At 40.0% G+C, this 216278-nt stretch overlaps 9 protein-coding genes, 1 non-coding gene and 1 pseudogene across 14 annotated transcripts; 6 read left to right on the forward strand and 5 right to left on the reverse strand.

Moving 5' to 3' along the window:
* Positions 1-1998: 1998 nt before the first annotated feature.
* Positions 1999-36103, forward strand: crtc1b (CREB regulated transcription coactivator 1b). Of its 2 annotated transcripts, XM_088348998.1 has the most exons (14): positions 1999-2141; positions 5367-5483; positions 5939-6064; positions 8326-8387; positions 10084-10178; positions 10695-10765; positions 10843-10886; positions 10958-11181; positions 13476-13627; positions 16535-16756; positions 17224-17310; positions 22577-22663; positions 22743-22914; positions 25704-36103. In XM_088348998.1, exons 1-14 carry the CDS (start codon positions 2016-2018, stop codon positions 25913-25915), a joined length of 1797 nt encoding a protein of 598 aa, XP_088205124.1. In that variant the 5' UTR covers positions 1999-2015; the 3' UTR covers positions 25916-36103. The 2 variants fall into 2 exon arrangements, with proteins under 2 accessions (XP_088205124.1, XP_088205125.1); XM_088348999.1 differs by lacking the exon at positions 17224-17310.
* Positions 3693-3856, reverse strand: LOC148355353 (U2 spliceosomal RNA; annotated as a pseudogene).
* A 1711-nt stretch (positions 36104-37814) lies between the features above and the next one.
* Positions 37815-81788, reverse strand: comp (cartilage oligomeric matrix protein). Its single transcript, XM_088350194.1, has 19 exons — positions 81722-81788; positions 74434-74507; positions 74050-74101; positions 70415-70563; positions 67648-67785; positions 65542-65619; positions 60757-60909; positions 56184-56288; positions 55900-56007; positions 55682-55841; positions 55488-55606; positions 54216-54268; positions 53963-54156; positions 51258-51436; positions 51050-51098; positions 44452-44648; positions 44164-44336; positions 41024-41163; positions 37815-37961 (listed from the first exon to the last, which is right to left on the reverse strand). The coding sequence occupies exons 1-19, from the start codon at positions 81780-81782 to the stop codon at positions 37903-37905; spliced, it is 2241 nt and encodes a 746-aa protein (XP_088206320.1). The 5' UTR covers positions 81783-81788; the 3' UTR covers positions 37815-37902.
* A 2121-nt stretch (positions 81789-83909) lies between these two features.
* Positions 83910-102729, reverse strand: tmem38a (transmembrane protein 38A). The gene is made up of 6 exons (XM_088349423.1): positions 102208-102729; positions 93556-93712; positions 92567-92751; positions 91472-91559; positions 86225-86342; positions 83910-84435 (listed from the first exon to the last, which is right to left on the reverse strand). Exons 1-6 carry the CDS (start codon positions 102329-102331, stop codon positions 84238-84240), a joined length of 870 nt encoding a protein of 289 aa, XP_088205549.1. The 5' UTR covers positions 102332-102729; the 3' UTR covers positions 83910-84237.
* A 1291-nt stretch (positions 102730-104020) lies between these two features.
* On the forward strand, positions 104021-107412 carry smim7 (small integral membrane protein 7). Its single transcript, XM_088350125.1, has 5 exons — positions 104021-104366; positions 104542-104583; positions 104663-104715; positions 104784-104874; positions 106803-107412. The coding sequence occupies exons 1-5, from the start codon at positions 104341-104343 to the stop codon at positions 106816-106818; spliced, it is 228 nt and encodes a 75-aa protein (XP_088206251.1). The 5' UTR covers positions 104021-104340; the 3' UTR covers positions 106819-107412.
* Positions 107413-110509: 3097 nt separating this feature from the next.
* Positions 110510-125260, forward strand: slc35e1 (solute carrier family 35 member E1). Its single transcript, XM_088350124.1, has 6 exons — positions 110510-110863; positions 117075-117145; positions 122216-122353; positions 122470-122595; positions 122670-122915; positions 123673-125260. The coding sequence occupies exons 1-6, from the start codon at positions 110536-110538 to the stop codon at positions 123901-123903; spliced, it is 1140 nt and encodes a 379-aa protein (XP_088206250.1). The 5' UTR covers positions 110510-110535; the 3' UTR covers positions 123904-125260.
* Positions 125261-129934: 4674 nt separating this feature from the next.
* Positions 129935-141614, reverse strand: LOC148355358 (prostaglandin E2 receptor EP4 subtype-like). Its single transcript, XM_088350197.1, has 3 exons — positions 141213-141614; positions 135997-136536; positions 129935-130658 (listed from the first exon to the last, which is right to left on the reverse strand). Exons 1-3 carry the CDS (start codon positions 141585-141587, stop codon positions 130386-130388), a joined length of 1188 nt encoding a protein of 395 aa, XP_088206323.1. The 5' UTR covers positions 141588-141614; the 3' UTR covers positions 129935-130385.
* An 8254-nt stretch (positions 141615-149868) lies between these two features.
* On the reverse strand, positions 149869-149941 carry trnat-ugu (transfer RNA threonine (anticodon UGU)). The gene has a single exon. It is a non-coding gene; the product is annotated as a tRNA-Thr (tRNA).
* Positions 149942-161555: 11614 nt separating this feature from the next.
* On the forward strand, positions 161556-177319 carry LOC148355360 (disabled homolog 2-like). Its single transcript, XM_088350244.1, has 7 exons — positions 161556-161581; positions 167865-167976; positions 172285-172379; positions 173787-173885; positions 176144-176275; positions 176392-176539; positions 176621-177319. The coding sequence occupies exons 2-7, from the start codon at positions 167895-167897 to the stop codon at positions 176866-176868; spliced, it is 804 nt and encodes a 267-aa protein (XP_088206370.1). The 5' UTR covers positions 161556-161581; positions 167865-167894; the 3' UTR covers positions 176869-177319.
* A 5494-nt stretch (positions 177320-182813) lies between these two features.
* Positions 182814-187593, forward strand: pex11g (peroxisomal biogenesis factor 11 gamma). The gene is made up of 5 exons (XM_088349554.1): positions 182814-183014; positions 184382-184579; positions 186189-186367; positions 187125-187187; positions 187267-187593. Exons 1-5 carry the CDS (start codon positions 182952-182954, stop codon positions 187454-187456), a joined length of 693 nt encoding a protein of 230 aa, XP_088205680.1. The 5' UTR covers positions 182814-182951; the 3' UTR covers positions 187457-187593.
* Positions 187594-190727: 3134 nt separating this feature from the next.
* Positions 190728-207586, forward strand: LOC148355362 (uncharacterized). 4 transcript variants are annotated; one of them, XM_088349576.1, is made up of 9 exons: positions 190800-190862; positions 192739-192811; positions 194468-194692; positions 196660-196824; positions 203772-203810; positions 205785-205954; positions 206091-206155; positions 206242-206342; positions 207377-207586. In XM_088349576.1, the coding sequence occupies exons 3-9, from the start codon at positions 194512-194514 to the stop codon at positions 207508-207510; spliced, it is 855 nt and encodes a 284-aa protein (XP_088205702.1). In that variant the 5' UTR covers positions 190800-190862; positions 192739-192811; positions 194468-194511; the 3' UTR covers positions 207511-207586. The 4 variants fall into 4 exon arrangements, with proteins under 4 accessions (XP_088205700.1, XP_088205703.1, XP_088205702.1 ...); XM_088349574.1 differs by lacking the exon at positions 192739-192811 and having other exon boundaries at positions 190728-190862; XM_088349577.1 differs by lacking the exon at positions 192739-192811 and having other exon boundaries at positions 190728-190862; positions 207380-207586.
* Positions 207587-216278: the final 8692 nt, after the last annotated feature.

Here is a 216278-nt window from a genome sequence, read left to right on the forward strand (position 1 = left end):
ATAATTGATGCTACACCAATTAATAGTACATAAGTGCATAATATATAAATGGTTAGTTGGATCCCTTAACCACTATGGTTGTAGGGACACCATTTCCTGTGGTGTGTTTTGGGCAAGTACAGCATGGTGGCGCTTCTCCAGACCGGGAACCTTACGTACGTTAGGCGAATAACGTACTGACCACTGCACTACGGAATATATATATATAAATCCATCCATTGACTGCACCACTTATTCTCAGTAGGGTTAAAGAGCCCATCCCAGTTATCTTCGGGTAGTGGGAAGGGGACACACTGAACTGGTTGCCAGCCAATTGTAGGGCACACAGAGACAGACAAATCACTCGCGCAATTACACTTAGGGACCATTTGGACCGGCCAATTAACCTGACATGCATGTTTTTGGAATGTGGGAGGAAACCGGAGTGCCTGGAGGAAACTTACGCAAGCACGGGGAAAACATGCAAACTCCACACAGGAAGGCTGGTACCTGGATTTGATCCCATGACCTCAGAACTGTGCAGCAGGCGCGCTGACCACTGTACTGCCCTATATATTGTGTATATATATAATATTTAATTTTGAAATTTATTTAAGTGCTGTTCTTTGGTGATTCTTTAAAGGTTTAATGAAACACTCTGATCACCTGGGGAATGGAGTTTCCACACGGCACCATCCAACCGTTTTCTTTAACATTGTCATTAGAGTCACCTTTAATTGGCCAAAAGACAGTTGCTGGGAGCACAAAATTGCAATGCAATGAGATTTTTAATTAATTTCAGCTTTCAATTAGGGTGAATGAAAAAAAAACCCCATAAAAGTCCCACTTTTGCAATAGATTATTTTGAGTGTTCTTAAACGTGTAAAAATAGTTTTGTGCATAAGAATAAAATCTTATTTTACACACACAAGATTGGCACGATTTTCTTTACAGCTATTCTGGTAAGTGTAAATAAAGAAGCCAGCCCGCTTCGTACAATTTTGTATTTGTATTGGCAGATAATCGGCTTAGACTTGTGCAGAAAAAAATTCTGGAAATGGGAAAATGAAGCTGGAGCGCAGACTTGTTGTGTGGAACGCTTAGCACTTCCGCTTTATTTTCGCAGTTTCAGAATGTTTTCAGAACTTTTTATTATGGATATAAGCCTAGTGTAATTGCCATGTTTTTATTTTACTCGGATTTTATTGGGTTTTCAACAATTTCCCGTACAAAACTAAATCCCACCCCAAACAAACATGCATTCAGTACTAGTACTTATGCATATATATTTTATGTATATATATATATATATATAATGTATGTATACACATATAGCTCCTCCGTGTTATATGTCGAAGTGTCCTTGGGCAAGACACTGAATCCCTAATGCCCCCAATAAGCAGGTCGGCGCCTTGCTTGGCTGCATGGCTGCTATTGGTGTGTGAGTGTGTGTGTGAATGGGTAAGTGTGAAGCACATTGTAAAGCGCTTGGGGAGTTCTTTATTGACTTGAAAAGCGCTATATAAATGCAGACCATTTACCATTTAAATTTATACAGTAATCCCTCGGTTATTGCAGTTAATGGGGACCAAAACCACCCGCGAAAAGTGAAAATCCGTGAAGTAGCGACGCCCCTTCATAAATTTATTTGTTATTATTATTATCACTTTTTTATTATTCAATTTAATTATTATTATTTTTTAGACCTGCGAAGCTCTGAACCCGCGAACGTGGAACCACGAAGTAGCGACGCCCGTTCAAAAATGCTTAAAAAAAAAATTAAAAAAAATGTATATATATATATCTATATATATATATATCTATATATATATTATTTTATTTAATTATTATCATTTTTTAGACCCGCGAAGCTCTGAACCCGCGAACGTGGGACCGCGAAGTTGCGAGGTCCCACTGTAGACAGTGTTCACACTCTCCCCCTCCAGCCCTAGGCGAAGCTGACTGTGCGTGATGACGACACCAGAAGGCCTTGACGTGGTGCGTAACGTAACATTCCATTCAAAGAAGAGAGAAAGATGGCGTCCTCTAACAATCCCCGCAAATTTAGCGAAAAAATCGCTTTGCACAACCAGAAACAGGCAGAAGAGACCGCAGCGTTCGAAGAGGTCATGAAAGACTTGAACATCACCAGAGCTGCACGGGTAAGTCGCGCTTATGGCGAGTTTTTTTTCTCCGCCTTTTGTTGCTACGCCGTTTGGCAGCTCTCAAATGAAAAATAATGTCAACGTTTTATGCGCTGATAAGCGAAGTGAACAGAGCTTGTTATTAAGGTTAAATGTCTCTCCGGATGAACGATTACAGAAAAAACTATCACCTCTCTTAACGCACCCTTTTCGCTATTTAGTCTTGATAGTGCATCGTCGCTGAGAATGAAAATGCACCTGTCTTCTAGGTGGTCGGAGTGCACACTCACTCCACGCCGAGTTAATTAACGATTAAATGGCTCATAAATCACGACTTTACTATGTGCGCGATTAATTGACGATAAACTGTCGGTATTGATGGAGAAGCCTGAAGGGTTTATATTGGCAAGCCGAGCTACCGTTAGCTACGCCTACTCCAGCTGTGGTTTGTTATGATCTCGTCCTCCACCAGCGACGTTAGCGCGCTAGCACAGCATTTGTTTTGTTTTTGTTTTTTTGTAAAAAAAAGGAGTCAAGTCTTGTTTATTTGTGTAGCCCTTAATCAAAAGGAGTCTCAAAGGACCGCCAAGACCACAGATTATTGCAAACCAAAGACTATTATTACACCATTCACTGATCTAAAACCTACACGAGGGCAAGGAAAAACTCAAAAACATCAACATGAGGAAAATGAAGAAACATTGAGAAGGGGCCGCACATGAAGTAATCTCCCTTCTAGGATGACCAGGCTGCAACGGATGTTGCAATAAAAATTAATACACAGATATTGTCAAGATGAAAATTAGGGCATTCTTAAGATAGAGAATAGAAGTGTGTTCAAGCCTAGATTTAAACAGTTTCACTAACCATGTATTTTGTATTCAACATTTTTGTATGATTATTAGAGTTTGATTATGACTACATGAGATAGTCGTTGAGAATCAATTCACATCAAATATAATCGTAATAATAAACACGTGTATCACCAATATTGGGTACGTTACTTGAAAAAAGTAATTAGTTATAGTTATTCACAACTTCTTTTAAAAAGTAACTGAATTACTCTATTGCAAAGTATCTACTTACCAGGGTTTTTTTTGGGTTTGAACAATTTTATTGACACTAGTAACATCAAATAAACAATGTGAGGTTTGAACAATTTTTCTCGACAATCTTAACAGCAATTAAGCATGTTCACAATTTCGTTATATGACGTTTTAACAATTTTTTTAACAGCAATTAAACACACAATTTCATTATATCATATCCCAACAATATGAGTTTTTATCGACACTTTTAACAGCAATTAAATACTTCTTGGTTTTTTTGTTTTTTGTTTTTTAGCAAATAAACAATGTGAGGTTTGAACAATTTTTCTCGACAATCTCAACAGCAATTAAGCATATTCACAATTTCGTGACGTTTTAGGGAAAGTGGGGGATTTTGTAAGGTTTATTGTTCTATATTCTTTATCAATTATCCATTATTCGTTATCGGTCAAATCATAATGCGCTACAAAGCCAAAGGGGCAGAGTCTAGGTCCTAGCCACAGAGCCATGCAGTGATCAGTGCGAATGCACCGTTCCCGGAGGTTCTGCAATACCGGGCCGATGCGTGGAGTGGACAAAGCAAGCTCTTATTCCATCTCCGGATTGCAAAACATTGCTGTATTTTAAAAAAGCGCAACCATGGATAGGGAAAGTAACTATTTCTGATACTTTAGAGAGAAGTATGTCAAAGAATTTCTGTTTTTCTGGGCAAATACGAAACACCGCAGTGACCCCTTTGACCAGAGTTTACTTGAAGAGATGGGAATTCCGACTAATTTTAGAGAACTGGCTTTTTTTTTCTTACTAAAAGAGCCGACTCTTTCGGGGGACAAACAGTTCTTTAGGTTGATAGTGTTGCTTTAATCCCCACATTACCAATTTTTATCCAACATTAAGCACAAAGGGAAGTATAAAGGGGAAGAATAAACACAAAGACCAAAATTGGGAAAAAAGAAAAAGGAAAAAAATTCAATAACAAAACGAAAAAGAGAGATAAAAAAGGAAAAATATTAAACTTTACATTTTTATACAAATATATTAACACTGAAAAACTGGAAATATCATTAAAACATTTATGCAAATAATAACAATAATAATAATTCATGATAATCATTAATACAAGTAATAATCATTAATAAAAGTAATAATTTAAAAAAACTAATAGTAGTACAACAATGATAAAAAGATAAAATAAGTCGCAAGAGTTATTAAATTCCAGCCTTTCCTAATAGTTTCATTTCTAAAATAAGCAATATTTTGAACAAAAATGACAGTTGCATAACAATAACAAAATAAATCCAAATTTCATTTAATACCCTCTTATGGAAGTACACTTAAAAACGAAGCAGAACCAAACAGAGAGCTTCAAACAGATTCAATCATCCAAGGCCATCTGCATCAAAACTAAAAAATATTAAGGACCATTACTTGAAAAATTAAATGAATACTGCAACCAATTGGTGATCCAAGTTCCACCACAATAAGTTGACTCCAACCCAATTTCTGATTTATTTCGTATGATTTTTTTGCTTTATACATAAAACGTGCTCTTTGTACAGTGAGAGTGTATGTTCTCTCTAACCTACCTGATAAATGTGTGTTTTTTTTAAATGACGTGATAAACCTGTTTCCCCAGATCTAAAAACAGTAACTAAACTATGGCACAATTATAGATTATAGAACATAATTTCTGTTTCAATAATAATTAATGTATTTCTAATTTTATTACTCCGTAAATGGCATAATCTACTGTTGTCGCTGCATTTCTGGAGATAAACTGTAAAACAATAAGAAATTTTAAAATTTTGATTATTATTGGCAAAACGATTCATTTTTGGTCTCTCCGTTTCCATTGGGCAGTACATCCTTTCATTACATTAGGTCATATTATTCCATGTTGATTGGCTGAGGCGCACTTCATTCTGGTGTTTATATGAACCTATATGAAGCTTTTGTTGTAAATTTATCTTAAACATGAGCATATGCATCCACAAAGATTATTTACTTTGAAATATTTAGTCTGTAATGATTTCATATCTCCATTTGCCTGGTGTCATTGGTCTTTATTTGTAAGGTACACAATTAATTCTTTAACTGGGGAGTAGTAGGCATCATTTTTATTATTTATGCATGACTTTTGGTACAACCAGACCCGCCATGCACTCATGCTGTCATGCAATTTTACTTTGCACAGTTGCAGTTACAGAAGACCCAGTATTTGCAACTAGGGCAGAATCGTGGACATTACTATGGAGGCTCACTACCCAATGTCAATCAGATTGGAAATGGCAACATTGACCTGCCTTTTCAGGTGAGCCTTAGCCTTTCTCGGCTGGTTTGTTTTTGTCCAGTGAACGCTTCAGGAAATATTATGTATGTAATTAATTAATTTGGTTTAGCAATACAAAAAAGCAATCCAGTCTTGGATTAACTTGAGGAGAAATGTAAATAAGTTGCCTTGGTGGGCCAGGAGTTCTCTTGGATCCTTTGGTTTACATTGAATCGGAAGAAAGATGTCAAAATCAATTCATCACTGCATTGGATTTAGGGTTTCAAAATTTTGATTCGTTCATTGCTTGTCACGGCTTTCCATTCTAAGATACATTATGCAAACTCAAGCTACAGTATGGAACCCATGGCTTGACTCATTTTGAAATAAACACATTTGCACCATTACTCCTGAGACCTTTCTGGCACATTTGGATCTGTTGTTGTAACGTAGCTTAATTGTTGCCCTTCTGTGACCCATGTATGTGTTTTCTTTAGAATTCTGTGCTGGATACCAGTCGCACAACGAGGCACCACGGTTTGGTGGATCGTGTTTACCGTGAGCGAAATCGCATCACGTCCCCGCACCGCCGACCTCTTTCCGTTGATAAACACGGACGACAAATATCCTTTTTGAAATGTGTGAATGGGACAAAGGACCCTTTTTTAAGCTTAAAGTATTCGTCTTCTGCAACATTTAGTAAAGGTAAAGAAAATTGATTTTAGAGTGGTGTAATGTCTGTGTACTGCACAACATACCCATTGGGGATGGTAGAGTAGAGGTCACAAAATTATGGCCCGTGAGCCGTACTAGGCCCACCAACGGATTTAATCCAGCCCACAAGACAACGCTGAAAGAAGCAAAAGAAAAAACCCCGAGCCGATTCTGGTCAACTTATGACTTGCAGTTTTTGATATGTCCACTGGATGTCGCCAAAGCTATGTACCGCTCAACCCATTCCAGCTGTATATGCTGAGTTCGTACAGGTGCTTGAAAGCATTGAAAATGCTGGAATTTTAATGTTGTGGTCAGGAATTTCGAGGTCAGGAATATGCTTGAATTTTAAGTGAATCATTGAAAATTGTTGGTATTGACATGCTTCTTGGCAGTCTGACTCCATAGAGCTTGCAATAAAGAAAAAAAAGGGTGAAGATGGCGCTGACACACCTGCTCTGGTGTCATTATGGTGTTGTCATGTGAAGCGTCACCGCCCCCTACTAGTCTCACTCAAAAGAACAGCTCTATTTAGAAAACTGCCTTTTTTTGCTCGGCTTACTGAGAAAAGCTGGCTCTTTTGGTTCGAAACAGGTCCTTAGATATATATTTTTTTAAATTATATGTTATCTATGATAAAAATATTTATCCACCAAATTATTCAGTATATTGTAATTTCACGTTTTGCAGGGATCCCCGAAAAACTCATGAAAAAAATAAATTTAAATATTAACATATGTAGAAAAAAATTGTCAAATACAAACTTTTGTAGCTTTTTACACGCTGAACAGATTTATAGTCAAACAACAACATAAAATCCCTGAAAATGCAAAACAATGAAATATAAATTAAAAATATAAATTACTTCAAATTATCTTCAATGCTATAAATAAATGATAAAATGCAAAAAAAATAAATACTTACAAATGTATTTCAACCAATTTACACACAGATCCTCTGGAAAAACACACACAAAATATAGATTAAAACAGGTCAAACAAAAGGCAAAACATCAGCAGTTGGTTGAAAGATCGAATGCACTCTGCTTCAGAGCAATCAATAGCATTAAAATGAGTCAAAATTTGGCTAATTTCTTTTTTTTCTTAGTTTTCGAATTTTACCAATTATTACCCAACACCTATAGAGCTCTTTCCATGTTTGTGAACAATTGTGACGTAGCCAGGTAACCCTGTTTATGCTGACTACCATTTATCAGACATTTGTGCAAACACCGATTCAGATGCCATTTGATTTTAAATAGAAGTCTTCATTTAAGGCATTACAATTGCACTCGCCTGGATTTTTCTGTATATGTTTTTTAAAAAAAAGTAATTTTATTTAAGAATACTGTACATTGAACTTTATGCGATAAAACATATTTGAAGTATCCCCTGCATTGAGTATTTCAATGCTAATGATCAAATTTAGTGCTTATGAAAGAGATGCTATTAATTTTAATCAAAGTTAAATTACATTTTATTGTGTCTATATCATGGTACGACAACATGACTAAGGGCATTTTACAAAAGAAACTCTTTCAGAAAACGCACTGATCAAAATTAGGGAACATACTGATCAAAATTAGAGAACAGCAATGACTTTGGCAATGGAAAAAAAATTCTTACGCTTACAATGGTTAAGTTCGAAGCACATTGTAAAGCGCTTTGGGAGGTCTTCATTGACTTGAAAAGTGCTATATAAATGCAGACCATTTAGAACAGTCGGCAATTAGGAAGAAATGTATAGGCATGTACAGGTTTTTTTTTTTCTAAAATCCTTATTTATTTTGTAAAAAAGTGTTGTTGTACTACGGTATAGACACAACAAAGTGTCCTTAGACTGTTGAGCAGGTAAAATTGCATTTTCTCAGACTTATTCAGTTGTTTTCGAATTGTTCTCAAATTTTGATCTCCAATAAATAAATCAATGTCTTTCCCTATATGAATCGGGAGACACTTTACATTCCAAAATGCCTCTATTACTCCTCCACCATTTTCTTAACAAAGCTTTAGCTCAGACCTTATCATTTGTTCGTGACACTAACAAACACTTGTGTCTTGTGGAATAATGTTGTCGATTGGCTCTATATGGCCTAATGAGCCAAGAGGCTTGAAATTAAACTCCTGACAATTTTTCATCCTTTCCCTTTATTAGCCTTAACTCGATTCACATCGACAGCTGCCCCTACAGCTCAGTTTACCTCTCACCACCACCAGACACAAGCTGGAGAAGGTAAGCAATCTCCGCTCTGCCAATATCCAAAATGAAACCCATTACAGTCAATATTGCAAAAAATTAAATTACATGAAACTCCGCTGCACATAAGGTATGCACTAAGGCCAGTGCACAGTGTTTATGAGGAAGAAAACATTTTCAAAGGTTGGGATATTTCAAATATATCATAAAATATTGAGGCACACTGGCCTGAGAAGACATTAAAAAGCAACAATTCAATTTCGGCTGCAGGAATCTTTATTTGTGGCGGCTGTGACTTTGGAGGTTGAAAGGGTAAATATCAAATTTTGAATTATAAAATAAGTAAAATAAATGAGTCGATATTTATTATGAAGATGTTTGAAATTACATCATTTAGAGTTACATGGGGGCCAAGCGTTTAGCCCATTGGGGGCATGAGGACAGAACCCCATTTTTGGGTGGCATTTCACTTTTTTGGCAGGATCATTGGCACAATAGTCAGCTGGAAGAGTAGAATATCTTTCTGGGGAAAATGCTGAGTCAACAAAACTAAAGTCCTGAGTCCGTTGTCTGTGTTTTTCACGTCTAGGGTAACCAACCTGACTGCCTGTTAAAGTGGGTCATATGACTCCTTCCTGCTTTTCTTGGGTCGTCAGGCACACAAACATATACGCAGTATACTTAGATTCCAAACAAAAACGTTATCACATCCCTTGCTTTTCATTTGGTGATGTTTAATCTTGAAAATAACAAAATCAAAATATTGTTTGAAAATTTTTAGGTAAAACGTATAATTTTGATCCACTTTAATATTGGTTTAATGAGCTTCCTGGTGATTTTCGTCTATTCTAGGATGAAAATCTTGTAAGTAAGAAAAGGACCGTTTCAGATACAGTTCGAATGCCAACCCAAATAATTTAATCACATTTCATTAACTTAACTTTTTCCATTATGTATTTTATCAAATCAAGTTTTATTAGTAAAGCACTTTTCAGCCAATTACTTGCCACTTAAAGTGCTGTATAAAACTATTCAGTGTACACTATTTAAAAAAAAATCCCCACTCAACAACCACAAACACCAAACACACACACACACACACACAACAGATACAATAAATAATAAAACAAATTATATTATAAAATAAATACACTTATGGCAAGGCACAGACTAACCATGTAAGGAAAAGGACCTAAGGGAGGCTCATCCATTTAAAGTCATCGAACCACACCCTACTAGTGTGGCCCGACCCCCCCCCCCCACCTGAGAAAACACTAAAATAATTAAAATAAAAAAAACAACAACTGCAGATCAAAACCCTGAAAAAATGTGAAATAAAAAGTAAAATATTTTACAGTAAAAGTTAGAGGAGAAACTAATCAATCTAAAATAAAATAAAATAAAAATGATCAAACTGTTTATAGTGTACATGGTATTGTACATAGTACTGACAAAAACACAATTGGGTTTGTTTTCATTGTATAATTTGCCGGCCAGTGTCACTTACTGAATTGATGTATGTCAGTTACTTTGCGTATCACTGGAAGACCGCACTGACATGGAAAAAATAGTACACTTATTTATGTTTTGTCACCAAATTCATTCAATTTAACAATTTCTTGAGACGCACCAGTAAAGGTCTGTCAGCACGCTGTGGCCGTGTTGCACTCACTTTAAAACCATTACAGGGTATATAAAATCCACTTACATGAAAATGGGATCTCTTATACAGGACAAATTCAGATTCGGCCTTACATCAGAGCACTATGAATCCTAAACCACAAGAGGTTTTTGCCGGCGGATCACAGGAGCTTCAACCGAAACGAGGTAAGCATTATGCAGACCTTGCAAAAAAACCACACTGCTACTGTTATCAATTTTTTTTGCGCAGTCCTCATTCACTGAATGTTACAAAGCCGCGTGCTCTACTTTTAGTGGGTACAGATTGCAACTATTCGTCAAATATTTATACAGCTGTAAAGATACGTCTCGCCGCTTCAGTGTGCTCCTGCTTCTCTATTCCACTTCCTCGGAAGGAGCAGAATCTCTGAATGGAGCTGATGCAAGGATGGAGAGAGGCAGATCAATAATTCACTGATCTGCCACGGATTGTGTACGAAGCCCTGATAAAGTGAACCGTTAATTGCTTGGCTTCCACCTAGTCTGCCTGCTAGTCACCTTGCTATTTTTAGGCTCCATGGAATCGTGGGCACCGAAGCATAATCAGCCCGACTTGCTGGGATATTGATGAGTCATTTCTTGCCCTAAAGTGAATTGTTGTGTGTTTTGCAATAGCAAGCAACTGTGTCTGGCTGTTTGACTAATTTGCACCACTGCTAACAGTGCCTGGGACAGAGAGCTTGGAAACAAATGCAGACGGTGATGCACAGAAGCAACTCTGGGATGAAAAGAAGGTACTTGTGTAATAAGAGGAGTGCATGCTTTGTCTACAAAACTTGAAAATGGAGATTGATGTTTGTCCTGTTTTTAGGAGGATTCGCCAAACCACAACACATGTGATGTCCCAGGAATCAAGTTAGTGCTTGTTACATTTTCTTGTTTCTTTTCAAATTAAGTTCCCCTAAATAATGCATTTTTTTCTGTAGTATTTTCCCATCACCAGACCAGGAACTCAATCCGGCAGTGCTGCCTGCTGCCCACAACACAGGCGGATCATTGCCCGATCTCACAAATATCCAGTTCCCGCCGCCGCTCTCCACACCTCTGGACCCCGAAGACACCGTTGCCTTCCCATCCCTCAGCTCGTCCAACAGCACAGGCAGCTTGACCACCAACCTCACACACCTCGGCATCAGCGCAGCCAGTCATGGTATCAAGCAGTTTTAACGATTAGGTGTAAAGTGCAACGGGTCTCTTAAAGGCATTAGAAAAGACCTTTTTTTCTTTCAATTAGGCACTGAACGTGTAGTGTTTCTCTCACAATCATGCAGATATGTTGTAAAGTAGTCTACGGGTTGGGGGTCTCGAGAAATTTATTAACTACGTTGACTGATTTGGGTCATATCCTCTAGAGCTTTGACGTCACCGGATAAAAACAAAGACTCATAACAATGGCGGGTCCCATAAAAAAACGACGACAATTGTAGTAAGCAGCGATTGCTTAGGACTCATTTCTGCTTGGAGAAAATGGAACTTTGCTGACTGTATCGCTTGGGGACTTCTGACTGTTTTGTCCGAGTTGCGTGCTTTAATTATCAAAAGCTGCGTGAGGTAAGTTTACCTGCCCTCTTGTACAACGTGTATTCTTTTTTTGCGTTCGCCTACTTTTAGGTAGACAATTGTAACTTTTACTTTGTGTTTTTCGCCCCGTGTCTTGGCGGGACTCGTGTTTGTTGCTGTGGCCATTTTTGTTGTTGGCTCCCAGTTATCCTGGCTGCTTACTCCATGCTTTTGGTCAGCCAGCCCCTCATTTTTCTGCTGCTCTGTCCTGGTTAGCACTCTTTAGCATCCGCCTGGCTTGTCTGATCATTTGGTAAATTTATGGCTGGGTTAATGTTTGTTGCAGCTGGCTAGCCTGCCGTCTCCCGACTGGTTTAGCCCCTGTTAGCTCTCTGAGTGTTATTTTTGCCAGTTTGCCATATTTGGGCTGCTCGCCATTTGTTGTACCATTGCTGCTCCCACCTGTGACACAAGACCTAGTCATTCTAAAAAAAAAAAAAACCTACCAAAACTTGGCATAAAGCAATCAACCTATTTGACCAATTAACACCTTAATCAATATGGTGACTGGCTTGCGATGGGGCCAGTGATACCCTGATGACCTCTGATTGGTCGGCGCTTTTAAAACTTGAACAGTAACAATTGTGGTTGGCCAAAACTCCATCACTCACTACAAAACCTTGAAAAAACCGCAGTGCTTTGCGGTTTCACAACCGCACTACGTTCAAACTTCTGACTTTGACTTTGAACTGCCGCCCCCCTAGCGCCTTCTTCTTCCTCACCGTCCCCCCTAGACCTTTCTACCGCCCACTTTGGGAACCACTGCTCTACGGCATGGAGAAAACTTTTTTTTACTCGTCTGGATTTGTAAACAGGAATTATGGGGCTAAACAGACAGCTAGCAACAAGCAACGTTTTTGTAGGCATTACAGTGAGACCTCGCTACTTTGTGGTTCCACGTTCGCGGGTTCAGAGCTTCGCGGGTCTAAAAAATAATAATAATAAAATAAATTTTTTTTTTTTTTTTAAATGTTTTTTTTAAGCATTTTTGAAGGGGCGTTGCTACTTCGGATTTTCACTTTTCGCGGGTGGTTTTGGTCCCCATTTACCGCGATAACCGAAGGATTACTGTATTGCGTGTTTTGGAGTGTGTAAATATTTGACACAGTCGGATTTACTACACTCACGGATGTAAGAGGACCATGGTTGCGTATTATTATTGAAAGTGATGGCTGCAAGATGACTCTGGTGTGCTACCCGGCTTTATATTTTCCCAGCATCTTGTTTCAGACTGATCTTGATGTTTCTGTGATGAGTATATTTTAAATTCTATTCAAAATTAAGTGTTTATTGTCATATGTACAGTAAAGAACCATGTTTCCCTGCTGTCCACACAGTTGGCAGTGAAAAAGAAAATGGAAACTAAGAAATGGTTGGCATTTCTTGAATGATCTGTGGAATGATGCATTTGAGTGATTGGTGACATCGTATAGACACCGTGTCCGTACGTGTCTGAGACACGTATTTGCTTCTTTGCGAGCCGTCGGAATGTTAAGGGGTTAATGAGTTTAACTGAACTATCTGAATGTTTTGTTGACGTTCCCACTGTTGCGCCTTATAGTCCGGTGCCCCTTCTGAATAGGAAATATAGGACAAAAAAATATTTTTGGGGGGTGTGCCTTTTATCCCAATGCGCCTTATAGTCGTGAAAATACGGTAAGTTGATATCAATGACAAAGACTATTCAATTCAAAATCTGCAAAGCAGTAAACCAGCAATAAAAGAAGCACGGTGTAGCTAAGGATTACTGTATAAGACTTTTTGCTGTTAACTATAACACAATTTTTAGAAACTGCGCTATTCATCACTAATTTGGGATGTAGCGTGTGTTGATGGGAGCTCTACTTTTTGTATCTATTACATGCTTGTTTTTCTCTCTCTCAGGGATCCCAACTGCCACTCAGCCCACCATGACTGTAACAGAACAGCGCCGCCAACCTCCTGTGGTGCCGCTTACACTAACTACTGACCTCCATCTTCAGAAGTCCCCCCAGCAGTTGTCGCCCACTCTCACTTCACCTGTCAACATCACACAGGTACCATTTCCATTTACTGCTTTGTAGAAGCCAATGGCAGCAGCCACGGGTTTTATTCATTTTTTTCCTTTTGTTATCTGTCTCGCTGCTTGACTTCTGTAGCATACTTGTCAGCGAACCGTTGGGACAGTAGTGGTAGTGATAGCAGGCATGCGTTTTTTAAATGTGTCACGCGTAGGGCAACATCCGTGACAGTCGAATCAGATCTTTGTGATTTGAGCAGTTCAGATTAAGCTGGTCTCACACTGCAGGATTATCAGATTTTTTTTGCACGTAAGCAACCTGCATACGATTTGTTAAAAGTCCGTCTTAACAGCACAAATCCGATTTTTTTTTCACACCTCACCCAGGCCGTATTAGTATGTGGTAGTAAATCCGATACGTATCTGATCTTTTGGAATGCGACTTCAGTGTGAATGGTTGAGGCACATTCATGCGACCTGCACGTCAGCGAGAGGCAAGAGGAAGCTCAGAACTCGACAACCGGGGCAGACAAAAACACAGAGAGCATTATATGGCGGGAAAGTAAGGTTTTGCATTTAATTAATATTTGGGGGTACAACTCTGCTCAGCGTCCGACAGCACAATAACTTTAAGATTGCTAGATACGCTGCACCATTTACATCCATGTGTACTTCCGTAAACACTGAGCACATTGCGTGTGACGTGATAATTGTGGCGTTCACACAGGAGATGCATGAAATTCACAGGATATTACATACAAGTTGCATCTGGATGATCTAAAAAATCATGGGCTTTCACCCCAAACACATAATTCAGCATTAAACTTTGCAGTTTGAACATAGCCTTAGAGACACACCTTACCAACTCAGATGAAATTTTAAACTGTTTCTGTTCCAATTCTCGGTACCTACGAATTGATAATAGTACTTATTGGAAACAATTTCCAAGTTTCCTACAGGTGCCTAAAATCCTTGAAAATGCTTGAATTTGAATTTCCTTTCTTCAAGTATTGAAAAGTTCTTGATTTTTGGGTGAAGTGCTTGGAAATGTTTGAAATTGTTACTATTTTTCTGTTCAAAAAGGACGCTGACACTGTTTCCTTTGCCATTGCATTTCTTCTTAACACCAACACTGCATTTTGATACGAAGCGTCATGGTCCCCTACGCATCAGGCTCCAAGATGACAGCCGCATGCTTACAATTAAACAGGCACTGTGAAATGTGGATTAGTACAAGGATTATGTATTGATTATGGAGATTAATTATGAGCCATGCAAAAAATCAAGGTAGCGTTTCCTAGTGGTAAATCTTAATGGGAAGAACTCCCTGCAACATTTTTATCCAACACCGTTGTGGGGAGAGCTTTGTCTCCATACATACTTTTGTGATTTACTCAAGATCTAAAAATCTTGAGGATTGCACACGCAAAATGAAAAACAGCATACCTAAATCACCGATATATTTGTAGCACTGCAAAATTCATGATCCATACCATTTTCCTTTACAATGATACTGGAGAAATTGGAAAATTTGGCTTTGAAAGTCCTTAAAAAGTGCTTGAATTTGTCCATGGAAGAGGTGTACGAAACCTGAATTTAGATTTTCTTTTATTTGTGGTAATAACTCTTAAATATTTATGTATAAAACTAAAATTAAAACAGTTTTACCATCAATCATTTTTCTTCAAATTTACAAAAAAACCTTGCATAAAAACATCTCGTATTTTAAAACAAATGAACTGGATAGGTCCACTGGAATCAAGCCAAAAATGGCATTTGGGAAAAAAAGAACATAATAAGATGGATAATAACACAAGACATCCAAGTAGTTATGTTTTCCTCACTACATTTTTGCAATTTCATTCATATGCTATCATTAATATGGATAGCTATAAATATTCCCTAATAATCCCTCTTGCTTTCAAATTTATGAGATACAACCATAGGTTATTGAATACCCATTCCCGCCATTTTAAATTAAAGAAGCGGTGGGGGTTCTTCAATTATGTCGAAGCAACATTTGTGCCCTGTGATGGATGGCCTGCACGTCTCACGCACAGATTTGGGAAGTTAAAAAAATAAATATTAAACTGGCAGACTTGGCTTAGGACATGGGTCTCCAACATGGTGCCCGCGGGCACAAGAGCGTCTCCTCAGGTCAGCTGAGGTGCCCACGAACTTGTTCTGAAAATAGTTCACCAGCGCTGGGTCATTAGGATTTTCTAATTAATTTTTTTTTTCACTGGTTGACTAATTCTCTATAAGCCTGTTTGTAATAATTAGTCTGGCAACAACATAGTAATAACATGATACGTTTATTATTTTAGAAATTCTAATGAATACATTCCAGTTCATGGGCTATATGGACAAAAATTTAAGTATCGAGAATTATGGAAGCAATTAAGAGAATAGAATGAGAATCTATTCATATATTAAACAAATGTATTCGTCCATCTTTTTTATTCATTTTGCAGGAATTTCAAAAAACAAAATTCCAATTTATAGGTTTTATGAGGCAAATGAGCAAAACATGTGAAGGTTTTTTTGTAGCTAGCTACCTGGCTACCTTTATAGCTTTGTAGCTAGCCACCATCCTACCTATTTAGCTATTGAACAAGTTGTCTAGCTAGCTTTTTACCTTTTATGCATGATATATGTACATTTTTTGGTAGTTAGCAGCTAAATTTTGGCTTCGTTTCTAACCTGCCATGCAGAGCTTTTTTAGCTTTGTATCTGGCTATTTACTCTTATTTGACTCTTTTAGCGACCTATATAGCTCTTTCTTTTTGTTCTACCTGTTTACCTTTTAAGCTACCTTTTAGCTATTCAGCAATTCATCTACCTAAGGTCTTATTTTAGAAATGCATATAAAACTTCCATAGGCCATTATTATGAGTAGGTCAAACATTTAAATGGCAACTAACTGTTTGTGTTATTCCCGTAGATCTTTCCAACAGAACAGCAAACCCTAGAGCAGCAGCTTTCCCAGTTTCCTCTTTTCAACCATCTGACGGCCCAGGCCCAAGCTCAGTTGATCAGCGATCTGCAGAAGCAGCCGCCGCAGGGTATCCAGCTCATTACCCTGCCCACTCCCCCTACCAATGCTACAGGCCCTGCCGCCAACAGCCCGTCCCCGGACAGCCAGACCTCAGCCAGCATCAGCTCGGTAAGATGGCAAGAAACCCCAAAGTTAGGGTGCTGAAAGACAATAAAAAGTACAGTGGTACCTCTAAACAGGATTTTCGGTGTACAGTAATCCCTTGCTGTATCGCGGTTTACTTATTGCCGTTTCGCTACTTTGTGGATTTTCATCATGCATTGTGTTCTGCATAGTGACTGGCTTAAGAGTTGCTTTTTTTATTTGTTTAATTATCATTTGAATGTGTTTTTAGTGATCGTTACACAAACAATAAAATATACGAGCATGATCCTGGAACGAAATAAGATAGTATGAAGAGGTACCACTGTAGTTTGTAAATTCTGATATTAAAGTAAGTTGAGGATCTACAAAGTCACACATAAGATAATGACTGATCCCTGAACTGAAGCTGCCCCAGGTCGTCATCCTTTTGAGGTTTGTGTTTGTGAGTGGCGCGGCGCATGAGTGCTCGCTAACGCTCTTCCCTCTAACAGTATCGCAATCAGACTGGCTCACCAGCCACTCAGTCTCCAACCTCCCCTGTCTCCAATCAAGGCTTCTCCCCCGGCGGCTCGCCTCAAGTAAGAGCCCGCCCACCAAGCTGGCTGCTTTTTGGGGAAGGGCTTTGTTCCTGCGGGGTGGAATCTAATACTTGACAGGCTGTTGTTCTATGGAGAACTAATCCTGCCATATGTAGAAATATATGTAATGTAAATACCTACAAATGTATGCCACATGCATGATATGCACACGATCTTGCGGTAGTATATAACCCAATTTGTTTTTTTTGATTAGATTTTTGATTTGATTGATCCTTCGAAAATAACACTGACCGCAATAGCGAGATTTTGTTATTCGTGTCTTTAGCTCATCCACTTCTTTTGGAATCGGGGGCAGATAGACCAATCTTATCACAAATCCCCACAAAAAGAAATTGCATGGTGTAAGATCTGTCATAATTCTGCCCAGACCCTCCAATCCATCTCTCTGGCAGTGTTGTGTTCAGAAACGGTGTAACTGTCAAGTTTAATCTTGAGTAAACATTAACAATAAGGGGAGAATAGATCAATGGATTTTTACTTGCAAGGAGGACAGGGGTGGAAGCCCTCAGATGAGGGGTTCAAACACCCGTTCTGAGACACCACCCCCCTGAACACCTTTTTATTACATTTAAAGTTTAAAAGCAGATCAGCCCTAGTGTGGAAATTAAATAATACAGCATGATTGGTCGATAGTGACAATGATTTGAATAGCACATAATATTCAAAACAATGACCCATAGTGCGTAGTATAATAGTCAAAACAATGAACAGTGAGCCAAAATTACAAGCAACTAGGCACAATAAGAGTAGACAAAATACTGAACAGCCTTGGCAACCTCACAGAAGCAAAAAAAACGTACAACAAAAGACTACCTTAACACTAACCCTGAGGCTCAACCATCCTGTTGGAAAATGAAGTCACTCATTTTATCGATTAAACAGTTTTGCTGCATGTCGAGTTACATATCACCATTGACTGTTGCTGTTCCAAAGAATGGTTCGTAGACAGCTTTCTTCAACTTACCACAAACAAGGTCACTTTTGGGTAATATTGATGTTGCTCTAGAAGTTAATGTGGGTTTTCAGTTCCCTGTATGCGAGTGCTATATGTTTGCTAATGTTGCCATTTATGTGGAAAGTCGTCTTTTCACTAAAAACAAGCCGGTCGGCAAATCCATTTTTTTGTTTTTTTCTGTTGCATTGCAATGCAGAAGTCAAGACAAGCTGTTTTAACAGTTGGACTAATAATTGAAGCTTTAAAGGCGTCATGTGCAATCGTCTTCTAAAGACACACCAAACAGTTGTTGTAAGACACTGAAGTTCCCTACCGGCTCTTATGATTGATTAGCGGGGGTTCCAACGCACTTGCACGTGATAATGGTGCACAAAAATGAATCATGGACTGCCTTGCGCACATTATTTTCGGCTCTGATTTGAATACACCCCCCAAAAAAATGACGTAAAAACAATGTGTCAATCGTCATTCGATTTGGTTACTACTGGTTGATATTCAGAACTGCCGGAGGCAAACTTCCTTTTATTCAACAAGCCTGTATTGGCTAATGCGGGTTACGGTTCACAGATCCCTTAACCGCATGAGTTGTCGGGGCACTAATAAGGAACACACCTCTGGACAGCTTTCTCCACTTTTGATGGTTCTTGGCCTGTTTTTGAGTCATGGCAAAGTTGGCACCAGTCCATTCCTTAATGTTGTCAGACCAGTTCTTTTTCGGTCTTCTTCTCATCCTGCCCAATTGGACTGTGCCCTGGAGAATGATCTTGGCCAATCCTGATGATCTTGCTACATGACCATACCACTGAAGTTTTCGTAGGGTCCAATGTGCCCTCCGATAGTGTTGCGCACCGTTTCGTTTGTCATATGGGTCAAGTAGCTGAAACAGGCTGTGGACCATGAAAAAAAAGAAGCCTGCTATTGGCCGTGAGTGGTGTCAATCAAACGGTCAGAGGCTAACGGAAAAACCTAGAAGTAAACTGGCGAGTCTATTTATTTAAAGGGAAGTTTTGGAACAAAATGACAGAATTACAAGAAGAAGAATCGGACAAAACAGACATGCTTTTAGGTGGGTATTTTTTTTAATCTGTCGGCATATCGTGTGTTTTGTAATAAATATTTTACACGGTTGGATTCACTGGACTGTCCTGAATGTAACGACTCCATGTTCGCGTACATTCAACGAATATCATGACGGACAGGGGACGTAATTGTTGGGTTACGTCGGCTTTATAGTTTTCGGGTATCTTGGTTCACACTTATTGTGATGTTTCTGTGATGATTATATTTTGAAATAGACATGTCTGGTTTCCCAAGAGTTTAAGCTTTCCAATCATATGTGGCATGAAGTATTTCAGTGATTGGGGACATCGTATACGTTTTTGTTTATCAAATGTCCGTCAGTCAGCCGGCGGGCCGTCAGAAAGTGAAGGGTTTAATGGGTCTGGAAAAAGATTAAACAATCATTAGCCTTTCGAAACGTAGCTTTAAAATGGCACTACTTTTATCTTTCTACCTTTCATAGTTGAGGATATACGGGGACTTCAACTGTTCCCAAGACATTTGGAACACTCTGTAAATGCGCTAATTCTTGCTGGCTCGTGCACAGAGGCAAGGTGCCTCTTCATTTCTTTCCTCGCCTCGCCCACGTTGAGATGTGAGTTTAGCATTGCTGTTTTGCCCAATTATCAATATCTAGAGTTGTAAAGTTTTAATTCACTCTTGTTCATATTTTCAATCATCTGTCCGTCCACGTCAGATGGCAACTGTGGCTGCGAAGAGGAAACTTTCTGCATATGACGCGACTTTTGAGGTCAAAGTTGCCAATCATGCTTAAATTCACGGAGCTCGAGCAGCTAGCCAAAAATTCACTGTACCAGAGAATAATATTAGCGAACGGAGAAAACATAAATTTATCCTGAAAGATCGAAGTAAAACCAAAAAGACTTTGTGGTGTACTGTGTTCATTGTTTACGTTGTCAATAAATCTATTTAATGTTTGTCACCTTCAATCCTTATAGCCAAGAAAAAGTGAAACAAAATTTTGCAGCCATTTTTAATTAGAAATGACGGTAGTGCACATTATACACGAACATATACAGTGAATGGATGAACACATAAATAAATAACATATTAACCTTATGATATAACATAAATGAAATTTCTTCATATATTTATGCATTAGGTTACCTATATATTTCGGTATTTTATTTTTGTGTGTATTTGGTCACAACACCATTTTATTCAAATAAGGAGGCGGTTCAAACTTCCTGAGCTTTTCACCTGTCGCCAATTTGTTTGTTAAGAATCAACTAATAGGCGAAAGGCTCTGAGATTCCTGATTTGAAAAACATTTTGTTGTGACAAAATACACAATACATTACATGACCAAATGAATACCTAAATGAATAACAAACTTAATTACAAAAACCATAAATATTTAAATAAATTGCATTTGTTACGTATTATAAGTGATTTGTTCATTGTGTGTGATATACATACACACATACATATTTGCATATTTCTACATATGGCAGGATCGATCCTCTGGTCTATACTTTTCATCCTTTTGCACCAAACGTATTTCTTCATATCACATTTGTCAGTGTTTGCCGTGCATGTGATTGCAGCGCTCTCAATCTTTAGACTCCCTCAACGAATCTTTTCGTCGCTGTCTTTCTGAACTCACCAACAGATTTATTTTACAGCTAGTTGGAGGCCACTTTTCCATTACATCTGCTATTCACATAAACATAAACATCTCTATTGCTTTTGGGAGAATGTCATTACCTTTTCCATTAAACATTTGGTGGACGGATCAGGGATCTTGCATCTGTTTTTACACTAAATGCTTTCATAGCAATAACTGATGAAAAGAAAAACAAACGTTGGCAAAACTAATGAAGACGAAGTAGATCAATTTGTTATGGAAAATTTCAGATTGATTGTCTGTTTTTTCAATAAAGTGATCTATCCATCTCTTAATGATCCAATTCGAGGTCACTAATTTTTTTGTAACTGGGAGCTACATCTTTGTTATTGAATAATCCGGTTATTGCATTTCTTAAATGATTTTGTTATTACTATGTCGTTTATATGTAATCTTGTTATCGACAAGCTGTTATCACTAGGAGAAGGACACAAATAGGCTCAGTAAACTACAAAAGTATCTTCCTTGAAGGGTTTTGGGCAATTACATATATATTTCGTAGCCTAATTCCATAAGATGAATTCAGGTAGTTCTTATTAAAGAGACCATGTGTAATATTTGACCAGGAAATGTCGCTGTATTTTCGCGCAACCCAAAATGTGTGCTACAAAGAACAAGGAAGAATACAAACTGTGGAGACGCAAACTGACCAAACTGCACCCTTTTTAAATTGTATTTGTTTGCCCAGCTTTTCACAAGGTCTTTGTTTTTTGAGCTTAAAGGTGCAGTCTGTCGTATCAAGTGTCCTTAAAAAGTTAACAGTTAAATATTTTTCTATCTAGTATGTGTTAATGCCCAAAGTAACCCAAAGATGACATTCAATGATGAAAGGTAATCATTAAATAATAAAAGTTATTTTAAACATTAATTAGAATGATTTTCTAGCTTGTGAGTGTAGAATGAAAAGGGTGAAAGTAAGAAAAGGACTCTTTCAAATACAGTCCAAATAGCAACCCAAAGCCCTAAAAAGACGATAAAAGAAGAGTTTATTTGAGCGCTTCTAAGAAATACACGTACTTGCACGCACCACACAGTGAGCTTGACCGAGGCTGCAATGATGACTTAAGCCAGAAGATGGTGTCAGCAACTCTAACATTTTCTAATTCTGGACGGCACATTTAATTCCTGTGTTAAATATAAAACTCTGTCTTATTTTGTTATAATTTTACCATTTATAACCCCCTAAGAGCGAAGTTGTGATATAATTTACTACTGTACTAAAATTTCCTGTCCTGCGCCATGAACGGCAGTCATTTCACCCATGGCTCAAATGAATCGACAACCAAATCGTACACTTTTTCCTAGTGTCATCTTTATTTTTTTCCTCATGGATTACATCAACACAACTTTGCTTACATTTATAATCAAATGATTGTTAGGTCTTAACCATTTTAAAGCCATGACAGGTCACAGACTGTTCATTTCATCCTCACTTCCTTTGTTTTTTCAAAATGCAAACACAAACTGGCCTCCTCATTTGCTTCTGCCACTGCTACACTTTTGCGTTTTCTGCTGCTTTTCACATGTCACTGCTGTTGTTTGCATTTAGTCTGACTTGCACGGCTCATGTTTTGTAATTGCAGCACATACCAGTGGTGGGAAGCATATTTGGTGACTCCTTTTACGATCAGCAGGTGGCATCGAGGCAGACCAACGCTCTGTCTCATCAGGTGACTTTCTTGTAACAGTGTACAACATCAGGAGTTCGAAGCCTTTTCAATAAAGGCAAATGTGCTGGATTTCTTGCAGTTGGAGCAGTTTAACATGATTGAGAACCCCATAAGTTCTACCAACCTGTACACGCAGTGCTCCACCCTCAACTATACTCAAGCTGCCATGATGGGCCTTAGCAGTAGCCTTCAAGAGTCTCAGCAGCTTGGCTACAGTAGCCATGGCAACATTCCCAACATCATCTTAACAGGTATTGTGTTTTTGTCACCCTATCATTTTCGAGTCTATTAAAGATCTCTGGTGGTCTTTCTTCATGCGCTTCCACTTGAAGTATTTTCAGATCCAATTAAGATGTGCGAAATTGCAATACAATCTTGTTAAACCCAGAAAGCCAAAATAGCTAGAAAAATAGCACATTAAGGCTGGTAGACCTTAGTTGTCTGACAATTTATATTTCAGGAATTTCTTGTTTTAAGTAAGTCTGCAGGTTATCAGTGAAAATTTACTCACCTTTCAAACAAATTGATAACCTGAGTTGCCTGTAAGTCATGACTGAAAGTGTGCAACAGTTCACTACTAGATGTCGCTGAATGTTTTTTTTTTTAATGGCAACTTTTAAGTGGCAGCCATTGACCTAACTGATTGCCAGTGTCAGACAAATTTGATCTTTGATTGATCTTTGAAATTAAAGATTAAACCATAAGGGATGAAATAGTAGGTTTGATGTATTCAGTTGTTGAATAATGCTGTGAAGAAATACAGCAAAATCGCACATACAGGAGCAAAATTCAGGGAAAACAAGCTTTTGTATATAAATTGCTAGTAAGTGCTTACTTTCAATGATTGATAGGGGGTCTGACAGTGTTCAAAACAGTTTTAACTCAATTTGGAGTGCCCCTCAGATTTTAAGTCGGTTAGCCTTGCTGCCGCGACCATTCGTTTGTTTATTCCTGGTTAGCCTCCCCTTAGCATCTCACCAGGTTTTTGGCTGGCTAGCCTAGCATTATTGCCAAGGCCGCCATGAGCTTTCCCAGTTGTATTCCCAGTTAGCCTCGTCGCGTTTCTGACCAGCTAGCATTGCGTTATCACAGAGGCTGCTGTTTCTTTTCGTTTAGCTCCTGTCGGCTTCCCGGTTGCGTTTTTGCCGTTTCAGGCTGTTGCGATGGCGCCTGGGCTACCTATGGTTTTTTATTAGCCGTAATTTCCTTTTAACCCTTCCCTTTTTGTAATTGCTCCTGGAGCACTTCAGTGTTCTGCCTACCGTATTATGACGTTGACTTTCGCGAGCGCCCGACTTTACTATGGCACTGGTTGTTGTTCCCTTGGGTTTTTTCGCTTCTATTTTTTGTCCCCCGTGGTGCGTTTGGTGTTCAGTTGGCGTCAGTGCCTCCTTTCCGTGGCTTATTGCATTCAGTTCCTGTTATGTCCAATATGGCTCTTTTAACAATTCGGGTTGCTAACCTCTGTTTACTTGGCGCTCCAAGCTCCGTAGGACTGATGCTCATACTGCCAGGTTTGGAGACTTTGTTCCATCAGATTCTGGCTCTATCTGACTCTGTCTGCCTCTCTGCGTCTGAGGACGGGGTAGATGGTGCTCTTCCTTTCTTGTACGCGGCCCTTCAGGCATTTTGCCCTATAGCCAGGGATTACTGTTGTGGCCTATCCTTTCTAGCAAAGGCATGTCACCAACTGTGACTGCCGCAGTTCCCCTTGACTTAGCCCTTGAGGGAAGATTTCCTGTTGGGCCAGGGGACCTTTTTCGCTCTGCTGCTGTTGTTGTGCTTTAGCGAACTGCGAGAGCTCACAGCACAAGGCAGCAGCTCTCCTGTCTGAACAGGAGGGTTCCCCTGCCAGGTAGGACCAAGTATCCACCCACATTTGCCTACATCTGCCCTTTCTCACAGTTTCTGCCCGCCAGGGGTTGTGGTGTCCAGCAGCCATTTTGGTCATTTCCCTGCCACTTATGCTGGTCGTCCTGTCCTGAAGGCATGTTTTACCCTCTTTGTGTGTGTTACACAATTTTATCAGCAGCTTAACTCATCTTAGAAAAAAGTGCTAAGAAGTCAAGAGTAGTGTCCAAGCTCCATTTAATTCCAAAACAGAGTAGAAATGAAACATACAGTGATTCTGACACCACAAACGATTAACAAAAACCACAAAGCAAAAAGCAGGTTTAGTGACATACATCAAAAACATCTATTTGCAAAAGTATAGCTTTGGAAACCTACAGATTATGGGGTCAAAGGCACAGCAACGGGGTAGATATGTCATCATGATGCATTAACTGTAAATTTTCAAATTAATTGACTTGTTTTTTACTTCAGTACAGAGATTCCTCGGTTTTCACGATTAATGGGGACCAGAAACACCTGCGAAAAACGAAAATCGGTGGTGACACATCTTCATAAAAGCCCCCAAAGGGTTAAACTCACCTCGAAATGACGTCATTACCAAGTGAGAGTATACAATGGTGAAGAAAAAAATTATACATTTAATAATGGCTGTTAAATGAATGTTTTTATTGTAATTGTACAAAAGTAAAACGAAATTGGAGGGATTCTTCATCGTATGAAAGTAATTTAGGGGGTTAGCTGCGTGCTAGCATCTGGTGTCCTCGAATGGACACAGAACTCCACGATGATTAACAAAGGACTGTCCCGGATGTAGCGGTTTCCAACGAGTTGTGGCACTCACTGGTGATCAGTATTTCTTTGCGTTTTTCTGACTTTCCTCAGAGTCAGTCACTTCAGCCTATCACGTCCACGCACACAGTCACACCGAATACAGAGCACCCTCCTCAATCTGTCTCCGCTGTACACAATGCAAGATACAGTGATATTAATGACAACAAAGACAAAATCAAGTCATTTAATAATCTGCAAAGGAGTAAACAGCAATAATTGAAGCGCGGGGGGTCTCTACTACATTTTCTTTCGTCTTCTCTAGTTAAAAATAATTTTATGCTCAATGGGCTTGAAAAAATAAAAGATAGAAAAGCACCAGTATTTTCTGCACACTCATTTGTGTGTACTGTGGCAGTCACAGGCGAGTCACCGCCGAGCCTCTCCAAAGAGCTCACCAACTCCCTGGCCGGTGTCGGCGACGTCAGCTTCGACGCCGACTCTCAGTTTCCGCTGGACGAGTTGAAGATCGACCCCCTGACCCTGGACGGGCTGCACATGCTCAACGACCCAGACATGGTGCTGGCGGACCCCGCCACAGAGGACACGTTCCGAATGGACCGGCTGTGACGCCGACGGCTCGGATGACTTGGGTAAAACTCCGGATGCGATGGTGTGAATATGACGGACAGCTCAAGGGGTGGAATCCTTTACCGCTCAGCCGTCCAGCCACTCGGTAAAAGCCCTTTTGACACCATGACGCGCCGCCGAAAGACTACAGGTAAAAGGACGTGCTGGGCTTCCGGGAAAGGCCTCGCTGTCCTTTTTGAAAAGAAAACGGTCGCTCGGCACTTCGGCTAAGAGTACTGTGTTTACAGTACAACGTTAAACGCCGCATATTTTCCCCCAAAAAATCGCACATTTTTTTCCTACTCATCTTCTCTTTTTTTATTTATATTTGCTGGTAGCAGAAAGCTGCAGAGACTAAAGTATACGTATCATCTTTGTCAATATTTTGGAGGTATTCAACAGCTATCGCACTCGAAGCTTTATTTTTAACAACCAAATATTTTTGGTTTCAAATCATGCACTGTGTTTTGTTCATGTGTTTGTTTCAATGTTTGTTTGGTTTGGTTTCAACCGATGCCAAAACGCTTTTGGTGGGCGTAGTGCGAATCTGCACTGATGTAATTTGTTAATTTCGGACTTTGGGACCCGTTTCAATCGTGTCTATGTTGAAGCTATTATGTAATGAAGGAGTGCAAAACCTCCCCATAGTTGCTTTTAAGTGTCGCATGTGCCATATTGGTTGCCGTAGTTCGTAAGTGACAAATTGCCACACCGCTCGCCGAAAACACGTCAGCTCCAAAAGCAGGGTTGTTAATTTTTTTCGGAAATCAGGTAAAACACAATTCATTCTTCTAATGAAGAAAAGCCGACAGAAGGGATATTGTCTTCTTTTGTCTCTTTCATTGCCGTTGACGGCAGTCAAAGATCCGTTTTTGCCGGGCTGGCTTCTGACAAGTCAATTGGGTACACTCTCAAATCTGAAATCTTTTGGAAGAAGTCACTGTGAAAACTCACCCGATTTTGCCTTACATGAGTATTCTACTGTTAAGTGTCTGATGTGACAGCATATTTTCGTATCTCTTCTCGTATTTGACAGAGCCGTATTTTTTGTTCTAGTGCTTTTTGTGATTATGTTGTGTAAGATCTGACAAATCAATGTACTGTATTTTGTAGCGGTACTCTTAATAGCCAAATTATTGAAATCTTACAGAGTGAGTGAAGGGGGTAGACAAAAAAGGAGGAGCGCAAGTATGGGGAGGATTTTTGCTCCTTGAAGGGAAGCTCTTACAAAAAACACTCGTCATCAAGCGAGTACATGCTGTTGGGCGTTTTCATATCAATTCCTGGAAAATATTTATACCAAAGGCACGTAAATGGAAAGTGTCTTAATGTACACAACCGAAAGGCGAGCTTCGCCACGTCTTTGTTAGAACTGTTACCTTATTTCGATCACCATGTTTTTCTTTTTTTTCCACAAGTATGATCTCCATCGCATGTTGTTACCAACACTAATGGTGACAAAAACAATCAGGGATGCGGTGGAATCAACTGTTTACAGATTTTCAAATTCATGTTTACAAAGATTTTCTCTACAATAATATCAGCTCGCTCCACATTCAGATTTAGCCGAAAACGTCCCACGGTGGCCTTTTGTCAGAGTTTCCCTGAGCGTTGTGCTACGCGTCGCGTGATCTTTTTCGGTGTGTTTTTAGCATTCGTGTACAGACATGAAGATTATTTGTGCTTGTTACGCAACTCTTGAGATGGCGTCCCAGCTTGGCCTGCGAGTGAGGCCTTATCGCGATGTTTTTATTTTTATTTGTTTACTGTTACGCATGGGTCTGCTGTACTTTGAACAGATATGTGGTTCCTATGCAAGCCAGACTTAAACAGGACGTCAAAGGAAAAAACACATATGCGGGTGCCCCGCAGTCACCTCGTATTCATATTTGAAAAGCTGTATTCATTTTAACGTTGAACATACTTTGTGCGCGAATCAATTGGAAATATTTCTTAATTGCTTGAAATGGTAACTACTTTTAAATTTAAGTTCATGATATCTTTTTTTATTTTACTTTGGCAGCATGTTATTACTTTTTAAACAGAAGTCAACCCAAGGAATTTCCTAAAATTTGTCTTTCAGGCGCCTAACTAGTCTAAAATGAGCATTTGTTTCACATTTGTGGAATGAGTTAATAAACAAAATCTACCCACTCTTATTTATGTCTGGAGGTAGACATTCACCGTCTTCCTGGGGCAAAACCTTGATTTGTTCGTTAACTTAAGCCTCAGCATGTTGATACTTCAGTGGACAAAAAAGTATCAAAATGTCTTCCCCGGAGATGGATCAAAACGGGTGGAGATTGCTTCCTAACTCATATTGAACAAAAACAAAAAGCCGTCACTATGGGTGGGAATCTCACGATTCAATTGCAAATATGGGTGTATGATTATCAAACGATGATTGGAGGATTTTTAATATATGTTTTCCGCTCACTAATTCAAACACTTGCTGTGTTGAATAATTATGCTTTGCAACAAATGGAAACAACAAGTGAAATAATGGCACACACTCATCTCAGTCTAGAAGACAAATTCAGTACCTGAAAATTGCTGTTACTGCTCCTTATTTATATTGTCATGAATAGAGAGTTAGGGACTTTGACCTTTTAGAGACCATGTTTATCATAGAATTAGGGTGACATGTTTTCAAATTTCTGCACAGAACCCCATGTGCTGTTTTTTTAAATCTGGGTGGAAACCTACACTTTCCAATCACTGGTGGTCAAAAACATAATTACACTAATGAAAGAATGATCTGGTTTAGTGAAAAAAATTGACACTCCATAACTTCTGTTTTGAGTAAAATAGCAAAATAAATCTTTTTCTGAGTTTTCTGAAGCTCTAAGGCTGTAACCCCTTTTAAACTGAGAGCTACTTTTTGTTACTAAATTTGCTCAAAGGGCACATAAATAGATTCTCATTCTAATTTCCTTGTAATTTCTTAAAAATAATTATACTTAATAGAATATTTTTTCCCATAAACTGAAATCTATTTATTTGAATTCCTAAAATAATGAACATGTTATTACTATGTTATGACCAGGTTTATTAATAAAAATAGGACTAATTATTTCACACAAAAAAATCACAATAACCCAGCACAGGGAAGATATTTTCAGAACAGGTCCGCAGGCACCTCAACTTTCTTAAGGGGGCACGACGTTGAAGACACCTGCTCTAAGGTTTATGGTTGATTAACGGTAGCTGTCAAAAGAGCAAATACAGTCCAGCCCGACTTCACTCAGGCACCTCTGGTGCGTTTATATTTTAGCGCGATACAGTTGGCGTCAACTTCTGCTTTTGTCTAGTTGACTTCAGCGTTTGTTTAAAAACTACATGTTCCGAGTGATATACAGCACCACACTTCTTATAACCGTCCTTTTTATGTTATACGGCGTAAAAAATCAGATTTGGACGTTTATTGAGAGATTCAGAGGGCCCCACCCTTAGCTGTGACTAGTAAAGGCCCATACAACATAACACAGGGTGTCCCAAAAGTGTTGGGCACATTGAATATCTCGGAATCTATTAAATATTTAAATACACATCTGGTAAATTCGGAAAGCTTGTCGTCTCAATTTTTATAACGAATATTCAAATATGTGCAATGTGAGCACCACTGGTTACACAACTCGCCTCAAGCCGTGTTTGTATATCCTTGATGCTTTCCTAAATATTCAATGTGCCCAAGACTTTTGCAACACCTTGTATTGTAAGGAAATTCTTTGGGTTGACATCCACTTTGAGTTACAAAATGTAATTTATTTTTTAATCAAGTTTGATGCACCTTTAGTAGTCCAAACCCGGTATTCAAATGAGCATTGTGTTTGTGGGATGCGATAAGCAGTAAAATCCACTTATTTTATCCACTCGTTTCATCATTTGCTGTAAAGATGACATCACCATGGCTCAGGCAAAGTTCTAACCTCACAGGGAAATGGAAACAAAAAAATTGGCTGGTTTTGATTCATTATTTGAGCAGTTTTCACAAATCATCCTTGTATTACGTGAGCTGTATCAAATTACTAAATATAATCCACAGTTAAAAGGCAAAAGCCTTATTCAAGATGCAAATGAAGTGATTCTAAACACCTTTGGGCTTGTTTGAATGCAAAGGTGTCCAGACTTCTCAGAAATTGGGCCAGAATTAGTGAGGTGAAAATGTGTAAAGGTAGACTATTTAGCCTGGCGTTGATCAAAGATATTAACATTTGCTAGTGTACCAGGACAATTTTAGCAATCTACGATGATGACAGAGAGGATCTGGATTAGAGCCAAAATGGGCAAGAAAAAATGATTGGTCTAACACGAATTATTTTTTAATTTTTCGATTTTTTTTTCTAAAAAATACCATTAAAAAATCCCTTACGAAGTACACGATTTGAAATAATCAATAACCTTGTAAAATACGGGGGAAACGTGTACGTTGACAGGTCTGATACTTAGTTGAAGCATCAGTGCGTATCATTCAGTGACTCTTAGTGTTGTAAGAAAACTTTCATTTCATTTATTTCAACAAAAGTATCAGTGTTCTCGTTTGCCTGCGTCCCCGCGTCCTAGACGCATTATTTTTGCTGGGGACGCATAGTCTCAAATCAATGTCCGTCCCCAGGATGCAACCTTTTTGCCAAAAAAAATGTCATTATTACCCGATTACTTTTTTTTAACAAAGATTTACTGCACTCCAAACTTTTCTTCAGGCAGATCCGCCATTGTTGTTTTGGTCTCGCGGTTCGAGTTTTCGTCTGCACAACAATCTCAGCCAACGAGATCTCGTTGTGTAGTGAAAGGAAGTCCGTCTTTTTTTAGAGAACTGGCTTTTTTGGCTCAACTCATTAAAAAGAGCCGGCTCTCAAACGGCTCACTTACGAATTATGTTGTATAAAGAAGTTAAGAAAAAAAGGAAGTATAAAAGGAGAAAATAAAAAAAAAGACAGGTTTGTAGTTACCCCTTTAATCGGTATATTACCAACAATAATTTGATGCAGAAAGTGAATTAATAATTTGATGATTAATACTGAATGAATATATAGATTTATATTATTTATTTGTCGCCGATTTACGATTTCAACCTCGATAACACTAAATTTTGGGGACCCATAGATCTCTGTTGGGACCCATAGATTTTTCAGCATGCGAGTCCCCGGGACCCATCACTTTTCAGAGGTAAAATGAACACTGAAGTATTGATTCAAATATAAGTAAAACACTTGTACAGTGCGGTCTTAGCTTCAAAAAGGTTGCCGACCCCCTGTCTAGTTCATTTATTTATTCCTTCTTTTACTTCACAATTCAGAACTTGACGATAGAAATGATGTCACTGTGCCATGAAGTTGTCAAAGTCCAGATTCCAGGTGTCCCCAAACGCCACATAGACCCTGAGCAACTGTGGTGATGTCACTTACAATCTAAAAAAAATTGGCCGCCGCTGGAGATGGATAAAGAACCAATCGATTTTTCTGCTTACTTTGCATTGATTAATTGGAGCTTTAAGACTTTTCTTTGGACAGGCATTTTTCCCCAAAATAATTCTAAATGAAAAAAAAACATACTATGTAAACCTCAGCTGGATTTTTTTTGTTTCAAGACTGCCGTTGATATACGATCGATGTATGTCCGATTGAAGTTGATCGACGGCGTCCTTTGGCACGTCTCACTTCTGTCTGTAATTCTGAACAATCCTCCTCGTACCTTGTACATATACACTATAGCCGAATCAATGCATGAAGAATCTTGAGAGTTTCAAGCCTCTGAGCTAAGACCTTGCTAGCTCGGTGTAACGTAACGCTGCCGCAAAAGTCTCGAGGGATGCATGGATGGCTTCTCCTGCGCAACAGTTCAATCTTTTCCCTGTTTAGTGACCTCCAAGTCTGTATTATGCTATAACATGACTTATAAAAGAATGTAATACTAAGTGTGGCCGTATACCCGTGGCCAAACGGCCTGGGGATGTCTTGGTGGGAATGCCGGTGTTCTGCTAAACCCTTCTTCTACCCTCTTGTGATGTCCTACCTTGGGCTGACCGGACAGCAGCAATTTTGTTTTCTTTGTAGTCGAGTAAAACGAGAAACCAGGGTCAGTACGGGTGCTTGAAATCCTTGAAAATGCTTGAATTTTAATGTTGTGTTTTCAAGGTCAGGAAAAAGTTTGACATTGTTGCCATTGCCATGTTTGTCAGTTTGACTATAGACCACACAATAAATGAGGCCTTTTTTTTTTAAAGTGCGTGAAAATGACGCTAACACGCCTGCTCTGGTAGCTTGTCATTATGGCGTTGTAATGTGAAGCGTCACCGCCCACTATCAGTCACGCCGAAGAGGACAGCTCTATTTGGAAAATCCACTTTTATTGGCTCGGCTCACCAAACAGCTCTTCAGATATATATTTTTTTTAATGATATTATATCAATAATAAAATATTATGCACCAAATTATTAAGTAAATAGTACTTTCATATGCTTTGCAGGGTATCGCTTAAAAACATTAAATATAAATTTAAATATTCACTGATCTACAAAAAAAAGTAAACTACAAAACAATTTTAGCTCTGTACACACTGAATTAGTTTATAGTCGACAACTAAAAATCCCTGAAACTGCAAAATAATCAAATGAAAAATTAAAATATTAACTTTTAAGTGCTACGGATAAATAACAAAATGCCAAAAAAGTAACTATTTACAATTCTATTTTAACCGGTTTAGATCCTGTGGAAAACATTCAAAAAATAGAAATTATTATAAGTTGAACAAAAAGCAAAAGAGGAACAGTCCCTAAGATTGGAAGATTAAATAAACTTTTCTTCAGGGCAATCGGTATAATTAAAATAAATCCAATATTGGCTAATGTTTCCGCTTTTTCTACATACAGTACTTTCTTTTTTTGTCTTCTGTATTTAACTCAATTATTACCCAACAGCTATAGAGCCATTTCCATGTTTGTAAACAAGTGTGTCATAGCCAAGCTGTGCCGCACATTATTGAAGCAGAATGGCAGAATTCATGTCTATTTATAGCAGCCCGTTGAAACAAAAAAACGTAGATCATAGATTAGAAGAGCTCAAAATAACACAGAGTATGTGCTAGAAGCTAGCTAGCGACTTTATTTTAGTCATCAAAGTCTACAACAGCAAAAAATGTTCTTTTGATCGGCACTGGACTTCCTCCTTTGAAGGTACTTGAAACGTTGAAAAATTGGCCTTGAAAAGTGCTTGAATTCGCCCATGAAAAAGGTGTACGATCCCTGTAAGTACTCACCGCATTCAAAGGCACAAATTGCTAACAGTATTCTGCATGAGCACTGGAGATTGGTAGGACGTCTATATGGGTAGGAAGGAATTTCAGAACACCGGACTCTGATCCGAATTTCTCGTCTCTTCCCGCTGTAGCATATCACTTTGCAGAGGGGCAGAAAATGGTCGCACACGGCTCTTTCTTGCAAAGATGGCGATTTTGCCGTTTTTGGGCGTTATGCCCGTGTAGACCGAAAAACCTGATGACACTAAGCCGGTTGGTTTTCCGGTACTCCCTCACATTTCACTTTATTTCTGCTCAAGGAAAATTAAATACGATTGTCGTTTTTCTTTCTCTTTTGTGTTGTTTTGTCACGTTTTCGGACCAGTCGGGGTGTTTTCTTTGTTCTTTTCCCTGGTTTTTTGTGCAATGTTTAGTCCTACGGTTGCTTAGCACTTTATTTGTGACTTTCCGGCTTTTGTACAGGAACTTCTTTGCCTGATTTGAATGCTGACTGTTTCACACCAGATGTATATTACGGAGATATTTTAATGTCAAAGAACAGAGGTGTCCTCTATTTTTATTTTGTAAGATATATTTCAGCTTGTCTCGTTGTTTTGTACGCGTGACGATTTTAGGGGATGCAAATATCGAAAGGGCTTACTTTGGTGCAGCTCGTGCGCTCGTGTTGTGAAGGAACGTCGCTCCGAATGTAATTCTCAATGGTTATTCAACCGTCCCCCGTTCACAAGCACGTGCACCAAATCACCTCAAACTAAATGTCTCGGTTATCTATATCGAGTTGGACAACTCAAACTTAAAAAAAGAAAGAAAAAAAAAATAGAAATGCCGGAATGCAAAGCTGCAGTCTAATTCCAAAGTTAGTGAACATTAATGATGTCGCAACGAAATGAGTTTGCTGTTTGTTTGTTACATAGGATTTTATTGCGTCAGATGTCGAAGGTGCTTCTATGGAGGACCAAACCTGCCATAAGGAAAAATTAATGTATAAACACCTACAAATATACACCATTTAAATAAATGAAGACAAATCACGTAATACCTTAATATTTAACGAATCCCTTTTTTTCCACTATTTTTAAAAATTATTTATTTGTCTATTTTGTCCCAACTAAAGGTATTCAAATGTGGGGGTGGGACAAACTGGCCTAGCTTTTCACCTATTGGTTGATAAATGCACCAATCAACTGCGATGTCTTTCTTACATCACCTAGCGGGAAGCAAGACATTAGTATCCCATTCCTTTATCGCTGTTAAACCAATAGGTGAAAAGCTCTGGCTCCTCATTTCAGGGTTTGTACCGGTGCTTGAAATCCTTGAAAATGCTTGAATTTTAATGGTATGTTTTTCATGATTGAATTTTGGTTCAACTGTCATTTTTTACCCGAAACCTAAATGCAGAGAGATATGTCTCAAAACTATTTACAAATGTATAGTTCGGATCCACAAATAAATTTGCGATTTACTTACTATCTAAAAATCATACGTCTTGATAAATTAACATGCAAGATTAAAAATCGCTCATGTAAATCACGGATACATTTTTAGTTCTGGAAAATACATGATTCACTTCGGATTTCCTTATTTCTGGTACTGCAGAAATTGGAAAATATGCTTTGAATGTCCTTACAAAGTGCTTGAATTCGGCCATGAAAAGGGTATGGAATCTCTGTCATTTGAATGTGAGAAAATCAATACTGAATAATTTGACAAAATGCATAGAAATATACATTGCATTTGTCATATTAAGGTATTAGGTGATGTATTTAGGTTTTCATGTTATGATCTGGCGTACCATTCTAGGTATCAATGTATTTATACATTTATTTCTACACGACAGGATTGTGCCTCCATACTCGGCTTGCTCGCTTGCTGGATACAAATCAAGTTAAAATAGACACACGTTAGGCAGCTAATACAACTTTAAAAAAAATATTGAAAATGGCTACTAAGTTAATTGTTTTGCAAAAGATAACCTGTTTACATTTTTTTTTGTTTTCAAACACATTCAGTGCCAATGACTACCCTTGGATGCATGAGTGGGGTCAAAAATGACCCCATCGGTTTTTATTTTTCAAAATCTCCGGGTTTTCCTTATAAGACGTGTTTATGACACGATTCCATGAGTATTTTTATTGTTTTTTTTCTGCCATCACTCATAGAAGAGTATGTACTGATAAGTCATGCATCCAAGGGTTAAGAAGTTAAACCTCCGATTTTCTTTTCAGTTCGAAGCAGCGGGGCCGAGTCAAATTGTGCAATATTGGGCAGCAAGAAGCGACTAAAGCTGATGAGTAGAAGCAGTCGGAGGGACCGATCATCTTTTGGCTTCTCTGCATGCTTTAGTTGAACCTGCAGGTTGATTTAGCACAACATTCACTCGTTTTGGCTTCATGAAGGTAAACCGTCGCTAAAACGCAAAGGGAGACGAGTTGCATTCTCCACTCTGTCTTTATTGCTCGTATGTTTTGCTCTGGTCTGACAAAACGGTCCCTTTAATTCCACACGTTTTTCTAAAGAACTGTACAGTTCATTCAAAAGTGTGAACAGCTTCAGAAAATGCCCATTGAGTTCCTCTTAAAGCTTCTTGTGGGAATAGCATTTTATCACCGTTGTCCTGTAAGTCGTAGTAAAGAAACTGTCGGTACTTATTTGTTGCCTCGTGATTCTCCAAACGTGACCGTTTGTTTATAAACTGAAAGAAAAAAATGCTAATTAAATAGAATGTGGGTAAGTTTTTCTTTTGTTTTCTGCTCATTATCTTTATTTGCAAAAATGTCTCAACGTGGACATGCATGATGTGACGACCTTGCTGTATATTGTCTTTTTTTGTACCTTGTATTTCCAAATGCAAATCTGAAAGATTATTTTGGATATGTGCATGCTTGTGAAATGTTCTGTTTGATTACCACTAAAAAACTGTTAAGAAACTTATGTTTTGTGGCTTAACGTTTATAGTTCAAGTTTTATTGTTGCGTACAGATTGTTTAATGCAGGGGTGTCCAAAGTTTTCAGAAAGCGGGCCAGATTTGGTAAGCTGAAAATGTTTAAGGGCGACTATTCAGCCTAGCATTCTTTGAACAGTCTTTAACAAATTTACCCTCCCTGAAAGATTTGCAGTGCTTGGCGATCAGCGTCACGACCTCTTAGCTCGCCTTTGTAGCATTTTCATTTGATATGCAGGGTCTTGTGAAAAAGCGCTGGTGTGCCGTTAAAACGGCTTCCAGTTGCCTCACCTTTTCACAGTGTTTGTTTCCAGTTAGCCTTTTCCTGGAAGCTGTGGCCCTTAGTCCACTTTCCTTTTTTTTTCATTTATAGTTGCCATGTCAGAAATAGGGTGGGATAAAATTCTCACAGAAAGCCGAGGTGGCCAAAGGGCTACTGCCATCATCTGATGAAATGTTTATTTTTTTTATTTTTTTTTGTCAATACTGTAGCAACATTACCAGCGGGCCACCTGTTAATTTTATGACAGAGACTGCCGGACTTTGGACATGCCAGGCCTAAAGTTTACATATTAGTTGGTGTGTACATATGTTCCCTACAGAAGGGTAAATTACCACTGGCTATCTTACTAAGTAGCCTACTTTGATTCAGATTCAGATATGCTTTATTGTCATTCTCAGACACATGTATACAGAACGAAATGTCAATATATTCAGCTCACACAGTTTTCGCAAAAGTGAAAATGTACAAAATATATGGATGTACAATAGTAGATAAATAGTTTTAGCTATACATTATACTAGATCTATCCATGGTTTAGACCAGGGGTCTCTTTCCTGGTGCCGAGGGGCCCCCTAAGGACAGCTGGGGTGCTTGTTACTGAAAATAGCCCATCAGTGCTGGGTCTTTGGGATTTTCTAATAAAATTACTTTTGGTCGGTTGACTGAGTCCAACCCTATTTTTAATATGTAACGTGGTAATAACATAGTAACAACTTAGTAATAACATGATAAATTGTTGTCTCAGAAATTCGAATAAATACATTCCAGTTCATGGGCTTCCTGGAAAAAAAATCGATCTAGTTGGCTTTTTTTCTTTTAGCTAACTAGCTAGCTCCCGTTTAGTTTTTTTTTACCTGTATATCTTTCTAGCTAACTTAAGCTAGCTTTAATACATTTTCGCATGCTATCTAGCTAACATTGAATACTTTTTCTGTTAGTTATCAAGCTAAATTTTGGGCTCCATTCTAGCTGGGTATCTGGCTTCGTTTTAAGTTTTCTATCTGGCCATTGTGTTGGCCATTACTCTTTTAGCTAGTGATCTAGCTCCCTATTAGCTTTTTACCTGTTTACTTTTCCAGCCAACTATCAAGCTACATTTTTAGCTATCTATCAAGCCATCTAGCTAAGTTGCTATTTTAGAAATTCATATCAAACTGGGTGCTTTTTGCACTAATTGATAACAAAAGGTAGCTTACAGCTTGAAAAAGGTTTGAGAGCCCTGGTTTAAACAAATCATTATGCCCTCGGAGAGTGTACACAAAATTAAATCCCACTATTGCTTTGACCCAAGAATTATCATCGTTAGGGTTATAAATTCAAAAGACTGTAGAAATTAAAAACATACCTTATATACGATTATCAGTATGCTAACCCAAAGGTTTCCTATTCTCTTTTTCCAGTGGCAATTGGCAATAATTGAAGACACTGCCAATAATCTTTAATTTAAGAAGTTTGCATCTTAATGTAAGTTGACTCTTAGAGAGCTCTTTGATGACTCATTTCTGTCAGGCCACCAGCTGAACTTGCTGTGCACGATAGTTGTCGAAGTCTTCTGGCAAAGTGTCTGTGGACAGAGATAACTTGTTAGTTTACCAAACTATTTTCCACTGCCCTGAGGAAAGAAATATATCCTGAGTATACTCGGGCATCAGTACGGTTAAGCCCGAAAATATTTAAACAGACAAACAATTTTACTAAATTGGGCTTGAAATATTTTGACCAGAATTGAAGTGCAGACTGTAATGTTTAATCCAAGTGGTTGAACAACAACATCTGACTGAAAAATGCTTTTCAGACACCACATTTTGGGGGCTCAAAAGTAAACGGACAATTAAGTGTAATCCAACCATAAAGGTTATTTATTCAATGTTTTGTTAAATCCTTTTTGAGGCATTCACTGCCTGAAGTCTGGAACCCATGGACAACATCAAACACTGGGTTTCCTCCTTGATGCCTTGCCAGGCCTCTACCGCAGCAGCTGAGTTGTTGCTTGTTTGTGGGTCTTTCAGCCTTAAGCCTTGTCTCGAGCAAGTCAAATGCATGCTCGATTGGGTTGAGATCTGGAGATTCGCTTGATCATTGTAGAATATTCCAATCTTTGCCATAATAAACTCCTTGGTTTTCTATATGCTCTGGGTCATTGTCCATCTGCCCTGTGAAGCGGCGTCAATTAAACTCTGCAGCATTTGGCTGAATCTGAGCAAAAGGTATGTCCCTAAATACTTCAGAATTCATCTTGCTACTTTTATCTGTTGTACATTTATCAATTAACACAAGTGACCCAGTGCTCTTGGAATCCATGAATACTCATGCCATCAGACTGACTCTACCACAGATGATTTGATGTACTTTTGGATCATGCACTGTTCTCTTATATCTCCAATTTTCTTGTTTTCCATAATTCTGGTAGAGGTTTATCTCTGTCTCATCTGTCAATGGAAGAATTTTCCAGAACTGGGCTGCCTAATTGGGGTGTTTTTGTTTTTAGCAAAGTCAGGTCTGGCCTGTCGATTTCTGGGACTGATGAATCACTTGCATCACTGACCAAGAGAGCACAACAGTGCCTCTACTTCCTGCACAATATCAAGCGAGCAAGAGCTCCACCACCCATCCTGACTACATTCTACCAAAAACCCTCAAAAGCATCATTTCCAGCTGCATTGCACCAACTACTGGGCATTGTGACAACAGCTGAGAAGATAATTGAGGTATCACTTCCCTACCTGCAAGACCTCTTACTGCAAAGCCATCACCAATTGCCAACAACACAACCCATTCTGCAGCCTCCTGCTCTCAGGAAAAAAATACAGAAGCCTTTGCTCCCACACTACTAGACTTACTAATAGTTTCATCCACCAGGCAATAAGACTACTGAACTCTCGTGCACTTTTATTGAGTTTTATGTGTTAAGCAAGTCCAAAAAAATGACAAATCAATTTACTTTTAACTTTGATCTATTGGTAAAACCTCTGTGTTTACTTTATTAAGTCCTCTATTATAGACAGATACACCCACTTCCTGAAGAGCGTTCTTCACTTCGATAGATGTTGTCAATGGATTTTTCTTTACCATGGAGAGTATTCGCTAATCATTCATCGCTGTTGCCTTCTGTGAGTGTCCAGGCCTTTTTGAATTTCCAACTTTTCCAGTCTATTCCTTTTTTCTTAAACATTTTGCTCTGGCTCTTACAAGCATTTCAGCTATTTCTCTTATACATTTCTTCTTTTTTTTTTTTAGTCTCAGGATCTTCTGCTTCACCTCCAACTGAGAGCTCCTTCGAACATATGACGTCTAGTCACAACATTAGGTTCTATACACGTACAATCAACTTCAGACCTTTTCACTTCTTAATTGATGACAGGTTGACAAGGGAGGAGCCTTCTGATTCAAATGCACCACACTGAGTCAATTGTCCAATTACTTTTGGTCCCTTGTAAAAGGGTATAAAGAGTTTAAAAGGGTATAATTCCTGAACTCGTATTATGATTTGAATGTGGAAAGACTCAACACGCCGCTGAGATCTCGAAATTTTAGCCCATATTGTATTGTATATCGGCATGGGTTTATGTGGACCAGTTAAAATTACAACTCTTGTGTCACCCTTTAAATATTTTCAGGCTTAAATGTATATTCTTACTAGTGGAGTATTCCATTAATTGATAGTGTTCTAATTCAGTACTTATTCGTACAAAAATGGCACAAAAATAAAGTTATTTCAAAGCATATTCATAATTCATTTTATTTCTATACTAAAAGTATATCACACCAAAGTCTACAGAAAACTGTCACACTGAAAATGATTGTGTTTTTCTGTTACACCCCTTTTGTGCTGCGTAAATCTAACCCAGGGGTCAGGAACCTTTTTGACCCAAATAGCCATAAAAGCAAAAAAATGTTTTAAAAATAAATTGAGAGAGCCACATCATATATTTTCGGACAAAATTGAAAAAAACTGCCAAACACTTTAGACAAAAGCTAATTCTTCAGCACATTTTATTTTACTTGATGATTTAATCAAATGTATTAAATGATAATACTGTAATGCCAAATCCTGTGTCCCAAATCAATGTAAATATGCCATTTACAATTTGTCTTCCACCTTCAGTTAAGAGTGTTGAGGCAATTTTTTTTCTATGAAATTTGTCCTCAATAACGATTTCAAAACAATGTGCATGCAAGGTTCTTTTGTAAAAATGTCACAAATTACTGCAAACGATAAGCATATCGTCATATTCACTGGGTGTTGACTGCACTGAGCGAGGGAGAAGGAAGTGCCTTGCGCTGTGTGCAGGGATCCGCCCACCTGTACTTGCCAGCGTTTTTATTTATCAGTTTAAACGGTTTCTTATCAAACTTCTGCATTAAGTTGCTTCGGCTTTAAATGGACCAAAATCGGGATGAAATCACTTGACTTTGTAACGCCACAGAGAGATGTGCAATCGTTACATTTTATTTCGGAGCCATACGTTCTCATGGAAAGAGCCATATATGGCTCCTGAGCCATAGGTTCCCTACCCCTGATCTAACTGCTTCCTCCAATAGCTGAAACCCGGAATGGATTTAATGTTCTTCTGAATATATGGACAAGTGGACGGTCACAAGTGGGTGTAAAATATTGTTGCTCACCATTGCAGCGGTAACGTAGGTTGGCCCAAATAATGTTTTCTTGGGAAAAGCAGAAGACTCCAAGTCGGCCACCCCTCATGGTGGCGTCTATGATAACACCCGTGTCGGCCACCATCTTGGGACCTTCATAGAAGCGAACCCTGTGCAGCAATACATGCAGAGAACAAATGTTTTCTGGCCCACTTAACCAGGCATGAACATTGTTCACCTTTTAGTGAAATCAAACGTTTTGTAGTCAAAAAGAGTGACCCATGTGAAACGGAGGTAAAATTTTGGGCCCGGGCCTGAAGTCAGGCACAAAATGTCAATCATTAATTCAGGCCAGGCTTCTCTCTCACCCTTTTTTTTCCTTTTGTGGAGGATCTGCGCAGCATGCACTTACTTTTACTCAAGTAATCATTTGGATGATTTTTTACTTCTACTTGAGTCATATTCTGAAGTAACAGGGCTTTTACTTGAGTAACACACTTTGCCGCTGCGCGTACTTCGGCGCTGGAGTTCACACTTGATTTGAGAAACCCAAATCTCCATCTCGGCGCTTCATTTCAGCGCCGCGCATACTTCAGTCGAAGGAGACACTTCAGTGCCGACACGCACACTTCAGCACTACAGCAGCCGGTTGTCCAGATGAAAACGAAAGGTATAACCCTATAAGCCATTGCCAGACAAGTTGATCATTCTAAAAATGTGATTTCAGGAATATTGAATATTTACAAAACCACAAACTCATTACAGTTGCCTAAAAAGGCTGGTCGTCCATTGAAGACAAATGCAAGCGAGGACAGGTCACTGGGGAGGATGTCGATGGGTCATCATTTCCACACTGCAGCTGGAATTGCTCTACAGTTCACTGCTGAACATGGTAAAGATCTGTCTCGCTGTTTAAGAACATTTGGACTGAAGGCCCACACTGCAGTGATCAAACCCCTCATGAGCAAAAAGAAATCAAAAATCTAGACCGAGCTTTGCTGATGAGCATGCTGTGTGGAAAGAGGAGAACTGGTCCATAGTTTACTTCAGTGATGAAAGAAATTTTGATTTATTTAGGTTTGATGGGAAGCATTTTAACACATTAGAGAAGGACTAAACCTAAAGTGTGTATATATATTTTTTTTTTTTCAAAGTCCGTGAATGGTAGACGAGGAAGTGTCATGGTTTGGGGCATATTTTTTGCAGCAGGAGTTGGGCCCCTTATATAGCTACATGGCCGAGTAAATGCAAATGTGTGTCAGAAACCTCTTCCACAGCACATGATTCCTTACTTGCCTGCATCGCCCAATCATCCTGCAGTCTATGCAGGACAACGCTCCATGTCACACAGCAAAACGGGTAAAGAATTTCCTTGAACGTGAAAACATTTAATTACCGACATGGCCCGCCTAGAGTCCTGATCTCAATCCATTAGAGACCTTCTAGAAAATCCTTGTTGACACAGTTCTGGTCAAGAAACCTACTACAATCACAGTGTTCTCGTTTGCCCGCATCCCTGCGTCCTAGACGCACCATTTTTGCTGGGGACGCATAGTGTCAAAACAACGTGCGTCTCCGGGACGCAACTTTTTTGACACAAAATTGTCATTATCACCCGATTACTTTTTTTTAACAAAGATTTACCGCAGTCCAAACTTTTCGGCAGGCAGATCCGCCATTGTTGTTTTGGTCTCGCAGTTCGAGTTTTCGTCTGCACGCCGATCTCGGCAAACGAGATCTCGTTGCTTCGAGATGACGTCATTGTTGTGCTTGTCATTGAGGGAAGGTGAACATAATGCAGAAAGTGATAACAACGGCAATAATTTCGGCACGGAAAAACGGCAGAGATCGCGGAGGCAGGAAAACACGTGAAGCGAACGATTCGAAGAAAGAAAATAAACAAAAAATACTCCTCACAAGAAAAGTTGCGTAAAGTGATTATATGATGTTTAAACTTTGTTTTGTATTAGTTTCGCAAAGGAAACCTCTTTATGATCATCTTGGGAGTGAATTAAGCGAGCCAGCTCCCCACCAATGAACAGCTGGTTCCCTCCGAGATGCCTTCTTTCTCTTGTGATTGGTCAATATGCATTTGTGGGGGGATTCCATGTACAGTGGTGGTTCTTGACCATAATCTGCTCCAGAACCCTGTTCGAAAACAGATTTGTTCGATCACCGAAATCATTTTCCCCATTAAAAATAATGTAAATCGTTTTAATCCGTTCCAATACCCTGAATGTTCACCTTGAATGTTCACCGTAAACATAAAGCTAACCCAGGCTAATCGTACGTCCGCGTTATCGTAATCTTCTGTACGAAAGATTATGCTAACACGAACGTGTAAAAATGGAAAAATCAGGTCGTTTACAAGTCATTTAGCACCCGGGTCTCCACAACAAGTGGTGAGCGGTTCATTGGAAAGGGGGCTGCGTTCCAACACCCTGAAAGTTGGGCTCCGTTCCAACACCCTGAATGTTTACCTTATATGTTCAACGTAAACATAAAGCTAACCCAGGCTAATCGTACGTTTGCGTTATCGTAATCTTCCGTACGTAAGCTAACATGAACTTGTAAAAATTAAAAAAAGGATAAAGAAAAGAATTATGAATAGGATTTCTTACCTTTGTGGTGGTCAGCAGAAGGCGCAGGTGGACAGTGGGGTATTCCCTAGCAAGATCAGACACTCGTACACCTCTTTCATATTTTGCTATTATTTCTTTCTTAAATGCAATAGTTGCACACACTACTTTTCCTTTTTCACCTGTAGCAACTTTGCTGCTTGCACTGACTTTCTTCGGAGGCATAATTAGGGGCTAAAACACTTCGTACACCTATATTAAAAGCGAAAGCAAAACGAAGCACGTCCGCACGCGATAACAGTCGGTCACGAAAAGAGCGATCTACACCCGTACGCCGCTCAGCATCGCACCCTAGCGAACGCACTCACGCATTACCGGCATTCGAACTCCGATTTTTGACCGAACATCGAAGCAAGAATTTCTCCAAATTTTTGGTCGGACTCCGATTTGTTCGAACTGAGAGGCGTTCGAAAACCGAGGTTCCACTGTATACTTTAAATTTGTTGAACAGATAAAGGGTTAAATTTGTTTTGTATTTTATATTTTTGGGAGATTTATAAAGGTTCCTCATTTAGGGATCACTACTTGTACCTGATGTATCCATCAGCGGGTCGGTGCTGAAGGAACCAACGATAAGATGTTTTGTCCTTCCAGCCGACGTTGCGAGAATCTTTCCACAGCAGTTTGACCTGGTCGCTGGTGTGACCAGTGTGCCACAGGGCGTTCCTCAGGTTCTCGCCGGGGCCTGTGTTGGACTTGACGGCCTACCAAAACCGCAAAATAATCTGATTTTCTCAGACAGCTTACTTATGCCCCAGCTTCAAACTTTACCCAATAATCAGTCATATAAAAAGTCAGGCTTCACCTCGTACTTCTTACCTTCAGTTGGATGCCCGGTTCTGCCACGGCACGGAACGGGTTGGCCTGCCAGTAGATCTGTTCTACCTGCTTCCACATGACCACGTAGAAACTAGAGCTATCCTGATAACCAAAAATGAATCCAGCGTAGTCATCGTCCGTCACCGTGTTGACATGGAACGTTCCTTCGAAATCCACGCCGCTGAAAGCCGTGTAACCTGCAAAGCAGTGTGTAATAAGTCTTGAGATAGGCTTTTCTTTAAATGATCTAACTGCTCTAGTAACAGTGTTCTTGTTTGCCCGCGTCCCTGCGTCCTAGACACATAATTTTTGCTGGGGACGCATTGTGTCAAATCAACGTGCGTCCCCAGGACGCAACTTCTTTGACACAAAATTGTCATTATTACCCAATTACTTTTTTTTTAACAAAGATTTACCGCACTCCAAACTTTTTGTCAGGCAGATCCGCCATTGTTGTTTTGGTCTCGCGGTCCGAGTTTTCGCCGAGATCTCGTTTCAAGATTATGTCATTGTTGTGGTGCTTGTCGTCGAGTGAAAGACAAGTATGCCTCCGAAAAAAACAGTTGGTATTAGGCGCAAATCAACACAAAATTGTTAATTTCTTCAGTGTCAGTAATAAGTCGAAACATAATGCAGAGAGTGATAACAACGGCATTAATTCCAGCACGAAAAAGCGGCGGAGAAGTTCTTCAGAAGATTGCGGAGGCAAGGAAAACACGTGTGTTGAAGCTAACGATTCGACGAAAGAAAATAAACAAAAGAAAACTAGCAAGAAAAGGACTTTTCTGCCAAAATGGACTAAATTATATTCCTGGTTACGCTATGAGGAGGATGATAATGGATTGGACCTTGAGAAGGCATTACAACTGTGGCGGGACCGCAAACCAAACTGAAAAATCTGAAGTGATAACTCCTTTGGTATTACCAATTAACTGTGATGATTAACACTGCATGAATACATAGACTAATATTTCAACAATATTATTTTGTATAATGTACAATATTTTGATAAACTGAAAAACCTGAAGTGATAACTGCTTTGTATTACCAATTAACTGTGATAATTAAAACTGAATGAATATATAGATTTATATTATATATTTGTCGCCGATTTACAATTTCAACCTCGATAACACAAAATTTTGGGGACCCATAGATCTCTGTTGGGACCCATAGATTTTTCAGCATGCGAGTCCCCGGGACCCATCACTTTTCAGAGGTAAAATGAACACTGCTTAGTCATATTCATTGTATTGCCCTTATTCACATGAAGTCTCAAAGGGCTGCACAGATCACTGTTACAACAACCACTGATTTGATGAAAAACCAAAAGACCAAAACAAAATTAAACTAAACCTTGAAGGAATCGCACGTGACTTAAGACACACTTATATTCTATTGCTTATGAGTAACACCATATTGATGATTGTTCTTGTAAAGGAAATACTGGTTAAAATGTGCCTTTGACACTCTTGTAGTTTTATATACTCTTATTCTCCTATATGTTTGTACTCTTAGATCTTTATACGTTTATATTTTTAGAGTACTCAATAAGTGTGTGGTTTTAAATTTTCACTTGGTGTTCAGAGGCCAGCGCCTTCAAGGTCAAAAGACGGCCTTGCCTCCCACATTCCTTTCTTTTTACAGAGACGCGTTGTGTTTACAATGTTTCGTTTTTGGTGCTGGGAAGTGCGCTCAAGAACTTGCCTCCCACATTCCAAATCATCCTTATTGCTCATTCATTATACTTACACGCCATCTAGCGACCAACATTATACACTGCATTCAAATATGTAATTCCTGTCTAAACCGATCAGATTTGTTTCCTGTGTTCACATAAACCAATCAGATATGTAGTTTCATTGTTGTGTTTTCCAATAAATGAGCCCCCTGCTAGAGGAGAAACGTGATCCTTTCCTAATCCGATCCTGGAAACACGCACCTCCGATGGAAGGGGCTCTCAAAAACCTAAATCTCCGACTCGGAGTGTATTCTTTTCTTCATTCTACTACAATCTCAAGTTTCAACCTTGACATTTCTAAAAAGCATATTGCGGTCAAATATCTTCTGTTTTTCAGTAATTAGCAGAATAACTAATATGTTTCTGTAGCAGTAAATTGAAGCAGATCTGTATTTGCTTTGTATTTTGAAAGGTGTGATACACAAACGTGACTGGTCTCAGTTCATTGTGTCTAGTAAAACTGGCAAGCACAAATTGAGATTAGTATCTTTCCTTTTCAGAAATATTTTAATTTAAAATTGGAACCTGGACAAATTGCCACCCAGACAAAGGCCAATGTTTGAGTTAAGATCGATATAACCCGTGATACCGTATGGGATGTGCTGCAGAGAATTGTCCAATTTAATGTAATGGGTTACAACAAAGTTATATTTACATATGAAAAAAGCAAATTGTTTCGATTTCTGTTTGAACGTGCTATGCCTTTAAGAGATGACCTGTGACAGTGCTACTGCCCAGAAGTCTTGTGCACTATAGTTGAAGAGAAAAACAAAAAGAAAAGTAGCTACGTGAGTCTGATGGCAGAGGTCTGTTTTTGTTAACTTGACTATTTAATGTACAAATTTGACACCGTAAACAATACATTCTGTTGGTTATATCCCTTTCGTGGACAGGTACCCAATGTGAAATCTTCAGATTGTGAATAATTGACATTATAAATAATAGTACAGTTTATGCCATAAACTTTATGGCATCCCTTTTTTGTGGGCAGGTACCCAATGTGAAAACCGAATTTATGCCTCTAATAAAGGGGTGTCAAACTCATTTGGGCGGGGGCCCATGTTGTAGAAGAAAAACTCACTAGGGGCAGACTAGTATAATAGAGAGAGAGTGAAATAGAGAAAGAAAAAGAGAAAGTAAGCGAAAAAACAGAGATTGAGAGAGACAGAGAAAAAAGAGAGATGGACAGTGATGTAGAGCAATAATATAAAGAAGAGTGAGAAAGAAAGAGAGAGAGAGACTAAGAGAGAAGAGAGTGACAAAAAGACAAAAAGAAGAGAAAGAGAAGGGAGTGAGAGAAAGGAAAAGGAGATAGAGATGAAGAAATAAAGGGAGAGAGAAAAAAGAGATGATGATATAGAGCAATAAGAGAAAAAGAGTGATAAGAGAGATTAAGAGAGGGAAGATAGTAAAAAAAGAAGAAGAAGAGAAAAGAGAGAGAGAAACTGATATTGAGAAAGAGAGAAGAGAGCAAGAGAAAGAAAAGGGGAGAATAGAGTGAGAATGAGAAAGAGAATAAAGAGAGAGAGAGACATAGAAAGAGAGACAGTGATACAAAGAAAGATATTCAAAAGGAGAAAAGAGAGAGAAAAAGAAATAAGAGAATTAAAATGTGAGAGCGAGACAAAAGGAGGGAAAAAGACAGAGAAAGAACAGGCAAAAACCTATAGAGAATGTAATAAAGCTCCAGTTGGTTTGCGAATGGCGCCTGGCTTTGTCAACACCAAGTGGATGTATATAGCTTATTTTTCTCTTGTGCTCCTCTATGTGTTTTCTCGTGGGCCAGATTAAAACCCTTAGCTGGCCTGAGTCGGACGGCGGGCAGCATGTTTGACACCTGTGCTCTAATACGTTCTAAGTCTTTGTCTTAGTTGTCATTCTCAAGGCTGTTATTACAGTTTGCTCTACCTGTGATGTCATTAGCGGACTGCAGTTTTGATGCTATTGGGTTTCAGTATACAGGGATTGCAAAAGATGATTAATCGAATAAGCTAATTTGTTGAAATTTATCGTCACTTCCAAGTAGATCAGGGGATGGTGTAATAAATAGTCTGTAGTCTGTAATAGTCTGAGGTCTGTGCAGCCCTTTGAGACTTCTTGTGATTAAGGGCGTCACAAATAAACATGACCAGGACGATCCACACCCCTAAACTAGCGTGTCGATGATGGTGTCGTTGTCAAAACTGTGAAAAAAATACAATCCACCAGTTGCATTGAAAAATGAGTACTCTTATTTTATTTATCAACCTAATATGGAATTTATCGTTAATGCACCACTCATTTATCAGTGCCATCTCTAATCTCATTGCCAACGTGATCACTGTGTTTTTATTAATGATAATGAAGACAATTCAATTCAAAATTTTGGCTATTACGAACGATCAATCATTGCATGCCCATCTTGGACACCTTTGGAGTTGAGATACAGTAATATCAGGGTTCGTACGGGTGTTTGAAATCCTTGAAAAAGTTTGAATTTTAATGTTGTGTTTTTAAAGTCAGGAAAATGCTTGAATTGAGGGTGAAGGGCTTGAAAATGCTTGGAATTATCTTCCTGGTTGTCTGACCCGATACACCTCGCTTTTGAATAAAGAAACATATTTGAAAAGTGCGTAAAAATGATGCTGATGGTGGCTCCAGTCCTCATTTTTTGGTTTTCATGTGAAGCGTTACTGCCCCCTACATCGCATCCAAGAGGACAGGTTTATCAGACTAGTCATGGGAATTCCGGCTCTTTTTCGAGAAGCGGCTCTTTCGGCTTCGTTCCCTGAGGAGAGCTGGCTCTTTTGGTTCCCAAGAAGTTTTTCTTTTATCATAATAATCCAACATTATGCACCAAATTATTTACTTTTCAGTAATTTCATATGCTTTTCTTGGGATCCCTGCATAACACATGAAGTATACATTAAAATATACAAATATCTACAAAAAAAGTAAAATACCAAAAAAAGTAGATTTTTACAGTCCGAACAGATTAAAAAGTGGAACAACAATACAAAATCCCTGAAAACGCAAAACAGCAAAATATAAGTTAAAAATATGAACTCTTCAGTGCTATAAATATGAAAAAAATACCTTTTTACAATTGTACTTTAACCAAATTTGATTCCAAAAAACACGCAAAAAATGAATAAAAATAGGTAAAACAAAAAGCAAAAGAACAGCAGTCTCTAATATTAAATGCACAGTGCTGTAGAGCAATCAAAATAATTAAAATGAGGCCAAATTTGGCTCCTTTTTCTGCTTTTTATACATACAGTACTTTCTTTTTTTGTCTTCAGCATTGAACTCAATTATTACCCAACACCTATAGAGCCATTTCCATGTTTGTAAACAAGTGTGACGTATTGAAGCTGCCTGGGCATTGTTGAAGCAGAATTGCAGAATTCATGTCAGTTTATAGCAGCCCCCTGACACAAACAGATAAGAACAGTTCAAAATAGCACATAATGTGTGCTAGAAGCAAGACAGCGACTTTGTTTTAGTCATCAAAGCCAACCCCCAAAAAATGTTATTTTGATCAGAGCTTGGTTTTTCCGAACTTGAAAGTACAGTGGAACCTCGGTTTTCGAACGCCTCTCAGTTCGAACAAATCGGTGTCCGACCCAAAATTGCGAGAAATTCTTGCTTCGCTGTTCGGTCAAAAAATCGGAGTTCGAACGCCGGTAATGCGTGAGTGCGTACGCTAGGGTGCGATGCTGAGCGGCGTACGGGTGTTTTAGCCCCTTATTATGCCTCCGAAGAAAGTCAGTGCAAGCAGCAAAGTTGCTACAGGTGAAAAAGGAAAAGTAGTGCGTACAACTATTGCATTTAAGAAAGAAATAATAGCCAAATATAAAGGAGGTGTGCGCGCGCCTTCTACTGACCACCACAAAGGTAAGAAATCCTATTCATAAGATTACGATAACGCGAACCTACGATTAGCCTGGGTTAGCTTTAAGTTTATGTTAAACATTCAGGGTGTTGGAACGGAGCCCAAAATTGAGGGTGTTGTAACGGAGCCCCCTTTCCAATGAACTGCTCACCACTTGTTGTGGAGACCCGGGTGCTTAATGACTTGTAAACGACCTGATTTTTTTATTTTTACACGTTCATGTTAAGGGAATCTTTCGTACGGAAGATTACGATAACGCAAATGTACGATTAGCCAGGGTTAGCTTTATGTTTATGTTAAACATTCAAGGTAAACATTCAGGGTGTTGGAACGGATTAAAACGATTTGCATTATTTTTAATGGGAAAAAGGATTTCGGTGATCGAACAAGTCGGTTTTCGAACAGGGTTCTGGAATGGATTATGGTCGAGAACCGAGGTTCCACTGTACTTGAAAAGTGTGTGAATGTGGCCATGAAATAAGTTTTACGAACCCTGAATTTCCAGGGTGTAAAGTAGGCTCCTTTTAGTTGTGTATTTCTCAGATTCCTATGCTATGAAATCAACTTGTTTAACCTGTTTTCCTATTTTCAATATGCAAATAATCATTACACACACACACACACATAGTCACGTTTCAAAGATCCCTATTTTCAGTCTAATTCCATTGTTTTTGATACGTTTTTAATATGTTTATCTATTGTATGTAATGTAATATGTATGCGCGACTCCATCCATTCACTGCGCATGTGCGACCTTTCAATAAACCACGCCTACTGACCCGGATGTTGTCAGTTCGGCCTGGGCGGCCAAGCAAGATGGCGGCCGGGCCGGGCTCACAACATTTGCGCAGTAGTTTTAAACTTTGTAAATGTCTCGACTTGAATATTTTTGCCAGCAATGAGTTTTATATCTTTATAAAACTCAGACACAGGGTTACATGCAAAAGACTTTAATGGGAAAAGCCAAAGAAGCATCATCTTACCAACTGCCAACCCAGGATCACTATTCATTGTCTGGACGATCTCTCTCCCCTGCACAATAATTGAAACAAATAATTTATTGAGTTTTCCTTATCTTCCAACACTGTAGTTAACAAATGTTAAGATCAACATTCGCCCGCACCACTGCAACACATCCAAAACTCATAGAGTATCTAGTAACGTTCATGTAATTTCCAAAATGATATTGACCTGATCTAGAACCACCCAGTTTGGGTCAATCTGTGCGTCGCCCTCTGGATCCAATACCACCGTCTGGTACTCCCTGAAGTCGGTTAGCGTAACCTCCGCGTTTTCAGGACACACGTCGATGGTGTCGATGATGGTGTCGTTGTCAAAATCTCTTTCGCACACGTTGCCGATGCCGTTGCCTGAAATGATTTGTGAAAGCAAATGGGAATGAGAACAATTTCCTTCCTTGATTGCTGGGTGTGAGCAAACTCGGTCCTCAAGGGCAAGAGTTTTGCAGAGTTCTCTTCTTCAATACAGCAGATATTGTCTAAGTGAAGTCACCTGGGGCAATCGTTTGGCGCGCTGAGCGCACTTCCTGATTGGCTGACGTTCTCCACTTAAGCGGTCTGCGTCCAGAGATGGACGTTCGAGTGTACTCTTCGTATCCCTGAGTGTTTCTCCAGACGACAAGGTACCCACGACTTCTCTTGCCTGATTCATGCATGCCTCCCGTTTTTGACCTGTTTCCGTTCCACGCTTTGCGACCTACTCTCCCGCCCCGGCCATCGACTTACCCGCTATGCTGCGCCTTCCGTCTATCCGTCACGGAGCTGCCATTCCGCCCGAAGAGGCTGACGACTAACAAGCGCCGACGTCCCAAGCCAGCCCCAACAACTCTTTCAAATAAAAACTATTCTGAAACTAGCGCTATTGGATCCGAGAGTCTGTTCTGGTTCCTGACAGATATATATCATTGAGAGCGCCAATTGACTGAAAAGGAAGAAGACGGGAACACGGAACCGCCGTTGGCCATTGAATACAAGATGGAGAATGAGATACAAGGACCAGGTGAAGAACATGAGTCGTCAAGACAGTCTGACTTACGAGGTTTGAGCTCGGTGGAGCTAAATGGACAGGGATTTTGTGCGCATACCCGATCTCAGTATTGCATTTTATGGTTAAAGGGCTAAACAAATAAATGGTAAATGCTTTGCATTTATATAGCGCTTTTCAAGTCAATGAAGACCTCCCAAAGCGCTTTGTTATTGTATAGTGAATTGTTTACCTGACTGCCCATTTTGCACATCTGGTTAGCTGCTCCTCTTGCACTCTTTGCACTGCTGTATAATACTTTACATAGCTATAAGTATTTAGTATATTATTAGTACTTCAATACTCCAACTCAATACAACATTTTATTTATATCTGTGCATTCAAGGAAACTGTGCGGGTCAGATGTATCGACATTTCTTTCTGTATACACGTGTACAAGAATGACAATAAAGTATATCGGATTTACGATGTGTTTCACACTTACCCATTCACACACACACACTCACACACCAATAGGGAGTCAGCCATGCCTGCTTATTGGGGGCATTAGGGATTCAGTGTCTTGCCCAAGGAGACTTCGACATATAACACAGAGGAGCCGGGAATCGAACCTGCGACCTCTTGATCCCAAGACAATGGCTCTACCTCCTGAACTCACTATTTTGTATTTCTGAAAAAGGAAGGATTAATCAATCCTGATATTTAGTTGCATCTGTTTGGCAAAGAGTCAATCAACATGTGGCACGTCTCATCTCATCTCATTAGCTGCACCGCTTATCCTCAGTAGGGTCGCGGGGGTGCTGGAGCCCATCCCAGCAATCATCAGGGCAGTGGGCAGGGGACGGACACCCTGAACTGGTTGCCAGCCAATCGCAGGGCACACAGGGACAGACAACCCGCTCACTCATTCACACCTAGGGACAATTTGGACCCGCCAATCCACCTGAAATGCATGTCTTTGGAATGTGGGAGAAAACCGGAGTGCCGGGAGGAAACCCACGCAAGCACGGGGAGAACATACAAACTCCGCACAGTAAGTCCAGTAGCTGGATTTGAACCCACACAGGAGGTTCCCAAGACCTTCGAACTGTGCCGCACACGCGCTAACCACTGCGCCGCTGTGCTGCCCAATTTTTTAACATTACATTAAATTTACATTACATGAAAAGAGCCATATGTTCCCGATATCTACACTCGTCGCACTCCTTGTGCATATTGCTTCATTCATTGGTGATTTTTATCTTCTCCACTGCTGCTGCAGGAACTTTGGGCTTGTTTCACACTTACAAATTATACATACTAGTCTAGCTTACTTCTGTGAGTTGGTTGATTTTCCTTTGCTATTTTTATTTTCTTTGTTGGTGATAGAAAGGAGTGGAGAGGTGTTGTGAAAGGATAGTGGGATTGTGGACGCGTTCTTAAGGATGGGCTGGACACTCGTATGATGCGGCAGGGGTAAACCAGTGAAAGCTGTCGGGCCCTGCTGTTGAACAGAAGTGTGTGTTGTGTCACCCTGAGCCGAGTGATATGGCCGCTTTCTGGTGTCCTATTTCATCTGGAGGGACCAAAGCATGACGAATTTGGGTGCCGAGGTGCCTAACTTGTTTGGGTGTTTGGCCATGGTCGAAAAAATTTTGTGTTATTTAAATTTTCTTTGTTATTGTATGTGTGTGTCTTGCTGTCGGTCACCCCTCTTGAGGGATATGACCAAGGTAGATAGATAGACAGATTTTTATTTTCACAGTTGATCGATACACATATACAGTGGTTTAAGGCCATGTCCCTGGTCATTTGAATCACCTGTCTTGAAGCAAAGGAATTCCCAAAGCATGCAGAAATACTTCCCATGAGGACCAAATTTGCCTACTGCACTCCAGCATCCCCTACCGTACCGTCCGAGTCCTCCTGAAGGGGGTTGGGGATCAATCGGCAATTATCAGGACCTGGCGGCAGCAGGTCAGGGATGCCGTCATTGTCATCGTCGTCGTCACACTCGTCTCCCTTGCCATCTTTGTCTGTGTCCAGTTGGGAGCTGTTAATGACGGCTGGGCAGTTGTCACGAGAGTCTTGGTGACCGTCGCCATCGCTGAGAAGGAAATTGTCTTTGATTTTTTTGATGTTTGACATTGCTTTAATTAATGGTACCTGTCTTTGTTAGTGTCACAAGGGTCTCCAATCAAGTCATTGTCTGCATCCAACTGGTAAGAAGGTAGTTTTGGGGTTATAACAGATCCATTGTACCATAGTTATAGTATAGTATGCAGGGTTGGGTAGGGTTACTTTAACTTGATTACTTTCAATTACTTTTGGATTACTTCAATACCGAATACAGTGGAACCTCGGTTTTCGAACGCCTCTCAGTTCGAACAAATCGGTTCTCGACCAAAAATTTAGAGAAATTCTTTCTTCGCTTTTTGTTCGGAGTTCGAACGCCGGTACGCTAGGGTGCGATGCTGAGCGGCGTACGGGTGTAGATCGTGTAGATTGCCCCCACCCCTCGTGAAGAACTGTTATGACGTGCGCGTGCACTTCTTTTCGCTTTCGCTTTTAATATCGGTGAACGGAGTGTTTTAGCCCCTAATTGTGCCTCCGACAGCAAAGTTGCTACAGGTGAAAAAAGAAGAGTAGTCCGTACAACTATTGCATTTAAGAAAGAAATAATAGCAAAATGAAGAAGCTGTGTGAGTTTCCCTTCTTTCGAGGGAATAGAGCATCGCTTCTGCAGACCACCACAAAGGTAAGAAATCCTATTCATAATTCTTTTCTTTATCCTTTAACCGCTCACCACTTTTTGTAGAGACCCGGGTGCTAAATGACGTGTAAACGGGCTGATTTTTTTATTTTTACACATTCATGTTAGCGTAATCTTTCGTACGGAAGATTACGCTAACGCGAACGTACGATTAGCCTAGGTTAGCTTCATGTTTACGTTCATGGTAAACATTCAGGGTGTTGGAACGGATTTAAACGATTTTACATTACTTTTAATGGGAAAAACGATTTTTGGTGATCGAACAAATCGGTTTTCGAACAGGGTTCTGGAACGGATTATGGTCGAGGACCGAGGTTCCACTGTATGCGAATAAAAGACTAAAGAAAGTAGATATGAATAAAATTATTAAATTTTGTGCAGGCTTGGGGAGTAACGGAATACATGGAACGGCAAAAATGATGTTGGCAAGCTGTTTGGATTTATTTTCATTTTGTTTCTGTCGCATTTTATGTTCGTTTTGCCGGAGATCAGAGATCAAAGCCAGGAGAGAAAGCTTACCACGTGTTGTGAGTCATAATTTTATTCATATTTAGTTTCTTTTGTCTTTTATTAGCATACTTGGTATTGGAGTAATCCAAAAGTAATTGAAAGTAATAAAGTTAAAGTAACCCTACCCAACCCTGATGGGACATGAAAAACTTTACCTGGTCTGGGTTGGGATCATACGGACAGCTATCACAAGCATCTCCAACTTTGTCTCCATCGCGATCGATCTGCTTTGCATTGGGAACTCTCACGCAGTTGTCCAGGTAATTGGGAATTCCTTAAATGGATGAAAACATTATTCCTGTTCTTGTATTCCCCACAACTAATACATTCAACACTAGGCACATTTTACCATCCCCGTCGATATCTTCGTCGCATTCATCACCGAATTTGTCCACATCAGTGTCTTTTTGGTCGTTGTTTTTGACAGCGCGACAGTTGTCGCAAGCGTCACCGAAGTCGTCTTGGTCAATGTTCCTTTGGTCCACGTTGGGCACCAGCACGCAGTTGTCCTGTCAGCAAACACTAGTGTAATGTGGGAAAATTCAAAATGGGAGAAAGAGGAGGAACCTGTGTGTTGAGAATCCCATCTCCGTCCGCGTCTTCATCACAGGCGTCTCCAATTCCGTCACGGTCAGCATCTTCCTGACCAGAGTTGGGCACCGTGAGACAGTTGTCCTGAAAAGAATAAAGTCAATAACATTGGCCTATTACCGGTGCGCTATTTTCCGGAATGGTCCCTGGGCTACTCAGGTGTTCTTTAAGGACTACCAGGTTGGTGACCCCTGGTGTAATAACTCAGAATCTTATTTCTACTTGATTATTAGCATACATTTCCTGGAAAAACTACTCACCTTGGCACAATTCCTTTCCAGACAGTCCAACTTCTCATCTGGGAATCCATCAATGTCAATATCGGGTCCACAGAGGAAACCATTGCCGGCCCAACCAACTCCACACTGGAAGCATTCCAAACATTTTATTGGCAGAGCTGTTTTCTCTGTTTCATGTCTGTGTAAACTCGAGTTAGTCCATTGATATTTGCAGTTTATCATTTCACATCATTAAGTAGATACAATTTTAAAAACCAAGTTATCCAACTAGCTCGGTGGCCTTGGGGGTATGGCGCCCGCCCCGAGCCTGGGAGGTTGTGGTTCATGCCTCGGCCGAGTCATACTTAAAACTTAAACATTGGTACCCGTTGCCTCCCTGCTTGGCGTTCAGCATTAGGGGTTGGAATTGGGGGGTTTGGTCACCTAATGACTCCCAACACCTGAGTTGAGTTGAGCAAAGGGGTTGGGAACCCCCTCCTCTAAATCAATCTCCCCCCCAAAAATAGAGTCAGAAATGACTCTAGCCACCTCCCACTAGGGGGATATGGCTGTTGTATATATATATATATATATATATATATATATATATATATATATATATATATATATATGCATAAGTTATCCAGAAATTATTTCAACATATCTGCTTTCACACAATTGCGGATGAGGAAATTTTACAACAATGTACTGTTGATACCTCAGTACTAGAGGATATAATTCCTTCAGGATTGGTGTTCAACCCCTGATCGCGTAAGAAATAGCTGTATTTTTTTTTATGAAACTGATTAAATTGTGTGTGTAGCCACACTTTAGATTGTGAGATTAATCATGAGTTTTTTCACTCGTTTTACTGATAAAATATACATATATATTCAGTTTTCCTCTTCAAATTAATTTGGCAATCCATTATATACTAAAATAATTCCTTTACCACCAAAATGCATAACACATTTAACTGATTATTATTGTTTTGGTGCATGTTTAATTAATATTTCTGTTATGTATTTCTTTTAGCATGTGTTCATTTTTAAACTGTTTTAGTCAGGTTGGTTTATATGCAATGTAAGCTTGTATGCAATGTAGGCTTACATGCGAGTACAGTAATCCCTTGCTGTGTTGCGGGTTACTTTTCCCATTTTTCGACACCATTTTACCATCATGCATTGTTTTCTGCTTTCTGATTGGCTAACCAGTCACCCCGCCCCATTTTCACCTGTGTCTGCCTGTGCGTCAATAATGTTGGAGTCAAAGTTATACATAGAAAACAGCTTGACCAACCTATCTGCAATTCAAGCACCAAAAGGCAGAGGAGGCTTTCTATTGCCCACCAAGTTGGACACTCTACATCAGGGGTGTTTAAACTCGGGGGCCACACGATAGAACAAACATTCTGTCGTGGGGCCAGACTAGTAGACTAAAGAGAAAGAAAAAGAGAGATAAATAAATAAGAGAAAGAGGGAGGGAAAAGGAGAGAAGACGGGACAAAGAAAGAAAAAGAGAGGGAGGGAGAGAGCGTGAGAAACAAAAGAGGTAAAAAGTCGTGAGAGAGGGAGAAAAGAAAGGCAGAGGAAGAAAGAAATCCAAGGAGAAATAGAAAGACAGAAGGAGAGAAAAGAGAAAAGAAAGCGCAAAGGGTCGGAAGAGAGAAAAAGAAAAGAGAGAAAAGGAAAAAAGGAAGTTAGAGCAAAAGAAGTTTACGAGACAAAGAGCAACAAAGGAAGAGAAAAAGAGAGACACAGAGAGTGAAAGCGACAGAGACAGAGAGTGGGAGAAAAGGGGTGGGAGAGAGAGAGAGAGAGAGAGAGAGAGAGAGAGAGAAATAAATACAAGTACAGTGTCTTTGTAAAAGGCACCTGGCTTTGGCAACTTTAAGTTGACATATTTCAACCTGCAGCTTGTTTTTCTCTTGCGCTTCTCTGAGTGTTGTCTTGCGGGCCGGATTCAATCCCCTAGCGGGCCTGATTTGGCCCGCGGGCCGTCTGTTTGACACCTGTGCTCTACACATACTTAAGAAAGGTAAAAGCATTTTACGCCAATTTGTGGTTTTCCCAATAATGTCCACAAGATGGCGACAAAATATCATCTACTTCAGATGATAGTTTTGAAATATTTAATTCATTTTGAATATGACCTGCCAAACAAAACTGGCAGATATATTCTAATAACATATAATCACAATAATAACATAACAGCATAGTTTACTTTTTTGGGTAAAATTGAAATTTGTGCTTAAATCATGTTCCCACAGAAACCCGCTTTATCTATAAAACTGTCAATCAATCATAGTTGTAGATAACCAATCAATAGTGCAATATAGTAGTGAGATTCATCTCATCTCATCTCATTAGCCGAACCGCTTATCCTCATTAGGGTCGCGGGGGGGCTGGAGCCCATCCCAGCCATCTCCGGGCAGTGGGCAGGGGACACCCTGAACTGGTTGCCAGCCAATCGCAGGGCACAGGGAAAGACAACTCATTCGCTCATTCACACCTAGGGACAATTTGGACCGGCCAATTCACCTGAAATGCATGTTTTTGGAACGTGGGAGGAAACCGGAGTGCCCGGAGGAAACCCACGCAAGCACGGGGAGAACATACATACTCCACACAGGAAGTCTGGAGCTGGATTTGAACCCACGACAGGTTCCCATGACATGAACTGTGCCGCACAAGCGCTAACCACTGCGCCACCGTGCTGCCAGTAGTGAGATTATATTTACAATTATAATTTGAATGTACAGAAATTGTTTGTAACAAAAATGTTTATAAAGTACAGTACTTTTATCTGTTGTTTATATAATCGTAAGTAAAGTATATCATGTCCTAAATCAGTATAGTAGTGCAGTACAGTAGCAAGATGATTTTTAGAATTATGATTTCACAGTACAGAGGGCTTTTGTTACAGAAAAAAACATTTGTTTAACAAATACTTGATTAGATTATTTGGGTGTGTTCTTTGGTTTCAATGTACTGTATAATAGTAGAGTATGTAATACATAATTAAATAAAAGTTTGTACTTTGAGGATTTTCACTATTGCAGGACCCTTGTGGAATGCAAGAAAAACAAATTTACTGATTTTGTTTTTTCTTTGAGAAAAGCTAAAAGGCTCATTCACTCCCTGTCAGTCCGTCAGCATTTTTGACTCTGGCTCCTGCTGTCCCGTCCTGTCCTGTATCCTGCTCGTCTGTCCCTGGCTTCCCGATCATCTCCGATTACCCGACTTGCTTCCGATCTCCAACCACGCTCCATTCTCCTGTCCCGGCTGCCCGACTTGCTTCTGATCTCTGACCACGCTCCGTTCTCCCGTCCTGGCTGCCCAACTTGCTTCCGATCTCCGACCCCACTTCGTTTGCGAGGGCTTCTTACTCCTCCTGCGCAGCGAGCACTGGATCACTGTTGTTTTTTCCTCTCGCCCTGACTTTGTGTAAAACGTTACGCATTTGAGTCTACTGCTTGTACCGGTCGTGACACAACATGCTAATAGATATTCAAAATATTAATAAAGAGTGTACCTAATCATCAATAATTATTTAATTGTATATTTAATAAGGATTATTATATTGGTAAAAAGGGGCAGCACGGCGGAGCAGTGGTTAGCGCGTGTGCAGCACAGTTCTAAGGTCTTGGGAACCTCCTGTGTGGGTCCAAATCCAGCTACCGGACTTCCTGTGCGGAGTTTGTATGTTCTCCCCGTGCTTGCGTGGGTTTCCTCCGGGCACTCCGGTTTCCTCCCACATTCTAAAGACATGCATTTCAGGTGGATTGGCCAGTTCGGGGTGTCCCCTGCCCATTGCCCGATGTTTGCTGGAATGGGCACCAGCACTCCCGCGACCCTACTGAGGATAAGCGGTGCAGCTAATGAGATGAGATATTGGTAAAAAGCTAAAAAATTTATATTTTTTTGAACCATTACTTTAGCTTTTAGCAGTGCTTCAACGGCAGAACCTCGTACACCAATTTTGTATTTCACAATTATTTCCTTCTTTGACTCTGTCTTTCTTGTCTTCCACCAGCTCAGTAGCCTAGATGGTAGGGCGCCCGCTTTGAGACTGGGAGGTCGCTGGTTCGCGCCTTGGCCGAGTCATACCTAAGACTTATAACATTGGTAAAATGGCGGCGCCCTCTGTTGGCTGCGGCTGCATCGGCTCGCTACAACGGGTCAGGTGTATCGACATTTCGTTCTGTGTACATTGTTACAAAGAATGACAATACAAAGGAAATTATTATTATTAATTATTTTCCACCGTTCCCGCCCCATATCAATAACTTTCTTGGGACACATTATTATGTGCAGGAAAGGAAAATAAAAACCAACAAAAGCACAATAAAATGAGATGTGTTCCCTCTTAAATGCGCTGATTGACAGGAAGAAAAGATCGAGCACGACATTATCGCCCTCTACTGTTCAGGAGTGTAATTGAGCTTCCGTTTTTTTCTCCTTCTTAGCATTATTTTGCCAAGGCAATGGCCCACGACCCACTGAAAACAGGTCTGCGACACTTTTGGGTCCCGACCCACACTGGTCTAAGCCAACAATGTTCACGATGTACTTGAAAGGTAGACGTTTTAAAAAAGATAGATACAGTTTCTCACTTGACATTCAATCTTGCCATCCCGATGGAGGATGCACTCAGCGTTGCTGTGACATGGGTTGGTTTCTCGGTTCCCACAAGCCCGCTCGGGTCTGCAACCTCTTTGCTGGTCACCCACATAGCCTCTCTTACAGGGACCACACCGGAAAGATCCCTGAGACATAAAACATGATGGCATTCATTCCATGAAAATGTTGATTTTGACAATTTACAGTGTTACATCGTAATGTTTCCATAGTGCAGTGGTTAGCACATTAGCCTATCATGCGAAAGGTCCAATTTTTGAGACCAGATGGAAAAATACGTTGGCCAGGAGAGGGATGGGTGCCACACATCACAGAAAATGGTGCCCCTACCAGTGTTCCCTCTGAGCTGCGCGCATGCGCAATTGCGCACTGCTCGCACATTCTCGGCGCACAAGAAAATCTAGCCAGCGCAAAAAATGAGGGTTTAAAATTACTAATTAAGAAGTGACTTAAGTCAAAGTTACAGTGCATGAAGGTAAAAATACACGGGTTCCCCTGACGCTGTGTCCTAAATGCGGTATTTTGAAGTCAATGTCGAACGAAGTTGAAAAGTAAAGTTAGTTGAGTTTGTCGAGAACCGGGCTTTTTCGGCTCGGCTCACTAAAAGGAACCGGCTCTTTCGGGTCCTAAACGGCACTTCAAGTTGTTTTTGCTTCTTTAATCCCAACATGACCAAATATTATGTAAAATTATGCACAAAATGACTTAAAGGAATGGGGGAATAGAACAAAAAAGAAAAAAATACCAAAATGAAAAAGTAGTGAAAAGCTGAGAAAAAAAGAAACGAAAACGAAAAAGAAGGAAAAATTAAGAAAAAAAGCCAGAAAAAAAAAGAAAAGAAAGAAATGTAGGAAAAAAGTAAAAAGAGAACAAAAAGAAAAAAGTAACAGCTCGGAAAAAGTAAACACAATGAGATTTTTTTAAAGGAATTTAAAAAAAAGTAGAAAAAAACACAGAAAAAAGAAGAAAAAGTTTGTTATGCATTCAAATAATTTCCAATTATATCAAGTGAATCTTGTTGCCAACATTGTACTTCCGCTACAAAATGTGATTAAGTACAGTTCTGTATCTTACAACCGACTAAATAAGCCCCCCAAAATGTTAATATTACGCGACAAAATATGTCAGGACATAAAAAGAAATGGATATCTTGTGAAAGAATTGTAAGAACAAACGACGTTTGTAGGCTGTACAATCTTTGCAATAGTACGCATGAGTCAATTCATTGAAAAGAGAAAAATAATTTTGCATTGCCGGAAACTCAGCAAAATGTAACGTGATGTCAAGTTTTGGACATGTTTGATAATTAATTATCTTGCCACACTTGGGATTATGGTTGCTCACTGTTGTTTCAAGCGTTGCTCACCGACTTTGTGTGAACGCTCAGACCCGTGGAAAATTACAGGGAACATTGGCCCCTACGATCCTAGTGGATCCAGCCAACCAACCATTCTCTTAATATAAGCACCTCTATACACGAGAATTTCAGTATTTGAAGTTTTTGAACCAAATTCTTGCTCCCTATACGTAGAAAAATCCAGCTCACAAGCAGTCCCAGAGGCTACCACTAGAGACTGCTCACTGCTCGTGACTGCTCACTGCTAGCATCAGCTAGTCGAGTTTGTGCAGGCAAGCAACTACATGCAAAAAATAATAGTGCTGTAAAATTTGTGTATACATTCATTTAAAGTTACTGGAACATTTATTTTAAGTGTACAGTAAGTGCTTATGAATCATCAAGAGTATCGATCCCATACCTGTCAACCTACCCCAATTTTTCTACTTAAGGATGGCAAATCCCCATTAAGCGATAATAAACCTTAAAAACACAAAGTGGCACCTACAGTATTTACGCACAGAAAGACAGACAACAAAGAATTTTGCGACATTATTAGCAATCTACAATGACGTTGTCGTCTGCTACAAGCGACCGAGACGATCCAGAATCGAGACAAACTAAATTTTCCGCATAAAAATGATCATATCGCGTACACAATGTGAAATGTGCCAAAAACGTATAAAATACGGGGGAAACGTATAAGTTGACATGTACAGGGAGTGCAGAATTATTAGGCGAATGAGTATTTTGACCACATCATCCTCTTTATGCATGTTGTCTTACTCCAAGCTGTATAGGCTCGAAAGCCTACTACCAATTAAGCATATCAGGTGATGTGCATCTCTGTAATGAGAAGGGGTGTGGTCTGATGACATCAACACCCTATATCAGGAGTGCATAATTATTAGGCAACTTCCTTTCCTTTGGCAAAATGGGTCAGAAGAGGGACTTGACAGGCTCTGAAAAGTCAAAAATAGTAAGATATCTTGCAGAGGGATGCAGCACTCTTAAAATTGCCAAGCTTCTGAAGCGTGATCATCGAACAATCAAGCGTTACATTCAAAATAGTCAACAGGGTCGCAAGAAGCGTGTAGAAAAACCAAGGCGCAAAATAACTGCCCGTGAACTGAGAAAAGTCAAGCGTACAGCTGCCAAGATGCCACTTGCCACCAGTTTTGCCATATTTCAGAGCTGCAACATCACTGGAGTGCCCAAAAGCACAAGGTGTGCAATACTCAGAGACATGGCCAAGGTAAGAAAGGCTGAAAAATGACCACCACTGAACAAGACACACAAGCTGAAACGTCAAGACTGAGCCAAGAAAAATCTCAAGACGGATTTTTCTAAGGTTTTATGGACTGATGAAATGAGAGTGAGTCTTGATGGGCCAGATGGATGGGCCCGTGGCTGGATCGGTAAAGGGCAGAGAGCTCCAGTCCGCCTCAGACGCCAGCAAGGTGGAGGTGGGGTACTGGTATGGGCTGGTATCATCAAAGATGAGCTTGTGGGGCCTTTTCGGGTTGAGGATGGACTCAAGCTCAACTCCCGGTCCTACTGCCAGTTTCTGGAAGACACCTTCTTCAAGCAGTGGTACAGGAAGAAGTCCGCATCCTTCAAGAAAAACATGATTTTCATGCAGGACAACGCTCCATCACACGCATCCAAGTACTCCACAGCGTGGCTGGCAATAAAGGGTCTAAAAGAAGAAAAACTAATGACATGGCCTCCTTGTTCACCTGATCTGAACCCCATAGAGAACCTGTGGTCCCTCATCAAATGTGAGATTTACAAGGAGGGAAAACAGTACACCTCTCTGAACAGTGTCTGGGAGGCTGTGGTTGCTGCTGCACGCAATGTTGATCGTGAACAGATCAAAGCACTGACAGAATTCATGGATGGCAGGCTTTTGAGTGTCCTTGCAAAGAAAGGTGGCTATATTGGTCACTGATTTGTTTTTGTTTTGTTTTTGAATGTAAGAAATGTATATTTGTGAATGTTGAGCTGTTATATTGGTTTCCCTGATGAAAATAAATAATTGAAATGGGTATACATTTGTTTTTTGTTAAGTTGCCTAATAATTATGCACAGTAATAGTCACCTGCACACACAGATATCCTCCTAAAATAGCTAAAACTAAAAAATTCCCACTCCAACTTCCAAAATATTCAGCTTTGATATTAATGAGACTTTTGGGTTCATTAAGAACATGGTTGTTGTTCAATAATAAAATTAATCCTCAAAAATACAACTTGCCTAATAATTCTGCACTCCCTGTATACTCCTTCCAACCGACAGCCCCCCTTCCTCTGCAGGACACATTTGTTACAGAGCTCATAATAAACTCACGTTTTATTTCGTTAATGTCATTTTATTTATCCTATTACTGTCTTTTTTGTTCAATTATCATTTGAGTGTGTTTTTCGTGACCAGGAAGATGTGATTTATAGCTATTTAGGGTTCATTTGAATTAGTTTGGGAGGACAAGAGCAGACCAATTGATTTTAAATAATTTCATACAAGGGTAAATGTGCTCGCTACAACAGCAATTGCAGGACAAAGGCTAGGAACCTTCCTGTGGTGTCCTGCGAAGGGCTCTCACCTGGGGGAGCCTTACGAATCCAACTCAATCCACTCAGACTCGCTCTCTCTTTCTTTCTTGGTCCTCTCTCCTTCTTTATCTCTCCTTTTCTCTCTTCCCCCTTTACTCTCTTGTCTCTCATTTTCTCTGTCCCTCTCTTTCCTACTCTCTCCCCACCTCTCTCACTCTCTCTCCCCCTTTTTGCGTTTTACTCTGTCTGTCTTTCTCTCTTTCTATCTGTCCCTCCCTTTCTCTTTCTTCTACTCTCCTCTCTCTGTTCTTCTTAGGGCGGGCGACTTCGAGAGCAACCCTGGCCCCCGGTCCAAATGCCAGTGGTGCTTTCGAACCATTCGCTGCGACCACACCCCAATCACCTGTACTACCTGCCCACGGGGCTTCCATAAATCATGCACCAGGATTAGTACGGCCTGTACGAACGTACTAAGGACTTCAGAGGCTTTGTCTGCTTGGTTTGATTGGGTCGCACCCCGTCAGGCCTGGCGGCACAGGACAGTCGAAGCCCCCTCTCCTTCGGAGAACTACGGAGCCTCCCACGAGCGAGTCTAGCGCTACTAAGGATTACCTTAGGCGCCTTGAATGAGTCAACAACAACAGCAATTTGAACTACAAGCACCATTCTGGAATGAATAAAGCCCACTAGAAGGGGTTCCACTGCCCACTAGAAGGGGTTCCACTGTATTGGACAGGCAACTTTGGATTCCAGGCCGACAGAGCCCAAATCCACCTTAGCAAATAATATTTTCCCTCGTATGACATTCTCTTGAGACAAACACAAGTGCAAAAAAAGGTTATTTTTGATTAGCACTAAAAAGCAGTACTTACTGGGGTATTCATGCAGACAGAATTCTCAACACAGCCGCCGTTTGTGTGGATGTCACACTCGTCGATGTCCTTGCACACCTTTGAAAGACGAATAGGTTTTAATAGGTGCTGTGTAGACCTCAAAATGTTCATGTTTAAGATGAAACATTATTAACGGCCATTTCACATAGAGTCATACAGCTTGAAATGAAAAATATTTAGAAAGCTTACCATTTAATTTCTGTAGTTCAATGCAAAATAGATGAGATAATTCATATGTTAAATTACTTTAGAAAATAAGTAAGTAATAAGAAGTAAGCCCTCAAGCTTCTCACAAAAGATATTCAACCTTGGTCTTCCGTGAACCAAACATGCATGTTCCTGGAATGCAAAAGGTACAGTAGTTCATGCAGGAAGCCCACGCATGCACAGGGGAGACCTTGTAAACTCCCCCGTGCCATGCTGTATAATACATTATGCCAATTCTTGAAATTCTTGAGCTTAATGTGGTGAACTCAGACTGTGTTAAAATTAAGCAGCCTTAGATATTACACTATGGATTTAGATCTGTTTCTTTCAAAGCACTAATAAATGGTTAACATAAAATGTGACCCGATCGAGCGAAAAGAGTCACAGTGTAGCAAATACTAAATTGGGGTTTTTGATATCAATGTAAAGTACAGTGGAACCTCGGTTTTCGAACGTCTCTCAGTTCGACCAAATCGGAGTCCGCCCAAAAATTTAGAGAAATTCTTGCTTCGCTGTTCGAACGCCGGTAATGCGTGAGTGCGTACGCTAGGATGCGATGCTGAGCGGCGTACGACCAACTGTCATTGCGTGCGGACGTGCTTCGTTTTGCTTTCGCTTTTAATATCGGTGAACGGAGTGTTTTAGCCCCTAATTATGCCTCCGAAGAAAGTCAGTGCAAGTAGCAAAGTTGCTACAGGTGAAAAAAGAAAAGTAGTGCGTACAACTATTGCATTTAAGAAAGAAATAATAGCAAAATATGAAGGAGGTGTGCGAGTGTCTGATCTTGCTAGGGAATATCCCACTGTCCACCTGCGCCTTCTGCTCACCACCACAAAGGTAAGAAATCCTATTCATGATTATTTTCTTTATCCTTTTTTTTATTTTTACACGTTCATGTTAGCGTAATTTTTCGTACGGAAGATTACGATAACGCGAACGTACGATAAGCCTGGGTTAGCTTTAGTTTACGTTAAACATTCAAGGTAAACATTCAGGGTGTTGGAACGGAGCCCAACATTCAGGGTGTTGGAACGGAGCCCCCTTTCCGATGAACCGCTCACCACTTGTTGTGGAGACCCGGGTGCTAAATGACTTGTAAACGACCTGATTTTTTTATTTTTGCACGTTCATGTTAGCGTAATCTTTCGTACTGAAGATTACGATAACGCGAACGTACGATTAGCTTTATGTTTACGTTAAACTTTCAAGGTAAACATTCAGGGTGTTGGAACGGATTAAAACGATTTACATTATTTTTAATGGGAAAAATGATTTCGGTGATTGAACAAATCGGTTTTCGAACAGGGTTCTGGAACGGATTATGGTCAAGAACCGCGGTTCCACTGTATAAAAAATGAGCTTTAAAATGATACCATAGCCCAAGCTCTACGATGAACTATTTTGAAGATATTGCCAATTGAATTACGGCATACCATCCACCATTTTCGTATTGAAAGCCCAAGAAAATCATGTTTAAAGTTTTCTTTGTTTTGGTGTGATTTCAATCAAATGTTTTTACAGTTGAAGGGATAGTCTCGTTTTAAGGTTTAATTTTAACAAAGACATTTTAACAAATATAAAAGAAAGCTAGACCAGACTGAAAGACATTTTTAGCACACATTTATTTAAATACACATTAAAATAAATTTAATTGTGTTTTCTAAAATAGGAAAAATTGAACGTTAATTGTTGTTTTTGTTACTTACCTCGTTTATATGGATTGTAAAACTCAGGGAAAGTGTTTTTGGATGTCATATATTTTCAAAATAGCGAGAAAAAAAATGGCATGTTTTTCCTCGTCTGTAGCCAAAAATAGAATGTTACAACTTGTGACTCATAGAGGGTAACAAATGATAACTTCAAAGTAAAAATGTTTACCTGCTTGTTGGCATTGGCGTAAGCGAGGCCGACGCCTTGCACCTGGGGACCGATATATCCCGAGGGGCACGGACCGCAGCGGAACCCGGGGGACGTGTTTTTGCACCGCACACCCATGTGGCATGGTTTCATCAAACACTGTTACACAAAACAAGAGTTAGGCAGTACATGTTTGAAAACAAATTTATGTTACAGTACTGTTATTGTTTCCAGTGGGAGATGGACTCCGCCAATGCTGCCCTTTGTCACCGATTCTGTTCATAACTTTAATGGACAGAATTTCTAGGCGCAACCTTGGAATTGCATGTCTGGTTTTTGCGATGATGTGGTGTTGTCGGTTTCTTCACGTCGTAATCTTCAGCCCTTATCGGAGGAGTTCACAACCGAATCTGAAGTGGCTAGGATGAAGCTCAGCACCTCCAAATCTGAGACCATGGTTCTCAGCCAGAAAAGGGTGGCATCCTATTTCCGGGTTTGGGATGAGATCCTGCCCCAAATGGAGGAGTTGAAGTATCTCGGGGTCTTGTTAACAAGGTTAGGATAGAACGGGAGATTGCCAGACAGATCACTGCAGCGTTTGCTGTCATGCGGACCCTGTACTGGTCCATCGTGGTGAAGAAGGAGTTGAACCGAGAGGCAAAGCTCTCGATTTACCGGTCGATCTACGAACTGTCGATCATGACCGAAAGAACAACATCCCGGACACAAGCGCCTTCCAACAGTTTGGCTGGATGAAGTGGCTGGGGGTAGGGAAGTCTGGGCTTCCCTGCTGATGAAGCTGCCCCTGCGACTCTACCCTACTGGATATGTAGAAAATAATGGATGGAGTACTGTAATTGATAGACGGTGTCCTCCGGTCTCCCCAAAATACCTGCTTGGTTCCCTAACACGTTTCATTTCTGGCTGTGGATATTGAGCACAATATTGGATTTGTAGGTGGGTTCCACAACTAAAGCTGGTCACCATTTTCGAAAATTGTTTACTTGACTATATCGAAATTCCTGCTTAGGGTTCCATTTTTAAATCCTACACCTTTAAAGTTGCGTTTTATTTTCTTGTTGATATTTTACAAAATGTTTAAAACAAATATATTTAGAGTTTGTCGACTCTATCATAATAACAAAACTGTGAAAAGAGTTATTTCAAAATAAATATTTACAATAGAAAATAATCCGTTTTCCAAATTAGAGTAATTTGATAATGGATCTAGATACCAGAATTAATAAATGTAAAGGAGCAATAGTAAATCTTTGGTATCTATATTATAATACTGATTTCAATTTTAACACAATGAATATTAGAATCGGGGCAGCACGGCGGAGCAGTGGTTAGCGCTTGTGCGGCACAGTTCATGTCATGGGAACCTCCTGCGTGGGTTCAAATCCAGCTCCAGACTTCCTGTGCGGAGTTTGTATGTTCTCCCCGTGCTTGTGTGGGTTTCCTCCGGGCACTCCGGATTCCTCCCACGTTCCAAAAACATGCATTTCAGGTGAATTGGCCGGTCCAAATTGTCCCTAGGTGTGAATGAGCGAATGAGTTGTCTGTCCCTGTGTGCCCTGCGATTGGCTGGCAACCAGTTGAGGGTGTCCCCTGCCCACTGCCCGGAGATGGCTGGGATGGGCTCCAGCCCCCCCGAGACCCTAATGAGGATAAGCGGTACGGCTAATGAGATGAGATGAGAGATATTTGAATCGATCCGAATGCCCCTATTGGTCATTCCCAATTCTTGCGTGGGTTTCCTCCAGGCACTCCGGGTTTCTTCCACATTCCAAAAACATGCATGTCAGGTTTATTGTCCCTTGGTGTGAATGAGAGAGTGGTTGTATGTTTCCGTGTGCACTGTGACTGGCTGGCAACCAGTTGAGAATGTCCCGTGCCCATTGCCCACTACCCGAAGATGGCTGAGATGGGCTCCAGCACCCCCGCGACCCTACTGAGGATAAGCGGTGCAGATAATGGATTGATGGATATTTCCTGTGTTTGTCAGTGTTAATGTGTTTATAAAAAAGTCAAATTTATTATTTTTTTCCTCTTGTTATCGTATTTTTCTTTTGCTTCTTTTTTCTACTTTTGTCATTATCGTTATTTTCTCCCTTTTTTCAGTCATTCCGTGCACAAAGTTACTTAATTGGCAATGTAGGGATTGATGCAACAAGAACAACCTGAAGAACAGTTTCAGAACCAAAAGAGCCTTTCTTTAGTGAGCTAAGCTAAAAAAGATAAACTCTGGTCAGAGACGTAAGCATGGTGTTCCGTATTTGATCAATTGGGGGCGGCAGTGGCTCAGGAGGTAGAGCGCTCGTCTTGGGATCAAGAGATCGCAGTTCGAATCCCGGCTCCTCCGTGTTACATGTCGAATTGTCCTTGGGTAAGACACTGAACCCCTAATACCCCCAATAAGCAGGTTAGCGCCATACATGACTGCACAGCCGCTATTGGGAAATGTGAAGCAGACTGTAAAGCGCTTTGGGAAGTCTTGACTTGAAAAGCGCTATATAAATGCAGATCATTTCATTTCATCAAAAGAATTTCAAATGATTTGACAATTTTTAAAGTAACAAAAGTAGTTACTTTCCCTGGTAACTAATATTTTAGTCACTAACTAAATTACTTTTTAGTAGAAGTAGTGAGTAACTATAACTACACTCCTAACACTGGGTGAGCACAAGCGGTGCAGAAAATGGATAGAAGGACGTTTACATTCTCCAGTTTCTCATTTCAGCACGAGAAAGAAGTTTACTTTTATTGCACCGTGTGTCTGCATTACCTCATCCACGTCAACGCAGTGGGAGCCATTCCCCTCCATGCCTTCTGGGCATGAGTCACAATGTGGACCAAGAGGCGTTTCCATACACCTCACGCCAGGGTAGCAAGGGTTGGGCACACAGGAAGGACGAGACTGCCCGCCCCCCATCCCTAAAGTGGCAAGAGATCACTCAATTAAAAACAAAACTCCCAAAAGGTCAATTGAGGATTAACTTCAAATGCATGATAACCTTAAAGGGTCAGTGTGTATTATTTTTCACCTTCTTGTAAAAAAAACATTGATTTGATAAGAGGCAAAAATTCATGAACTATCATACGATGCATTTTTTTTCGATACACGTAAGTCAAGATATTTATATATTTAACCACATTTTAGCCTCACCGAGAGGGAACTGACACGATTGTCCACTATCTTTCTGCTACAAACCTTGTAAGAGGCTGGGCAAAAACCAAAAAGAACAATTGTATGGTTTGGTCACTGAGTCTCTGTAGTTTGTCTTCTTCCTTGTGCTTTTTAGAGTTCATCTAGTGGTCAAATACTACACACTGTTCCTTTAACAAAGTCCAATTATTATGTATTTTTTTTAAGAGATTAAAAATTGTAACGAGGAAAAAATAATTTGTGGCTTTCATTTTAAAATGCGGAATAAAAGAATACCAATGTATATGCAAGGTCAAGAAGAAGGATGCCTCTCGTCTCAATAAACTGGCTAGGAAAGCGAGCTCTGTTGTGGGCAAAGAGCTGGACAGCCTAACAACAGTAGCTGAGAGACGGGCACTGGAAAAGCTGCGGTCAATCATGGACAATCCATCGCATCCACTACACAGCATTATCTCCAGACAGAAGAGCAGTTTCAGCGACAGACTGCTGTCACTGTCTTGTACTACGGAGATCCGATCTGCAACCTCAGTGGAAATGTTTAAATCTAAACTTAAAACTCACTTCTACTCCATAGCATATGAATAACCTACTCTTCTCGTCGGCTGAAAAAATAGTCTGTGTAATATAGTGTAATAATCTGTGAAGCCCTTTGAGACTCTTCGGGATTTAGGGCTATACAAATAAAAATGACTTTACTTGACTTGAATCTTTTCTTCCTCATGCCATGAGGCTCTTTAACTCTACCCGGCAGAGTAAAAGCCCACAGTAAACCACACCACCTACATTGCATATTACCGAATCTTATTGCAATATGTACCGGTATTCTGTGTAGCACTATTTAGTTATTCTATATAACACGCTACAGTGGGCATTTGCACGTCACACTGGGTATTTGTATATTGTATTCTTTTTGCTTTATTATTGTATTGTTCTCAGCTCAGGGATGCTGCTGGAAATGTGAATTTCCCTTCGGGGATGAATAAAGTATCTATCTATCTATCTCACCAAATATTAAAAAAAGTGAAAATTACATCATTTTATTGGCAGCTGTGATCTAGTAAAAGTCTAAAATAATTCATCAATATGTGTGAATTTTATTTAACCGTAATATACTTGTTAGGTTTAAAGGATGGAGCAGTGTAACAGGGAAGCAGACTGAGGGAGGGGACCTCAAAAAGGATGAAATTTGTTAAGAAAACCAGGATCCGAGTAACACCCGGGCAACGGGTCACAAAACAAAAATGCAAGTGTTACAGAGAATAAGTTTGTTTTGCAGGGTAAAGAGATCCGAGTCATCTCTTTCATTCTCAATAGCAGCTTATAATTGTTTTTCGTTTACCAGAACTTTAGTTTTTTCTTGTGTGCTCACAGGTCATTACAAAATTAAATTAAATTAACTTCACAACAAAGGATTTAACAAAGGCGCAGCCTCGCGGTGCAGAGGTTCTGAGTTCAAGTCAAGCTACCGCAGCGCCCCCGTGTGGAGTTTGCATGCTCTCCCCGTGCCTGCGTAGGTTTCATCCAGGCGCTTCGGTTTCCTCCCACATTCCAAAAACATGCGTGTCACGTAATTTTGGCCGGTCCAAATTGTCCCTAGGTGTGAGTGAACGAGTGAGTTGTCTGTCTCTGTGTGCCCTGTGATTGGCTGGCAACCAGTTCAGGGTGTCCCCTGCCCACTGCCCGAAGATAGCCGGGAGGGGCTCCAGCACCCCCGAGACCCTTCTGAGGATAAGCGGTGCAGATAATGGATGGATGGATTTAACAAACGATCAGGGTTACCTTCCCACTTTTTATAACCAAAATAATAATGTTTTACTCGTGCTATTCTTCACATAGAATCTCACTTTTATCTACTCTGTAATAATACTGCCAACCTGATCACATTCACATGCACAAAAACGTGTCAAAGAACTCCTCAAACTCAGTATCAACATTAAATTAAAAAAACACATAAACAGAAATTCGCTTTTTAACAAAACAAAAATAAATGGCCAGGAGCCACACAAAACATAAAGGAATGGTCGCCAGACCGCGATCTACATTCAGCAAATGTTTAGCAGTCTATGTGACTGGATTGTGGCCGTGTAAAAACACTTTATTAACCCGTTTTTAAAGGGTAAAGAAGAGGTCAGTCATGTCTAGCGTTCTTAAAAGCCTGCAGATAACTGTTTGAAGCCGCTAAACTTGAAGAGAGCGAACTGCACAAGAAGATATGTTGTGTTTATTGAAAGTGCCGTAAAAAAGTATTTTTCCCCTTTCTGATTTTTGTGTTTTATGCATATTTATTTCTCACAAAGGTTTCAGATTATCAAACTTATTTTGATATCACACAGAGATATCCCAAGGAACTTCAAAATGGGGTTTGGAAATATTGATACCATTGATTAGGGCACAAAAATATGAAAACCTATCTGGCGCTATGTGAAAAAGTAATTGCCCACTGAACCTAATAGCCAGTTAGCCCACCTTTTTTAGTGTTAACAGAAATCAAACGACGAAGTAACAATGAGTCCGTCGCAACACTGTGGAGGAATTTTGTCCTACTCTTCTTTGCAAAACTGTGACAAACGTGCCAATTACAGAGGTTTTTAGCATGAACTTGTCACGACCAGAACGGAATCAGGACCCAATTGTGTAACGTTTACCACCCGTTTCATTGAAAGAAAGAGGAAGGGTTGCACCCACGATCCGGTGTTCGATGGACGCGGGAAGCAAGTCGCTCTCGCACTCGGATTGTGATCCGAATACGGAAGGGGATCTTCCGTAGCGAGCGATGGCGGTGTCAGGGACGGAAAATTAGGTCGGTAGCCGGGACAGGGAAAGCAAAAACGTGGTCGCGGTCGGAAACGAGTCGTAAGCCAGGACGCGAGAGTAGACGTAGTCAGGATCAGAAAAGGGTCATAAGCCAGGACGGGGGAGCAGAGGTGGTCGGGATCAAAACAGGTCGTAGCCGGAGACAAACGGGAGCAAAAATGGGACAGGCAGTAGTCAGAGTCAAAAAAGGCTTGCCTTGCATCCACAGAGGTTTGCAGACAGACTGACAACAGGAGAGTGACAGGACTGGGTTTACATAGGGACAGGGAGCCAATCAGAGCTCGCAGTGGTTGACTCTGACTTGACCAATCCAAAACCTTCATTTTGCTTTTTTTACCTATTCAGAGATGGACTTGCTGGTGTGTTTCAGATATGTGCGCATGCGTGTGTGTTCAAAAACCGCCAATTCAGCGTAGTCAATACTGAAAATGGTAACTCACCACAGGCCTCACACTCCATCACTGTATTCTTAAGAAAAACCATCTCTTTAATCTGTAAAACAAAGTCCAAACAGTTTGTCAATACAAATGAAAAGATTATGCACCAACATTTGGTTATTTTTAAATACAGAAATTAACATTTCAAAATGTTTTCGGCTGTGAAGGTTCAAATGTTGCAAGGGTGTGGTTTTGGCATGGACGGCGGGGATGTGTCTCATCCAATATCGATCATTGTTTTGACCCCACCAATGTTATGTGATCACTTAAAAAAATACCCATAACCCCACCAATGCCAAAACCAAACTCACACCCTTAAAATATTGTGTTTAAAAAGAAATGTTTTTTCCCAGCATTTGTAATTTAGCAGATGTGAGGGTGCATTACCATTTGTTTCAGAAGCTCTTTAATCTCAGACAGGGCAATGTTGGACATTTTTATTTGACTTATTATTTCACCATCTAAAAATGAAACAACAACAGATATTAGATAAGAATCTAAATATGTCAGTCTAATACTACACACACTACAAATAGGTGCTCACTTTCCAGTCATTAAAAAAGTGACTGAAGCCTTCAACCAAGAGATGTCTTAAGGTGGTACCCAACAGTGACTGGGCGTTTCGACACTGAACCACAATGCCCTCGGGTTGGTGGGCCGGCAGTGATGACCAGTTACTGGCTATCTTCTTCTGGTCCCCTTCCTCCTGTTCCAGAGCCAGCATTAGGCTCTCTGCGGCTTTCCCCATGCTACCGGCAGCTGCCTTCATCTCCCTCCCATTTTATCCCAGAGCTGTCAATGTGTCCCATACAAACTGTGCTGGGAAGCCCCTGCACCCGACCTCCACTGGGAATAGCCAAGTCTGCAATCCCTTGTCCCTGCACTGTTTGACCAGTTCATGTAATTTGGTGTTTTTTTCTTTTATGGGCTTCGCAGCACCCATCTTCCAATGGTACAGTTAGCTCAATCGGGATGATCTTTTTGGCCTCTTCTGACCAAATCACCATCCCTGTCCTCAGGGAAGTTTGGACTACCTGGGAAAAGTGTAATTTTCTCCTCGTGTCTACCCTCATATTCCATGCTCGTGCTGTTTGCAAGAGGTTCTTCTTGGTCTTTTATAAGGATGACGGTTTCTCCCCTTCCCTAATGAACCGGATGGAATATGTTAAACCAGGTTAGGGTTGGTGCTTCTTTCCTGGTCCAAGATATAAGCCAGTGCACTGAGGACCTTGTCGTAGCACCAGCAGTATCTTCACTGGCCAAAAGCAGTCTGGCATCTTGCCAGTATGTGTCCCTCTCCCTCCACATAGCCTGTACTGTGGGTCCTCCCTCAACCCCTTCCGTACAGGTTTTTTGGTGTTGGAAGGGTGTCGTACATTAAACGGAGCAAGAAATGTTAAATTAAAGGAACACTGTGCATTACATGACAATTGATGTCGCTCTATTGTGTAGAGCAACAAAAAACGAGTGCTACAAAGCACAAGGAAGATTCCAAACTACTGTGACACAAAATGAAAAAACTGCACAATTTTCCTTTTTTGGTGCTAAGCCTTCAACAAGATTTTTTGGGGTACCCTTTGCAGAAAGATGGCGAACAGTCATGTCAGCTCCCTTAGTTGAGGCCCATGTTATGAAAAACCAATACATATTTCTATGTCATGTCCTGCACGGTTGTCATGGTGCCCAGCTGGCCCCGCCCCTTGACACCGGCTGACCTGTATTTCCTGATTACTCCTATGGGTACTTAAACGTGCCTTTTGGAACTGTCCTTGGCCAGATCGTTGTTTACCCTTGTTGAAAACCTGTTCATGCCTGTTTGATACCTGTTTATTCTTGTTGTGCTTGTTGGACTTTGTTGCACTTAGGTGTAACATTATGAGAGATTCCTGCAAGTTTTGTTTGATCCCGTTAAATGCCTAGTCTGTAGTTTTGCCTGCATTTGAGCCTGCTTTGTTTTGTTTTTGGTCCGTTTGTGTGTTGGATAACTTTTCTTTCTCAATTAAAGTGACAGATCGTCTACGCAAATGAGTTCCTACTTCCTGCTTCCCGACCCGCTTCGTGACATTTCTTGACCTACAAGTATGTCAGATAACACACGTTTATGTGAAAGTTAATGTACTTTTGCTTATTATTCAGATGAAAATTGTTCTACTTAAAAAATGAAAGTTTTTTTGACCACTAGGAGTCACAAAATAATACATAATGTCCCTTCAACATATAAATAACAACCAAGCACTAAAATTGAAAGATTTCTCTCCGTTCGTTTAAAAGTTTTTTCCGCTTCTTTCTATTTTTAATATTAGACGTCTGCAAGGGAGATTGCATAGGATACCATTTTATCTGTTATTTTAGCTCTATTTTCTCACTGTTCATTATTTTGACTGTTATGCACAGTTTACAATATCCTTGGCGCTATTGGCCCATAATGTTTGTATTCTTTGAGGCCCAAACACTTTAGAGCTGATCTGCTTTTAGTAACCAAGGAGATTTAATTAAAAGAAAGGGTTCAGGGGAGGACCTTTAGAACAATTTTGCAATTTTGCATCATGAGAGTTTTATGTAAAATGCTCCCCTGTTCTCCTTGTGTGTTCAAGTCAACTACAGACTATGATCACACCACCCCTGATCTAAAACCTACATGAGGGCAAGGAAAAACTCAAAACCTCAACATGAGGGAAATGAAAAAAAACAAAAGAAAGGACCGCACATGAGGTAATCCCCTTTCCAGGATGACCAGGCTGCAACGGATGTTGACATAACAAATAATACAAAGATACTGTTAAATATCGGTCATTCATAAACTATTGAATAGAAGTGGGTTTTAAGCCTAGATTTCCTTATTTTGAGTGGCTACTAAATCATAAACTTATCTATGGCCTGACATCACGGATGCACAGATGTAATAATAATATTAATAATAATAATATGTCAGGTGGCTGTCTAACACGACCTGTTGCCTGTTTTCAGTCATGGTTCGGCGCATGCAGTTTTTGGACTTAAAAATCCAACACATAATATTAATCAGAATGCCATATTTACGCTTAATAGAAGAAGTTTGAAGCACAAAAGAAATACTACAAGTCAATAAATGAAGTGAAAACGGATCAAATTGACACTAACCATTTCAAAGTTTCCTTGTTTGTGCTCACAAAAAGTCTCAATAACTGACATTCCAGAGTCTGACTAGTATCCACCGTCTACCTGTTGTCAACATTTTGAAGTGCGGAATGACACAAATGCTGCAACGGCAGCGGATGATCGATTTTGCAGATGCAGACGTGACACGGGCTTTTTTCTCAGCACATTACTCCTCAGCAGAGTGTTTAAAGGCCGAGCTGAAATCCCTGCTTTACCAATACTTGATCTCACAGAGCAGGGAAAGCCTTTGACTGTGTTTCAACCCAGAATGCATGTTTTTTTTGCCACATCCCCTCAAAAAAATGATTATTTTTATTTTGCTTTTAAAAAAAATTTGCTAATGACAAATCTGATTAAAAGACAGAAGTATGACAATAATTGTGAAAATAAATTGTAGTGTTCATTTTACCTCTGAAAAGTGATGGATCCCGGGGACTCGCATGCTGAAAAATCTATGGGTCCCAACAGAGATCTATGGGTCCCCAAAATTTAGTGTTGTCGGGGTTGAAATTGTAAATCAGCGACAAATACATAATATGAATCTTATATTCATTCAGTTTTAATCATCACAGTTTATTGGTAATACAAATCAGTTATCACTTCAAGATTTTTCAGTTCATATATTCTTCGTGGTTTGCCCGGAAGAGTTGTAATGCCTTCTCAAGGTCCAATCCATTATCATCCTCTTCATAGCGTAACCAGGAATATAATTTAGTCCATTTTGGCAGAAAAGTCCTTTTCTTGCTAGGAGTATTCTTTTGGTTATTTTCTTTTGTCGAATAGTTCGCTTTAACACACGCGTTTTCCTGCCTCCGCGATCTTCCAAAGAATTTCTCCGCCGTTTTTTCGTGTCGGAATTATTGCCGTTGTTATCAGTTTCTGCATTATGTTTCGACTTATTACTGACGCTGAAGAAATTACCAATTTTGTGTTGATTTTCACCTAATAATAACTGTTTTTTCAGAGGCATACTTAGCCTTCACTTTCCCTCGACGACAAGCACCACAGCAATGACGTAATCCCGAAGCAACGAGATCTCGTTTGCCGAGATCGGCGTGCAGACGAAAACTCGAACCGCGAGACCAAAACATCAATGGCGGATCTGCCTGACGAAAAGTTTGGAGTGCGGTAAATCTTTGTTAAAAAAAAGGAATCGGGTAATAATGACAATTTTGTGTCAAAAAAGTTGCGTCCCGGGGACGCACATTGATTTGACACGATGCGTCCCCAGGTAAAAATGATGCATCTAGGACACAGGGACGCAGGCAAACGAGAACACTGAAATTGGCTGGTATTAGTACCCAGACAGAGGTACGATGCTAATATCTTTCCTCGTTTCAAGTTATCAGTACTAACCATCCTGTAAATTCTATAGTCATGAGCCCTAAAGTAGGAAAATAGAAAATTACAATAATTTTATGAAATTTTGATGAAAAATTGTTCATTTTATGGTTCTATTTTTTTAATGTTGTATTGATTTTTTTAACCTGCTTTTTATGGAACTACTAGTTACATTTATCAGTTTTTTATATCAACTAATAACTAATAAGGGTCAAATGTAAAACTCTAGTTATCAACTGGAGCAATTACAATTAGGGATGCTTGACACAATATTTTAAAACCAATAGAAAGGTTTAGAAATCAAAACATATTATTTCTAGCAATTTCACTGTCAAGAACCGGAAGTGGATCAGGACTTAAATGGGTGACGTTACTCACACAAGCATTTTATTTTACAGGAAATGGAGAGTCATGCACGTTAGGTAGCAGTCTTGCGTGGAATGATGATACCAATTGCCCGAGCAGATATCGGACAGATGGGGTTGATACCGAACAGGACAGGACAGACAGGATTGATATCAAAACAGGATATCGAAATTAAACAGGACAAACTAGACGGAAACAAAACTGGAAACCCATATTAAACAGGACAAAATAAATTGGAACCATACTGGACAGGAAATACCAACGAGAAACAGAACCGAGTCTAAACCCACGTCACGCGGGACAGAGGTTCGTTGACGGACTAACACAGGAAGAGTGAGAGCACTGAGCTTAAATAGAAGGAAAGCCAATCTGTCCAGAAGCCGCAGCTGGCGCGACACGGGCGGGGCCAATTGGGCGCAATGGCAACCGTGACATTCACAAAGTAACTGACAATTTAATTGTCAATTATTCAACTGCGTTTTATTGTTAGAAAGATGGCCAATAGCGGGCAGTAAATATCAGTCAGTATCAAACACTGCCTTAAGTATTAATATCATAAAATATAATTGTTATCGGCATGGATACCAATACCTTACTTAAGCATTACTAATTAGTGACCATTCTTGCTTCTGAATTCAAAGACTTATAGTATATAAATCTTAAAAATGAGTTAAAATCAAATTTGTGTTAAAAATAATTTGCAAAAGGGTATCTCAAATAATAAGTCGCTAATCAAACAACCACCAAGCATAATACCATGTAAATCCGCTTCAGCAAGCCTGTGCAATATCGTTTCAATTGCACCAAATAGGTTTTGAATACCAAATCAATTATATTTATTATTGGCGAGTGAGTACCGTTAACGTGTATAAGTAGTGTTGTGAAATACACTCTCATAAATACCCTCGTAACGAAAAATTCTCTCCCCCGAGTTGTTTACATCTCGTCTGTTCGGATCATGTCATCCTTCAAAATTGCGACTACCATACATGTAGTTAGATAGCGATTACTAATAAAGTAATAATGCACCAAATGAAAAGGCAAATGAGGGCCGATTGGCGAAAAATGTGAGTTCTTTACAGTATTTAACAGCACCCTGACTCATGTCGTTCGCGAACGAAACGTCTCTATGAGCCGGCTCTTGGAAGTGAACGAATCGAGTTGGCTGCCTCCGAGGCACCTTTTTTCTGTTATGCTTGGTCAATATGCATTTTTTATCCTGTGTTGTTGACTTTAAATTATTTGAGCATAAAAAAATATTCAATTTGTTTTGTATTTTATCTTTTTTGAAGACTTATGAATATCTTAGTTATGTTTCCTGTGTTCTTCAGTATTAATGTGTTCATATAAAAACATAGTTTAGTATTTTGTCTTCTTTTATATCTCATTTTTCTTTGTTATTTTTTTTGTTTCTTTCTTTGAATTCTTGTCTTTTTGTCCTTATTCCTCTCCTTTTCTAAACCATTCCGTGCATAATGCTACATAATAATTGGCAATGTAGGGAGTAAAAGCAACAAAAAGAACCTGAAGTGCCGTTTGGAACCCTAAAGAGCCGTCTCTTTTCAGTGAGCCGTATTTATTTAAAGAGACAAGGAAGAATACAATCTACAGAGACTCAGAGGGACCAAAAAGCACAATTTTTCTTATAATTTTCTTGCTCATACCTTTGAGAGATTTTTGGGTGTTTTGGGTACCTGGAGCAGAAAGATGGCAGAGAATCATACCAGCTTCCTCTAGTTGTTAGATAAAACAAATTAAAATAAAATCGAATTGAAGTTACATTTATCAACCTAAATTACCTTTTTTTAAATGCATGTTTACGTTGTAGTTTGTTTATTTTTGATTTTTTTTTAATCAATGTTGTATTTTTTTAACTACTGAGAGGCTTTAGATCACAGGTGTCAAACAGGCGGCCCGCTGGCCAGATCAGGCCCGCTAAGAGATTGAATCCGGCCCGCGAGACAACACTCAGAGCAGTGCAAGAGAAAAACAAGCTGCAGGTTGAAATATGTCAACTTGATGTTGCCAAAGCCAGGTGCCTCGAACAAAGACACTGTACTTGTATTTATTTCTCTCTCGCTCTCCCTCCCTTTTCCACACTTTTTTTCCCACTCTCTGTCTCTGTCACTCTTTATGTCACTCTCTCTCTCTCTCTCTTTCTTTTCCACCCCTTTTCTCCCACTCTGTCTCTGTCTCTCTCACTCTCTGTGTCTCTCTTTTTCTCTTCATTTGTTGCTCTTTGTCTCTTTAACTTCTTTTGCTCTAACTTCCGTTTTTCCTTTTCTCTCTTTTATCTTTCTCTCTTCCTACCCTTTGCACTTTCCTTTCTCTTTTCTCTCCTTCTGTCTTTCTATTTCTCTTTGGATTTCTTTACTCCTCTCCCTTTCTTTTCCCCCTCTCTCATGACTTTTTATCTTCTGTTTCTCACGCTCTCTCCCTCTCTTTCTTTTTGTTTCTTTGTACCGCCCTCTCTCTTTTTCCCTCCCTCTTTCTCTTATTTCTTTATCTCTCTTTTTCTTTCTCTTTAATCTACTAGTCCGGCCCCCGACAGAATGTTTGTTCTATCGTGTGGCCCCCGAGTTAAAATGAATTTGACACCCCTGCTTTAGATTATACACAGTGTCCCTTGAATAATATTACTCGTTTTTTTTGCAGAGGGAAGGGAATTTTCAGTAGGCCTACTAATGGTTTTGGTAGGTGGTCTCTGTATGAATGACTTCTTAAAATGTGCGTAAAAGAGTATTGGCCTGAAAAAATGGGTACCAAACATTCCTACTTTTATATTTGACAATGGTAATATATCCCCAAACCCAAATAAGCATTTTCTTACCTCTCTGTCCAGACGTTTGTCCTGTGCAAAGCACCAAAGTTAGCACCACAAAGCAAAACATGCCGACGTGTGTGTCTTCTTCTACAAACCGTCACCATAGAATCTCTTCTTTCCCTGCTCGGACTTTATATCAACTTTCCATGATAAAAAAAGAAGAAACTTAAACACAAAAACACAGCCCCCACTTCCCAAACAGTCATCGCAACTTGCAGAGCCCAGCCCCCTCTGCATGAATTCCTAGTAATGATCATACACTGCGTTTCTTCTTTGCACAACCGGAACCACGCTAAGGTGGTTGATGATGGATGAATAACAGATTTTGCAGTCGGAATTATTTTTCACATCAAAATGTAAACATATTTTTGGGTCATCACCATCTGAGAGGCCTCTAAAAACATCATCCAGAAAGGATGCAAAAATATGTATCTATTCCTGTGTGTGTACAATTTTGTGTTTGTCTTAATGGTCTGAGCAGATGGTCTTGAAATTCCTTTGCTTTTGATGACTTTGAAGATCGCTTAGCGTCACCCTGTGTGTTTTTCTACAAAACACAACTGCAATGCATTTGACAATTTCAGCAGTCGAATGGGAAGATCTGCATGGTCAAGGACGTTTACCACGCACATAACTCCATAGAAACAACTTTATCACTACAAGGGACATAGAAACTGCCTATCAAGAGGCAACATAAACATAAGTATCAACTAACTATTAATAAATATTATCATTGCAAGAAATACTGCTATAATACAGCAACTCACAATTTAATCATTACATGTGTAACGGGTGAAATAATAACTTTTGTTTTATTGAAATTCCTGCTGAAATATGTGTATAGTTTTTGATAAGTGTCCTGCAATGATGAGTCCAACAGTGCCACCTTCTGGTATGGGGTAGGGTTTGTTTTGGCTTTTGACATGTGACCGGAAGGCGGGGTTTTGTTGGCAGTCTACAGAGCGAGCTGCCAACGGTAAGACCCATCTTTTGGTGCTCCACAAAAAAGTTAATTTTAAACACTATAACCACAGCTGACAAACCCCTCAAAATGCACAGTAATGTGATTGATGTTGTCAAGCTGTGTGGATTTATTTTCGTTTTGTTTCTGTTGTGCTAAAATGTTAATTCCCCTTGTAGAGATCAAATAGATCAAAACCATCAGAGAAGCTAATCACGTGTTGTGACTCATTTCATTTGCAGAAACTGTAATAAAAACTTCATCATCTAGTCCAGCGTGAATGTGGATCTTTGGTGGGACAGGTACACCGCGGTTACACATGGACATAGCAACTGCATTATAACTTACAGCGACAGTCCCTCATGGAGAACAGCAACTGACAGCCTCGGCATCTCAAGAAACATTAGCAACTGTTTGGCAAGAGACAACTTCATCACAGGGGATATAGTAACTGCAATGCAACTGACAACATCAACATCAGAAAGGGAAGAACTGCATGGTCAAGGGCAACGTTTACCACGCACGTAACTTCATAGAAACAGACAACTTTATCACTGCAAGGGACATAGAAACTGCCTATCAAGGGACAACATAAACACAAGAATCATATCAACACCCATAAAGAGACATTATCATTACAAGAAACATAGAAACCATACAGCAACTCACAATGTTATGATTATCAGGACATAACAAATGCATAATAATTGACAGCAGTATAGTGCATAGCAACTAAACAGCACCTGACAACATCAGCATCTCAAGAGACATTAGCAACTGCTGCACAGCAAGAGGCAACTCAATAACAGGGGGGTATAGTAACTATGTTGCAACTGACATCTTCATCACCATAAGGGACATAGAAACTGCCTATCAAGAGACATGATCATTACAATAAACATACCAACTATACAGCAACACACAATATTATCATTATCAGGACATTGCAACTGAAACTGCATCACATGGTGCAAGATAACGACATAGCAACTGACAACCTTAGCATCTCAAGAGTTGTAGTAGGAGGAGAAACCACAGGGAAATCAAGGAAAGGAGGAAAGAAGAACCTGGAAGTGAGTGACCAAATAAGGTAATGGAAAGAGGGTGTGAGAGTGTGAGAGTGAGAAAAGACAAAGGAAAAGACAACAAGAGTGCTGGATCAAGACCACGTTTGGTTTCTTTGTTTTATGTTACAACATATTATCGTTTAAGGTTTAAGGTGAAAAGACAGGACACTTTCTCCTTTATTTTATTCAAATTCCTCAAATTCTTTATTGTCAAAGTAAAAAGTTCTCTCTTTTCACATTATACTTTCTTCATATTTGGAACATTGATTTCCATTCAGAAGCAAGTGAAATGGACCACAGAAGAACCGGTATCGACACTCCATCACTGAGAGGAGCATAAATACTGTTGTTAAAAATAACTGTAAATAGTCAGGGATCGTATTTACAGTCCTTACGAGATGCAAATTCAAACAGAAAACCAGAAGCACCGGCTGTTAGCTTGAGCAGAAAGTGCCTCTACTTCAAAAAGAGAGGGACCACGTCGGTTTCGCAGTCTACTCGGCTTTCTTGGTTTTTCTCTTTCGGGCGCCTTCGCTCAGTTCCTCTTTACTCTTGATCGGCGAAGGGGCAACGGCGGCCGGAGCGTGATGATGGCCGTCCTCGCCCAGGGGCGAGCGGAAAAGCACGTGGCAAATCCAGGACTCCACCAAGGCGAAGGGGGAGCCGTGAGAGTGGCGGGCAGTCATCCACACCTGGAGGGGAGGCAAAGGAGTTTACAGAATAAAGACTGAATTGTCTTTATTGTCATTGATATCAACGTAGGGTTATTTTATTTAGATAGAGAGCACACAGTAAGCTTCATGGGGCGTGTGCATGTATTGGGTGGGCGTGACTGTTTGCGTGCGCGACTGTCATAGGCTGCTCTAAGCTGTCAGTCAAACAGTCAGGGTAGGCATGCGCAGTCTACGTCTTCAAATCCAAACAAACTGGGAAGGATAGCGGCCGCTAGCTTTTAGTGGCTCGTTACATTAGAAATAAATTATTCAATTAATTCGGAAAGTCAGAAGAGCGCCAAGAAATGCCGGTCACCACCGGGTGCTCCGTAGATTGTTATCGGGTCTGGGAATCGACTTAGGCGCCGTTGAGAGAGAAAGCGATAGCGAAGCTGAAGGCGCCCAGTTGTCCCCGACCATGGACACCAGCTGAAACTCGTTGACAGATTGCTCCCTTACTACTTAAACGCTGTCTGGGAGTCGCCTGGTGTCGGAGCGTCTGCGAAACTCCTGCTAAATTCTGTTGTGATATGTCAAGCCCTGTGAATCCCCGTTTTTGCCTGTGTTTTTGTTCTTGTTTTGACAAACCTGTGAATCCCCGTTTTGCCTGTGTTTTTTGCTCTTGTTTTGCCAAGCCCAGTGAATCTCCGTTTTTGCCTGTGTTTTGCTACTGTTTTGTTCTCACCCCGATTTGTTTGATTTTGACCACTTTCTCGTCCCGATCAATCTATTTCCGCAACCAACGATCCCCGGTTGAGTGTGCGCTCATTCCTCTTCTCCCCAATAATAATCTGTGAGTAAAATTTCGCAAGTGGGTTCTGCTTCCTGTTTCCTGTCCTGGTTCGTGACAACTACTGGGATTTTCACTCTTGGTGGGTGGTTGTATTCCCCTTAACCACAAAAACCGAGGGATCTCTGTGGTTTTCTCAGAAGCTTGATTAATAACCGACATGATTTATAACCAACATGATGTTTAGGGGTTAACTGAGCCTATTTGAATCTCTAATAACTACAACCTGGTAGATAACATCATAGGGGAAAATCATCTCCTTTGCTTGTTTTCCTCTCTCCCGTCTTTTCTGTTAAAGCCGAGTGGAGTGCAAGCTCCGCTCCTTTCAAAGCAGTAGCGCAGCAATTTAAAGCTGCAGTCCTAATTTCAAGTCACTAACTCATTAAACCGGTTAGAGCACAAGGCACTCATAAGCACTTTTTAGTAGCTGTTTTTGTTAAGTGATTTTTGCTATATTTTGAATGACACTTGGGGATATTATTTGGTTTTTTTTTGCACTGACTTGTTTGACCTTTGCACAGAAATTAAGCCTAAACTGCATCAATGTGATTTTATCGACTTAACCTCATCAAAATCCTGCTGTTTTATTTTTATGAATGCATGCTACGTTTTATTTCCCACTTTTTGTTGCCCAGATAAGGGGAACGTTAAGCAGGTTCCATTTCGTTGTTTTTTTTTCGAATCCTAAAAAAATGAAAAAGACATCAAAAATAAGATTTCTTAATTGCGTTTCTTTAATTCTATCAAAAAAATTAAATTATTATAGTATTCTTATCCGTTAGTATTGTAATGACTTAGTCGTTTTGAAAATAGGCTAATATAGCTAATATAAATACACACAGATTGTGTTGCATTCATTATGGTAATGCAAAGCTTATGATTTTTTTGCGGCTCCAGACAAATTATTTTTTGTTTTATTTGGTCCAATATGTCTCCTTCAACAATTCGGGTTGCCTGGGGTGTGCTGACAGTACAGACCTTGCTGGTGGCCATGAAGAGGGTGAAGCTGATGATGAGCACACTCCTGGACACTGGAAGCCAGTGAGCCTCCTGCATGGTGAAGAGGATGGCTCCATACAGGCTGGCCTTTGTAGGGCTGTTGACAAAATTTCATGACATTGATTACTCTGACCTCTCAAATGTCAAGTCAACCAATTAAAGCTATTTAGTTATACACGACAATAAACACAAGGACAAAAATGAGGCCTTACTATCTCATCCGCAAGTTTGGGCATGTCTGGTTAGCTACTTTGCTGCAACAACTAAGAAGGTTGGGAATATTTATAAGTAGCACAATCGCCTGGCGTTCCCGTGCTTGGCGTTGCCGGGCATTCTACTTAGGTGAGGTTGTTGGGGCCCTGGTTTGTTGAAAAAGCGCCAGGGAGCCACTAGGGGGTGCCAAAGAGCCGCATGGCCATATGCAGATCCAGAGCCGCTTGTACACCAAGGCAGTTATCGTTTTAGTTGGTATTTATTGGGGCTGCTTTGACACCAAACCTAGCTAAAACACTCCCAGAGGCCAAAAGTACTACTGCGTAAAAGTTGACGGAAATCAGTTTTGGAGCCCATTAGCCACATACGAATGCACACAAACACAACCTCACACACAGACACACGCACGCAAATTGAGATTTACAAATACAGAGGAACCTCGGTTTTCGAACGGTCTCAGTTTGAACAAATCGGTGTCCGACCAAAAATTTCGAGAAATTCTTGCTTCGCTGTTCGGTCAAAAAATCTGAGTTCGAATGCCGGTAATGCGTGAGTGCGTACGTTCATGTTAGCGTAATCTTTTGTACGGAAGATTACGATAACGCAAACTTGCGATTAGCCTGGGTTAGCTTTATGTTTACGGTAAACATTCAGGGTGTTGGAACGGAGCCCCCTTTCCAATGAACCGCTCACCACTTGATGTGGAGACCCGGGTGCTAAATGACTTGTAAACGACCTGATTTTTTTATTTTTACACGTTCACGTTAGCGTAATCTTTCGTCCGAAAGATTACGATAACGCGAACGTACGATTAGCCTGGGTTAGCTTTATGTCTACCTTAAACATTCAAGGTAAACATTCAGGGTGTTGGAACGGATTATAACGATTTACATTATTTTTAATGGGAAAAATAATTTCGGTGATCGAACAAATCGGTTTTCGAACAGGGTTCTGGAACGGATTATGGTCGAGAACCGAGGTTCCACTGTAAGTTAAGATAAGTTACTTTGTCCTGAAACATGCAATTGTCGCACATGTTGTTACTACTTACAACCACTAGAGGAAATAGGGACAGCAAGAATCACCCTATTGGACAGCACTTGAATGAGCATTTGAGTTGAAACAAATATCAATAACCACAACAGAAAACTATAACCCCGCCTTTGTATTACTGTTTTTTATTGCTGTGCCAACCGGCAATGTTCTAAGCCCAATTTCGAATGTCATCCCTTTTGATGAAGACAATGTTAATCTGCAATCAAATGGAGGCACAACACCGGCAGGCTGGCAGCCCTCAAGTATTTCAGGATTTGCAGCAAACATTTTTACAAAGTATCTTTGATGTATTTCCGAGCAATTTTATGTTAAGTAGAACAAGTCACATCAAAGACACTGGCTATAATAAGTGAGCTAGTGCTAACTAGCTCCGTTAGTGCCGTTACCAATGCCATTTCTTACTACGTAAATTAGCTGCTTTTATCGCGATTAACCAGGGATTCAAAACAGTAATCTTCCAAATATTACATGTGTTGAAAACTGTTTTAAGTGCTCTACCATGAAGCCCTTCACGCCGAAATGAACCGTCAAATTATCAACGTGTAAAACAAAACGGATCAAAGTAAAGATTTTCATCATGCTCAAAAGTGATTTCTGTACAAGCTGCAAATGTCCCGTGCTTTACTGATCTATTACATTCCCCCAAATTTAGATACTAAGTCATTTTAGTAACATTAGCGCGAGGGGAACACCAGGGGTGCATTTGTCGGAAAAACGAAGCACAGTAATGCATGCCAGTTACGAAGAGCTGGTAAGCATCCAGACTTTTATAAGCTTTTAGATCAGCACTGGTGTATGGGGATACTCCATTTACAATATAGTGGTACCGATCGTATGGACTGAAGTCAGGCAGGGTGGACGATTTGTTTAGGTGTGTGAGTATGTCGGGGGAAGACTGTATCGCTCTGTAGCTAGTATTGCTAATGATAGCCTCAGTTTCTCTGAGCCACCTCATCCAACAGCTGCACAATATTTGTTTTGACTAGTCATTGCCAATGTTGTTGAATAGTATAGCTCTTTTTGTTTTTGTTGACTATTGTTTAGTTGCCTCGTCCACTGTTTACTACGGGTTACTACTGTCCGTCATGGTGTCTTCATGTGGATAAGTCACATCGAATATATTCACATTTTAAAACAAAACAAAACAAAATGACCAGAAAAACCAGAATGATATCAAGTAATAATATTAATAATGATATAATAACACTCAATGAACTGCATTTTTAAAGGGACAGTGTATTTGACGGCTAGATACCGCTCTATTGATCAGTGCAACTGAAAATGAGCAATACAAAGCAGCAAGAAGAATACAAACTACGGAGACTCAAAGTGACCGAACTGCAACATTTGCTTCCAATGTTTTTTGCCTTTCAAAAAGTTTTTGGGGGTGCTCTTAGCTGCAGGATGGCAGACATTCAAAAAGAAAACAAATAAGAAAAAGGAAAAGAAAACAAGAAAAACAGCAAGAAAAAATAATTTAAAAAGGAGTAAAATAAAAGGAAAAGGAAAGAAGAATAAACAAAAAAATGAGAAACAAGCCAAAAAGAAAATAACCCATGGGAGAAGATGGCCGACAATCATCTCAGCCTTCTCTTGGTGAGCCTTATGTTTTGTAAAAAAAATTCTCAAAGAAAACATTCATATTATATGATAGCTCATATATTTTTGCTTATTATTTAAAACAATATTGTGTAGTTTTTTAACAAACTAAGTTTTTTTCCCCACTATGAGGCGCTAAATAATTCTCTCAAACGCCCCACTTCAGCTTCTTTAATGTCATGAAATCCATATTGTATCTGTGTTTGGCCATTATCAACATATAGTATATAAACGTTATTTTGTTTTTTTCCTCTGGTGTGAAATGTCAGGTATCGACTTGAATTTGCAGCAAAATATTGGCATCTAGGGGCAGCACGGCGGTACAGTTCTAATGTCTTCGGAACCTCGTGTGTGGTTTCAAATCCAGCTACCGGACTTACTGTGCGGAGTTTGTATGTTCTCCCCTAGCTTGCGTGGGTTTCCTCCGGGCACTCCGGTTTCCTCCCACATTTCAAAGACTTGCATTTCAGGTGGATTGGCCGGTCCAAATTGTCCCTAGGTGTGAATGAGCGAGCGAGTTGTCTGTCCCTGTGTGCCCTGCGATTGGCTGGCAACCAGTTCAGGGTGTCCCCTGCCCACTGCCCGATGATTGCACCCCCGCGACCCTACTGAGGATAAGCGGTGCAGCCAATGAGATGAGATGAGATGAGATGAGATATTGGCATCTACTGTTAAAAGGTAGGGTGAGGCATTTGAAAACGTGAGGCTGCCAGGAGATGGCGGCAGAGTCACACATGATTTGCATGCATTTCTTAGACGCGCTCGAATAAACTCTTTTTGTTTCGCCTGAACAGGCCTGATGAAAATAGGATAAAAGCAGATAGGTGCGGTGGAAAAAAAGCAAAAAAGGAAAATGGAGAAGAAGGAAAGAAAAACAGAAAGAAGGAGAAGAAAGGAATTGAAAAGAAAAATGAAAAAAGGGAAATAAATGCGACTTTCTCTTTTCGTTTTAAAAAATATTTTTTTACTTTTCTGTTATTTCTTTTTTTTTATTTTTCTCTTTTCTTTTCTTTCTTTTTTTGTCCCTTTCCAATCTGTGTGTTTTCTTCCCTTTCCTTATTTTTATTCTTTTCAAAAGTAATAAGGTGCATTTGGTCACTTTGAGTCTCCGTATTTTGTCTTTTTCCGTTCAGCTTTTTGCACTCACTTTCGGTGGCACAAACTGTATAGTTGTTTTGACTTGCCCTACATTTTATCTCAGATTTTATCATATTTATAAAGTCCTAATTAATTCATCCATCTTCTTTAGTACTTACCCTTTTAAAATTATGTAGAATATCAGCTACAAAGTGTGTAACCATTAAAAGCAAAAAAAATAAATTGATATTATTTTATTTCATAAGGTATGTATGATTTAAGTATTACTTTCGAAACCATATAAAAAAGAATGATGATGTTTTAGAACAGAGCTAGGCAAACTAAGTCCTGCGGGCCACATACGGCCCCACCAAATGAAAACAATAAAAATATAATGTAATATATACAAAATGGTGAAAGAAAGTAATAGTAATATGTGTAAAATGTGTTTCTTTTTCTATCTCCCTCTATTTCTGTCTCTCTTTCTCACTTTCTCTTGCTGTGTCTGTATCTTTCTCTTGTTTTTCTTTCTTTCTTTCTCTTGTTGTCTTTTTGGATTTCTGTCTCTCTTCTTTCTCTTCTTCCTGTCTCTCTAACTCTATTTTTCGTTTTTCTCTCTCTTTCTTTGTCCCTCTCTCTCTCTCTTTGCATCTTTATCTGTCTTTCTTTCTTTATTTATTTATTTACCTTTTTTCCCTTTTTCATTCTCTCTACCTTTATCTTGCATGTTCTCTCTCTTTTTCCTGTTCTCTCTCTCTCTCTCTCTCTCTCTCTCTCTCTCTCTCTCTTTCTTTCTTTTCTCCCTCTCTTTCCTTCACTTTAATCTACTAGTCCGACACCCATAATTGTTTTTTTTTTGACCATGTGACCCCCAAGCTCAAATGAGTTTGACACCCCTGCCCTAGTGACACTTTTTCAACAAACCACGGCCCCAACAACCTCGCTCAAGTAGGATACCCAGCAACGCCAACTTGACAACGCCAAGCCTGGCAATGCCAACCAATGCCGGGTCATTATGCTCGTAGATAAATAAAAACTTGTTGCTTTATTTTTTAACCCAATGAAGCATGTCACTACAAAATCTTGCCACCCGTTTTAGAATCATACACAGTCAATAAGACCAGTTCTTGGCCACACTCAGAATAAGGATGACCACTGATATACATTCCAAAGAAGTAGCGTCAGCTACAATACTCAATATAGCAAATAGTAACATCGTTTTTTTTAAGACCAACTCAAGTGTGTGTACATGTGCATGGTGTCATGAAAGAAGAAGCTCACAATGACATATTGAGGATCTCGTTGGTCTCGGGCCTCCATACGCCTCGCAGCAGCTGCTCAAAGTTGGAAATAAGAGCTACTCCCGACCCTGCAAGCAAGGAAGGAGATCTGATTTTATCACTTGACGACGTAAAGGGAGAACATACTGTGTGGTACGCAGGATGCTCTGCAGCAGACAGAAGATCCCAGCATAGGACTATAAACACGGCCCAAAAGATCACAGGCTACTCCTTGCCCAGTCTGAAGGACATTGCAAGCTTTTGCTACCTCCGCAGAGCTAAACACATGCCGAAGGATACCCCAGCAACCATCTTTTCGAACTGCTAATGTTCAGGCCGACGGTTTAGATCCCACAAGGTCTGGACAAACAGACTAAGGGATACCTTCTTCCCCAAAGCCATCAACACACTAAACGGCAGTCGTGAAACACACTTTTAAAGTGCAATGTCCCTGTTCTAAGTGCAATACCCCAGTTTTTTAATTGCAATACCCCAGTTATGTACAAGATTCACTTTAGATGCTTTTGACTTAATTCTAAAACAGTTATGCAGAATAAATATTAATAGTAACCGTTTAACATTTTACTGTTCACTCATTTAATTTAATTTGTGCAAGGGAAGATTTTCAGTTTACAGTTTAAAGTGGACTATCCCGGTTTAGGTGTAATGGTTCGATTATGTTAAGGTTTTACTTTAGATGCTATTCACTTAGTTATAACACAGTTATCCAGAATAAGTATTTTTTTGCAGAAGAAGTATTTTATTGAAGAAAATGCTTTTTTTTTTACTTTACTATTGACATTGTACAGTTTTCGTATATACACTTGACTTCATTTCCATAACTTTGTGTAAGGGAATATTTTGTAGTTGCACTTAAAACTGTAACAGTCAACGTATTTGTTACAGTTTAAAGTGCAAAATCCCGGTTAAGAGCTATATTCGGGTTGCATAAACTCTTATCTCAAATGTAAATACTTATATTAGAGGTGAACCCTTTTTTCTGTTCATGAGTCTTTATATTGTATATTTTTTTGCCAATTGTTGTAGATATACAATGATAATAAAGGTGATTCTGATGATGGCTCAGCCTCCCGACCTTTGACATAGCCCACAATGACCATGATGACGTATCCGTGGTGGTAGGCGTGGTGAGCGTGGTGGACCCCAGCGGCGATTTTTCGAGCGCGGACCACTTCCTTCAGGGCCACCAACACCAACTTGACAGGCAGGAAAGCCACACATTTGTAGAAGAGGTTCATTGGGCAGTAGAAGATGAGGTACCTATATTTGCATACGACACAGAAGAAAGAAAAAAACTTAAAAGGGCCGTATGGAATCTGAAATTTTGTTACTCTCATCTCTCATGATTGCTTCATCTTAGTCAGCTCGTTCATGATGTACGTGCAAGTACGTGCATCTCTTAGATGCGCTTGAATAAACCCATGGAATGGCATTTGGACTTGGATCTATCTATCTATCTATCTATCTATCTATCTATCTATCTATCTATCTATCTATCTATCTATCTATCTATCTATCTATCTATCTATCTATCTATCTATCTATCTATCTATCTATCTATCTATCTATCTATCTATCTATCTATCTATCTATCTATCTATCTATCTGTCTATCTGTCTATCTATCTGTCTGTCTGTCTATCTGTCTGTCTGTCTGTCTGTCTGTCTGTCTGTCTGTCTGTCTGTCTGTCTGTCTGTCTGTCTGTCTCCATCCAAACACCCATACAGGTAGGAACGGGATTTAAAACAAAATCATCATAAAATGAGATGTGGTCCCTCAAAAACACAATTGAGACCACTGACTGAACATAAGAGTTTGAGCAGGGCATTATCACCATATGCTCAGAAAGTTAAAGTTTAATTGAATGTTTGAATGTAATTTTCGGGTCAAAAATGAACAAGATGAAGGCGTGAGTCATTTCTTCAGTTTTCTTGTTCTTATAGATTTTTTTGGTTTGTTTTTTACTTTGTTTGTCTTTTATTATTTACTGAAGAGCACTTTGGCACACCGAAGCTTTTGTAAAGGGTTGTCAAAATAAAGTACTTTTACATATTCATTTCTCACCAGATAGCAGAGGCCAGCAGAATATGACTGTTGTGTTGGAAATAGTCAAGGGGGCTGCTTCCTAGCATGATGTCAGCCAGAATGTAGCTCCCGAAGCAGTAAAGCATGGCGCAGAGCCACGAGGCCACAGGACTCCTGCGTGAAACCTCCACGGAGCCTGAGAGATGCAGAAAAACTTGAAGGTATTGCCAAAGATCAGATCATCACATCTATGTTAAATAAGAGAAAAGGGATCGGCTGATATTGATTTTTATTAGCATTAAAATGAGGCCTTCTAACCAATATTCATTTGCTGTAGCTGAAAAATTAGCGTAAGAATTTTTTTCAAATGCAAAAGGAAACAAACCTTTACACAAAACCTTTTACTGTAAATAAATTAGAATTCCAGCACAACCAACATGACTAATCTTTTATTTAAACTGAAAGATAACAGTGCGGGAAATAATATTAGGTTCGGCAGCAACTCGTATAAAGGTACATGAAAACTTGAATAGATCCCATATGTTTTTACAATAAATAATTAAAAATGTCAATACAACCTAGATGACTTGAATTAACGTAAGAGAAAAAGTGCTACAAAATTCCAACGGAGCTCGCGAATTGAGTGTGGGCACTCCTATTTTAGAGCCAGATGGACAAACGAATGTTACGGTAACAGCTAATCATTTAGACTTCTAGTAAACTGTGTTTTCTATGCTCTCTCCCAATCACACACGCTTGATTGACAAACTAATGTTATGATAAGAGCTAATATACCAATCTCCACCTGAACATACCCCCCTACCACAGACACTGGCATGTAGGGACAAGTAAGCAGAGCCACCGCTTAACATTATTGTTCTTGGTTCAGTGGCTCCGCCCTCGGTCACTTAACCAATGAGAAGGAGTGGGTAGCAACTGAGACGGAAGACAGGGGAGAAGGAGAGAGGGAGAGAGAGAGAGAGAGAGAGAGAGAGAGAGAGAGAGAGAGAGAGAGAGAGAGAGAGAGAGAGACTACATATGAGCCTAAATATTCGGCCTATCGAATGAATAAAAAATAAAGAAACCGATATCTGTCAAATTCCCAGATACTGGTGCTGATTATCGGCCTGCCCGATAAACAATCGACCTCTATAAGAGATAAGAGTTCATTCAAATCTTTTTTTATGATAATGGAACAATTTCCTCTAAAATGAATAAACAAAGTTAACCAAATTTTGAGGATTGTTTCTCAGTACAATGCAGACTTGAACAAACTACATCGACAAAACTAACGCTGCATTAAAAAAAAAAAAGTTTTAAATTTCTTATTGTGTGTGCTCTGCTTATAATTAGGATTTAAATATTTTTTCCTTTGAGAAGTAGGAAATTGTGAGGACCAATAACCCGGTAGCTGTATTGGTACCGGTAGCATATGATAAGGACATTGCGTAATATGTGTGATCTAGATGTTGCTGCACTGTGCAGTACAACCTAAAACGAGTGCTACAAATCAGAAGGAAGATTACAAAGTGTAGAGACTCAAAGTCACCCAACTACACCGTTTTTCTTCCCATTTTTGGTCAACTTTTGTCAATGTTTTTGGTCTTTTTGGGGGTGTACTTAGTACCAAGAGGTGAGCTTCATGTTATGAAAAATAAGTACACATTTCTTGACCTAGTAGTAAGAATAAATGCATATTTAAATGACAGTTCAAGTTTTTTTGCATCTTATAAACAATTGTTTTATTTAATGAATAAAGTTTTTACCAATTGGAGGCGCTAAATAATACACTACGTCCCTTTAAAAACTAAGGATCTGTGAGTACCAATACAAGTTATCAGTATCAGTGTCGATAACACCTGTTCTAAAGGCATCTATACACTTGATGTAAACCAATACCTAATATTCTTTCCCTCATTTAACATCTTTTATTGTCTTTATGCGTGTGTTTATGTATTTGACATTCTGGGATGTTGGGTTGGGCATTGCACATTGAGTGCTTCTGTACAGCACTTTGAGGTTTTTACATTGCGTGAATGGTGCTACACGAATACATTGTGATTGGATTTTGAATAATCAAGCACCAGGAATTAAATGAAGGGTATATTACCATGAATAAAAGTGATATTAAGTTAAACTATTATGTTGGAACTTAAAAGAATTTACTAAAACATTTAAACAAATCTGACTAGTCAATTTTATTTATGAATGTTTTTGTATGAGATCAGTATAGGTGACTTACTAAAAATTTGGTTATCCGTCTAAAAAAGGGGGGAACAAACATCCGTATAAAGATATATTTCTTGCCATCATATTGATACTGGAATTGCTTATTTGGTTGTTAGTTATTCTGGGGGCTGACTGTGCAAGTTTATTATAATTTACTATTTATTTTTTGAAATGTCATATAAGCTTTATAAAAAAAAGATATTTTAACATTATTGACCCTTACTACACAAGTTATTCAATTAAATTAATGAGTGGGATGAAAATCTATTTTTTTAAATGAAGAAAAATGGTCTGTTTTGGGGTTTCTTTGGGGGGGATGGTTGTTTATAGCTGTAGTCCCTGTGTTTTTAAAAATGACGTAGAGATCTTTGAACAAAAATGTTATCTGACAAAGCCATGTGTGTTTATCTGCTACATCGGTGTCCATGGTCAAACCACACCCACCACCAAATGTAGGCCCACGCTAGGATGTTGATATCATAACGCGTTTGTCATTTAGCTGTACCACAATTTAAATATTAAAATTCCCATTTAAAAAGTTTCAGTTAAGTCATCGATGTTGGGAAGAATCAAATCGTTTGACCACTGAATGCATTTCCATTCATACGGCAATATGCCAAGCGATCATAGTACATGATAGTCATTTAAAACATTCCTATATTTATACAACACAGTTAATTGAGTGTTGAGCAGAGTGCTTCCAACAAATGTCCAACAACAGGTGTTGGAGTGCATCATCTTGCTTGCATTTAAAGCAATCCGACGCTAAGAAATGCCGTCCCAAGAATAGAATTTTCTCCACTTTACCCCCCGCCTTACATGTGTCGGCCCCTGTCTTAAACCTTTGACGTCAAAGCTCTTATGTTAGGTGCCCGATAGATGTGTGCAGCTGCATTAAAAAAAAGAAAAAAAGAAATGCAAATAAAAAGATCAGCTCAATTGATTTGACTGTCAAATGTTCTGCAAACTAAAAGAAGAAGTGGGTGGAGTAGAATAATATTTCGTTCAAATAAAAGTACTGTTGCTTCAGAATAATATGACTCAAGTTGTAAAAAGTAGTCATCCAAATAATTACTTGAGTAAAAGTAAAAAAGTACTGAGTACCTGTAGCAACATCTTATGTATTAATTTAACCAATATTTAATCAGATCATCAAAACATCAAAATCCATCTAATCGATAATAAATTACATATAACGAAAAATAAAATTAAGTATCCATCCATCCATCCATCCATCCATTATCTGCACCGCTTATCCTCAGTAGGGTCTTGGGGGTGCTGGAGCCCATCCCAGCCGTCTTCAGGCAGTGGGCAGGGGACACCCTGAACTGGTTGCTAGTCAGTCGCAGGGCACACAGGGACGGACAATTCTGTCGCTCATTCACACCTAGGGACAATTTGGACCGGCCAATTAACCTGACATGCATGTTTTTGGCATGTAGGAGGAAACTGGAGTGCCCGGAGGCTCCCCACGCAAGCATGGGGAGAACATTCAAACTCCACACAGGAAGGTGTGATCCCATGACCTCAGAACTGTGCCGCGGATGTGCTAATCACTCAAAAGCCGTGCCGCCCTAGAATCAATTAAATAATCAAAAAGTTATTTGAACAGGCTTTGCAGGCAGAACAACAATCTAGCCAAGGGGTTGGAAACCTAAAATGTTGAAAGAACCACATTGGAGCAAAAAATAATAATAATTATATATTTGTCAGGAGCCACAACAAATTAAAAGCCTTATATAATCCTAACAAAAGTAATGACCAACAGCCCCGTCAAAATGACTACGTTGTATGCAGCACATCCTGTGGGGAATGACACGACTACTCTGCTGTATGATACCACTTCAAATTTATCAATGAGTTCCACAATGTTCAATTGTTTTAATAAAAATAAGGAAATGCAATCAACAAATCCAATTTCTGATGTCATTTTTATTTTGAGGATTGGAAAAAACATCAACATTATCTGGCCAACAGAGAGTGCAATAAAACGTAGCATGCATTCATGAAAATAAAACAGCAAACTTTTGATAAGGTCAAGCAAATAAAATCACATTTATACAGTTAAAGTTTAATATCTGCGGAGTTATTTTTTTCTTTTCACCTTTGGGCTTCATGGCCGATCACACACTCGCCATTTGGCTTTAAAACGGCCACCTGCTTGGTATGTGACGCCGCCCCTTTAAAAGGGGTGGGGTTTGGGCAGCGCATTATTTTTCATTCAAGGGACTTAGATGATATTTACGTGGAAGGGATTTAGGCTCCTTAGTAACAGGTTCAGTGTGGCCTAATGCCCCAGAGTAAGAGTACTGTTTCTTCTTCACAAATGAACTCAAATAAAAAGTATAGTGATTTAAAAATCCCCCCCGGGAGTACAAATTGTCCCCAAACTTACTCGAGTAAACGTAACGGAATAAATGTAACTTGTTACTACCCACTCTGAATAAGAGCCACAAACTTGTGATATATTATTTACTCAACAATAACTATTTAGAGTACTGAATCTTCATACGATAGCGCCATTATCACGGGCCTGCCATTTTGACACTCTGTGTCGCCTAAAAAAGGCATCACAGTTGCTTGGGTCACGGGCGGACACGCTCCAGCTTGCCAACATCTCATGATTGGTAAAATCTAAACAGTGCTGCATTCTAGGACAGTGGAGAGACAATTCAGACGGCCTGAAAGCGTTAAAGGCAAAACTATAAACAGCAAAATGACGTATTGTAGAAAAACTTTTGCTGTTCTGGGCAACATCAAATTGCACCCATTGAGCGTTTGTCAATTAACTGATAAAGAAACAGTATTTACCAATAATGTCGCTGTGTTGTGCTGTGCAGCTGAAACCAAGTGCACAAAGCACAAGGATGAATACAAACTACGGAGACTCAAAGTGACCAAACTGCACCATTTTTCCCACAAACATTTGCAAGGTTTTTGGTTTTTAGGGTATTCTCAGCAGCAAGATTGCAAACAATTATGTCAACTCACTGTTGGTGAGCTTGAAGTTACAGTATGCAAAATAAACGCAAATGCAGGTTTATAATAGTTCATGTACTTTTGCTTACATTATAATCCTACTTTTATTACTGGGATAAGGTTCCAAGAGAGTACTCGGTTGGTTTGGACACATGGAGAGGATGGATGAGGAGCGAATATTGAAGAGGATCTGCAGAGCAGAAGTAAATGGAAGGAGACCAACAGGAAGACCACGATTGTCGTGGATGGATGGTGTTATGAGTGCACTGCAGGAAAGAGCTCTAAATATAGTGGAAGCTAGAGCTCTTGTTTGTGACAGGAATTAGTGGAGAGGTGTTGTATGGATAGTGGGATGTTTAGACGTGTTCTAAGGGATGGGCAGGGCACCTGTATGATGCGGCAGGGGTAAACCAGTGAAAGCTGTTGAACAGAAGAGTGTGTTGTGTCACCCTGACCCGAGTGACATGGCTGCTTTCTTGTGTCTCGTTTCATCTGGAGGGAGGAAAGCATGACCAACTTGGGTGCCAAGGTGCTTAACTTGTTTGGGTGTTTGGACATTTGGGTTAGCCATGGTCCCCCAAAATGTTTGTGTGTGTTTTTTGCTACTTTTTCCCTTTTTTTATTTTCTTTGTGTTTGTCTTGCTGTCGGTCAGCCCTCTCAAGATATATGACCAGGGTAGATAGATAGATAGATAGATAGATGGGTTCCAAGAGCCAGTGATAAGTGTGTTCTGTGTAGTTAGAAACCCTTTTCTTTGTTTGTTTTACAATCATTATACAATTAAATACGCTATCATGCATTGAAATCAAGGAACAAACCCCTTTTACAGGCTCAAGCATTTGTTAAACAAATAAAAGTAATGTATAAATGTTTTTCTATTAAATTTTAAAATAACCATACCGTCAAATAATAATAAGCGAAGAGACAGATTAACCAATCCGAATGCAGAATACAAATCACACTGCAAATCCATGAAGTAGCAAAAGGTAAGCCGCATTATCGCAAAAAAACAATAGTTTTTTTTACAATTAATAAAGTTTTTTTTACCACCACACAATGATACACAATGTCCTTTCAATTTACGTTCGCAACTTCAATCTCAAACCTCCAAGCTCACTTTCTGTTATCATCTTGGACTAGTCTGATTTCACAATAACAAATCGAGCTATTGCTAGGTCTACCTCGCACATTTCTGATGGATTGTAAAAAGCCGGCAAAAGCAGATGTCATTGGATCACATTTTTGAGAAACGCAAGGCAAAGAGGTAAATGAATGAATTCTTATGATATCATTTATTCTTCTTTTTGTTACATTATGTGCCACTCGCTCCATGTTTATTTTGTGCTAATCTAATTTTAACATGTATTTGTTTCATGTTCTCATACTCTTTTATGATTTATTATAAAAGTATCATAATGGGCTTGGAACGGATTAACCGCTTTATATACAAAATGCTATTTACAAAATGTTAAGGTTGGGAAGCTACTGCCAGAACTAATTAAATTCATAAGTAGAGGTACCACTGTACAAGAAGATTGGCCTCGCGTTGCGACCATGTTTTTTTAGAACGTGAGGACAAGAAACACTTGCATCAATCAAGGTGTTTTCTCCGATAGAAAATTGGATCCGGCTGCTTGGATTGATCAGGAGCAGCAGAAGAAAATTTGGCCGCCAGAGGGCGTTAGAAACTCCACAAAAGCAAAACCCACGAAAGCAGATATTAAGCGATTTTGTTGGTATTTATTGTGGGGTGCCTTGACATGAAACCTAGCTAAAGACACTCGCAGAGGCTAAAGTACAACTGTGTAAATTTTCAGGAAAATCTGTTCGGGCTGTTTTGAAGTATATAAGTTACATACAAATTGGGATTTATAAAGTAAGACAAAACTCAACAAAACCTCCAAAACCACTATTCAGACAAAAGCTAAGTATCCAGCCCATTTTATTTCACTGTGTGATGTTTAATGATTTGGTCGAATCTATAAAATAAAAATAATGCCAGAGTCTGTGTCCCATATCAATATAAATATACCACCTACAAATGGTCTCAATCCTGCAGTTACTTAAGAGTGCCGAGGTTCATTTAGACAGCAATTTTGGTCCAAAATAATGGTTTTAAAACAAAGTGCAAGCAAAGTTCTTTCGTAAAAAATGTCACAAAATACTGCAAACGAAGATGCCAACACATGTTAACCTTCAGAAGACAGCTGTCCGAGGAGAAACAGTGCACGTGCCCTATGTATAGCTCTGCCCATTCCTACCACTCACCCAATCAAATTGCTCAAAGTGCTTTGCTAGAGCTTCGAGGTAAAAGGCTTATTTTGGTTTAAAGTTTTTTCTGTGGCTTTTCATCATACTGTGTCTCAACAATACACAGAGATTGTTTAATAAGATTCCATATAAAGGATTATTTAGTGATTTACAGCCAAAACGGTGTCCATTGGTATCAAAACTTGACTGTAAACTGCAGTTCCAATTGTGTCATATACTGTACACTGTAAGTACTAGACCGAACCCTTTGTACATTGGTAATGTCTCAGCTTTGTATGTGCGACTATTGATTCTACATGTAATAATGTAGTAAACGACTGCACAGGTTCTAATTTATATGTGAGCCGTATGGACTCATTAAGTCACGGTCAAAGTCGACTTTATTGTATATTCTGCAGCAAAAACAGAGAATTGAAATTGCGTTTCTAGAAAATAAGAAAAACACAAAAACACTATGCTAGGACTTACTACACTAAGACACACATGTAGACAGTATGACAGTGAATAGACAGTGCACACATTAGTCAAAAAATGGCCATATATGGCTTGCGAGCCATAGGTTCCCGACCACTGGATTAGATTAGTGAGAAAAAGAACTGTTTAAATGGCAGTCAGAAATCTGGTTCTTAAACCTAGTGGCAACATTTTCTTCAGTGAGTTGAAAGCATAGTAAATTGTTCCCTGTTTTAAATTCAGTCCACATAGCCAGGTTCCCTGAGTTTCCAAAACTTAATGGGGGTCTGGCTGCCCCCGCTGAGGTCTATTTTAGGCTCTTCTATTTTCTGCCCGAGTTTCTGGCATGCCTTCTCTCACATTTCATCTACATAAGTCAATGGCGCTCAAAGGACTTAAAACTTGGATAATGTCAAGAGCCTAACTTCTTTAGTTCACTTCAGCCATTTCCTCTGCGTATGTTTGACTGAAGCGAGCTTTAGCCTTGATAGAACAGGTCAGGCTTTTTTTATGGAAGAGGGTCCTTTATGTAAAAAAAATTAATTATATGAAAAGTCTTTGTAGGGATGTTGAAACAGAGTTGAGTGACGTTTTTAAAATAAGCACTCAATCATTTATATTAATTTAGAACTTTAAAAAGGCAGACAAATTGGTTTGGGTTTACAATTTTCTAGTTTGGCAAAATATAAAAGAATCAAAAGTGACTTATAGTTCAAGTTAATTAATGAGTTAATAAAAAAATGTTTTATGACTCTCACCTGGCTCATACTTGAGGTAGAGGATGGACACGATGTAATAGGCCACATCAAAAACAGGAAACATTCCCATTTTGGAAAACGCTTGTACTAAATCTCCCAAATTGAGGACAGCCAACAAATCCATGTTGTCAACGAGGTGATTCCTCGCTCTTCAAATGGTCCAATTGCGCAATCGGGATCGGAAGAGTCCTCCCCAACCCAAAACCTGGTCCACGGACTCACCAGCAAGCCCCCCCGCGACCGAGACGGTGAAAGACTGAGACGCTCGAGGCTCCCTATTAATATCAGTCATCCCTGCATCATCATCATCACCACCACCCTTTCCGTCTTCATCATGACAGCTGCTCCGATTTGTGTTCGCCTTGCAGAAGCTTGAAAACAATACGTGACGTCTTCAGGATCCGAGGGCGCTTCAACGTTGGAGGCGGGAGGGCAAATGCACCCAAGCGCCATCATTTATATACACACTACTAAATAACAGTAATCCCCAAAGCAGGTTTTCACATGGAGTCAATGTCTTGCGCCCCCGCGTGATGAAACAGACACAATGCAAAATAATACGCCAATACAGTAAATAGAATTAATTGTGCAACCGTTTCCACTTTTAGGCACTAGATGGCAATAGATGGCACAAGGAATGTTAAATGAGGGCAGGGCGATTAAGGTTCGGAACTTTGAGCAACCAGAGTGTCTGGTTGGTTAATTCTTCTTTTGAAATAGTTGAGTTTCATCAAATTCCGTTTGAAACAACCACAATTACAGCAGAATAGTATATTGGGCCCCTGTTTACGCGCTTCATTCGCTATTTACTTTTGAAGTATTACTGTAGGTTTTTTTTTACTGTTTTTTTGTATTTTTGAAGTTGGATTTTTATTGAAGTTCTTTAGTTTTTTGTAGTGTTTCTGTTGTTTTATTTTTGCACCATTTTTTGGTAGTATTTCTGAAGTAATTTTTATGTAGTATTTTCATAGTAGTGTTTTTTTTAGTATTTCTGTCGTATTTCGAAAGTGAATTTTTGTTGTATTTCTGTACTATTTTATAGTATTTTTTCTTATTACAGTAGTTTTATGATTAAAGTATTTTTGTAGTATTACTGTAAAATCTTTTTTTACTATTTTTGTACTATCTCTAATGTATTTTGTAGTATTTCCATCTAAGAATGTTTGTTGTATATCTGTAGTATTTCTCTAGTATTTTTGTCGTACAGTGTTGCAGTAGTTTTATTTTTGTAGTTTTCTTTTTATACTTCCATAGGAGAATTTTTGTAGCATCGTTTTGGTGTAATTTGCAGTATTTCTGTTGTAAACCTCTTACAGCAGTACATTTGTAATAATACTTCTCTTGTAGTATTTTATATTGTAGTATTAGGTATTGGTATTTATTTAGTATTTCAGTAAAATTATAATTGATGTATTTCCTAAGCAGTATTTTAGTAATATTTTTGTAGACATTCTGTAGTATTTCCATGGTAGTATTTTTTGTCATATTTCTTTCGTATTTTTGTAATATTACTGTAGTTGTCTTTTTGTAGTATTTTGGAGGAAACAATTCTGTAGTAGCCTGTAGTAATATGGCTTCACTGTAGAAGTATTTTTGTAGTAATTCTATAAATGTAGATGAAAATGTTCTGCATTACTGCTTTTATTTTCAGAATGAAAGCAAATACTATATGAGGTCTCCGTTTTTAAGCAGTATATTGTATATTTAGTTTTGTAGTTATTTTGTCGTATTTTTGTAGAAGTATTTCTGTTTGGACACGCAAAATGACAATATTGGCAGCGAAACAGTTAACAACACTCGGGGGCGGGAGGCTCCTCGTGGTTTCATGGGCCCCACGTAGCTGTTTAAGCTCGCTTATTTCTTGGGTCGGCTCTGTCGTGAGGTCTGGAATTTTTCTGAGTCTGATTCCCCCGCCACCTGACGCCGGATAAGCGGAAGAAAACAGATGGAATATCGGTTTATTTATCCGTAAACTGCTCGTTACTAATCCACAGCCGTCATTTTGTTTTTGACAGAGAAGACTGCGTTTAACTTGAAGACAAAGTTCGGGGGAAATTCAATTATCCTACCCCTATTCGTCACGTGGTTTGATGCGAATACGGAAGTGAAGTGTCAAGCTTTAATGCAGACAGGATGATCGGAGATCTGCTGTTGTTTGGGTAAATAAACTGATTCATTCGAATAAACACTCATACTTGGAACACATTTTGTTGCCATTTCGGTTGCTAAATAGTTAAATTTTATATACGTTGGTATATAAATTGGTCGCTAACTAGCTCACTAGCTATCATCCAATAAAGTGGAACAAAAACTGTGTGTCGTGTCCTTTTCCAGGACCTTGTTGATAAATGCCGGAGCTGTGCTGAATTTCAAGCTGTAAGTACGATTGTAATAGCGTATCATTTTAGTACGACTAAATCCATAACATGAATAAATAGGGTGATTTGTGTTGTAGCAAAAGAAAAGAATCACATGGATTTGAAGACGAGTCTAGGGCGCTCACGACAGGTATGTGTATTAAGGAAAGCAGGACTCCAAGAAATTAAGTATGGTGCATTTTTGTCTTTATTCATCAGGTGACAACATTCGAGAGTTCTTGCTAAGTCTGCGATACTTTCGCATCTTCATCGCACTATGGAACATCTTTATCATGTTTTGCATGATTCTGTAAGTAACGCGAGCGTTAACACTTGGGGTCGACTGATATGATATGATCCGATATGATCCATCCATCCATTATCTGCACCACTTATCCTCAGTAGGGTCACGGGGATGCTGGATCCCATCCCAGCCATCTTCGGGCAGTGGGCAGGGGACACTCTGAACTAGTGGCCAGCCAATCACAGGGCATACAGACACAGACAACTTACTCGTTCATTCACACTTAGGGACAATTCTGACTGCTCAATTAACTTGACATGCATGTCTTTGGAATGTGGAAGGAAACCCACACAAGCAAGAGGAGAACATGCAAACTCCGCACAGGAAGGCTGGTAGCTGGATTTGATCCCATGACCTCAGAACCTTGCCGCAGACACGCCAACCCCTTAGCCGCCGTGCCGCCCTAGGGCCGATTTCGTTTATTAGTATTAAGAGGAGGCTGATAACCGATATTTGGAGGCGATGTTCATTTGCTGTGAAAGCATAAAAATTGGCGTAGGAATTTGTTAACAGTTCAAAACCAAAACGGTTTTTTGTTACACATTCAAATACAACTTTAATAGCTATTGTACTGTCAAAAATTTAAATTTAAACACAATTAAACCAAAAACTATCAGTGTAGGAAATAAAATGGGTTTAGCGGCAATTGGTATAAAGGTATATAAAACTTAAATAGGTCATTAAAACCTTTAACAGTAAATTAGAATTTTAAAACTACTAACATGACTAATATTACTCTTAAACAGAACTTTACATTTGATAAATATAAAGGTCAATGCAACTATCCATTCATCCATTATCTGCACTGCTTATCCTCATAGGGTCGCGGGGGCAGCAAGGGGGCTGGGTGGTTGGTGAACTGCCCCACGGTGCAGAGGTTCAGGGTTCAAGTTCAGCTACTGCCTCCCTGTGTGGAGTTTGCATGTTCTCCCCGTGCCGGCGTGGATTTCCTCCCGGCACTCCGGTTTCCTTCCACATTCCCAAAAAACATGCATGTCAGGTTAATTGTTTGGTCCGATATTGTCCCTAGGTGTGAATGAGCGAGTAAGTTGTCTGTTTCTGTTTTCTTTTTTCTTTTCTTTTGTTTATTTTTACCTAGCTTTTTCTTGCCTTTGCCTTTATGTCTTATTTTTCCTGCTTTTTTCTTTCTCCTTTTCCTTTTATTCCTTTGTTCCTTTTTCATAGATTTTTTTTTCTTCCTTGGTTTATATATTTTTTAAAACTTTCTCTTTTTATGTTTTTCTTCTTTTGATTTTTGTGTGTGTATTTTTTCCAGACTGCTCTTACCACTACATCCTGTTTCCTTTGGGTGAGCCGAGCGTGTCCGTGGGTGGGCACTGCTCACCTCTGCCCCTCCCAATACCAATGTTTATTTTTGTAAAAGCTTTTCTATACGAAGCGTACACGCATTGACCCACCAGTTGAGAAACACTGGTGGATCAATGCGTATACTCTGTATAAAAAAGCTTACATATGCACTTATAAAAAGCACGGCAGCGCAGTGGTTAGCGTGTGTGCGGCACAGTTCTGAGATCATGAGATCGAACCTTCCTGTCTGGAGTTTGCATGTTCCCCCACGTGCTTCCGTGGGTTTCCTCCAGGCACTCCGGTTTCCTCCCACATTCCAAAAACATGCATATTAGGTTAATTGGCCGTTCCAAATTTTCCCTAGGTGTGAATAAGCGAGTGAGTGGCTGGCAACCATTTCAGGGTGTCCCCTGCCCACTGCCCAAAGATGGCTGATATGGGCTCCAGCACCCCCGCGACCCTACTGAGGATAAGCGGTGCAGATAATGGATGGATGCACTTATAAAAATGTGCATCTTTAGCTAATTCTTATTAAACTTTGTAGCTTGGTACAATTGTACAGAAAAACATGGAAGAGATTGTGATTTTTTTTTTTGTAATTTTTAAAATTTTCCTTTTCTTCACAGATTGTTTGGATCCTGAACAACTATGTGTCAAGACTACCACTATGGCAACTGTTTTCCTGAGATGGACCGATTTTTGTAAAAAAATAAAATAAAATAAAAAAGTTAACTGTATTTTGTATCCTTTTCACTAAACCCACCCTGAAAAATTTCACAGTAATATTTATGCACATACCAGTTTGACATTGGTTTTTGATTGGCTATGCGAAGAATCATTTGTTGAATAACCTGTCACTGGCGAAAATTAATGGACCGTGTTCTGCTTATTATTTATCATTGTGATTCAAATGGACCGTGTTTGTGTGTTCCTTTGACGTATTTTAAATACAAGTTTGAACACCAATACAGGAGTAAGTCATCCTGTTTTTCCCATAGATTGATGAAAATGTTCTGACACACAGAAACATAACTATGTGCTTGTTTCATTGGCTGCATCTAAAAATGGAAAGCACAGAACACATCTAAATGTATTCAACACTATGGACAAGATTCTCTGCTATTTTATTTGGCTTAGCTTTTTTTAGTGTATGTTGTTAATTTCTTTCATGGGCCTGTTAGTAAATGTTTGCTTGTAAATTCATCAAAATAAATAAATGAAAATCACACAATTGAATCATATTTTGGTGGTGGCATGGTATTGTAGTGTTTGTACCTTCGCTTGATGCAGAACTCAGACAGGAACTATGGGGTTTGTACGGGTGCATGAAATCCTTGAAAATGCTTGAATTTTAATGTGTTTTCAAGGTTTGAAAAGTTCTTGAATTTTTTTTTTTTGCCATGGACTTTAGGTTAGGTAAGGCTCTTAAGTTGGGACTGGAAAATTTGGAAAACTGGCTTTGAACGTCCTTGAAAAGTGCTTGAATTTGGCCATTTAAAAGGTGTACGAAACCTGGACCTAACAAATCATGCTATTGTTAGAATAAGTATTTTACTGTGGGGTGCTGAGCCAAAATAAATGTGTTACAGTTTCCGGATCAGTGGAGCAAAATGTTCGTTTGACCTCGATATCTTAGTTGAACCTTTTTGCATTATGAACTTTGGCCGGGTAAATCCTGTGAATTAATTTGAATGAAAATTCTCACTTTGTTTCTTAGTAAATAGCATTTGGAAAACAACCAGACTTTTTTTCAGTCAATCGATTGAATATATTTCTTCCAAAAAGACATGACATATGGAACAGATACAGTATCCTTTTTTACACAGTGATCTGATAAGCCCTTGACTTTGATGACGATCGTTGGACAAGGCAGACTCCACTGATTGTCTAGACTCTAGCGATTTGTTGAGATCCCTCATCACTTGGATATTTGAATAACATCCATATCCCTGGAGAGATTGCTCCAACGTCTTTTGCATAGTCATCAGGTAAAATGGGAAAACAGTATGTTTCAATGAATTATATATATGAGTATAGTTGACCAAACCTACATCAATATAATATTGTAGTCAAACCACTATTGAATAAAAATGGATTTATTTTTATATAAAATATCCTGATTGTTCCAAATACAGTATTTGCGTGGAGAGAAATTGTGTTTGAAAACGAGACCAAGAGAGAAAAGCCTGCCGGTGGAAGATAGACATTTTTTTATCAATGTTGTAATTATAAGCCAAGAAGAATTATTTTCCACCCAGTTTGGACAGATTATGGAAAGAAATGATGTACCCTTTAGTGTCAGGATTTTTTAAATGAAATATAGTACCCAATTCATTTTAAATGAACGATTTAAACTACCAAATCACAAAATTGTAATCTTCCCTCTGCATGATCATTAGAAATAACATATTTTTAACATGGTGGGTTCTATTTTTCCATACAAAATGCATAGTATCTTGTCAATCTCTGCTACTAATTTATTGTCCATAAACGGAGAGGGAGGCATCTGTTAAATGAGAAATCTCTTCTGAATGAAAATAAATGAATGAAAACTTTTATTTCGAACATTTAAATAAAAACAGGACAAAAACAATGAGTTAACAACAAAATAATGTTAGTACATAACATGTTCGAAAAGGGTGATCCAAATCAGTAATCATGACACAGTTTTGGCTTTAAATCACTAAATAATCCTTATATGGAAGCTTATTAAACAATCTGTGTTTATTGTTGAGACACAGTATAATGAAAAGCCACAGAAAAAACTTTAAACCAAAACAAGCTTTTTACCCCAAAGCTCTAGCAAAGCACCTCGAGCGATTTCATTGGGTGAGCGGTAGGAATGGGCAGAGCTATAGATAGGGCACACGTACTATTTCTCCTCGGACAGCTGTCTACTGAAGGTTAACATGTGTTGGCATCTTCTTTTGCAGTATTTTGTGACATTATTTACAAAATAACTTTGCTTGCTCTTTATTTTAAAACCATTATTTTGGACCAAAATTGCTGTCTAAATGCTGTCTCTTAAGTAACTGCAGGATTGGGACCATTTTCAGGTGGTATATTTATATTGATATGGGACACGGGGGGCTGCACGGCGGCGCAGTGGTTAGCCTGTGTGCAGCACAGTTCTAAGGTCTTGTGGGTTCAAATCCAGCTACCGGACTTCCTGTGTGGAGTTTGTATGTTCTCCCCGTGCTTGCGTGGGTTTCCTCCGGGCACTCCGGTTTCCTCCCACATTCCAAAGACATGCATTTCAGGTGGATTGGCCGGTCCAAATTGTCCCTAGGTGTGAATGAGCGAGCGAGTTGTCTGTCCCTGTGTGCCCTGCAATTGGCTGACAACCAGTTCAGGGTGTCCCCTGCCCACTGCCCGATGATTGCTGGGATGGGCTCCAGCACCCCCGCGACCCTACTGAGGATAAGTGGTGCAGCTAATGAGATGAGATGTTCGAAAAGGGGTAGTCAGAAGCAGATGCTTATTTTCCCTACCCCTTTATCTTCCATATTAAATACATTTTACAAATCCTCTTCTCCTCTTGTGTCTAATACAACAAAATCTCATGGATATACTTATTACATAGGTCAGACATCAATAATTATAATAATTATAATAATCACATATTTTATACACTAATCTTAGTAATACCCATCTCTCAACGTCATAATGCCACTAGTTACCAAACATCACTGCGGCACCAATGATAATAACAACCATAAAAAAAATATTTATAATAACAGTTATGATATAATAATAGCAACAATAACAACAAGTTAACCATAGGTTTAAACGCAGTATTTCCAATCTTCCTCATATTTTCTTCAACCCTGTATTTCGCTAGTAATTCTTTTTTTGTATTTAAATTTGAACACATGGATAGTTGGACATTGTTTGATCTCGTTTTGTAAATTATTCCAAAGTTTGACTCCACACACAGACACACACATACTTTTCCTGGTTGTTCTCACCTTTGGGATTTTGAATTCACTACAGCCCCTCAAGTTATAATTCCCCTCTTTCTGGAAAAATATTTTCTGGCACCATGTTTTTGTTGAACTTAAATAACAGTTGTGAAGTGAAAAATGTTATTAAATCATCCAATTTTAATATTTTGGACTGCATGAATAAAATATAAGTATTATCCCGATATCCTACCCTGTGTGTGGTTCTTATTGCACGTTTTTGAAGGATACAAAGGGGTTGTAGTCAACTTCTGCCTTACACAAGAGAACTCTATCACTGGTTTTATTTCTTAGTTTTTATTTTATTTTTTCAATACCGGATGTCCTCCTCGTCCGCTTCCGGGACGCAGCAAACACCCCGCCGCGGGTGACGCGTCAGCGGTCTCCGCTTGGAAAGATGGCTGCGGTGGAGCGGGCTCAGGTCAGGGAAGGCTTCCGTATAGTGGTTCTTTGCGTGTGCTGGTACACAGTCAGCTCGGGCGGCAACGTCATCAACAAAATCATCCTCAATGGCTTCCCTTACCCAGTCACCGTGTCGCTTTTCCACATTTTTTCTATTGTTGTCTTCCTACCGCCGCTGTTGCGCGCTTGGGGAGTCCCCAAAAGTGAACTGCCCAAGAGGTACTACTGGTGGACCATTCTCCCTTTAGCTTTTGGGAAATACTTCGCGTCGGTGTCGGCTCACTTCAGCATATGGAAGGTTCCTGTTTCATACGCACATACCGGTGAGTAAGGGACCCGGGACGTGATTTTTGTCCTTAGCACCAGCTGATGTTAGCTGCTTTGGCTAACAACCGGGGCGATTTTAGGTTCAGAGCTTTAGGGGTAACCAGAGTATCTAGCTTGTCTGAAAGTCAAGTCATTTTTATTTGTATAGCTCTTAATCACAAATATAGTGGAACCTCGGTTCTCGAGCATAATCCGTTCCAGAGCCCTGTTCGAAACCCGATTTGTTCGATCACCGAAATCATTTTCCCCATTAAAAATAATGTAAATCGTTTTAATCCGTTCCAACACCCTGAATGTTTACCTCGAATGTTTAACATAAAGCTAACCCAGGCTAATCGTACGTTCGCGTTATCGTAATCTTCCGTACGAACGATTACGCTAACATGAACGAGTAAAAATAAAAAAAAAGGATAAAGAAAAACAGTATGAATAGAATTCCTTACCTTTGTGGTGGTCAGCAGAAGGCGCAAGTGGACAGTGGCGAGAGGAAAGTCATCAAAAGTTTTTCAACCTCTTCCAAAACTTGCGGCCGTTGCTTGCTTATAGCACTCACTCCCTTAGCCACATCACTAGAATTCACAGCCTACTTATTCTTTAGTATCGTACTGATCGTAGATTTAGCCATGCTGTATTCCCTAGCAAGATCAGACACTCGCACACCTCCTTCATATTTTGCTATTATTTCTTTCTTAAATGCAATAGTTGTACGCACTACTTTTCTTTTTTCACCTGTAGCAACTTTGCTGCTTGCACTGACTTTCTTCGGAGGCATAATAAGGGGCTAAAACACCCGTACGCCGCTCAGCATCGCACCCTAGCGTACGCACTTACGCATTACCGGCGTTCAGACTCCGATTTTTGGACCGAACAGCGAAGCAAGAGTTTCTCGAAATTTTTGGTCGGACTCCGATTTGTTCGAACTGAGAGGCGTTCGAAAACCGAGGTTCCACTTTAGTCTCAAAGGGCTGCACAGGTTATTGCAAACCACAGACTATTATTACACCACCCCCTCGTCTAAAACCTACAGGAGGGCAAGGAAAAACTCAAAAACCTCAACATGAGGAAAATGAAGAAACCTTGAGATGGGGCCGCACATGTGGTAATCCCTCTTCCAGGATGACCAGGCTTCAAAAATTTTTGCAATAACAAATAAAAACGTTATTTTATGTCACTTGAAAGTAATTTAGGATAATTTAACACCATTTGTGAACATCACATTATAATTTGTGGTATAATAGTCGTTCAGCATAACCACTTAATACCATACTCTAATAATATACCGGAGCCTCCACAGACTCTGTCGTTATGCCGCAAGTGACACTAGCCGAGATAAAAAGGGGGGCGAGAGCGGGGCTAGGAATCAAATTGACTGGTCAGAGGATGGCGTATTAACAGTCTGTAGTTTGCAATAATGGTTTTTGTAGCCCTTTAAGACTCCTTGTGCTTAAGGGCTATACAAATAACAGTGTCTGAAACTCATGACAAAAAGTTACCAGACACCAGGGCAGACAACTCTGAAAAGTTGCTTGCCTAGCCATACAGTTGCCTGCCTCATTTTTCACAACTTGAAACACAATAAGACGACTAATCGCCAAAAACATTGTTGTAAAGTATTAAGGATTGATAATTAGAATATATAACAGAACAACACTTTAGAATTAAGTTAATTTACTTCTAACATTCATTGCATGTATATGACATCGCTGTTTTCCATATGCCATCAGTATGTACCTGTATGTACTCATCTTCATTCATGCAATGTTTGCGTTGCGTCGTCTGCTACAAGCTGCAAGCTTTCCAAGATGCTCTTAATGTACGTTTACGTTTTAGCGTCATAGATTCGTAAGAAGCTAACAAAATGTATCTTCTGGGGCTGAGGTTTTGGCTTGAGTCTGCTACAAGCCACGTGAAATCCTCTTTCCACAAATACTTTTAATGTGCGTTTACGTTTTGTAGCATCAAAAATTTTGTTTGCTTCTTTTGAATATTTCTTATGGAGCTGAGGCTTTGGCTTGATTCCTAACCATTTCTCCATTTTTCCTGTGTTTTCTCTACTTTGGAAAATGATAGTCAAATGTGCGACCTTATAACCCTCGGAAAAGTCTGGAACCACGGAGTTATTCGATGCAGGCTTTTGATTGGCTGCCGAGTATGCAAATTGACAAACGAACCAAAATTTCCAAACCAAACGAAGATTTCAAAATTGGAATATAGCAAACGTTTGATTTGGCGAAAAAGAAACAAACTTTTTTTTTTTTTTTTCTTCCTTGAAAAAGTTGTCGGTCACCCGGGCGGAGACATTTTGTAAGTTGTACGCTCAACGTAAAAGATGCACGCCCCGGGCGTCCGGGCAGACGTTATTTCAGACACTGCAAATAAACATGACTTGATTTGACATTTCAAGGCAGTGGAGTATTTCCGACGCTTGGTTTTGTTTTACTTTTTTATTATTTAATCGATTCTCAACGGTTTGAAATCAAGCAGCTTCAACAACTGATGTTTTTATTCTACAAACTGCATTCATTTTATATTTGTTTATAATGTTTTTCAAGGACAGTTTGGCTGAACACTCGCTCTCTAATGGAGAAATGTACGTGCATAAAATGCATGTCATCAAAGATTCAAAACCATCTTGGCTTGAATGTTACTCGAATCTTACCGAGGGGAGTCCGTCCCTGTTCCGTTCAAAAGTTCAATGTGATCTTTAAATGCCTGTGCTAATTTGCCGCGATCCAGTCCAAAAATGCTCCAAAACCTAATAAGTTTTGGTACGTATAGTTAAAATTGACGCTACCATTTCTGTATTTTACCCCTACAACCAGAGATGCTGTTGTGTGTGTGCACGGCTCACAGCATATAGAGATGTCGTGCTTTGCTGGAAAAACTATGTTTATCATAGATTTTAATCAACAACTTCAACTAATTGTTGCAGCTCTAGTTACCAGTACTTCATTTAAAATGTAAACCACCCCCCAGCTCACTGACACCAAAAAGTTGTGCGTTACTCTAGTTACTTATATACTGGGCAGCACGGCGGCGCAGTGGTTAGCGCGTGTGCGGCACAGTTCTGATGTCATGAGATTGAACCTCCTATGTGGAGTTTTCATGTTCTCCCCGTGCTTGCGTGGGTTTCCTCTGGCCACTCCGGTTTCCTCCCACATTCCAAAGACATGCATGTCAGGTTAATTGGCCGGTCCAAATTGTCCTTAGGTGTGAATGAGCGAGCGAATTGTCTGTCCCTGTGTGCCCTGCGACTGGCTGGAAACCAGTTCAGGGCTTTCCCTGCCCACTGCCCGAAGATAGCTGGGATGGGCTCCAGCAAATCCATGACCCTACTGAGGATAAGCAGTGCGGATAATGAATGAACGAATATATATAGAATATATAGAAGCCAACCCCCTAAAACTGCTTTGAAATAGCCACATAATGAATGACATGTAGACCTATATGTAGGAGCAGTGAAGCCTTTATTATGCTTAGCTTGCGCAATCTTGAAAGTTTGCAAATGAAAACTTAACCAAGACACTCCATATCCATTTTGTCTCTGGTCTTTAAACCACTCAAAGATCTCCTTCCCCATTTCTGGGTCTGTCCAAGACTTTTTTTTTCCTCCAGGCACGGTGTATAACCAAAATAATTTTACAAATAAAAAGACTAGCACATATTCACTGTAAATCCGGTGCTCATGTTTTCCCTATTGATTACTTTAGTTTGTTGTTCTTGTATAATCCCCAAAATAATAACGTTACAGAGAAAAGTAATCACATTCCTTTGTAACACCTTAGCATTGATATTAAGTTATATTATTCGTGCACAAGTAGCGATTGTTTTACTGTTTTTCACACGTCAACATTATCTAAACTGGTTGGTTGGTTTGATCCCTTCAGCACTAGGGCCGTAGGGGCACCATTTTCTGTGGTGTGTCTTGGGCAAGTACAGCCTAGTGGCGCCCATCCCTCTCCAGGCCAACATATGTTTCCACCCGGTCTCAAACCGGAAACCTTTTGCGTGTTGGGTGAATGCGCTAACCACTCCACCACGATCCTTAAATACAAAGCACGATTACAAGTTATTTTTGGGAATTTGAATATTTATTACAAATTACAATATTACAATATTTATTACAAATTCAAAGCAGTTAAACCACTCATACCATATTTAAACATGAACTCCACATTTAAAGCATCTTATTGTAACGTTTGAGAAAAATGAAGGTTATTAGGATAAGCGAGCAAATATTTGCAAGGTAGTCCTTGGAGACTGGCTGGAGGTGGTGTAAGTGCATGAGAGAAAACGTGCAATGAAAACTAGTGCAATTACAGTAGCAGCAAAAAAGAACATTTGTATACACATTTTCTATATGAAGACAAGATTTTTTTTTCAGTCTAGAAATGTTTCTCGGATGGTGATGGGCCTTGGGAAAAGATGAGCCTGTTCATCATTGTCTTAGGGAATTATGTAACATTTATACTGTTTGAAAATGATTCTTAACATCAAATAGTGGTCTGGTAAATCTTTTACCCATCTGAAATTAATATTAATAATGCGTCTGTTTGTCAATACTAATCTGTTTAACTGACGTTTTATCTCTGCAAACCATTGTGTTCCTATTCCTTCTTCATGTACGAAAGTAAGAAGGATCTGACATGAAGAAGCAATTGCCTGTTCGACAAAGAATACAGCAACATGATAACAATCATGTCTGAATGTGCAAAAGCGAAATCGAATTTTAGGATATACTGTAAGTCAAAGTTTGGGAATATAGATTTGATCATACATTTTTGTAATGGCCACATTTGCTCACTCTCTCGTCATTTCCTCCGGTTCTACACTCCTATGCCGACGAGATTGGGTCATGAGGAAGTGATCGATCACTGATTTACATATTTTTACAACAGATCTGTACCCTTTTTTTACCGTCCATGAGGCTAATAAATGCTTTCTGGCAGTGTTTTTAACGACAATGTACAGTCATCAACAGTTCTAAAAGAAAATTCGCATGATATTGTGCAGCCTTGTTAGATATTGTAAAGAGCAAAAACAAAAAGGAATTTTACAGTGTTTTGTAGAGGTGCTTGAAATCCTCGAATATGCTTTAATTTTAATGATTGGTTCTCAAGGATTGAAAAGTGCTTGAATTTTTGGTGACGTGCTTGTAATACTTGTAATGCTTGCCATATTTCTCATCAAGTCTGCTTAAAAAATGCTGACGCTGCTCTCTGGATGCTTCATTTTGCCATTTCATTTCTTCTTCCCCGTGAACAACGGCAGACACAGTATTATTAGTTTGTGTGGCATTGTCCCATGAAGCGTCATCATTGTGCCTTAGAGGACAGATGCATGCTACACCTAAACAGTCCACAATAAAATGGGTATTAGTGCAAGGATTACTTATCAATTATGGACATTTAATTGTATTAGGAAGAACTGAAACTGAAAATGTAAGCTAATTATTACAGTCATTTTACCAAACACCTATATGGTTAGAGATTTGTTTAACTATATTTACACACATATTGTTCAGATCCACAAATGTATAAGCGATTGATTCAAGATCTAGAAATCCTTTTGATTGATAAATGCACACTCAACATTAAAAATTGCATATGTAATTCACAGATATATTTGTGGGTCTGCAAGGTACATGATTCACGCCGGGTTTTTTTTCTTTTAATGATACTTGAGGAATTAAATTTGGCTTTTAAAACCCTTAAAAAGAGCTTGAATTTGGCGATAAAAGGTGTATGAAACCAGATTTTATTTTCTGCAAAACCTTTACAATTGACATTTTCCCCACATGCAAATGAGGCCTTTATTTTGTCATTGCACAGCCTCCAAACAATTTGTGTTTGTAGATTCACACAATGTTTCATTATTAGCATTTTTATTATTGAACCCCATTTCGTTCTTTAAAAAAGTCTTGCAGTCGTTGCCGTTGCATCTCCGGTAAAATTAAATCCAAATGAAACCTAGCTTTCGCTAGACCACACAGGCACACACATTGGATAATTTCCCATGGTATTGTACGACAATGAATTACTGCCCACTCCAGTGTGATGTGGGCAGTGTTTGAAAAACACTGCTCTAGATCTTAAACATCCTTAAATGAAATACGATTAACATACCCTGATATAAAACAGCAACATAAGAACTGTTCTTGCTTTTTTTAACTTTATGGTCACTTTTACCTTTTTTTTTCTTTTGCAGTTAAAGCCACAATGCCAATATGGGTTGTGCTTTTGTCAAGAATCATCATGAAGGAGAAACAATCAACAAAGGTGAGTAGCAAGGAACATGGCTCTGTTTAACCCTGGGCTGCTTCTGCACGGGTGATGTGGCAACTTCTCTTTGACACGAGACCTCAGCTACCTAGGGTTGAAGGTCGTTAAGGAGTTTTAGTTTTTTCTGGCCTCTGCTGTGAGAAATTACTCATGTTTTGATACGAGCCTATGTTTGACTTTTGGCAAGCAGTGTTTCACACTGCTGTATTATGTTAGTGTGATTTAAGAATATATTGTTTTTTTTGGGGCCAATACAGATAGCAATTTTTAGTATTAAGACGAGGCCAATAACCAATATTTGGAACCGATATTTATCCATTGTCTGCACCGCTTATCTTCTGTAGGGTCGCAGGAGAACTGGAGCTGATCCCAGCTATCTTCAGGCAGTGGGCAGGGGACACCCCGAACTGGTTGCCGGCCAGTCGTAGGGCACACAGACAACTCACTCGCTCATTTACACCTAGGGGCAATTTGGACCGGCCAATTAACCTAACATGCATGTTGTAATGTGGGAGGAAACCGGAGTGCCCGGAGGAAACCCACGCAAGCACGAGGAGAACTTGCAAACTCCGCACAGAAGGTCTGGTAGCTGGATTTGATCCCATGACCTTAGAACTGGGCCGCGGACGGGCTAACCACTCATTCACCGAGCTGATATTCATTTGCTGCAAAATCCTAAAAATCGGCGTGAGATTTTTTACATTTTTGAAAAAGAAAGAAAGAATATTTGTTATAAATTCAAAAAAAACATTAATAGCTCTCTTAAACATTTTACGGTAAATTAAAATTTCAACACAACTAACATGACTCATCATTCACTGAAACCAAAAACTAACAGTGCAGGAACTCCAATTAGGCTTAACAGTAAATCTTATTTAGGTCCATAAAAACTTAAATAGTTGCCCAATTTTTGTTTAAAATAAGTAAATACAAATGCCAATACAAATAACATGACATAAAATAACTTAAAACAAAAACTGCACTGAAATTACAACAGATCTCACAAATTGAAAAGCGTGGGCACTCCTGTTTTACAGCCAGATTGATGAACTAATGTAATGGTAACAGCTAATCACTAAACCTTCCAATTTAGTGTGCTTTTAATGCGCTCTCTCAATCATAAACGTGCACGCTTGATTGATGAACTTATGCTATGATAAGAGCTAATTTATTAGTCTTCACTTGAACGTGCTTCCCTAAAACAAGTTAACTTCACTTTTTATGCTACCTCCTAATCACACACACACATTTCTACCACGGGACTATACACAACATTTTTCTCCGGCGTGTGACTTGGAACTCAGGAGTTAGCAGAGCTGTCGTTGTTTACTCCACTTTAATGCTATTCTTCCTGCTTCAGTGGCTCTGGCCCCAGTCGCTTATTCAATCAGAAGGCGCAGGGCGGGTTGTGTCTGACACAGGGATGGGAGAGAGGGAACGAGAGGCTCATCTGCATCTAAGCCTAAATAATCGAACCGTAAAATTGAAAATAAATGCAGATACTGATACCTGGCAAATTCCCAAATATCGGTGCCGTTAAGCGGCCCGCCCGATAATCGGTTGATCTCTAGTGTAATTATCAAAACAAAACTATCTGTTGATGTAATTGATATGATTGTACCAAATTGAACCTCTAAAGTGGCTTAATGCTAAAGCAGTTTCTTGGATATTCACAATGCAATGGTTCATTCCTTTTTGTTTGAATTTCACTTAATACAAACACATTTTTACAACAGGGATGTATGAAAGAAGGCTTTATTTCTGCATCTCACATCTGTGTGTCATGTTTGCTTTGCACTCAAGTGTTTACACAGACGGGCAACACCGCTGAATATGACGCTAGTCCACAAGTTTTGTTGGGTTTGCCTGTGACACTTGCAAAACCATTTCTGCAGTAAATGGTTTGAATAGCTATCTTGTAAGATAACTTTTATGTAGTATAACCATAGTTTCCTCAAATGGTGGTACCAAAAACACTTTAAGATACTTGTTGTTTAAAAATCTAAATTTGAAAACAGACAATATTTTCCGAATTCTAGAAAACACAATTTCATGTTTCTACGTATGTTGGCCTGGAGAGGGATGGATGCCACCAGGCTGTATTTTTCCAAGACACACCACAGGAAATGGTGCCCCTACGACCCGTATGCTTAAGGAATCCTACCAACCAACCATACACATAAGAAAACACTTAAAATTAACTCAATTGTCTTTATTTTTAGGATTATTTTCATTTTTTTACTTCAGTTTTTAAACTTTTTTTGGCAAAATACAATTTTCGATTCAAACAACTAATATATAGTAAATAAGAAATATAGTCATTAAATCAGCAGCCATCATGATTGAGATTTTCAACGCAGTACGACTACAGTAAAAAAAACGACTTCCTTGTTTAATTTGGGTGAATATCGAGTTTTTGATCATGGAAAAAGGGCATACTACTCAAGACATGGAATATTATGCATAACTTTTCAGCGCTGCAGATAAATGATAAAACGCAAAAAAGGTATTGATTTTCCATTGTTTTTTTTTTTAACCAATTTAGACACAGATCTTCTGAAAATACACACAAAAATTATAATAATATAATTACAAATTAAAAAGAGTAAAGGATCAGCTGTCTCTAAAATCGAAAGATTGAATACACCCTGCTTGGTAGCAACCAATATCATTAAAAGAAGTCCAAATTTGGCTCATCAACAAGATGGCGGACAATTATGTCATTTCCCTTGAGATAAAGGTCCTCAAACTCTATTGCCCGTATTTTCCGCACTATAAGGCGCACCTAAAAGTCTTAATTTTTTTCAAAAGCTGACGATGCGCCTTATAGTACAGTGCGCCTTATATATGGATCAATATTAAGTCGCAAAGTCTTGCAACTAATGCAAGCAGCCGCCGACTAGATTTTCCCCCGAACGCGAAGTAGTCCGCGGTGTATGCTGGGATTTATATACCGGCGTTTCATTGGCCAACCAATGTGTCAATCATCATTTGAATCGATCACTATTGGCTAAAGTTATTCGGAGGTAAGGGGGGGCGGATCCTTTTTATCATTTACAGGCTCGCATAGGCTAAAGGGGCAAAACAAACCCTGCAATTGGCCGAAAAAGATGTGTCAATCATCAGTTGAATCGATCACTATTGGCTTAAGTTATTTGGAGGTAAAGGGGGCGGATCCTTTTTATCATTTACAGGCTCGCATAGGCTAAAGGGGCAAAACAAAGCCTGCAATTGGCCGAAAAAGATGTGTCAATCATCATTTGAATCGATCACTATTGGCCAAAGTTATTCGGAGGTAAAGGGGGCGGATCCTTTTTATCATTTACAGGCTCGCATAGGCTAAAAAGGGCAAAATAAAGCCTGCAATTGGCCGAAAAAGATGAATGTGAATAGCAAGTGTGGTTGTCTACGGCATAGAGAATGTGAATTTCCCTGCGGGGATGAAAAAAGTATCTATCTATCTAGAGGAAACATGTTTTACCATTCTGTATTTGTAAATATTTTACTCTCCTGGATTTACTACACTCACGGATATAAGAGGACAATGGTTGCACATTATTATTGAACGAAACGACTTCGGTGAGCTACTCCGGCTATATATTTTCCCAGTATCTTGTTTCAGAGTGATCTAGATGTTTCTGTGATGGGTCTTTTTTTAAATTATACTCAATTCCAAGTGTTTATTGTCATATGCACAGTAAAGTTGCGACCGAAAAAGAAAATAGAAACTAAGGAATGGTTGGCATTTCTTGAATCCCAAGACTTTAACCTTCGAATGATATTTGAGTGACATCGTACGGACACCGCATCCGCACGTGTCTACAACACGTATTTGCTTCTTTGCAAGCTTTCGGAATGTTAAGGGGGTAATAAGTTTGACTGAACTATCTGACTGTTTTGTCGACGTTCCCATTGTAGCGCCTTATTATCCGGTGCGCCTTATGTATGGAAGATATAGGACCAAAAACTATTTTTTGGGGGTGCGCCCTATAACCCGGTGCGACCTATAGTGCGGAAAATACGGTACTTGGGGGCTGTCAGAGCTTGGTTCTGTGTGAGGTTGGGGCCGAATCGTATTTTCCACAAGAAAAGTTCTGATGAAAATATTTTACTGTTCTCTATTTTTTTCAAACATTCAGTACTTTCTTTTTGTATTGAATTCCATTATCAGCCAATAAGATTTAAAAAAAAACTGTTTTGAGGCACCCTCTGTCAGACCAAAGTGGTACTACAACCCCCAATGTCACACTACTTATCTGCATTGATTTAAAGTACTTAGTGGCTCATACATCAAGCGACACAACAAATCAATGATGAAATTGGTTGCCAGCGCTTTAGAAATAATGAAATTAATCGATTCTAACAATTTGGGGTTGGAGCCGTTATCTGTTTAGTTCACTCTTTAAAGAAAGCGGGACAAAGAGAAATGAAAACCTGACATCTGCCCCAAATAAACATTTCATCTCATTAGCTGCACCGCTTATCCTCAGTAGGGTCGCGGGGGTGCTGGAGCCCATCCCAGCAATCATCGGGCAGTGGGCAGGGGACACCCTGAACTGGTTACCAGCCAATCACAGGGACAGACAACTCGCTCGTTCATTCACACCTAGGGACAATTTAGACTGGCCAATCCACCTTAAATGCATGTCTTTGGAATGTGGGAGGAAACTGGAGTGCCCGGAGGAAACCCACGCAAGCACGGGAAAACATACAAACTCCGCACAGGAAGTCCGGTAGCTGGATTTGAACCCACACAGGAGGTTCCCAAGACCTTAGAACTGTGCCGCACACGCGCTAACCACTGCGCTGCCGTGCTGCCCCCAAATAAACATAAAAAGTCAAAATATATTAACACCATAGAATTATAAGAAAACAGACAATATCAAATGAAAGCATGGTTTGTGCTACACACTAACATTATACATACTGTTATCAAACAATTGTGTTTTAAGCATTTTTTACTTCGAAAACTACAGGAGATGATTCTGTTTTCGTTTGGTAATTTAGATCTGTACCGTTTTCTAGCTTAACTGAGTTTTTGTGGCCTCAATGTTGTCCACATGGAAGGTGTACGTCTCGCTGATCCCCATCATTGGCGGCGTGTTTCTGGCAACAGTGACAGAGTTGTCCTTCGACGTTTCGGGCCTCATCAGCGCTCTGGCTGCCACGCTTTGCTTCTCGCTGCAAAATATCTTCTCCAAAAAGGTACAGGTTGAAATGCTTAAGTTGTGTGTCACAATTCATGTGGATATTTTCAACTTTCTCCTTTCAGGGACTCATGTCAAATTAGAAAGAGACATATTGATCTTTTTTATTTCCAGGTGTTGCGCGATACGCACATCCACCACCTACGGCTTCTCAATGTTTTGGGCTTTAACGCGGTGATCTTCATGCTGCCCACTTGGGTAATGGTGGACCTGTCAGTTTTTCTCATCAATGATGACCTGGTGGGTGCATGTTTCTCTTTTTTTTCTTTCTCCCCAACCTGAATGGCATCTGAGCATTTGCATCATCCTCTCAGTGGGACGTGTCGGGATGGACCAGCACGGTTCTCCTGCTGCTCCTCAGCGGCTTCTGCAACTTCGCTCAGAACGTCATCGCCTTCAGCGTGCTCAGTCTGGTCAGCCCGCTCAGCTACGCGGTGGCCAACGCCACCAAGAGGATCATGGTCATCAGCATTTCGCTCTTTATGCTGCGAAACCCCGTCACGCTCACAAATGTGCTGGGCATGATGACCGCGATCGTCGGGGTCTTTCTCTACAATAAGGTAAGTTGCCCTTCAAGGAGTCGGGTTTTTTTTGTGCTAAACTCACACCAGTGGTTCTCAATTAATGGGACGGGCTTCCCTCTGGCAGCGATAGCCATGGTCAAGTGGTGGGCGGGTGCGTTTTTTAATTTTTTTTTTTTATTTTTTTATTATAGCTTTCCCAGAACAAAGTGTATTTGCTACTCCACTACACTAGGGTGCAGTGGTGTTCTCAATGTTTTTTTTTTGGGGGGGGGGGGGTTTAGTTGTCGTTTTTTTGTCGACTTAAATACGATTTCAAAAGGCATTAAATAGTCTTGAATTCAACTTACCTTAAACTGTAGGAACCGTGGAACTTTTCTTTCAGAATTCATATCTATTATAGAAAGGCGCTAGAGCTTCTTTCTATTTCTGCAAAGACAGCCAGGCAAAAGCAGAAAAGCAGATAGGCGCAGTGGAAAACAAGATAAAAATGCTCTTTTACCTCAGTTGTGCAAAGGTAACATATACTTAGTAAAGAGAAAAATCCACTTTCAACTTTTTAAGGACATCATAACAACACTCCTCACCTTTAAAGGGACAGTGTGCAATATAGAGTGCAGATGATTGTTTGACGTGATGTGGCTGATTTTTCTTTTGTGCGTCTCTCAGCATTGTTTCGCAGGCCAGAAAAAATCAGTTTGGCCCATATGTTTGACACCCCTGGCCCAAAAAGTTTTTTTCCCTGTCAATTTTGTGTTTCAATGTGAGCGTGATGTCCTTTTCCTGTCCCCGACAGGCCAAGTACGACGCCAACCAAGAGAAGAAACTCCTGCCCAGCAGCAAGCAGGACCTGATGTCTTTTGCTAACCCGGTTTTCCAAAAGCATCAGGCCAACGGTTCTGCACCTTCCTCCCACGATTCTTTCCAGGAACAGAACAGTTGGAACAACGTGCTGACCGACCACTTCCAGTACAGTCGGCAAACGTACACGGCAAACTCCAACAGCAACCACCAGTTCGTAGTCTGAGGAGAAAAGTTGGAGGCTGACCTTGCTCATAGACGTTGGCGTGCGGCACCAGCAAGCTTACTTTATTTCTCCGCCCACACAGGAAGAAGTATTTTCACATAACACGACCTCTCCCGTGATCCCTCCATACCCAGACTCCCTTTACTTTGTTCCGGTCTGTTTGAGTCAGGACGCAGAAGCTCAAATCGGATATTTTCAGATGCATAAGCATCATGTATTCATTGTTCAAGCGAGCAACAACATATCTGTGGAAAGCCTTACTATTTTTATTTTAGGTATTTATTTTTCGGGTTTCTGTTTCTGGATGACCATTCATGGCATATGTAGAATAAGTAAAGACCTACAAAAATATACAACCATCTTCTGCTGGAGACCCTCCCAGCCATCTTCAGGCACTGGGCAGGGCACACAGAGACAGACAATTCACTTGCTCATTCACACCTCGAGATTTGTCCCTGGGTAGAACATGGAAACGCCACACAGGGAGTCAGGTAGCTGAAATCGAACTCTGAACCTACGCACCGCAGGGCTGACGCGCTAACCACTCAACAGCCGTGCCGCCCCCTACAAAAATATGTCATTTAAATCACATTTCTTTCATTGAAAAACATCTCGCGCGACACCACCATTTGGTGCCATTGCATCTCCGGTAAAAGTAAATCCTGATGAAAGATAGCTTTCGCTAGACCGCACAGGCACACAAATTGGATCATTTCCCACTGCACGGTACGACAATTACTGTAACTCACAGCGGTTAGAAAACACAGATTTAAATAGATAAACAACAAAAAGAAAATGTTGGGATTATTTTGGTGTGCCGTATTGTGCAGAAAATAAGGTATATGTGGGTATTTGTTTATTTCTACATTTCTACGTATGGCATATACCATATTTTCTGGACTAGAGGGAGCACCTCAAAAATATTCTTTCAGACTAATTAGGCACACTAGATTGTAAGGTGCACTTTCGAATTTCTGTTTTTTTTTGTGGGTTTATTTTGTGCCTTTATAGTGCTGAAAACACGGCATTTGTTGGTATTTATTCATTTATTTCTACAGATGTGGCGGCAGTAGCTCAGGAGGTAAAGTCTTGGGATCAAGAGGTCGCAGGTTCGATTCCTGGCTCCTCCGAGTTATATGTCGAAGTGTCCTTGGGGAAGACACTGAATCTCTAATTCCCCCGATGAGCAGGTAGTTGCCTTGCATGGCTGATGCTGCCATCGATTAGTTAGTGTGTGTAAAAGGGAAAGTGTGAAGCACATTGTAAAGCACTTTGGGAGGTCTTCATTGACTGGAAAAGCGCTATTTAAATGCAGAACATTTACATATATACTGTAATGTCTGGACTACAAGGCGCATCTCAAAAAACAAAATTTGCCCGAAATTTGAAAGTGCGCCATATATTCCAGTGCGCCTTATTGAAAGGCTTATGGGCACTGGATTATAAGGCGCACTTTCGAATTTTTGCTTATTTTGGGGTGCCTTATAGTCCAGAAAATACAGTATTTGTATGTATTTATCTACAATTCTACAAATGGTTTATTTACAATAGCATCTGATCTGATTCCAACGAAGCGTGAGACTATTTCATATACCAGGAATAGTTGGTGACCGCTTTTCTTTTCCGCTAATGCAACAAATTATGTTTTTGGGGGGGACAAGTTTAATTCACAAAACATAGCTTCCTGGTCAAAAACATGGCTTTAAAGTACAAGGACTCTCGCTTGTTCCTTATCTAAGGGACGGAATATCGAAGCTGGGTTTGAAGCGAGATCTCGTCATTTGCTTATCGATACGCGATGTTTATTCGTCTGTCAGCAACGCTTTTCCTGCAGGGGGCGATGTCCTCTCTACTGTTAGCCTCAACCAAAGTTGCGCTGTCGTATTTTTGTTAACATTCTAGTTTGCACATATTAATAGAGCAAAATGTTCTTGTGAGAGGTAAAATGGCCTCTCACGTTCGACACCATTAGACACTGGATCGGCGCAAAATAAACCAAGGTTTGGTTTGTGCAACAAAATACAAATTACAAATGGAACTGCCAATGGAGCAGAACGAGATTACACAGAATTATGGTGTCACTAACCCTTGTAATAGATTATCATGTATTTATTTTACGATCGATTCCGAGCAATATCACATGTGCTCTGCGATTTTCTACTGTATTTTATTAGCCTCAACAGGAGTATATTTTCGCTCTCTAAATTTTGTATTTACGTTTGTGTCAATCTGAAGAAAAATCATGCCTCTCCAAAGTGGTAAAAGTGTTCTCGGTAGTGTTCTTCTGTTCAGTTTACCAAATGTGATCGTCTGCTACCGAGTGACTGAATTAAATGGGATTTTTAGAATAATAGAAATACCCTTCAAATAGCAAAAATTTGAAAGGGATATTGTGTATGTTTAGTGCCTATTAGTGGTAAAAAAACGCAATTCATTTAAAAATGTATTTCATTAATAAGACAAAAATACATGAACGATCATTTAAGCGTGCCTTAAAAAAAACTGAATTTTTCATTTATTTTACATAACATGAGCCTCATACAAAGGGAGCAGACATCATTGTCCACCATCTTGCTTAGGGTACCCTAATGAAAAAAATAATCTGATGAAAGGCTGGGCAATAAATGAGAAAGAAAATAGTCTGACTTGGTCGCCTGAGTCCCTGTAGTTTGTTTTTTTACTTGTTTGTAGCGCTTATTTTCGGCTCCATCTATCCATTATCCTCAGTAGGGTCACGGGGGTGCTGGAGCCCATCCCAGCTATCTTTGGGCAGTGGGCAGGGGACACCCTGAACTGGTTGCCAGCCAATTGCAGGGCACAGAGACAGACAACTTGCTCGCTCATTCACACCTGGGGACAATTTGAACCGGCCAATTACCCTGACCGGCATATTTCTGTAATGTGGGAAGAAACCAGAGTGAAACCCACACAAGCATGGGGAGAACATGCAAACTCCACACAGGAAGGTTCGATCTCATGACCTCAGAACTGTGCCGCTCACGGTTGCACTAGACACAATTGCGACAGCTCGTGGCCAAAAATCACACAGTGTCCCTTTAAGTTTAAAGGGACCGTGTATATTATTTGAGTGAGAGTGGAAGCTCCCTCCTATGTTGAGTATTTATACATATATTTGTATAATCTTTATAAATACGTATTGGTAGTACGTATTAAATATAAATACGTATTGGTAGTAGTACAACCAGTGGTAGTATTCTTAACCTGGCTTAATTTACATAACAAAGGGAATAAAAGTTAAATATTTATTTCAAGGCACTATGGTATTTTCCCACACATTAGACGGCTCCCTCTAGGCAAGGCTCATGCTATGTAAAGTAAATGACATTTTTGTGACCTAAAAATGCATGTTGATAAGATATTTTATGGGTATTACTTCAATCAATACAGTTTGAAAACGAATGTTTTTCTTTACCACTAAAAGGCGCTAAATCATACACTGTCCCTTAAAGAATGATTTGGTCAAATGTACGATAGACTGTCAAGCAAAACCCTTTTGAGGTGGGCATTAACATGCGTGCATTATGTGGATTTATGTTTGCCCACCCATTACAATACTGTAGTAACATTTATTGCGGAAGTCAACCCTGAAAATGTCTGATATTTTGTTTTGTGGGTCCCCATAAGTCCAAACACAGCCTTTTGAATGATCTTGTTTTCGTAAGATAATAGTTAAGCAACATCCACTCTGATATCCCCCCACTCGTCTTCTCATATTTTTAATCTATCTCCTCTCCTCTTTTTCCGTTTAATATAGTGATGGATGCCCTATACATTTTATTAAACATTCAAACATGTCAGAAATTGCATTATACGTTTGACCTTTAAGCCGTGCCCTACCAGGCTGCTTAGGAAATTTTTCAACACAAGGATACTGCTGGAAGTGTGAATTTCCCTACGGGAATGAATAATCTATCTATCTAGTTTTCAGCTGACTGGACCACCAGTCTTGCAAAAAGCCAGTAGATTTCATCTTATCACACTAGTCACAGTACCAGAGATAAATGTTGATTTCGCAGTGTGCTTCACATGTTACAATGATCATAAATTATATTCTTCTAAGCATTATGACAGATTCAAAGTCATTGTAAGACGTGAAATGTACAACAAAATTAACATTAGTCTCTGGTACCATGGCTAGAGATAGTGTGATGATGGTTAAAAACTTAATGCATTTTCACATGTCATCTATATCATTGCTAATCCTGGGGTAAGAGTTTGATGCTTTCACCAGTGCAACTCCGGTTTGAGTCCTCCTAGCACCAAATGTCTGTATCCAGAACGTTAAGTTCATTTTTAGATTTTTGGACAAATGTGGAGGCGGACCATGGCTTGGGTACCAGTGAGGTACTGAAGCAGGCATATGATTGGTCATTAACTGAAGCCTGAGCAACTGTGATGCTACCTTGTATAAGAACAGGTGGAGATTTCTCCTTGAGTGATTTACTTTAAACCCAAAAAAGGCGTGTTTGGACTGAGAGTTTCTGTTTTTAGGATTAAGTCCACTTTAATATAAGCAAAGAAACACTAACGAAAGGCCTGTAGTGCATTTTGTTTATTAGCGCTTCATTTATATATCCTGCAAGCCACTTGTAGATTGTAAGTTTTAATGTGAAGATTGATGGAGCCAGCAATGTGATGACACAATCTGAATTGCGTATCGCAGTGTACAATTTCATAAATTTGTAGGATTCTTTTGTTTCGGGTGTGTTATTGTAATTAAGTCATACAGACACCCCGACTTGTGGTTTGTTTGTATGTTTGAATTTAGCGAACAATTGTTTGGCAAATAAGAACGTTACTGGGATGTACAGTACTTGTCAATAAGGGATTGGTTGCTTTGTAAAACTTGGATGATTCATATATTTGTGAGTTTTCACTCATTCAATGTTTATAGATTTTTATTTATGGATGTCATGGTACAAATATGTACAGCAGAGCGGCTACGGGGAGTTGTCTGCTTCTGATGGGGGGGAAAAAAATACTATTTTTAAATGTTAAATAATAAATACAATACTGGAGTGAACTGTACTTATGGTCTTTTTTCACAATTCTTCTCCAGTGTAATGCTCACAGTGAATGACAACCATCTTCAGCTTAGAGTAATCAACTGTGCCAGTAAAAATAACATTCAAAAGGGTAGTTTTTCAACCAAATAAGGTACCAATACTACTAATAGATATTTGGAGTCACTCATAGCCTTATTGATTACATAAGTCACGGATAAAGTCAGTATTTAGATATATTGTAGAAAAGCTGGTGCCCCTGTCAAATTTGAGTAGTTAGTTAGTACACCTTTTTCATGGCCAAATTTAAGCACTTAAGGCCAATTTTTATATTTTTCCAGAGAATTCATGCAGCAGTTAAAAGAAGGGTTTTTTTTAGTTTGATGGCTAAAATAAAGTTTCTATCATGTTGCTCACACATACTTGTGCTATTATAATCTTATCCTGTCAATGATTGAGGACCTTTTTCTCATCAATTGGCTGCTATAAACTGACATGAATTCTACCATTCTGCTTCAACAATGCACGCGCAGCTTCAATAATGTCACACGTGTTTACAAACACGAAACAAGCTCTATAGGTGTTGGCTGATAATTTAGTTAAGAAAAAAAAGAGAAAGTACTGTATGTAAAAAAAAGCAGAAAAGTTATCATTTTGAAGATATCGATTGCTCTGAAGCAAAGTGCGCATTCAATTTTTCAATCTTAGAGACCGCTGACCTTTTTCTTTTACTTCTTTTATATTTTTTGTGTGCTATTCAGAGGATCTGTGTCTGGATTGGTTAAAATGGAATTTCAAATAGTTATTCCGCATCCAACGAGGCAGAGAAATAAACTTAAAATGACAAAGTTGTACATGTGCTGCCTCTGGAAGCAGAATGACTTTAAAATCGCTAGATACGCTCTGCCATATACATCCATGAGTTCTTCCGCAAACACTGAGCGCATTGCTCACGTCACGTGTTCTCTTCTGCGCATGCGGGACACTTGAGGCGTTCACACAGGAGATCACATACAAGTCATATTTCATTGCAAATGTGAACAATCTCACAAAACATCGGATTTAACAAAAAAAACAAACAGAATTGAGCATTAAGCTTTGCAGGGTGAACCTAGCCCTTATACCCCACTGTGGTCCATTCTTTTGACTTGTGCACCATTAACATCAGAAAAACCTATGGCTCGCAAGCCAGAGATGGCTCTTTTCATGAGTACATATGGCTCGGAGATAAAATTAGGCTCTTGCGAATCTCATCTAGAGCGTTCCAAATGGCTAAAAGCTGGTAGGTTCGGTCCAGGACGTAAAGAGCAGGGAAAGTTGCTTGAGTGGTTAAGACAGATCGTATCGATTGGAAGAACTTGAAGTCATATGGCCCCTACAAAAAGTGCAAACTACAAATGTTTCTGTGTGCAAAAAACCCCGTTGGTCTCTGGAATGAAGAACATTCTCGCGCAGGTTTCAGGAAGTCCCAATACCAGAGTGCATTATGTGACTGAACTCTAGTCTGTCTTTGGTCCGTTTGCAAAAAAAACGACGTCCTTGCCTGGGCAAGGTGCTATCGCCACAATTTTGACGGCGTCGAGACCGGCTTGATATTCGTCGAAACAGAGAGCGCCGGAGAAGGATGTAGATCCAGGGGTCCAAGATGGGGTTAACGGACGCGATCCGGATGGCCGCCAGGTCTGCTTCAGGGTCTACTTTCAGCATGAGACGGTTGGCGAAGACGCGGACCTGAAAGAAAAATAAGATGTCATTTTCTGATTGATTTTGCGTTTGAGTTAGTGGAAAAAGTTTAGATTCTTCATCTTGAATTCCTCCAGTTTAGAGTTTAAAGGAGGATGTAAACAATAAAATGGCTGCCTAAAGTAAAGAACAATGGCGTTTGTTTGTTCATGACTCTCTTCCTCGTCATGCTTTTAGGAAGTTCTACAGAGTTATTTGTAAATTGGTGTTGGCTAGAAAGATACAGAAGTCTGTATTCTCTCATAGACTTGTTGTCCCCCCAAAATTATCAAATGTCGTTTTCCATTGTTCGCTTCCTAGATACGATTAAGGCAGACCTGGGCAAATTACGGCCCGCGGGCCACATCCGGCCCTTTGTACGTCCCTGTCCGGCCCGCGTAGGACCAATTATACACCATAAAAAAAAAAATAAACTTTTATTTTGAAATTTTATTTTGACTACATATACAGGTCATAGACGTAGCGCCTTCACGCGCGTATACACTTGAGTGAGTGAAGGTGATACTGTTCGCCAGGGTACCCTTCAAGATGTCGGCACACCCCAAGAAAAGAAAAGTTGATAACGAATGCCGTGTTTTCAACAAGACATGGACTGCCAAATATTTCTTTACAGAAATTAAAGGTAAAGCAGTGTGCTTAGTCTGTGGTACACAGGTTGCTGTGTTTAAAGAATATAATTTGAGTCGCCACTACACGACCAAGCATGAAGATGAATACAGAAACCTGTCTGGTGAAGAGCGTGCAAGAAAGTCTGATGCATTGCTAGCAAAACTACAAACCCAACAAGGTTTTTTCACTAAACTTCACACTTCCAGAGATGCAGCCGTCAGGACAAGTTATGTAATTTCTCATAAAATCGCCAGAAAAAGTAAGGCATTTTCCGACGGAGAGTTCATTAAGGAGTGTTTATTGGACTCTGCTGAGCTGATATGCCCAGAAAAAAAGGGCGCGTTTGAGAACGTTTCACTCTCCCGACGCACTGTAACGAGGCGGATTGAGGACATCGCGGGAAATTTAGAGCTTCAGTTGAAGAAAAGAGCGGCCGACTTTGACTTTTTTTCTCTGGCTTTGGATGAGAGCTGCGATATACGTGACACCGCCCAGCTGCTCATCTTCTTACGTGGGATAACCGCAGACTTTCAAATCACGGAGGAGTTGGCAGCCATGCAGTCAATAAAAGGGACAACCACAGGTAATGACTTGTTCAGAGAGGTAAATGCATGTATGGACATGTTAGGACTGAAATGGGACAAGCTTGCAGGTGTGACAACAGATGGTTGTCCAAATCTTGTCGGGAAAAATATTGGACTTTTAAAGAGAATGCAGGATAAAGTGACAGAAATGAACCCTGATCAGAAATTGACATTTTTGCATTGTATCATACATCAGGAAGTGTTGTGTAAGACAGTGTTAAAAATGAAACATGTTGTTGATTCTGTCACTAAAATAGTTAACTTCATCAGAGCGAGAGCTTTAAATCACAGACAGTTTGTTGCTTTGTTGGAGGAAAATGAGGCTGAACATGGTGACATAAGCTATTACTGCACTGTTAGGTGGCTCAGCCTTGGCAAAATTCTGAAAAGTGTCTGGGACCTGAGAGACCAGATTCAGGAGTTCTGTGTTCAGAAAGGTCATGACGTCTCAGAACTTTCAGATGAAGACTGGTTGGCAGACCTCGGATTCACTGTGGATGTGACTGCACTAATGAACGAACTTAATGTCAAACTGCAGAGCAAGGGCCTTTTTGTGCATGAGATGTACAGTGCAGTGAAGGCTTTTATGAGAAAACTGCAGCTTCTCTCAAGCCAAGTGAAGGACAACATTCTGACCTTCTTGCCAACACTTAAGGAAGCCAAAAGATCAGGCGATCACCTCCAAAAGTACTCAACCATGTTAGAAACATTGCATGCAGAGTTTTCAAGGCGATTTCAAGATTTCAAAACTCTTGAGAGTGAAATGCACATGGTCTCTTCTCCCTTCAAATGCAGTGTGGATGATGCGCCAAGTAAGTTCAGATGGAACTCATAGATCTGCAGTCTGACACACTTCTGGCAGATCACTTCAAGTCAGTCTCACTGCTGGATTTTTACTCCTCCCTCAAAGAGGAGAACTTTCCACACCTGAGGAAGCATGCTCAGAGAATCCTAGTCCTCTTTGGATCTACCTATCGTTGTGAACAGACATTCTCAGTTATGAAGTTTAATAAATCCACACATAGATCCTCCATGACTGATGACCACCTCTCAGCTGTCCTTCGCATAGCCACTTCAGACATTCCGCCGGATTTCAATGCTCTTGTTCAAGCCCAGAACAGACTGGATTATTCTCACTGAAGAGGTGACATGAGGTGAAGAACATTAAAAGTTATTGTTTGTGGAAATTAACAAGTTAAAAATAAATTGCACTGGTTCAATGATTGTTTTTCTTATTTAACCAATACACGACAATTTCACATAGCCTAATATAAATATTTACAGAGTGCTATATTCTTCTGATTATCAGCATCAGCTATTCAAAATATTTAATTTGAGCATTTTACAATGAAAGAAAGTGTGTGGCCCTCTGACACAATTCAGGTTTCTCATGCGGCCCCTGATAAAAATTAATTGCCCACCCCTGGATTAAGGTCTGCTGGTTCATTCATTGATATGGCACAAGAGGCAGAGAGGCCTAGATGTGCAGTATGTTTGTAGATCTGTAAGTACAGTGCTGTTCAAATAATAGCAGTGCAATGTGAGTAACCAGTACATCTCAGGCTTTAGTATATTTTTTGTTACATGCTGAACAAGCAGCGTTGGGTAGGGTTACTTTAACTTGATTACTTTCAATTACTTTTAGAATATACTAATAAAAGACAAAATAAACTAAATATGAATAAAATGATGACTCACAACATGTGGTAAGCTTTCTCTCCTGGCTTTGATCTCCGGCAAAACTAACATAAAATGCGACAGAAACAAAATGAAAATAAATCCAAACAGTTTGCCAACATCATTTTTGCCGTTCCATGTATTCCATTACTCCCCAAGCCTGCATAAAATTTAGTAATTTTATTCATATTTAGTTTATTTTGTCTTTTATTAGCAAATTTAGTATTGGAGTAATCCAAAAGTAATTGAAAGTAATCAAGTTAAAGTAACCCTACCCAACCCTGCACAAGTTACCAGTAGGTGCAGTAGATTCTCAGAAAACAAACAAGACCCAGCATTCATAGAAGGCACGCTCCTAAGGCTGTGCAATCGGACAAATAGTTCAAAGGGGTGTGTTAAAAAAAAAAGCAGTGTGGCAACCAATCTCTGAGTTCATCAATAATGGGAAAGAAAAAAAACAAAAACAGGTATGATTCAGGTGTGAATCAGGTGGCGCCTATTTAAGGATGTTAAAGCCAGCACAACAAAGAACGGCATTATTTGATTAGAAAGTTGATTAGAGAAGGTAGAACCTATAAAGAGGTGCAAAAAAAATAGATCGTTTTTTTAGCTGAAATGATCTCCAATGCCTCAAAATTAGTAAAAAAAAAACAGAGACACGTGGAAGACAACGTAAGACAACTATTAACATCAACTGGAGAATAATCAGAATAGCAAAGTCTCAGCCAATGATCAGCTTCAGGATGATCAAACACAGTCTGCAGTTACTTGTAAGTGGGCCCATTTATCACATACCAGCGATCATGAATCTGTTCGAGTATGTCAGGATACTTAAAGAGGTTATGTTGCCTTATGCTGAATAGGACATGCCCTTGAAATGGGTGTTTCAAAATGACAATGCCCCCAAACACGTCAGGTAAACGGGGAGAGTCTTTGTTCCAAACCAAAAAAATCAATGTGTATGGAGTTCCCATCCCAGTCCCCAGATCTCAATCCAATCGAGAAGGTGTGCAAAAAATGCAGTTTGTGAAGCAAAACCATGAAATGTAAATGAATTGTGGAATTTTGTTAAGCAATCATGGAGTGAAATAACAACTGAAAAGGAGCCACATGTCGGTTGAACCTATGCCCAGGGTTGGGTAGGGTTACTTTAACTGGATTACTTTCAATTACTTTTGGATTACTCCAATACCAAAATATGCTAATAAAAGACAAAAGAAACTAAATATGAATACAATGACTGCATTTTGTGCAGGCTTGGGGAGTAACGGAATACATGGAACGGCAAAAATGATGTTGGCAAGCTGTTTGGATTTCTTTTCATTTTGTTTCTGTCGCATTTTATGTTAGTTTTGCCGCAGATCATAGAGATCAAAGCCAGGAGAGAAAGCTTACCACGTGTTGTGAGTCATAATTGTATTCATATTTAGTTTCTTTTGTCTTTTATTAGCATATTTGGTATTGGAGTAATCCAAAAGTAATTGAAAGTAATCAAGTTAAAGTAACCCTACCCAACCCTGCCTATGCCACACAGACGTGAAACAGTTATAAAAAAAACTGTGGTCATGCAACTAAATATTAGGATTGTTAAATCCTACCTTTTTTTGGAAATACAAAATAGTTTTGAGTTTGTACAGTCAACAGCAGACACTACAACAGAGCGTGCCTACAATGATTGTTGGGTCTTGTTTTCTGAAAATCTATTGCACCTACTTGTTACTTGTTTGGCATGCAACAATAAAAACATATTAAAACCTGAGATATTCTGGTTAGTCACATTGCACAGCTATTATTTTGAACAGCACCGAAGGTATTTGTCATGTCCTGCACGGTTGTCGTGGCATCCAGCTAGCCCCGCCCCTTGACACCGGCTGAGACGCATTGAACTGATTGCTTGTGGAGTACTTAAACGCTCCTTTTGGGACTGCCCGTTGCCAGACCGTTGCTTTACGATGTTGAAAACCTGTTCATGCCTGTTTGTTCTGAGTAATGCCGAGTTTGTAATTTTGATTACCTTTGAACCTGTTTTGTTTTGTCCTTGGTCCGTTTGTGTGTTGGACAACTTTTATTTCCTAATTAAAGTGACAGATCGTCTACGCATATGAGTTCCGACTTCCTGCTTCCCGGTCCGTTTCCTGACAGTATATTTGCCTGTTTATGACTCTTAGGCAATATTTGGTAATAAACACGGTCCGTACAAGTGCTTGAAATCCTTATACATGTTCCAATATTCTCTACAGCTAACCAGCCTAAAGAAAATGGGCTAAGATTATTCCCTGGGATACATATGGAAATAATACTAGCTGCCAAGAAACATGGCAATGTCAACCATTTCAAGCATTTTATAGCACTTCACTCAAAACGCAAGTATTCAACAGCATTCAAATTCAAGCACTTTTAGGGATTTCAAGCACCGCACACGCAAACCGTTTGCCCACCCCCGTCCTAGCGCTTACCACGAGAGGAGCCGAGCAGGCCACCACCACAAGTGACGTCATCACCAGCACGGTCATGTTCTGGATCTCGGCGGCGGAGGACAGCGCCTTCCACCTGTTACGTACGCTGCCGCGGACGCTCTCCGTCGTCGTGCTGCTGCTCCTGCGGCGCATCAGTAACAACGCGCCGCACGCCGCCACGTTGAAGGCGGCCGTGCCGACGATGAGCAGCACGCTCGCCGCGCCGTACAGCACCGAGTACGCGGCGGCCACCGGCTCGGGCGTCCTCAGGTCGATGAAGCACCAGGTCAGGGAGGGTTGCAGGCTGCTCCTCACCGCGCCCGTCACCGGCAGGCAGCAGAAGAAGACGTTGGCGGCGTACATGGACGTCAGGACCGTTTGCGCAAAGCGGCGGTCCACTCCCCAGCGCCGGTAGCAGTAGGGGCGGCAGATGGCCAGGTAGCGCTCCGCGGCCATGGCGCAAATGATGCTCAGGCCGGTCAAGCCGAAAAAGAGTAACAGGAACGACTGGAAGTCGCATAGGGAGCCGCCTTGGAGCACCTGAAGAGATAAGATCCAGAGTTGGAAAGACTTAGGACTGATGGTATTAAAGCCCGAGTCCGACCCATCAACTTGATTTGATTCCTACTTTATTTGTGAGGACTCAGGGGGAAGAGAGGTGATTTATGATAACAAATGAAAGCCTGTCTTTTGTAACGAAATTAGGACTGCGACAACATTTATTATTTAAAGCCTTGGCAACTTATTAGATCATCGATTTGTTGTACCCTGTGATATATAAGCCACTAAGTATCAATCAAGCGTGCACACAATCCCTTTGTAACGCTGAGACTTCTTGTACCACTTTAGTCCAGCAGAAGTTTGTTCACTGTTGATACTTTATGATGAAAACCCACAGAGCAAACTTCAAACACCCCAAAATGACAGCAAAGCACCCAGAGCAATTTGATATGGTGCGCAGTAGGAATAGGCGAAGCTATGCACACGCACTCTTTCCTACTGCTCCGTTATCTCTTGAATGTGCTCACTGCGGAAAAGGACTATACATCTGCAAACTTTTCATTTGCAGTATTTTGTGACATTTTGACTAAAGAACTCTGCTTGCACATTGTTTAGAAACCATTATTTTAGAAAAACATGACAGTCATAATGAACCTCAACGATCTTAAACCCCTAGTGTGTAACATTTGACCACTATGGGACTGTTATTTAACACCAATGCCAATTAAACCAGACAGAAAAAAGAAGACAAACAGAGGCCAGACAAACTTGGCGGCAACCACTAGATATTTATTCAACTATGTAAAAGAAATACAAATTTCTCGACCTATGTATTTTTTTAAATTACATCGGTATGATAATTCATGTATTTTTGCAGAGTATTCAAAAACATTTTTTATCATGAATGCAAATTTTTTTGGTACGACTAAATATTAGACACTGTCTCTTTAATTAAATGCAAGAGGGAAACAAGTTTAAAGTGGTAAATTGGTTGAAGTGGAACCTAGGCTCTGGCATTAATACTATTTAATAAATTCTTTCAAAGTCATTAGACATGAATAAAATCCACTGAAAATCCGTTTTTGTCTCGAGAGCAGCTTAGGAGGTTTGATTGAATAAAATTTCGGTCTCTAAAAAAATAAATCAAAAAAATAAAATAAAACGTCTTTGCTTTAATGGATGTTTCCTGAATCCGGCATTATATTGTTGTTAGAGAGAAAGGGGGGAAAGGGTGAGAAAGAAAAAAATCTCAGAAATTGTAAACTACTGTATACAGACGCTTCCCTATTTACGACCATCCGACTTACTTACAAAAAACGGTAAATACGATCATTTTTTTCGCGATGTCGAAAAAGATCCGGACATTGCTGTAAGTTTGATTTTGTATCGTGTGCACCTTTTTCCGAGTACAGGACATTACTGTAGTGTTTCTTTTCTGCCACTACCGGCATGTGTTGCTGTGAGAGATCACCCAGCATCCATCCGGCTTCCTCTTCCTAATTCGTATGTAAACATTCCACACTGTATCTCCAGCGCGCTAAGAACTTTAACATTTCTTTTGTTTAATATCTCGTGCATTCATTCAATATGGTTGGTGTAAAGTGTAAAGAAGAGGCGAGTCGTTTCTTTTGATATGAAAGTGGAATAAGAAAGCTTGATGGGGTTGAGAAAATGGTCAGAACGTTTTTTTTCGCCCACTTTTTAACCACGGAGAAGGAAGTTGCTTAACTCTTGAAGCTCATCTTCTAAGAGTAAGTTAAACTTCAATTTATTTATATCTATAGAGCAGGGGTGGCTAACCCGGTTCTGGAAGAGCTGTACGTCCTGCATGTTTTGGAGCTTTCTCTGCTCCAATACAGGTGATTCCAATCACCTTGATCATTATCAAGCTCTCATAAAGCCTGCTGAAAGTTGGCGTCACCTGTGTTAAATTGAAGTTTAAAATATTCCTGATATGTGGGCAGCACGGCGGCGCAGTGGTTAGCGCGTGCGCAGCACAGTTCTAATGTCTTGGGAACCCCCAGTGTTCTCGTTTACCCGCGACGCATCATTTTTGCTGGGGACGCATAGTCACAAATCAACGTGCGTCCCCGGGACGCAACCTTTTTACCACAAAATTGTCATTATTACCCGATTACTTTTTTTTAACAAAGATTTACTGCACTCCAAACCTTTCGTCACGCAGATCCGGCAGATGTTGTTTTGGTCTCGCGGTTCGAGTTTTCGTCTGCACGCCGAACTCCGCCAACGAGATCTCGTTGTGTAGTGAAAGGAAGTCCGTCTTTTTTTAGAGAACCGGCTTTTTCGGCTCAACTCATTAAAAAGAGCCGGCTCTCAAACGGCTCACTTGCTTTGATGATTGATATTACGAATTATGTCGTATAAAGAAGATAAGAAAAAAAAGTAAAGTATAAAAGGAGAAAATAAAAAAAAGACAGGTTTGTGGTTATCCCTTTAATCGGTATATTACCAACTTTAATTTGATGCAGAAAATGAATTAATAATTCGATGATTAAAACTGAAAGAAAATATAGATCTATATTATATATTTGTTGCCGATTTACGATTTCAACCTCGATAACACAAAATTTTGGGGACCCATAGATTTTTGAGCATGCGAGTTCCATCACTTTTCAGAGATAAAATGAACAATGAACCTCCTGTGTGGGTTCAAATCCAGCTACCGGACTTCCTGTGCGGAGTTTGTATGTTCTCCCCGTGCTTGCGTGGGTTTCCTCTGGGCACTCCGGTTTCCTCCCACATTCCAAAAACATGCATTTCAGGTGGATTGGCCGGTCCAAATTGTCCCTAGGTGTGACTGAGCGAGTGAGTTGTCTGTCCCTGTGTGCCCTGCTGGCAACCAGTTCAGGGTGTCCCCTGCCCACTGCCCGATGCTCCAGCACCACCGCGACCCTACTGAGGATAAGCGGTGCAGCTAATGATGAGATGAGATATTCCTGATATGCCTTTGTGTGCTCTTAAGGATGATACCAACCTGTTATGTTCATATACAGCAATTTATATTACATTCAGTGGTCTCAAAATACCCTAAAGAGATAAACGAGGCTTGAAAATGTGCACGCAAACCCTACCCTGAGGGTCAGAGACCTTCCCACCACAGTCTCTTAAAATCCTATGGGAAACATGAAGCATGATGGGAAATCCCCAGGCGGCAGACGCATGCGCACAGTAGCATCAAACCGCTCGCTTCGTTTGCACTGAAAAAACGATACCGAGATAGAGGCTTCCGCGGCGAACTCCTTTGAATTGATTGATTTGCCGTTTGGTGATAGTCGGTGTATACCGGATGGTACTCATAATTGACGAATTTGCGTTTTTCCGTACAGATTTTCTTGTACTTTGTAAATGTCTTAAAATGCATAATAAACGTACTTTGTACGGCAAAAACGTACAGGCTGACCGGTATGGACTCCTAAAATCCTATGGGAAACACTGTAAAACCATTCATTTAACTGCTATAATGTGTGGTGTGTTATTATTTCTCATCTCATTAGCTGCACCGCTTATCCTCAGTAGGGTCTCGGGGGTGCTGGAGCCCATTCCAGCAATCATCGGGCAGTGGGCAGGGGACACCCTGAACTGGTTGCCAGCCAATCACAGGGCACACAGGGACAGACAACTCGCTCACTCATTCACACCTAGGGACAATTTGGACCAGCCAATCCACCTGAAATGCATGTCTTTGGAATGTGGGAGGAAACCGGAGTGCCCGGAGGAAACCCACGCAAGCACGGGGAGAACATACAAACTCCACACAGGAAGTCTGGTAGCTGGATTTGAACCCACACAGGAGGTTCCCAAGAACTTAGAACTGTGCCTCACACGCGCTAACCACTGCGCCGCCGTGCTGCCCGTGTTATTATTTGTAGATCTATTTTTTTTTTGTTGTCAAAGTCGTATACTCTCAATCAGTAATGACGTCAGTTGGGGGTCATTTTAAAACCCTTTGGGGTTTTTTGTGAAGGTGCGGATTTTCCCCTTTCGCGGGTGGTTCTGGACCCCATTAGCCGCAAAAACCGGGGGACCCCCAAAAGTACGCAGGAGTGGGAGAGAGGATAACAGTCTACTTATGATTTCAGTTTTGGCGGTAGTCAAGTGTTTTATAATCTTGTTTTTATAACCGGGTCGAAACTGGGTTAATTACAAATGTGAGCATTTTACAGGGTTGGGTAGGGTTACTTTAACTGGATTACTTTCAATTACTTTTGGATTACTCTAATACCAAATATGCTAGTAAAAGACAAAATAAACTAAATATGAATAAAATTACTTAATTTTGTGCAGGCTTGGGGAGTAACGGAATACATGGAACAGCAAAAAATAATGTTGGCAAGCTGTTTGGATTTATTTTCATTTTGTTTCTGTCGCATTTTAGGTTCGTTTTGCCGGAGATCAAAGAGATCAAAGCCAGGAGAGAAAGCTTACCACGTGTTGTGAGTCATCATTTTATTCATATTTAGTTTCTTTTGTCTTTCATTAGCATATTTGGTATTGGAGTACTCCAAAAGTAATTGAAAGTAATCCAGTTAAAGTAACCCTACCCAACCCTGGTATTTTATAACGTAATGACAGTTTTTTGTTTTGATGTTGAGAAGCGTTGATTCGATAAACAAATGTATGCAGTTTTTTATGCATTTAAGATCCAAAACGGGTCGTTTAGCGACCCTACCTCAAGAGGAAGGTTGGAATCTTACCTGCGGGTCCAAGTAGTTGGCGATGGTGAGTGGACTGGCCAGACAAGTGCCCAGCAGGTCAGTTACCGCCAGGCCGCAAACCAGCGTGTAGAAAGCAGAACTTTTGCGCTTCTGTCTCGACGCAGAGAGCACCGCGATGGCGATGAGATTTCCGATGGCGCCCCCGGCGAACATTAAAATGGGTAAAAGCATTCCTCCGTGATTCCAGGTGCGTGGCAGCAAAGTTCCGTTTGCGGGGGCAGAAGAGGTCGTCGAGTTGAGAGTTCTGGAGAGGGAATGCCACAAGAAGCTCGTGTTTGAGAGCAACATGATTTTGATGTTATTGTCGGGGCTTGTTGGAGAACTTGAGAGCCTGGGAGGGAAAGCGACGCACATGTTGATGCGTCTTTACGCACTCTTTGGGGGGCTGCCTCCCGTTCCGCAGTTTAGGGGTGGGTCGTTAACGAACGGTACGGATCTATTAGCGGGATCTTTCGAGCGAACGACGAGAGTGCGAGAGGCGATTCCTCAGCAACTCTCTCTCTCTCTCTCTCTCTCTCTCTCTCTCTCTCTCTCTCTCTCTCTCTCTCTCTCTCTCTCTCTCTCTCTCTCTCTCTCTCTCTCTCTCTCTCTCTCTCTCTCTCTCTCTCTCTCTCTCTCTCTCTCTTTATTTATTTTGCATCCTTTCTCTCTCTATCTCTTGCTTTCTCTTTCCCTTGCTCATCGTTTCTCTCTCACTCTTTCCTTTTTTACTCTCTACCCTTTCTCCCTCTCTCTTTTCTCTCTTTTTATCCCTCTCCCTTTCTCTTTCTCTCGATCTCTCGCTTTCTCCATCCCCTCTCTCTATGTTTCTCTCTCTCTCTCTCTGTGTTTCTCTCATTCTCTTTCTTTTTCTCTCTTCCTGTATCTCTCTTTCTCTTTTTCTCTACCCCTCTCTCCCCCCTCTCTCTCTCTTTCTTATTTCATATCCTTTATGTCTTTGTCTCACCCCTTCTCTCCTTGTCTCCCTATATTTTTCTCTGTTTCTCATTCCTATTTATTCTCTCTTCTTTTGCTCTTTCTCTCTCCCTTTCTCTCGTTTTCTTTCTTTTTTGTCGTTCTCTATCTCTCTTTCTCCTTTTCTCTCTTCCCCTGTGTCTTTTTCTATCTCTTTCTCTTTTTCCCTCTTCCTCTCTATCTTGCTCATTCTTTCTCTCTCTTTTCTATTCTCTCTCATTTTCTCTCTTTTTGTATCTTGTCTCTCTATATTTTCCCCCTCTTTCTTTTCTGTATTTTCTCTCTTATTTTTCTCTCTCTCTTTCTCTCACCTTTTCCATCCTCCCTTTCTCTCTCTCTTTCTCTCTCTCTCTCTCTCTCTCTCTCTCTCATATTCTTTTTCTCTCTCTATCTCTCCACTGTCTTCCTCTCTCTTTTTCCTTTTCTTTCCCCCTCTGTCTTTCTCTTTTTGTCTTTTCTTCCCCCTCGCTTTTCTCTCTCCTTTCTTTTTCTCTCTCTCTTTCTCATTTTCTGTCTTTTCATCCCTCTTACTCTTGAAGGCACTCGTGACTGGTGTAATCTCTCTGTCTTTTGCGTAATATAAACAATTTGAAAGTTTAATTGAGGTAAAGGATCACCGTATATATAAAAAAAGGCTGGTACCGTATAGTATAGGATCGTAATACACTTTCACAATCAATTAATTTGGTGCATATTTCATTGTTATCGATCAAATATCATTAAAAACAGCCGAAAATGCCGCTTCTCTAAAAAGAAGCAAAATTCCCAAGAGTAATTATGATTGGATGAGAAAAGTTGCTATGCTTTCCTCTTTTCCGGTTCATTTGGTTATCACGTACAGATGACGTCACTCTTATCCGCGCCCTGGTTTTGGCTGCATGTCAACGAGGCTTGGCTGGGAAACATAAGATGAATTATATTTGTACTAAGGTCTGCAAAGTCACATTCTTTCCTTACTCAAAGGAAAATCCACAGCCAAGCATCTTGGCCAATTGTCATCTGCAAATAATGATAATAAACGCATGAATCACTATATTTTATCATCTTGTTTACATTTGCTCAGCCCCCCAAAGAAAACAACGGAAATCCAAATAAAAATAATAATTGTAAATTATTATTTGAGTTCACTTCATTATGTCACAGTTGCACTGTTAAGATTTTTTTTAAATCTTTCCCGTTTTTTTAGATAGATAGATAGATAGATATATACTTTATTCATCCCCGTAGGGAAATTCACACTTCCAGCAGTCTACCCCGTTGTTTATTAACAGATTAACATGATGCCCGAGGGTGCTTGTAGCGGAGTGGATGACGTCACGCCAGTCCAAAAGTTCGACATTCCTGCGGCAGATGGAAATCTTTTCTTTGTGAAAATCCAGGGATACACCACCTCGTGCAAGTCCGCCTCCTCTCCGATTCCCCCCGGCTTTCATGTCTCTGTTTAGCGACGTTGAAGCCGGATTTCTCCAGGTGGCTCCGGGTGGCTACACGTTAGCGTCCGGAATGCTAAACGTGAGCCACGTTTCCGCAAAACACAGCAACTGCGCTCCCTGTGCGCTTCGATGTTTTCAAAAAGCACTCGATGATCTTATTTGGTCGTGAGTTCGCATTTACCATGATTACGGATGGTACCGAAGACTTATAACGCCGCTAGCCGCTTCGCTAGCTTCGGCTTTTCTTCCACCATGGGCCTCTTCATCACGCCGGCACGAGAATTCCTCAGGGCAAGGAGTTGAAATACACGCATTTCTTGTGCGTTAAAACCCATGTCCATAGGATAGAAGTAATCCATAGTGTAGTTGTCAAAACGGGAAGAAAAAACACCGAAGATAGGAGCAGACAATAAAACAATTGGGCAGCTGCTGGAAAAGGCAGCCGCTCGTGGCAGCGCCGCTTTTATATATTTAGGTAAATAATAATTTAGCAATCATCCTTATTTCAAAGATGGGAGTCATTTCTATTGATATATCTATTGTTTAGCAATCTCATCTCATCTCATTAGCCGTACCGCTTATCCTCATTAGGGTCGCGGGGGGGCTGGAGCCCATCCCAGCCATCTGCGGGCAGTGGGCAGGGGACACCCTGAACTGGTTGCCAGCCAATTGCAGGGCACACAGGGACAGACAACTCATTCGCTCATTCACACCTAGGGACAATTTGGACCGGCCAATTGTGCTTGTTAATTTATTTATTTGCAATGCCATTTTCAAAGGGGCACTGTGTGATATTTAACCACTGCATTGTCTAGTGCAGGGGTCTCCCACCCTTTTTAAGCGGAGAGCTACTCTTTGCTACTTATTAGCAAAAAGGTTACTATGTTATTACCAGATAATCTATTGGAAGTAGAAAAAAGAGAGAGAAAAAAAAGATAATAAAGAAAGAGAGAGAGAGATAAAGAGAAAGAGATAAGGGAAAGAGAGAGAGAGGGGGGGTAAGAAAGAAGGAAAATGAAAAAATGAAAGAGTGAAACAAAGCAAAAGATCACAAGAGAAAGAAAGAATGAAAGAAAGAAAGAAAGAAAGAAAGAAAGAAAGAAAGAGAGTAAGCAAGAATAGAAAAAGTAAAGAAAAATAAAGAGGGAGAAAATGAAAGAGAGAGATAGAGAGAAGGGAAAACAAGAGAAAAAGAGAGGGAGAAAGAAAGAAGCGGAGGAAGAAAGAAGTGGAGAAAGAAAGAAAGCGAGAAAGAGAGAAAGGGAGAAAGAGAGCGAAGTAGGAAGTGGGGTTAAATAGATTCAATCAACCACTAAAAAAATCATTTTCTAGAGAATCGCAATGATCCAGCACTGGTAATCTATTTTCAGAACGTGTCTGCGGGCTACTCAGGTTTTTCTTAGCTACCTGGTGCTCCCTGGTGTAGTGCAACCAAAAACAAGTGCTACAAAGCACATGTAAGAATACAAACTATAGAGTGAACACACTGCACAATTTTTCTTCTAATTTTCTGGCCAGCCTTACACATGTTTTATGGTCTATGGGGGTACCTGTAGCAGCAAAATGGTGGACAATCATGTCTGCTCCTTCTGTGTGACACTCATATACAGTAACTATACATTTATCAACCTAGGAGCATTTTAAAGATACTTGTTTACATGATAATTCATGTATTTTCCTTATTCTCTTGAATCAGTATTGTTTTATTGAACAAATTACATGTTTTTTATCACCCGGAGGCGTTAAATAATACACATCCCTTTAAAGGGAAATCAATACATAAGCATCTCAGCTCAGCTCAGGAGGTAGAGCGCTCGTCTTGTGATCAAGAGGTCGCCGGGTCGATTCCTGGCTCCTTCGTGGTATGTATCGAAGTGTCCTTGGGCAAGACACTGAATCCATAATGCCCCCAATAAGCAGGTAGTTGCTACTATCGGTTAGTTAGTGTGTCAAAGGGAAAAGTGTGAAGTGCTTTGGGAGAGGCAGACCATTTAGATTTTGTGGTGTGTACACCTCTTGGTTTATGTTTGTTTGCCACTTGGTGCTTTCCTTTGTTATTAAATGCAATCCCTCTTCTTGAGTATGGTTCCTGTCCTGGGGGTGAGTAGATAAAACTTTCCACTCTTTTTTTTTCAAACATCTTTTTTTTTACATTTCTAAATTCCTGACACCAAATAAGATCTAAAAATAATATTAAGAATTCATATTAAAATCAACGAATGAGTAATAAATCAATCCATAATCAACTACGGCTGCACTTAAAGAGACAGTGTGGATGATTCAGTGCCTCCTTGTGGTAAAAAATGTCATTCATTTGAATAAAAAAAGATTAGATAATTACATGAACTATGATATAGAAGTGATTAATTTTGGACTACCTTGTAGGTGGAGATATTTCTATTTATTTTACACAAGATGATCCTCACCTAAAGGGAGATGACACGATTGTCCGCCGTCTTGCTTCGACGGGTACCCCCCAAAAAACTTTTTTCTTCTTTTCTCTTTTTCTGTTTTTTTTTTCCTTTTTTCTTCTCTTTTCTGTTTTCTTTCTTTTTTATTATCTTTTATTTTGTTTTCATTCTTTTCGTTTTTCTCCCCCTTTTTTCTTTTTCTCTTCTCTATTTATTTTCTTTTTCCATTTTAGTTATTTCCTTCCTTCCTTCGTTTTTCTTTCATTTTTCATAGTTTTTTTGTCTTTTCTTTCCTTTATTCCTTTCATCGCAAAAGGCTGGACAAAAAAGTAGAAGAAAAAAAGTGCTCAATGATCACTTTGAGTATATTTGTGAATGTTAGCACTTGTTTTCTTTTGCACGACAGAAAACTAGTAGTGAAATACAGCTAGTGGGCAAATAATTCACATTGTCCCTTTTTTTTTATAACTTTTTATTTCTCACACAAATTTTGACAGAGGTTTGATTCCACCATCATACATCAACCAAAACACAAAACATATACACTTAACACACCCATAAATAGCCCTGCGATTGGCTGGCAACCAGTTCAGGGTGTCCCCTGCCCACTGCCCGATGATTGCTGGGATGGGCTCCAGCACTCCCGCAACCCTACTGAGGATAAGCGGTGCAGCTAATGAGATGAGATGAGACACCCACAAATAACAGAAGAAACAACAGAAAAAAATAAAAGAAATAAATAAAAGAAAAAGAAAAAAAAATGTTAATACAATCCAATCAATAAAATAAAATGAGGGGGAGGTGTTTAGTAAAATTTGTGTCTCTTTAAGTTTCTTATCAAGGCAGCGGGCCTCAAGCTATCATCCCGAAGGCCACAAATGCCCCCTGTGTCAGAGCTTGGATGCTATTTTAAATTCCAAAAAAGTGTAAATGTCATCACCAAAATAAGAATCTAAAACATAATTAATTAAAAACCTTAGGACACTGCAACATTACTTCAGATATACTGTACATGCAGGGGTACAGTTTTAAATATTACTCAAACAAATATGGGAAATAAAATCGAGATGGGCAGCACGGCGGCGCAGTGGTTAGCGCATGTGCGGCACAGTTCATGCCATGAGAACTTCCTGCGTGGGTTCAAATCCAGCTCGACTTCCTGTGCGGAGTTTGTATGTTCTCCCCGTGGGTTTCCTCCGGGCACTCCGGTTTCCTCCCACAACCTCCAAAAACATGCATTTCAGGTGGATTGGCCGGTCCAAATTGTCCCTAGGTGCGAATGAGCGAGTGAGTTGTCTGTTCCCGTGTGCCCTGCGATTGGCTGGCAACCAGTTCAGGGTGTCCCCTGCCCACTGCCCGATGATTTCTGGGATGGGCTCCAGCACCCCTGCGACCCTACTGAGGATAAGCGGTGCAGCTGATGAGATGAGATGAGAAAATCGAGATGACTGTAAATGGTCACATGTGGAACTGAGCCGCGTCAGCAAAATGAACCTGCTGTGACTCTGTTCCTGTCGAGTATTTGGACAATGTGACTTGTGTTTACAGCGAGGAGAATCGTTGAGGGTTCTCTGTCTGCAGTTGGCCTTAAAAGAACACACGGAGCACTTAAGCTAGATGTAAACTTCACCTTCTTTATGCTCACAGACGTGAGTGAGCTGGCAGCTCTATCTGCTTTATAGTTATCTTCAGTAATGTAAAGGTAGCTTTCACGCCTCGGCTATCGCTTGTTTATTCCGTCGAGGATTTTTAATTGAATCGTCTTTATGTCTTTATGCTGGAAATGTGAATTTCCCTTCGGGGATGAGTAAAGCATCTATTCATCCATCCATCCATCTATCTATCTATCTATCTATCTATCTATCTATCTATCTATCTATCTATCTATCTATCTATCTATCTATCTATCTATCTATCTATCTATCTATCTATCTATCTATCTATCCATCCATCTATCTATCTATCTATCTATCTATCTATCTATCTATCTATCTATCTATCTATCTATCTATCTATCCATCTATCTATCTATCTATCTATCTATCTATCTATCTATCTATCTATCTATCTATCTATCTATCTATCTATCTATCTATCCATCCATCCAACCACCCACCCATCCATCCATCCATATCTATCTATCTATCTATCTATCTATCTATCTATCTATCTATCTATCTATCTATCTATCTATCTATCTATCTATCTATCTATCTATCTATCTATCTATCTATCTATCTATCTATCTATCCATCCATCCATCCATCCAACCACTCACCTATCCATCCATCCATCTATCTATCTATCTATCTATCTATCTATCTATCTATCTATCTATCTATCTATCTATCTATCTATCTATCTATCTATCTATCTATCTATCTATCTATCTATCTATCTATCTATCTATCTATCTATCTATCTATCTATCTATCTATCTATCTATCTAGACATCTATCTATCTATCTATCTATCTAGACATCTATCTATCTATCTATGTGTCATGGACCAGAAACAGACACAGGACCCTGTAGCGTTCGTTTACTCAGTTTTATTGATAAAGAGGGAGAGTAGGGCTTGCTTCCACGATCAGATGGTTGATGGACAAAGGTAGCAGGTGGCTGGAAACGCGGAAGTGGCACTTCCGTGTCGAGCGAGGATGATTGTAGATTTGCAGGAATAGAATAGAATAGAATAGAATATACCTTTATTGTCATTGTTACGACATGGGATATATTGTGACAACGAAATTGGACGTGGCACTCCAGGCCCACATTTTACAGTGAAGATAAGGAAAACAAAGAGATAAAGGAACAAAGAAGATGTTTGTACTGTCCTTGTTGTATAGGCTTTGTTTTCCTCTGGAGGGGGGGGGGGGGGGGGTGAATGAGGGGGTGAGGGACAGACAGAGATGGGCGGATCCAACTAGATGTTTGATCTTACTGTACACACGGTCCAGTGTTTTTTTCCCTAATTGCTCAGTCCACGTATTGAATGGATTTGGGAAGTACAGTCCTTTAACATGCCCAATTAAAGTCGCCGGCAACGATAAAAGCGAGATAAAATACTAGTCGTTAGCTGGGACGGGAGAGCAGGGGGGTATCAAGTTCGGAAACGAGGTCGGCAACAGGTGCCAGGCAGGTAGCGGGGCAAAACAAGTCGGATGTCTGGATGGCAGAACAGGGCAGAATCGGGTCCAGAAACAGGTCGGCAACGGGTATCAGGCAGAGGAAAACAGGGCAGGAAAAATGTCTGAAAGTGTGAGCTTGCCTAGCTGGGAGCATCGGTTCGCAACGACCTGACACGGGTAACGGGGAGCCGGGGGGTTTAAAAAGTGGCAGGGAGCCAATCAGCGACCAGGGCTGTCGGCGCTAACGAGGCAGCCGCAGGTGCCCCGGATCAGTAATCATGACATTATGTTTATTGACATCGTATATATATTATTACAAGATTAATTATTGGAATTACCTTTAAATAGACTCAGTCAACCACTAAAAAAATTTTTTTTTACAACAAAATCACAATGCCGCACGATTTTTAGAACTCGCGTAAACAGATAACTCCCAATTGAACATTCTCTTATCCCTCGGATGCATAAGTGGGTTAAAAAATTACCCCATCCGTTGTTATTCCTCAAAATATTTAACAATTAAAAAAGAAGTTGGAATATTTTCATAGTCCGCGTATTCCTCATGAAACATGTTTGTGAGATGATGCTATTAATATTTTTATCTTTCTTCCTTCAAATTTTCAAACGCACTCATGGAATTATGTATGTACTGGTTGGTCATGCATCCAAGGGTTAAAGTAGAGTTTAGATTACAAATTATATTAAAAAGGCCCTGATGAGAATTGAACTCATGACCCCTGGTTTACAAGACCAGTGCTCTAACCACTGAGCTACAAGGCCTACCACAATAAAACGGGAATCAAAATGGAAATTAAACCTATTTCACAAAATCCAAACACGAGATCAGTATTGACATTGAAAAGAGAGTAGTTCAAGACTGACTACAACAACCAAATCAACTACAGGAACTTTAGCATCCCAATTACCTGGCTAGAATAATCTAGGGTACGGGTCTCAAACTGAGTTGAGTTAGGGGCCACTGAAGCTAGGGTCCGGGTGAGATTGGGCCAAATGGGGTTTTCCACAAAAGCAGCACTGATAAGAAGATTCCGCTGTTCTTAAAGAGACAGTGTTTTCCAAGGAAGTCTAAAAACTACAGATATTAAAAATGAGCAAAAAGCACCCTTTCAGCTTCCAATTTTTATCGAGCCATCCTCAAAGAAAGACAATGAGAAGGGAAAAATACATTTTTTGAAGTAATATAAAATAGAAAAGAAGAAGAAAAAGAAGCAGAGAAAAAACAAAATGGAGAAAACTAAAGAAAAAAGAAAAGATATGAATTTAAGAGAAAAAGCTAAAAGCAAAAGAATTTCAATTATCTCTTTTTCATTTGTTATTTCTATTTTTCTTTTCCTTTTTTCAGTTTCATTTTTTGTCTTTTTTCTTTTTTTAATTTTTTAATTTTCCATTTCCTCCCCTTTTTAGATATTCTTTTTTATTTTCTTATTTCTCTTCTTTTAAAAAGTGATAAGGTCCGTTTCGGTCATTTTGAGTCACCATATTTTGTTTTCTTCCGTTGTGCTTTAAGCAAAATACAGTGACATCTAGTGGGAAAATAATGCACAATGTCCTGGTAACTTTTATATTAAGACAGAGCCCTTAAACTATCATCCTGGAGACTGCAATTGCCCCCTGGCAGCGAGTTTGAGACCCCTGTTCTCGAAGGTTCAACAACGGAAAAATCCTTGTTGAACATTCCCCAACCTTTTTCAACCCAAGAGTTACTTTTTGTTACTGATTAGTGCAAAGATAACCCAGTTTGATATGCCTTTTCTTATATAACAACCAACAGTTATTACTATGTTGTTACATTGTTATTACCAGGTGAATTATTAGAAGAAGGGTTAAACAGACTCAGTAAATTACAAAGACAAAACATTTTACTAGAAAATCACAATGACCCGGCATTGGTGAGCTATTTTCAGAACAGGTCCACAAGGACCTCAGCAGATCTTATGGGTCACATTGGAGACCCCCGCTTTGGTATTTATTCTAGCATTTAAAGAAAAGGAGATTCTTTTCTAAAATGATCGTTAAATCTGTAACATGTGACAAATATGCTTGAAATTTCTTATGTAATTATTTGATCTTTTTATAGTCTATGTTTAACCCTGACAGGAGAACAGAAGAACAGCTGGGCTGCAGATGCTAGCTATAAAATACAAGTTGGTTTTTGATAAACAAATACTAGTAAATACTACCTCGGCTCTCCTGCAAACCAAACTCCATACTCCCACCTCCCTCACCTCTTGCCTTTCCGAACTCAAAACATGGTTCACAACAAACTTTCTTAAATTAAATGCCAATAAAACAGAATTCCTCCTTCTTGGCACCAAATCCACTTTATCCAAAGTAAACAATTTCTCTCTCAACATCGACAGCTCCTTAGTGTCCCCCTCCCCCCAGGTCAAGAGTCTGGGTGTCATCCTGGATAGCATGCTTACCTTCCACTCACATATCAACACCATCACCCGCACTGCTTATTTCCACCTCCGCAATATTACCAGACTCCGCCCTTCCCTCACCCCCCGCACCACTGCTATTCTCGTCCACAGTCTTGTCACATCCCACCTTGACTACTGCAATGCTCTCCTCTTCGGCCTTCCTCAAAAGTCCCTCCATAAAATTCAGCTGGTTCAAAACGCCTCTGCTCGCATCATCACAAAAACATCTTCCCAGCAGCACATCACCCCCATTCTCCAACAGCTACACTGGCTTCCTATTCAGCATCGCATCAGCTACAAACTGATCCTATATACATACTGGACTGTCTCAGAAAATTAGAATATTGTGATAAAGTTCTTTATTTTCTGTAATGCAATTAAAAAAACAAAAATGTCATACATTCTGGATTCATTACACATCAACTGAACTATTTCAAGCCTTTTATTATTTGAATATTGCTGATTTTGGCTTACAGCTGAAAAAAACTCAAAAATCCTATCTCAAAATATTAGAATACTTCCTCAGACCAAGTAAAAAAAATAATTTTATAACAGCAAAACTAAATCAAACATTTGAAAATGTCCATTGATGCACTCAGTACTTGGTTGGGAATCCTTTTGCACGGATTACTGCATCAATCCGGCGTGGCATGGAGGCAATCAGCCTGTGGCATTGCTGAGGTGTTATTGATGCCCAGGATGCTTCGATAGCGGCCTTCAGCTCATTTGCATTTGTAGGTCTGGTGTCTTTCATCTTCTTCTTAACTATACCCCACAAATTCTCGATGGGGTTCAGGTCAGGGGAATTAGCAGGCCAATCAAGGACAGTGATGCCATGGTCAGTGCACCAGTTACTGGTGGTTTTGGCACTGTGGGCAGGTGCCAGATCATGCTGGAAAATGAAATCCTCATCTCCATAGAGCTTTTCAGCAGATGGAAGCATGTAGTGCTCTAAAATCTCTTGGTACACAGTTGCATTTACTCTGGACTTGATGAAACACAGTGGACCAACACCAGCAGCTGACATGGCTCCCCAAACCATTGCTGACTGTGGGAACTTCACACTGGATTTCAAGCAACTTGGATTTTGCTCTTCTCCAGCCTTTCTCCAGACTCTGGCGCCTTGACTTCCAAATGAAATGCAAAACTTGCTTTCGTCTGAAAAGAGGACTTTGGACAACTCTGCAACTGTCCAGTGCTTCTTCTCCATAGCCCAAGTCAGACGCTTCTTCCGTTGTCTTGAGTTCAGAAGTGGCTTGACCATGGGAATATGGCTATTGTAGCCCATTTCCCGGACACGTCTGTGAACTGTGGCTTTTGATACCTGGACTCCAGCTTCAGCCCACTGTCTTTGAAGCTCCCTCAAATTCTGGAAGCGGCTCTTCTTCACAATTTTGTTAAGGCTGCGGTCATCTCTCTTGGTTGTGCAGCGTTTCCGGCCACATTTTTCCCTTCCAACAGACTTTTTGTGGATATGCTTTGAAACTGCACTCTGTGAACAGCCTGCTCTTTGAGAAATTTCTTTTTGTGTCTTACCCTCCTGATGGAGGGTATCAATGATGGTCCTCTGGACAGCAGTCAGATCAGCAGTGATTTAGTTTACTGAACCAAGCTGAGTGTTTTTAAGGCTCAGGAAACCCTCGCAAGGTGTTTCGAGTTAATTAGATGATTCAGGTGATTAGTTGAATAGCCTACTTGTATACTTTTTCATTATATTCTAATATTTTGAGATAGGATTTTTGAGTTTTCTTAAGCTGTAAGCCAAATTCAGCAATATTCAAATAATAAAAGGCTTGAAATAGTTCAGTTGATGTGTAATGAATCCAGAATGTATGACATTTTTGTTTTTTTAATTGCATTACAGAAAATAAAGAACTTTATCACAATATTCTAATTTTCTGAGACAGTCCAGTATATGGCCATTCACAACCTGGCTCCTCCTTACCTGTCCGACCTTCTCCAGGTGCACGTCCCCACTCGCTCCCTCAGATCCTCGTCCTCCCTCCGACTGTCAGTGCCCCCTGCCCATCTGAGCACCATGGGAGCCAGAGCCTTCAGTTGCGCTGCTCCCAAGCTTTGGAACAATCTACCTCCGGACCTCCAAAACTGCACACCTCTCTCCACTTTTAAGTCCCGTTTAAAAACACACCTGTTCAGGACTGCCTACAACACATAGCTTCTCCATTTCCTATGTTTTTATGATTTTATGTCTTGTTTTTATTTATTATTTCGCTTACAACTTTTTTAAATTGTATTTTTTCCATTGTCTGTACAGTGTCCTTGGGTGGCCTGAAAGGCGCTTTTAAATAAAATGCATTATTATTATTATTATTAAATACAAGTTGCTATAGAAGTTGTCCTGACACTCAGATTGACATTTTTGGTGGTTCTTGAAGTTTGAAGGAAAGAGAAACAACTGCCCAGTCTGGGAAGTGAGTCAAGATGATGGCAGAAACCCAAAGCTCGTCCAGGGGGCCGGCGACCGTTACATAAGCTGAGCAAAACTGTAAAATTTCGGATCCAAAGTGTGTTTATAAACAAGCGACGAAGCATGCCACCCGTGGTTGGATCATAAAAAAGTTTTACAAGTGAACTCTGGTGAGCACACTCTCTTAGGTTAGGAATCGTGTTGAATGAAATGGAAAGTTGACTTTCAAAGTAAGAACTTCTCATCCAAACAGACGCTTTAAGTTTGGACATTAGCTCCGCTGTTGCATCCCTCATGGGAGAAGACTGACAAAAGGTTATCAAGGGAATCTAAAAAGCATCTGTTCAGCATTAGCGTTGTTTTTTACTTCACTCTTCATGTATTAAAAAAAACAACACTTAATTGGTTAGCTACAATAGTTGGAGCCAAGTTCAAATCTTTAATGCACAAATGATAAAGTCTCAAACAATGTTCCCTCCAAGCTGCGTGTGTGTACAATTACGCACTACCCAGAGCTTTTCCGCGCACAAGAAAATCTAGCCAGCTCACAAAAATCAGGGCTCGAAATTGATAATTAAGAAGTGAATTAAGTCAAAGTTACAGTGCATGAAGGTAAAAATACAAGGGTTCCCCTGACGCTGCGTTCTAAATGCGGTATTTTGAAGTCAAGGTCGAAGTAGAACGAAGTTAAGTAAAGTCAGTAGAGTTTTTCAAGAACCGGCTTCTTTGGCTTGGCTCACTAAAAGGAACCGTTTTTTTTTTTTTGCTTCTTTCATCCCTATATGACCAAATATTATGTAAAATTATGCACAAAATGACCTAAATGAAGGGGGAATAGAACAAAAGAGAAAAAAATACCAAAATGAAAAAGTAGTGAAAAGCTGAGAAAAAAAAAAACAAAAGGAAGAGAAAAAAGGAGGAAAAATTCAGAAAAAGCCAGAAAAAAAAGAAAAGAAAGAAACAAAGGAAAACAAGTGAATAGAGAACAAAAAGAAAAAAGTAACAGCTAGGAAAAAATAAACACAATGAGAGTTTTTAAAGGAATGTAAAAAAAATAGAAAAAAACAGGGAAAAAGAAGAAAAAGTTTGTGTTGCATTCAAATAATTTCCAATTATACCAGGTCAATCTTGTTGCCAACATTGTGCTTCCACTAAAAATGTGATTAAATACAGTTGTGTGTCGTACTACTAATGACTTAGTTGCCACACTTGAGATTATTGTTGCTCACTGTTGTTTCAAGCGTTGTTCACCGACTTTCTGTGAACGCTCAGACCCGTGGAAAATTAGAGGGAACATTGGTCTCAAACGGTCCCCATCGACAAACATTATCAGCATTAACAGACTTCAAATGCGCAATCCTAGCAAGACAAATCTCCAAACTCCAGTTGAGTAAACATGAAGGAAATCTCCAGAATAAAAACAAAGATGAATGGATCCAGCATTCTGGATGACCATATTGAACTAGAGGATGAGGGGTAGTCCTGGATGCGGTTCTTCAGTATCATAGGGTAGAATCGAGGACAGGGTTTTGTTCCACTAGGAGAAGGCCCTTCGGGAAAGCCAGTATGTTATATTGAAAAAATACTTAATGCCCCCTTGCTGGCCCTTGAACTTGTTGCGATCCAATTGGAAAAAGCAATGGGAAAGAGGCAATTATGGTCTTTCATGCTTTGGGGGTTTCTTCACTGGCCTAAGCTCGGATAAGCAATAGATAGGTGGATGGATGGATGGATGGTATAGACTGTACTATAGAAATTAGTGTATCAACTTTAGCCATATTTTCATATTGTGCTAACCGCAAGAGCGCCTCATGCCAATAAGTCAAACAACCACAGGACCACAGTGTCATGTCTTGCATGGTCGCCATGACAACAAGCTGGTCCCGCCCCTAGACACCGGCTGACACAGATTGTCTTAATGACGTGTGTGATTCATAAGGGCGGGTTTTGGGGACTGCCGGTTGCTGGATCATTGCATTGTTCGATTCTGTTTTGCTCTGTTCTGTTTTGTTTGACTCAAGGAAAACCTGTCATGCCCGTTTGTCTGCGTTAGTAACTTCAAGCCTAAAGGGGCGGCAGTAGCTCAGGAGGTAGAGCGCTCGTCTTGGGATCAAGGGATCCCAGTTCGAATCCCGGCTCGTCCGTGTTACATGTCGAAGTCTCCTTGGGTAAGACACTGAACCCCTAATACCCCCAATAAGCAGGTTAGCGCCTTACATGGCTGCAAGGCCGCTATTGGGAAATGTGAAGCACATTGTAAAGCGCTTTGGGAAGTCATTGACTTGAAAAGCGTTATATAAAAATGCAGATCATTTCATTTTGTGAGCATTACCTAGTCTGAATTTCTGATTACCTGTAAGTCTGTTTTTGTTTTGTTTTTGTCCCTGCGTGTTGGACAACTTTTATTTTCTAAATAAAAGTAACTGATCGTTGCGCAATTGAGTTCACACTTCCTGCCTCCCTGGCAGCACAGGGGAAAGCTGTAGAAATAGCTGATAGCAGGATATTGATCAATGACGGTAAAAAAACTGAGCATCACAATGATGTCCAGAATATTCTTAATTAAAAAACTTTTTGATTCTACCAACATTCTCATCACCCGAAACACAAAATAGACAACAGATAAAAACTACAGTCATTAATCAATAGATACAGTGCAGCGATAAAGTATGTTCCTTTGTCCTGATTTTTATTTTTTTGCAAATTTATCAGTCACAAAGGTTTCAGATCATCAAACCAATTTTAATATCACACAGAGACAACCCAAGGAAATACAAAATGCAGTTTGGAAACGTTGATTCAGTTTATTAAGGCACAAACAAAATCTAACCTGCAATCTTTTATTTAATCTGGGCTCAGTATACGGAAGGCATGTAGCGAGGCAACAGTATCTAGAACACCAGAAGCAACCATCATGATCCAAGAGGCAGGTTTGGTGTTTCAGTAAACTGATGCAGCGGAGGAGACAGTAGTAGTTCATTAGGCGGCATTCGTGTCACTCAAAAAGGCAAGCAGGGATTTGATACACTGGAAGAATGAACAGGTGACATAAGGGTGCTTTGGACGTGATTTGAAAGACATCAATCTAGCAAGGAATCAAGGGGTATAGAGTACTAATAAAGGGAAGAGGATGAGTTGTGATAGGAAGAAAATCAATGGGGAAATAGAAACGAGTCACCACAAATGTGAGGAGAAAAATTGAACCATAAGGTCATATAAGGTAAGGTAGAGAGAGATAAGAGAGGAGAAAGTGAGATAGAGAGAAATTAGAATGTCACGGTCGCCATGACGACCAGTATGCCACGCCCCCGAACTCAAGCTGAAGCAGATCAGCTGATTGCTGTTCTGCTATTTAAGGCTGGATTTTGGGTTTGGCGGGTGCTGGTTCATTACTCATTATACACAATCCCGGTCTGTTATGCCTTGTCCTGTTTTAGTCTGTTATGCCTTGTCCTGTTGAGTTCGTGCCGGAGGAACTCTGTATTGTTCTGTTTTGCCCCGGAGTATTGGGCGACTTTTATTTTATTAAATAAAACTTATGGATCGTCAACGCATTTGAGTTCTCCCTTCATGCCTCCTGCCTCCGTTCTGGTCCGGTCACCTTCCACGCCACCACGCCTCGTGACAGAATGAACCAGCCAACAAAGAGAACTCAGCGAACGATCCCAGCGCGACTTGGGAGAGCTGGAGAGCGCAGTTCGGCAGGCGCCTACTGAGTTGGCCTTCCCTGCCCGTTCGAACCACGGCCCCGCCCGTCGTGGCCCTTGCTGTGCCTCGAGTGGGGTCCCGGGAAGAATTGACGCCTGCCTGTTCGACTCTCATGCCTGCCTGCCCGACTCCCGTGCCGATTGCCTGCTATTCCGTCTCCCCTGCGTGCCAGCCCGACTCCGACTCTGCTGCCCGTCGGGCCGACTCCGACACTGCTGCCCGTCGGGCCGACTCCGACTCTGCTGCCCGTCGGGCCGACTCCGACTCCGCTGCCCGTCGGGCCGACTCCGACTCCGCTGCCCGTCGGGCCGACTCCGACTCCGCTGCCTGCCAGCCCGACTCCGCTCCTCCTGTTTTGCCGGTTCTGATTTTGACTCTCTCATGTCTTGTCTGTTCTGATTTTGACTCTCTCATGTCTTGTCTGTTCTGATTTTGACTCTCTTATGTCTTGTCTGTTTTGATTTTGACCCTCTCATGTCTTGCCTGTTCTGATTCCGCCTGTCCTGTCTGAATCGCCACTTCTGAACTTGAACCCCTGAGCCTGACTCTTCTGAATCTGACCCTCCTGAGTGCGACTCTTCTGCATCGGCCTGTCCTGAGTGCGACTCTTCTGCATCGGCCTGTCCTGTTTACCTGTTCTGATTTTGCCTGTCCTGTTTATCTGTCCTGTTCTCGTCGGTTCTGCCTTTGCCTGTCATCCCCTGTCCAGTTGGCCACCAGACCCCCCCTGCCGAGCGCCGATTCCGATCCGCCCGACGCAGATGGCGCCTGCCTCTCCCCGTTCCTGCGTGTTCGGAGGAGGGAGCAGGGTTGCCCCAATCGCGATCGTCAACATTCCGGGGCGCGAGGTAGTAATTTTCTTTTTTTGGGACCTCGGGAGCTGTCCCTTAAGAGGGGGGCTCTGTCACGGTCGCCATGACGACCAGTATGCCACGCCCCCGAACTCAAGCTGAAGCAGATCAGCTGATTGCTGTTCTGCTATTTAAGGCTGGATTTTGGGTTTGGCGGGTGCTGGTTCATTACTCATTATACACAATCCCGGTCTGTTATGCCTTGTCCTGTTTTAGTCTGTTATGCCTTGTCCTGTTGAGTTCGTGCCGGAGGAACTCTGTATTGTTCTGTTTTGCCCCGGAGTATTGGGCGACTTTTATTTTATTAAATAAAACTTATGGATCGTCAACGCATTTGAGTTCTCCCTTCATGCCTCCTGCCTCCGTTCTGGTCCGGTCACCTTCCACGCCACCACGCCTCGTGACATAGAAACCTACTGTGGAACAGGAATTGACACGCATATTCTACAAATACCATAATCACAATTTTTAGACTAGTCGTGGTCCATACAATATGTTATTGTTCGGAATGTTTTTGTCTTGAGTTTCACTTTCAAACATTTTCTAAGGTCCTATTCTATATCTCATCTCATCTCATTAGCCATACCGCCTATCCTCATTAGGGTTGCGGGGGGGCTGGAGCCCATCCCAGCCATCTCCGGGCAGTGGGCAGGGGACACCCTCAACTGGTTGCCAGCCAATCGCAGGGCACACAGGGACAGACAACTCATTCGCTCATTCACACCTAGGGACAATTTGGACAGGCCAATTCACCTGAAAATGCATGTTTTTGGAACGTGGGAGAAAACCGGAGTGCCCGGAGGAAACCCACGCAAGCACAGGGAGAACATACAAACTCCGCACAGGAAGTCTGGAGCTGGATTTGAACCCATGACATGTACTGTGCCGCACAAGCGCTAACCACTGCGCCGCCGTGCTGCCCCTATTCTATATGTCATACAAAAAACAAATATATGTAGGTTTCTTTACATGCATTTTAAAATTTACTTCTGTCCTGTTTGGTGTTCTTTGTTTTGTGTATGCAAATATTAAACCTAATGTTGCTTACTGCTTTACACTGATGATGATAAAAGAACATGATGGATTTTTTGGTGCATCGTTTTCATCTGCCTTCCTGTCAGTGGAGTAAATATCCACTGCTTGGTATTTCAATTAAAGGATAAGCCATCTTATTTAGAAAAGATTTAGGGATCTTCTGATCCCATCATCTTCCTATGTCTGGGAATTTAAGACCAAAAAAACGCATTTTCATGAGAAGATGTGCCGGAAACGCTCTTGGTTGTTGCATAAACACTAATCCGCTAGTCCGTCTCTTAAGTTAATTTAATAGAGTGCGTTTTTGAGCAAAAAACGGAAGTGCTCACACAAGTCATCAGTACTCAGCATTTATGTTTTGTTAGTAAAAATGAAGTCAAGTCATAGTCAAGTCAGATTTATTTGTATAGCCCTTAATTACAAGAAGATTCAAAGGGCTGCACAGACTACATTCAACTAAGGAGAAGGAAACCTTCAGTTCCAGAAACAAAATTGATATGGAGTGTTTCGGCTAAGCGTTAGTTCGCATTCCCTCAAGATGATGAACAATCTTAATAAAATGTATTGAATTTACTAATGGATACATACATGGGTGTGAATTGAGCAAATATCCACTCAAATATCCACTTAAGTATGTTTTACATTATTTTCAACGCTTCTGGTCGAATATATATTCTATCAATTGCACTGAATGCCTAATTTAAGAATTCCATTTCTGCAGCAGTCATATTCACTTCATGTTAGAGGCAGAGGATTAAGAAGGGTTAACTCAGTTAACCATTAAAGAAATCATTTTACTAGAACATCACAAAAACCCAGCACTGGTAAACTATTTAAGGAAAACCTTGTCTGATATTTTCCTGCTATAATATAAAAATGCATCTCACAATGAAGATTAGGGGCTGTCATGATTGCCGATTCAGAGCACCTGCGACTGCTTAATTGGCGCCAACAGCCCTGAGAGCCGATTGGCTGATGAACTCCTTTTAAACCCCCGACTTTCAAGAGATCCTTGTCAGAACGTTATGCGAACCGTTGCTCCCAGCTCGGCAAGCTCTCGCGTTCGGACTGTTCCTGATCTGTTTTCTCTGCCTGTTACGCGTTGCCAACCTGTTTCCGGACCTGACTCTGCCCCGTTCTGCCTTCCCATTATCCGACCTGTTTTGCCCCGCTACCTGCCTGACTCCTGTTGCCGACCTTGTTTCCGAACTTGACACCGCCCTTGCTCTCCAGTCCCGGCTAACGACATGTATTTCCTGCCTGTCTTTGACCCTCCTCGCCTGACACGGAAGTGCCACTTGCGCGTCTCCTGCTACCCTTGTCCGTCAACCATCGGATCGTGGAAGCAAGTCCTGCTCTCCCTCTTTATTAATAAAAACTGAGAAAACGAGCGCTATTGGGTCCTGTGTCTGTTTCTGGTCCGTGACAGGGGGCCAAGCTAGTGTACACTTGGGTCAGTTTGGTTGATTTCAAACCCTCTTTGGTTATAACAAAGAACTACTAATTTAAACATTTTTAACTGGGAAACATGTTCCAACATCATTTTAATTATTCTGGATGTGATTTTAGCCTAAATGCTTAAAACACTTTTTAATGTTTTACAAAATACGGTTATGGGGCTTTGACTTTTCATTGTTTACCTTTTATTGCTACATTACCAATGCATTGAAACATTCAATATGAGACTTAAACATGGTTTGTTTGTGGACATTTTTGTCCCCTGTGCAAGACTTAAAGGGGCACTGTGTAATATTTGACCACTGAATGTTGCCTTATTGCGTAGTGCAACAGAAAACGAGTGCTGCAAAGCATGAGGATGATTACAAAATCAAAGTGACAAAGCAACACTAAATTTCTTGTCATTATTTTGCTCAGCCTTTTAACAAGGTTATTTTTAATTTTGGAGGGTTCCCGTGGCAGCAAGAAGGCGGGCAATCATGTAAGATCCCTCTAGGTGAGCCTCATGTTATGTATAATATATAGAAATTTTAAACAAAGGATGTAATTATGATACGTCATGCTTATTATTTAAATCAATCTTTTTTGTTTGATAACCTATTCTTTTTACAACATTAGGGGGCGCTAAGTAAGACATAATATCCCTTTAAATTCAGCATGATTTCTCAAAAGAGGGTATGTTCCTGGACAATATACTCAATTTTTTGGAGCATTTGGTCCAAAAATACATTCAAATAGACTTGCGAGTAAGTTTAAGATATATTTGCAAGTATATGTACTTGACCAACATTCAAACATAGGTCTCATCTCATCTCATCTCATTAGCCGTACGGCTTATCCTCATTAGGGTCGCAGGGGGCTGGAGCCCATCCCAGCCATCTCCAGGCAGTGGGCAGGGGACACCCTGAACTGGTTGCCAGCCAATCGCAGGGCACACAGGGACAGACAACTCATTCGCTCATTCACACCTAGGGACAATTTGGACCGGCCAATTCACCTGAAATGCATGTTTTTTGAATGTGGGAGGAAACCGGAGTGCCCGGAGGAAACCCATGCAAGCACGGGGAGAACATACAAACTCCGCACAGGAAGTCTGGAGCTGGATTTGAACCCACGACAGGTTCCCATGACATGAACTGTGCCGCACAAGCGCTAACCACTGCGCTGTCGTGCTGCCCTCAAACATAGGTGATAGTTTCAAACATATTTGGGAGAATGTTGAATTTTGCAATGAAAATGAAGAGGATTTAGATTTTATGATATTTTGTAAGGTGGTTGCACACAAAAGGAACTCAGAAATATTTTGTCACAATTACCTATTGCCCTCACCTATGCCCGCTCGTTTGGTGCCAGCCTGATTGGTTCCCCTCCTATTTAAACTCAACGCTTCCAGTCATTTCTTGTCGGTCTGTGAACAAACCTCTGCACTTGCAAGGCAAGCATTTTGACTCTGTCCTGTCCTGTTCAATATCCTGCTCATGTATCTGGGATCCGGTATCGATCCCGTCTGTCCGGTATCCTGCTCGTGTATCCTGTATCCGGTATCGAACCCGTCTGTCCCGTTCTCTCCTGTATCTTGCTCGTGTGTCCTGTATCCGGTATCGATCCTGTCTGTCCCGTCCTGTCTGGTATCCTGCATCTGGTATCGGTCCCGTCTGTCCTGTCATGTCCGGTATCCTGCTCGTCGTGATGACAAGGGAAAGTTTTAAAATGGCCATTTGAATTTCAGCCTTCTGAACAAAAACCCAAGAAAATCCCCTTAATGTTTTCTTGGGCCTTTTGGAGTTGATGTCATTCAAATCGTTTTACAGTTAAAGGGATAGTCTCATTTTAAAGTTTAAATATAACAAAGGCATTTGTACACATATAAAAAAGACTTAAGACTAAAAGACCTTTTTAGCACATCTAAATACACATTAAAATAACTGTCATTTGTTTTTTAAAAATTGGAAATATTCAACTGTAATCACTGTATTTGTCCCTCTCCCTATTTATGAGAATTATACAACTCCGGAAAAGTGTTCTTGAATGTCATATCTTTCAAAATAGCAAAAATGAGAAAACAACGATTTTTATAGACTTTTTTTTACAGTTTTTTTTCTCTGTTATCGGCCTGTAGCTAAAATAGTACGTTGATACTTGCGACCTTGGCAGGGCGTGTCACATATATTACAAGTGTCTAAAATTCATGACAAAAAAGTTAGCGGACACCAGGGCAGACAACTCTGAAAAGTTGCCTGCCCAGCCATAAAGTTGCCGGCCCCATTTTTCACAACTTGAAACACAAAAAGAAGACTCATCGCAAAAAAACCCATTGCTGCAAAGTATTAAGGATTGATAATCAGAATATATAACCGAACAGCGCTTTAAAATTAGGTTTATTATAAATCTATTTATAACATTCATTGCATGTATATGACATTGCTGTTTTCCATCTGCCATCAGTATGTACCATATTTTCCGCACTATAAGGCGCACCGGGTTATAGGGCGCACCCCCAAAAAATAGTTTTTGGTCCTATATCTTCCATAGATAAGGCGCACCGGATTATAAGGCGCTACAACGGGAACGTGGACAAAACAGTCAGATAGTTCAGTCCAACTTATTACCCCCTTAACATTCCCAAAGCTTGCAAAGAAGCAAATACGTGTCGTAGACACGTGCGGATGCGGTGTCCGTACGATGTCACTGAAATGCGTCATTTCAAATATCATTCGGAAGGTTGAAGTCTTGGGATTCAAGAAATGCCAAACATTTCTATGTTTCTATTTTCTTTTTTTCACTCACAACTTTACTGTGCATATGACAATAAACACTTGGAATTGAGTTTAATTCACTCAACTCATTACAGCAACATCAAGATCGTTCTAAAACAAGATACCGGGAAAATATAAAGCCGCATAACTCGCCTAAGTTCTCACGTTCAATAATTATACGCAATCATGGTCTTCTTACAACCGTGAGTGAAGTAAATCCAGGAGAGTAGAATATTTACAAATACAGACTAATGAAACATGTTTCTTTATGGCGTACTTTAGCAAGCTTGCTACGCCGTTGCTAAACTCGGCCGATTGCAGGGTTTGTTTTGGCCATCTAGCCAATCCGAGGCTCCGAATAACTTCAGCCAATAGTGATCGATTCAAATGATGATTGACACATTGGTTAGCCAATGAAACGCCGGTATATAAATCCCAGCATACACCGCGGACTACTCCACGTTCGGGGTAAAATCGAGTCGGCGGCTGTTGAGTAAGTTGCGAGACCTTGCGGATTTAATATTGAGCCATATATAAGGCGCACTGTGTTATAAGGCGCATGGTCAGCTTTTGAAAAAATATTAAGACTTTTAGGTGCGCCTTATAGTGCGGAAAATACGGTACCTGTATTTACTCATCTTCATTCATGCAATGTTTGATGCTTTTAATGTACGTTTATGTTTTGTAGCGTCATAAATTTGTTAGCTTCTTTTGAATATTTCTTCTGGGGCTGAGGTTTTGGCATGATTCCTAACGACTTATCAATTATTCTTGTGTTCTCTGTGCGTCTACTTTGGAAAATGATATGCAAATGTTCGACCTTACGAAATCGGAATAAAGCAAACTTTTGATTTGAAAAAAAATCTTTTTTTTTTTTCTTTTTTTTCTTGAAAAGTCGTCGGCCACCGGGCAGACGTTATTTCAGACATTGATTTTACCATATACTATTACCATTGTCATTGCTTGGGCCAGATTAAAAAGCTTGGCGAGCCATATTTGGGTTGCGGCCTATGGTTTGCCCTCACCTGCCCTGATAATAATGACGATGATGACAATAGAACCGCAACTTTATAGAACTCCAGTATGCACATTTATGCAGGTCACAGGATTGTTTTGGGGTTCGAATGCATTGCGGAGTATAATTCTTCTTTGTACTTTCCGGCTCAAGACCCGAAATCTGGGGAGTAATTTTCTCCTCTGTTAATTCTCAAACATTGGATCTAGTTCCTTTCCCGGGCAGTCCCTGAGGGAAAACCATGACCAGACCATGATCTGCCTCTTCAAATTCTTATGCAAGCGAACTTCCCAGAGGATGTTAATGTGTCACCAATGTGTCTCCGACGAACTTTGACCTCGGGCCAATTCCGCCTTGAGGCTTGACAAGTACCGGGGACATACTTCAAGCAGGTGAAACAAACTCTCTTTTCAATTGTGTTAGGCTATTTACAAATTCAATTTCATATGTTACCACATGGATGATTCTGTTTGGAGCAACATCTCTCAGCCGCATCTTTGTCTTACCCTGATTTTTCTCTAAAATCTGCATTTTTAACCCTTAATAAACCCAATTGAAATATTAATTTGTATTTTAGATATCTTTTTGGTGACAAACATGCTCAATTTTATTCGGTCTGCACTGCAATGTGATGAACTTCCTTAAGATAATATTTTTGTAAAAATCTTTTTTTTTTAAATAATTTGATAAGGTACACTAGACTTAATTCAATTATGGAATTCAATGTTATGCATTTATATTTTTAGTTCAAATTCCACATGTTCCAGAATTATCCACTCTGTTAGAATGTGGTCAATTTGGCCCCAAAAAGAATTCCATAAATGTCACAAACCAGAACGGACACAGGACTCAATTGCATGCGTTTCTCAGATTTTATTGAAAGAGAGTGAGAGTAAGGCTTGCTTGATTGTTTGATCCAAAGACTGGCGGAGAGCGGGAACGAGCAAGGCGGGAGTGACACTTCCGTGTCGGAAGAAAGTTCATAGGCAGGCGGCAGGCAAAACAGGCGTAGTCAGGTTCAGAAACGGGTCGAAAAACGGGAATCAGGCAGGAAACAGGTTTTAACAGGGACCAAGTCGGACGGGAACGCTCACTGAGTGAAACACAACAGCTCGCAACGATCTGACAAAGTTTGAACTGAAGTCGGGGGCTTAAGAAGGGTGTGGCCACCAATCAGGTTGTCCGGGCTGTTGGCGCCAATCAAGCTGCCACAGGTGTTCCAAATAGGGCAATCATGACATTAAAAGGCTTTTTCTGTCAGAACGAGAACAGGAGGAGGACCCAAAAGCTCTTAAACCGGAGACAGATGCCTTCAGCACTAAACTGGCGAGCAATCTCAGCTGCAGTGTGGAAACGATTACCCATTGATATCCTCCGCAGTGACTAACATGTCCTCTCTTGTATTGGTTGTCCTTGGACGACCAGCCTTCTTGGGCGACTTGAATGAGTTTGTAGTCTTGTAAAGACTAAATATCACAGATTTTGAACAATCAACTGGTTATGGTTGATAGGGTCATTCCTTTTGTTTTCATCTAGACAACCTGCTGCCAGAGGCTTTCAATCACTATAGAATTTCCCACAATCTTGCAAACTTAGTGAAACTGGCAGTTAGAATGCCAGTTAAGTAGGGGTTGACAGATAATCAAGGAGATTAGCCCCATGTTCTATATTAGCACCCTTAAGTGGGAAGCACCTGAAAGTGTTTTGATTAGTGCATTTTTTGGAAATACAGTTTTTTCTGTTGAAATGCCTTATCCATTTTGTGAAAAAGTGTTCTAGTGGCATGGCATAGACACAACAAAATGTCTCTATACTGTTGAGCCGTGAAATAGGCATTTTTCCGGACTTATTCAAATGTTTTTAAACGGTTCTCTAATTTCTATCTGCAGTGTAGATGTATGTGTTTATGACCACAATCTAAAACAATAAAAATAAAAAAGCCTTGTTGGTTTGTTAGGAAATGGCAGGGTGGGAAACATTTAGAGACACTGTTTAAGAAACTTAACAAGCTATAATTATTATTGTATCCATTTTATAGTGGAAGCTAGAGCTCTTGTTGGTGATAGGAATAATTGGAGAGGTGTTGTGAAAGGATAGTGGGATGTTTAGACGTGTTCTAAGGGATGGGCAGGGCACCCGTTGTCAGGAGGACCAGAACAGAGCAGGAGACCCCAGAACGTTCGTACAATTCTGTATTTGGGGAAGCGTAAAGGGTTAGCGGGAGACGCGATTACCGTCGGACGTCAGCAGCAAAGCCGTGAAGACTACTTCGGAACACGTAGCCAATCGTAGCGTGGGACGGAAGCAGGTCGAGTTTACCGGGACTGGAGAGAAGATCGTAGCGTGGGACGGAAGCAGGTCGGATCGGAGGCAGGCAGAATCAGGTAACAGGTCAAGAAGGCACAGGTAATCAGGAGAGTCAAACGGGGTACAAAAGTAATCCTCAGACGAAGAGGTCTCGGCGTAGCGTGCTTAAAAAGGGAACATAAACCAATCAGGAAGCGCACTCAAGCACGCCAGATGATTACCCCAGGTGGCTCCACTTAGGTAATCACGACACCCGTATGATGCGGCAGGGGTAAACCAGTGAAAGCTGCCGGGCCCTGCTGTTGAACAGAGTAGTGTGTTGTGTCACCCTGACCCGAATGACACGGCCGCGTTCTGGTGTCCCGTTTCATCTGGAGGGACGAAAGCATGACCAACTTGGGTGCCGAGGTGCTTAACTTGTTTGGGTGTTTTGGGCCATGGTCCAAACATTTTTGTGTGTGATTTTTTGCTACTTTTTCCCTTTTTTTATTTTCTTTGTTCTTGTACGTGTTTGGCTTGCTGTTGGGCACCCCTCTCGGTGGATATGACCAGGGTATATAGATAGATAGATCCATTCCTGAGATTGACCATTATGTATTTCTTAGTGCCATAAAACCATAACACCAAAAGGTTACTGCAAAAAAAGGATCATCCAAATATGACTGAACTAGATTGACTTTGTTATTCTCCATCGTCAACAGGCTGAGGATTTCCCAGCAGAGAATGTGGAGATGGAGACGCACCGGTATGTTGGGGGATTCCTTGTTTCAGGACAAACTGACGTGGAGACATGGATTTTATCCAAGGCAAAAGGTACAACATGGCCACCTTGGTCTATAACGTCACATTCTAACCAACAACTGACGCAGTGCTGTTGATTAATCCACTGTGTACGTTTTCATGCTGGGAAGTTCATATTTTGATGACCTCATTAGAGACCAGATACAGGCGAAGTATTTGAAACAACTCGGTATCTAGTGCACTTGCTCATCAGTTCATTTTCTTATTCATTATTAGTGTTAGGATTAATGGCGTTTTATATAACGGCGCCATTTTTTTCAGTAACAGAGTGATCTAACCAGGGTTGGGTAGGGTTACTTTAACTTGATTACTTTCAATTACTTTTGGATTACTCCAATACCAAATATGCTAATAAAAGACAAAATAAACTAAATATGAATACAATTATGACTCACAACACGTGGTAAGCTTTCTCTCCTGGCTTTGATCTCTTTGATCTCCGGCAAAACTAACATAAAATGCGAGAGAAACAAAATGAAAATAAATCCAAACAGCTTGCCAACATCATTTTTGTCGTTCCATGTGTTCCGTTACTCCCCAAGCCTGCACAAAATTAAGTAATTTTATTCATATTTAGTTTCTTTTGTCTTTTATTAGCGTGTTTGGTATTGGATTAATCCAAAAGTAATTGAAAGTAATCAAGTTACAGTAATCCTACCCAACCCTGGATCTAACCTATCATTTTTTGCCATAAGAATGGCGTTACTGTTACTGATGGTCAAACGCAGTGTGTTATGTACATTTTTGTGCGTGTTTTCGTGTTCATGGAAATTTTGTGTGTTTCCGTACTTTTTTGTGTGTGTTTTACGTACATTTGTGTGCATGTTTAAGTACGTTTGTATGTGTGTTTACGTACGTTTTTGTGTATGTTTATGACATTTTTGTGCATGTTTATGTACATTTTGTGTGCTTTTTACGTACGTTAGCATTTGTCCTTACGTACATTTTTGTGTGCATTTACGTTCCTTCGCCTGTGTGTTTACGTACGTTTTTGTGCATGATTATGTACGTTTTTGTCACAAGCCAGAAACGGAGACAGGACCCAGTAGCGTTCGTTTACTCAGTTTTATTGATAAAGAGGGAGAGCAGGGCTCGCTTCCACGACCCGATGATCGACGGAGAAGGGTAGGAAGGTGGCGGGAACGCGGAAGTGGGACTTCCGTGTCGAGCGAGGATAATCGCAGACTGCAGGGATACTGGTCACTAGCCGGGACGGGAGAGCAAGGGCGGTATCGAGTTCAGAAAAGAGTTCGGCAACAGGTATCAGGCAGGAAACCGGGCAAAACAGATCGGTGGTCGGGATGGCAGATCAGGGCAGAAACGGGGCAAAACAGGTCCAGAAACAGGTCGGCAACAGGTAATCAGACAGGCAAAAACAGAGCAGAAGATTGTCGGACGAAATGAGCTTGCCTAGCTGGGAGCAAAAGTTCCCAACGATCTGACACCGGTAACAGGGAGCCGGAGGGTTTAAAAAGTGGCAGGGAGCCAATCAGCAAACAGGGCTGTTGGCACCAACGGGGCACCCGCAGGTGCCCAGAATCAGTAGTCATGACAGTTTTTGTGCGTGTTCACGCATGTTTTTGTGAGTGTTTATGTACATGCTGATTGTTATTTTATTATATTGTTTGCTATTTGATTTTTTGCACTTCAAGTGTAGCAAAAATCTGTTGCTGGTGAGGTGCAATAAATATGACATGGTTCTATGACACAACTACCTGTCTGTTCTTCTGTATTGAACTGACTCAAATACCGCTCAAAATATTTCAAATTATTTGACATACACCAACTTTTTTTTCAAGTAACGGAAATAGTTACTTTGTTTGGTAACTACTTACTTTTCATTAGAGTAATTCAGTTACTAACTCAGTTACCTTTGGGAAGAAGTAGTGAGTAACTATAACGAATTACCTTTTTATAGTAACATGCCCAACACTGTTATTAATATTTCACAATGTGCCTCATTAGGCGATGCTAGACCGTGAAGTATTTGGTTGGACTATAAGTGAACATTTGTCCTGGTGTGTTTGTCAGATCTGACACATTATTAGTGTTGTCGGTGTCCAGCTGTTCCAGTTGTTTTACTGCTGACGTTCTACAGAAAATCTTTACTGGAATTAAGAAGTTTGTACTGGACTTGCTTGTTTGAATTTGGGATGTGCAAGGAACACATCTACACCTCCGGTCCAGAGCCTTTGTGACCCAAAGAGTTATAATAGCAAAGTGTCATGATTACTGATTTGGATCACCTGTGCCCCCCATTTGGCGCCAGCCGCAGCGGGCTACCTGATTGGTTCCCTGTCCCTTTTTAAGCCCAGTCCTGTCACTCTCCGGTTGTCAGTCCGTCAGCGAACCTCTGTTGTTACAAGACAAGCATTCTGACCCTGACTCCCGCTTGTCCCATTATTGCACCCGTTTTTTTCACCTGTCCATTCCTGATCTCCCCGTTTGTCTCCGGCTCCAACCTGTGTTTGATTCCGACCACGTTTGGTCTCCCGTCCCGGCTTACGACCCGTTTTTGATCCCGACCACGTCTATTCTCCCGTCCCGGCTTACGACCCTTTTTTTTATCCCGACCACGTTTTTGCTCTCCTGTCCCGGCTATCGACCTGTTTTTTCCGCCATCTCCCGTTACGGAAGATCCACTTCCATATTCGGATCACGATCCGATTGCATGAGCGGCTTGCTTCCCGCGTCCAGCGAGCACCGGATCGCGGGCGCTGCCCTTTCTCTTTCTATCAATAAACTTGAGGTCAACGCTGCGCATTTGGGTCCTGATTCTGTTAAGGTTGTGACACAAAGAGAGTGAGTCATCATATATTCTAAGACAAATTTCAGCAAAACTGTATAGAACTTTGTAATATTTATCACGATTCACCAGCCACAGATTCGTCCTACACTTGAAATGAAATTAACAGTTCCAATATAATACTGTAAAACGACAATCAGCGGTAAACAATAAAATGTGAGTTCAATAAATTAGATATGAAAATAAATGAAAAAAGAAACAAATAAAAACTGCAATCACAAAAAGAAAAAAGAGATCTAGACAAAGAGAAAAAAACTCGTTAACATTGAAAAACACGGGAAATTATTATTATTATTTAGAAATATACCTAAAAAAAAAAAAGATAAAATACCAAACAATTTTAACTTTTTTTATGCTCAACATATTTAAAGTCAACGACACGGAATCCCCCAAAAAATGCATATCAACGAATCATAAGAGAAAAAAAGGCATCTCTGTCCAGACCAGAACAGAGACAGGACCCACTTGCGTGCATTTCTCTTAGTTTTATTGGGAAGAAGGGAAAGGATTGTACACGCGATCGGGAGATCGCTGGTCGCGGGGAGCAGGTTGCTCGGATGCGGAAGTAGTATTTCCGTGGCGAGCGATGGCGGTGTCGAGTGCGGGAAAAAACAGGTCAGTAGCCAGCACAAGAGAGCAAAAACGTGGTCGAGATCAGAAAATCGGTCGAAGCCGGGAAACAGACGTGGGGCCAAAACAGGAGTGAGTCAGGGTCAAAAAGCTTGCCTCGCTTGAGCTGAGGTTTGCAGACGGACTGACAACCGGTGACAGAAAGACGGGGGTTTAAAAAGTGACAGGGAGCCAATCAGCATCCGAGGCAGTTGGCGCTAAAGCACAGGTGCCTCGCATCAGTAATCATGACAGTCTCGAAGGGAACAAGCTGTTGATTGGTGGGAAGCTGCCTCCATTCGTTCACTTCCAAGAGTCAGCTTATAGAACCGTTTCATTCTCCAATGAAACAATTCGGTTGTGTCTGTGCCCTTATTAGTCGATACAGTACTGTATTAGTAATTGCTATCTAACTTTATGATAGTCGCTATTTTGAATGCTGATATGATCCGATATACGTGACGTAAACAACTTGGAGGAGAGTGGAAAACTATGCTGCTAAAAATGGCATCAGGTGTGCACTACGCCATTGGCATTCTGCAACCAATGTAACGTGCTGCTTGTGACCGTTTGTAAGGTAACGGCGTTGTAACGGTGCAAAAAATAATTTTGTTAGATTGACCCCGTCACTGAAAATATAATGCTGTTAGCGTCATTTTCAATGGCCTTATTCCCAACACGGATCACCATTGCTTCACGACCAATGTGGTTTCAATTTCCACTGGTAGTCTGTATGAATGTCAGAAGTGACTTACCCTGTGAATGACATGTGGCCAGTTAAGGAAAGGTACACTATCATGTCACCCTAAAGAGGAAGTGTAGTGTGCCAAAATGAATGGCTTATAACAACCGAAAAGACAATGCAACCCTTTGTTTTTTTCATTTTACTTCACGTCGCCATGGAGATGCCGTGCGCTTTAAGGCCAAGCTGATTGGCGTGGCAACAGTACCCAACGCCAATGGCGACAAGATGTGCAGGGACTCAATGAACAAACTGAAGGTACTGAAAAGAGAGGTTACTGACCAGTGTTCCCTCTAAGCTGCGCGCGTGCGCAATTGCGCACTGCTCGCACATTCACGGCGCACAAGAAAATCTACCCAGCGCACAAAAATGAGGGCTCAAAATTACTGATTAAGAAGCGACTTAAGTCAAAGTTACAGTGCATGAAGGTAAAAATACACGGGTTCCCCTGACGTTGTGTCCTCAATGCGTTATTTTGAAGTCGAGTCGAAGGAGAACGAAGTTGAGAAAAGTTAGTAGAGTATGTCGAGAACCGGCTTCTTCGGCTCGGCTCACTAAAAGGAACCGGCTCTTTCGGGTCCTAAACGGCTCTTCAGGTTGTTTTTGCTTCTTTTATCCCAACATGACCAAATATTAAGTAAAATTATGCACAAAATGACTTAAAGGAAGGGGGGAATAGAACAAAAAAGAAAAAAATACCAAAATGAAAAAGTAGTGAAAAACTGAGAAAAAAAGAAACAAAAGGAAGAGGAAAAAAGAAGGAAAAATTTAGAAAAAAGACAAAAAAAGAAAAGAAAGAAATGTAGGGAAAAAGTAAATAGAGAACAAAAAGAAAAAAGTAACAGCTCGGAAAAAATAAACACAATGAGATTTTTTTCAAAGGAATTTTTAAAAAAGTAGAAAAAAAACACGGAAAAAAGAAGAAAATTTTTTGTTGCATTCAAATCATTCAATTATATCAAGTGAATCTTGTTGCCAACATTGTACTTCAGACATGGGGACTTGAGACTTAGTGACTTGGACTCGAGTCGACTCGAGTCGCTGTTTTTATGACTTGTGACTTGACTTGGACTTGGCAATCTAAGACTCGGGACTTGACTTGTGACTTGACTTGCCCAAGAAAAAAATACTTGGGACTTACTTGGGACTTGAAGGTGAAGACTTGAGACTTACTTGAGACTTGCACATGTGTGACTTGGTCCCATGTCTGTTGTACTTCCACTAAAAAATGTGATTAAGTACAGTTCTGTATCTTACAACCGACTAATTAAGCCCCCAACAATGTTAATATTATGCGACAAAATATATCGGGAAATTAAAAGAAATGGATATCTTGTGAAAGAATTGTAAGAACAAACGACGTTTGTAGGCCGTACAACCTTTGCAATAGCACATGAGTCAAATCATTCAAAAGAGAAAAATAATTTCGCATTGCCGGAAACTCAGCAAAATGTAACTTGATGTCAAGTTTTGGACATGTTTGATAATTAATTATCTTGCCACACTTGGGATTATGGTTGCTCACGGTTGTTTCAAGTGCTGCTCACCGACTTTGTGTGAACGCTCAGACCCGTGGAAAATTAGAGGGAACATTGTTACTGACTAACAATTTCGTACGGTCCTTCCAAAAAAATTTGGACCTTAAATTTGGGTGTTGTTTTGCAGCAAATGGAGACGACTGCAAGAAAGCGGGGCAAGCACAAGCAAAAAATTTGGCTTCAAGTCTCACCCAGAGGCTTGCAGATTGTGGATCAGCAAACAGGGGTGAGCCATTTCTGTTGACTTAGGGTTGCGTTTATCAAAAACTCAGCTGCTTTGACTACCATAATTTCCCCCTTGCTGGACAATTCCCACGATTCCCCTCGGAAGGCCTGAAGAGTGTTTTGAATGCCATTTTCTTACTTTTAATTTACAGATGAAAAGTACAGTGTGAGGTAGGGATCAACCCAAATGTTATTAAATAGTAATAATAATAATGTTTTGTAAAGACTTCAAGTCATTTAAATATGACATTCAAACCCAAATCGACTTTAAAGTGTATGAATATAGAACTATTTACAGCTTATTTTCATCCTATTGTATTATTGGAATATATGGCTGCCCATTTTAAGTAATGATTATATTGTGTTTTTTTCATTCATAACTTCAGTCGTTACTATGTAACTTCAGTTGTGTTTTATTTTATAGTCAGAAGAGGCCTCAAGGGCCGTTGTTAGGTCCACCACCTTACTCTTTTACGCAGAATACACAATGAGAGGAAGGAAACATCGATTTCAGCGCATATGAGGAGATCTGTAAATAAGCACATTATTGCTAGCTCAAAAAAATCACATCAAGGGAAGTTCAACTTATCCCTATCAACAAAATGCAATTGATCTTCACTGACAAATAATGAGCAATTTTCATAAAGATGATGAGGCTCTCGTCACTAAAATTTTGCTCCATTCATCTGTGGAACCCATCTATATGATTAACATTTATTTTTTAAATAGATTCACAATCAGCTTATGGACTGCCTTCTGGTATAAGAACAATGGTAGATAACTTTAGTCTTTGCAAACGTCTCATCTCATCTCATCAGCCGTACCGCTTATCCTCATTAGGGTCGCGGGGGGCTGGAGCCCATCCCAGCCATCTCCGGGCAGTGGGCAGGGGACACCCTGAACTGGTTGCCAGCCAATTGCAGGGCACACAGGGACAGACAACTCATTCGCTCATTCACACCTAGGGACAATTTGGACCGGCCAATTCACCTGAAATGCATGTTTTTGGAATATGGGCGGAAACCGGAGTTCCCGGAGGAAACCCACGCAAGCACGGGGAGAACATACAAACTCCGCACAGGAAGTTTGGAGCTGGATTTGAACCCACGACAGGTTCCCATGACATGAACTGTGCTGCACAAGCGCTAACCACTGTGCCGCCGTGCTGCCCCTCTTTGCAAACGTGAATTTCTACAACTATGGTAGTAAAGCTTTTGTGCCCGTAATATTCTGTAAAACATCTCCAGCTCTCATTTTTACCGACCTTTCGTCTTATAACCAAGATATAGAATGAACATAAGGGGAAAAAAGCTATTCCTCAAAAGTCTCAGACAGCGGCTGTTTTGCTACAGTTTTTCCACTAAAAATGAGATCAAAGATGCTCATGGGTCTGTTGATGGCCAATCATGGATAACTTTTTTCTGAAACAGAGCTGTGATTGGTGCTTCCCCGAGGCCTAATCAGGTTTGATGTCATCATCTTTGAAGTTGGCCATCTCCAAGTTCGATTAAAAACAGTGTCTGAAATATTGCCTGCCCGGACGCCCGGGGCGTTCATATTTTTCATTTTTCAAAACGTCTCCGCCCGGGTAGCCGACAATGTTTTTCAGACAAAAACCCCCCGAAATATTTATTTTCAAATCATTGCTTTGTTCCAATTTCGAAATCTCCGTTCGGTTTGGAAATTTCGGAATTTCGGTTCGTTTGGCAATTTGCATACTCGGCAGCCAATCAGAAGCCTGCATCGAATAACTTCGTGCTTCCGGAATATCCCGAGTGTTATAAGGTCGTGCATTTGCATATCATTTTCCAAAGTAGACGCACAGAGAACACAAGAAAAATGGATAAGTGGTTAGGAATCAAGCCAAAACCTCAGCCCCAGAAGAAAGATTCAAAAGAAGCTAGCAAAATTGATGACGCTACAAAACGTAAACATCCAGAAACGTTTAGCAGTAGTATGAATGCTTCGCTTATACTTGTAGGCAGGTATAGAACATATATTCTTAAGATTATTTTAGGGTTGCATTCTGTATTTTATTGACTTTTGGGATAGAAACAGATCCATCACAATAAAATATTAACATTGCTTTTGTTCCTGGTGGCGGCGGATAATTGGAATTATTATATAAATTGGTCAATTAACGAAAAAAAGTGAAAAAGTGTAAATGTAGAAAGTAAACGATCGTGAATAAATATGGGCAGTGACATTTTTCAATATTCAGCAAGCCCCAAGATGAAAAATTCTGCATTTTGTTTTCAGGTTCCTCAACATGAACATGATAGAACTAAGATCTGTTCATTAGTCAAAGACAAGAAGGACGTAAGAGCTCTGGCCTACATTTGCCAACATGAAGACTCCTATAGCCTTTTCTATATCCAGATGGCCTATTTGGTAACCCACGAAGCCACACATAACATATACAGTCTGCTCTTTCTATCGTTTGTACTGTACCAATTTGAGCACCTGAAAATATAAACCTGGATTTATTAACATGTTTTTTTTTCCAGGCTCAGCCTGTCCTGGATACTGTCAGAGAGATGTTTGAGAAAGTAGACGATCATGACATTCCAGAGTTTTCCACGGAAACATCCGCGCAGGTCAGAAGATCTTGTATCCACATCTCAGAACCCCTCCCGCTTACACCATCTCTCCAAGGTCTGACCTTTGCCTGTATCTTACACTTAGAGTGGGTATAATGGTTTTGATGCATAATGCAAAAATTATCTTTTCTTCTAGAATCTCAGCAGCAAATACTGTCCAACGCTGAGCTTGACTCCAATTCCACACAACCATTAAATAAGACTCTACATGAACCTGCCACCTTTTGGCCTCCAAATATACTTGAAGCATCCTCTTCTAGTGCACCAGGAAACTTGTCATTGTGGGAACGTACAATTGAAAAGACCCCCCTCCTTTACTTAACTTTAAGATTTTGTTGTCTGACACAGAAGGAAACCCCCATGAATCGCTCTGCTAACACGTGACCACATTTGGCACTCTTCTTTTGTCTTTTTCCCTGTATTGTCAAATTTAGTTTAAAATCATCAAGTTCATCTCATCTCATCTCATTAGCTGCACCGCTTATCCTCAGTCGGGTTGCAGGGGTGCTGGAGCCCATCCCAGCAATCATCGGGCAGTGGGCAGGGGACACCCTGAACTGGTTGCCAGCCAATCGCAGGGCCCACAGGGATAGACAATTCGCTCGCTCATTTACAGAGTAGTAGGGACAATTTGGACCGGCCAATCCACCTGAAATGAATGTCTTTGGAATGTGGGAGGAAACCGGAGTGCCCGGAGGAAACCCACGCAAGCACGGGGAGAACATGCAAACTCTGCACAGAAAGGTTGGTTGCTGGATTTGAACCCACACAGGAGGTTCCCAAGACCAGAGAACTGTGCCGCACACGCGCTAACCACTGCGCCGCCGTGCTGCTCTCATCAAGTTCAATGCAATTATATTATTGCTATTTTCTATGTAATTCTATATTTTTACATGCACACTATAATTGAAAATATGGAGGTATATCTTATAAATTCTGTTGTGAAGCAGCGTTCTCTAATAAATCTTGTCATGTGTGAGAAAGACATACCTGTCAACCTGAGCTAATTGCTCCCCTAATTAATGATCGTAATTCTCCTTATTAAGGGTACAGTGGTACCGCTACCTACGAATTTAATTCGTTCTGGAAGTAGCTTCGGAACTTGGAAACTTCATAAGTAGAGACACATATTCAATGTAAATGCGCTAATCCGTTTCAAGCCTCACAAAACTACAGTATGATATTTTTTTAATAAATCGTAAAAGAGCATGAAACAGATACATGTCAAAATAAGATTACCGCGCAATAAACATAAAACGAGAGCCACATAATGTAAACATTTTTTTTAAATTAAGGAAAGATCAGTTGACAATGTAATAATAGTCTGTAGTCTGTTATAGTCTGTAGTCTGTATGGCCCTTTGAGACATCTTGTGACTAAGGGCTGTACAAATAAACACGACTTAACTTGAAATGATAAAAGTATTCATTTACCTTTTTGCCTTGCGTTTTTTTTTAAAAACTGATCCAACGACGTCTGCTTCTGCCAGCTTTTGACAATCCGTTGGAAATGCACGAGGAGGAAATCATAATGAACGATAGCCCGACTTGTCAACACATTTTCCGGGTGATTTATTTCCACAAATTCCGAGACTTGATAGAATTTCACCAAAATGTCTTTAATTTGGGCTGATTGAATCATAGCTGCGTCTTCCTCCCTGCAATATTGCCAGAATCTCTTCTCCTTGTCATCACTGAAATTGGAACAATGAAGTTGACACGAAGAGCATGCTTGGATACACGCATGTGCACCGGTTTGCAATAATAAAAATAATAATAATAAAAAGATAATAAACCTTACAAACACAACACAGGACCTATGTACTCACAGCAAGAAAGACCAAGTAGAATAAAAACAAAGATAATTTGTGGAAACAAGTTTATTGACCATGTAAACAACACAAGCAATTCTTTATGTCATGACCGGAACAAGCAGTGGACCCAAATGCGTAACGTTTCACACAATGCTTTATTGAGGGATCGGGGAAGTCAGGGCGAGAGGAAAAAAACAACAGCAATCTTGTGCTCGCTGGGCAGGAGGAGCAGGAAGCCCTGGCGAACGAAGCGTGGTCAGGGATATGAAGCAAGTCAGGTAGTCGGGGCGGGAATCCTTCTTCTTATTGCTTCCTCCCCAACACACTGCCGCATAGAAGAGGGCGCTCGCCACAACAGTTTGATAGAACATCTGCAGGAGCTTTTTGCAGATGTTTGTTGGAATTTCTTGTTAAATCAACACAAACTTCAATTAATCATCTGACTCCAATTTGTGACCTTTCCCAATCACCACCAATCCAAACAATTTGCGCGCTCTTTTCTGCATAGAAAGTTCTCAGAAGCCGGCATTTCACTCACGAGTGGATTTCTTTCTAACACACAAATCACTACATCTCTGCACGCTTCTTCCAAAAACCGACTCTTCTCCTTCCGAGTTGCTCAGCAAAGCATCTCCTCCGCCACTTGGCTGACTCCCATTGGTCTCCCGTCCCAGAAGAATGGCGCGTCGACTCCGCCTGGTCGCGACGCAGCCCGCTCCCATTGGTCTCCCGTTCCCGGAAGAATGGCGCGTCGACTCCGCCTTGGCCCCCAGACAGCTGGTCACCTCCCACTGCCTGAGAGCTGCCCCACGTGATCTACTCCACAAAACTTTTGCACAAAAACACAGAGAGTCCAACAGACAAAACCCAAATTCAAACTTCCATATTCCTTTATGTTGAAGGATGCCAGTCTTCTGAAAAAGTACAGTCGGCTTTTTCGTTTCCTGCACAGAGTTTCCCAAGGGTGGGCAGCATTTTGGAGTCCAGGGCCGCAATGGGTCCATAATTTTGGATCTTGGAAAATAATCACATTTTTAAATTTGGGAATAGATATACATGCAGACATGGTATAGTTATTTTGAACTAGATTGGTTTCATTAAATTAGTTTTGAAATGATCCAAATTTAAGCTAAATAACATATAAGGTCCTTGTTTTAGGCAATTCATTTGATATTTAGTTTTCAAGCGTTACAGTGAATGTACTTTTAAAAAAATATTTTTTTAGCATTACTGCAGTCAAATTTTTGTTGAGGTTTAGTAGTTTTTTTTGTAGTATTACTGTAGTTTTATTTTTGTACTATTTCTCCAGTAGTTTTCTCTGTTGTTTTTCCATAGTGGTAGATTCTTTGTTTTTCTGTACTATTTTTGTTGTATTAGGATAGTAGTTTCATTGTTGGATGCTTGTAGTATTTTTGTAGTATTACAGTACTTTAATGATTTTGGTGTTTCTGCAGAAATACTTTATTAATAATTAATTATTCATATTTTTTTTTACTTTTTCTGTTGTATTTTGTTTCTATTGTAGAATTTTTGATGTACAGCTGTAGTATTTCTGTAGTAAAGTATTACTGTAGTTTTATTTTTGTTGTATTTTTGTCATAATTCCATGGTAGAATTTTTGTGGTATCGTTCTAGTTGTGTTTCTGCAGTATTTCTGTTGTAATACTATTGTAGTGTTTTGTATTATGGTATTATGAAGTGGTATTTTTGAAGTACAGTATTTCTGTAGAAGCATTTTTGATGTATTTCCAAAGCAGTATTTTCGTAATATTTTTATAATGTTTTGAAGTAATCACATAGTATTGTTTTTGTCATATTTCTTCAGTATTTTTTTAATATAACTGTAGTTGTGTTTTTGTAGTAATTCTGGGTTAATATTTCTGTAGTATTTTGTATCATAGAATTTTTGTAGAATTTCTATACCATTTTTCTTTTCCAAATGAAAGCAAAATAATATAAGTGGTCCCTGTTCTTAAGCACTATATTTGATGTTCAATTTTGTAGTGCTTTTGTAGTATTCCTGTAGAAGTTTTTGTTTTGTAGACACACGAAATTGACCATGGGGACAAAGTTGGCTCCCTCTTTAGGGCCTCCTAGTGATCGCTTAGTTTGCTTATGTTCGCTTATGTGTCCAAACTACGGCCCGCGGGCCAACTGCGGCCCGCGGGTCAGTTTTTATTGGCTCGCAGCAAATTCTGAAAATATAGTTGGATATGGCCCGCACATGGCGCTTGTGCTCAACTCTGTTGCACTTCTTAGTTTTAACACTAGATGAAGCCAAATCGACAAGTTTTTGAAAGAGAAGGGCCGACCACTTCATGAACTGAGTGACCCTCTGTGGCTGGCATTCCTGTCATTTTTAGCTGAGCTCACTCAATACACTGAATACACTGAACAAGAACCTACAAGGCAAAGAACAGTTGGTGTCACACCTGTATGCGCGCATGAAAGCCTTCTGTGTAAAGCTCCGCCTGTTTGAGACACAACTACGAAGCTTTAATGCAATCAAATCTGCTTTTCCAAAGGCAGACCTTTCTGCTAAAAAGGAGAAATATGTGTCAGTGATTACATCTCTCATGACAGAATTCAACCAGCGTCTTCAAGATTTTCCTATCATTGAAAAAGAAATCAAGCTATTCTCGACCCCCTTCCTAGTGGATGCAGAAGAAGTGGAAGAAAGTCTGCAGTTAGAACTGATTGAAATGCAATGTGATGATTCTCTGAAGAGTCAACGTCAGCTTCTCTCCCTCCCTGACTCCTACCAGAGTTAGGATAATGCCAAGTATCCTCTGATGAGACACCACGCAAAAAGAATGTTTCGGCTCAACGTACATATGTGAACAAACATTTTCTCTGTTAAATCAGAACAAAAGCAGACTGAGATCCAGAATGACTGATAGCCATCTTTGTGAAGTCCTTCGTGTCTCAACCACCAAACTTTCTCCTGACATCCCAGCCATCCTTCAATCCAAAGGACAGCATCAGTGCTCCCATTGAGAGCAATGTTCTTCACATTATAGATGAGTTAGAAATACACACAGTAATCATGTGTCTATAGAGGGCTCCGCGCTTTGTGCTAAAAATAGTAACACGGCTTCGTGCCGCCATCTTGGAAGTCTGTCGATTACAAGCGGTGATAGCGAGAGGAGCAAATATTTACTCAGTTTGTCTATTTATTTACTCAACTAGCTTCGTTTGTGTACGGATTTTGTCCATCAACACTATGGAAAACTACGTGGAGAGTTTAGACAAGCAAGCACGCGAGCGGTACGCTGCGAAGTTGCATTTTATTGGAAAATTGGATCCCTACAAAATTAAAAACAAGGACTGGAAGTCTGATCCCGATTTGTTGCCGTGTGTGACTTACATCAAACTTGTTAACTATCTTATTTTCCACCCAAGTCCCTTTTGTGAACTGAAGGATTTTCAAAATTACAAAAGTATGGAAGCCTACGACAGATTTGTGTCTGGTTGGGTTCGGGATGTGTCTGTGCACACAAGCGAAGGTGATGAAAACAAGATTGTGAAAGGGAAAGTTCTACATTCTCAGAGTTTGTCTCAGCCAAGTTTACAACCATGGATCATTGTTGACAAGTCATCATCGATTCTGTGTGCCCATTGCAACTGTGTTGCAGGTTTAGGGGAATGTTGTTCTCATGTTGCTTCCCTTTTGTTCTATGTTGAACAACCCGGGAAAGGCAACGCTTCTCCGAACGGCGCACCGGAGACTCTCTTTCCCTGAAACCACGTTGAATTTCTCCACCAAAATAGTGTACGAATGAGAAACGGAGTTTTGTTCGGTTTTTAAATGTCGTTTTCGGCGAAATACCTCACATATATGTTATAAAAGTAGTTTGGGGTCGTCGAGCTGTTGTCATGAAGTACACATGTCCCATAACCTTTTTAAAATTTATTTCTACATCATAAATAATTCAATTTACCTGTCAGAAAGTGGTCAGAACAAACACGAACACAGTCAAGCTTTGGCAAATTCGACCGGTTGATAGCTGCCAGCCACATTCGTCTTCGCCGTTCACTTTTCTCCTGAGCTTCAATCCCCTGATCGTAAACACACTTTGGAAGTCTAAAGAAGCCCTTCCCACCCTTTTCCCCTCGGCTACAACAGCCAACAATAACGCACGTATTCGGCATTACAATGTAGAATCTAACTGGTTCGCTGAACAATGACAATGAAGTGAAAAGCTTTGTGGACTTCCAAAATGGGCGCCAGCAATGCATTGTGGGTAATCTTAGGACTTCGAAGCACTCTATATGTCACCTCTAGTGTGTGGCCCGAGCCTTTGCTTATTTATCTGTATTTGGCCCTCACCAAAAAAACTTTGGACACCCCTGGCTTATGCCTTGGGCTGGCTCTGCCTTGGCTGAAAAAAGTTATTTTAAAAAGTGTAATACACAATTTGTACGTTGGAGAGCAGTAGTGTCTCACACGTTCTAAAAAAACGTGATCTGAGAGGATCGAATGGCTCGTCGATCGACTAGTTGAGTCTAAATTCTTAGACGGCCGAAGTCCGAGAGACGTTTAGGAAACCAGAATGTGACGTTTATGATGTTTTTGCTGCTTTAAAATCGCGTTGACTCCGTTTATTTTATTTTAAAAAAGACACAATTTTGTCAGAGTAGTATTTTGCTCGCCATGCAGCCCGATATTGACTCCCTTGTTCGAATGCTTGAGTCCTACAGGGGAAGAGATAAAGTTGTGAGTATTTCGTGCACAAAATCTCAAATATGACCGAATAAAAAACAAGTACAGTATGCAGAATTTTTATTATTCTTAGGGACTGACAAACTATATACTATTTATTCATGCTTTCTGAAAATGGCAATTGGGTAGTTTAAAATATATCGTTTTTCAATGTTAAATAAATAGAAAGTATCTCAAGACTTTGAGAAGGTTAGAAATAGTTATTTAAAAAAAAAATCCTATCCTTCAAACTTTGCCTTCGTCAAAGAATGGAAATTTCTGAGCAACCCCAAACCATTAAACGACAGTGTATGGATTAAAATATATATTTGAAAATATATTCTTTCAATAGGGTGCTAGTACTGAAAACATTTTGTTTTATATTCCAATATTTTGTGATGGGTTATTTGAGTGTATGCCATAATCAGCAATGTTAAAACAAAAGAATGATTCCAGAATGTACAAGATTTAGTCAGAGGGTACTGCTTACTTCGCTTGAGAAGTAGGAATAATACCAAAGGATGGGAAAAGGTTAATTCTGCTGAAATGTTTCACAAATGTTTTGCATGTTTATAATTTGTAATATAGCCAACATTTTTTTAAATCTGAAGTTGTACTCTGCATCTACAAAAGTGATGAAACAAGCACTTTCCCCAAAATTCAAGCATTTCCAAGGATTTCAAGCACTATCACCATCTGAAAAACTAAACATTGTATTTTACACAAGTCTAAGCGTTTTCAAAATGGGACATCTGGAGACGACCAGTTTACTAAAATCTTTAAATACTGTGTTTTACTTCGGTCAATGTTTAGACATTGTGAAAGAGTTGTAAATGTTTGACTTTTCTTGCCAGAAGTCACTCACGATTGTGCACACATATGCGTGATATTAGCGCGTGAAACGGATTCCGGTTTGCATTTACGCACATTTATTTTCGGCTCTGATTCAAATACACCCTGAAAAATTGCATTCAATCATGTTGGGAATTTCGTTGTTTAACTCGTGTGTCAATCCACATTTGAATCCGTCACTATTGGCTAAGCCAAAGTTGTCATGTCCGTTACCCTAATATAGGCATTCATAGGTTGTCACAGGGTGGGGACAGTGGGAAAACAGTTTGCAATTGGCAGAGAGTGATCAGAAGCTAAAAGTCATATTGGAAATCATCCGAGTCTGTTTATTTCTAAAGGGTAATAATGGAGTGAAAAAAACTGATTACAACAAGGCTTGTCAAACGATGGAGAAATGCTTTTAGGCAGATTTTGTTTTATGTCAGAAATACTGTGTGTTTTGTTAATCAACAGTCTGATGGCGGGCCTAATATTGTACATGCAGTCGCTGAAGTTTTTTGTTTCTGACATTTCATCGATGATGCTAACAGATCAGAACACTCTGCTACGGCTCGCAGCTGGTCGGCGGCATTCTGTCACCCAAGACAGAGGCAAATGCTTCATCCGGAAACCTTGGCAAAAGTCTGATGCTCTTATCTTCTCAGCTAAGCCACTGCAGGACGGTGCTGAGGCTCTTCGATGATCTGTCCATGCTGGCTTATTCACACAGTTATGGATTTGGAGCCAAGGTATACTTGTCGTCTTTTAATGGGGATATCATTATTACTACCGTAAATTCTGGATTACAAGCCGCTACTTTTGCCTGCATATCAGCTTTAATAAGGTCAAGTCAAGTCAGGTTTATATGTGACACCCTTTGTCACAAGGATTGTCAAAGGGCTGCACAGACCACAGATTATTGCAAACTAAAGACTATTATGACACCATCCCCTGATCTCAAACCTACATGAGGATAAGGAAAAACTCAAAATCCTCAACATAAAGAAAATGAAGAAACCTTGAGAAGGGACCACATGTGAGGTAATCCCCCTTCCAGGATGACCAGGCTGCAACGCTTGTTGCAATAACAAATAATACACAGATATTGTCAACACCAATCCATCTTTCCAGCCGGTCTAGCCGGATATTATGGTCCACGGTGTCAAAGGCAGCACTAAGGCTTGTTTTCTTTCGCGAGGCGGACGTAGCAAGGGCTGCGACTTTGGACTCGTGCCGGGCCCTTCCTGCGGATATCTCCTGCTTCGGTGCCAGTCGGGGATCCGCATCGGCCCGGCGGGTCCCCTCGGCTGGCGCCTGGCAGCTGGCACAGACTAGTAAAAGAAATCCCCAACTGTAACATGGGTGAATCCAGTCCGTTTACTTTTGGATTACTCCAGGCACCCCCAAATTCAAAGAAATTTCAGCATTTTTCAAACTTCCTTTTCCTTTTCAAATGACACAATAGGCTAAAATATGATGACATTAAAAAAAAAAAATAATACAACAGAAACGTGAACAACGCAGCGTCATAAATACTCCACTGCCTTGAAATGCTTCAGTCCATTTGAGTCCTAGCAGCACTCGGGCCCCCTTGCTTCTCTTTCGTACAGCTATAGATTTAATTTCCCCCTATGTTCTGGTCTGGAACTTTCGCTCTGAAAAGTTGCCTGTTCATGATGAGCGTGCATGTCAAGTCATGTTTATTTGTGACGCCCTTAATCACAAGGAGTCTCAAAGGACTATACAGACCACAGACTATTGCAAACCATAGACTATTATGACACCATCCCCTGATCTAAAACCTCCACGAGGGCAAGGAAAAAAAATCGAAAACCTCAACACGGGGTAAATGAAGAAACCTTGAGAAGAGACTGCACATTAGGTAATCCCCCTTCCAGGGTGACTGCAATGGATGTTGTAATAACAAATAATACACAAATATTGTCAACATGAATTAAAGGACATTTAGAAGTTATATAAATTATTTGTGTTTTAAGCCTAGATGTAAACAGTTGCAGTGAGGTTGCAGATCGTACTGTATATGCATATCTCAGATGTACTCGGATAAACTCTTCGCACTTTGAAATCAGTTGGCTATTGTTAACACATACTTAATAGAGAAAATATTTGACTATTGACTATTTTTAGGACGCCTCAAACAATTCTCATCTTTCCTAAAAATCTGGTGAGGCTTGTACAGAGACAAAAGTAAGTTTTCTCATGCGGCTTTTAATCACATGCGCTCTGTAGTCTAGAATTTACAGTAGTTCATCTACAATTCCATCTTTTTCATCGCGGCGCTGAGATTCTTCAAGTGCTGTCATGTGATCCCGTCAACGTGTTGCATGTCGTCCAAAGGAGAAAGATGCGTTCGTGCGCTGGATATCGGTTTTTACAAACGTGGCCGACCAACTTTACTACCCCTGCGAACACGTGGCTTGGGCCGCTGATGCTCAACTGGTTGGAGTGAAGTCTGACAGATGGTGGACTGTGAGCACCATGCTGTGGGGAGCCTCGCTGCTGCTCAGTATACTTAGGTTAGTGGTTCTCAAATAGTGGGGCGCATTTGACTTCGTGGAATTTTTGGAGGGAAAATTTCTTAAGATAATTGCAATTGCACCTCCACTACACTAGAGGCAGTGACGCTCTCTTTGACGGAGTGTTTTGTTTAAATTCAGCATCTGTGCTTATGTATATATACAGGGTTGGGTAGGGTTACTTTAACTGGATTACTTTTGGATTACTCCAACACCAAATATGCTAATAAAAGACAGAAGAAACTAAATATGAATAAAATGATGACTCACAACACGTGGTAAGCTTTCTCTCCTGGCTTTGATCTCCGGCAAAACTAACATAAAATGCGACAGAAACAAAATGAAAATAAATCCAAACAGCTTGCTAACATCATTTTTGCTGTTCCATGTATTCCGTTACTCCCCAAGCCTGCACAAAATTTAGTCATTTTATTCATATTTAGTTTCTTTTGTCTTTTATTAGCATATTTGGTATTGGAGTAATCCAAAAGTAATTGAAAGTAATCCAGTTAAAGTAACCCTACCGAACCCTGTAATATATATATATATATATATATATATATATATATATATATATATATATATATATATCTATCATAAACAACAAAGGAGACTGCTGGAAATGTGAATTTCCCTAAGGGGATGAATAAAGTATTTATCCATCTATCTATATATATTTTTTTCCTTTTTTTACGCGCTGCTGGCCAAATCCAAACTGAAAAGACATTTCCTGTGATCCAACTTTTCTGTTCTTCAGGTCCCTCAGGGTTTTGACACTTCTTAAGCAGAAGCTTAGAAAATGTGACCAAGACGAAAGCAGGTGATGTTTCTCTGTTTTATTTATTTTTCCATTTATGTTTCCAGTCTTTGTCTGAAGCAACCTTTGTGATCTCCTACAGCCACCATCAGATTCAAAGGCAGATGCAGGGGGAGCTGCTCTCCATCCTGGGAAGCATGGCGGACCTCAGCAACGCCATTCACTGGATGCCTCAAGGATTCCTTTGGGCAGGACGATTCCCTGCCTGGCTTGTGGGACTGATGGGGACAATCTCGTCTTTTGTTGGTCTGATGAGAGGAGACTTTGGTTGAATAAGTGCATACGTGTCTTAAAGGATAGCCAAATTCTAAAACAAACTCGATGTGAGGAAATTGTACATGCTTTTGCATAATATCCATACACATTTCATTGGTATACTCCAATTGTTTCCAAGATAATGCATTTTGAAGTCTGTCTCGTCTTTGACTTCCTGAGCTGTGACGTCATGTGAAGAACACCACCACCCTCGCAAGCCAGTCCCCATATTGGTTTACATGTTAATTAGTCGAAAGGTTTTGAGGGTTTTAAATGAAGTTTTGGTAGTTTTTTTGTGGGAATGCCTAGGTCATGTGTCGCAGGTGGGTGCAGCAATTGTACAACAAATTGAGCAAACTGGAATAAATACTAAAAATGGCTAACTGGGACCAATCGGTGAAAAAAACGGGAGGCTGGCCGTCCAAAAGAATGCAGTAGGCAGCCAGGATAACAGGGAGGAAACCACAAAAACGACCACGGCAACAAATACGAACCCAGCCATAAATATACCAAATGATCATGGCAGGCTAGCTGGATACTTTTGTGGGTGAACCTGGACCAATTGTCGGATAAAACAGGAGGCTGGCTGACCAAAAACATGCAGTAAGCAGCAATGATAACCGGGAGCCAACAACAAAAAAACAATTACGGCAACAAACATTAATCCAACTGGAAAAAACAAAATCATGGGCAGACAGTAGGCTAGCCAGCTACGCAACAGTTAACGGGGCTAACCTGGATCAAACATAACTGGAAGCCTTCCATAGCTCGCACACTAATAGAGAGCTATCTGGACAATATTATATTAATTGCAAGACACACGGCGAAAAAAACAAAAGGGAAAGTCACAGTCACATACTTAAAAGGAGGCGAACGCAAATTGTATATGACGGCAGGTAAACTTACCTCATGCAGCTTTTCATGATCAAAGCATGCAACTCTGACAAAACAGTCTGAAGTCCCCCAGCGACACGGTAAGCAAAGTTCCAACTTCACCAAGCAGAAATAAGCTTGGCTTGAATTTGGGGGTGCTTGAGCATCCCCAAAAACAGTCTGACTACGTCCATTCTGACAAGATATTCAAATATTTCCAAGCTTTATATAATACTGTTGTCGATCTCACCAGTAGATTTGTGCTCTCCAGCTTGTTGTTTATGAGAGTTTTTGGTTACAAATTCCGCAGTTGAACAACTTTTCGACATCGTGTGTTCTTCCAGCATTCTTCCCCTAACTGAGCATGCAAAGGGTCTTTCTTCAGTATGCATTCTCACGTGCCTCTCTAGATAAAAACAATAAACATTTCTGTCAAAAATGTTAAGGCTCACCGTCTGTCGAAAATGTTTGAGAATTAATTATCGGCACAAGTTTAATTATTCTATTTGTTTATCTTTTCAATTTTTTGATGTCTAAATTGATTGTATGAAGTTTTACCACTGGTGGTCACTGTGCCTCGGGAGCTACAACATGTTACCCATTCACAAAGTTGCTGAAATTTATGATTATACTCCAGTGCCTTTAAAAAGTATTTGCCCCTTGGTGAATTTTGTGTTTTTTTGCACATTTTTCACTCGCAAATAATAATAATATCACACAGAGACTACCCAATGGAGTCCAATTGCAGTTTTGAATTGTTAATTCCATGAAGGCACAAAAAATTCTATATGAAAAAGTAATTGCACCCAGACCACACAACCCGTAACCACTGTAGCTCATAAAATGCGCGCTACAATTACCTCCTGTGAACCATTGAAGAAGAACTGGCGCCCTTGTCAAAGCAGCAATCACAAAACTCATATTGGTGATACAATAATGGTCCAATACCTATAAAAAGTACAGGATCTGCAAGTCATGAAGAACAGTAGTTATTTTTAGTGTAATTAGATGATGATCAGATATTTTGCCTTGAAATCCTGTCTTGTTACCAAGGTAACAAGCGTGTTCATGTTTCAATAGTTTACAAGGGCACACATTGATCATAGATTTTGCTTCTTTATTTTGCTCTAAAAAGGCACCAAATTGATGACATTCTGCCCCCTAGACACCCTCAGACTGTTTACCCACCAGGGTCTCACAGAATTATATGGTGAATACTGTACACACATCCATGTTACTTAATAAGAATAATGCTTTTGAAACTGGAAAAACATGAATCATGAATATCTCTTCTCATTTGCTGCACCGCTTATCCTCAGTAGGGTCACAGGGGTGCTGGAGCTCATCCCAGCCATCATCGGGCAGTGGGCCAATCGCAGGGCACACAGGGACAGACAACTCGCTCGCTCATTCACACCTAGGGACAATTTGGACCAGCCAATCCACCTGAAATGCATGTCTTTGGAATGTGGGAGGAAAACCGGAGTGCCCGGAGGAAACCCAAGCAAGCACGTGGAGAACATACAAACTCCGCACAGGAAGTCTGGTAGCTGGATTTGAACCCACACAGGAGGTTCCCAAGACCTTAGAACTGTGCCTGCACACGCGCTAACCACTGTGCCGCCGTGCTGCCCTGAATCATGAATATGTGAACTGTGATATAATCAAATCCAACTAGGGAGGTTTTAGGTCCAGAGCTTTGGGGGAAAGTCTGGCTGGTTATTTGTTTTTCCATTTCACCTAAAGTGATATAACATGAAAAATTCAACTATGTTAACATTTGAATACACACGTTTGGCTATAGGCTTTTTAAAAATATATCTATTTTGATGAATTATTTTTTTTTTTTTTGAATTGAATGTTCCTTTTTAAATAGAATTCTGGCACACTTGGGCTTCCATAATAACATCCCCTTACCGTAATACACCTGAACCCCCACAGACTCCGCCGCTATGCCGTAAGTAATACCAGCAGAGTTTAAGGGGAGCGAGAGCAGTGCTAGGAATCAAATGGACTGAACCTTTGCAAGTCATTGGAGTATTTCTTGTTCGCATAATTATTTTCTATCCAACATACAATAGTGAAGTACAATACAGTGGGACCTCGCTTCGTCGCGGTTCCACGTTAAAATAATAATAATAAAATAAAATAATTAAAAACAAAAAAAATGTAATTTTTTTTTGAAGCATTTTTTGAAGGGGCGTCGCTACTTCGCAATTTTCACCTTTCGCGGGTGGTTTTGGTCCCCATTAACCGCGATAACCGAGGGATTACTGTATAAAGAAATAATACTATGAATAAGTACATTCAGTATTTGATGCAACAACTAAATTTAATGATCGGGCATTTTTATTTTTTCTTTAATTTGACATATAATAACATGTGATTATGGTATTTTCACACATTGTTTCACTTTCTCCCTTTGCGCTGACGTTTTCACTCGCTCGCCAGCTTTACCGGAAGTGGCGGATTCGTATTTCCGGTAAGGCGACTATAGCCAATCAACATAAAGTAGTAGCAGCGAAAGACTTTGTCCAGATTTATCTTCATGTAAGTGTTTTTTTTCTATTAATATTTTGAATATTGTGTAAATTCTCAGCCGATAGATTTCATTTGTAGTTATATCCAGTCAAAATCAGAGATAAATACAGTGGAGACAACAGCAACGTTCACACATGTAACAACAATGTCCCTGTGGGGTCAAAGGGTTCTTTATAGAAGTAGCAGAAATATCATGTCTCCTGATTTTGTTCAAAGAAGCCCTAAACCCTTTGAAGAGGAAAGAGATCATTTTTAGATCCTAAAGACGCTTGAAATTGAGGGAAACTGTTGCCAGGCGGGTAGGCTAAAATCGGTCTACCACCTCACTGCGTAGCGACGTCGAAACGACTTCCATATTTGGTCATTTTTAGACGTTCGATCACCGTTCATTAAAGGTGCAGATCTTTGATGTCAGACAACGTATTTTTCTGACGACATGTGTAGGTCAAGTACTGACGTTCTCAGGACGTCTCGAATAAGAAAAAGTGTACTCATCAGATGATTTGTCAAAATGTTTACATCTCAAATTTAAGGTAATTCAGACTTATTTTTTTTAATAGATCAATTTAGGTCAGGGGTTCAGAACCTTTTTGACCCAAAGAGCAATTAAAGCTATAATATATACACACAAACACATATAATATATATATATATATATATATAATATGTGTGTGTGTGTGTGTGTGTGTGTGTGTGTGTGTGTATGGGCAGGGCACCTGTATGATGCGGCAGGGGTAAACCACTGAAAGCTGTCGGGCACTGCTGTTGAACAGAAGGGTGTGTTGTCTCACCCTGACCCGAGTGACACGGCCGCTTTCTTGTGTCCCGTTTCATCTTGAGGGACGAAATCATGACCAACTTTGGTGCCGAAGTGCTTAACGTGTTTGGGGGTTTGGGCATTTGGGTTGGCCATGGTCCCAAATTTTGTGTGTGTGTTTTTTGCTATTTCTTCCCTTTTTTATTTTCTTTGTTTTTGTGTATGTGTTTGTCTTGCTGTTGGGCACCCCTCTCGAGGGATATGACCAAGGTAGATGGATAGATAGATATATGTTTAAATATATTTTGATAATTTTTCATTCATTATCTGCACCGATTATCCTCAGTAGGGTTGCGGGGGTGCTGGAGCCCATCCCAGCTATCTTCGGGTAGTGGGCAGGGGACACCCTCAACTGGTTGCCAGACAGTTCTAGAGCACACAGAGACAGACAACTCACTCGCTCATTCACACTTAGGGACAATTTAGACCGGACAATTACCCTGACATACATGTTTTTGGAATGTGGGAGGAAACCGGAGTGCCCGGAGGAAACCCACGCAATAACGGGGAGAACACGCAAACTCCACACAGGAGGTTCGATCTCATGACCTCAGAACTGTGCCGCACACGCGCTAACCACTGTGCCGCCGTGCTGCCCATATTTATATATATATATTATTTTTATTCACATATATTTTAAGACAAAATCCAACAATACAGCAAAACCTGATCTCCTGGCAAAATCTAATTAATTCTTCAGCACATTTAATTTCACTGCGTGATATTTGATTTGATAAAATCTATTAAATAAGAATAATGCCCTTAGCCTGTGTCCCATATAAATATAAAAATACCACTTTAAATTCATCTCCGATTTGTAAAAATGTCACATTCTGCAAACGAGGATCTCAACGTATTTACCTTCAGTGCAGACAGTACTGGGCGAGCAGGAGTGCACGGATCCTAGAGCTAGAGCTTTTGGGTGTTGGATTTTGGAAAAAAAAGTTTCAATTGCAGTTTTTCACACCAGTTTTGCAATTTCTATGTGGTTTTTTTAAAATGCATTTTCTGTGCTTTTTGGTGAATACTTCATCATACTGAGCAGTGTTTCCCATATAATTTTTCTAGTCTCCTCGGGGTTTCTAACATGCACCCAGATGACCAATTGTGGCCCGCCGGTTGATCATTTGACACCCCCATGGTAATATGAAAGTATAAAGAGACAGTTGTATTATTTAGCACCCCAAGGTGGTTTTAAAAAAAAGTAATTAATTATAAAGAAAAAAAAAATCCAAAATACATGAACTATTATTTAAACATGCATTTAAAACAAAATTGTCTTTGCTTGAGAAATTTGCATTTATTTTACATAACGAGCTAATTGTCAGCCATCTTGCTGCTAATGGTAACTATAAATTTTTAAAAAGGCTGGGCAATAAAATAGGAGCAGCGAGACAAAACTGTGTTTATCATCCAATCAACTTACATAAAGATGTCAATTAACCAATAGACCAATTAACCCAAATGGTATAGGACGGAAGAAAAAAAAAACAGCAATCGAAAACAACAGCGAGTTTGCTTTATTATATTGCGCCAGAATAGTTGGCAAAACACTCCATTAAACAAATAACAACGTATAAATCCTTGAAAAGAAAACGCAATGTCCTATGATTACACAATTGCACGTCACGTTGCGATGTGATTTAGATTTCCGTTAATCGTGATGCCCTTGTTTAAATCATGTTGTGTGGCTTTTCATCATAAAGTGTGTTAAATATGAACATAGATTGTTTAATGAGTATCTATGTAAAGGACTATTTAGCAATTTACAGTCTCATGGTTTGTTATTGTGACACTATGACTGTAAGCTGTAGTCAAAATTGTGTCCTATATATACTGAACCGAACCTTCACATTGGTCAGTGTTGTCCTCGGCTTCTCACCAGCAACAATTGGCTCAGCATGTAACAATATCTAATCTTATTACGCGAGTTCTATTTTATCTCTGAGCCATATGTACAAATGAAAAGAGCCAAATTAGGTTGGAGCCATTGGTTACCGACTGATTTAGGTGGTCTTTACATACCTCTCAGCTTTAGCCAATTACTCCCCTTATTAATGATTGGAATTCCTTTTATTAAGCATTTATAAACGTTTCAAACAACGCATCATCTATTTTACTCACAGCAAAACAGACTATCTAGAATAAAAACATAGATAATATGTGTGAACAAGTTTATTTTATTTACCAAATAAACAAAGCAAACAATTCGTTTAGCATCTTTCTCTGATCTTTCCCTAATTGCAGTAAATTAAGTGTTGCTTATTATAAGTAGAAGTGCATGATTTTGCAAACTGCATCTGTTCTACAGATGATTTAAGGAAACTTAGTTAAAAATGATGTCAGGCTATCTGCTCCCCATGTTTTCCTGGATGTACTTTCCTCACATGCCTGAACTCATTAGAGTGAGGAAGGCATAGCAGAACTTTGGAAATCTCCTTCATTAATGAAAAACAATCTTGCCAAATGCACTTTTTAATTTAAATATTTGTGGTGTACACTATTTGAAATAATCAAAAAACATATAAAATACAGGGCAAAGTGTTAAGTTTTCAGGTATGTCTTTATAACGCTCAAACTTCCAGAATTGGTCAAGTAAAACAATGTTCTTGACTGCATTTTCCTGCATTTCCAGTGTGCGTCCAAATTTGTTAGAGGTTACCAAACAATATATCACATTATGTTTTTTTTTAATACCTTCTACAGAAGTGTAATATTCCATGATTATTACTCTTTTAGTATGAGACAGAGATTAAATAAATGGCATTTAAAACAATTCATCCCTTGTGTTCTGCAGATTTCCGTTATCTTCTTGTTAGTACAACAGGTATTGACAACAATATGGATCATTGGAAACCAGAGAACACCACTGTTGCACACACATTGATTAAAGAGGAGGAAGAGGAATCATGGTGCAGTCAAGAGGGGACTTGGTGTCACAGACTGGAGGACGGAATGGGGCACACAAACATTGATGCTGAAACTGAGTCTTTGCGTAGCGAGCAAAGTGAGGGTGATGGAGGTGAGATCTTTTAATATTATAATAATGAATACAATGTCATTGAAACATATTAAATGCACAATGAAATTAAAAAGTGCCATCCTGACAGAGCAATACAACTAAAGTACCACAGTGTAGAATAATACCGTAAAGGTGGGGTGCATCGTCCTAAAAGTTTTTTTTTTACGGTTTTTAAAAGTTCAAAGTTAAATAATTTCTCTATTAAGTATGTGTTAACAATGCCCAAATGGGTTCAAAGAGCCCTGATGCTTTTTTTACATCACGCAGAACTGCTTTTATCTTTTAGCAAAGCTGTTCAGACATTAGGTAGGAGGAATGGAGGCACGGGGGAGTGGTGTAAAGTGACGTTATGCTCCTCCCCCACATTATTGTGTTTTTTTGTTTTTTTTGGTGGGGGGTTTCATGTAGTTTTTTTGGTTTCTATTTGTTAGTATAGCATACTACACTGCATAGAAAATATAAGACCAACTTTCAACAATCGAGGAAAATGCTAGAAGTAGGAAAATGCCTGCTTTAAGCACATTTCAAACCCCAAGAAAGATGAAAATAAAAGAGTTTATCAAATGCCTCTTTAAAAATGTAGGTTGGAGTATGATGGACAAAGGAGGTTGTAGAAACAATAGAACAACAATCATTAGGAGAAAAGTCACAGGGCTGCAAAGACCGCCATTATACCCCCCTGATCTTTAACTAAAAGCTAAAGGAGAAAAAAAAACGCAAAAGGACATTTAAGAAATCTAAAGAAGCGGTCGCACATGTGGTAATCTCCCTTCCAGACTGACCAGGCTGCAATGGATGTTGCATGTACAATATAACTTGCTGTAATATACATATTTATATCTGTACATTCAAGGAAACTGTGCGGGTTAGATGTATCGACATTTCGTTCTGTATACATGTGTACAAGAATGACAATAAAGCATATCTGAATCTGTAATCACTACTTAAAAATACCCATATTCCAGTACAGACGCTCCCATAGATTTTGTATCGTGTGCACCATTTTCTGAGTACAGGACAGTATTGAAGTGCTTCTTTCCGCCGCTACCGGCGTGTGGCGCTGTGAGAGGTCACTCAGCATCCGCTTCCTCTTCCTAGTTCGTGTGTAAACATACTGTACTGAATCCTCAGCGCGCTAAGAATTTTGACCTTTTTATTGTTTAATATCTTGTGCATCCATTCAATATGGTTGTTGTAAAGAAGAGGCGAGCTGTTTCTTTTGAAATGAAATTGGAACAAGAAATCTTGATGCGGTTGAGAACATGGTCGGAATGCTTTTTTTCGCCTACTTTTTACCACGGAGGAGGAAGTCACCTAACTCTTGCAGCTCATCTTCCAAAAGTAATTTGAACTTAACTTTATGTATCTTTATAGAGCATATTCTTTAATGAAATGTTTATTTTTAGTACTTATACAAGCCTTAAACATACTCGTATAAACCTTAAACATACAAAATATAGCACTGAAGCAACTTACGGACAAATTCAACTTACGAACGATCGTCCGGGACCTATCTTGTTCCTAAGTAGGGGAGCGTCTGTACTGCAGTTTCACGCGCATTATTACTTTTGGTGCATGCACGAACGCTTAAGAAGCGAGAATGACAAAATGATTTAAAAATTGAAAACATGCACATACTTGTACGCACATCCTGAATGAGTTTGACAGAGGCTTCAATGATGGCACAAGACATAGTATAAAAGTTCCAAATTACGTCCAGCTTTAAGGGCAGTAATATATACGTATATTATTATTATTGCTTTAGTGTAGAAGACTTATGCCCATTTAATCCCTAGGCCCCGTTTTAGCAATGAAACTTTGTGGCAAAACGGCCTGAACACAAATTAAATAAGACTCATTATTTTGGTCTTGTGTTCTGGAGTTTACAAAATCCTGATTAACAATGGTGTTTATGTGATTTACTACTTGTTACCTTTCCTTAATAACTCAATATCCCTTCCCAATAGGAAGCTGTAATGTGCTGAAACGTCCCGCCAGTCTGATGAAAGAAGAGGAAGAAGACGGAATGGGAGCAGAGTTGTCTGAAGGGGACTCTCTGAGTTGTAGTCGTTGCCTTTTGCTTCGAAAACAAAAATCTATTTCGGAAAGACGCCGCCAAAGGCTACTTAAAAGTAGGTGCTGCAGCCTCAGTTTTTCAAATACCATTTTGTGTGTCCCAGGGTTCGTACGGGTACTTAAAATCCTTGACATTCCTTGAATTCAAATGTTGCGTTTTCAACGTCAGGAAAATGATTGAACTTTGAGTGAAGTGCTTGAAAATCCTTGGAATTGTTGCCATGTTTCATGGCAGTTTGACACGACAGAAAATCCCTGAAAACGCAAAACTTTAAAATAAATATTAAAAATATTTACTTTTCACTGATATAAATAAATGATAAAATACAAAAAAATAATTATTTACAATTCTATTTTAACCAATTTAGACACAGATCCTCTGAAAAACACGCAAACAGTATGAATTAAAATTAGTAAAAAGCAAAGGATCAGAAGTCTCTAAGATTGAAAGGTTGAATGCACTCTGCTTCGGAGCAATCAATATAATTTGGCTCATTTTTCTACTGCTTATGCATACAGTACTATCTTTTTTTGTCTTCCGTATTGAACTCAATTAATACCCAACTCCTAAAAATTCCTACGTGGTTGTAAACAAGTGTGATGCAGTCAAGCTGCGCGTGCATTGTTGAAGCAGAATGCCAGAATTCAAATCGATTTAGAGCAGCCCAATGACTCAAAAATATTGTGGATCATAGATGGGAACAGCTTAAAATAGCACAAGATATTGGCTTTATTTTAGTCATCAAAGTCAACAAAAAAATTTCTTTTGATTTCTGGATTTCTACCTTTGAAGCTACTGCAAAGATTGGCCTTGAAAGTGCTTAAAAAGTGCTTGAATTTGGCAAGAAAAAAGTACGAACGCTGTTGTTGATATATCCAACAATGGCCAGGTCAAAGTCGAGACCTGAATCCAATCAAGAATATTTGGGGAGAGCTATAGAGTCTCCATCAAAGGTCACTGAGCTCGAGCTATTTTGTAAAGGGCAAAAAACTCTGTCGATGGGCAAAACTGATAATACACCCCAAGCGACTTACAGCTGTGGTTGCAGTAAAAGGTGTAACTACAAAGTGCAGTGGTCCCTCAACATATGAGATTTTTTTCCCTTGATCCCTGGAAGTTAACCCTACATAGCTACAAAACACATCTTTCTTATCACTAAAATTACATTCAAAAGGGTAATCATGCATGAAAATGCAGTGATAAGATAAATAAGATGGTACTAATTAAATAAAATGCGAGTTTATTATGAGCACTTACCATGGAGGAAGTTGGTGGTTGCTAACTGATAAGTATACAATCGGGAAACTCAAAATAAGGAGCGATCACACATCAATTGATTTTAAACTTGCTTGGGAAACAGAAGAGGACACAACCTTCAGATAAGAAAATCAAATCTGTTGTAAAAGGTCCTTCCCAAGCACTTTCCTTTAATTAAATCTCCTAGGTTACAAAAGCAAAGCAGACATAAGAGGTGTGGATATCAAAAAACAGCCACACTATTGGCCAACAGTGACAATTATTTAAATGGAGCATAATAGTCAAAACAACAGTGAGCCAATATAACGAACAATTAACCGTGTGTTAAAATAGACAAAATAATGAACACCACTGGCATCCTCAAACTTCAGGTTTCTGATGGTAAAACTGAATTATTTACTTAGCATTTTTCCCTTTTTATATCACAGAAACAAAAAATTTATAAGCAGTTTTATCATACAAAAAACAGAATAACAGGAAATGATTTACCTAACACTAAAAGAAGTGTATGCACGCTAGTGGAAGCAAGGAAGTGAGGTACGGGACAACTAAAGCGGGGTAGAGAGTAGAGGTAAGATCGGGCCCAAAAAAAGCACCCGAACCCGACGCAGGCCCGAGGGGTATTAAACCCGACCCGGACCCGACCCGACTAATTAACTGGATTTGCAGGCCCGGCCCGAGGGGGCCCGAAATTACATATTTTATTTATAAGGAGGGGTGATTTATGATAACAAATTAAACTCTGCCTTTTGTTACAACATCTAGGCCTAAGTTAAATAAAACTGTATAAACATTTACATCTTTTATATTTCTGTGTCTGCACTGCAATCTGTCATTGACGGGTTTTTTTTTGAGATAGCGAAAACATTTAAAGGCGTCCGTCATTTTGACGACTTGATCATTGGGCCATATTCCACAGCAGCAGTAGTAGTACGCCTTTAAGATTTTAGCGCGGCACTTACATTGAGAGGGGGTGTTGACGTGTTGTGTGCCCTTTTCCGACTCCTATGCAAATTAGCCCCCCCCCCTGATCGTATTCTATATAAAACGCTTATTAAAACAATAAAGCGAGCTAATTATAATCATTGGGAGATCACGTTTATTTAAACAATAAAGCGCGATCGTATTCTACAAATTGCGTTTTTTAACGCGGATGAAAATCTCACCAACGTCAATGTACGCTTCCGACAAAAGCGATCGTATTCTATATAATACGCTTTAAAACAAAATAAAGCGAGCTAATTATAATCATTGGGAGATCACGTTTATTTAAACAATAAAGCGCGATCGTATTTTACAAAATGCGTTTTTTAACGCGGATGGAAAAGTCACCAACGTCACTGTACGCTATGATTTCCGCAATCACAACTAATTGTACACAAATAATATTTATTTGATTTACTATAATATCCGTATGTAATGTCTTTTTTATTGTGAATGAAACCCTGGTTGCATTGGATCCCGCGGTGTAAACAAATTGTTGTTTTTCATTTAAAATCGGTGGGTGGGTGGGCGGGGGATTGGATAGGAGTCGGAAAAGGGCACAACAGGGGCAGAGCAACAAAGAACAGAGACGGGAGTCGAAGGCAGAGTGTCAAATAAAGGTGCCAACGGACGCTGCTTTAATAACATGTAAACTTGCGATAACCAAAACAAACACCCGAGAGTGGCTAGAACCGGTCGAATTAAGAGTCCCCCTAGGAACTCGCTAACTAAACAATAGTTCCGTGGGTGAATTATGTACAACCCACTACAGTATAATATATTAGACAATAGACAGAGACAGGAATGAAGAAGTTCTTTGAATTGTCTTGAGTAGAGCGCACGCATTCTGGCATCAGACACTGCTGCTGGATTATCAACTGACGTGGTTTAAATGTGTATTAGTTAGCGATTTAGACTACGAGGTCCTGATTTATGATAAACATTTTTATTTATTTTAATTATTTGCATCAGAACACACAAAACAACCTGCTTTAAGGAGCATTGAAACAAAATAGGTCTAAGTAGGACGAATTTCAGGAACACGCTTTCAGAATAATTTAACATAAGAAGCACGCTATAAAATAGAATGTTACCAATTTAAATAAATAAATCAGCCAAGGGGAAAAATTTAAGAAAAACACTATAGTGTTTAAATGAAAAGCAAAAACTTAGTGAATATGTAATACAATAAAAAACTACAATAAAACATTAACAAACAAATAAACCTTACAAATTGCGTAAAACATGAATATAATAAAAGTCTTTAAGCTTCTGCCTGGTCATAGTCGGCAAATTTCGGCCTCGTGTCTCTTGCTCTCCTGTAAAATAAATAAGGGAAATAATTAGAGCCTCAGAAAATAATTAAAATTGTGATTTGAACAGCAGGATATTACTTACGCTGTTTAGCCTATATTCAGTGGTCATCATGCAGGAACAAGATCGCGTCCACTGTGTTAGGTTTCAATGTTGTTCTCCGCTGATCTATGGTGCGTCCAGCTGCGCTAAACACTCGCTCGCTGCTGCTGCTGCTTGCGGGTATGCACAACACCGATCTGGCTAACTTTGCAAGCTTCGGGTATATACTGGAGTTTATTCTCCACCAGCCAAGCAAATCTCGATCATCAGCCATTACATGCCTTTGACTAATGTACTGGTTAACCTCATCTCGAACAGAAGCATCATCGTTGTCATCCGCGTTTTCCCACTCAGCGAAAAAAGAACTTTTTCGTTTTGCTGCAGGCGGAGAAGGGGTGCTGGTGGTGTGAGCCTCCTCCTCATCCTCGTTTTCCATAGGCATAGGGTTGGCTTCTGAAGATGAAGATCCTTCATCTTCTTCCAGGAGTGTGCGGACATGTTGATGCACCTCTGACACTTCTGTCGGTGTCATCATTTTGAGTCTGTTGAAGGTCGGCCACAGGAACAGTGCAACTTTGTGCAAAATATGTATTTTGATTTTTTGATCCAAAAATTCAGAATGCCTGTGGCGCACAAACGCCTGCTCGGGATTATCTTTAGAACTGGGTTGGCAGTGCTTTCTCAGCTTCTCATTCCAGAGGCAAACTAAATTCAATGTGGTATATTTATCTCCTCCCAGCTCACGTTGTGCTGTATAAAAAGGCTCTAGAAAGGAGATCAGAAAATCCAACACGTCTGGCGCAATGTTGTCCATGCGCCCCTCCTCTCCACGTAACTGCAGCTTCTCACACAGCTCAGTATAGATCTCCTGCACAGACTTGAGGGTCAAATAAACGGTGCTAAATCTGGTGTCGCCCATCTGCAGCACTGTTTTTGACAGCTGTGCTGCCAAACCAGACTGTTTGGTGAACCGGACAACACTCTTGGCTGCGCTTATGGTCTCCCCAATCTCGGGTGCGTTTTCAGACAGTGCGTCCTTGTCCAGCCCATGTTTGAGTACCGTGTTTAACACGTGGTCAAGGCACGCGAGGCGTTTGTAGGGCTCCTCCAACGCTTTCACCATGTTGCTGCCCTGATCTGTAACCCACACTATTCTGGCTAAATATGACGGTTTCAAACCAAATTTAGTGACCAGAAGCCGGACCAGTTCTCTCCGTATGTTCTTGCCCGTTTTGGCGTCTTCTGCTGGAAATAAAGCAGTGGTGAGGGTTTTTCCAACCAAGTTGAAGTCCGTTCCAACAAAGTGACACGTTATAGCAAGATAACTCATCTTTCTGAAGTCATCCGTCCACATGTCGGTACTCATGGCAACGCCACACCCACTTGCCAGAGCTTTCTTTACGCGCTCAATCAACACGCTCCTTTTCACCTCAGCCTTCTCGGTGCACGCCTTTGACACCGTGGTGTAGTGGGGCAGAACTGAGTCGACAGGTATACGGCCAAAAGTTGACCCAACATTGATTAATTCTTGGGCCAAACATTTGAAACCTTCGCCACTAACTACTGAGAAGGGTCTGATGTCTCGACAGCAAAAGTCTACACACTTGTCTGTGATGGCTTGCTTAGCGCGAAGAGGGACTGTCTTTGGGACGAATGATAATATAGATGTCTGACGTTCATTACTTTTGCCAGGACAGCTTTTTAAATGTCTGATTAGCGCCGAGGTCCCGGTCTTTTTGCTATCGTATGCAAGCAAATTGCCACATTGACACTCAACGAAGCCAACGCAAGTCCCCGTATCATTTTCTACTATCAATTTGAAATTGCTCCACACTTCACTCTTACCAGAGTGGATTTTCCTCGTCAGTTCTCCTCTATTGAGTTTGTGCTTTACTTCTTGTTGGTTTGACTCCATATCGGGGACACCAGGCCAAAATCACGCGAATTTGCGGAGGGGAAGATTATTAAGAGGACAGCAATGCATCACGTCACGTCACGTGCACAGAGCAATTACAGCTCCTTCTCCGTTTTATCCAAATTATTTATTTTATAACAAGTATTCCTTGGTCTAGTATCCATACATAGTTTAAGTATATATTTTTAATGAACATTTAACACATTATTAATTAATTTAAAAAAAAAAAAAAAAAAAAAAAAAAAAAAAGCCGGACCGAACCCGACCCGACCCGACCGTATGACTGACATTTCAGGGCCCGACCCGGCCCGAAATTGCCTCGGGTTCGGGCTCGGGCTCGGGCTCGGGCCGTAAATCTTACCTCTAGTAGAGAGACAATTGATAATATGTAAGCCATGCATGTCCAAAGTCGGGCCCTGGGTTCAATTACGGCCCGTGATCTAATTTTTACTGAGCCGCGGCCTCGGTGTATTGTCAGTAATGTTGACTGCAGTATAAATTAGATTCGTACCAATAGCAGTAGCCCTTTAGTCTTCTTGTCCTTGGGTCTCTGTGAGACTTTTAGCCCAGCCTTTTTCCGACATGGCGTCTTTAAATAGAAATAGGAAAGTTGACTGTGAGAGTAGTTGCTTAAAGGACAAGTGGAAATTGGAGTGTTTCTTCACTGAAATCGGAAACAACTGTGTCTCCCTAATTTGCCAAGATACTGGCGGTTTTCAAAGATTATAATATAAAGAGGCACTGCCAGGCGAAACAGGCTGACTACGAAAAGCTATTTTGAAACAAACGCTGTGAATGGGTGAAGCAACTGGAAGCTGTTTTATCGGCACAGAAGTGCTTTTTCCTGTCAGTCAAATGAAAATGCTACAAAGGCGACCTAGGAGGCCGGGACGCTGATCAGCAAGCACTGCAAACCTTTGACAAAGGGTGAATTTATTAAAGACTGTTAAAAGAATGCAATGCTGAATATTCAGGCCTCACACATTTTCAGCTTACCAAATCTGTCCCGTTTTTTAAAAGTTCGGACACCCCTGATGTAATTAATGCGATAAAAAAAACGCTGTATGGCTGGAAATGCCTGTGTTAACTGGGACAAGCTGATGCTGTCGGTTAGAGGTCTCGAGTGCTTTGGCCCTCTTGTGGTAAGTAGCGTCTGAAAATTCTGGCAAATTGGATTTTGTCTCGTATGTCGGGCAAGATTCTTTTTTATCTAAAATTCCTCGTAACTCCTGTAGCTTGTATGTAAAGTAGCTTCTGTATTAATGCAAGGCGACTGAGTAATATTGCACGTCTCACTCTTCAGGTTTAATACATTTTGATCCACTTCACAATTGAGTTCCCAGTTTTCCATCTTTGTTTGAAGCCTGATACATGGCAAAAGGTTGATAATTTTTTGGGCATATATGTTTGAAACACAATGATGGTTTATGGTACATTGGAAAATGTTACATTTAAAACTTTTAGCTAACATTGTTTCATTTTTTTAACAGCTCGGAAGAGGGCATACAACTACCCCATGGAGGAAAAAAGTAAGAAAAGACTTCTTCTGAAATAATTGAACTGGAATAATAAATGAAAGATGGTTTTAAATCAGTGGTTCCCAAAGTTGACTTGGGCCCAAACCCCCAGTGAGTCATTCAAATTTCTCCCGGACCCCCAACCTCAACTTTCTCCAATATTGTAGTGCTGGGCACAGTTATTTCGTTCTGGTACAAATAGGTACTCAATTTTAGTGGCTCGAATGCTCTAGCTTTTAAATTTTGCAACGTGGTTCAACACTGGAAAGGGAAATTCTCATATCATGATAGCTTCCAGACGTGTTTGTTTTTTTGTCTTCACATCTAATAGAGTTGAAAACCACGCCTCACACTTGTATGTAGTAACGAAGGGAACATAGTATTTTACAGATTATAAGGCAGGACCATCATCAGCACTGATATTTGGGAATTTGACAGATATCGGTATTGGCATATGAAGCCAATTTAGGAGCCTCTGAAACAGCAAGTCCTCACTCTGCACTATCCGCAGAGCAAATCTCATCTCATTAGCTGTACCGCTTATCCTTATTAGGGTCGCGGGGGGGGGCTGGAGCCCATCCCAGCCATCTCCGGGCAGTGGGCAGGGGACACCCTGAACTGGTTGCCAGCCAATCACAGGGCACACGGGGACAGACAACTCACTCACTCATTCACACCTAGGGACAATTTGGACCGGCCAATTCACCTGAAATGCATGTCTTTGGAATATGGTAGGAAACTGGAGTGCCCGGAGGAAACCCACGCAAGCACGGGGAGAACATACAAACTCCGCACAGTAAGGCCGGTAGCTGGATTTAAACCCAGGCAGGAGGTTCCCACGACCTCAGAACTGTGCCGCCAAGCGCTAACCACTGCGCCGCCGTGCTGCCCCCGCAGAGCAAATATTTTTCATTTTTGGGAATACTTTTTACATTCGCAATTAGCATCTTTTTTTTTTCTCCAACTCGTTTGTGACCACTCTTGAGTGAAATGTTGAGGAAATGTCGTCAACGTGCACACAGAAGCAGCCAACATCGGTGTTGTCTCTAATTCTGACTGCCCTGCAGAATCTGACTTCCCTTCATGTGAACGCAAACTTAGATTTTCCTATGCTTCTCAGCGTATAATGTGTTTATTAGGAAATACTGATTGGCGTGATTAAAACAAAACAAGCGATAGTCTATATAATGAGTTGATTAAGACATTCACGCGAACGTCACCAACACTGGAGGCGACCCAATGTAGCTAAACGCTATAATATTCACGACAAGTGTAGATTTTAGATTTTTAGACCAAACATGCTGACTTAACGCTGTGAAAATGTAAAATAACTGGAAGCTGTTCTTAATGTCAAAGCTGCGCTTTTCACGAGACCCTGTGAGTCAAACTAAAATGCTACGAGGCTGCAAAGCTGATCGCCAAGCGCCACAAACCTTTGACGAAGGGTGAATTTATTAAAGACTTCAAAGAATGCCATGCTGAAAAGTCGGCCCTCACATTTTCAGCTTACCAAATCTGGACCGCTTTCTGAAAAGTTTGGACACCCCTGCACTAAAAGGTTCAATGACCAGTCTTCTCTTCTACTTCACCTCTTCAATCAAGTTCTAGTTGACACTTCAAAACAATATCTGCAATATCCCAATCAAACTCAAGTCCACTCCTGCCTCTTGTGCCACGCGTCATATCTCTTCTTTTTCTCTCTCTCTCCGTTAAGCTACCGGCACTGCAGGGTTGAAGCGTGGTGCTGCCTGAATTACTCATTTGGGCTGGGCTCAAAAAAGGATAAATAGGATGTGAGACATAGCAAGACAAAAGAAAAACCTTTTTTTTTTGTTCTTTTCACCAGAAAAATATTTTATTACTCTGACCCAGACATCGTCTTGCAGACCCCTTGGAAAGACGTTTCTCAACACCTGAGGATCCGTGGACCCCACTTTGGAAAACACTGTCGTAAATAATAAGATACAAATATTTCTTCTCTTCTAGAGTTTCAGAAGGTAGTTGTGGAAACTTTGGAAGCAATCCTGGAGGAGTTAAGAAGCTTCAACTCTCGGGAAGAAAATGAAGCAGAGACACAGTTGCCCATTAAAAATATGGAAGATTTTGACATGATGTCTGTGGAAATTGAAGATAACCGGGACCTACGGCGTTCAATGGTAAATAACAACGAGAGCATTGCCTCCTTTTTCTCTCTCATCAGCGTATACACGGAACCGATTTGGTTCCTCTACATATTCCGTGTTAGACCTGGAGAAAATTTTTGACCACCTTGGGCTGTTTCATATAATGCAGGTTGTAACTCTTTCACATGTTGGAGGGAAGACTGTGGGCAAGTGCACCAATAACGTTTTAGAAAGGTATGAGTATGCATAGAAGTTGAATTACTATATAAAAAATGACAACGGGTCTTGAGTTCCTGTTTTTTCGGTTATATATTTTCCAGACTCTTGACGGATGATGTCATGAGAAAATTCAATATGTATGGTGGTGGTCAACACGGCAAGCGGGCATTCATGAGTACTCCATTCTACTCTGTTGTCACCGGTAAATATGAAAGTTGCTGGTTTTAATTGTTAGAAATGTTTGGCTGATGTTGCAGTCACTTGAAACCATTCAGAGTTTGCCATGCTAAATGACAAGATTTGTATTTTATGTTTTGCAAATGCTCTGCAGTGTGCTCACATTCACAGGGTTTGTACGGCTGCTTGAAATCTTTGAAAATGCTTGATTTTTAATCTTGTGTTTTCAAGGTTTGAAAAGTGCTTGAATTTGATATGAAATGCCATTATAGCCATTTTTAAGGGTTTTAAACATATTTTATGGTACTAAAAAGGATTGTGGATAGAGTTAAAAACTAAGGTTTCGGCTCGTTATTTGGGTATTAAACTAAATTTTGGATCCTGAAATGGGCTTTGTGCATGGGTTATAGCGAGAGTTAGGTGTAGGTTTAGGGTTAGGAACTAAAGTTTAAGCTCCATATTAGGGTTGTAAACTGAATGTAGTGATCAAAAATGGGTTTAGAGCGAGGGTTATGGTTCAAAACTGAGTTAGGGCTAGGGTTACACCTAGGGTTAATTCTTTTAACTCCATTATTTCTTTCTTTCTCTATATCACTGTCTATGTCTTTCTCCCTCCCTCCCACTGCCCCCCCTCTTTCTCTCTCTCTCTCTGTCTCTTTCATTTTCTTTCTGTTCCTTTCTTAAGATAATTCTTTCTTTCATTCTCTCGCTCTCTCTTTTTCCCTGTCTTTCTTTATTCTTCAGTCTGGCCCCCGTTTTTTTTTTCTTTCATATAGCCCCCAAGCTTAAATGAGTTTGACACCCCTTGTCAACACAGGCAACCACTCCCATTTTTATTTTTTTGAAATTGTGGGAGTGCTATTCTACTTGGTGTGTGAATACTGACACATGACCAGACAGTCGCATAAACCAACAAGCTCTTGTTAAAATGATTTTTAAGGTTTTACAATTAACTTGACCCCTCCGCTCAGATTTTTCAGAAAACAAACCGTATATTTTTGTTGAATAATATGGAAAATGGTCATTTTAATGTTCCCCCCCTCCATCTTTTTCTGGCAGAAGCTGTCCGTAGCACGTACAAAGAGGCCACGGACGACAAGATCAGTTCAGCAATGGCCTTGAAATTAAAACACGCTCCAGCTCGAATGGGCTATATGCCACGGAAGAGGCTCGCCTTCCAGAACAGACAATGATGTATATCCTTGCTTCCCATTTTTATTATTGCAACAGACGAGTCAAGTCGGTTATTTAAATAGAACTCAATCGCAACTTTCTTCTGTTGTTATTGTGTTCACACAGCATGCACGGCACAACACTTCCTTTTGTTTAGGATCAGACAGAATTTGCCTTTAAACTTGGGGTTCTGTGTAGGATCAGAAAGAATTTGCCTTTAAACTTGGGGTTCTGTGTTCTTGCTTTACTTTTATTATCATTGAATTTCTCACTGTCATTTCAAGTCATATTTGAGTTGAAGGTTTCAAAGATTTTTCTTTAACATTCAAGGATGCAAATATATCCGGGGACCTTTTTAGTCTAAATTATAGTCTAAACCAGTGGTCGGCAACCCAAAAGGTTTGGATCAAAAACGGGGAAAAAAATGGCCTGTAACCACAAAGGTTAGGTTCACACTGCAGGGAAATCAGATTTTTTTTGTGTACTCATCGGTAATTACTGTACCCGGTCTGTTAAAGTCCGTCCAAACGGTACATATCCACTTTTTACGCGCCAGACCCAGGCCACTTTCATATATGGTCCTAAACCTGGACTCTTGGAAGGCAACTGCTGCGTGAACAGTCAAGACACATTCATGCGACCTGCACGTCATCGATGTGTGGTAAACGTCACTATTCTGCCTTTAAACGGGCGTGAAGAAGCAGAGAAATCAACAACCACAGCGGACAAAAGCAGAGTGTCATAAATTCACACATAAATGGATGAACACTTTAATTTTATACAACTATATTAATAACTAATATATATATATATATATATAACTATAATAATTATGATTTATATAACACTTATTTTGTAACACACAGAAAGGCTAACATCGCATCGCGGATTCACGTGTTGCTTGAGTTAATTCTTTAAGCGATGGTGTCCAATAGTGGTAGTTAACAATATTTACATTCAAATCCCACAACACAAAGAGCAATCAATGGGAGAAAGAGAGGTTTTGGATTTAATTAATTTTCAGGGGAACGACGCTACGCTGTTAACATCCATGAGTTATTCCGCAAACATGAGTGAATTTCGTGGGATGTCATTTTCTGTGAATCCAGACCAGTTGTGGCGTTCACACAGGAATATCCATTGGCATACGGGTCGCATTTAGTTGGAAATGTGAAGGATCCCACAAAAATCGGAATTAAGCTCTGCAGAGGGAACCTAGCCGAAAAAATTAAAAGCTTTAGCTAAGCCTTATAATGAATGCAACATGTGCTGTGTGTAGCTATATTAGCTATGTTAGTCTACCATCAAAAAAACTAAGTTCATGCGGAAAATGATGCACCACGTGACTAGTCCATTGTAGGATAGCCTCTTGAGTTTAACGTCATTACAATATTTTTGAATTCAAGTATATTTCATTTATTTGATAAAATTAAATAAGTGCAATAAAATAATCCAATTCCTCATGTCATTTTCAGTTTGAGGATCGGAAAACAGACAAAATGGAACGTGCCCATTACCTGGGCAATAAAAAGAGTGCAATTAAACTTAGCATGCATTTATAAAAATAAAACAGCAGCCTTTGACGAGGTAAAATAAATAAAATCGCATTCAAGTCAAGTCAAATTTATTTATATAGCCCTTAATCACAAAAATGTCTCAAAGGACTGCACAGGATTACAGTTACAAAATTACACAATTACCTGATCTTAAACCACTTATAATAATAATAATAATTTCCTTTGTATTGTCATTCTTTGTAACAATGTACACAGAACGAAATGTCGATACACCTGACCCGTTGTAGCGAGTCGATGCAGCCGCAGAAGTTTAAGTTTGATTTCGGTGCAAATGTCAAACAAGTTGGGCTCCAGCACCCCCGTCAACCCTAGTGAGGATAAGTGGCGCAAAAAATGGATGGATGGATGTCAAATAGTCAGTGCATGGGTAAAACACCGCAGCAGTATCTTTTCTCTCTTTGATACTTAAAGCAGCCATCCTCAGGCCGGAGCAAAAACCATAAATAATATCCCCACATTTCATTTAAAATTCATACTGAAAAAAAAATCAGGAATCACCTTATAAAAACAGCTACTTTGTTACTAAAAAAAAGGGCTTATGACCGCAACCTTTTCATTGCGACTTTTGTGTTAAATTATTTTGTGTCAAGTCATGTTGATTTGTGTAGCCCTTACTCACAAGAGGGCCTGTACAGAGTGCAGCGTTAAATTGTGATGCTGCCCCTTTAAAAGGGGCGGAGCTGGCCCTCTTGGCTCTAACAGGAAAGATGGGTGAGACAGGAAAACAAGCGAAGGAGCTGATTTCCATCTCGTCTCATCGTTACGTAGTAACACCCGGAGTTGAAATGTAATATTGATTCTACACATTTTATTGGAAAACGTTAGATTTTGTCATGTTTGTCCTCCTACAGGCACTAATCTTAAAAGAAAAATAGAATTCCCTGTGCTTTTTTCTTTCCAATTTGTAAACAATTTTGGAAAAGTGCCATGGAGCCACGACACAGCACTAAAGAGCCGCATGCGGCTCCTGAGCGGCGGGTTGCCAACTGCAGGTTAAGGCTTGTACTGCCATTTTGTTTAGGCAGATGGTCTTTGGATATGTATTCTCTTTATTGTAGGATTGCTTAAAGCCCACTTCTTTCTAACCTTTATACTTGATACTTTTATGTAGTCAGCTTTTAGCTACAACCCCAGAAATTGCACTTACTCTAGCTTGTGAAGCGTTCCTTACGAAAAAATGTATTATACTGTTGTACTTTTTCACTACAAAAAAAAACACATTTGAACTTTATTTCATTGTATATTTTGCTCCAACCACACTCGAGGGTACGCAGTTGACGAATGAATATATCTATTTTTGTGAACGTGTGTGAGCTATAATGCATAATAATTTGCAGACACACAAAAATTACTCAATGTGATGCCATACAAATATTGTAAGGAGTAAATAGGTGCAAATGAAATTAAAAAGAGGTCTTTGAACATCTGTGTGATTGTCATGTTTAAAGGTGGAGTGCGTCGTTTGTGTCCTATGAATATGTCCTTAAAAGGTTGAAAGTAGAATACTTTCTCTATTAGGTTTGTGTTAACAATGCCCAACTCAGTTCAAAGAGCCTTTTGATTTCTTTCCCATAGCGCCTACTTGCTTTTATCTTTTATCAGAGCGGTCCGGGACTTGCCACACTTCAGGAAGAGGGCAGTGGTCATAGGAAGTTAAGTCATGTTTATTTGTGATGCCCTTAATCACAAGAAGTTTCAAGGGGCTGTACAGACTAATAGACTATTATGACACCATCCCCTGATCTAAGACCTACATGAGGGCAAGGAAAAACTCAAAACCTCTGCATGAGGAAACTGAAAAAAAATTGACATTTATGTATATTTCTTGACTTCCAACTCCTCAAAATGTTCAGTGGCATCAGTTTATGTAGTTTTTGTGAATATAAATGGTCTGCATTTATATCAAGCTTCTGAAGTCAATGAAGCCCTCACAAAGCGCTTTACAATGTGCTTCACACTTTTCCCTTTTACACACTATCTAACCAATAGCAGCGTCAGCCATGCAAGGCAACTACCTACTATCGGGGGGCTTTAGTCCAAAGAAACTCCGACATATAACACAGAGGAGCTGGGAATCTCTTGAGCTAATGCCGCCCCCTTTTTATTGATATATTCCTCCCCCTCCCCTTAGGACGGTACATATCCTAAAAGTGACCATAAAGAAAATTATTTGAACTGTATATACATAAATTTTCTAGGTGCATATTTCATATGGCCTAATTAGAGCTTCGTGATTCAAAAGGTGTTGATTTTTTTTGTTTTACAATAGCAGTTTCTTTCTCCACATCCTCACCCGGTTCATCCTTGTCAGAAATCTCTTCTGTTTTCCTACCTTCTTCCAAGCAATGAGGTTCAAAATCCTCATCGGAATAGTCCGAGGTGTCAAGAAAAAAGTCCTCCGCTTCAGATTGTCCCTCCATAAGTAAATGCAGTGTTTTATCGCTGAGTATTTCTTTTCATTCCTGCCCAAGTCAGTGTTGGTAGGTTATGGTAGCTAGGGAGTTGGCCCTCTATACAGACGCTGCCGTACTTACTAACAAGATTCAATAACAAGGTTCCGGACGATCGTAAGTGTCATGGTTGCCATGGCGCCCAATTGGTCCCAGCCCTGTGGTGCCAGGTTCTGTCACGGTTGCCACGGCGCCCAATTGGCCCCGCCCATGGACACCGGCTGAAACGCGTTGACAGATTGCTCCTTGGGAGTACTTAAACGTGGTCCTTTGAGCCGTTAGTTGTCAGAGCGTCTGCAAGACTGCTGTTAAACGAAATGCGTAGTTCTATGAATTTGCCTGGGTTTGATCCTGTTTTATTTTTGATCTGATCTTGTAATTTTGACAACTCTTTTGTTCGGATTTCAATCCACTCCCGCGACCATCGAGCCCCGGATCGAGTGTGCGCGCATTCCTCCTTTCCTTAATAAACTGCGAGTACGTTACGCGATTGGGTTCTCCATTCCTGTTTCCTGTCCTTGTTCGTGATAGTAAGTTGCTTCGGTGCTATATTTTGTATGTTTAAGGTTTGTATAAGTATGTTTAAAGCTTGTAAGAGTAACCTGTATTGTTTTGTACTAAAAAAATAAACTTTTCAAAAAATGATATGCTCTATTAAGATGAAGTTAAGTTTGACTTACTTTTGGAAGATGAGCTTCAAGAGTTAGGCGACTTCCGTGGTAAAAAGTGGAAGGAAAAAAAAGCGTTCCGATCATTTTCTCAACTGCATCAAGCTTTCTTATTCCACTTTTTAAAAGAAACGGCTCCCCTCTTCTTTACACTTTACACCAACCATATTGAATGGATGCACGAGATATTAAACAATAAAAAGGTCAAAGATCTGAGCACGCTGGAGATTTAGTACACGTAGCACTGTATGTTTACATACGAACTAGAAAGAGGAAGCAGATTTGTTTTACTTCCTGGTGGATTCTGGGTGAGCTCTCACAGCGCCACACGCCGGTAGTGGCAGAAAGAAGCACTACAGTACTGTCCTGTACTGGGAAAAAGATGCACACAATACAAAATCTAGCTTACAGCAATGTTCGGATATTTTAACATCCTGATCGTATCTACCGTTTTACGTAAGTCAAATGGTCGTAAGTAGGGGAGCGTCTGTATACATTTTGCCAAAGAGGTCACAATCCGATTGGATTCACTGCTGACCGTTAATAGTTGAGAGTCAAACGAGTTTTGATTTGAATTGTTTACCTTTCCCACAGCAATCCTTCAGATATTTTCCTTCCTCACAGCGTTCAATCGGGTGTTAAACTTTGAATAACAAGTGCTCTGGCCGTTCCAAGAGGCACACATGCAAGTTCAAGGCACTTGATTTTGCAACAAGGTAGAGAGCGCGACCATTATTTTGCATCGATTTGCAGAAGTTTCTACAAAGCATTGCGAAATAAATGTCACGTGCGCTCTGTGTGAAATAGCTGCAGTCAGTGGTTTGCAGGCAAAATTATTATTATTATATTTAACCTTTGACGCTACTTAGTATACAATTCACCCAACAACACTCAAGAAGTAAATAACAAAATCACAGGAAATGCATTGAAATACACCAGGTTCATGATACGTAAAAGATTCTGAATTATAATGGATGTGTATACGTCCAGATAATGTACACAGCACGCTTTGTGTATAGTATGTGGTTGGCTCCTAAATGCAATAACATATAAATTACAGCACAACGCCATTTTGAACTTCCACATGTTCTCACAACCCGTTCGAAATATGAGCTTCCGAGTTTTTAACTTTTCAATTCTCTCTCTTTGATTGAAAATACAATTTACATAATATGTACCTGTCACGAACCAGGTCAGGAAACAGGAATGGAGAACCCAATCGCGTAACGTACTCACAGTTTATTAAGGAGAGGAGGAATGCGTGCACACTCGATCCGGCGATCGATGGTTGCGGAAGTGGATTGAAATCTGATCAAAAGAGTTGTGAAAATCAAATAGATCAGGCCAGAAATAAAACAGGATCAAACAGGCAAATTCATAGAACTAGGCATTTCACACAGAGTTTAACAGGAGTCTTGCAGACGCTCTGACGCTTTTCTCTCTTCCACACGGTCTTGAACTGGTCTGTGCATTAGATTTTATCTCATTATCACACTATCACACTTTTTATTCACAGCACCTGAAACAAACGTTAAAGAATGGAGAAAACAAAGTCATCTTGATTGATATAAATAACACGAAAAAAGCCCCTTGAGGGGACCAAATCTTTGGTGTATCTCAGGCCAGAGGCCAGTTACTGTTAATAAGAGCAGTTAATATGTGCGTATTTAATTTCCCCTTCTCCCCTTCTCTCCTCTCTTTCTATTTCTCTTTGTTTTCGTTCTTTCCCCTGTGGTACACGGCACAATTTTGATGGCTATTTAAATCAATGTTTTCTTTTTTTACTGGATGAAAGTATTTTTGTACCATTAGAAGGCACTAAATATTTCACATTGTTCCTTTAATACATAAAAAAAAACATTTGGAATAAAGTATCTATCTATCTATTTATCTATCTATCCATCCATCCCCTACGGGGACAAATAAAGTATCTATCTATCTATCTTTTTATCTATCTATGATCTGCATTCATATAGCGCTTTTCAAGTCATGACTTCCCAAAGCGCTTTACAATGTGCTCCACATTTCCCAATAGCGGCCTTGCAGCCATGTAAGGTGCTAACCTGCTTATTGGGGGTATTAGGGGTTCAGTGTCTTACCTAAGGACACTTCGACATGTAACACGGACGAGCCGGATCCCAAGACGAGCGCTCTACCTGCTGAGCTAATATCTATCTATCTATCTATCTATCTATCTATCTATCTATCTATCTATCTATCTATCTATCTATCTATCTATCTATCTATCTATCTATCTATCTATCTATCTATCTATCTATCTATCTATCTATCTATCTATCTATCTATCTATCTATCTATCTATCTATCTATCTATCTATCTGTCATTTGTATTCAGCCAGTTGACATGCATCAGACGTTTACTGAGGGAAAGTCACCTAACTACAACCTGGCCGCGCCCACAAAAGAATCCAGCCAATCAGCGTTTCGGCTCTTTCATGTACCGTACGTTGATTGGCAAGTAACAAATCGGTCCGCGCTCATTAGGCCTCGAGGATTCCAGCCAATCAGCGTCTTGGCTTTTTCATGCGTTGTTGATCATCTGGCACGTTTCTTAAATTTTGAAGTTTACTAAAAGAACTCACGATCATTTTTTGACTCCACATTTGCATGTAACCAGTTCCCGAGCACAGAGAAAAACCAAAACACGTTAGAATGGTAAGTAACGTCCTACTGTATTTAAACGATTTCGTTTATGTTCCTTCCTCTGAGAGTATTGTGATTGCGGTATAGATGCTCGCCATTATCGTTTTTTAATTGTTTAATGACACATAGTTTGGAGTTTGCGTTAAAACATGAGGCCCTAAAATACTAACTATTATGGAATTAATTTTACACTCTTTGCTTGCAAAGTCATCACTGATGCTAATGTTAAGGTAGGTGTAAGTCCTGCTGGGGGACATTTCCGTTTCTTGGATGCATTACCATTTTGACGTGATAGAATGCGATTTATTTCAAAAATGTGAATATTCCAAAAGTTAAAATATGTCGAATAAGATTAAAACATACGGTAAGGTGAATAATCAGGTTGCATTGCTAATTCAGGGCCTCACTTTGCCTTCCACTCAACCGATAACGGTGCACTTGTTTCAGTTAGGCTTTCTGGAGCTTAGTGAATTTAGTAAGGATATAAAGTATAAACGTTAAATTGGCTCAGAAATCCCCCAAAACTACTGCTTTAAACCTTCCACTATTATTTGTACAGCCAATAAAGAACAATGTGATATTTATTTAATGTAGTAAATTTGATAACAAATATTTAACGGTAAATATTTTTTCCTGTTTCTCGGTTTACTTTATTTTAAGTGATAAACGTACATTTTCAATTCAATATTGATATTGTTCTGTAGAAGGAATTTGAAGTTGATAGAAATAGCTGTGTTCAAATTTATTCCGTGCGTAGTACAAATACAAGAGCGTGGTTTGTCAAGTCAAGTCATGTTTATTTCTATAGCTCTTAATCACAAAGAGTCTCAAAGAGCTGCACAGACCACAGATTATTGCAAACCATAGACCAGGGGTTTCAAACTCAGTGTCTTTGTGAGAGGCACCTGGCTTTGGCAACATCAAGTTGACATATTTCAACCTGCAGCTTGTTTTTCTCTTGCGCTTCTCTGAGTGTTGTCTCGCGGGCCTGATTCAATCTCTTAGCCGGCCTGATATGGCCCGCGGGCCGCCTGTTTGATACCTGTGCCATAGACTATTATGACACCCTCCCCTGATCTAAAACTTACATGAGTAAATGGTAAATGGTCTGCATTTATATAGCGCTTTTCAAGTCAATAAAGACCTTCCAAAGCGCTTTACAATGTGCTTCACACTTATTCATTCACATACACACTCACACACTAATATCAGGCAAATAATACACGGAGATTGTCAACATAAAATATAGGTTATTCATATGCTGTAGCTTAGAAGTGTGTTTTAAGCTTGGATTTAAACATTTCAACTGAGGTTGCAGACCGAATGTCAGGGGGAGGAGCATTCCACAGCACCGGGGCCCGAATGGAGAACGCTGATCTGCGGATCTCTTCTTGGCTCTTGGGATCACGAGTAGACCAGCATTTTCAGA

The sequence above is a fragment of the Urocampus carinirostris genome, chromosome 12 (assembly GCF_059441175.1).
Source record: "Urocampus carinirostris isolate Australia breed hairy pipefish chromosome 12, RoL_Ucar_1.0, whole genome shotgun sequence".
Lineage (NCBI taxonomy): Eukaryota > Metazoa > Chordata > Actinopteri > Syngnathiformes > Syngnathidae > Urocampus > Urocampus carinirostris.

Coding starts and splice junctions, on each gene's coding strand:
- crtc1b (XM_088348998.1), top strand. CDS start 2,016: ATGGCGTCCTCTAACAATCCCCGCAAATTTAGCGAAAAAATCGCTTTG. Junction 10,179..10,694: donor GGAGCTTCAACCGAAACGAG/GTAAGCATTATG, acceptor CACTGCTAACAG/TGCCTGGGACAGAGAGCTTG. Junction 16,757..17,223: donor CCTCAGCCAGCATCAGCTCG/GTAAGATGGCAA, acceptor TCCCTCTAACAG/TATCGCAATCAGACTGGCTC.
- comp (XM_088350194.1), bottom strand. CDS start 81,782: ATGTTTTGCTTTGTGGTGCTAACTTTGGTGCTTTGCACAGGACAAACG. Junction 54,157..54,215: donor TGTGACACTAACAAAGACAG/GTACCATTAATT, acceptor TTTCCTTCTCAG/CGATGGCGACGGTCACCAAG. Junction 44,649..51,049: donor TGATCCTGGGTTGGCAGTTG/GTAAGATGATGC, acceptor ACTGCTTTGCAG/GTTACACGGCTTTCAGCGGC.
- tmem38a (XM_088349423.1), bottom strand. CDS start 102,331: ATGGATTTGTTGGCTGTCCTCAATTTGGGAGATTTAGTACAAGCGTTT. Junction 93,713..102,207: donor CTACCTCAAGTATGAGCCAG/GTGAGAGTCATA, acceptor TGCATCTCTCAG/GCTCCGTGGAGGTTTCACGC. Junction 92,752..93,555: donor CTGCTGGCCTCTGCTATCTG/GTGAGAAATGAA, acceptor ATGCAAATATAG/GTACCTCATCTTCTACTGCC.
- smim7 (XM_088350125.1), top strand. CDS start 104,341: ATGATCGGAGATCTGCTGTTGTTTGG. Junction 104,584..104,662: donor GCTGTGCTGAATTTCAAGCT/GTAAGTACGATT, acceptor TTTGTGTTGTAG/CAAAAGAAAAGAATCACATG. Junction 104,716..104,783: donor GTCTAGGGCGCTCACGACAG/GTATGTGTATTA, acceptor TTTATTCATCAG/GTGACAACATTCGAGAGTTC.
- slc35e1 (XM_088350124.1), top strand. CDS start 110,536: ATGGCTGCGGTGGAGCGGGCTCAGGTCAGGGAAGGCTTCCGTATAGTG. Junction 110,864..117,074: donor TGTTTCATACGCACATACCG/GTGAGTAAGGGA, acceptor TTTCTTTTGCAG/TTAAAGCCACAATGCCAATA. Junction 122,916..123,672: donor GGGTCTTTCTCTACAATAAG/GTAAGTTGCCCT, acceptor TGTCCCCGACAG/GCCAAGTACGACGCCAACCA.
- LOC148355358 (XM_088350197.1), bottom strand. CDS start 141,587: ATGTGCGTCGCTTTCCCTCCCAGGCTCTCAAGTTCTCCAACAAGCCCC. Junction 136,537..141,212: donor CCAACTACTTGGACCCGCAG/GTAAGATTCCAA, acceptor TTATCTCTTCAG/GTGCTCCAAGGCGGCTCCCT. Junction 130,659..135,996: donor CCTGCTCGGCTCCTCTCGTG/GTAAGCGCTAGG, acceptor TTTTTCTTTCAG/GTCCGCGTCTTCGCCAACCG.
- LOC148355360 (XM_088350244.1), top strand. CDS start 167,895: ATGGAGACGCACCGGTATGTTGGGGGATTCCTTGTTTCAGGACAAACT. Junction 167,977..172,284: donor GATTTTATCCAAGGCAAAAG/GTACAACATGGC, acceptor GTCGCCATGGAG/ATGCCGTGCGCTTTAAGGCC. Junction 176,540..176,620: donor GCTTACACCATCTCTCCAAG/GTCTGACCTTTG, acceptor CTTTTCTTCTAG/AATCTCAGCAGCAAATACTG.
- pex11g (XM_088349554.1), top strand. CDS start 182,952: ATGCAGCCCGATATTGACTCCCTTGTTCGAATGCTTGAGTCCTACAGG. Junction 183,015..184,381: donor ACAGGGGAAGAGATAAAGTT/GTGAGTATTTCG, acceptor TGATGCTAACAG/ATCAGAACACTCTGCTACGG. Junction 186,368..187,124: donor CTGCTGCTCAGTATACTTAG/GTTAGTGGTTCT, acceptor TCTGTTCTTCAG/GTCCCTCAGGGTTTTGACAC.
- LOC148355362 (XM_088349574.1), top strand. CDS start 194,512: ATGGATCATTGGAAACCAGAGAACACCACTGTTGCACACACATTGATT. Junction 206,156..206,241: donor ACCAATAACGTTTTAGAAAG/GTATGAGTATGC, acceptor TATATTTTCCAG/ACTCTTGACGGATGATGTCA. Junction 206,343..207,376: donor ATTCTACTCTGTTGTCACCG/GTAAATATGAAA, acceptor TTTTTCTGGCAG/AAGCTGTCCGTAGCACGTAC.